The sequence below is a fragment of the Hippoglossus hippoglossus genome, chromosome 10 (genome assembly GCF_009819705.1).
Source record: "Hippoglossus hippoglossus isolate fHipHip1 chromosome 10, fHipHip1.pri, whole genome shotgun sequence".
Taxonomy (NCBI): Eukaryota; Metazoa; Chordata; class Actinopteri; order Pleuronectiformes; family Pleuronectidae; genus Hippoglossus; species Hippoglossus hippoglossus.
The window spans coordinates 21,691,074-21,979,431 of record NC_047160.1 but is presented as its reverse complement, the minus strand read 5'-3'; the positions used below and the strand labels follow the sequence as shown (position 1 = coordinate 21,979,431).

General features: G+C 40.5%; 1 protein-coding gene and 1 non-coding gene across 3 annotated transcripts; both read left to right on the top strand.

The window, feature by feature from the left end:
* Window positions 1–65,145: 65,145 nt before the first annotated feature.
* trnai-uau lies at window positions 65,146–65,238 on the top strand. Its single transcript is given in 2 exon segments — window positions 65,146–65,183; window positions 65,203–65,238. It is a non-coding gene; the product is annotated as a tRNA-Ile (tRNA).
* An 11,989-nt stretch (window positions 65,239–77,227) lies between these two features.
* Window positions 77,228–268,790, top strand: lingo2 (leucine rich repeat and Ig domain containing 2). 2 transcript variants are annotated; one of them, XM_034598526.1, is made up of 5 exons: window positions 77,228–77,805; window positions 111,516–111,588; window positions 138,501–138,608; window positions 189,620–189,706; window positions 265,853–268,790. In XM_034598526.1, exon 5 carries the CDS (start codon window positions 265,865–265,867, stop codon window positions 267,704–267,706), a length of 1,842 nt encoding a protein of 613 aa, XP_034454417.1. In that variant the 5' UTR covers window positions 77,228–77,805; window positions 111,516–111,588; window positions 138,501–138,608; window positions 189,620–189,706; window positions 265,853–265,864; the 3' UTR covers window positions 267,707–268,790. The 2 variants fall into 2 exon arrangements, with proteins under 2 accessions (XP_034454417.1, XP_034454418.1); XM_034598527.1 differs by lacking the exon at window positions 189,620–189,706.
* The last annotated feature ends 19,568 nt before the right edge of the window (window positions 268,791–288,358 follow it).

Below are 288,358 nucleotides of genomic sequence, written 5' to 3'. Positions count from 1 at the left end.
TTTAACAAGGGTCGTTTACTTTCGATCTGAGGTGAACAGAGCTCATTTCTTTAGTGACAGGAACTTAACCTGCCAACGCTGGGCCTATAATACGTATAACCAAGTTTATTATCTGCTATCTGATTACTGTGTCCAAGTGGATAAAGTGAAGCCAAATGCGTTTGAACTGCGACCACATAAAAAGCAGTTTGTTATTATCATGTAAATAAGGGATAAAGTCAGAGTGATTGGTTTGTCCCTTTGCTGCCCCCCCCCCCCCCCCAGTCTAATCCACTAGAGACATTTCTGCTCACAGTCAGTATAGTGGTGGAACTAAAAGGGTTTCCTGTTTTCCAACAAGGGACGGGATTAGACCCCAAAAATGACCACGTAACCGCAAACTTTTCTTTTCTGGCCAATGACACAATCTCATTTAATCCAAAGCTTCGCAAATTTGGAAGACTCCCTGTGGAGAATCAAAAGTTTTACATGCATCATCATTTCGGGGCAAACGTTCTTAGCCCAAATACCCAAAGCAGATGATTTGTTTTGTGCAAAAACAACAGTTTGGTGTCGTGAGGCTTTGCTGTGCTGGGACTTCTGGTGAAAGACACCAGGTAGATACTCGCCAACAGGACGTTTCAAGGTACTTTCACTACGACCTGCTTCTTCTCCTCTGATGGTTAGAGTGTTGTTTGTGAGGCTCTGAGAGGAATGACTGATGGTGTCAGTGTTTGTCCTTTGTGGCCCCCTCAGGTATTTTGAACAAAAAAATAAAACATTCTTGTTGTTGTCACGTTTAAAAAAAAAATCTCAAATCTCAAGAGACAAACATATCTTCCTCTGTCTCTCCATTAATATATTTATTTTCAATAGAAAGTATTTTCTTTTGTGACTTCCGAACAATACTGAGCTGATGTTTCAAACCTCAACGCAGTGGATGCTGGAAGTAAAAAAATACATATAACACTCAAACTGGAGTAAAGGTGCCATGCTTCAACTGGGTTTTTCTGTGGTTGCATAGCAACAGTGGGGGCTGAGACAAGCACTTTCCCCTAAGAACTCCTATTTTGAGGAGAGGTTTTTTCGTGGGAGTGTTTTTTGTAATGCACTAAAAAGACAGATGGTTTATTTTCTTTCTAAACTAAAAATGTGGGACGGTTTTAACATCACACGGTACAACTTCGGAAGAAACTAAAAGCTTTACTAGAGATGGAGTAAGAATTACTACGAAGCGATCTCCGTCACTAGTACCACTGAACTCTTTACAAGAGGGTTTCGTCTCGTGGCTGTAAAAGAGTTCGCTGGTTAGAAAACCCACATCTCTGCCAACAGCGAGACTCAGTGTGACTCCGCACTGTGTTTGTCCCCAGAATAATGCATCTGTGTGGGGCTAATGAGCAGCTTACTTCTGAAGAGCACAAGTTTAGTCTGGAAAACATTCACACGGAGTTCTAATACTAAACAGTTGTTTTTCTCTCTGTACGTGAAGATTTCTCTAAAAACATGTTTTCCAACAGTTTACACACACAAGGCCAAAGGCATTTTGGACTTGGGGCTCGTTATGGCTTCAGACAATGGCGTCATTAATGTCCAGCAGTCTTCACACCATGAAACCGACCTCCAGATGGCTCTCCAGCCTCACCTGGCTCTCCCTGTGCATCCCTCAGCCCCTCTACAGGAGGCTGGAAGCTTGCCAGAGGCTCGCATCTTTTCCAGGAAGTGAAAAAAAGATATTCAGCTCCTTAAGTCCATGACCATTCAATCCAAGAAGTACAAAGGAGGCACTTAAGGTAAACAGAGCCCTCGGGCAGAGGAGGAAAGAATAACTGAAATCACAGCTAATAAAGAGCATAGTTAATAAGGTAATGGCCCTGGTTTGGTAAACATGATCAACTTACTTCACTTTCCGTCTTAAGCTGCAAAATGTACGTGGAAAGGTTTAGCAGATCTTGGAAGAGAAAGTATAGTAGAAGCTCCCAAATGCTTTCAGAGGATCAATCGTGCAAACCTCCTAAAAGGTTTTTACAAGTGTAGATGAAGCAGGTGCATGCAGCATGTGAATCTCCTGGATTACAGTTCCTTACAGTGGCAGCCTTATCGGGTGTTAGTTGTTGGAGTTACAACAATAACATGGTTAAGCTCATGGAGCAGCCAGAGTTTGGTTCAGTAAAGGCAAACAACTACATCGTTGGGTTCTGGAAAAGATCAAGGTAGAACAATTACTTTCTTATAGGAGACATATTGTACTCGTGTTCAGGCTCATCATTTTAATTAGATTAGACATGCTCTAATGTTTAGAAAACATAACTTTCCTCTAACTGTCCACTGCCGCAGCTCCTCTTCTCAAACTCTTGGTTGTAGCTCCTGTCTCTTTAAGGCCCCGGTCTACTCTGATTGGCCAGCTGGCTTTCTCTGTTCTGATTGGTCAACCACTTCCTCCGTCTACATCACCGTTTCGAAATAGTAGTGCTCAGTGGACCCAGACCTCATAACACAGACTTCATACATCACCACCATACTTCATCTCTGTGTAAATGTGTGTTTGATACTAACTACTAATCATGAGATCACAGCCATTTAATAACATAACCAGAATTATCTTTGCATTAATTTCAAACGCACAAATGCAACACACGTTTTTCCCTTCTTGCAACAATGGTGTTCGGGGAATTGTTGAACTTGCAGTAATGTTGAGAGCAGCTGGTAGAGAATCCACTCAGACACAGTGTTGAACATTATTTGAAACCAGTGTTTCCCAGAAGAGACACAGCTACTGTCTGAGCTTCATGTTTCCTTGGAGCTAATCAATCAAACTAAAATTGGAATGCACCAAAAGACCTTGAATGATTGTGATCAGCTTCCCATTCCTTTCACCTGGATATTATTTCACACCCGTTGTTTTTTTTTAAATGGCCTCCACAGATAAATGATGCTTCCTGTTATTTTCTGCACTTGTTCGGGCTGAGTCACACCATAAGGTCGCGTAGGTAACTGATCTAAATTGCTCGGTTCACAGGCTTAATTTGTAGCTGGGCCGAATAGCTTTTGTTTTGGAGCTGCAGCTGCCCCTTAGTGCCGGCTCTCGAGCCGAGCTGGATAATCACACTCCCACACACTGTGCATTCTGGTAGGAACAACAATTATCATCTCTGCAATGAGCTGCGAGATATTGTTTTTCCTGGTGGAGATTTTCATCAACAGGGAGGCGGAGGTGCGTGTGGCATCTCGGTGACACCAGCGATGATCCCCGTGTTACGACGGTTGGCTCCGTCGAATTTGTATTCACATCCAGATTGGTTTTCTGAGCGTTCATTAACTGAATATTGGGAACCGTCACCCAAAAGTGCCGAGGTATCCTCTCGCCCTCAGAATTGACAATTACGAGACGTTTTATTTATCCATTTGGTTTTTTTTCTCATTTAAATAGATGATTATTTAGTTCATCACCTCTAAAATGATTTCAATTTATTGCACTTATATTTTAATCATATTTAATTTGCTCCTCTAACTATCCTCCCAACTTTGTTTATTTTAATGTGTACAGTAATCAAGATTATTTGTGTTTATTATGTAGAATTAAATACTTTACTACTAATCCTATAATTGAACGGTGATATACTGGCCTGGGTAATCAAAGTGGAATGTGAGCAGAGTTTAGAAACACTGTCTGCTGTGTGATTCAATCGCCTCACAAGACATCGCGCTGCATGTGTCTCACTCTGACTCATAGATCATCGCCACAATACACGCTGTATCCAATGAGATGTGAAACATGTCAGATCTCAGCAGAAGGGAGCGAATGAGGTTACCAGTCAGCCGACATCTTGTCATAAAGTCCAAGACGTGACGGTTTGTTTCCATTTCCAGCGTTTAGTTGACACTATAATTCACATTAAGTTGATCCAGTTCAGTTGAGGGTGATTAAGTTCTTCCTTGTGCATCAACACAATGCGTCTGCATTTCTGAGGTTATGCATGAGTCCACAACCCTCTCTCTGAAAAAAAAAGTACATTTCATCCCAAACATGTTTTGATAGAAATGTTATTGCTGCCTGGATTCTGTTGTGAGAAAACATTCGTTCAAGGCTGTGCAGCCATTAAAAGAAGAAATTCATGAATAATAATCATGACAGTTGTAGGCATTGTTATAGAAGTGGCCTACGTGGAAGATAATCAGCATGGGGGTTTTTGGGGCTATAATTTGGCTCAACCAAACCTAGTTGTTTTTACTGCTAAACACAATTTTGCATACGATGTGTTGTCACATTATGAAGCTGATTTATTTCCCCAGGCAAATGATTTTGTCCCAGCCCCCCCAAGCATGGAATTACATAATAAAACTGTTGTTCCAGAAGCCATGGACACATTGAAACTTTTATCATTTTGTTTGTGGGACTTGTCGGGACCTCTGTGCTGTGAGGCGTCATGTTTGATCTGATAAAACACTTGAAGTCCGAAATGTTTTGTCAAACATTGAAGTCACAGTTTCCTTTTTCCTGTTTCATATCAGCCTTGACTACAGGCTACAACTCCCTTCACAGACATATCTGTATCAATGTTAAGGTTTGCATGTGCATGGATGTGAAAACTTTTATTTTACAGAACAAACTGCAGAAAAGATGTGTTTAAATTTAAAACCCCAAAAATGTTGTTTATTTTCTTATTTCAAGTTCGATATACGTACAAATGTGGATAAATTGTTTGGTGGCCAAAAGTCCACATCGGCTGGGCTTTCATAACAACTCCAAATATTAGATTCATTTTCTCATGCATATCAGGGAGAACAACTTTTTTTGTCTTTCTTGTCGTCCTGGCAACACAAAAGCATCGAGGCACATAACAATTTTAGTGATGAGCAGAGACGCACCTTCAAGTTTCACCTCTGACCCGTTGAGTCTTCATCAGCTTTGAGAATCACTAAGCGCCCTGAACTCTCTGCTGATTCCAGCTGCTGGGAAATGTCACTGATGCTTGAATGTGCAAATTTAGACATTAGAGTAAACACCCGACACACTGAGACGCTTCAGAGTGTTTCTGTCAAAGACTTTCTGCGATGTTCATTTATGTTGTTAGGTAGGACAGTGATAAATTCAAGTCAAATTATGTTCATATGCAACTAATTAGCACCTGTTAGCACATTAGAATAAACGGGATTGCACCTAGATCCCAGTCACTGACAATGAAAAGCTGGAGAGATGTTTAATGCACAGTTGGATTCACATAGAACTGGACTAAGATCGAGCATTTTAAGATATTTAACAAAGACCATTTCCTTAACTAGAACCAAGTGCTTTCAAAAATCTCCATAAAACTCATTAATAAAATTCCTGCGGATGCATTTAATTTGTAATGTTTCTTCATTACACGCCTTCTTCTTCAAACATGTATATATGCCGTTGACAATTAGTTGTACACAGTCGGTGTCCATTCATGTTTTCGAGCTGCTGCAAGTCTCAGTGGCAACTTTCACAACCTTTGGATCAGTAATACAAACACGACATTTCTCCTTTATTCTATTTCTGAAAGAAAACAATACAGTGCCTTCTCGGGCGCCTATGACTTTCATTATTTAACACAAATCAACACAGTCATGGACTTTGTTTTCACTGCAGTAGAAAAATAGTGGTTGACACGCTGACGACTGAAGACACAGCAGCAGCTGCAGCTGTTCACCACGGCTGTTGTGTCAAACTCAGGTGAAAGTCACCTCCTCCTGTCATGACCTTTGCGAGGTGTCACTTTGATGATAATCAAACGTGGCAAAGGTTTGATGTTTGATGAAAAACAGGGACTAACACTACATTCACTAGATGTTGATGGATGTTTGTGATACACGAGATGAAAAACTACAAAAGTTTTTGTGTGTTTTCAATCCATTTGATTGTTTGTCTGTTAGAGAGTTTGCTCATTTCTTTAGTTGTCAGCAGGATTGGGCAAAGATTTGTTGAAAGATTTCCACAAAACTTGCAAGATGGGACATCTGAAGGGCCGTAGGGCTGAGGGGTGAATTAGGACAGGGCCTTATTATCATTATTATTATTTACTGCATGAGGATAATAGCGACAAACGTTCACATGTTCCAGAAATGTGTCAAGAAATCCACTCAAAGAGGTTTTAACATACACAGAAAGTCCTGATGATGTTTTCTTAGCCTCCGACATCCGAGTCAATACTTGGTTTAAAACAATCCTCCGAGTGTCAGCCAGGAATATTCCGAAGTCAAAGGAGAAGGAGAGTTTAATGGAAACAAACACCCTGTTCAGATGTGAGCCAGGGTCACACCAAGTGTTCACCCCGTGGCTCCGTATAATTGCCTTCATGCTCGTGCCTCTGCCAATGAAAATACCCAGCAGTGACTTTGGTCTGAGAGCAAACATTACTCTTCTCAGAAGCTTTTGTAGCACACGAGCCACTGCAGATTCCACCAGCATCTATTTTTGATGCTGGTGCTGAAATGGGACATCAAGGCTAATTTGAATAAGTGCCACCGTTAGTCAGACTATCAACATCAGCATGAATGCTCCATGGCTGTTAAAAATATAAATATACGCTGCTGGGGGATTAATCATTAAGATGTAAAACAGAAAATTAGCTGTCCATCACCCTGAATGATTCGGATGGTTGATTGCTCGGCCTGTCAACTCTCTGGAGGAGATCTCGCTGTCCGGGATGTCTCCCCCCCCGTTTCTCCCACGTCAAATTCTGAATTATTGTATCCGCCAAGCTCGGGAAAACATAAAACAAGCTGCTTCAGTGGAGTCGGCAAAAGATGCACTTTATGTACAAATAAAACCCGCTGTGGTTACAGAGCTGTACGTGACATACAGAACATGTTAGACAGCAACTCACTCACAAAGAAACTTACAGCTGGGGAACTGTGCATATGACTCAGTGAAGAAGCTTTATATCGTTTTAAAAAAGTGACACCTTCCTCCTCCTCCTCCTCCTCCTCCTCCTCCTCCTCCTCCTCCTCCTCCTCGACAAAATGATTAATACTCTCCTGAAGGCAAATCCAGAGCTGTGCATGCGACATGGACACACACCGAGAAACAAAATCTGTCAACAGAGAAGTTATGTGATTTTTCTTTACCCTCATGTAAAGAGAGAGCACCGCATTAAAACTACCGTGTGTGATGGTTGTGTGTCATGTTGCCAGTATTTTAACAACACGACAATCAACCGACCTTTTATCCGTCTATTTCTGTTGAATATTTTCTTTTTAAATTGATGTGCGATGAAATGAAAACAAAGATGCTCTGCACACACAATGTAGGCTGTGGGTCGTCATGGTTTCCATGGTGAATTTAAAAGATTTAACATTAATTATCTGAATTTTTAGGCCTTAAAAGTCATAAATGTGCTTAAATATTCTTCAATAAGTTTGGGTCGGTCTTAGTTATGTTAATCATTCAACACCACTTCCGTTGCATGCATAGTTTGTGATGTCCCTGTGTGTTGAAGTTCTTTCTCATCGATAAAGATAATTATTTATAAGTCTGGGACTCGGATATTCCTTCAGATTTGTCGTACTTGGCAGAGATCTTACATTTCATTCACTGTGGTCTTTAAATATCGAGAAACCTAACTTGTGGAAACCAAGTTAAACCTCAGTGCTTCTGGTCGGCTCCAATGAGTCATATCCAACAGTCAGAACCAAGGAGGATTTCCAAACTCCTGGTGAAGATTCGAGTTATGCTGCGATTTGTTTTGCATATTTCAATGCTTTATTTACTGACTTATTGCAGCAGCTCTTGGTCGTTACTGGAATTCATTATAACTTTCAGGGACGTTTGCTTTTAACTAGTTAGCCCCTTTGTTCATTTGAGCAGTGTCAACATTACTCACATTATTGACTTCATCTACTGGAAACACTACGTGCACAGACCTCAGTCATAACCATGGAATTGAATTACTTTCGCAGGCACATCCCCTAATGAGAGGTGAGAAGATGTGAGTATGTGTACGTGTGTGTGTGCACATCGATCAACCTGTAATTTATTCAAACTGTATGTGTCAGAATGATACACATATATATATTTTTTCCTGCTGCATCACTGTGTTGAATATAAAAACGTGTGCGGCTCCGCCTCCGCCTGCCTCAGTGCTCAGTCCTCAGCCTGAAGGTCACGTCCCTCTTTCAAATGAGGGCCAGGGGGCACACAGGCTTGGACAGCAGGACACATCCAAAGGGAGTTTCCACACATAATGGGCTCTAACACCCGTTGGAGAGAGAACAGGGGATGTTTACTTTGTTGACTGACCTTGCACCCCCCTCACCCCCAGCAGAATAGACATTGATTGTGTGTGATCTGTTCCAGCGCCCAGCACTGAGCCGTCTTAGGACCGGGATATAGAAATGACATATGCACTTTGACACAATATTCTTTTTGGGAAATTATGTATGAATTATGAAACACGTGTCAAGAGTGTAAAGTATTAACAACAACTATCTTTAGTGTGTTTCATTGTGAAATCGATGTCATGGTTAATTTAATACAGATTGATTTTTTTTATGTTTTCTGCAGTATTTCATTAATGCAGGTTTATTTGAAGGTAAAATTATTCATTTTATATTTTTCATGCATGAAATATGCTATATAAATGAAGTTTATTATGTGATCATTATTATTATCATCAATAAAGTGAAGGAGATGCCTGCTAATGTGATTTTGGATCTAGTTATTTAATCTTACACATTGTTGTTGCAACTTACAAAATGTGGGTTAAGACTATGTGTGACAGATCTTACTATAAACATACTGCTGTTGTGGGATTTATATAAAAATGACTATTTGTATGTCTTGATTTATGGTGAAAATCAAACACTGGATAACATTTTAATAGCTTCCCAAAGTAATGCAGTCCTCCCCAAAAAAACTTACAGATTGAATACATGCATTTGAATAAAGAATAAAAAATGTAACTGCCTCATTTATTCAGCCTGAGTCTTCGGAGTTTGTAATATGAAAAACCTTCAGCTCCGTTTGAAAAAGCTTTGAAGAGCACACGGCGAGTTCAGCAGATTTGACAAGTAGGATAAGGAGCGTGATAGATCACCTTGAGAACGCCGAGCGCTGCTCAGAAATCCATCCATTCACACGCATCAACCTTTGCGGTTATACAAGTGCATGTAAATATTTCTCCTGAGCAGTGAAACCAGGGGCAAAGAAAACATACGCACACAACCTGCGTAGACTGCCCGTGATTCATTGGTCAAACGAGCAGATGGTTGACAAGTATCTGGAGCTTTTTTGTTTCCCTCTCCTGCTGAATTACAACAAATGCATTCAGCAAAGATTAGAAGCACTTTCAGCACAATGTTTGTTCTGTCCTGCGTGGCCTCTTTTTTTCTGCACTATTGCAAAGATCTCACACAAATCTGCTGCTGGTTGATTATTCTCCACGCTGCTGACTCACTCCAGGCCGATTCAGACTGGGACAGGGGTGTTTAAGGAACAAAAAAAAAGCACGTTAGGTCTCAGACATTGACCAGTTTGTTTGTGAAGAGTTATATAATCTATGGGTGAAGAAATTTAATAAAACATATAGTGAACTTTATTACAAGTTATGGCCGTTGTAGTGTCCCAGTGACCTTTAACCTCTTACCAACATGTTACAATTAGACTCAGGAATCTCTTTAGGTTATTTTATTTTTGTTATCCTGTGTTATATCTGTTATTTATTTTGATAGTTTAGTATGATTCATTTATTTGTTATGTTTGTGGTTCTTTGTATTTCCTTTGTTGTGATGCCTTAACTTTATATTTTTTTCGTCCACGTGTTTGTAAACCATTAAAAACAAACAAAAATAAAATGTTTATTCTTGAATTTGTTCCAAATTGAATGTGTCCCTGATGAGAATTCTGCATTCACAAGAATGGGACTTTCACTGGCTGATTGGTGTGGCTACGGTTAGCCAACACTAAGCTAACTTCTCTAAATAGACGTGACAGGAAGAAAACATGTTTTACTGCTAAGTGACCTACCCAGCTCCTTAAAATTAAACTAATATTTAAACATAAGACTGAGATTTAACTAATTTCTTCTTAACTGAGATACAAACTGACGGGCCGGTCATCTGAGTAGAGTTTCTGCCTCTTAGTGGTTAAAGCTGGTACTTGAAAATACATCAAGTTACGCACTTTGATCCTTTCAGATTAAAACCTCCATAAATCCCCTGGGGTTGAATTACAGAACCAACAGTTGGCCTTAAAATTCAATATAATGTGACATGTTTACTCACAGTTTCCTAAATATCTGCACTAACAGCTTTGGTTCAGCAGAATTTGTTGTTATTATGATTAAATATTATAAAGACTAAATGTAATGGCCTGTTTTAAACTCTTATTTTCTGTCCGTTTATTTTCATTTTTACTCCTTTATTTGTTTTGGAAACTGAGTCTTTTAGAAGAAGAATAAAAGATGGCCATTATCATTATGATCTAATTAAAGGCAACACAATCCCTTATCCTTAGTCAAATGTGCTGTAACGAGGTGCTGCACATGCCCACATGCACAAATCCAGGTGCACAAACACACACACACACACACACACACACACACACACACACACACACACACACACACACACACACACACACAAAACCTCATGATGACACCTCATCAGCCAAGGGCAGACTGCCAACCTCCACACACACACTCAGCCTGTCTCAGAGAAAAGCTGTGGATTTGTGGAGGTGCACCGGGGTGGATGTCACTACCACACAGCCACCAACACACTGGATCTATTCTGACATGCTCAGTTACAACAGTCGTCTCCGTCGACTCCCGACTCAAAGACAGCCAAAGTCAAAAGTCTGTTTTTCAGCTGAATGGAGAACAAAGAAAAAAAATCTCTTAACATGGTGAGAATGAATAGATTCTAACATCCCACATGATTGTGTTCTTCCTTGGGCCGTAAGTGGTGTATTTTATTTCAAGGTACTTTATTACATTTCCTCTCTTCCATTTGGGAGGTTTAGTTACAAAAAAATAATAATCTGTAGACGCCAAAAAGAAAAGTGTTGTCTTCCTCAGGGTCACTTCAGCACCCGCAGACCTGAGCTGGGTATTTTGCAGGTTATGTGTTGTGGGTGGTTACTGTTAACTCATCTTTCTTTATAAAAACAATTATCCGACAGTCAAAGCTGCATTACTAACACAATGTTTATATGAGTGTATTATATGAGTTTCATGATGAAGTTTGCGTCTTGCACGTTGTTTTGTACAGTGCGACTGTAGTCGACACATTCACAGGGTGCGAACAGAAGAATCTTCGTCATCAGAAATGTTTGTAGTGTTGACATCTTGGCTCTGACAGCGGAGCCACACACACGCCGTCAACTGGGCAGACACACGACGACTTGATAATGACACGAGTTGTTGTGACGGCCTGGGGAGTTATAAACTAACTGCAATTTACAGAAGTGCAATGAATTTAACTTGTGTAAGGGAATAATTCAACTCAGTTTCTCTTTCAGGATCAGGTTTCCGATCAGCAAGGTCCTGAAAGGGTTGAGGTGAAAGCAAACATGTTTTCCTGCCTCGTTAAAGCTGAGATACGAACTGTGCTTCAGATGTAAACATCAATCAGCTGTTAGTTGGTCAAGTTCTGTCTTTCTAGAACACAAGACATATACTAAAAGGCAACTTGGCCAACTAGAGCATCACTGGAGGAATTGAATGTGTGCAATTATACAAACAACATATTACATTGATTGTTGTGAGCATTTGCAAATTACTATTAATTATTATAACTCAAAGGGACACATTCCTCTTCCTGTTAGTTTGTAATGCATTTCTTCTATTTTTGGAGGACATCATCAATTATCAAACACGTTGGCCTTATTCTGGTGATTCGGATGAACTCAATTCTTGGAAACTATGCCCCAAATAATTTTGCAATAAGTTTGTCTATAATTAATCCCCAACCTCACTTCCCTGCGGGGCTCGTATCAATCCTTTCACTTGCATAGAGACGGTTTTGCAGTGGCCTTGTTTCTTTGTCTTGTGTTTGTCATAATTGTAAAGAACATTATAAAATACATGTTTGTAAAAAACAAGAACCTCGACAACCTTTAACGAATTCTTGTTAACCTTCGACGATAGGGAATTTTAGCCCACTAACCTGCCTACAATGACACGGCGATGCTAAGGAGCTATGTGTTTACCATACTCACCATATGCTAGTGTGTCAACATGCTAATAGGGCTTTATTAGCACAAAGCATCATGAGGACGACTTTAGTTTTACAGGTATTTCACTGTCAATCAAAATGTCTGACAAACTGAAATGTTTCTGTCTTTATTAAGTTATTTAAATTCATCCTGAGAACTTTCATGTGTTTACAAACATGAATGTATGAATTTTAATAGTAACTGAGCGAACAGTTATTGTTATATTCAAGACTGGACAAAAAGGAATGTCACTGCCACTAACAAACTAATGTTGACACTAGGATGGTTTAAAAATGACTGGATGGCACTTTTATATTTATTTTTGCAGTAAAGTAACTGCACTTTATCATAACTCGCTGGATAATTACATAGCTAGTGCAAGTACAGAAATATCTCCTGTACATACACGTCCATTAAATAAGATGCTCTAGGGATTGACCTCCTGCAGATAACAGATTTGTAATTATGGACATACCAGAAACATCGTTAAAAACTGAAATTTGTTATACCGCAATAGGTATTTACTTGGTTTACCACCATACAATCAATACCAGTATAAAGAACATATGATTTATAAAGATTCAAGTGTTGCCACTGTGCCGAGTATGAAAATTGAAACTTGAAAAGTGAAGCGGGGTCTGTTTTTATGATTTCACACAGTTCTCAGTATGTAATTATCCGTCGAACCCTTTGAACCCCATTTCAATACATTAGCAGTCACACATATATTCATGAATAGCTTGATGTAAGGATATCGCCGACATCAACGTACGATCTGTGGGCAGAGGTACAGACTGTTCCAGAACCTGTTAATGTCTGACACAAGCATTTGAAGACTTTTGTGTGTTTTGTTGCACAGAAATGAAGCAAACTATACAAACTAAGTGCAGATAATGTCATGTAAAGATCTAATTCTATATGAGGAATGACAATCAGCCAACTTAACCTGCACCAGAGCTGCAATCCCTGTAATTACGGTTATAATAGAAACACAACTTGTTACCTACGTCAGTGCAGAGACATAATTCTATCAACCCCTCCTCCTCCTCCTCCTCCTCCTCCTCCTCCTCCTCCTCCTCCTCCAGCTCAGTTCTTTCTTCTCTTCTTGCCAGATGCTGACACAGTGGTTGCAGCCATCGGATTGCCCGTGCGTACTTTCCAGTATCACGGGCAATCCAAGGCTTTATTGAGGCCGGGACTTGAGACTTGTAGCACAGTGATTCAGCATCATCTCTCCTGCATCTAATCTCTTTGTCACCTCCGTCGCTGAAGCGGCCAGATCTCTCTGCATTCTGCATGGCTGTTAACCTACTTAATGTGTTCCCTATCAATCCAAGGGCTCCTTCTCAATGCCTCTCATCACTCAGAGGACAATAGAGGTTCAGAATTTAAAGAAAAGCGATGTAAATTTTGCTGAGTAACAGCGTTTTCGAGTGGTAAGTATTTCTCTTCTTGGATGTCAAGACCGATCATTAAAGCTTAACGGGATAGTTCACCCAGAAATGAAAGTTCACTCATCATCTACTCACCTCTATGCCGATGGAGGGGGGGGTGAAGTGTTTAAGTCCACAAAACACTTTGAGTTTCAGGGGTAAACAGCGTAGGAGTAAACTGTCCCTTTAAGCCAAAACAAAATGCCAGAGTTTGTTCACTAGTGATCGAGGCCAATAGCAAGTCATTCTCAGCTGTCAATCATGACATTTAAACCTGTTTTTATAGCTTCACCTAAGAAACAAATTGTACTTAGACATACAGTAGTCTGATGAGAACTACAGAAAATGAGAGAACCTATATTTGAAGAGAGAGCGGGTAGAGCGGATCATCCTGTTTGGTCCATTTCCCTTCCACTAACATGGAGGAGGCAGTATTCATGACCTATACAGCAGCAAGCCACCAGGGGGCAATTGAAACACTTCACTTTAAGGGAACTGTTGTGTTGCGGGTCTTTGTTTACAGTCTGTGCTAAAGAACTTTATTCACACTTAAAAGTTGGAGTTAAGTCAAAAACAGGTGTTCAGGGGAGACATGTTCATAATGATTCATAATCTTGCTTTAAGTGCACAGCATGAAGTCATCAACTTGAAAAACAACATTATATCCCTGACAAATTATTTCACACAAATAACTACATTCACTGAAAACATGGCAGTTTGATGTTTCGTGAGATTAGCGCTACAAACAACACATCTCGTAGCACGCGGGGAACGTTTGATCGAATCCTCCTGTTTTTTCCCAGCTGTAAGTGCAATGGCGCTGCATTCGTTGCCACAGCACAGAGGGTATAATTGAGACGGCCTGTCAGTTCTGATGCCAGCGCACGACTATCACACAGAACAACACCAGGCTGCAGGTTTCCGTTTGAGACACGAATGTTTAAAGTCAAAGCGTCGCACCTGAGCCTGCAGTGCAAAGGTGGATTTATACCCAACAGCCGCAGAGCATTTACTTGTCCGACTTATAACACTACCCCAGGTGTCTCTTACACTGTTAAAGTCCCTCGGCTTGAATTACTGTTGAGTTATTCAGCTATTGAAAGCTTGACATTATTTGGCACACATGGTGTGAAAAGACACACGATGCATTCACAGGATTAACGACAAACAATGTAAAAAAAAGTAATATAAAAGTATTTTAATCACTACTGCAAACGCTGCTATAGAGGTGTTGCTGGGTTGGTTTCTAGTACATAGCATTTATCAAATTTAAAAGCAATGAACAGAACTCCAAGACAACGTTCAAGAGGAACAATCTCAGAAATCCTAACGCCATGCAGTCAAACAGAATCGACATTTTCAAAGTCAGTAAAATGTACACACCCATTTTTCCAGGGTTTGTCTTTCACGTATGAAGATGTTTTAACAACAGGAACCTTCCTGAAACAGCCGGGCTACAGGGATGGTGCCTGTGTAGAGCAGCAGGAGGCAGGACACAACATATAAAGTCTGATGCAGTGTTATCGCTCTCAAATCTCATCTTCATCAGTGCCTTCCACATGTATGCCTCCTCTTCTTCATCCTGATACATTTGTATTCTTCCAGTTTTGCATCTGTCATGTGATAGAAACATTATCACTCAATGTTTCCCAAGCTTTTCCCTTCGTAATCTCACATCTAACCCAGAGGCTGGCAGGACAAGATCTGGACTTTCAGTACATGTCTGAGAGCAGATCCACACTGATAACTGCTCATTGGTTAATTGGACTGATATCAACACCGACAGCTCTGGGTTTGGTCCTTATTGTTTCTTTTTTCTACAAACAAAAAGCTTCCAGCAGAATAATTCAAGGGTTGCATTATTTTTAAACCTGCGGTAACACTGAACAGACTCAGGTCTTAAGTAGCAGATCGCTGTTCTGCATCCGCGCATCTGAGGTGCAATTAAACCTGGATTAGCATAATCAGAAAGACCCTTTAACACCAATTCTCTTATTTTGGACTCACTTCTTATTGGCTCTAGAACAAACAATATGTACTTAAAGACATGTAATCTGCATGATACTGCGGTTGTCTACAATTAACTCACTGAAACAAAAACAGAAATGTAAACCATGTCCACTATTTTTTTCTTTGTGCAAATTGCATAAAATAAAAATAAAACAACATCAATGCAATGCTTTGCCTTTTAAAGATATGGAAATTACAGTTACGCAACGCTGCATCTGTCAGTACCGATGCAAAATCATTCCTGATAGCTGCAGCCATGTTGAATGATGAATAGTGAGAAAGCGAGTGAGGTACGGCCTTGATGTCAAATCAGTATATACATTTATATTAACACGTGTAACAGCGTGTGTGGAAGATCCGGCACATTTGAAAAGTAATGTACAGTCCATCCTGCCCTTCTGCAGTAAAGCAGCAGCACAGCTCCATCATTTGATGAAACCTAATGAGTGGTCAGCCTTGGAGGTGGAAGCCATGTGTAACAGTGCTCTCCCTCTCTCCCTCCCTCCCTCCCTCCCTCCCTCCATCTCTTCCTGTTGCATATTTCATCCCCGCTCACCTTTTAGTCGTCGTGGAGACTCCAAATGTCACTGATTTCTATCATCCAAATCCCCCAGAGCCCTCGTATGGACATTACTGAAGAAAAAAAATTATCTTACACTTTAAGAGCTACAGCGCTACACAAAACACACCCGTGGGTGCACTGCACAGCATTTATGATCTATATCACAATTAGAAATCAAAGGTCTCCCTCAGTGAAAAATGTCAGGCGGGTTTGAAAGAGTTCAAGCCTCTTTTTTCTTTCCCCTCTCCCTCTGGTGTGGGAATAGATGGAGAAAGGGTAAATGATAATGATTCTTTCAAACGCTTGTGGATGTCTCTCTCGACCTCTTGACTGTTGGTGGTGGTGGGTTCGGAACGTGGACGTGCTCATTTATTGATCACTGTCACTTTAAATACAGTTTAAAACAACTCAGAAAGTTAATAAATTAATGAGAATGTTTTATAAGGGTGCGGTAACGTTAATCATTTATTTATCAGAGAAATACTGCACTACTGTGAATGTAGTAAGAAGCTTTGCAGCAGAGTGCTTTGGCAAAAATACTTCTTGAAGATAGGAAGCAACTTAATATAATGAGAGGGAGAAATGTGTATTGTTTGCTAATGATTTTACACAAACACTAAATTTTCTGCTCTTGTTTTCTGCTTAAATTTCTGTGTTTTTAGTATATTAGGAGTTCACAAACAAAATAGGACACATGTGCTATTTAATGATTACTTGAAAAATACAAATGACTACTAAATCCACACAGAATAATAAAGGTAAGACAGTGCAGACAAAAGGAAAACAATCCCATTCAATAGTATTAACACAGATTAATCACCAATCCTGTGAAACCTGCAGCTTCACAGTTTTCAAAGTGACATAAGGGAACATGTCACAACACAGCAAGAACCCCAAATCCCTTCAGGGGATTAACTTCAGGCAATTGTCCATTTTTATACCCGACCGCTGATCTATGAATCTGTCACAGCCTGCGAGATACTGGCATTATACTGGAGGATGACATTCGTCTTTGTGTGAAACACTCAGCGGAGACAATTAAAACCTCTGCATGTGCAGGCTAAATCAGGGTCTGGCTGTCAGAGCAGTCGAGTCTGTTTCCCACTGACTTCTGCCTAATGTGTAACATGAGCAGGGAAAAAAACCAACATACATCTTCTGTCAAATAAAACAGTCTGTAGTTATTAAGCAAATGAGAGAGGCCTCGGATCTGCAGCTGAATCAGCGATGTAATATCCCTCTTATTGCCCACTTTATCTCCACTCAGCACTTTACATCATCTACAATTGCATATAATCAAGTTTATTGTATCTACCGTTTGCAAAAAGTGTTGATGTTGTTCAACTATTAGCGCTGTAATGATACAGTTCCATCAAACTACATCCTAAAGGGCACCTTAAATATTATGTTGCCTTCAGAAAAACCCACCTAATGTTTGCAGGAACTCGGAAATATGATTATACACAAGATAAGGACATCTGCTGTGAGTCATCTTCTATTTTCTTTTCCGAAGGCTTTACAGTGTGAATGTATTTGGAGATGGGTAATGATAATTACCGGTGTTTAATTTTCCCCTTCGTAAGTTGCTGCTTGTTCTCAAACAAAGCTTCATCAGGTTTTGTTAATGGTCCATTTTAAACAGTTTGTTAGTTCCATCTTTTGTCTCGTTCACCGTGGCCACAAAACACAAGAATCGGGTGAATCACTGACAGCCATTAATTTGAAAACATGCATTACAAATCTCGGTGGAGCGAAGGCTGCTGCTGCTATATTGCCTGTGTTTGTAATAAAAATAACAATAATAATAATATAAGGCTATTGTGCTGCTGCAACTGGATGAAACTGAGAACAATTAGAACATGTAAATGGCTGCTGTAGCCATCAGGGTCATTTATCAACGCACATTATTTTGTGTGCAGCAGAAAACCCAAGAGTGTATGAAAACGAGCGGGGGGAACTCACTGGGGTCACCTTCATGAGCCTCTGGAGGAGTCGCAGGACATCTGGTGCGTTTGAGTCTCTTTGGAAATCCACCAGGACCTGGTGCTCACGAGGCGGATCACTCCATGCAACGCTTTCTCCACCTCGCTCCATTCGAATGTTCCGACGTCTCGTTGGTGTTACAATGGATGGATTGGTGGCAAGTCAGGTGGGGGGGGGGGGGGGGTGATGTCTTTGTGGCATCAATTGTTTGTGCAGAACTCCAGTTGTTCCAGTTCTGTCAGAGTGGGACTCCTCTTTTCTTCCTCCTCTCTCTGACAAGACGATGCATGTCCCTCTTTTCTCTACACAGTCGCTGTGTGGTCTCGACTTTATTATGTAAAGTGCCTTGAGATAATGTTTGTAAGGATTTGGCCTTATACAAATAAAATTCATGGATTTTGTCGGTGTAGTTTCCAGATGATCTGCTTCATACTACTCCAGCTTCTACAGATGTTGCAGAGGTGCTGCCCTCCTCCCACGTTTGCCGTCTACCACTTTGTCCGACTGCTTTCACCACCTGGATCGTCCTTTCAGCTCGTCCTCAACTTTGTGTATCTTTTATCATGTTGAATGTGTGCAACTCCTCAGCCCTGTGCGTCTTTGGTCTGTTTCGTGTGCGGCTGCCTCTTCTGCAGGTTCTGGAGATGAGCGTGGGTCCTCAGGTAGCTGTTAGGTTTGGAGTCAGGCATTAATGTGATTTATTCAAACACACAAAAGATAAGACAAACCACGGGAATGCTGGAACACGTCAGCAAAATAACAAACTGCTGAGGAACACAAGAGAACACTAAATACAGGAGTAACCATGACGGGTGTAGCTTACGGGCTGGAGCAGGTTCCACTCAGGTGTGACATGTTAGGCTGCAGGTCATCAACAACAAGTGAAGTGACCAAAAATGAGAAATTGGGGTGAGGTGAAGTGGAGACTTTAACTTGACCAGAGATTTGAGCATTGTTTTGTTTCTGTAACATACTGGTGACGTCACAAGGCTGAATCCTGCCTATCACCCAATGTCAGATTAATATTGTGGTTAAAAAACAATCTCTTGGAAAAAAAAATAACTTAACAAGCTGGTAAAGGAACATGACTCAAACAAAAAAATATTATATCAGAGACACAAAAGCAGAATAGTGTCTCACCAGGTGATTTGAAGGAGAACAATGTTTCAGCCGGTGAAACAAAGTCAGCATCAGTGGCGCCTCGGGGCTCTGAGGCTGAACAATGGCTCATAGATGGTTAAAAGGTCCAAAACATCGCTGGGAGCAAGGCCTCGACAAACACTCTAAGTTATCAATCAAATTTCCAAATCAATCATGAACCTGACAGGCTGCCATTGTATGGAAGCCAGAATAAGAGTAATGTGGTTCTGTCTCTTTGAGCTGATTAAAAGTCCTGCTGCAGCACTGAGCTGCTGCTTGATGGTGAATAAAGTGTCATAGTAATACCAGAAAAATATAAAAGCATCTATGAGTCTTTAATGTAGGTGACAGAAATGGCTGATTTTGCAATAATTCTGCATATTTGTCGATGTCAAGGGTTAAGGTCTGTTTGAAGATGCTGCAGTTTCTTTACATGCAGCTCTCGCCATATTTGTCGAAAAGATAAAAGAAGATTGCAGAAGTTATCATGCTTACGCTTCTTGAAAGTCCAAACATCCCGTCCTTTTTACGGCTGCCAGAAGTACAGTGTGTCCCTGGAAAGATTTGTATCGTCTCGCCGTTCCTTCATTCTTGGGTCACTGGCACAAGCTATGGAAGAAAGTTTTCGTCGACCTTAAATTCTCGGCAGCGTTTCTTTTTTTTTTTCGCGTTGAATATTGAATTGCACAAGTTTCTCTCTGAATCACCCTCCTTCGTCATAATGAAGCTTTATCAAACTGTCCAACTTGACAGACTCCCACATAATGTTAAAATAAACTCAAGTGTATATTAATCATCGCATAATTTCTCTATTTTCCTGTCAGGTCCACCAAACACTGGTTGAGCACACTTGGATTCAAAAAAGAGTTTCGCATCTCAGACACGGTACAGAGTTTAAAATGAAGCTGCAAGGCTCAGCGAGATGTTATAAAGCTCTCGTGAAGGTCTGTTAAGTGACTGGATGCACTCAGGCCACTAATAGGCCACCATGTAAACAGTGTTGTGCGTGTGTTGCAGTTGTTATCTGCTTTTACGTTTCTTTAAGGAAAAACTCTTTATCACCAGAAATTCACATCAATATTGTCGGTCAAAGCAAAAGACTGCGACGACAACGCTGAAATTCCACAAAATATAACGAGTATGAAACACACGTGAATCACGATGTAAAAGAGAATGAAACTCAGTAGTTTCTTGGAAAAATTGTGAAAATCTTGGATCCGTCCCCTGTTGCAGATCCGCAAACAAATTTACTGGTGTCTTCCCTGACCCATATCACATCCTTCCACCAAGTTGCATGGTTTATCCATTGTGTTGTTTTTGTGTGATCTTGCTTACAAACACACACACATACAAACCAAACAGACAGAGGTGAAAACGTAACCTCCTTGGCAGAGGTCATTAGTATCAGTGTACAAAGACACATTAGCAATGACCTGGTCAGTTTGCTTCAAGCATTTTTATGTGAAAATGTGAAAGGCTGGGAGGTCAGAAAATATTGAATCAAGGATAAACACATCTGGTCTTTTTTGACAATAACAAATATCTAAAATATTGGCAGCTTTAAGTTGCTATGTTCATGCCACAGAAAAGTCTTGACTCTGTGAAAACTTTATGTATTGGGGGCAGAAAATATGCCACAGTTACCAGTATTTATAATTGTAATGCACATCATGATAGCCTCATAGTTTTGTCCTGAACTTTAATGGCTTTCTAACAAGTCCAAGGCAGACGCTGTCATCTGCATCATGATAAATGCTGCAGTGGACTGAGATAACCTCTCTGCACAGGCTCACTGGAGGTTTAATGAGTGAGCAACACTGCACCAGCATTCAACAAACCTTTTTGGTCATTTTAGTTTTTGCATTGGCAAGAGGAAGTAGTGTGAACTGACTTGGCACTAAACCGACATTTGCTTAGTAATTAGCAAGTCATCAGCATGCTGGTATAAATGCAGGGTTTGGGAATTTCGCCCGTCAATACTTGGACTTGGGGAATAGAAGTCTCAAAACTGCTTGTGCAGTTCTCACTATCGCTCCAGACTCTGTTAAAGAACCGTTCCTTTAAGTTTATAGGACGACTAAGGATTTCAGGCACGACAGAACCATGGAGATAAAGCCTGTGTCCTCTCTCAGACAGTCCTATCTGTTTCACTAGGTAGCAATGAAATTACAGCTGTCAGCACAAGAGATATTAAACTGCTTCCTGGTTCCGTCTCCCTTGCCGCTCATGGTGACCTTGGTAGGGAGACGGAGGCTTGGCCGCTCGAGCCTCACGCTGGTAGAGAGGGTTCACACACTCCGTCTCATGGAGAGACAGCCATCTGGGATAGGGATATTTATCACACTGCTCACACACACACACACACACACACACACACACACACACACACACACACACACACACACACACACACACACACACACACAGCCACTGGCACAGATACTATCATTATCATCACCATCATCTTCATCAACACTCGCCAGCATCATCACATGTTCCCCGGCTCTGTGAAAAATCCCAGACCGCCAGCCCGAGTGTCTCATGAGAGATGTCACATAGTGTCATGTCATCGCCCAAGGTGATACCATTGGCTGATTTTTTCATTCAAAAATATTTGCTTGTCACTGCTCTGATTTCACCTGATCAAAGGTTTTACTATCAACTGGCGGTTATTTCAATTTTGGGCTTTTGGATGTGTTTTCATACCCATTTAGATCTAAAGGTCACACTAAGTCGATACTCACCACCTCTGTTGAAGTGATTCAAAGCCCTCAAGCTTCAAGTATTTACATGATGTTCACATGCATCATTTCAAATACTTGAAAGAAGCAGTCTGCAAAAACAATCATTTCGGAATGCATCTACATCCGGGTCAACTCACCACTTGCACCAACGACCTTGTATACTCAGCCATGCACGCTGGTGTGTGTTCATGTGCAGAAACCGAAAGGCAACAGAAAAATGCTGTAAGTTAATGTGAACTGGTGAACTGGGGAACTGGTGATCTTCCTGCGGCCACTGACCCAACAGCTACACACCAGCACCTGGTTGTACGTTTTCCTCGATGCTCTGTGATCAGACATCGAGTCATTTTGTCAATTTTCATGAATATGGTGAGGTTGTAAGGTCAAGTTGCCTGAGATGTAGACAACTGTAATGTTAGTTTACATGGCTAATCCAGGATGCTATTAATTTTTGCCAGACAAACATCCCAAAAATCCCTTTGTTTTGAAAAGCTGCGGGATGCTTATTGTTCCTTTGAGAATATTTAGATGATCTTCACTCTCAAGTCATTGATGCTTCGCCACTTCACCATCCAAGTGTATATGGATCTCGAAGAGGAAATGGAGAGGACAGCTCAAACTATTAAAAAAAAAAAACGAATGCGTATAGCTGTTATTGTGTGTCTTTAAGTGTGTGTGTGTGTGTGTGTGTGTGTGTGCGTATATTGCCTACTTTCAGTTGTCACTTAATCACTGTTACGACTTGTTGTAGATTTGTTGTGCTCCTACACCGGCTGTGTTTTCATCGCCCCCGAGTGTGTTTGTGAGACCAGTAATTATTGATTGACATTTGTCAGGTGTATGGCTCCCTGATTGACTCGGGTGACGGTTGGAAATTGGTCCATTAGCTGGAGGCCCCTTGCAGCTGATTGGTTACCCAGACAGTACACACAGAGCCGGCGGGCTGACTTGTGATGCCCGGGCCGAGCTTGTTCCCCATCACCTCCTGACCCAGCAACACTCACCTTCTTTGTATGCAGTGCGGTGATTGTTAGACGCTGTACACCTCTGTTGGAACTCTCTGTGGGGGAATAGTACAGGTGTGAGCTGCCTGTAATGTTGTTTTTGTTTTTGCGCTCTAGAATTTACTGCACCTTCTGTGCATCACGTTGACCTTTCTCACCCTGACTTTGAATTATTCTCCCTGTTAATGTGTTTAAGTGTGAATAAGAAGCAGATGATCATGTGCAGATGAAAAAAGGGTCGCCTCCTGGTGGCTGGCTGCAGTTGATCATGAACACTGCCTCCTTCATGTTAGCGGATGGGACATGGACCAAAATAACAATTAATTAATTTCAATTAATTAATCAGATAAAATGTTCTCAAAGACACTTTCTGTCATTTGATGAACTTCTTATCAAATTTCCAAGTGCTATTTTTCTGGTTAGTTTATTTTTGATTAGTTATTTAATGCTATATTGCAGAATTGACAGCTGAGTGACGTGTCTCCGCTGGATATGCTTTCTGGGATATTTTGGCTTCATTTCTTGAAAGCTAATGTATTTTTTGTGATTGGAACACACAAAAACTTATTTATTAGTTATATATCACATCATACATTACAAACAAAACAAGTTTAAGACTGGAATTGATACAATTAACCTCCAGGTCGTCAGAGAATTTGTCAAGAATTTCTCTCTATCAAGCGCCACTGGGCAAATTACAACCTTTGTTGATTTTTGAAGTGAAGAGAAGAACCCACAGATTTTCGAAGGCGTTTGAGTCAGAGGTCCGTTCCAAAAACTTTAGTTTGAGTTTCTTGTGGATTCTGATATTTACATTCGGATCATTCTCTTGTTGTAGAGGCCAGAGATGTTTTCAGTTTCGGTTCATTGACTGACTGCAGGACATTTGCATCCAGAACTTGCTGATATTTAGTGGAGTCAATCCTTCCACCCATCTGTGCAATGTTTCCCGTGGCTGCTGCAACAGCCCAGAGCGAAACAATTTCCACCCCCATGCTTACAAAAGGGTGCACAAAGTTTTTTAAATGAATATATAATAGCTTTTTAACAGTTCATGAAATAAAAAGTAGTAGTGCATAGATAATTGAGTAAAAGCTCATTTTATTAAATATCTTTTTGATTCAACCTCAAAGATTAATATCACACGTACAAAAACTACAAAATATGATAAACAATAGTACAGTCATATAAAAGTAGTTTATACACCGACAAGCTCCCGAACAATGGTGATCAGTGACAGATAAAGAAAAACATCATCATAGTTAAAACAATATCACCATCATATTTTACCTGTATCACACATATACTTGATCGACAGTAACTTATAACCATAACGTTCTTCAGGTTCTAAAGCAGAAAAAATATTCATATGCATTATAAACTGTGCCAGATAAATTCACCATATATAAAGAAAAGAAGCTGTCCAGACAGATTCCACAGTCCCTCCTCTCCTGGTGAACCCTGTGAGGGTTGTTTACTGCTGAACGACAACAGCTCCACCAGAGTGGCACACTGAATCACGTTCATTATTTAAAAAAGTGTCAGCTCTGCCTGGGTGTTTGCGTCCTGTGACAGCCTGACAGCCAAGACGCACTTGTCATGCGTGATCATGGACTCATTATGAAATGACCAGAGATGTGAAGAAAGCCAGGGAAGACAGATCTTTGAATAAAACATTGAGGGAAATGGAGGTTTGCCTTTTTAGTTGTTCACCATGTTTTCAGCCCGAGAAGAAAATATGTTTATTATAAGTGTCTGGTTTGAATCTGATGTAAATCCAGCAGAATTCATTCAGTATAGTTCAGCTCCTGCATTTACTGTTTCCGTAAAAGTGTGTTGAGAAGACACAACTCAAGCAGACCAATCATGGAACTCTTGTCATTACCTTGTTCACAGGGGGTGCAGGTTTGTTTTAATGGAGGAGGAGGTTTATGAGAATGAAGACCGACTCTGATAAACAAATTAAAAATATAACATATATAAATGAACCATATAATACATGTAAAGACCCAACCCACATAGTGAAATGGTTTAGGCCACAGTTTTAAGGAGAGGGCCAATGGGAGGTGGTGGGATCATATAGGTGTGGCCTGCTCTAGCTCGTGTTCCAGGATTACCAACCCTAGCTTTAATAAGAAATGATGGCTGAAAAAAGTTTCATGCACTCAGACCCTGTTTGATCATAGGATCATGAAGACTCCTGCCAGAATCTTCTTCTGTGCTGTGTTGTTTCTGAAAGGCTTGTTACTAGCTGGCACACAGTGATGACGAACCCATGCACTAATTTTTCTCATCAGAATTTTAAGGCATATTTGTTTCACAGACATTTTGTTGAAAAGCTCTCACTCTGCCATGATAGCTGCTGTTTGCCTGGTTCCACTCAGGCCTCACAACACTGACCAGATTTTTTCCCCGATGCCAAACATCTGCCAAAATGGCATCGAGCAGGAAAACCACACATCACAGCATCCCCTTCCAACGCTGAGGGCCACATCACAGACTTCCTTTTCATCTCTACAAGCTGAGGTTGCTCCTCATATTTTCCAGTGGCACGATGACAAAGTGCCGCTCGTACTCTCGCTATTCAATAACAAACTTGTCTCATTCTCTCGACTTTTAATTCCATGAAATTCTCTCACTGCTGCAGTAGAGTTAACATAATTCTCCATTTTGTCCACCGCACACATCCTATATGCAAAGTTGCAGCTTTAAACTCTTCAGAGGATAGTGATTTGTTGCGGGTGCACAGGGTGAGAGGTAATTTCCGAGATGCATGACTGTATTTGTTCATGCTGACGTGTAGCGTGTGCTTCATTAATAAAGGTGTCACGCCGGAGGTGCAGTGATGTCAGATGTTAACATTTATACTAAATGACTTTATTTACCATGTGGTGTTTTGCCAGGGCTGCACCTGCTGTGTTGTCTCTACACGCTCTCCTGACATATTTCAAGATATGAAATCAGTCGGAGGAAGATTCGCGGGGATGATTGCTGTTGGCTTCTTTTAATTAGGCTCTCTTGCAAGTTTGTTGCATCATTGCGACTAATCTGGATTGTTGAGAAACTCTGTAATTAGTGAAAAATGTGTGTAATATCTCATGCAGAGGGTCTGTGTGTGTGTGTGTGTGTGTGTGTGTGTGTGAGGGTCCCAGCAGCTTTGTAAAGCTTTGATACAAACAACCAAACCGAGGTTATTATTTCTTATGAACAAATCAGCATAGTCACACATTGTGAATATTTTACATTGCACTAAAACTCAATTCCATTATCTTCGTATTGCTTCATATTGCAAACAATATTTACGCCTTGACTGAATTAAAAGTTTGCACAGTTATTTGTAAATCAGTTTCGTAACCTTTTGACCCGTAACGCCCGGGACTGTGTGTATAATTTAAAACATGCAGGATAGAAGGTTTTTCACCCAGCAACCGTGCTGCATTGTGTATTCCCACCTGATTCCCATGATCAATCTGTCATGGTCAGTAATCTGAGTTGTTTCTGCAGCAGCTAACTGTCGCAGCCGGAGGATCAATAGTGTATTGTGCTCCATAAAAAGCTCGGCTGAATGGCTGATAATTAAGACGTACTGTACTGCATCAGTCAGGGACTGTGAGGCTCAGATGAGTGCTGAGGCTTTGTGTCTCTTCAGTGAACCAAAACGATATATACAACACATCGTGAGAGGGAAAAAGCTCAAAGAGAGAAATGTTTGTGTATTTTTGACGCCAGTGGGTCAGTTGTTATATTTTCTTGGCAGCGTAAATAGTTAAAGAGTAAGTTTGGTTTTCAAAGTCAGATGAACTTAGACCTCTCGTTGTTGATACTACATAAATACTTAACAGGCCGTACGCTGTGTATAAAGATAGACAACATGACAGCTCCTAAATGTGAAGCCAAATTATCTTAATTGCCCCCTGGTGGCTGGCTGCAGTATAGTATGTAGGCCTCCTCTTTGTTAGTGAATTGGACAACCACCAAACCAAAAAGTCCGTACATGGTTTCTGTCATTTTAGTTCATTCTTATCGCACTGACATTTGTTCAAGTGCTAAAGTTTCCTGTATGTTTTAAATCGTTATTTGATGCATAATTTTTTAGGCAAGTTCTTAAAAATTGTGTCTCGTATAAAGTAGTAGCAAATGAAATCAGTCACAAAAACCTTCCTTCCCAAAAACACAACTTTTCATGGTTGTTCAACTAGGACTCATCATAAATGAACATTTTGCAACCTTTTAAATTGTCTAAATAATGAATTGTTCATGTATAATTATCATGCAAATCATCTAAATCACAACAAACAATCTTCAGGGCAGCCTTTCAACCTTTTCGTCATTGCAGGTGAACATGAATGTGCACAAATACATTTTCACCTCCTCTTCACATCAGGCTGTAATTGTTTTTGAAAGGAGCCTTTTTTTGTAAATTAGATTTCTACCAAACAACAGACAATCTTTTCTTATACATAAGTGTAACCTATACTTAAAATAATGAAATGCTGGCGCTGTTTGACATTGTTTGGTTGTTGTTAGTCGGGGCACATTTATGTTTTTATATTTGACATGTCAGCCTCTGGACACATGGTTATCAGCGTTTTGTTTTCCTGACGTCTGCGGAGGTGATTGCTACGGTACCATGAGCCACTTGTTTCCTTCAGCGCAGAGGAGGCTCGACAGCACAAACACACCTAATAACAGGGGCACTCAGAGGCTCTGATGTTGGGAAAATATTCTACTTGAGTGCCCACGCCGCTGGTGCTCTCATAGCTGCCTCCGACTCTCCAAGCTACCCCCTTCTCCCCCCCCCCCCCCATCTCCATCCAGTGCACTCTCCGTGCCCCATTCTCTCATTTCCTGTGTCACTGCTTCTTTCTCCCTGACGCCCCTTCTCCAGCTCCTCTCTTTCCTACACTGTCTCACACTGTGGTCCTGCTCCCCGTCTTCCGTCCGACTTTCTGCCTCACTCTCTCAGGTGAGGACGCTTTGAATCCACATCATGTGTGGGTGAGCGACCCCTGAAAGCAAAGGGTTCTTGGCACAGGTGAATCACTTTGCTTTGCTTTTATTCGGCTGCCACAAAAGTCCAACGCTGTGCATGAGCAGGAGCGGAGGGTTTCAGATGTCCATGTTGTTCAGCCAAACAGCTATGAATAATGAAACAGAGGTGAGGAATAAGAGGTTGATGCAGAGAGGCGACATTCACCGCACACAGTCCAACGGATCCGCAACAAGGAAGAGACACGTTCGCTCATCTTTAAAAACTTCAGGATGAAATTGTTTTAAAGGCGATACGTTGCTTTTACATTGTTGCTTTCCTCTGGTCCTTTATATAGGATTTGTGTGATCATCACAATTCCGATTTGCATATGCATAATTGCATAACGAGAGCAGACGGCCGACATTTGCGACACGCGCTGGAGGCAGGTTGACCAATCACAACAGAGGGAACTAGCTGGCCAATCAGAGCAGACTCGATCTTAAAGAGACAGGAGTAATTCAGGAGTTTCAGACAGAGGCTGAAAAGAGGAGCTGCAGCAACGGACAGTTTGAGGAAAGTGATGTGCAGGAGCATGTAAACATTTTCAAGTCCTGACACAAATTAAGATTATGAACCTGAATAGGAGTGTAGATTTTCCTTGATCAGATCGTAATGCACGATTGTTACTAAAAATAAATTTGATATTAAAAAACATTGGAGTTGAGGGAAGCATAATTTCCGACACGGTAAAGAGAAGACTCTGAGACTCCCATCCAAAATTAATTCACTTCCCCAAATTCTGATTCATCCCATCAACTTGCTCTGACACTTAAGGTAAAAAAAATAAAAAATAAAAAAATAAAAAATAAAATGAGCTTCCACCGAGCTTCCAAGCAGTAATACTTGCTGCAATATTATGGGAGACATGTTAAGGTCTTCCAGAGCAGGTCTCTGGGGTTGCCTAGCTACCAGGCAACTGCATTTCTCACAGCTCCCACTCTTTTCTTCTGTCTTGTTCTACATCAACTGGATGTTTGCATCTCGACAGAGAGAGAGCGGCAAGCTGCCAAACCGTACAAAGGACGGCACATCAACCCATGCTAATCATGCTCAATAAAAAAGAAATCCCTGTTCCTTATCATACAAAAGGGGTCTTTCACTAAATAATTCAAGGCTGGCTGGAATTGTCGAAGTCACTTTACTGTCAGTGCAGCCTTTAATAAACTCTCCCTTTTCATATTATATGAGTGGCTCAGCAGCACATGTCAGGGAATAATCATTGGTATTGAATAGACACAAAGATTTTTAATATCAAGCTGTCATTGGGTGTCATATTTATACACTATCTATCTATCTATCTATCTATCTATCTATCTATCTGTCTATCTGTCTATCTGTCGTCTGTCTGTCTGTCTGTCTGTCTGTCTGTCTGTCTGTCTGTCTGTCCTGTCTATCTATCTGTCTGTCTGTCTGTCTGTCTGTCTGTCTGTCTCTCTCTCTCTCTCTCTCTCTCTCTCTCTCTCTCTCTCTCTCTGTCTGTCTGTCTGTCTGTCTGTCTGTCTGTCTCTCTCTCTCTCTCTCTCTCTCTCTCTCTCTCTCTCTCTCTCTCTCTCTCTCTCTCTCTGTCTGTCTGTCTGTCTGTCTGTCTGTCTGTCTGTCTCTCTCTCTCTCTCTCTCTCTCTCTCTCTCTCTCTCTCTCTGTCTGTCTGTCTATCTATCTATCTCTCTCTCTCTCTCCCTCTGTCTGTCTGTCTGTCTCACTGTGCGTCTATCTATCTATCTATCAATCTATCAATCTATTTATCTATCTTTCTGTCTAATCATAAATCATTTTTAATAATTCATATTAGGCCTGCATGAGTATAAACCAAAGTAAAACCATTTTGACAGATATTTGATGATGGCAGTTTAATCAGTATTATTTATTGTTATGGATCAAATGATTGATGATGTGCGATGTGAGAGGAATCACTCACAGGGACAAACTGACAGAATCATCACTTGACTCTGCAGCTCTCACCTGTCATGAATGTTTTTGTGTCTTTAAGCTGTTGTTTTCTGATTTGACGGGAATAAACTTGTTTACAGTAGTTTTTCAGCAAAAAATCCGGCTCAAACTGGAATATATACGGCTCGTGGTTGAATTTGTCCGTCAACTTGTCAAGTTGCAGGAAATATCTTCCAAATCTGTCGCTCTGCTCCCGAGTTATGGTGATGAATTATGGCCAGAAAAGTTTTTGTGCAGAACTAAAAGATGTCACAATAAATCTGACCATTGACCTTTTGGATATAAAACGTGATTGCTTCATCAATTATCAATTTATTAGACATGTGTCTCAGAGTTTATGATAAACTCATTAATACTTGAATGATGGACAAACACATGCCTTTAGAGTGACTTTGACCTTTGACCTGCACAGACAAACCAAATATAATCAGTTCATCTGTAAATTGGAGTAAAGGTTTTTACCTTTCCTGAGATTTGGCTTTGATAAAACCAAAATACTTAATAATCTTTGACCTTTGTCCACTAAATTCAAATTGGGGTTATCCTTGAACCCAAGTGGATGTTTATTCCAGATGTAAATAAAATTCTATAATCTCAGTAAATAATAAATCTAGACATGATGGAGATGCCTCGTCCTAAACTCAAATGTTTGGTGGGAAATCAGACCAATCGAAATGTGTGACGCAGACTGACAGAAGAACGTAAACCAATCACTGCATTTAATTAAGTCCCGTTCATTTCCATAGTGGATTTACCAGAACTCTCCATCTGTGGCAGCCATCGTCTGTGTTGATGAAAATATGTCAGTGATGCTCCCAGTGGATCAAATTCACCTTTTTTTAGATGAACTGCTGTGATTGGCTCAACCAGTTACAGTGTGGATGGAAACCAGTCCAAATGGGGGGAGGGATGTGGGGCCCGTATGTATTTGCTCTCACAGATGGCCGGCAAATAAATACAAGCTCTCCGATTGGTCCGGTCTCCAGACTGTGGTCGCAGTGCTTCAGGGACATCATCATACTTGACTGTGCTGTTAGTGGGGAAAATAGTGACAGATTGAGGAAACACCCTGAGGACGAGAAAAACATCCGATGCAACTTCTTAACAGCATGAGTGAGTTATTTTAAAATGACACATGTTACCCACACTGATTTAGAGTAGACTACGAAATAACCTTTTTAAAGTAAGAGGCACAAAGAGAAAAAGTCAAGCTGGGTTTGAATATTGAGCTATTACTCGTACCTCTTTCAAAACAGCCAAATAAATAAATAAAACACATTTTGAGTGCATCCCAGTCAACACACCATCACACTGGAAAAGCTTCTAACAGGCTTGAAAAACCACATCCGTCACAAATTATAACCTTCTGTGAGGCCTGTGGATCTCTGCTTCCTGCTGTGCTGTTTATTCTGTATTCACCCAATAATCAAAGAAATGAGATAGAACTGCTTGAGATCACATGTACTCTATTTCCATTGACTTGAAGTAACCCAGTGTGATAATCATTTCTGCTAAACACAGCCATTGTGCCGTCAGCCCTGGAGAAGTCCGGGCTGCAAAGTGTTCAATGCCTTGTTCTCATTGGTCATTTTGACATGTTTTTGAGTCAAAGCCATTTAAAGTGAAGTTCGGTTTGTGCTCCTTCTCCACGGGGGATTTAATTCTGATTTTTAGGAGGATGTACTGAAAACCAAAGATTGATTTGTAACAAATAAAACTAAAAGTAAAAGATCCGGGCATAAACTGCAGTGTATGTTGTCAATGCTGCAAATAATGCACAAACCAAGCAAGACAGCAGTCCACCTACATCTAAGGACACAGATATACATGTGCACGCATCATGGCTGCCTCGTGCATTTTGCATCCATTCTGTGCATTGGTTGTGCACGTCCTCAGAAATGAACGCGACGCAATTCCCACATGAACAGTAGGGGCAGCATAGGGGCGGAATGTGACATCCAGTATCGTCATGTTATTTATTTACAGAATGCAAATCCATAAGCTCTTTACAGTCTGAATGCTGAGGTTTGCCCTCTAATGGAATACCCTGGTTACATGCTTAGTGTAGTGTAGTGTATGTGTAGTGCACAGCAAGTACGTGAGAAACTGCTCATAGGACATCTGATCGTGGACATAAGGACAAAAGATCCAGACTTTAGCAGAGCATTGTAGTGTACGTTTTTCAAAATGATGCAAGAACCTGTATATTGGAGAAAATAACAACAACAGACAATAAAGCAGTCCAGCTACTTCTAAGGCCAGAGATATTCTTGCTTTTAACTATGTACAGGCAGATGCATCATGGCTGCCTTGTTTATCCAGCACATCGTTGTGTATCGGTTGTGCACATCCTCTGAAATGAATGTACTAACTGCTAGAAGCAAATCGCACAGGAATAGAAGCGGCACTGTAGAGGCAGTATGTTGCCTCCAGGGTCGTTCTCAACGGAATACAAATCCAGAAGTTCTATGCAGTCTGATATCCGTGGTGTGCCCTCTAGTGGAATGTTCCTGCAACATGCGTAGTGCACACATACTGTTCAACAGAAAGTTTATCTCCCGTCAACATAATTAAAGACATTCGGCAAAGAAGACAAATGATTTGAAAGAGGACTGAAAGAAAGTATCTACTGTACATCCACTTGGAACAACCATCACTAAAAAGATGAGTCTACCACCTACAATGACCTCTCTCCGCAGACAGCTTGATCCTTGACGACTCACATGATGGACAGACGGGTCAACAACTCACATGTGACCCCAACGTGGCAAACGATCCCACAAGAGGTTAAAAGCCTCAGACCCCCGGCGTGTCGGTTACAACTCTCTCAGGTGAGACGTCTTCAGGAACCTCAAGCCGGCTCAGTTGCTTCTGTGAAGCATTTTTGACTACAACTGTTTTTACGAGTAAAGAGCACTGAATGAGTTTGTATGTTGGTGTGCATGTTCATTTGCTCCCGTCCGTGAGTGTGCTGCCAACGTGATAAACGACCACTATTCTCAGCACAATCGACTTCAGAACCTCCCCCTTTAAAAAAGCACAGCGCATCAAATACATCAAATACGCTTTTATTTGTAGACTGTAGAACTATGTGTAGATCATGTGACACAAATAGCAGAGTACTGCCATCACTGTGATGGGCAGTGTCAAATTGCAGGCTGGCAGTCACTCCTAACCTGTATTCAGTGATAGGACAAGTGGCCTTTTCAGTCAGAGTGAACATTTCCAAAGGGACCTTGAATTATCTGAATGAACATTCCAGTGCTGCAAAGGCCAATCAAAAGCCCAGGACACCCTCCATTGATAACATGCCTTTCAGCCGACTGTCACTTCCTGTGTATACACACAAACATGAAAGACTGAAGCATCAGGATGAATTGAGGTGATAAATAATGTGTTTTTTCCTGCCCTGCAGACCAAAATAATCACAGTGTATCGTGTGTTCATAGAATTATTGATCGATACCAGTGACTTGACAAATTGACCAGCACCTGAAAAAATATTGGCTTTCAATACACCGCTGGAATTTCAAGGTACCAATCTGCAACTAGTGAACTTTGGAGGACAGAAGCTGAAGAGGCCATTTTTTGATTGTTCGCTCTACTTTACATTCGCTGACAGCCCTTCAATAACACTTGGATCCCGGGCTCGTCATGGCCAGGAGACTTGATGGATGCTTTCTTCACACTTGACAAAAATTCACATGATATATTTTTAGGGTCACAGGTCCCCTTTTCGATTGGTTGTCAGTTTGAAAGAGGGCTGGTCCTACCTCATCTGATCCGACCTGAGGGCACATCAGGAGAAAGAAGTGAGGGAGCAAAGTAAGAGTGGAGGAATGCGAGAGGAATGCATCTCGTTTTGAAAAAAGGCCGCATTGGATAATGAATGATAACCTGGTACGAGAAAAGGACAGTGAGGGACAAGTGAAGCGATGGTACAAAGTTATTCAAGGTCACTGCATTTGTTGTGAGGCTCACATCTTCTCTTGTGTTGGCATGCGAGGCGGTTCTTATGTATTTGTTTGGTATTACACATGTGACAGGTATGGCTGTACTTTACTTACACTGCAACGGGTTGCACGTGAGTCGTTTTAGTGCACATAGGGCTACAAAGAGATGGCCGAGGGAGTTTTGGGCATTAAAAACACAGGAGTTTAACATTGTGTAGGATTCACATCTTGATTCCTGTGAATGGTGAATGAACATCAAGTCACTGATGTTTAGTCCATGATCACGTTGATATTATTGGAAAACAAATCATTTTAATGATGCTTGTGAGTTGCCAGTACCATTAGCAACATTCCTCATTATGTTGATTAAAAAAAACAACGTAATCTTCTAAAAGTATTTGCTGTTGCAAAATGATAAACATAATTTCCAGGAGACAGGGTTGTTGTGTGTTAATTACAGAAAACTCAACGCAGACCGAGGAATGTGAAAAGCTGTACAAGATGTTTCAGCGACATTCGGAAGCTAAATAACAAAGCAGCCATCACGTAACATCTGTTGTAATTAACAGGCCTCCCCAGTCTTCTGAAGGTGGGACAGGATTTATGGCAGAGCAGCATCAAAACAATATTTCACATTATGACGCATCTTTACATGACATTTGTCAACTCTGACGTTGATCTTCTTATCGACTGCACCAGGTGATGAGATCTGCAGGATCCGTTAATGCTCTACTGTTACGGTTCATTGATAATAATCAATAATTAATCTACTGACTTATGCTCATACTCAGGTTTATAATACAAATTTGGGTTATTACTTGATGGAGGTTTACATCACTTTCCTCCTGCTGTCCATTGCTGCAGCTCTTTTTCAGCCTCTGCCTGAGAAGCTTGTTTTTAGCTCCTGTCTCTTTCAAATGGAAAGAAAAGCTGAAAGAGCATCACATGCCCCCTTTAAAGAAATCATCTGTAATGTATAGAGCTAATGCTAAGACACTGAAAACCCATGGAATTTGCAGCTCATCCTGCCACGACTAATGCTCCTCATACTGTATATGACCCAAAGGCAGCTTCTATCAATGCCGCTGAAATTTCTATCTGCTGCCGAAGTGATTTAGTGGGACAGACTGTTTGCTCTGACATTAAATTAGATCTATTTTCCACCTTTTGTAATCCTGTCAGGAACACACACAGAAGGCAGACATCGTGGCTGTGAGTGGCTTTGAAAGGTACATCAAAAGAGTGTATCCAAATCCCGTTAACAACGAGATGCCTGATTTTCAGGTGGCTTTGATGTGAAATTTCTTGATGTTCCCTCATATTTTTCCTCTTGTAGTACAAAATATCAGCACACAGTGAGGGACTTGGTAATGATGAGATGTGACATCACTTTTGTAATACTCCTAAACCTCTTTGCTCGCAGGTAATTTTCTTTTTTTGAAAAATGTGTCACCTGCACGTCAGTCAAATTAACTCCTACCTGCTTAAGGTAATGATCAAGTGCACGACATGTGTGAATACACATTACAAAACAGATTACTTTCCTTTTACTGCTTAAAAAGATCTAAGATAGTGACTGGATTCAACAAACCCCTCAAATGATATTTTAGAATATTTAATTGGGCACTTAATACAAAATCACGAAATAAAGATATAAATATTTATTAACTACTCAGCGGCCGTCTGTAAAAAGTACACAATGGAAATGAAATTGGAATGATTAATCAATCAAACAGATCTTGATGAAAAATGGTTTGTGGGTGAAGATAATATCATTCAGTCATTATAAGCTCATGAATTGTAAATGGAGCACGCTAGTTTTCAGCTGGAGATTTTCTCACTTCCAATAAACCCATGGAATGACCTTGGTCTCATACTCGAGATAATTATCTCCCAAAATCAATGGTGGGGGCCTTTGACAAATGTGATCATCAAGACAACTCGGCACGCTTGAGTACCACTTCCTATTTCAATCTCTCAACGGTCTATGATCTCAACACATGACCGGGATATTCAGTGTTTTGTACTTTGCTGCTACTGAAATGTCAACAAGACAAAAAATACAAATATGGAAGCTGCATCAGACAAATTTCAGAAAATGACAACAATAAAAAAATGTGGTCCTTTAACCTGCAGTTTAAATCAAATCCAAAAAGCATCCATGAACTTGATTTCTGCAAAAAACAACTTAACGAGTTTGTTTGATTCCCATGCAGCCTCCTATAAGCTCACCTATGCCGAATTTCCATATGAGCTGCTGTACCATGAGCATCCATGATCAGAGCCGCTGCTGCAGGCGGAGCACCCATAAGGCTGAGTACATGTTAAAATGTGTGTCTTACTTTGATGAAATGTTGGAGGTTTGAGGAACACCCACGCTCATGTGCACATCTCTCCGACAGCTCCGCTCCTAATGAGTTCACTTTTGGCTGGATCTTCTCATCACTCGTCTCTAACAGGGTTCAAAACTACTCAGTCAACAGAAAAAAAAATCATATAAATGTCCAAATCTAGAGAGATTCCTGCCACACAGAAGAATATTTGACCAAACCTTGATCAGGAAAGAAACAAGTTTGTTTTTCTTCAGGCTACAGTTACATGAAAGCAACAGAGAAGGTGGTGTTACGGCCGAGGTTGTTGCACATGTTGCAGAATCAAAGACGTCTCTCCACCCATCACTTGACCACTTGACTGTGATATCGGTTGGAGGTGGAGACTTTACAATTTATCTCCTGACACGCTGGGTCAAAGAGTTCAGCCAGAAATAACAAGAAACAACTAGATAAAGCTGTGATGCTCTTCTAACTCACAAAATAACAGGAGAAACCATGAAGTGTGTAGTTGTGTAATATAGCAAACCCGAAAAAATGTGTGACCATTTGAACTCTGCAATGCAAAAGGTTCTGAAATTGTGTTTTGAATAAAAAACAAAAAAAACAATGGACATGTTTTTTTGTAAAAGTTTCGTCTGGAGGTTCTTTTTCAAAGTCTTGTTATTAACTAGCTGAAACCTACAACCCTGCTGTAGAATGTCTTATTTTTCATGCTGTTATATTTGTACATCCATGCACTTCAATCTGTGAATAAGAATTTATAACCAACAGAATCAAAGCCATTCTATTTCAGAGAAAATCTACGATGCCTTTTACGCAGCTGCATCACCATCAAAGTATGAAAGGCAGTAAAAACTTCCCTGGAAGATACAGTATTGTTGTAACTGCACTGGATCAACTCTAGATTGTCGACAGTTCTCTGTAATCATCTGGATTCTGTGTTTAAAGAAAACATGGGTGGTTTACCTGCAGAAACCGACCTGCAGCTTCCTCCAGCAGGTTTCTCTGCACGTCCCCCTGAACCGCTTCACTCAAAATACATTTTATAACTTCTTTTAATCGGCGGCTCTTTCATTTTTATTGTGTTGTTACTGAAGTATCTTTACAGCTCGAGAAAACGCAATCAGCCGTCCGATCCAGTCGCTGTCATCATTATGATATATTAAAGCCAATTCTGCAGTGCTTGGCTTATTACAGTGGATTACAGGGGTCATTTGCTGCTTAATTGACTCGGCAGAGAACAGGAAACCACACAGCTGAAAGGGTTTTCTCCTTGTTTACGCTTCCCCTGTGGCGGACCTACCGTTGATCACGGCAGCAGGTGCATATCGCTGGATTACTTCGAGGTGATGTGGGAAGCCCTGGGAAAGAGGGGGAAGAAACGGGGCTTTGGGAGAACAAGGAGTAACCGAGCAGTTTAACACGGGAGCGAGAGAGCACCGAGGATTGCTGCGCTGTGCTCAGCGGGGTCAAGTAGAAAACGCTGAAAGAGCTCAGTGACAGTCGGAAATAATTTACTGTGAGAGGCAAAGTTGTTGTAGTATGTGATAGGATTCTGAGAGAACGCAATTGGTCTGCAGGAAATTACAAAGGCTGGTTCAGCTAGCCTTGCAAAAATTTAGGGACATTTTAATTTAGACACGATTCTACCTCAGAGTAATGACTTCTGGCCGGTAATAGTGTTCGGAGCATTAAAGAGATTCTAAAGTTGACACGACTGCATTTTGAAAACTATTTAAAAGTCAGCTTCATTTAAAATACAGATTTTTATAGGATCTGCATTTCTGAGAAATATTTGACGAGAAAGCAAATTTAACTGATTAAGACATTGCAATTTAAATACTAGTGAAATATGTGTAACAGAGTCCAAAACACATTTGGAGTATTTAATGTCATAACAACACAAAATCTGTCTAAATAGTTATAACCTGACATGTTGAGGCATCTGGTGTCGATATGTGGAGCTTTTGAGAAAGTTTCTGTTCTACTTCATAAACGTCACCTGTGTCCTTTAGCTGTCGTACTCAAAAGGGGAAGTACGCAACATCTTTGTCGTAAAAATATCCATATTTTATTACATTTGTATGTTTTCTCACTAGTTTAAGTTGTAAGCTGCTTTCAGACGTGCACTAATCTCCTGAAATTATCCGGAGGGGTTGTATGTGAGAACCAGTGAGAACGCAAATGTCCAAGTCATGTGAGATGATACGGAGGAGTCACGGAGATCGACAAACAAAATTTATGTTAAAAATTATTATTAATGTCTGAAAATGGCTATTGTGTAGTATACTAACATATGTCTGTTGTTGAATTTGTGAAGGGGCTCCACTTTATGTGTATAGGATATTTAGTTTTTTGTCTCTTTCTGTTGAAATAAAGATATAAATATTATGAAAATATTCCTTGTCCGGCCCCTTTTCATCAAATCACAACGCACACAAGGCTCGACGCCACCGGCTACACAAGGACTGGCTCTCTCTCACCAAGTCTGGAAATATTGAGTATTTATCAGTTTGAAAATTCCTCTCGGTGTAGTGCAATTGTTGCGTAAGGCCTCTCAGGATATCTGAACAGTGTGTGATGCTGTGTTTTTTTCGTGGGAGAGAAATTAGTCCTTGAGAGGATGAGAAATCAACCAGTGGGACGCTCTGCACAAACGTCAGGGTCCTCTTTGAGCCTAATCGCATCATTTAAAACATCTTCAGATAAGATTGGTAATAAACTTCCCCGACTCACTTCAGAAAGCCCTGTTGGCCTCGTGTTGTGCTGGGTCTAGTGTCTCTGAAGCTCCACAAGGTGAACAGACAAGAACACTGTCAAGGGCACACAAGTAAATACTTTGTTGTCCGGGGCTTGTCATCAGACAAGAAAACAGGGAACATAGACAACAGTGTACAACCTTTTTCAATTAGCGTCTGACCATATCGCTTCCACTCAGGCACTGTGATGGGCATTTTCTGACGGACTGAGCGAAGTATGCAGGTATCTCTGACTCCAGGGCTGCAGGATACAGATCTGACACCACTCAACTATAATGTATTATAGGGTTAGGGCGACAATCAACTGGTGCTGCTGGTGCAACCAGTTAAATATAACATTTACACAACTGTTCCCGGTCTCTCTCTTCTCTCCCTCCTTTCCACTTTTCCCCCATTTCTTCCCTCTCACCCTAACAGGTCAAGTTAGATGGGAGCTCACACTGCGTCCAGCTCTGCTCGAGGTTTCTCCCGAAAGAAAAAGCGAGTTTTATTTTCTCCAGTCGTTGGTTTGCTCGTTGTGGGATCTGTTCTGTTTCTCTATGGGTCTCGACCTTACTATATATATAGTGCTTTGAAGTAATGCATGTTGTGATTTGCCAGTATACACATGAAACTGATTTGGATGTGGACAGCAGTGATCTTAAATTGCCGAGAGTGCCCCGGGTCACGGAGCAGCTTTAAGAAAGAAGTGATTCAGCTTTAAGAAAAAACACTTTGGTGCAAAAGTACTGAATCGTTGATGGGGAAACGGCCCCATGTGATGCAGCATGGATGCAGCTGGCTTTGCATTTGTTTTCCCTTTGGGAGAAGCTCTCACATCCTCAGACGGGATAAGATCCACTCAGCAGTGAACAGACTGAGCCGAGTGTTGAGTGATCTTATCCAAACCCCGTAAGAAGGAGTGAACTGGGAAGCCGTCCAGCCAAATGGAAAGAGAGAGAGAGAGAAACTAATTCCACCTTGGATCCTACTTGATGTTTCTCAAATATTTGGATATCTCGCTTTTGAAAAAACAAAAAAACAAGTGCTGCATTACTAATCCTTATGCAAAACACGGAAGAGGGTGAATTCAAAATGAATGGTTTGAATAATAAATGCCCACAGCTGGAGAATGAAAAAAAAAAAAAATGAGGGAGAGGACTGCATCAGCAGATCTGGGACAAACAAGTAGGACAGGGGGGGGGGGGGGAGGTTGGCACAGGCTGCAAATTTTGACTAGTCACCCTGTTTCCCTACAGGCTATATGAGCAACTGGAAAACAAAGAACTCAGCACTTGACTTGTACCGCTTAAGCCCACCCCGACCCCCCCCCCCCCCCCCCCCCCCCCCCCCCCCCCCCCCCCCCCCCCCCCCCCCCCCCCCCCCCCCCCCACCCAAAACTCATTTGCACACACTGCTTACTGCATCATATTAATGTGCCCCCCCCCCCCACCCCACCCCTCTCTCATATCACTTCCCGTGTCTTTACATCCGGCTCTCCGGCTCTCAGTCCCTCAGAGGCAGCTCCGAGTCTGCTTACACTAGCCCTGTCCCAGTTGTCGCAGATAAATGTGATTGCGTCTCATAAATCTCTGCCTGCTTGTCGCCTTTTGCTCACAAGCAGAGGAGCAGATGAGTCGTTGTTTGCCGTTGCCTCCCCCCCCCCGCACAATGCAAGGGGATGTGCGAAACATCTGCAAATCCAAAAAGCTTCACTCTGCTTAGATCAGCTTTGGATTTTTGGGGATTTATCGTTAAACAAGAGGAATGAGGAGAGAAAGAAAAAGATCATCACGTCGAGCAGAACCGCCACGATCAGTGACTAATGTTTGTTATTTTAGAAACACTGTGTGACGACAGCAAAGTGAGGTATCAGTGGGGTCTCATGGTGTTCAATGTGTGAATGTTAATAGGCTGGAAGGTGTAACTGTTTCTTGTTTGTTTTTGAGGAGGTTTATTGGTCCGTCCAAAGCATATCACTCCTGTTTCCTGTTACTTCCCACAAGTAACAATAAACCAGTGTATTGGATGAAATAACATCTGAACAGAAAGATGGCGCCTAATGAAAGATTCACCAAAATTAATACAACTGATCCTTGGAGGGAATCATCAGGGGGGACATGTTCCTACCAATATCAAGCTCCAAATGGTCCACTCCAAAAGGTTTAATCAAAAGACGTTACCATCTTGAATCTACGTCACCGAAGAGACTTACGCAACGTAGCTAGGACTGTGCTTCTTTGGCAAATTTTTTGATATAATTACGAAGAGTAAAAAACACTGGGATAAGAGGGGGATTTGTAATCTGGCAACCTGCTAATTTAAACTTTCATAAAACTCTTGAAATGTGTTTCCTCAATAAACTAACCGGAGGGAAAGAGCAGAGCAGCAAAATGTGAGGCTGGATTTGAAAATAGTTGGTCCCAAAAGAGCAGCTTTCTATGTTTTATTGAAATTCTTGAAAGCAGCTAATGTTTTAAATGCTTACATTTTGTCTCAGATTTATATCATTCAGAATTTTTTTTTAAATGTCTGTTTAAAATCTGCAAATAGCTGAAAAAACTGATTTGAAATGTGTGGAAGTGCAATTAGCTACAACTTGTGTTCAAACCAAAACCAAACATACTCCCTTGTGAGAACCACATGGTCCTGTGTAAGATAAGATTAAATAAGATAAGATAAGACGTACCGATACTGATCCTCCGTAGAGGAAATAAAAATATGTGAACTACATCTCTTGTCAATCCATCTGATTTTAAAAAGATATTTAAAAAAAAATCACAAAAGTCAGAGAATCATCATAATCTGTACCTTTATTCCTTGGTGGATCATAAATGACTGAATAAGTTGTTTAGATACTTCAGTGTAGGACAGACAGACAGACACACACACACACACTGTCACCCTCGAAGCCACATCACTTAAAAACAAACCAGATAAAGTTTTCTGAGAACAGTTATGCAGAACAGTGTGTGTGTGTGTGTAACATGTGAAGTGACAGCTTCAACAATAAGTGAGTGACAGAGTGCAACTTTCCCTCAAATACTCCAAAACCCCATGCAGCCTGAATTGTCAGTGTTTAGAATCAGTGCAGAGTTTGAGACAAGTCTGCACTTTTCTACCAAATGACGCCAATCAGACGTTGAGAGTGACAGGCCACTTGCATTTAGTGCTAACACTCAGCCGACACTTATGTCATACATAAAAGCCTCTTTGACTCTGCGGAAAAGCTAAGTGCTTATCATGCTGACCATTGTTTTCAAAGTGGATTCGTCCCTTTAAAGTTCTTCAAAAGTCCTTAGTTCCCCGGCTCTCTATTGAGTCCTAAGCTAACCAATATCTGGCTGCACCAGCACTCAATCATATGCTTTAAACAAATGTGCAGATAATTGTCTCATGAATGGTTCAATTTGATGATTTTCATTAAAATCATCATTTTGTCCCTCTTCTCTGGGCCACACTTAGCTAATAGTCATTAGATGGGCGTCATTAATTATGTCTTTCCTGCCAGACTGAAAACCATTTGCAGCTGCTGGGTTTCATGCCAGTGTTTCACAGAGCTTCCTCCGGTCGGAATAAAACTGTTAGAATAATGGAAACGTCCGTGATAGTCCAAAGTCCAATTCTTGTCGAAGGCAATCCCTTCTTTATCTTCTAATCACTTTGGTACTTCCCGTTCTCCATCTGCAAAGGCCAGAGGATTTTTGCGGATTAAATACAAGGCCACCGAGCCACCGGATGAGTATAATAAAAAATCATAACCACTGTCCTTATGGGATTGTGAAAACCTTACACCACTCGTTTGAATCAGTCTCGAGTTCCTTCTCCGGCGATTTTCATAATGACGGCAAGTGGCCCGAGTGTACGTCTTGAGTCACGATCAGCCTGGCGATGCAGTAAATGTTGGTGAGTTACTGTAATTTAATTGTGTGTACATAACATCGTCTTGAGCGAGCAGCTGTTAAGCAAAGCAACCTCTCCTCTTATGAAATATATAAAATGAATGCTCCAGCGACGGCCAGCTACTGATCCCAGGCCGTGTGAGGACTCCTCTCTGTCCTGGCAGGGAAATTAAAGACACAGTGGAGATGTCTCTGTGATGGATGAGTACAAGGCTTCCATCATCAATGCGTTGACCTCGGTGGATGTAGGTTACAGGAAATATTCACCGGTGAAATTAAAAGTGAATGTTAAAACAAGACGATCAGTGATTGGCTGCCTCGCCAGCTGCCACCTGTGTGTCTGCAACACCTTTACACTGAACTGTCTCTGCGGGGTTTTCTCATCATTCACAACGAGAAATCGAAAAATGTCTGGTGGGATACTGAGCAAGGGCATGAGAGAGAGAGAGAGAGAGAGAGAGAGAGAGAGAGAGAGAGAGAGAGAGAGAGAGAGAGAGAGGGCGTTGTTTGTTTTGTTTTTACAGTGTACTGTCTTCTTTGATTTATTTTTGGAATTCCAAGTCATAATGGGCTCACTGCTGTCCCCAGTGGCTTGGCTGCAGAACGAATTGTAATTTGTGTTGTTTGTTTGTCTGTGTGTTTCACGAGCCACCAGGAGCAGCAATGGACCCGTTACACAGTCAAAACACAAACTTAGACATTGTCCCCGTTTGAAATGTTCAAGTTTCTTTTAGTTGAGTCTAATAAAAACAGAACTATTTTTGATACATGGTGACATTCTCCTCCTTTTCATCATTTTGTTTTTGTTACTTATTTGCTGATTTTCACATTTCTCAAAAAGGGCTGTGGACAGGATGTATTTACTGTTTTATGACAGATCTTCCCATTTGAATTTTCCTCAAACTGTTTTATGGTTCTTCCTAAAGTGTGTGTTTGTCTTCATTAATACCAAAGTGCCTTTGTTCATCTTCACTGACAGGCTGCGGACGAGAAGGAGTTGATTCGGAGGATCTTTTTCACAGCAGTTGTTGATCTTGCTCCGCAACATCTGTGTTTTATTCAGATCTAATACATTTTAAATGGCAACTCACCACTTAACTTTGAAAACCGAGCATGTTTCTGTCCACGAGCTGATTAGTAGTGAGAGAAGACTCTCAGCTCCACAGAATAATGGATGAAATGTTTTTTTTAGCTGACTTTACAGTGACTCTTTACCCAGTGGCCTCGTGATGTTTGATCCTTCACTCTCTCATGAGAAAGTGATGAGAACACAAATAGAAAAGGGAAAAGATCGAGACTGAACTTGTAGAGCAGCAGACTCAAATACTAGTTTTTGATTTTAAGGTCACCGGTTCAAATCCCAAGACTTGATATTAAAACCTGGCAGTGTAACAGTATATTGTTCTGTGTTAATCAGGTGCCACTGAGGGTTCCCTGAACATGGCAGTGAAATCAAAGCTGCTGGGTTGTTCAACACCACAGTGGATGACAGCAGTTCCCCCTGCTGTCATGGAGACCTGCACTCACGTAAAGTAGAAGTAAAATATTTAAAAAATGACTAATATACTAATATTAAAATACAAAGCTAAAAGGTGCATTATATGTTATATGTTGATAGTAATGGTAATATGATAGATAACAAGGTGGGACATCCTCTGCTCATAACCCACAGCAAGAGTGATGACACACTACCAAAGCAAACAGAATACTGGACAGAGGTGCAGTAGATGTCGCGTGAAGCAGAGCACATCAACAAAATAACAATATTTATAACATTGATGAGAAACGACAGCGTCTAACATGGAGAGGTGTATCAATGTTTAAAGTATTTACTGGCTGTGTGTGGGAGAGCCCCGTGGCAAGGTCGATTGCCACACTGACACTTCTTATAGAATTAACAGCGGAATAAAGCAGCAGAAAATTCTCATATGTATGAACGACATAAACCTCACAGCGGCTGCAGAGGACAAATGACAACAAAGTGCTATTACTGAGGAACGCAGAGATGGTCGATACGCTCCTCTTTACACTAACTTACTACAATCAGTCATTTGTTGCACACACATGTCTGAACGCACAACAGAGTCCTCCACAATCTGCTCTGGATCCATCAGAAGGATTCACGATCAATATTTTAGCATTTAGCGTTTGGCCAGACCCAGTAATAACCCTGGTTGCGTAACATGGCAGGTGTGTTTGATTTGGGAAGTGGTCACCGGGGCGGGCGGTGCATTAAATCAGCTGCCTCTTCCCTCCTGCAGCTGCTGATTTGGCTCTTTGCATCTATAGCTCGAGAGGTTATTGAAGACGTCATCTTTGTTTTCACTCTATAACAATTTGGACTTTAAATGGAACATGCTCAAATGCTTGGGTTGAAGAATATTTAAATAAGAGTAAAATGTGCGGTTTTCTAAAACACCTTTATTCTGCTTGTTTGAAGTCGTGTGATTCCCCTTTTGAAACTTTTGAAACTTAGACTGAACTTCGACAGCGGTGCGTGTTTTTTAAAATGTATTACTGTCATTACACGACCAGCAGCGCGCTACGATAAGGCTTGATTGAGTGACCGAGAAATGCTGATAAAGGGAGAATTAGGTGGTTTCATTCTCTATCTCTCACCATGCAAATCAATGATACCCAGCTGCGAGACGCAGGAACCCCATAACAAAGAGAAGCTGCTAAATAAAAGACGTTCCCTGTGTAATATTTCACCAGGAACACAGCACAACAACACTGCACTCGATGTCGCTTTGCATTGCAGATGAAATTGAATCTTTAAAATTAAAAGGTAATGATTCAATCAGAAAGAATACCGCTGTGCATATTGTTGGGGTATTGAGGATAAGTGGAATAAAATTAGGAAGACATTTGAGAAGAGAGGCACAATGAAAAACACCGGGTGTGTAATAACAAGCAGAAATGTCTCGATAAATATTAATCATATGAAAACAGGCTGACCTCACGTTATAAAGCTGATGCGAGCAGGGAAAACGTGACATCTTTTAATTTTATCTAAAAGGGTACAGACGATTTGAAAGTAACTGCAGCTCAGCACAGGAGATTAATCTGACAACGTTATATTTGGTCGCTCTGATGTGTCAGCTGCAATTTATGAAAGTGTTTCCAAGCCAATTGCTGAAAGGTGTGAAATTTGAGAAGTGAGGAAGATTTTATTTTTAACTTTGTTTTCCATCAGCTTGTATCCAACTCTGATGTTTTATTTATTTCATTGACCGAATCTCCCGAGTTGTTGTCACTTTATTACATTGTCATGAAGTGATGACTCTTCATGTGATGACATTTTAATATTTAACCAAACCAATAATGCTTCTCTTTGTTAAAATTAAACCTTTAATAACCTGAATGCAGCAACAAGTGGGATGCACGATACAAACTCTGATCCCTGTTAACTGAGCCTGACCGAGCCTGATATGAACCAGACTTCAGCCCAATGACTTCTCTGAATACAGCATGCACACTGGGGACTTTTAAAAAGCCCACCAACCATTTTGTGAGAGAACATATTTGCTTTTCTGTTGGATGTTGACGCTGCTGACAAACTACAACGCTAATCATCAATCGTAGCCCAGCCAATGTGACCGTACCCGACCACAACCCACATATCATTTCAAGATTTTCAACAATCCAACCTGATCTTCAACTTTTGTGTGTTGGTTGGGTAGCAAATAATATTCTATGCTTTTACTTTCTCACATTTTGCAAAGTTTATTAGTAGTCAAGTCAAGTCATATTTATTTAAAAAGCACATAAAAAGAACTGTAATTGAGCCAAAGCGCTTTACGATGACTGCAAGGGAAAAGCAACACAAGTATGAAAATAAAGATAAACACAATGATAGAAACTAAATGTGAAGAAAAATACAGCAGTAAAGTAGTATATCAAGATAAATGTAGGATATTTAATAGTGACAAACCTATTTGACAAACCATCATGTGGAATATAGACAAAACGTTTAAAAAAGTTGAAAAAAACTAACACATAGAACCTAATAGACCTTAAAATCTAACAGGAAACAGGAAACCCCGACTGTGAAACCGTTCAGAAGCACAGACACTGTAGTTTTTGTTTTTCTTCTCCCTTCACAGGTACATGTCACTTCCTGGATCTTGCTTGTCTTCACCGTCTCTCTCCCACACATAATTGACTGTCAATTCACAGCTTGCCCAGTACGACTGGAAGTCTCCTCCTGTAGCTCGACCTGTTCAGAGCCTCCTGTGCCAGATCGAGCAGGGTTGGTTGCGTGTTAGTCGGGGTCTCCGCTGCAGAGATTGTCCAGCGATGTGTGGAAACTGACATTTTGCAAAGACCCATTTAAATCCTATCCGTTCTCACTTGTTGGGGCGGTCACCTGCTGGTTGCGGTGATTTGATGACTTGTCAGCGGTGGCTCCGTTCATAATGGCAGAGTGATTTACTGCAGAGGAGGTGATGCATGGGAATCCAGCTGTTGTTGGACCAGAGCATTAATGAAAATGCTAAACTGAGGTAACAGGTCTCCTAAATCTGGTCGAGTTTAAAATATACAGTGTGTGAGATGTTGACCGAGCCACAACTCCGAGGCTTCTGAGCCAAGACAATAAACACCAATCAGCCCTGAATAAGAAGAATATTTTTCATAGCATCTCTGTTCTATATAAATTACGCTTTGATTTGTATTTTTTCACTATACTTGTTCCTTTAATGTGGTTTACAAAGCTTATTATAGTGCTGACAAAATGCCTAATTTTCCTCCTCAGTGATTAATGATGTTTGCATCTAATGGATATAATGAATCTCTATAACAAATTGGCCTTTTTTCTCCCTTTCTTCTTCACACAAGAATTATTCGGGGAGAAAGAAATAGAAGGTAATTCAAGTTAAAGTTAAATCAATCAGAGGATGAGCCCTCACAGAATTGGTGTTATAGCATATTTAAAAATAGCAAACGCCCTTGGAGACACAGCGGTAAGCGCTGAGGGAACTCAGACTACATCCAGTGTTAAGGTCTGCCTACTGTTTGTGCAAGTTTCAGGTGCACGCTCACAACACCAGTCAAGTGGAAATAGGGAAAGTAAGAAAACAAAACGTAGGTAAGTAGGCAGACAGAACTGTGTGTCACACATTTTTCTTTTAGAGTTTAAAGTACTTGGCAGAGCACCCAGTCAGGTACAGTACAATGAGCCAAACCTGCTTTAGCCCTCAGTCTTCACAACGCTTACTGCTCAGTTAGCTCTTTGTGTGTGTGTGTGTGTGTGTGGTGTGGTGTGTGTGTTGTGTGGTGTGTTGTGTGTATGTGTGTGTGTCTGTGTGTGTGTGTGTATGGGGGGGGGGGGGGGTGGCACACTCTGGAATGGGCAACTGGCAAGAGGTAACATTGTGCATTTTCCCATTCCGCACGAACAAAAGCCTGCTACGACAACTGGTGAGTTTTAAAAACTCCACCAGGCATTTGGTGAGACACACAAAAAGTAAACAACAGGAGCTGAACAGATTTGCGATTCTATTGGTGTTGACGTGGCTGACGACCTACAACGCAAAATCATTGAGCTGCGAAGTAACAACTAGCTCAAAGCTGTGTAGGTACAACAACCTCCCTGTACTCGGTCTCCACAATATGTACTACAGCTTGAGGATTTTTCCCATTCTGAGGAGACATGGACTGAAGTTTGCATCTGAGTTTGGCAAAAAGTACTTAAACCAGCTTGGCATCAGCATCACTACTATCTGACTTCAGATGCTTTCACCAAAGGATCCACTTCAAGCCATCACACAAGAGGGGTCAGAGTTACATGAAGCCAAGCAGGAGTTGAGTCAGGAAGTCTTGCACAAGTCACATGCAAAGTTCCCCCTATCTCCGCTTCACCAGCTCCTTCTCTCTTTTCATCCAATCACAACCCGTCACCTTGAGCCAATCACCTGTAAAATGTCAAAGTTTGAAATGTTCTCTCTCCCTTCTGTCACTCAGCTGTCAGTTCAGTACATCACTGAGTGACCCACCTGCACCCCTGCACCACCTTAACCCCAGACACCCGGTCATTTCCCTTCAAACCGTCCAACCAGAGGCCTTCGTTCTTCGTTGTATCCGAAGCACCTGATTCATACGACTGTTTCCATGGAGTTTTACTTCCAGCGGGGGTCCAATCACCAGTCTATCACTATTCTTCATTTAATGTCATTCTAATCTACTTATGCTCATTCACTTCTCTCATGATTGAAATATGACTTCAGTAATTGACGGACCTTGAAGGATGTGATAAAGACGGGAACGGCCCTTCACAGGGAAATGGGTTCAGCTCCACTCGTCTACAGGCTCGGAGCTGAAAGCAAGTTTGCCCACATAAAAATTTTCACAATGGAAAAACATGCTGATAATTCCAATAGTCGTGGAGAGATTTCACTTAAACCACTTTAAAGTCATTAGCCTTCATCAGCTTGCAACCATGAATATCAAATCATGTGCCAGAAATAAAACTGAAAGAAGTTTGAAATGTCAATCCTTGAAAAACAGGTGCGGGTGGGATTGATCTGCTGGAAGGTAAGCCGGTCGGTAGATATTAGTTACTCTATGTATCAGGAGTCATATTTCATCTCATCGCTTGCTGAAAGAAACTATTACATGCACAACTCCGAAATGATCTGTTCTGTCAGCTCTTAATGTGTCATTACAAAAACCTCCATTGGCAGACAGCCTCGGCTGCAGGGCATGTGGAGTATGGGTTTTCGTGAAGACTGGTTATTTAAAGGACTTTTAAAAACACATAGACTGTAGTAGCGCTCCCAGGGGACTATGCAAATGAGATTACAAGAGTTTCAACTAAATCAACTCAATATTTACTGGCTTTCCCTGAAGGTGGTTGCATGTGTTGGAGCTAATATGTGCAATTAGGCCTGATTACTGGATCGCTAAATGTGCATCTTATAAACTGTTGGATGCGCTTTCTCCGTCTGAGATGGACGGTATTTTAAACCCAAAAGTATAATCACAGATACAGTTAACGTCATTGAACCACAATGAAAATGGCCTTTAAGATATATGTGGTGTTCCTTTTCACAATGTCCATTTCTTACCGGGCTTTTAAATGAGTCAGATTCCCAGGTAACCCATGTATGGATCTGAAATTGGAAACACAATATCTTATGAGGTTAGAGACGTTGTTGCTGGAGCCAAACAGGGGCCGAACTAATCCAATGACTTAGCTTGGAGGACAACTGTGACTTTCTGTTTCAGACATCTTGGTGCCACAAAACTCCCTAATTTAAATGTCAGTGTTCTGCTTGTCAAATCCCTCTATGGTTTGAATATGCAGCTCCAAACATGCTGGATATTTGTCTGCACTTTTCAAATCCGAATAGCATGCCTGGTTCTGGGAAATGCATCGACTCATTTCAAAAGCTTCTGTAATTCACGCTCAGAGACGTTCTTCAGGTTGCTTTCAAAACAAAACAAAGCAACAGCCACTGAAGTACAACAAAGAGAAGCAGCAGTTTCTTATTAAATAAAATGTCACATTCTACAAACGATACAAGCTCCTATTTATCTAGCCAAGAAATCGGTGAATACCACAAACTCACATTCATCCACTCAAAAACACAAAATGGGCTTGAATACTAAATTGTATTAAGTCTTCCTGCTCATGAACATCAGAATTGAGTTCTGCTAACCCTCCATGGAGAGATGTTTTGGTCACTTGCAGATGAAACAACAAGCAATAAACTCAACAATGGCACATGATCACCTTGTAGCATTGATGTGGCAACACAGTGGGCGAGCAGTCAGAGTAAATACCACCTCCCCTGTGTTGGTGGATGGAACATGGGTCAAAGTGCACGTTAAATATTTTCAGTTTCTTTCATTTTACGTAGTTCTTATCAGACTCATGTTAGTTCAAGTGTTCATTTTCCTGGTAAGCTTGGTTCTAATTAGTTATTTTATGCTATAAAGATGGGATGAAAGGTCATGATTGAAAAGCATGACTGCACAGACTCAGGCTCCTAATGTGCAAGATGTCCACTTTCGTGTCCAGGATATTTTAGCTTCCTTTATGATTAGCGAGAGGAAGTCGAGGCGCGTCATCCAACTTTATTGTCTCTGGTTTACAAACACAAAGTAACATTGCCTGGTTCCACTCTCTTCCTCAGCTAACTGCTAATGTTATCTATCTGCTGAGTGGGTTTGTCAGTGTGTTTTAATTGAAAATAGCTACAGAAGCAAAACAATTATACTGAAAGATGCTGAGGAGGTCTGCACAGTTGAGTCTCCTTCGATGGTTCGTCACTATAAGTGAGAAGTGACCCCTTTTATAATGTATTTGCTCAATTGGTAAGATGAAAATATTAATTAAAGCAGCTTAAATATAAGCTGCTTAAATATATATATATATATATATATGTATTTTTTCATTGTAATTCTTGTTTTTTTTACTTAGTCTGTTTTATATCCTTTAACCTTTCAGCAGTGAACCTCAGTGTCACTTGAGTTTCAGACTGACAGCTCACTGAAGCTTCCTTTTTTTTTCTCATTTTCATTAAGATGGCAGGAAGCTTCAGAGAGCTCAATAGAGTAAACAAGGCCCAGGACATTGTGAGGTGAAAAAGTAAATACAAAGCCAGCGCCGTACCGGCAGAATGATAATTTGGAGCTGGCTTGATAAAGCTGACGTTTATTTGCCCTCTCACAATTACCTCAGCTGTGTACCCGGTTTCTGCCTGTCAGTAATTTAAAAAGCACTAATCAACTAAATACACAAACACACCTAGGAAGAAAAGCTCTAAAGTTCATCTGCCAGTGGGACTCTAAGGCTTTTAATTAAGTCCGTGTGTTTCAGACGACTAAAAGATATTTTACATGTAAAAATTAGCTGAGTATTTTTATTATACCACACAAATACTTGATGATGGTTTTGACTTTGAAGAATGAAGACATGCCTCGCTCATGAATGCGTTGGGAACATCTATTTATCCAATAATAACAGGCTTTCAATGAACCTTTATATCAAAGCCAGTCAAGGAACATGTACAGAATTATATCTTGACACAATGTTAAGCCAAAAAATGCAACCAATAATTTGGGAAGAAGAGGAAAAGGCGAACGGAAAAGGCATTTTTTGTGTACTTCTTATAATTCACGATTTCTGGTACTCGAGGAACATCCAATTCGAAACCCCCACTGAGTATTTCATCCATTGTGCACAGCAGCAAATCTCTGCCCCACTTGTCTGGAAGTGATCTCAGCTTACAAAGATTTTTCAGAGCGGTAGGTTTTTCCTGTGGGTAGTGCTCCTTACATGTGGATAGAGCTGAATAGGAGACTCGGAACATAGCCAAAGATTCTTACAGTTTTTTGTCTGTGAGCGCATTTACAGTGTCTGTGTGGTGGCCCAGAACACATTGCAAATATATATCAATTTTGAAAAAGATTTTTGGAGACATTTAAGCCAACGATTATTGTGGATTATTCCTGGAGGAAGCACTTTTTCAGTACCTACCAACACGGTGCTCAGAGGGATATATAATGGCAATGAAAGCAGGATTTTCACTCCAAGGAAAAGACATTGTGTGTTTTTCAAAAGGAGCAATTATATTTCCATCAGTTCGAGACATGGAAACGAAATACTCACATGTAACAGCTTACTCATCGTGTAACCGTCGTGCAAAACGGCAAACGCAAGAACAAGAATCTCTGAGACATATGCATAGACTCAAATGCAGTCTTGTCGATGTCCTTGATCCACATCACCTCTTTCCAAAACCGTGGGGGAGAATATTTTCTCCCAGCATGAAGCGCTGATGGCAGACAGACTCAGTGATCAGCCACAGCCACATTCTTTAGTGTATTATGATCAGACAATAGTTTGAGAAAAGCTATTTTATGTGGGGAGGCTTCAGCCTTGGATCAAAGCTGCAAAAGAAAATTATTTTATTATTTTATATTATGTCATGAGCAAAATAAGAGAATTCAGATGTCTTTTACTTTCTTGGATGTGCACATAAGAAGCTTAGATCTTTTGCTTTTCTATCTGTTTATCCATCTTTATATCTATCTATCTATATATCTATCATCCATCCATCCATCTTTCTATTCATCTATATACCTCCTACCTCCTACCTATCCAAAAATCCATCCATCTCTATGCTTCCTATTTCCACCACCATATAACAAATGGTTGCATGTTCCCCTTTGCATCAAGGTTTAACCTTCAGGTGCAGTCCTATGGATATAAACATGAAATGTGCATTTGTTTGTTGCCGTTCTTTACAACATCTTCTTACTGGCTCTTTGTGTAGAGAGGGTGTTTCGACTGCCAGGTGATAAAATGACGAAATTGAAAAAAGGTTCTATATTTTGACGAGTACAATGAAACCCACGTCAGTAGGAGGTTTGTATCTCTAAGTAATTGACCACCCACTTGTTTCCCCCATATCTAACGTCAGTTTTAAAACACAAGTATTAGATTAATCATCATTTTAAATGATAACGTAACTGGCAAAATACGCTGCAGGGGAGTGTTTTTTTTTCTGAGATGACCATCACCGGAGCTGAATTATGAGGAGAGGTTGCAGGAGAACTTGGCCCAGCAGCTGTCCACAGCAGCGTTGCAGCACCGCTACGTTTATCCCTGTCAGAACAGGTCACGGTTTTCAGACATGCATGGTGAAGAAAATTGTCAAAATATCTGCAGCAGGATTGTTTAGGGCCTTATTTGCAGTCGTGAAATCTTTGGGTGGTGCTGCCTTCAAACACAGAGAGCAGAATATACAGTACTATAGGTTTCATTGGCAGGTTCATTAGATGATTTCAAAAGAAGAATTAGGGAATCATTTTACAGTTAAAATCAGAACTATGGACAAGAATATAGTGTTGTATAGGTGCAATGGGTGAGACTTTTATATCCATCAGTCTTGGCTCATCCTCATTCCCAGCACACGTTGCTTGTGTGAGGAGTGGCTGTTTCCTCATGGATACGACATAATCTGAGGCTTATAGGACAAATCTCTGCCATACGAGTAGTTTAACCTCCTCGTCTGGTAGCCTGGTGAGTTACTGTTTGGTGAAAGGCAAAGAAATTAGAAACAGCATAAAAACACTGGTGCACAAATCCAATATCTGATCTGATTAATAAATAATGACTTCAGTAAATTAAATGGTGCCATGTGATCAATTGTTCATTATTTTAAGTGCTAACAGAAAAAGAAAAGAAATACAAAACTGATTGATGGAAGATATAAAATAATTGCCTCTGTTGTGACTGATTATATAGTTAAAGTGACACACTGATTTGGATTCGGGTCACTTTGACTGGGCAGATTTTTCTACACTGCAAGAAAAAGTAAGTGAGCCCTTTTGTAATTATAATCCATCAGTATAAACATGTTGTTAACTGTTAAAATAAAGATCTGAACTAACGAAGCTGAAGTTTATCCCTCAAGACGAACACTAACCGATATACATGGCAACATTGAAACATCATCAGGTAACGCAGGTTGGATTGGAGCTGCAGGATGTGGAGTTTTTCTGCCTCTGGGTCTGAACAGCTTGTATCATCGTGAGGAAAATAATTCCCAACTTCATCAAGGCTTATAATGCCAAAGGTGGCGGTCCGCCAGTGATGCAGCAGGGCAGTGACCCAAAAAGTCAGAGTAAATGTATTGAGTATAAAACGGAGTAAGAATGGGCCAAACGTCCCCCTCAACGTTGTCTGACTCACAGCCACAGGTTTAAGGTTATTAAATCATACAGAGGAGAGTTTGTGTTTTTATTTATTTATTAGTGGTTTGCAAGACTAAAATCTAGTCTTGAATAAATGTAATCTTCATTCTTTGGTTTGGTACCTGACCATCTATTCAATATTCCAATGCAAAATGACAGCGTCAGTTCTCTGCTCAGTAGAGCTCACTGAGTAGCGTGATGTCATTATGTTTTATCTGTAGATCCGACCTTGTTAGGCTGCAGAAATAGAAAAACATGACGAGAATATTCTGCAGCGTAAATGTCAAGTTCGTGAATTTTTCAAGAACATCTCGCTTTAAATATCTGCTTAAATAAATATTGACTTCCTCTCGACTGCAACGGATTGAAAAGCCACGGCAGAGACACCTCCAAACTTAAAAGTCGCTCACCATTAGTCAACTATACGTGTGATGCCCTTTTTCCATTCTGTTCAAGGATGCGGCGTGACCTTCTTCATGCGGGCAGACACTGAAAGACAGCTACAAATGAAGATGCCCCGCACAAGGTCATGTGCTTCTTTAAAAAGGACATCAGAGAAAAAAACATTGAGTGCAGTCAGGACAAAGTGGTCGGGGAGACTGAGTTGTGAAGAAACGGGTCTTCTTTGGCGAACCACTTGCACGAGCACGATAAATATGATTTAGAGATGAATTGCCCACAAAATACTGATGAAAGAAATTGTGCAGCCTGCGTCTGTTTTTATTTTTTGTTTGTTTCTTGTCATAGGGGCGACTCAGCATGGTGTCTTGCGTGTGCAATCCTGATGTTATTACTCTGACAAGTGACAGTGATGCTTTACTACTCCGAGAACCTACGGACAGTGCTGAATACTCAAAACTCCAAGTGGTTTTATGGGAATTTGCCAAAGACAAACATGTTTAGCACCAGTTTGTCGATCATGTGATTGTGCCATCTGGCTGCTGAAATCACTACATACAGTAGTTTGGGAAGCAGCCGACTGTCTTTAAGTCAAAAGCTGCTGTTATCTAAAGTGATGAGAGTGCATCCAGCCTGGAGGGACGGCCGGGGGGGCTCTCATGAGGAGCCATCATGTTGATCTGTTGAATTGGAGCGACGCTGAGTGACAGGGGTGTGCCTTCTTAGCATAGGCAGAACGCGAAGGTCTTCACACCAAACTTAGCTGGAGACCAAAGGGGCCACGGAGAGCAGGGACATGTCATGTTTGATTTAGATTCGCTCGGCGCAGGTACTGTTTGTTTTTGACGCACTGCACATAGAGAGAGAGAGAGGAAGCCTTCATACAGCGATGTAAAGCAATCCCTCTGCAACCACAAATCCTGATTTAAGACAAATCTAATTACTGAGAAGCTTGTGATCTATAAGAATAGAGGGCAAGAAAATTCAAGTGAAGAAGGGGAAATATTTTTCTGTCTTTGCATTTAGCTCGTCTTGTACTCTACACAACTCAATCAAAACACAATCACTGTTTGTTCTCCCACCATTGACGTGAACTCTGCGTAAACCTGCCTCGTCATTAGGGAAGATTTTCATGCACAGAGATTGACAAGCACGGTTAAGACTGCACCATTAAATTAGTCTTCTACAAATACTGTATAAGAGCTGCTATGTCCAATTTAATCAGTAAGTGTGGGAATATGGCCAATTCAAATTTACAACAAGCTGCTAAGTGATTATGTAAATGCAATTTCAGAATGTCGGACAAAATGCTATACTATTGCTAATTAGAGTTTATGTCGTGTGTATTGTGGATATTTGGGGCATTTTTGTGTGTGTGCACGATGAGCAACAAGAGTTTTTCTGCTAATATATCATAGAAAATAAATGGGTTATTTAATCAAGGCTTTAGTTTGATATTTAAAATAAAATACTGGTTGGGAAACATATTACCCACAAATTCTAAAAACAAATAATGTTTTCAGGAAAGCTTCCACGTTGGCTCCATTTCAGCTGAGAGAGCGCCCAATCTCATCGTGAGCTCTTGCCAAGATTCCTCCTGTACAGGTCTGCCTTTCACCACATTTCACACAAGTGCTGCACTCAGCAGCCACACTCGGCTCTGAAGCTCCGCTAACCTTGGCCTAGTTTCGTATGAAATCTGTGATCCCTATTTGCACCTCGCACAACATCAGACTGACCTCTTCCAGACTGTCAGTCCAACGGGGCCTCATTAAAATAGGCCGAGCACAGAGATGAGATGTAAAGCCCCCACCTCTCCTCCGTGTTATCCGAACATCAAATCACTTCATCACATGCACATTGTGCACGAGACAGTTCATGGATGTGATGTGATGCATGTGATTTTATCCACGATCTTCTGTAAACACATGAGATTTAACGTCTGGAAGCATCATGCTCTGTTGTGCTTCTAAGTTTGATGTGTATGGCTCTCTGGATGAAAACGCCTAAAGCAATTACATGATAGCTATAGTGGAACCGTATGTGTTTGTATAATTCATTACTTATTCATCCAGACAGAAACACTATATTTGTACGAGCACCTAAACTTGACCTTAGTGTTTATTGTACAAAGTGAACAATAACTAACTTTGGCAGCTTGGGATCAAGGGAGTTGTTGTCCACCACAGTTGCAAATTGAAATCTAACTGTTTGATTCACGTTAAGCAGCAAACAGCAATGAAAAATCATGATGCATTTCGAGTGACTGATACAAACTGAAAATTACAAAATTGCATTAACATTAGTTTTCACAACAAACACAACCAGGCTACATAGGCCACGTATGTTTATGAAACAACCAATCCATTAATTCTAATGTAGCTCTAATTATACAACAATGATGATATTTAATTTGAACCCTATAATCTACTCATATTACTGAGCATCAAGGCAAATTAAGTTATTTCACACCACGTTTCACCGTTCATCACTAAGCCTGTTATCAGAGGAACGAGCTCGGCCAGTAAATAATCAGCAGCCACAAAACAAAACAATGATGCAACACAGAATGAGCGAGCAAAGCAGCGACAACTGAACCGATGAGGGCGATTACATGAAGTTCAAACCAGGCTTTTTTGTAATAAGTTAAAAATGTTTTGTTCTTTTCAGCCGTTGAGTTTTAAAGTTTTGTTGTATGAGCCCGATACCTCAGACACCAGGAAAGAAGTTATTCTATAAGAACACATTTTACTCTTAACTAAATTATATTTTAAGCCTTAGAACAAGTTTAAATGTCCCAAATCACTATAGGCACAATATACAGTATCTGCAGGGATTTGATCAAGTTGTCAAAATATCAGTTCTCAACTTCTTCTGCTCCATGTCTGGGATTTCTGACTTTCAAAGGGCTCGTTTTTTAAGTGCATGGGATTAGAGTCAGTGTTCCTACACACACTGTCGGGAGAGCACCATCTGAGCACGGCTTCTGAATGCCACGTCTTTAAGGTTTCTATCGTGAACGCAGAGATGTGTTTGGATTTTATATACGTAGCAGCACTTACCCAAACTTGGTATCAGTATCAAAACTTTTTGCGATATCAAAGGTGTGCGGTGTAATCCGTGCTATTATGTCCCACTCTGCAAGCCTGTTCCAATCCATTTCCCCAACTTTTATAAATAAGCCCCTCTCATTGGAGTATGAGCGCCAGTGATTGGCTGCGTGCTGTGTTTGTTTGTTGTTTGCTTTGACCGGAGAGACACTCTTTGAGTACCTTTGATGTGAGGCCTGTCTATGATTTGAAATGGGAGCATAAGCACTGGTGAATGTCCCAGCAGACTTATGCCTGCTACAGTGTTATTGGAGGCTCATCCTATCAAACAGTAGGAAACAAAATCATAATTAAGGACATTTGTAGTGGGGATTCAACTTTCATTATAGCAGAAGCCAGCATAAAGCCCCCAAGCCTTGTACATGCCTGGCCAACAATGTCATAAAGGACAATATGGCCGCTGTAAGGTCCGCAGTGACAGGACCAAATGACTCTCCAGCCAGAGATAATCAGCTTTGTATGTCATGTTGACATGAACGGAGCGTTAAGGCATATTCCACTTTGATGCTAGCAACACTGGCACAAAGCTGATTTCGAAAAATGCAATTGGAGAACACAAAAGGGGACATTCCCGCAGTGACTAACTGGCATCTGCATTAAACAACAATCAGGGAGCATAAACTGGTTAGCAACGGCTCGGTGCATTAGGACTTAAGTGAGTGAGGGCACTTTATGTCCGTCCTGCAAAGCTCCGGGCTAATGCCGAATCAATTGGAGGAGTTCTGCCTTCTGGCTCGTCTCCCTCCAGAAAGGTAGACAGTTGGGCTGGCACGATAACCAAGAAACGAGCGGCACTGATGTACTCCTCCACAACAGTCACCAAATGAACTGCAGCCAATGCTGAGAACAGCCAGTGCTCAGGCACAAGTTGTTCAATATTAGAAGTGTTTAACAGGCATTTCTGCTTCATGACGAGTGAGTGGAAATACTCAGGTGATGGCTTACAGCAAGGAATGGAAATCCACATGCAGTAAAGGTTTTTATCCACCTCGTCGTGAGCACATCATGTCGTGTGCACACAGGTCTGATGAGCAGCAGGAACCCCAGCAGCCTCTGAGAAATGGTTTGGTGGCAATGATAATGAGACAGAAACCTGAACACCTTCAGCAGTTTTTTATGTTTTGAGGAAAAATGACAAAGCCACCTCACATAGCACTGGTGGCTAATCTATTCCACCCACAGACTGGTGAGGAATGTATTATACAACCTCTACTTGATGCTCTGGGTTCAAAGCAGTGTTTCAAAAAATTGCCTGAACCCCCCTGAACTGTCTTCTTTACTCTAGGGCTGCATGGGAAACCAAGACAACACATGTGTTTTTATATATCACATTTATATATATATATATATATATATATCATGAATGTTATCTCCAAAGACCTGAATGGGTCAATTGGTCATTAAATAACAAAATGGGATTTCCTGTGGGAGGACTTGGAAATTCTGATAACCATCTTTTGTTTGTCTCGTACATAAATTTCCCTCCGCAGAAGATGAATCAACTTCACAGCGTGGGACAGTGAAATGACAAATATCTAATCATTTATTCAACATGTGGTGTAAGTATTTTCTTTACAGGCAAGAAAGTCCCACCATCCAAATGTAACCAAACCTGGGCATCGTTTTAAAATCTAGCATAAGTCTCTCTTTGCATAATAATGAGCTTATACCCTTTATGAAATCCATAATTTAAAACAAACTCTTAATAAAAGTTCCACCTCCACTCCCCCACCTCAGGAGGCACAGACCAAAGGGCGCAGTAATTCCTGATAGGCGGCGTTTAATCCCAATACATTATTAACAGTCGGTATGTATATGATCCTGCAGCACAGCAGCCCACACTTTGTATTCAAAAGTGTTTTCTGGTCCCATGCAGTTGTATTACTTGCAGTTACAGCTCATGAATAACATCAAACAGACCATGAAGTGCATAGAAATAGAAAATGTGATAACTACGAGGGTGTATCCAGCCTCTGTTTGAAGTACCTTTGAGCCTCCAGGATCTCGAAAATGTGGGTACAAGGAAATGCACATTGCTGTAGTCCCGTGTAATAAAAATCACTGGGTAAATTGGTTGATTAGGAGATTATGGACGTAGTATGAGATGAGAAATAGCCGAAGGCGTCATAATAATAAAATCAGAGGCTGCAGCTTTCTAATGTTGGCTTTAAACCAATATTTATTGAATCAGCTTTCCTTCCTCCTCTTCGAGGATGTTGGGAAAGAATATTTAACATTCAATATATTTCATTATCTATTCGACACTTACGCGGGGCGCACATGCTTAAAAGTGTGATTTGGATTTTGTTTATTTGTTGCAGATTATCTCTTGTGCACTCACCACTGAAGCGTGCCAAACAGTTGTTGAAATGCAAACGGGTGTTTCCTAAAGACCATATTCTGCGTTTGCACCAAAGAAGCCATCGAGCTCGTCCCTGCACACGGAGCAGTGGGCTTGCTCATCAATTTCTTTGAGCTCCGTGAGGTTAAATTCATTACATATTCAAGGATAACAAGACACTTAGCAATATGGGCTTTACTAACTATTCCCTGTCAAACATGGATTGGGAAGGCTTAATGGAAGGAGGGAAACAGGACGGCTGCATTCGACTCCAAGTTCACAGTGATAGTTGTAATTCTATTATGTAAAACATTATTTTGACCCCCTGAGTGACAGCACATGGGGGTAGACGTGCACTCAGAGGGGACACACTTCATTTACAAATCAACCCCTTGGTATTTGAAACAGTGCACATGCTTATTACAGCACCACTTGTGGCAATTCAGTAGTTAATCCACCCACTTTAGCCCTCGGGGGCGACCTCCACTACCTACACATGAGCCAATTAGGAAGCTTCGGCAGATTACGGGAAGGCAGAAGAAAACAGATGTGGGCACGTCCTGCTGTTTCCTGTATTTCATATCTTTTGGGTTTTTTGTGATGTAGTTTCAGTTTCAGATTGCAGCAGCAACATAATTTCATAATTATTTATGGTTTAAAAAAAAGTTTTTAATCCTTTGAAATTAGTTTTAACAGGATTACAGGGAGAAGCCGTGCATTTAACCTAATGTTTTCGGTGCTGCTCAAATTAACATTTTTGCATGAGCAATGAATCATCGTGCTTGTGTGTGAAAAACACTCAGGTAATTAGCGCCTGACAGTTCAGGTCCCCACAGACTGGCTCTTTCAGCTCATTGTCTCAGTGGTTTACCGTGCACAGAGCCCTCCTGAAATTATCTGGAGGGACTGTATGTGACAACGCAAATGTCCACATCAGCTGCTCCAGGTTTTTAGCCAGAGTATTTCCTGCCAGCCCCCTCCAGACACAAAACTAAAGTCATGCAAATATCCCAGAATGAAATAGAGGCGCAACACAAGAAGAAGATGCAGGCGAAGATGTCGAGAGCTTTGGGTGATAAGGGCCGAAGTGGGTGCTGTAAAAAACACATCATTTCCACAGCAGGATTTATACGTTATGTCCTGCTTCCTGCACGTCTGACTTGGACAAGTTCATGTCTGAAAACGGATGATGTTACAGCCCAAGCTTTTTCTTTGGCATTGTTGTTTGCAGTAGTTAAAAACTGGACCCTACTTTTCCAGCATCACATGACACAGACACAGAATTAACAGCTATGGTGAACATGGTGGTGCATTAGATCCAGACCCAGAATTTCTTCCAGGTTGTTGAAGCATGAGACCAAGTTAACAGTAAAGTAAATAGAGGGCTTTGCATTCATCAGGTGCGATGATCCACGACGTGATTCAGTCGATACCTGATCATGCAAACTTAAGGTGGTCACTGGTCACGTCATACTGGTCACATGAGGGGAAAGTCCATAAAGCCTGTTTTGGTTCAAGAGTTGTCTTCGGTGTCTGAAATGAATCAACAGCAGTAGAAAGATCCCAGAGGCCGTTCACATCCTTGAACCAAGACACGGGATATATGAGCCGGTTCCATCTGCTGCAATAGACTGAGCAGCTAATGGCCAAAGCACAGGGATGTGCTGTATTTATACTTAAACTGTTATTGATCATATTAACATTACTGCACTGTATCCAGTACAAAATAATTCAGTTTGTTTGTCTGTATATTGTTTTGTGCCAGTTTCTAAGTGTGTATGACAAGCAAAGTTAAAGTCCGTGTCCAGTTTGTGTTTGAATCCTCGATACTGCAGATCAGCTAGTCAGGTCCCATCATTCATCCCTACAGGTTTGTAAAGGAATACATTTTTTTCTCTAATATAGAAGTTTGATATTATATTTTTCTTCCCTTTCCATGTTTAAGACCCACTATCCGAAAGCAGTTGAAGAGTACACACTGTGAGGGGCGTGAAAATGTTATTCCACCACTTCAGCAAATATTTAAGCTATTAAAAACAAGAGCAGAGCAGAACTTGCAGGCTATACTCCTTACTTCTTCAAATGTATTATTTATTAAAATGCAGCTTTTATGTTTATCTCTCCTGAGCGAAGACTGAACTCCTATCAGCCTTGCAGGTCTTCACTCTGTCAGCTCCGATCCAAACAAAAGCATTCTTTGACTAATCACTACATTCCAGCGCTAGTACAGATCAAATAAGGGCTGAAGGTGAACCTGATTCAGATGCATTTTTTTCTCTCTCTCTCTCTCTCTCTCTCTCCGCTTCACAGAGTGGCGACGCACACGCTCTGTATTCAACAAACACTGACACATTTAATATGAAACGCTTTCGCTGCCACTTTTTCTTATCGACCACTTTCCGACTTGGCAGGTTGGCAGTTATTAAGCCATAATAAATAATGGCAGGGGTCTCCTGTAGGCTGTCCTGAGTGCCACCGGTGATGAGAATGCAGTGCAAAGAGAGAGCGTGTGGGAAATAATTCAGCATTACACGCAAAGAACCACATCATATTGTCTTTTTTCTTTTTTGTCCCTGGCACATACTGTATGATTATGCTCCTGGGGTGGACAAAGCCAAACACAAAGGTAAAGGCCGGACTACACGGCCTCAGATCTGCAGATACATCTAATTTTTCACTGTATAAGCTCACTTTGACAAATGAGCCTGGATGATGGCTGGGACTTTGTGTGCGGCAATTGATCATCCCACCGCGCCGTGCTGAACCTGCATGAAAACCTGGATCTATTAGCTCAAGTGGTGTGAGGAGAGCGGTTAATGTTTGAGGCCCTAATTGATGATCTAAATCTTCATTATTCACTTGTTTAGCAGACAACGGTGCATGGCGCCATTTGATCTTGTTTGGCACCAACGCCAAAAGCAAGATGGCTGCTAATTCATTTAGCTGCTCAGACTAAATAAAAAGAAATGAGCAGCGGCTGCACCTTTGCAGCCCAGACCACTTTACCTTCCGTAATTGTGGTTATGACTTGTTTCAGGTGTTTCAGGAACCTATACCACAGTTGTACGACATGTTTACTCTTGTATTCACATGCACATGCTACCTGAGTTCCCAGGTGCTTCATGTATAATATATGTTGTGTTTATATGCATAGTTGCCAGCGCCGTGTACCTTGCTCTGTCATCTCGTGCTGTACATAATGTTCGGCCGTAATGTCCCTGCTCGATATGTGAGTTCTGTGTTGCAGAGTAATATGTTGACCTGTCTCCTCGTATACTGTAAATATCAAATGACATTTTCCTGCAGCCGTGGCTCTTATTCAGATTACATTCTCTAATGGAATGAACACCAGGATATATACAGCACCTAAAAGTAGCATTTTACCACTGTACTGCTCCACAGTTTGAGTAATTTAATACACTGTTTCCTTTCTGTGTGGCTTAGTTTCATTACATGATTTGGGGGGGTGACACATTTTGACCTTATAAATCTCTCTGTCACGAGGAGATGTTCTGCATTAACAGCTTCTTTGATTATTCTGTTTGCTTGTGCAGATTCAAATGAGCTACGTGCCAAATCTGCAGCAACACCCATGTGAGCGACATAAAGATTCCTCTCACAGTGTTTTTGTTGTGCAACCCTGTTGCAGTTTGGGTTATCACAGTGAGCCGTGGATTACTGTTGTTATTCCGGTTGATGTTGTTGATTTCATCATGATCCAGGGATGATTAATATCTGTGTCAGCTCCAGCAGCAAGTGACGAACAAAACAACAACAGGTAAGCAGAGGGAGGTGTGAACTCCTGGAAAACAGACTCTCGCCTTTTCTTCTCTCTCGTGATCACGTGGTATCCGTGTAGCTGTTGGGCATCTCTCTGTCACCGTGGAGACCCGGAGCTACTGTGAAAGCTTCATGTTTCCATTGAGATTCTTTATGAGCAAATTAGACTAGTACAAGGGGTCCAACCTGATACTTCACTATCACCTGGACAATGTTATATCTCATAAACTTAGCCGGTTGCCAACAACCAATGTATTGTTTTTCAGGGACAGTTACACAGTTATACCTCCAACATTGACCTTTTGTCGAGTCACACAGACACGCAGACAACAATAACACTTTATGATAAGGTCACAAATTACTGTGGAATTATAAATCTAATTAAAACTGTCTGGATGTGATAACAGTGAGTTCTTGCCAAGATCAACCATCTTTATCATAAAGTTTCAACTGCCTATTTAAAAGGAGCAGAATGAAATTTAATCTGGATATTTTATAACCCCCATGCTTTTTTCTGCTGCAGGAATATGCTGATCACCAGAATTTATAGTGAACGAGATACTTCTGCTGTGTTGACAGCTCAGGAAATGCATCTGGTAATAGAAAGTGAGGAGGAAAAATGAGGACTAAGAGCAAATGAGCCCAACACTGTCGAAAGAAAAAGGTTCTCATTAAAGGAGTGAAGAAAGTAAAATGGGTTATGATCGAATGGTACAACTGAGGTTAAACCCAGACGAGGTTGACCAGGGTAGTTAACAGTGATTCCTTATTACAGCTCAGAGACTGTATATAAACATGGAGGAGGCTTCTCCACTGCCTCCCACTGTCTAGAAATGAAGGCAGAATATCTCGGATACGCACAGGTTAGCGTGCTCCAGTGGCGCAATCGGTTAGCGCGCGGTACTTATAGACAGTGATCTGCGCAGTAATGCCGAGGTTGTGAGTTCGATCCTCACCTGGAGCATAAAGTTTAGTTTACGCTGCTAACAAATTAGATAGAAAAGTGTCATGACTCTCCACTGTGGTTTGATTCCCTTCATCCCCCCATTCAGTGTACTGAGATATTGGCATATATGTGTCATAGAGAATACTGCAACCAGCCACCAGGGGGCAATCAAGAAAGTCAATTGAGCAAGGTGTAATAACAATACACATCACATTCAATGAAACAAGCGACAGATGAATAGAAATGCATCGATAGCGAGACATATGTTAAACCTGTGAAGTGTGACACAACAATGATATTCATTTACATACAAAATTGGACTGAGATGATTTCACTCCTCTCAAAGGCACATTAACAATTATAATTATAATGTTGTATTTTCCACTACTCACTCATTACGATAACAATAATGCATCTGTGTAATATATTTAATCTTCCATGAAGAAAATCTAAGGGAGTGACAGAATAAGAGTCTTAAGCTGCTTTCAGAAAAGCACTGAACTACCAAGATCCTCCAGACATTCTTCGGAGGGGCTGAGTGTGTGAATGCAAATGTCCGAGTGAGACCATCCGGACTTTCTCTGGATTCTCTCCATAGAAAAAAGTCTGCAAAAAGTCTGGAGCAGCTGATGTGAGCAGGAGATCCTCTGCAGGTTTCACTGCGAGTGAGTGGGCACGGTGATGATGTTTCTAACACGAGACGGACGGAAAAATGAAAAACAAATCAAAAAGAAAGAAAATATAGGATGAAAAAGTGGAGCCACACACATACAAGACACTGACGAAGATGTCAAGAGAGCTTTTGGTGATAAGAGCCGACGGTGGCGTCAATGTGCGGAAAACAAAAACATGTTTTTACGTTACGTCCTGCCCCCGCCTGCTGCAGCACCTCTCACCTGAACTGTGTTTCTGGGTTGTTATGAACGCGTCTGAGCGGAGAATCTCCTCTTGGGTTGTGCAGAAAGTCTGGACCTAATTGTGAACTGAAATCGGCTTTAGTCTTTCCTCCCACTAGCAACTGACGTCTGGTTGGTGCATCGCGTGCCTTAAAGAAAAAATCACCTTCCTACCATTTGATAATAAGCGTTTGTAAATGAAGATTCTATCTGCACAAAGACAGGCTATACAGTCAGCAGAGGGTGAATGTATTAGATGGATTGAAAAGTTGAGATGACCTCGTTCCCATTTACAACTAAAGGTCGTGTTTTATTGATTCTGGACTTAGAATCTCATTCATACACGACTATTTAGCTGTGATGTTCAATGGCAGAGCTCAGTGTCAGTGTATGCAGTGTACGAAGGTTTTCTTTCAAACAGTGCTTTGAAAAGAAAGTAGTCAAGTCTAAGCAATGAATAGTTGTATACTTCTTTACCTTCAACATTTGTCCTCACGTCTGTATTGAATGTTGATGTTTGATATTTTTCTTGCTCGAACATGAGTTTGTCTATCCAAAACCATTTCGTTAGAGTCCTCTATAACTTCCACACCTGCATATTAAATGATATCCAGATGCATAATTTTAGCAGATATGTTTAAGATAAACATTTTGCAGCTAGAATGGCAAACCTGTGGGAAGGCCAAACCACATCTAAATTCAGTAGATTCAGTTTTTCATGTGGATATGCTCGTAATTGCACACTCATGAATATAAATCCTCTAAATATGCTGGATTTTTTTCATGAAAATCTATGAATTATTCTCTGAGAAATCAACGATTGGATCAACCCCCTTATCCAGATTCACACCAAAATTATACGTGTTGGTCCCTTAACCAGACCTCATCATTAAACCAAGTTCCATGGTAATCTGTCCAGAAGTTTTTGCATAATCCTGTTTACGAATAAAACAAGCAACAAACAAATAGACAGGGTTGAAAACGTAATCTCCTGTGGAGGTAATGAAGAAAATGGATAAAATGTAGTTATTATGATTAATTAAATTATTATAATGAATCCAGTTTCCGCTCAGCAAGCGTTTAGTATCTATGGGTAGAATTAACCCTGCATTCAATTTTATCTTGTGCCTCTGTATATAAATCGGCACAACATCCACTGAATTGGTGATATTCACTTTAAACAATCACCCTAATTGCTCCTGTATGACCACAAGTAACTGCCCACTAAGATACACTAAAAGTAGGTGAAGGATGGATTAGCACAACGTTTTCTCTCAGTACCAATTTTCTTTAAAAACTCTGCAATATCACTGAGTCATGCAATCACTAATAAACCCAATCCAGAATTGAAAGAAGGTGATAGTCCTAATTCTATCCGTAAAGGGACTTTGCTATCACAATTTTGAGGTGAATTTATGCATACTGCTAATACACTATACGTATTAAATGGCAAAAAGTCAAAGAGGATTATTGCAGTATTAATGTGTGCCTGAGAGCAGACAGCAGGGAGTTATGAAGGACAGGACAGTCTTCAGGGCTTACTTGTCCATTCACTTGTAATTTTAAATGTTTAATCCTTAATGACCACCACAGTATTTTCATTTTATTATCTATGAAGCTATTATCTCCTCGGATAAGTCTTGATTAAAGAAACATACTTACGACATCAAAGCACCCAGAGCCTCAGCACACACTTATTCAGCGATTGTTGACAGCCTACCACAGCACTTCAGGCAGAATCTCACACACAGGAGAGTTGGACAACCTCTTTCAAGGTTCGAGAGATAATTATACATTATTATACAGTAAGTCAGGGAGCTGGGTGGGATCCAGCCAGTGCCAGGTGGTTAATACGAGGGTCACAGGGGGGTCGTGTTGACTGAGGGCCAAGGCAATGCAAGCAGGATGACTTTTAAATACTACACTCTTTGAATATTCATTACACGGTGCAACTGATGGCTAAGGGCTTCGAATGCACTTTAGCCATAGTGCATGGGAACAAGTGATGTCTTGAAACGGTTGTTCTACAGTGTTGGAATGCTAATTTGGTTAAGTACAGTAACACACATCATGGACAGGTCGCGTAAGGAGACAGCTTAATAAAAAAAACAAAAAACATTTGCTACTGCAGTGTGTTTTTGCTATTTATGGAAAATAGTTCAGTTCCCTAGAGAGTATACAGCACCAGCTTCTCCAGAAATTAAGGTATCACGTATCTGCAGAAAAGATTATTTATAGCGTGCATGTTTTGTTTAAGTTTGATCATATATAGAGGCATTGATATTAAATGTTACGTTTTGAAAAAGATAAGTTGACTATATGTTTCTTATCCCAGCTTTTGTGTAATAAGCACATTATCTCTCATAACCCTGTGTAACTGAGCTTTACCTGAAAAAAACACTTCCTCAAATTGAATGTGAAATCCCATTGTGAGTGGCTTGGCTATTTTTAAAAATGCTCTTGTTGACTCGTAATCCCAGACGACATTCTTGTGTGAGGACAGAGCCTCGTCTGACTCACTGCTGCACACCTTGAAGTCCTATTTTGCTGCCTACGCACTTCCCTCTCTGACCTTTGCCTAGAGGATGGTAAAGATATGACAAGGAATGGAAATCTTGTTTTTGAGGGGCCAATGTAATGTGCTGTCATCTGGGCAGCACACACACAAACGTGCACGTGCGCACACACAAATATTTATACCTTGCCAACGGTGAAGTGTCTTAACTGTGGACCACAATTTCCATATGTATTGAAAAAACAAATAATAAAGAAACACTGATTTTATTTTGATACTAGGTACCAAAATATGGCGGAGTTCGAACCAGACTCTGCACCACAGGCCACTCACAGTTTCCAGATCCACAAAAGCTCCAAGTATTTCCCTTGACACACTACACCACTTCATACTAACTACAACCCTCAGAATTCAGAGAGGATTGAACCCTCATCCTCCAAACTTCAAAGCTGCCTCCAACACATTTGACCCGACACTTCAATGTTGTATGTCTGAGAGCATCCGAGTCTGACTGAGTTGAACCCAAACCTTAACAACACTCCTCTAACACACAGAGCCAGACATATAAAAAGACACTTGACTGATATTTGTTTGCACCTTTGAGTATTTACTTCAGGTGTTTGCTCTTCAAAAATCCAGTACAGTGCCTGGAAATTGAACCTAAGACATAAAAAAACGTGAGTGAGTCTCTTCAACCCTGAGCTTTGGAAGCTGGACTTCAAATTCACCTGAAGAAGTTGCCTGAAGATTGGTCTCAAAATTTCAACATTCGACTGTTTCTTCCTTTTTTTTGTGCCTTTTCTGGCTCTTTCTTTTGGGTTCTGTCCAAAGGAAAAGTTGCTGCCATCGGCAGGTTATGGTGAGCAAGTCAATAGACCTTGGAGTAACCAGGCCCCGCAGAAAGCTTTGAGGCTGTAGGTTTGATCCTCTGGCAAGCCCGATGAGGCGGCACAGGGGATTTAGGGGACGGCTCAGGTTTGGGATTCTGGGTTTGATCCGTAGGAGCTGCATTAAGTTCAAAGGAGGTTTTGGGTTCGAGCCTCATCAACTCCAGTGAATTCTGAGGTTTCACCCTAAGTAAACATTCAGATGCTCATTTCTGGCCTAATAGCTCATGGTGTAAGAGTGTGATTCATGAACATCTGTACATTTGGAGCTTAAACGCCCAAAATAAACTCTTACAGAATAAGACTGTCCCTCCAAATCGCTCATGGTGTGACGACAGGTTGGATCCCTCAGGAATAATCAAATGTAATAATTATTATCCAAATTCTCTGTGCAGCAGAGTGTTTCACAGATGTGCAGAAAGGTTGTTGTTATTAACGCTCAGACACTGCAGGCGGAAAACTCCACTCGAGAGCTAAAGTTACAATCCACATGATTGCATAACCTAAGGTCAGAGCTTATGCTCACTCTGATTGAGATGATACTTGAATTACATCAGAGTCCAAATCTGTTGAGGACTGGACACTTGACAGCACAGTCCCTCTTATCTAATCTCACATTATTATAGATACAGAGGAGTAATATTCAGCTTCATTTAATATCTTCCAGTGCAACCCGGACGTCACATATATTACATGCCTGGACTATTGAGGCTCTTCACATCAGCTTAACCAATTATGATTTATGACATCTACTATTATATTATAGCCTGTCAGCTGAGCCAAACACACACCACTGCATGTTGTCAGGTACATTACAGAACATGTATGTGTTCCTGAAAATAGACAAATAACTAGGATATGGATCCTTTCTCTTTTTTGATCACACGCATACATCTTTCTAGTATACAGAGGAAGTGCTTCTCCTGCAATTGACTCGTTAATCATTCTGAGCAAGAAAGGTGTTAAAATCTCATGAAACGCTTGGTAGAACTCAGCTCCAAACCGGGGCATTTAATTGTGGGGAATGCCTTAATTGCCTCTGCAGCCCTGATTTCACTCATTTAACTGCGGCAGTGTTGAGGAACTAGAGAACTCTGAACCACCTCTTCTGATGTGGAAGTGGAGGTTAAGAGATCAGAGTTAAATTCTTTAAAATGATTGTTGATATCTTGATCTCTTAAGATCTTGCTGATCCGTAAGGATTTGTCTGGGTTTGAACTGTATTGAAGAGCAGTGTTTGCCCGCTCTCACTTAAGTTGTCGTATTTAGTCAAAAGCTACTAATTCTCCTTTGTATCTTTTAACTATATAAAGAAGGCTTGTGAAAGGGAAATCAAAGCTGTGCTACCTGATACAACATGGGGGATTGTACTTCCCCATATACATAGTACACATGGGTTAATCCAGTTTAAAGAGATGCACTGTTTTTATAATTCTTTGGGCTTTGGGTTCTTCTGGGAGTCATTTATACATTACAACAGTTCTATTGATGATATGGGACGGTATCCTTATGGATTGGAAGACACTAACTTCACCGTTCTTCAGAAGCCACTTGCATGAACTTGATTTGATTATGCATATGGAGAAACATTTGCCTAATATTTTAAGATGACAACATAAAAGGGAAGAATCTTTTGGTCAGCATTTGAGTGCTTTTGTTTTTATACACTGATTAGGTCCAAGTTTGGTGCAACCCCGCCCCCTTACAAGAGGGTAGGGAGGATTCCCCCCTGGAGGCAGGGTAAGGTTAAGTAATATTATCTACCTCAGAATCTATTAGACTGGGGATTTATTATCATATTATGGGGCAGATAAAACGTCTGCATCACAGAAATGTGCTTGGTGTCTTTCCGATCTTTATTCTAATGAGGCTTAATGAGAACCGCCCTACACACCACACACACACACAAATACACACACACACACACTCTCCTCCAATCCCACACCCAATTAGTTCTCCCTTAACATGTCAGAGTTTCAATTCCACTGTTGATCAATGGGGTGGAGACCAGCCATTTAATTTACCTCAAGGCTAAAAGTGTCAGGCAACATTTTTTTGGAATCCCAACATTTAATGATTCCAAATGCCAGGGCTGGCTCTGCAGCAGGAGCCTCTAGAGCCATACGCTAAATGGTTAACAAAGAGCTGGAAAAGTAAGAACAGACAAACCAGGAAGGATGAATAGTGCCACTGACACATGAATGTGAGGAACCAGTCAGTGTCATGGTCAACCACATACAAGCCTTTTTACAAATAGAGATGTGTGGCTAAGGGTATGAGTGAGAGCAGATGAGAGGAAATGTCATCTGCACCAAGATCACCTGATCACAGCGTGAGAGCTGGACAGGCCTCTTTCATCTGACATGTTATACTGCAACAGATGAAGCAGTCATGGACCAGCACGTTGACATCGGAGGGGCTCCCAGGATCAGAATGGGAGAGGCTGGATCATCTCTGGACTGCAAACACAGCTGATGATGACAAGATATTTTCAGACCCTACTTCAGCACTATTTTGAAAACAACCTCTATCTATCTATCTATCTATCTATATATCTATCTATCTATCTATCTATCTGTCTATCTGTCTGTCTGTCTGTCTGTCTGTCTGTCTGTCTGTCTGTCTGTCTGTCTATCTATCTGTCTATCTATCTATCTATCTATCCATCCATCCATCCATCCATCCATCCATCCATCCATCCATCCATCCATCCATCCATCTATAAGTGGAGACAAAATAAGAGTACTTCATGAACTGTGATAGAATTCTGTCAGGTTCTCGGACAGGGACTCCCGGTACCAACTGTAGCCTTCTCTAATGAGTAAAATTATCATCATCAAAACAACATTTATTTGAATTATTACAATAATAATAAACTGTATTTGTAAAGCACCTTTCATACAAGAAATGCAGCTCAAAATGTTTTACATACAATATGGATCAAAATAATAATAAAAAAATGTGTTAAAATGTCATATATATATATGACATTTTAACACATTTTTTATATAAATATATATATATATACATATTCAAAACAATGGAAACTTCAAAAAAGCATTTTAAAGTTAAAAAATATATTGATTTTTGTGTAAAATCCACATGAGTTTAAAAAAGCAATGGATTCAGTGCTCAGGTCCATTTTAGACCTTGGTTTAAAACATTTCTCTGGCTCTGGATGAGCTCACGTAGCTTTTATGTGAATTTAAACAGCAGAAGTAGAAACAGCATAAATATTATTCCTTTAACTTATAGAGGTATAAAGCTATAAATATTTAAATGTGTTTTTACCTGTTTCTCCTGAAGGGGTCTTGGCTGCTGTGTGGGCGTGTCCTCTGGTCCCCGCTCCTTCCGCCATTTTCTCCACGCACCTGTTCTCTGTTCAGTAATCAGAGGTCTGGACCAATCAGCTGATCACCTGATGCTCAGGACCAATCAGCGCCTCCCTGCCAGAACGTTCTGTTTCTATGTGGACTCCTTCCCCACAGCAACATGTCTCCCTGTCTCCTGGACACACAGACACTGGACCGTCTTACCCAGACTCTGGACCATCTTACCCAGACTCTGGACCATCTTAACCAGAGTCTGGACCGTCTTAACCAGTCTCTGGACCATCTTACCCAGACTCTGGACCATCTTACCCAGACTCTGGACCATCTTACCCAGACTCTGGACCATCTTACCTGGACATTGGACCCCTGCTCCTCCTGGTTTGCTTCTGTTTTATTGTTCAGTTAGCATGCATGCTAATCTATGTTTTAATAAGTGAATTTACCACCATGTACACAAATCTTTCTGTTTGGCTCATTCATCTTCCAAACTGCCTTCAGTTTGAATCCCAAACATGATTACTTATAGTTTTTTTCTTTTTGTCTTGTGTTGAAAAACAACAGACGGGATGACGTGGTGAGAAATGAAGATGAACTTTGACAAAAGCTGTTGAGGCAAAACCTGAACTCTTGAGGATTGTGGCTGTCACACCAGGAAGTCCGAGATGTTTTCTGTCTCTACTGTCCGGTGAGTTAATTAATGAATTTATTTTGTCATCAAGGTAAAGTCTATGAAATGTTGACTCGTGGCACATTTAGCAAAAATTGATTAATGCGGTTGATTATTGTAGAGAATTATCCTTAAGTAACCCATTATTGAGATTTTTCTGCATGTTTACACAATAACATGCTAATGCATGAAGACAAGCTGTATATGGCCTGAAGACACTTACTTAATGGGCATACACAATTTGGATCTGTATTTAGAGTGGCTACACAGGATGTGTTTCATCTGCATTTTTCAGTCGTCCATCTCATGCGTGCTTGTCGGAACAAATACACTTCTACCTTAGTCACTCTTACTGTGCACACGCAGGCTGCATACTGGGTTGTTTGTCACTTGTGCTATAAATGCATAAATGCAACCTGACGTGTAATTATTATTTTATTCCTTTTGTGTCTCACTTTACGCAAACAAAGGTGGTGATTGCGTGCTGGACTCTTGTGTGCTGCCAAAGTGCAGGTGATCTATAATCAATAGTTTGCCTGAACGCATCCTGGACAGAGAATTCACGTTATGGTTAAAGCCTTAATGTCATGTGCAGGAAGTATTTTTAGTTATTTAGCAAATCATCATCCACTATTCTTCCCAACCACATCTATATAACATTAAGAATAGATGGTCCCAGATGGCTTTTCTAAACCTATTGTAAGTCGCTTTGGATAAAAGTGTCAGCTAAATTATATATAATGTAATATCAGTTATTCCAATAACTTCAGTGACACTGAAACAAGCAAAGTATTTCACATATTCGTGGCGGGGGGGCGGCTGCACATCTCTAATTTTAAATTAGAGTAATATGAAGGCTGTTACCAGAGTAAGTGATTCTGCAAAATCCCCGGATTTCATTCACTGATGGTGATTTGAATTGAATTGAAAAATGTTTTATTGAATATTTTTGGCAGCTAGTCTAAGACACACTAAGGGGAAACTGATGGTCACGTTAGTCAGATACGTTTAGCAGCCTGTTAAAGAAGTTGCAGTGACAATGGGACACAATGTGTTGTAGTTGCTGGCTGTTTAGAGCGTGGGCCCATGAACTGTGGACAGTTGGTAGTTGGTTGGAAACTGTGATACCTCGATAATGGGATTCAGGAATGGCTGTGCTGGTGCCTCAGCCAGAGGGCTTACCCGGGCTTATCTGCAAGCTGTACCATAGAGAGAGAGATCTTAGTAAAGACACTTATCTTATACAGTAAACACATACTGAAAGGGGCTTGACAGTTATACAACATTCATGACATTTTTAGGTTGAGCATTTTTTTGGCAAATTCAGCCACACATTGCACGACCTGTCAGCGGTAAAGCATCGCCAAGTACACCGTTTAAATAAAAAGCAGCGAGGAGATGACATGAAGTTGATATTTAAGCATGAAACTCCGACCATTAATCTTTAAACCTCTAATGTTCATGTTCCTCTTTGTTCATCATGCCATCATGCAGTAGTGATGTGCATCCATTTTCCTCTGTGTTTCAATGTCAACCATTTCCTGTTCTACCGACTTTACTTGGCAGATCTCTTTACGTCAGGTGTGGGTGGAGTATTGCTTCTGAACGTGGAGCTGTTCCCTGGCTTTGTTGACTTTACATGGGGACAGTAGTCAATAGTCTTTAACATAGGCACAATAGATGTATTATTATTATTATTATTATTATTATTAGTTATTGAGTGACAGGATAGCTGTGCTTTAAGTCCCGCCATCAGCATTCAAATCACTTGTTAGTTCATTCGAGACTCAATAGAAATATTTATACTTTGAATGAAAATTAGCTATGAAGTAAAAATCTTCTGTGGTTGGAACATGAACAACTTAACAACACATACTTTAAATACATGTCAACTTTAAAAATCACCTTTAAACTAACTTAAATTTTAACATGTATTAGTTTGATTTGTGTCTGATAAGATGCAGAGTAAATTGTGGCACAACAAAATTGTCCTGGCGAAGATTGGCAGAGATTCAAACACAAAAAATAAAAAACTGTCAACATTTTCAAAGTTTGAACTAATGCCAGACCACAAAGAGATGATGCAAGATCTCATAATTAAATGATAATGCTTATTAATGTCAATCTAGCCTTGCTGAAACATACAGCATGTGCACATTTTAAGGATAGGTAAAGCTTAGTGCAGCTACCATCTTGTAACGTAAGCGGCTCGTTACCTCGGGAACAGCCATGCGCTGCCTAAGTCACAAAGTGTTACATCAATATCAATCGCTGCCTGTTCAGGAGAAGTATTTATGATAACGTAGCTGAGATGTGTCATTTTAGCTGTGAAAGTGATACAAATGCTGCTTTCCTGGAGAGCTGACATGTTGATGTTGGGACAATGGCTTCATCTGACTTGGTGACAACTGAGGATGATGATGCAGATCTTGTGCTGTTGGTGTGAACTGAGTTTTGTTTAGGCAGCGGTTTTGGAGAAGAGGGTGTGAGATGGTTTCAAAACTCTCCATTTGTCTGGTGAAAAGTAGGATGACGTGGTGGACATGACTCCCCAGGGTAGATGTGCATGATGGATGGATTACAGTAGGCAAGTGACCCTGCCAAAGACACTTTAACATTTGCCCCAGAGTTTCGGTGACAAGGTGCTGATGAGATGTGACCTTGCCCTGATAATATCAAGGTCAGAATCTGCTCATCGAGGCCAAGTGATAAGAGAACCAATGTTTTTTTTTCATTCTACATACTGTGTGTGCATTGCTCGTTATGCATGACTGGCAGGTTTAATTCTCATGCTAACTGTGAGAGGTTTCACATACGAGGGGGGGGGAAAGCAACCTTACTTGGACCATGAAGCCCAGGCTTAGCAATATAATTGCCCGGCTTTAGTTATGTTATTTATTCAAAGTCGGTGTGTGAAAACAACATGTATTATTGTCATGCAGCTCTTACATGACAAACTGAATATCCCATGAATGGTCTCTCAGCAAATGTATGTGGGGAGGTGAGATCCTGTGTGTGTGGGAGGCTTGAACCAGAAACGTTTCAGAATCATTTTTTTGGTTTCTAATTGTTCTTCTCATTGTTTGTTATTGTGCGTTACCTCTGGGCAAGTAATCACCCGGTATGTACACACAATGATAAAAGAGTTTTTGGCAATTTGTTGATGTGGCTAATGATGTTATTATACGACTGCTACTGCACATGTTTTTGTCCTTGTTTCTATGCAGTGTGCTGCTCTCTTGCTTGCTATTTTCGTCTTCCTCTTCAGTCACACTTGACAGCTGGTCAGCATAAACTACTGAATCGACTCCCCTGAACGCAAAAATATGACACAGGAGCGATGCAACACAATGTTAAATCTAGACATATTAAGTAATCATGTACCGAGCATGCAGGAAGGGAGATTAGATTGCCCCTTGGCTCTGTGCTTGTTGACATGCTGCTGCTCCTTCTATTCATATCTATTTAATGTTACATATTTATCAAGCATTATTTGTTTCGCTGAGGAATATGGGCGGTGAACCTTTCTGTCTGACATGGCTGGAAATGGCACAGCAGTAATTGTCAAAAGCCAGAGCTACAGAAGTGCATATCTGTGTGTGTGTGTATGAGAGGGAAGGACAGGAGGAGAGCGAAAACGAAAGGGTGGGGAGGTGCAGTGAGAAGCAGGGGAGGGAGCATGTACGAGCGAGGGTGAGCGGGAGAGGGGGAGAGAGAGAGAGAGAGAGAGACGCAGACGCGGAGTGGGAGAACAAGCGGTTCGCCTCATTCCGCTGCTTTCTCAGCATCCATTCTGTGAGTCCCTGTTTTGGAGAGGCAAGAGCGACATAACGGGCAAATTGGAGACGGAAAAGGGGGAAAATCCATTGAGGAGGAAGGATATCGAGGAAAATAACACATCATCAGGGCTTACTGGCATCCATCATCACCCAATATAGCTTTCGCAGAGGTGCCTGAAAGTTTCCACCTGGGGGGGACACCCTCCCCTTGTTGTGGGGGATGAACAGCGGATGCTGAATTTCATTCCTGAAGGCAGGAGGAGAGCTGTGAAGACCGGCTGGATTCACTTGCAGTGGAGCTGGTAGTGCGCACCAGAAGAGATCCTACAGTGCCTATTGCTCTCTCTTGCTCAGCCTCTCTCACACGCATTTTCCAGTAGAACGCACATTAGTTCACTGTGCCAAGGTGGAATATCTGGGGAAACGACCCAAAACTATTTCTCCTGAAGCAGGGAAGTAAAGGGGGACCTGATTATGCACAGAATCAATGGACATCCTCATCATATAAAGTAAGTTCCTACAAGAAAAGGCTTTGAATTGAGTTCTGATTCTGTGAGATTTGGAGGATCCCCCCCACCCCCCCCCCTTTTTTTTTCTTTCGTTGGGGAGCAGCACTGAGCTTCAGACGGCTTATCTTGTTGACTATAGGGTTCTGGATGGTATTTTAAGGTAAGGACACATCCATGGGTTCTTGTACATTAATAGGACGCTCCAGGTTTTGGAGAAAATGGCAGATTCGGGAGCCAAAAAGCTCTGCATGAAAGATGCGGTGAAGGGGAAGGGAAATGGATTGTGTAAGTCCCTTAGACTGCATTTATCCATTTTTACAGGGAGTGCAAAGTTGTGATTAATGTCTGAAAAATACAATAACACATCCTACGTCCTGCAGGGAACATGCTTTTGAATGTATCAAGGTCTATCTGCATACTTGTGCATGTGTGTTTGCTGAGAGGGGAGATGCCCGTCTGCAAAGCAATTCATCTCTTTGCATCCTTGCTATATGACGGTTATCACCAGGGGAGGCTGCTAGTGGAAGGAGCATAATTGCAGCGGCTGTTTGTCCTCGTCTTTTGCAAGACCTTGTATCTGTGAATTACTTTTGTACAGTATCCACATTGTGTTCCTAATGGTGAGCGGCTCTGTGCATTAAAAAGGCTGCACTTTCCCTTTTTATCTCTGCTCACAGGGAACTGATGGTGTCCACTATTGCACTATCCCAGATTCCCTATATTATACCTTCACCCCATGTATATGTAAGTTTGTCAGTACGATTCTGGTCGAGCAATGCATCTGTTTCCATGTCTCCTTTATCCCTGTTTTTTTCCTAGTGATGAATTCCTGTTTGTCTCTCGCTGGTTCCTTTTCAGATGGAAATTGTTTAAGGATTCTGACTAATAGACAGAAAGATTGTTCCCTTTTCGGGAGGAGTGAGTCTGCTGCCCTCTTGATCGATACCAGTGCAAGTCTCCCTCCTTTTGTAAGGCGATGGTTGAAATATTCATGATTGCATGAGCATCCTGTCGGTCCCCTGAAATATTTACAATAATTGAATAATAAACATCCTGTCTGAGCTGTCCGAACCCACCTTGTGCCTGCGCAAATGAGGAGAATACCACCTCCTCATTTAACACGCAGAACAGTGACCATTAAATGTCTTTGCCTCTGGATATAAAAATTTCAAACAAAGTGTCTCCTCTTGCAGAACATCCACTGGGGGGAAGTGGAGCCTGATGGGAAGTTGATGACAGCTCCTGTGTGTCTGCTGTGTGGCTATAGGTGGCTCAAATTGCCAATTGTTCCACTGCATATATATAGCTTGATTGCAAGACGATGCCGAGCACAAATGTGCTATTGAAATCATGTTTAGCATTCGGGGGACGTAGTGTGTGGGTTTGCTTCCTCTGAGATGCAAACCTCTCATCTGCTCTACCTGCTCCATTCATTTAATCTAATGAGCTGCATCCACAGTATGTGGGTGCATAAACGTGTTTTTTTATTTTTTTTGCACAAACATACATGTGCTAAGCGAGCGTATGAGAGTGAAAGGGAGTTTGTATCTGGTGTCTGCGTGGGTGTGTATTTGTCCAGAGCTCTGAGCTTCATCCCTTTTGATGTTTTATTGAGTGTTAACCATGGTAGGACTGACGCATTGCCTCTGATATGGGGTAGCATGGTTAAAGGAAAGCACTAAGACTGACTTTGCTCTTCCTTGTATTTCTTTCAACTCTGAATTAGCAATGCTGTGTCGGCCTCTTTCAGCCCTTTGGATTTGGTTAATGATTCGGTTCAGGCGCTGTTCGTATGTTCGCTGCTACGAGGCTGTGTCTGTGTGTTTGTGTGTGTGCTTATATAGGTGAGAGTGCCTGTCTCTGTGTATCATCCCATTCTCGCTGTATAAAGGATTTTACAATATGTAGTCAGGTTTTGTCCAATTTTCCTATGTTTGCAAAGAAGTCAAAGACAAGGCCCTTCATTTTCAGACATATTATGCATCCACTGAGTCACAGTATGGACGGAACAGAGGGAAGGAGCCCTCTGCCTCATGATTATTCAGTGCTGTTGACAGCATGTTCACATGGGGCAGAAATCAGAGGGAACGACTCTAATGGCAAAAATGCTGCTTTTGATTTATTACTCACAGAAACCGTTGGAATCCGTATGCACACACGCCAGTAGGCAGCTGAAATCTGACACACCTGCTTCAGGTATCATAAATCATTTGCAATCATGTGTGTCGTTTGGGTTTGGTATCAGCAAAATATCAGTCAATTATAGAAGTTTCAAATCAGACCTGCCATTTTAATTTCCGGTTTATGTATTGCCAGTTGTCCAATGAGACTTCATCGTCGAAGTATCTCATTGTGTGGTCAGCTTTAAGGAAGTGGCTGTTACAAAATGGAGAGCATACCCATGATGTCTGTTGAGTGATATCCAGTGCAATCTTTGGTGTAAAGCTGAATGTAAACTTAAAGAAAATATCTCTTAGATGTGTCTGGGAGAGATATTGAATTGTTACTGAAACAAATATGATAGACCAGATCATTTAATTCAAATTTTTAAGAAAAACAAAATGTTTGTGGGAGCTTCCCTCTCGTTGAAGTCAAGGTTTATCTAGATTACATATCACCTTTGCTTTTTATTAAACAAAAAATATGCAACATATCTGCTCACAAAATGGCAGAAATCAAACATTCTATACCTTTTTTAATAAGCATTTAAAACTGTGAAAAATGAAGCTGAGATTGAAAATAAATTGAATTTGTTCCAGTGTTTCAACGATCAGTTACAGCAGAGTGGCATCATTGCATCTTTCAGGTTCAGTTTATAAAACGCTTTGTAATATATAGTACACTATTTCACTTAAATATTTTTACAACATTCGCAAACCATAAAAATACTTTTAATTCAATATTGCAGTCCTTTTTAAAATACATGCATATGTTCAATGTCTAATGTGTTGTTAGGAGATAGATGTAAAATGAGCTCCGTCAAAAACAAGACCCGTACCCAGAAGCAGAACAGTATATTTTTAGCCTTTAGTCCATTAAGGACATGGAAGAAAAATCAATGATCACAGACTGAAACACTGGGTTTCAAATTTAAGTTTTTTTCCGTCTATGACCTTTGGATGCTGTTGGGAATATGTACTTTGTAAATATCAGATTCAAACTTGGTCAATAAAAGAGGCTCGCAGATATAAATGTAACAACGCTTTTGCGTTGTGTGTTAATGTAATGTATGTACTTAATTTATTAGGTTATGTGTACATTGATGGGTTTCTATTCTGTCTCTGGGTAATATCAATAGTGGGAGTACTTTCTTCACATTTACATCATACAGTAATGTGTACATTGCTTCAACAAATGCTTTCAGATAATTTTTTGCTTCCACTAAACACAGGTAGCTATGATGAGCCACACATCTGTAGCGTGTGTACACCACCAGCTGGCCGAGACACAAAAGACCCATTTTAAATGGAGGTCTGGTCAGCTGGAGACCAACGGATGTGACTGATCTGTTGTCAGGCCCTTTGAATTCCTGATGAGGCGAAACACAATATGCCCAAACAGCTGGGTCATTTATGGAATATGCTTACTCATCATGGCCGAATGCTGCTAAAAGGAAACAGAAATGATTCTGTTTTAATAATGTTATGCTTCATCTACTTAAAATGTTATTGAATTAATCTCACTAATTAGTTTACAGACAATGGCAGGGATGTGGGGAAGAAATGCAGGACAACTACTGCAATTATCAAAATCTTATAAAACTGAAGTGAATTGAATAATTGACAATAACAGGATGTGGTTTCTCTGTAACCTTTTGCCTTTTTTTTCCATATTAGAAGAAGTTGATTAACAGTTTCCCTAAAAGGCTGCAATAAACCCAAAGAACAGTTACAGTTTATTTCCTTCACAAAAGACAGATGCTTAGTTAAAGAGATAAGGAACAAGAACACAAAGGATTTCTGTCTGGCGACTGTTGGAGATGTGTTGTGCTAAGTGGCTGCTGGTGGCAGTGTAAGCCCTTTGGGATACAGTAATCAGGAAGAGGCTGTCTGGGGCATGGGGACCGATCCACGCACAGCCTCCGTTGACAGTGACCTTGCTGTCAGTGTCACTTTGAAGTGTGACCTTCTTGAGCGAGCTGCCGGGGGCAATGAGTGTTGTATCACCTTTGGAAAAGTCAGTTTCCATGTGTGTCGACAAGTGGCATTAGTGAGGGTCAGGGGTGACGTAGCCGGGTAAGAATAACCGGCAGAGGATGTCGCACCTAGTGGCAGCTGAGGCCTGGAAAAAAACGTCCTTGGGCAGTGCCCCCAGTGTAAATGAAGAGACCTTGTACTGTAACTTTGATCTGACCCATGTTAACCCTTCATACAGTGTAAGTGTAAAATTTCCTTAATTTCTTGGAGACAGAACGTGTTTTATTCTGTTTAATCAGAATAAAACCACATGTTAGATCTGGAACTTGTTGGCTTACCCATTAAAAGTATTCTTTAGATGGGCAACCTGACAGCTGAATGGTTCAGGCACGTACCACATAGACATACTTGCCCTTAAGCAGTAAGTTGACTAGGTCGGACTATTTACTACATACTACCCCCCCCTCTCCCTTACATTTCTGTCTCTGCACTGGCCAATAAACCATTAAAAAAAAACATGACCGAGGGCAAAAGGACATATAAAGTATGAATGAATTATTTATTTCGAACTTCTTAAATCCTGTATCGAGCAAGAATAAGTTAACAGTCACCAAGTGCTACATTCAAAGTCATTTGAATGCACATGATTTGCAAAGTTTTGTATTCCAACATCACACATGAGAAGTTTAACTAGAACATTTTGTAAATGTTTACAAACACACAATATACCATAAACATGTCCTTGTGCTGTGGATGTTTTCATACTGCGTAATTCGGCCATTGTTTACTACCCAGTATTTGAGCCCTGAACTTGCAAACACAGCAGCCAAACCACTTACGTGCCATTACTGACCAGTTCTGTTTTTTTTTAAAGTTAATTAGGTCTCATTAAATATTCAGTCAGTAGAATAACCTGCCTATATCCTAACGACAAGAAAAGATTGATAATTGTTCCTTTTTTAACGAGGCCAATGTTGGAACCATCCATTTTGTGTTTTGCCTCCACCAGCCACTGTAGGATGTCCTTACATCATCCTTTCCCCCTGCACCCTTAGTTTTCTGCTGTGAAGCGGGGTATTTAGAGTATTGAGCGCTTTGCCATTTAGATGGTAACAGAAACGCTGTGTCTCTCGTATCAAGGTGAGGAGCTACTTACATATTCATCTCTTTGTCCCGTGCATTGTTTTGCTAAGCTTGATCTATAGTCTCATTAAATGATGGGTATTAGCAGAGCAGATCAAGGGCTGAATATCAAGGTAAGTGCAAGACAACAAACGAAAGTCTGGTTTAGTGGCTATTTTCTCTTATTTATGGCTGTATCACGCAAACCTTCAGGAGTAAAGTGCTCCAGCTATTTCAATACTGATCACCAGTTGAGTTATGAACAATCACATGTCCCACATCTATCAATCAATAAACTGTCTAGGTGTCGAGGTTAGGCTGCACTACACTATAAAAACTTGCAGAGTTTAAAAAAGACTTGTTTTTAATATAGTACGAGTCTGGTTGTGCTAGTGCTGCGATCTCCACCCTCCCTTAGAGCCCGCCAGTACTTGTTGGGCCTGTAGTCCCCCTGGCTGGGTCACTCCACCGTCTCCCACCTTGAAAGATATCAAACTTGTTTTCTTCAGGCCTTTGAGGATTTGCAAAGCAGGATGCCCTTTCCTCTTCACCACTCTGTGCTCACCTATGACTAAATGTACTATTCACTCGTTTCTCGCCTTAAAGCAAAAAAGATCTTTTAAAATATCATTAGACGGTAGTTTAAAAAGTATCCTTCAACTGTGAGCCGCCAGAGAGGTTAGGTCATTACAAGAATTCTATAGAATTCTCACTAATGCTTCACAGGTAGATATGGAGTCTTTTCAATGCAACAATAGCTGAAATGTCAGTACATGGATACTTCTTTTACCTCTTAGGGGACTTTAGGCTCTCCAACAGCACTTGTGTTTCTTACACTGGACAAGCTCCCATAACTCAGCTTCTGCCAGAATATGAAAGGCTCCCAGCAGGACACTGGGACTGCACTTGTTAGTGCAGGTCACTGATCCTCGCCTCCTTTGGGCTTACAGCTGATCTAGACCAAAGTGCAGCTCTGGTGTTTGTTAGTTGCTTATGCTTTAAGGAATCTGTGGGGAGGAGTGCAACGCCTACACACCTTCAAATCCCCCAAAGACTAGAAGACCTGTTTTAGGGAGAATGGAGTGGCTAGTCTCCCCGGATGTTCAGCCTGATGTACAGGGACTTCTCCGGTCGGATCATAGATCAATTGTCCACTTTCTAAATATTAGAGGTTCAAAGAAATGTTGGGAGTACTTTAATATATAGAAATAAGTGCATAAAGTTGCTGTTTTTAACGTGAACTGAGCCCACATTAAAATGCATAGAATAATCACCACCTTGTGCCAACGAGCAAAGAAGAAGCTTACTGTTGCTGTTCCGAAGAAGTGAACAATTATCTGCTTGTGTAAGAAACAGCAGGAGACATTTCAAACTATTTGGGCTTTTATTTAGTGCTTAATACTGTTTTAATGTTTAATGCATTAGTTTAGATAAATTGAAAAGAAAAACTCTTCAGCATGAACCATTAGACGGCAGTGTAAGGTAATGATCAGGCAAATGGACTTGATCAAATTAGATTAACAAGAAGTTTTGATTGGGGGCATTAATGTCAATCATATCTTCTGCCTGTCTTAATGTGGAGATTTCATTATAGTTGGACTAACACATGTCACAGCCTCAGTTCTTTCACAACATTACTGTAGTAGCAACTAAAAGAGACAAAGATAAAGCATTATGTCCTATTTTCTTTAGTGTGGTTCTGGAAATGGTTCTGGAAATTTTGGAATGCTTTATATCATCCTCAGAAATAGCCCTGTTCACATTGACGAGCACAGTTGATATAGAGGGCTATTGGCTGAGATGCCAGACTTTAACAAATTTTATCTTTTATTTGTCCAAGGTTGCTTTTCCATCTTATTCCCCTCTTCAGCATCATGCCAGTCTATTTGCCACTTTTCAATTGAATAAGCAAAAACTTTATTCACCATCTTGTTTGCTGGGGGTGGCGTTGGTTAAAGTAAAAGTTTGAGCTTTTTCACTAAGGTACTGATCCATCGCTGCAGGTGTAGGATTGCCCGGGCTTGTCAAGGTATTGTAACAGCATTGTGCAGTAGCACATAATTACATTTGCAGTTATGTATATGCAGCGTGAATCCCAACGCTATTTGAATGTTTGGGAAGCTGGGACTGCAAACGTGGAATATGGTTTAAAGATTACCATGGGAAGAAGCACCTTCTTGTTGCTGTCAAACCGTCAGTAGTTTTGAGTGGAATTGATGAGGACTGCAGACGAGAGACCATTGGTGACATTAAAGCAAGCATATGGAAGGAATGGAGGTTTTTATGGGGAAATTATGGCCATAGCACAATATAAAAATACGGGGTTCTTCTTCTTCTCGGTTGGATGGTGGGTCCTGATGGGCTGTTGTGGGGGTCAGAGTTATTCCTATTTAAGTCACATTCTCTGACTTTGGGCTGTGTCTATGCTCTGTGGATCGAGTGTTTTTTATTATTGTTTTTTACAGTATTTATATAGCACCGAGACCTGATTTATAATTGAATAAGACTTCTGCTTTCAACAATATGGGACCTTTTTAATATAGTAACGGTTGGCTACTATCCAGTAAGCACAACTCACCGAATTTCATAACAGCCTTGTTGTCCTGAACGCCCATATACTGCAGTCACCCTCTGCTCTATTTCAGGCTGCTGCATAAAATGCCAATAAATTTAGACGAAGGGCGATGATTCACTGTTGCCCTTTTAATTTATTGCGTGCCACTTGCTTTTTTTGCTATAATCTCGGATAGTTGTCAGTTTGGCGAGAGACTCATTAGAACCTTTGTCATGCCTTTGCTTCTGGGCTCTGGGAACATAGTGAATAGATAAGAGCTCCTTCTCTTACTCTCTCGTTATCGCTCCAGCGCTCTCTTCTCCTCTTACCAACCTGCTCAGTGCGTCAGCAGAGGTTTGACCGTCAAGTGGAGGCTCTAGATATTTTTTTTTTCCGGGAAGCGATGGAGGTTCTGAAGGCAGCACATAATCATCTGCCTGCTGCGGTCTCGCTCTTTTTTGGTTACAAAGGGATGTTGTTTGATGATTCAACTGCTTGTCTGGAGTGAATGTGGGCTGTTGTGTATGCGTATGAGACCATGTGTTCGGCTGGTTTATGCAGAACTACTGGGGGAAGTGAGAGAACAAAAGGTTTGTGCCTATTGGCAGTGTAAAACTCATTAATTGCAGGTATTGTAGGGATGTTATGTTTTCTTAAATCAGTTGTGAAAAATTAATTCCCAGAAATTCATCATTACATTATTTATTGTAATTGTGTGGCTTGTGTCAAGGTGATACAGACTGATTGTGAATATTTTTACAGCTGCATTACTGAATGTATCTGCAAAGTTTAAGTACTTTATGACATTATCAAGGTGTTTTACTTTAATTTTCCCCATTAACATTTGCAGTTTATCATCTTATTACAAGGATTTCAATATAGTCTTAGTTGCTACAAGATTTGCTATATGAATTTTTCTTTCGAAAGAATTGGGTTTCAACAAGCACCAATGGGTTAAAGACAAAGAGTGTTTATATGAGTGTTTATTCTCACTTTCATTTTGTCACTACTTCGGTCACTACATGACAATCTTTGTGAAAGGTAACTGACTATTATTGACTTTATTTAGATTGACCCCATGTGTATATATAATCTCATTTAATGTACAAGGGAAATATGGGAAATGACATCACGTGCCTTATAGAATAAAATTGGGGGTGACTGCATGGCAACAACTAGCTACTACTACCCTCTAACATGTGCGACACATGACGGATTGAATGGATGTCCTCAGAAATATTTAACACAGGTAGCGTGAATTCATCTCGCCTGCCACCTTAGACATCTCAGCGACTGTGTGGTCAGGTCTTTTTTAGATGAGTTGGCTACTAAACTTCTAAATTTAAACACTGAAATTAACTTCCCTGTGTATACAGGAGACACTGCTATTGTCAACATGCGTAAAGCGCTCGATGCCGTCATGCTCTGAGTGAATTATAAATCAACGAGTATGTATTAGTGTTAAATCCTCTAGCACTTGGGGCTTGTAATGTATGAATGAATAGGGAGGGAAACAGGGGCACCTCAGGGGATGTCAGGCTGTCCAACTCTGGCTCTGCTGGTCACAGCCCGGAGCTCATCAGATACAGAGACGGAGGGCTTCTATTGCAGTGATTCTGAAAAAGTGCAGTTCTTTGAGTCTGTCTGTGTGAGTGTGCTTTGATTAGCTTCAGGGAGTTTCAGAAATGGTTGCAGCCTACATATTACACAAACTGAAAGGTATTGCTCCATGATACATACTGTTGAACTGAAAATCCACACAGATTAATATATGTTTATGTAACATTCACTTTCTCTGCTGAAAACTATTAAACCACGTGTTTGTTTGGCAGCAGCTACTATGGTTTGGAGTCAATTAGTGAGAGGGAAAGGCAGTGTTGTACTGAACCATAGGCCTACTACTTGATCAAAGAATGGATTTATGTGATGTGCATTGCAAACACAATGCAGAAATGGGTGCTTAGCAACAAAGATGCTGCCCCTGCCAAGAAAATGGAACAAGTTCTGGCTCTGATAGACTAGTTAATCAGAGAGCATGAGGAATGTTTGTAGAAAAGCTCTTTGGTGTATAAATGACCCTCACATTTTGTATCTTCACAGTTCATGGTCCTCAACAGTTCATGGTCCTTGAGCTGCCTTTTATGTTTGAAACTGTCTGTCTTCAGTACAACAGAGAGGAGGATGTAGGATTTTCAGTAAGTAAGAGGCGATGAATGACAACTTAATGTTCACCTGTGACGTATGAAGAGGAAAACAAGCAGCCTTTTTTTTTTAGTTTGCAGAGGAAGCGATGGCGTCTGCTGCAAACCTTTGGAAGCAGAGAACATGTACAATCTGTTCACAGTAGCATTGTTTCAAGTTCAATGTAAACATTTGGAAAGGAAAGTAATTTAAGCCCATATTGTATAATACTCTATTGGTATGTAGCACACTGTATCATGGTAGATGATGTTTTCATCTTATTTAAGGCATATGTGGACCCTAAAGGCATCCCACAACACACACACACACGTATGCACACGCGTATGAATAATTTGAATAATTTAGATTCTCTGAACATGTTAAGATGCATTATGCTTTTAGAAATAATGTATCTTAAGATGCATTATATCTTAAAGCACTCAACAGAAAATAATGGGATTATTGTACATGGCTGCATCAGGAAGCCTGCTTGTATTACTTAAGAGAGGGATAATGTTTAGCTTATTTCAGCTAATTGGCAACTTAATGACCTGCAACACTGAAAACGCTCACACAAGATCACCACATTTAGTGTTTTATCAGTTTAGATGGATGCACGGTAAAAACACGACCACATAAATGTTCATGAGGTGAAATCGGAGGCAGACTGAACAGTTGATCAGCTATTTGCCCTGCAGGAAGAAAAATAAATGACTTTAATAGGAAGGGGTTTACTGTATGATCTACTCATGGAGGTTTGTGAGGTTGCTAAAAGAACTTTCTGTGCCCATACCGATAGGAATGACTGGGCATCTTGTGTACAGTCAGATTGAGGAGTGCATTATCTTGACAATTACTGTTCTATTAAGAGATAAAAGCCTTCTACTCCAATGCTTTGCGGCCACTGTCTTAGGTCCTTAGGGTTGCCCATCTACTCCGTGGCACTGGTTTCCTCTCTTCCGGTGCGACAGCCATCTAATCCCATTACTGTTTGTGAGTCACTACTTTCAACTGTGGGGTGAGGAGAAAAAAAAAAAAAGCATAAATAATGTATTCCTCGGGTGTATCCACCCCCGGATCAATGGAGATACAAAGACCATCTACAAAGACGGTTGGCTCAAGGCCATATTTGATCACTTCCACTGCGCACGATCACTGCTCCTTCTTTTTGTCAGCCCGCTGAGACTCAATTATTTCCAAGTGTTTGTAAGGTACTGCTGAAAGAACTCGAAGTGAATATTTAAATTTGGTGAGGGGAAGAAAATCTTTGATGAGACATGAAAACGGCAGACGGATGGTAATGCTGAACTGTTAAAGAGAGAGGATGACAATGAGCGACGATAAAGTAAAACAATGTGATGCAGCATCAATTCCTCAATCGGGATCCTGGGAAAATAGCTGTATGCCAGACAGCGGACAGGGAAAAGACAGATTACGGAGCACCTGATCATTTGAAAGGAGCTGATAAAGCAGGTCATGGCATCTAATGGATCAGTAGAAACTAGAATGAAACCAGACTTTCCTGCCTAGCCAGGTCAAATACAGTTTTACTTGAGCTAATCTACTGGAGGATTTGTTGTATTTTGTCCCTATGGGGAAAGATGAGCTAAAACTTTGCCAAAGTTTTTAGGAATGAAGTCATACACATCTAAACAATCTCTGAGGTGTCCAGGCTCCGTAATGAATACACTGCAGACGTTGATGTGTAGCTTTATGTTCCAACAAATGACAGCAAACTTTTTTTTTACCACAGAAGTGCAGATTTATTTTTCCTGTCATACCCCTCGCTGGGCTTGTTCCTCCCTTACCCAGATGGCTGGGCTCTTAGCCCAAGAGTTTCTCTGTGGAAAAAAAAATCTATTTTTCAGAATTTCTTTTTTCTTTCAATTCCGACGGTGCAAAGTCACTCCTTCAGCTAGAATTGATGGTACATCCGATTGGCACCGTACCACCTCTCTCACTGCGCCACAGATAATGAGTATTTGTGTGAAGGGCAAAGCACAAACTAAAATAAGATCAAAAGGTCTGTTCGCTATAGGCATCAAACGGTTAGCAAAAGTCATGCTCCAGTATGGGTAGTGCCATGCCTATTCAGTAACTAAGGAAACATCTTTGATGTGCTGTTCCCGAGCGAGCGTATCTCGGTTTCATCAGCCTGATTTACATTCCAGATTATATTTGAGAGATTAAAATTGTAGCTAATCAGCAAACTGTTGCAGTGTGACTCTGCAATCATTGATCAGTGTTCTTTTGTGCAGTGGCACAGAACAACAACTCCACCTGCTACACAACCCGTTTTCACGCTCAGGTTTTTTTAAGTTTACAGGATCTCCACCTGCTACATGCTGACTGGGCTGTATCTGTTTATATCTCACAAGGTTTCATTTGAAAATTATCCACAGGAAGATATAATTGTGGCTTTAAATTATGGTTTCATATTTTCCCTCATACTTTTGTCTGGTCCTCTAGTGAGAACTGGGCTCTCTCTGACAACTTAGCCTGTGTGATAATTGGCCGTTTGCATTAACTGGTGAGTTTTACCAAGCTACGGCTTACCTGTGGTTGGCCTGGCTTTTTGTCACTCAGAAAACAGTCAGCCAACCAGAAGAGAGGCTCCGAGCCTGTCTGAGCCGAACAGACAGTCCAATTTCAACTAAATTAATCTGTTTCCTGTTCAAACCCTTGGATTATCTCACGGCTTTGGGGTGGTCGCCCGTGGTGTCGCTATGTTCAGGTACAACACATGAGTGGTGGAGCCTGCTGCACCTGCCTCCAGCTCACTTTCGAAGGACGACGAGGAGGACCACTCTCCTCAGTTGCTAGACACCTCCAGGCGGAGAGTTACAGTGCCAATTTGTGTTGAGGCCAGCCAGGAGAGTGTGTGTGGCCACAAAATCCGCAACCATCTGGGACATCCTGGAGGTGGGTGATCAGGCAGCAGGGACAGCAAGAGTGGAAGACTGCATAAACGAAATATGCTCTTCCTGGGCAGCAGCCACAGAGACGAAGCCGTGAAGCAGCTTATCCTTTTTTTTGGAGCTCTGACTCCAGGCTGTGGATTTCATCCCTCAACTGTGAGTAAGCAAGTTTCCAGTCCACACACACACACACACACACACATACAACCGTAATAATAGCTGGTGGAACTCATAAAACAGCATGATTGATAATACAGGAAACTCAAACAAGCAAGAAACGTAATTTCAACAATTTTAAAAAGACAGAACAGAACCATACAGATGAAAAAGCTAAATAACTTACAAATACATTTTCAAGTGGTGGTTCATGGGGGGGAGGGGACTGAGGGCAGTTACTGTAAAGGTTTGAAAGTCCTGTCTGCTCATTTTAAGGCACAGCTTCTAAATATGTATTGGTTTGGTCCACGGTTTGGGATTTTGAGGCTATCAAAATATTTTATAGATCTGATTTATAATCTAGAAATACTTAAACTCTCTATTTTTACAATATTGTACATTTAATGTTGAGCAGTTAAGAGTTTTATAGCAATATGTCTTTCATTTATGTCGGTCCTTCTTTTCTCAAGCAACATGGCCTTTAGCTATATTCATCTTGCAAAAGTATAACAATAACACAACAGTTGACTAATTGAAATTGTATATAAATACATGTTCTCAAAGGGATTTGTGAATAATTAATATAGTTTGGTTTATCGCTTCATTCACACTTTAAGGTTTAGGAAATATCAGATTTCAGCTTTGGTTTAAAGCTTAATCGAAGCACCTGTCATCTTACTGTGATGTATGACAAAGTTAGTGAGGAAAAATGCTTTTTCTTTTCTGAAGTTGGACAAGGGACTACTTTATGGTATATATTAATTCATTTTTCCCATCCTCTCAACTTACACCTCGCTGTCACCCACTGACAAAACAATCTGTACAATCATTGACAATGTGGCAGACATCGTCAGATGATAAGCAGCAGTTTGGCTTCTATCATTGGGGATTTAATTAGAAAAGTTTGATGTTGACAGGAGCATCTCCTCTTGTCACTGCTGCCTGATTAAGTTGAGTAAACACCTGAGCAATGGATTTAACCTTTCATTTTGTTGAATAGGCCGTTTGTCAAGTGATACACCCCCCCCCCCCCCCACCTACTGTATACCAGTGGGTCATTGTCTGTTAAGCCCTCTAGAATGGAAAACGAGCATTGAGTGTTATTAAGAGGTGATGAATTGATTTGCCATCTGCTCAGACTAGTCAAATAAAGTACAATTTCCCGTCTACGTCGTGCGTGGGGAAAACTGATAAGTGCACAAAATGGTTCACTTTGTTTTCATCTTGTTTTCCTTGACGAGCCTCGATGGAAAGCCACTAATCTGATTGTTCCAGTAAACGTCGCTGCAAATCCAGTGTGTCACAAGTTAACTTATCTGTTTTGGAGGAAGTTCAAAATAACTTCTGTTTTCACTGAACTCAGGTAACCTTGTGATGGGGGGGGTACTTTCATTAGATTTTAAGTAGGTCACTGCACAGGGACAAGATACAGTACATTATATGGAGGAAGTGCACCTGAGAGACAGCGCTTGTTCTTGGATGTGGAACACGAGCTTAATGTTCTGTCACATCAGTCTTAGGTCAGTGTTATTATCTTAACTTGATTAAGTAGAAACATTATATTGGCTGTTATGGGACTTTGCTATTCGATGCCATATGAGTAAGATACAATCTTGAGAAACGCTTACAATTTGCTTATATGGCCTAACTATTTCAATTTCAATGCGCAGCCCAGACAGTTTTGGTTTTAAAAATTCAGGCAGAATATTTTCTCTGAAGGAATTTTATTGTTCAGTACTCGTTCTTAAGCTGCCTGTTTGGAATGGGCAGTTTGCTTAGTCTGTGGTGGAGCTGGCTGCAGCTCTCCTTATGAAACTGTAAAGTGACCTGCAGTAATTAAGGAACGGCTGCTGGACTAAGTCCGCAGAACCCTGAGGCCGCCCCACTGCTGCTGCTGCACAAAGAGCTGTTCACCTCTTTATTCCCAAGTTCAGTGAAGATCGACTCAGTACGCAGAACCAGTTGTCAGCTCTGTGAACGCACTGATGTTGTGATCGACAATGTCACTTGTGTTGATGAGTCCCAGCTGCCACTGCTACAGATTCCTCGTTGCCTGTATATTCTAATTTTACTACGATTGAACGAAGTGTTGCACCAAATAAGACTTGAACAGTACACATATCAAGTGTGAAGCTGATGAGATGCTCAGTTTCTTGACATACAGACGAGAGATTTCTGGAATAATTAGATTAATGGGAGCCGTTGATGTATGTTTTGAAACTGAGTAAATACTTTATTTTTATCGTTGAGATTTTTATGGCACTGTTTGTGTGTGTGTGTATGGTTCATAAAACATTTCAGTGCCGACACTGTCTGCAATATGCACATTTAGTTTTGAGTGCTCATGTTTCATCTTCTGTTCTGCTGTCATCTGCAATATACTGCATCTTATTCCACTCAACTTCATGACTTAGTCTTATCTTTTCTCTCTGCAATAAGACATTGACTATAAGATTTTGCATTTACTGCATTATTTAAGCAAAACAAACCCTTCCCAAATATCATTCTCCGTATGGATCTGATCCTATAAACCCTCTGACTTCTGCATTTAGTTTGACTTTATCACTGAGGTTTACTTTATGATGCAGTTCTGAGTTTTGAAGTCAGATTTGAATTGTTTAAGAATGGTAGCTAGAGCATTTGAAAATCGTGTCTACCCTCTGTTATTTATTTAGAAAATAAAAAATATATAAACAATGTGGAAGAGCACATACTATTTTCACTGCAATCATATTTTAATAACATGATTTGTAGATTCTAGCAACATTAAATTTACTCGACAATGTCTCCCTGAAAAGAAGTTTGAAATGTCAGTAAAATAAACAATATACCTGAGTTAAGTTTTGAGAGACTAAAAAAACAGACATGAGTCAGTAGCAGTCCTTTGTCCTACTCCCTCTGCTGCCGGTGTGATTCACTGCCTGCAGGTAGTGCCGGTGGAGAAAAGAAGGGTTTGTTACCGACAGAGGCCAGTTTGCAAATTTTTGTGATTCCTGGCAAAGCTAATCAGTGAGACTGCAGACAGACAGCTTTTGTTTTAGCTCCTTTTACTTTTTTTTCACTTTTTATTGCACTGACAGTAACGAGGGTAGTTGTCACCTCGAGTTATCTTCACTTCACCTGGTTCCCTGTGTCTACCACAGACTCAGCGCTCTGCTCGCGCCGTGTGTGTGTGTGTGTGTGTGTGTGTGTGTGTGTGTGTGTGTGTGTGTGTGTGTGTGTGTGTGTGTGTGTGTGTGTGTGTGTGTGTGTGTGTGTGTGTGTGTGTGTGTGTGTGTGTGTGTGTGTGTGTGTGTGTGTGTGTGTGTGTGTGTGCGCAGGCGCGTGCGCAGGCGCGTGGGTGGAGTATGCAACGCAGCCCCGCCTCAGGCAAAGGGCAAACGAGGCTGCGTACTTAAAACATGACCAATTATACTTAACAAACTAAGAGAATTACAAATAAAGGCATTTTTCTCCGTGAACTTCTGCAGCTGAGGTAAATAAAGGCCTTGGTCACTATTTGAGATTATAAATTAATAAAGAAGTTGGAGCAGTCGGTCATTTGGCCCACAGCTTGCACTTAGGGACAGCTCTGCATTAGACTGTGGGAGGATCAAGGTACCAAACTACAGATGTCGAGAATTTCCCCTTATGTACTGATCTTGCGATACCGATGACACTGGACATTTAAAAGAAAGGCGTAGACCCAATATCTTTCTCTTGCTTTGAACGTTGGGTTTCACTGTGGACAGCCTCACTCTCGTGGTGCCGTTGAAGGTTTGTGTGTATTAGAACTGTTACCGCCACCTTCTTCACGCAACGATTGCAGATTGCCTCATTAAGATTTTCAGGTTCCCTCTCAGCATCGCTTTGAATCCAAATGTTGTCAATTAGGTTCATTTGCATTGACACCAAATCCTCTGTCTTCTCACTCTTTTCTTGTGTGACACAGGCAGCCAAGGCAAACCCACTCCAGCATGGGGAGAGAACATGACAACGGAAAGAACCAAAATGGAGCACAGGGCGTTCTTGCTGTCAGTTCTAGTACGTGGGCTCCGAAGCAGAGGCACTGATTGGATACCCTTGGGTTTCAGGGGCTCACTCCAAAAGATCCTTTGTGGGTTGTATCGGTCTGTCTGTCTGACCCTTTAAAGCTGGAACTTTGATCTCTGGGTCGCTCTGGGAGCTGGTGACATTAAGCGAGCTTTGACCTTTTCATTTCGGGGATATGGTGTGCGTTATCTTCAAATAGATTCCACTGTAATTTTAACGAAGTATTAACTGCATAAAATGTGAATAATCCTTTAAAATACGTATAGAGGAATATGAAAGTTGCTTTTATTTATTTGTTGGCAAGGAATTTATAAAGTGAGTAATGTAGACGGCTGTCTTACAGGAAATTAATGATTTTTTTTAACTTTTGGAATGAGCAGTTCAACAACAATAATGTAATAAAGCATCACATTTACTAAACATACACATTTATGGCTGAAATAATAGATATTGCTTATTACGATCAGAGTTAATTATCTAGACTGTGGCGGCCGGCCGTATTCTAATTTGTCCCGCCACGGTTTCATTATCAACCAATCCATTTTCACACTTCTCATGATTGCACAAGTGATCTCTAACTCGATGTGTGTGGCGGTATTTGCTGCATGTTCGCTCATGCTGTGGCCCTACCGCCTGCCACCATATGCTCAGGCTATGGTCCATAATGTTTTTACTGTCCACGTCAGACCTCATAGATCCAGCTGCAGCTGTGACATACGGTGCAGTTCTCTCTCTCTCATGCGAAAAGTTATTTTTCACTCTTAAGTCTGCGAATCTGTTGAGTTTCCTTTGTGCACGTGGATCCCATCACCGCCATACATCAAATTTATCCTCTGGGGAACATGGACAACAATGATGTTAAGTGTTGTCACTCATCTTTGACTCAGCTCAGTCATTGCATATTGTTTCCTCTACCATTGTGCATTATAGACTTAATGCAATTGGCTAAGGAGGATTTTAATCTTTTTTAATAAGCATAGTAGAGGTAGGCAAACATCAGTTCAGCTGCTAATTTCCTTTCATATAGTCAAAGAAAGTCTTTGTACTGTTCCTCACATCCAATTAGCCAAACTATTTCCTCCATTGTTTACAGAAATGAGCAGGAAGTAGATAATTAGATTTTTTTTTATTAAAGGGCAGTATGTAAAATGGAGTTGGTCGAGAGTGCCCGTCTTGGCTTCCTGTGACTGGTCATCTGATCCGAGTTCTTGCGGAGAAATGAATTAGCTAATGTAACCATTTCCTTTTCCTGTACAAATGACTTGACATTAAGGAACTGCTGAGTGCCTGTGGAGTCTATCATGATTGGAGAGATATCATAAATAATACACATTTTATAGGAAAGTATCCGAGGCAGTGTATGTGTCACTAGTAGAAACATTTCAACAATACAATTCAAGTAAAATCTTCTCCCAACATTTGGAAACAGAAGTAAATAAGGCTCCTTTCACCACCTCTGCACATAAATAAATCTGTATTGCATCAGGAAACATGCAAAAGAACACAGTGTTTCCAGGCAAACTGAACAGCATGCAAATAGGCTACTGTCTAAATAATAGCCAGCAGTTTTAATGAAGATGTTCACGGTGCGGTTGAGCTCTAATGAGCGAGGTGAACCGAGGAACGTTCTGTGAAAACCCGTCCTGATTGGGCTGGTGTGCTGTTCTGCTGAGGTGCTGCTGCTGTTGTTTTTTAAAATGCAGCATATAACTTCAGTATTTGGTTCATGGCGGGAATGAAAAATAGGCTGTCCAAATTTTGTGCAAACCTCGGTCCCTCACTGACACTTGAGTTGTATACAAAGCACAAAACACTACACTACACCAAAAAAGGTGCTGTGGGGAATGACTATGCTTAACAAGAAAATACTCCAACTAAGTATTATCTGTAAAATTAAAAAGGACGGCGAGAGTAAAACTTTTATAATGTTATCTGCAATGTTTTTCAGGACCAAAGAGAAACACTTTTGAATCACTTTTCTTTGTTGAGTCACTTCTTTGGCTTGAGCAACCGCAGCAGTTAGAGACGCACAAGTGAGAGCTTCCTTCTGCAGCGGGTGCTGTGGTCTAAATACCTTCTAAGAAGTAGGAATGATAACAGGGAATTACCGCTCACTCCAGGTGAAAGTAGTTTAGCCAGCACACAGGCAGCGATGGAGAGCAGGACTGTTCGTTGACTTATGGATTTTGGACATTTGCCCTTGCTATGTCTTGTTTTTTTTTTTTCTTCTTCCTAGAATTTCAGCTTCAGATCCTTATTCCCAGACTACAATCCTAACCTGTTTGTTCTCTCTGTGGTGAGTGAGCTGGCCTTAAGAACTTCAAATAGTGTTTAATCACTTTCTCTGGTGATTGGATTTCCAAATACTCCCACTCCTTGCCCACTTCCTGGAGGCGCAATTCCATCTGAGCCGTATCTGAAGCTCGCTAATTTTATGAGACTTTTTAAAGAAACACACAGGAACATTTAAAAAGAGACACTCAGTGGAAATAACATTTACATTTCCTTCACTCAGTGAATGCAGCTCAACAATTCAGGCTAATTCCCTAGCACTCTTATGGCTGTTTCTAATCACTTACTTGAAGGTGAAAAAATAATGTACCTGCATTCGTTCACAGCTCAGAGACTCGGGTTTAAAAATCCCTGCCTTTCAGGTTCCAATTACCTTGAAATGCTATTCAAAGGGTTCATGTGAAGCAAATGTCTTTGTTTAAGCAATGATGCAGCAGTAACATACATATTACAGTGTTTCCCTTCGCATTTATTTCCGAAACTGCAGTGTTGTGCGTGTCCACAATCGTTACAGCTCTGGACTTTTGCCGTAGAGAAGATCGCTATAGATGAGACTTTTCATTCGTGTTTATTTACCAGGAAGTCTTAACATTTGGAGAACTAATGAAACGCTTCAACAACCAAAATGACTTCCACAATTTTCATTTAACATAAAGAAGAAATAGATATGTAGAAGTAATGAGTCTCTCAGACTGTGATTAGTTTCAGCCAGCAAAATAAGAATTTGTTCCCACATTGTTTTTGTAAAAAATGAATGGAGTAGCCTGCACAGTGCCATTGGTGTGTGAGTGAATAAATATTATAAATATAAGATTACTGTATAGATGTGTGAATGTGACTGTGATGGGTTGTTGAGGCTAAAGAACCACTGTAAAAATGCAGCCACTTTACAATTTAGTGTTGGCATTTAGAAAAAGTCCCTGTTTGATTTGATTCTGGAGCTTATATATGTTTTTTCTATTACCTTGTGATTCGGCTGCGGCTGCACACCATGGTGACATCTCTGTGCAGGCTTGTATATGTTTGTGGGTCTATGATAGGGTCCTCGTCATTTCATACTCTTCATACTAGCCGCAGCCAGCTGCAGGCAGTGTAGTACGTGGTTGGAGTGGTTACAGTCTGCCTTAAATAACCATGACACTATGTGAAAATTCTGCAGCAGCACGATGCAGTAAGGGGAAACACTGCATTTTTGGATTTTCAAATGTTGACACAAAAAAGGATTTCATCATGAAACTACATGGGTCAGTTAAGCTCAGTGTAATTGTGGGTTTTGGCTTCCTTCTACTGTGGATCACACAGTATTCTAATGGTATATTTTGAACAAATCCTTTATATATGCTTTGGGACTGAAAATTAAAATTAACTGTGGAATAGTTTCAGCCAAGTACAATATGTGGAAGGAACATAATTCACTACAACACCAGATTTAACAAGATATAAGATGATATACAGGTATGGCTGTATTCTACTTTTTTAATGTAGTCATGCATCATATCTTGACTTGTATAATTAGCCACATATACAATGTCTTCATCAGAGAAGCAGGGAGAAGACAGTAATGTGTCACCAGGTAAATGCTGCCCCACACATGCCCACTTGGACACACTGGCCTGTTCTGAGGTAACTAATTAAAGATCTGTGCGTAGGCGCTAGTTTGCCAGCAGAGCCACATTGACTGAGTCAAATTATAATTACATGCAGAGCATTTTTTGTCTGGCTCTCCTCATTCCATGATTTATTGCTGTACCACAGCTGTCAGAACTCAGGCTTCACTGATTGGGTCATGAATGGGAATATTATTGAAATGCAAGTGGAACGGCACTGAGCATCCTGAATGGTTGAACCAAGGCTCCCAGTGGTAAGCTGTAACCAGTGTTGAGACGGGCAGCTGTTTCTCATGGAAAACATGGTGTTAATGAGCGGGATAGATTGCAGATGAGAATCACTGCACTGTGACACGCTATCTCTTCACCTGAGACTGCCGTGCATCATCTCCAGATTTGATTGCTCAATTTAAATCCGTTCTCATAGAGTAAGCCAGGAATGCATTGTAATGCAATGCTTAAAGGGACTTGTCCTCTTGGATCAACATACGATCATTGATGGATATTGCTCACAGCTGCACAGTCGCAGTGTAACGCACAGGGGTGCCTCTTGTTTTACTTGGGTAAATCAGGAGGCTTCTCTAAAGCTGAGTACAAATTCAGGTTGCACACGGCCGTGCATACAAAGAGTATACATCCCAGTAGCCTGCTATTCTCCTCAGAGCAAACCAGCTTGTTCCTTTTTTGTGTTGTACAAAGACAATTGCTCGCTGGTCAAATGCAAACAGTATGTTATACTCCTCATTGTATACACAATATTTAATCAACCCATTCAAAGTTACTAAACAAAAGCAGGAGGTTTATGCCAAGTCAGATTCCCATGTGTTTAAATGCTTTGTTTTCTAGTTTGATGGCAGAAAAACAAGTTGCAGCTCCAGACGCATGGTTCAAATGTTTTTTTGTTGTTTTTGGCCTGAACATTCTATAAAGAAATCAGTTTGCCATTTTCAAAGCCTGATGAACTTGTACATTGGTAGTATAATCTTTACATCAATTATTATTATGAACTATATTGGCTAGGCAGCGTTCTTCAAATGATTCCTCATTATCCTTTTTTCTAGAATTTTCCTATCCAGATATATGCAGCCTGTATGTCTCTGTGAGGGAGACGGTGAGTTGTCTTTGAGACTGACAGCTTTTGCAGGTCACAGTGGCCCTTGAGCACAGAAAGGCCTGTTTCCAGGAGGAAGAAAACAACTGATGCATGTGGAATACCTAATATCTTTGTGTCAAGATGGATCTTTCAAATGTTGTTTATTTCACAAATACTCATAACTGTGATTCCTTGTGTCTTCCTGTCGAATGAAATATTTTTGCTGTAATGTTAATGTGCATTACTCATTTGAAGTTGGACTGTTTTCCCTATGGCGAGTGATAGTCTCGAATCTGCGACCAGCATTTGCATGTTTAATTGCCAAATAATGTTAAAAAAAGAGCAGCTCTCTCTTTTCCTCTTGTTGAAAAAAAATATATATATTCAGCAGCAGAGTAACACCGCTGTTGGGTGCATGTAGAGGTAACACTGCACAGAATAAGGATGATTAAGCAGTGAGCAACTGCATAACACATCAAAGGTGACTCACAATTTCACATTGATCTAAAAAGAACTCGGTGACACACTGCAAGTTCAAAAAGCACCAAATCTCTGGCTAATGGCTGAATCCTGCTGGAGATCGTTAAAAGCTCTTGCACATTTTTACCGTATATACTCTTCAATCACAAAGCACAACACTGTCGACGGGGTGCGATAACAAACATGGCATAACGAAACCTCATCAACCACACTGCTCTTGCATGTGTGTGTGCATACAAGAGGGCGAGAATAAGACAGCAATCTGCATCTTAAGTGTATTGTTGTGATTCAGACATTGAAAATAGCCTTTACTAGTTGCATTTAATGGTTTATAACATTTCAAATCTAACCTTATAATATATATACTCTAAAATGACCTTAATATGTCTTTGTAGCAGTTCTGCCATCATCTTGCTTCTGCTGTAGTGCTAAGGCTCATTTATGCTCGGCATTAAAAATGCCTACGGACACAGACAGAGCTGTCTGTCTGATCTTTTAATCTGTATTTGCGCATGTCTTATAAAAGCTCACGGATACGGACGAAACCAACAAAACGGAGCAATACCCTCGGATATCGCTGGGTGGGGTCAGTGTAACCAACAGTTCATTAGTATTATGAAGTGACGGTTATGTGGTTTGAAACTTGTATATGTTATTTATTTCATAAAGGCAGCATAAATGAGCCTTAAGCAACACTAACTTAAATTGTCAGGGCTGCAGTATTGCAAGCAGGTTCTGTTTTCCATATTCAGCCTGCGTATTAACATCTTAGGAATCGTTTCTCTGTTCCTGGGTTTTACACTAATGCCTGAATGTAGCGACCATTTAAAAAAGGTGCCTGGCATCCATTCAGTCATACAAACAAGCTAATACATGTCAAGAGTACAGAAAACACAGAGCTTGTCTAATTAGCTGTGCAACAGAGCAGCAGCTCAATAAATGCCTTCTGTTAAACTGGACAGCAGTTACAGCCAGAAACCTAATGGTTCGCTGAGAATAAGCGATTATTGGACCTTGAGTCTTTTGCTGTTGGGACTCGTTGAGTCTCTATTGCAGAGGCTTCTTAGAAACAAACAGCAAATGGCAAAGCATGTGAGTTACGATTAGTGACCACATTGAAGATCCACTCCAGCCTCCAAAGGTTTAATTTTGCAAGATAACTGTACCTGGATTTCTGTATGGAATGAGTTAAAAAAATAATTATAGTCTAACACAATCTCTTAATTCACTCGTAACTATCTGGGCATTTTAAAAAGCTTTGGAAAGTAAAAGGGAATTTGCATGTTGGATAAAATCTCATCTTTTCCCTTATTTTCTTAATGGTGGCTCTTGAGATGTTCCTGAAAGCTCCCACTCTCCCCCTCATCCAGTCTGATGTCTTCATCTCTTGCTTAATCTTAATAAGACTAAAAGACACTGAAAACATATTAGGGAGATTCAGTGGTTTTCAAATGGCTCTTTAGTCATCAGGCTCCAGCGGCCTCTGCTTTGTATGCAGCATGTGTTTCCATCCTGTATGTGGAACCCATGAGATTTCTATGGTAATTGGTTTTATGGTTAACCAAGCCTTGCAGTAGAGTTGGAAGGGGTTTTCTGGTTCCTCGGGTTTACACCAGGCATGGGGAGTGTGACATCCTGGTTTTTATCTCTGCTCCTAACCTTGGTGGAAGGGCTACTCTCTCCTTAAATTTTACAACAAAGTCATACAGCACCTGGAGTATAACAATAGTGGGGAGTGAGGTGGGGTGTCATTGTACCCTTGTTGCAATAGATTGGGACTGGGCTTGGTTGACAGCTTGACAGCTACTTGGGCACTGGAGAAAATAGAGTCAACTTTGGATTTGTTTTTCAAACCACTCCTTGAAATTATGTAATTTAATGTAAAATGTAATTTAATAACATAAGTGTCAATGGAACTCTAATAAATGTCAGCATTTCAATTAGTGATTCTATAAATACAGACGTTCACATAGATTCAAATGTTTCTTACAAACTAATGTGCATCAGACTGCTTGTGCATGACGGAACTTCTAACTTTCTCCAGGATGAGATGCACATGTTAGTGTATGAGCCAAAGTCTTTCATAGCACGAAAAAGTGTTAATTATCCTGGGTGAGTGGGCCGGATGTTGTTCAGTACTGTAGGTGGCGTGGCAGAGGTGACAGAAGGCTTCCTGTTTCTGACAAGGTCTTTCCATAATCTCTTGGCAGTTATCGGGTTGCTTGGCTGTTGGTATAGAACAGCTCCAGGCTACTTCTCTGTACCCCTGCAGTTTTGCGTTCCATAAATAACAAGGGGCAGACGGAGCCACAGACAATGAGCATGCGAGGACAATGTGGCAAGGAGGCTGAGAGCCTGAAGAAGAAACAGACAGTAGGTTGTCCCGAAGACAAAAAAGAGCCAAACGGTGATTTGTTGTTCAAAACAGAGGCAGATTGGGGATGAATAGTAGCATGACAATGGGAGAACAAAAAGGGAAAACACTGCAGTTGAGAGATAAGACTCACTGTGTGAAGGTATGGGGAAAAAATGACAAGATGCTCTTTTTCACTCTGAAAAAGGGTTTAAGCAAATGTACTTGCATCATTCTTGCCTATGTATGTGGCAACTGTGCAGGGAAAGGTAGCAACATCTTGAAGCAGTAAACAGTACACCTTTTTAAATTATATAAAACACCCGTGAGCAAATCCAAGAATGAAAACATGGTCCAGAATAGTCGAATAAATGTATAAATCTATACTATCTCCCATTTTTTGTTTTTAATTTCTCAATTAACCACTTTAGTGTGGGCTCCTCAGTTAGAATGATCACATGTAAATGGAGCAATGTCCCACCAGGGTAGAGTATCTTTAACGAGGTTGCACTCAGTGCTGTAGAGAGTTGACGTGTGCTAATGTTTAGCATCTTATGTATTCTCTTCACATTTAAATTATACATGACTATGTAGTTAAATAAAACCAAAAACAAACTTGAATGTAGCAGCCGGGTAAAAGGAAAATAGATTTGTATAAATGAGCAATAAGAGAACTAACTATAGTTCATACTATATATGTGTGCCTTATAAGTGACTTCGGTCCCTGCGACAATTTTTCTGCGTTTAGTGTTTTAGCTTTAATTTTTTATTATAATTTAATTTGTTTACATTGTTCATGTCCATGGAGCTTTCATCAGCTTCTTTACATACTAGTTTCTTCACATCTACTTCTTCTTCTTTATATCAAGCAGTAATACTACAGTATTTTCATTACCGAGAGAGTGGTCACTCTGAGCTATAAGAGGAAATGGCACCATAGGGATTTAATGGGGGGGAAAGGGAAGTTGCAGAGTTTGCATGGTGGAATGGGCCCTTTTGGCTGACATGTTTTATTCATTCAAATATGTACATGGGGAGCATTAAGAGCATGCATGCGTGCATAGCACTGTTACCTCTGCACAGCACCACAAGGACATTGCTAGTTTTCTTTGGGTCAGTGAGCAAACTTGGGTTGGGCATGATAGCTACAGCAGGTACATTGTGCACACATAGCTGTGCTTGTAAAATGACATTCAACCATGGTACAAGACCAATAAAGCACAGAACAAGAATCCATTATTTCTATTTTGGGAAACCCAACTTCTCCTTCATAATATAGAGTTGTGTAGTTGGCACTTCTCCTTAATAGATATGGTTTTATAGCAAATTGTAAACACTGGATTATGTTGTACAAATGTTGATGTCAAACCAGATCTCCTTCCCTGTATTCTATGTTTCAGCAGTTTGGTTTTAGATCGATTCTTGGACGAAGTGACATTTAAAAAGTCTTCTGTAATGTTGGGAAGGAATGTCACTGCAGACAAGGTACAGAATGATAATGTTTTTGTATAACCCTTCAGATTCAGTTCCAGTGCTTCAGAGAAGAAAAATATAAAAGAACACTAACAAAAATAAAGACATGGAACAAGGTAGAAACAACAAAGACATAATACAAAGGATCAGATTAAAATATATAAAAAAACAAGTAAAATAGATAAGATTGATAAGATAAAGCAACTGTAGAAATGCATTTCTGCAGAATTAACCATTGAAGTGATTTTAAAAGATGGATTTTTCAGGATAACTGGTTAGGTACAATATTCATGTTAAATTAACTGTAACCTAAGATACATCAATTATAATGTTTGATGCTAAAAGAAAGATTAAAAAGGTGTGGTCTTTCATTCTTAAATTAAATTAAGCATTACAGACTCAAAGAAATGAATAAAAAAAAAACACAAGATTTATTTCCTTATTAAGACATTGAGGAGCATCCATTCAGGCAGCAGCAGCCCAGTTATATAAAAAGACCCAAAACATTGTTACTTGCATCAAATTAAATAAACAAAATGCTGTGATTTTGTCCAACTTATCCAAATACATGTAATAAGAAGGTTCTGGCCAAATCATGGAGGGGTTTATTATTCATGTCTGCCCTCATGTCCCCTCCTTTGTTTCTACAATGATCCGACACAAAGGTGTAATTTTATCCTGAAACGTGTTGATCATTATTTATTTTTAGATAAATACAGAGCAATTTTCCTGACAGATCTAGTAGCCATCTCACACAGAACAAGGCAGAGTCAGAAACCTCCATGATAAATGGAGTGAACAGAGCCAGGGCTTGTCACCGCTGTTCACTGGGGATGTAAGACACCTTCTCAAACAAGAGGAAAGTATTAGTTTATATTTGGGGCAAATATGAAATCCTTCCTCTCCAAAGTGGTGCACAATTATCAGCATAGATTTTCTATTTATTTGGCTTTGGTGCTGCACGGAAAATGGTTTGGCTCCGCACTTAATGGAGGGGGAAACAGCTTGCATGGTATGAAAAGTGATTTTTGTAAGAGTATAAAACATATGTAATGGTGGTTAATGACCAGAATCTACCATGTTTACTTCTCTCATTTAGCTTCATTCTCTTCCCTAGTTAGTATGGACCGTCTCGCTCAGTAGGCCTCTCTTGTTCGGTAAGAGTCTGCACAAAAGGCAAGGTCACAATGAGGTTAGCAAAGTCCACTACTTATCTGCAGTGAGGGATAGGGTCTCGTTATCATCAGCAGTAGCCATAGCAACCAAGGTTGGCCTAGGGATCTGTTTAGATAACAACTGAAGGAACTTCCAAACATGCTTAGAAATATGCACGGTGACGCTGTGGGAGACAAAGAGAGAGCGAGGACTCAAGGGAAGTCGTAGCGAGCATTAGGTAAGACAGGAGACAGGATAACTCTCCTATAGAACAGTTTCACATACTATTAAAAAGTATAGAACCACCTTATGTAAGTTAGTCACGTATGACTTTATGGGTATATAAACTGCGTTCTTTCAAGGACTTTCTCCGGGGTTTTTTTTCCTCTGTATTACGTCTGTTAACGTGTGAATTACTCATCACCTTTCTCCTTGATGCATCAAGCAATAAATGATTATTTCAGGGCATCATTCATCCCCTGAACACCTCGTTCTTCCTGCTCACAAAATGTACACCAGAGTGGAAATAGTATTTGGTACAGGACAGAATAGTTATATAAGGTAATCCCTACATTTCCTGTGCTGCATTACTTTATTCTGCATTAGATGACAGACATTACTTTTTGGATATTTGAGTAAATTTCAGTCAGGTTAGTATTCTAGAAGACAGTATTGGGGTAAGAAATGTATAAATTGATGGACAAGGTAATCTCATTACTCCTGGTCTTTCTCAGAGTGAACAAGATATAGAGAAACGGACTCTACACTGATAACAGACTTTTAAAAATGTTTTTAATGTGACAATCTCTTTCCCCATTAGTGTAAAAGTTAGGTGTCAATTATACGTTTGATACATAACTGTCTGAATCAATTAAAACTCAAGTGCTGTTTATGGCTGTCTTAGATTTCCACTATATTTGATGGGTTGACACTTTCCCATTGTTATTTCCATAAGGGACAGATGTGGTTGATGCATCCAATGCACATCTGGGACTTTGCAGTTTTCATTTGAGATACAGTCTGACAAATCTCATTACAATTAATTGATGTTCACTAAAGAAAATGGGAAATCTATGTGGTGCTTTTTGTCACAGCGCGTGATGATTCCGATGAGACTTTATGCTCTGATAGTTATGCAGATTTGTGTTAATGCAATGATGGTATTTGCCATTTCAATACAGCCCCTTCGCAGACATTAACTTGGCTAATGTGTTGGCTGAATGATCATCCTCCGCAATACATCCGATTCATGGACTATAGGAAGTACATTTCAAATGCAAACATTACAGTATTCCCCAGTTCTCGTCTTAGTTGGTAGCGCATCAGAGTGTTAAAACAAATCATGTATATAACCACTGAAGTAGAAGCCAAACACCCATTCTACGGCCGATGGTTGTAAATCGTGGCAGCACTATTTCTCCCATATTTCCTTGTGATAAAGGGAAACAGAATTAACCCTTTTAACATTTTAAATTTGTTCTTCTTCCATTACTGCCAAAATAATTCACTGGGAGACATTATTGGTCCATATTTTACCCACCAACCCATTTCCTCTCCTTAGCCTTAAATTTTATACAAGCTTTTTTTTATTATGACACCTTACTGTTGTACCATTTAAGGTGATTCACTGGAGAATTGGGGTGGTCTAAAACTTTTGACCGACAGTGTGCTTTACTAGATACAACAATGTTCCATCCACTGTGTGAAAATCTCTCCCGCACTGTCTCTGATGTGGCATTTAAAAAGCTTCACTGTGTTTTAAAGCTGCTGTACTGTGGCCTACATTCTGATTCTTGAGATTTAAAGCCTCCCAAATTAAAGCTGCCGAGGTCCCACTGGGAAATGTGACACTGTTTACAAGGCTGCTCCAGATATTTTATTGTCAGTCAACTATTGCCTCAATCAGGGTTGTCTTCCCATTCACATAAAGGGAATATATATTTTTTTTATCAGTGTAAGATCCTTTGGAAATGATGTGGTCAACTGCAATTTGTATGATTTGGGGCAGTTGAGTACAATATTCTGAACATGAACATTTTAAATCTCTTATAATGCAGCTGTTTTTAAGGTATTTTAGCATGTTGCATTTAAAGAGATCTGGAAATACCTAAATCTTAATGTAAAATATGAATGGTTTCACAAATCCGACATGTTTTGCAGTGCATGGCCTTAAATCACATTGTAGTTCTCCTGTTTCTTTTTAAAAAGAGTTGTTCCTTTTTGCAAGTAATTCAATTATTTAGGAAGAATAATACAAAACATGGCTTCCATTTAGGAGAGTTTTGTGACTTGAGGTGAAAACTTTAATGTTCTATTTTCACATTTTCATAATTGAAGTCTCAGTAGTTCTCTTTGAAATTAGTCTTAACTTTACATCCATTTCTTCATTGTCTCAGTAAAGTGAGGCAGAGAGAAAAAACCGGACCTTTGATGTCTCTGCCCGCGAGGCTCCGGCGATGTAATGAAACTGCATTGCATTGTCTCAGCGCCGAATGTTTGGCATGACGGAAAACAATACTAATTCTAACCGAGGCCCGCCTGCTTCCGCCGGTTTCAAAGCTGCCGGTGCTTTCTGCGTCCCGAGAGAGTTGCAGGCACTCCCTAACAGAGCCAAACTGCATTCATGCCCATCAATTATTTAGCGCCTGTTGCCTTCAGGGAACTTAGAGAAATTATGATGATGAATGCAAGCGAGAGACAAGAAATAAGTATTTATAAATCTTTATTTTTCATACTAGTTTTGGTATTTTCTCGATCAGGAGTTGAAGGCAAAGGTTGATTGAAATGAGGTGATGAAATATGAATGTTTTGCAGAACTCCCTATCCATATCCACACCCCCCCCCCCCCAAAAAAAATGAATGCACTATCACAAAAAGCACTTTGGTAGTTAGGGGAAGCCTTTGAAGGGATTACAAAAGGCACTCTGTTTATCGTGGGTAAATACCCATGTGGTGTTGAAATGTTTCCCCTATTCTCCCCTGTCTGCTCTCTGTCCTCTGATGATGAATAAACATGAATGTTTTAAGACTGATAACTAGTTCAACATACAGCCAAACAAGAACATTGTTTTTGTCTCGTTTAAAAGTTTACAAGGGGACTAAAGGATGTGTATTCAATAGACTTAAAGGTTATTTAGTGTTTTGAACATAATCCATATAGAGTACTGTTAAGTGTCCTCCTTGTGGGTTATGACGGCAACGTGCATTATGTGAATCTAGCGACGGTTTACGACATAATAAAGTAGACTATCTGAAACGGCATCTCTGAATAGAAACGTGAGGGTTGTGAGTGTGCATCATATCGCACACCACTTGTTTTCCTGCTGAAGGGTGTGATGTGTAAGCTTCAGACTTCAGAGCCGTCCTTCTTAACACGTCGTTTTACTGCTGTCAAAATCTTTGTCATGGAGTGAGAATTAATGTAATTGTGTGATTGAGCAAGATGCACAGTTTTGTTGAACATATACTAAACAATACGTTAGGGCAATACATGTTTAATATTGTGTGTGTTTTCCCCTGGATGCATTGGATCCTAACTACTCAGTTTAGTCCTTGAGGTGTGCAATAATCTACAATATACAACAAACATGGATGCATTTATGTATTTATGCATTTAGTGATATGCCTCAGTTGACACAAGCCTAGATTCTTTTTTAAAACTCACTTGATCACATGGCTCAGTACAAAAACAGTGCAACACCCAAAGAGGTATTTTGGGACTGAACTGTTCATTGCTATGTTGCAATACATTGTAAAATACAGCTACTATTTTTTTTGTGCGTGGCATTTGAACCGAATGATGGCTAGAAATTGTTGTTGCACCGTTCCCACTGTCATTTAACTATTATCCAAAATAGTACAACAAACATAAGCTGCCAGTTGCAAGTGGGAGGGATAGAAAGAAATTTCCTCTGACATACAGTAGACAGTTTGATTTTAGCTAAATGATGCCAGCATATTCGGTTGGCAAAAGAAATGGGAAGATGTCAGTGTGGTGAAACGTTGAGTTGAGCATTAATAGCCGCATATTAACACATTAAGTCAAGAATATTTGAGATCAAATGAGTGAACAGATCCAAGTCTGCATCATAGCAGCATTCATATGAATATCCTGGTACTCGCAGAGAGGACAGACAGAAAAAAAACGGTGAAGATCTCGAAATGACTAGAGACCAAAGTAATGACACAAACGAGAAAACGTGTTTGTGTGCGTAGGCGTACAGGCAGATAGTAGCGTGTGAGCCCAGTGGTTATTTAGCAGTTCTCAGCAGGTTGTCGTCAGGGAAGAGCTAATATAGGCTGTGTGTGTGTGTGTGTGTGTGTGTGTGTGTGTGTGTGTGTGTGTGTGTGTGTGTGTGTGTGTGTGTGTGTGTGTGTGTGTGTGTGTGTGTGTGTGTGTGTGTGTGTGTGTGTGTGTGTGTGTGTGTGTGTGTGTACCTGTTTGTGTTTCAGTGTGTAGGTGTTTGGCAGCGTTTCATTTCATAGAGTTCTTCTGACCTTGGCATACTCAAGATTTGATCCCAGTGGTGTCTTGTCCCTCTCTTCTCCTCTTTCTCCTCATCCTGTCACCCCACTCCTCCCAGGACAGTGCTATTCTTCTCCCTTTGTGAGAACCCCCCCCCCAGAATGATCCCGTAGATCCAGAAAAAGCTGCAGACATCTGTATCCTTCACCTGACTAATTCAACACAAGGCTGTGATTAAAACAGACAGAATAGCAGTTAGCCTTGTAGAGTGTGAAGACTACAGCCTAGATTCAATCATTAGGACGGCTCCATGTTAAAATGTAATCAGAATGGAGGCGAAGTGGTGACTGGCAGGAAGAGGGGTTTTTTCGGCATTTTTCCCTTCACTTCAAACTGAATCTAGTCAAATACAAAATGCACGTTAAAGTGAAAAATATAATTTGAATGTAAAGTGTTGAGCAACGAGCACACAAACCAGGAGCTGCATCGTTGTTAGATTTACAAAACAGTTCTTCCCTAACAACACTTTTATTCATTCCGCCGTGAACACGAATTGTTTTGTCATGGAAAATGACAGAGGGAGGTTTTGAATGCTGCTATACGGAGGCATGTTTCCTGTGTATGAAGTGCTTCAGGTTGACAGCTGCAGAAGCCACCCAGTGCGGCTGCAAGTCTACCCAGTGGGAACAACTGGCAAAGCAATTCAACTTAAATGACAACAAGTGTTTTGTGTTGTTTGTGGAACGCCCGGCAGTCTATGGACACGTGTAGACGCAACGTGTACAAAATATGAATTAGACTCGCTTCTTTCATGGAGGGGATTGATGATGTAATTCATGTCAGAAGTGGGACGTATGGATTTTGCATTTTAATCGAGGTATATGTATTTTTATGATAATTTCTCTCCAGTGAATAGAGTGAATTAAAATGCTTGACAAATCAAGATATTTTATCACGTTGATGTCAAAAAATAATTTGCATGGAATAGCAGACCTCCTCATTAATTTCCCACATTGTCTCCAGTGTTCTAATTCAACCAGAGATATCAAAATTATTACAACTTTTTAATAACGTGAGCCTAAGGCTGAAATCATGGCCAACTCTTTATTGTCTCGTGGAATGAATCATCATATCACCGCACCCTGGCTTCAGTGGAAGGCCATTATCATTTAATAATATCATGTATAAAAGCTGCACCAATCACAAATCATGTGGGTGATCAGGCTGATGGGTTCACAAATGATTTTCAAAGCCGGGGGGTGTGTATTGTGCTACTCGGTATTAACAGTAGATCTACAGTGTCTCTGAAATCTTTAACCCAGCATGTATTGAATGATATGTTAATGTTTTTTTATAGCTCTTTACTGAACCTTGAGGGATAATTTAGCACTTGAAAAGAAATTGAGGAGTAATGAAATCAAATTTAAAAAATTGTTATACAGTCATACTGTTTTCTACTTCTTAATATACAAGGAGGAATGGATGGAAGCCATTTAAAAGGTCCAGGATTTACATTTATGTTTTAGGCATCCAGCTGATGATCCTATTCAATGTGACACAGAGTAGATGAGTGGATGATGCAAGCGTCCTGCATGCTGACATCCCAAATGTTTCTGATGCGTCTGTCTTGTGGAATAACACAAGTCATGCCTATTGTGTGTCCTTACCGGAGTCTTTTTATTTCATGTTCCAGGCTGAATCTGTGTAGGCACCTATCCGCTATTCTGGCAGAAAGCAGACATGCTCTTCGCCTCTGTTCCAGTATGGTAAGTTAATCTTTTGTGTCTCTATTAGCATGAATAAATGTGTTCCTCAGGGAACAAACAGCCGGCCTTCATGCATGACTTGTTATAGATTTTGTTTACCACGTGTTAGCTTTGAATATTCTTAGAGCTATGAATAGACATGGGTCAAGGAGTACCAAACACAACCTGCGTGAAAGAGAGGCTATTCTGAAAGTAAGAATTTCATTCATTTAGAGGACTTGATATGGAAACTAAGCCGATAACAGGACTCCTTCCTTGTTGGCTTCATCTAGTTATATTTTGACAGGAATAAAGCAAACGTGGACACAGCTCAAACTGTGGCATGAATTGAACAAGCCCCCCGGAATCCATGCGCTGTGTGAGATTCCCTCTCAGAGATGGTAGTTTATATACAAAGGCACCCGCAGGTACATTAAAAGCGGGCGAATCCGTGGGGGGGCTCTTCTAAATAGGCCAGCAGAACACACTGTTCTTTTCACATACAGCTTTTGGGGATCCGCTGACAGTCGGAACAGATTGCTTTTGACATCGCTTTGTCAACTCAGCATTATAGGGAGATGTGATAAAGAATTAATGAATGTAAGAATTAAGTCTCTGATGTGCGACTGTACAACCCCTTCTGAAGGTTTTGAATCTGTAGTATTTAGGGCAGACCTGCGTGATGTATTCATTCTGTAGCAGTGGAAATATGGTGGTAGCAGTAATTCTGTACTTTCCTAACATTGTAGGATTGTAATTGCATAATTAAACATGTAAGTATCCTTGCCAGATAGAGGTGTTTCTCCGTCTCATTTTGCTGACACATTTCTGTAGCTTTGGACATGTCAGTGATGCAAACCCTGATGAAAGAACTCTGTATTTGTTGTTGAAAAGCAGCCTCAAAATGGAGGCACCAACACTTCCCTTAGGGCTAAACATGGCTACACGAGGGTTGGTTGGTCAGGATGATTGCAGCCCAGGGGCAAAACTACAGAATCATTAAAGCATCTCTCTTGCAGCAGTTCCTGACATTGTGGTTTACATGATAAGAGCAGGTCTCAGTTCCATGCCAACAACTGTGGCCATTCAGCGGTCCCCAATTGTACTGGCAGGTTAGAGAAGAGGACACGGCACAGTGGAACGGGAGGCAATGAAGCATGATGTAGCCAATTATTGCAGAATCCTTTGTTAATTATATATTTTCCCCCCGCTTTTTATTTTAAACTGTATAAGTGGTAACTGCATTGATACAGTTTTTAGTAACATCATGAGCAGGTTGTTTTATTTTAATTGGCAATACAACTAATCAAAGACGGGGGCAGAAATGTTGCTCTGGGTTTATGGGGATCCAGTAAAAGCCTGATAGCTCTGGGGAGAGTGACGAAATGGAAGCAGACGTTGCTGTTACTAGCCTGCAGTTACTGGTATTGTGGTGACAGTAAAAATGATCTATACCAACTGTAGCTTTTCAGACAGCTTGTGAGTCTTCAAAGACATGAAATGCTGAGTGTAGAACACTGAGCGGAGGTGCAGACTGTAATTTATCTTCCCCTTTTTCAAAGGAAATGACATATGAAATCCCATCTGTGCTGTTGCCACTATGTTGGGTGTGGCCAGGTCAGAATAGTTAACCACTAAAAGAAGGAGAGATCTTTCACTCTAAAATGTTTTTGACGTATTGCAGGGTGCATGGTGAACAATGTGTCTCCAAAGCTTGATGAGAGGGATTCTCATACATATTGATACAAAAAGACCAGTTCAAGTCACTTTGCATCATGAGGGATTTTCTGGGAATGAGAGGTCATATGTATTAAATTAGAGATCTAATCAAGGTAAGTTTGCTGAAAAAGATAAAACCATTCTTCTCACTGAAGCTCAATTAAGTGTTACCTGATAATATAACAAGAATGAAGCGTAGTTACTGTGTAGAAGACTATCAAATTTGCTTGGTTTCCAATATTTTGATGCAAAAGTGGCTGTGAATACAGATTAATTATATTTTTTGCATAAACACATTATGCAAAAAACTGTTTTATTTGATAAGCAAACATTCAGTATTTGAGGATTTCTTAAAGCCAAGACGACTTCTCTGGTGCCAAGATGCCAATACTGAGTGCTGAGTATATATGAGAAAAGTCAAGTAAACGTTTTACCCCCTTAAATAACCCCTATTCCACCATTGAAGAGGCAAAACATGAGATTCTCAACATGCTTTGTTTACTTCGATTGTGCAGTGGGTACCAGACATTTAATCCTTGAATTGTATCTGTTTATAGAAAATGTAATGAGTCATATTCAAGATGGCTTGTCACAGCTTAGCAACTGGAACACGACTCATCAAATTGGTGCATCGATAGATCAAACTGTGCAGATCCTAGACTGGATTCACCAACCCCCAAAAGTCCCTTTATGTGCAGCACGCTGAATGAGATCTAATTTCTAAGCAGCCATTGCGGTTTTGTTAGCTTGGTTCCAGACCTTTTGGATCACAGCCCACATCATCATTCTATTTGTTCAGTGCTTTTAAAAAGGAGCTTTGTAGGTGGGAATGCGAATGGAGATGTCATCTACCTACATTGCTTGGTATCTACATCCATTACAAAAATAACTACTGAAAGGGCAACCATGGATGAGATCAGCAAAGGCTGATGTTCATCGCTCCATCCTGTGATGAGTGATGAGACGGTTGGAAAAATGTAATTGTCTTGTGCTTTTACTGAAAATATGAACTGTTCTATTTTGCTGCTGTTGAATTAGTTATTTGAATAAGATGATTTGCATCAAATTAATCTCTTTACTGTAAAATGGCCTCTTGTAGTTACAGTGCGAATGTAAAGCAACCGTCTACTCTGCTGCTCATCATTTAGATGAATTAAACTTACTGCTTTGGCCCATGGGTCAACTTAACAAATATTTGGTTGAATATCCCCTCTCCCACTTCATTTATCATGGCAGCTTGTTTTCAGGAGCTAAATCACAAGATCCCGTTGGACTTCATGTTTATCAGCTCACCATAAATAGCCATGTATACCAACTTCTCTGCTCCATGACCAAATCATACAAAAACCTTCTGATACTAATTGACGACAGTCTCATGAGACGTTCATGCTCTCACAGGCCATTAAACTAATTCTCTTCCACCTGCTATCAACCATCAGTCACCCATCTGCTTTCATCCATATGTACACACCTCATCTCTACTCACCTTTGCTTCTTGCTCAGAATAGACACCACCACCCAGCGACACCTCACTCCCAGTTCCCCCAGTCAAACTTTAACATCGTCAGACAGTAGTTATCATCAATTCATTTCATGGTTCATTTGTTTCATTCAAAGGAGGAATCGTATCACTCTCTGTAATAGAACAGTTTGTGCCGTCATTTAACTTTGAAGGGGATTGCTGTGCTGCACATCCACAACTGAGGCCCTTTATTAATGGTGTAGACAAGATAACAGATGCCTATAACCCCTTTGATGCTGTCATTAAAATGCAGATTCCTTACAACTGAGGTGAGATTGAGCAAAAAAGTATCTAATGTGAAAGTAAAGAGAAGAAATTAATATACCTGTATCCTCTCAAAGTAAATTATGGCTGACAGACAGTGTTGTGTTTGAATGCACTATATAAGTTGTTGTTTTTTCTCATTGAGATTAGGTAACAAAATTCAGGTTGGCTTATTCGGTTCGAGTACCGTTTTCAAGAGGAGGTGAGGTAATCAATAGTGACGGGTTCTTAATGGTGTTTGATTCACATTGCAAAATGATCAAAGACCTCACACGGTGCTTGGCCTGTCCCTGTCTGAGAAGCACTTGTTTTACATTTCCCACAGCTTTTCACTTAAGTGTCCCCGTTGTTCTGTGATGCATGATGCAATTTGTTTTTCTCTCTCTGGATTGGCACACACGGCTTTGCGTGCTCAATGAAGATCTTACATTTTCCTTTGAGGTAGGTTTAATGATGCCCTGGGCACAAGCAAAAAAAGGCAGCAGTGAGATACAGACAGGCCTGGCTGGTGTTATAATCCTGTATCGAAGTGAATTTACCATAACTGCACTGCGGTGAAGACAAAACAAGAAGAGACTTCATGGCAACTTTCATAGTTCAGTTTTTGTCAAAAGATCAAAGTAAGCAAAAGGTAATACTAAGTTTTGCAATATGCACATTCCCACAGGCACAACTAGGAATAAAAAAATATAATCATTTGATGTTACCTTTTAACATGTTTGAATACATGTTAATCCTGGAGCCCACCTGGAACCCAGCAGTGACATTAAATCTGTTTGAAGCCACCTCCTGCATATACCTGCTCATGCAAAACTGTGTGTTGCATTAGTCTCTCCCCCTCTCTCTCTCTCGCAACACATCATCATCACTTTCCAACCTCGGTCCCACCAGGGGCCCAGCAGCAGCTGCAGAGAATAAGTTGCCACATCAGAGGCTCTTCCCATGAACTGACAGTCGGCACCATCATGCCATGGGGTGAGGAGGTGGCAGCGCATAAAGAGGATGCATCAGATGTGGGGATGAAAATTTATAAGACTTTATTGATTCTAGGGCTGTGAAACGTGTTGAAAATGAATTTGCCTAAATTTATTGCACATACCAACATTTTAGCTGTGACAAGCAAGTTAAATTGTGGAACACACAATGTATGAAATGTAAAGTTATGTGGTGCTGCAATTCCATTAGTCTGTATCTGACCCTGTGTAGTTTATTGCTTCATGCTGCTCTGGGCCTTACAACTATTTCATGTTTAATGTTTTCAGTCAAGTCAGCAATCTTCGCTGCAAATGTCGTGCCGGCCACACGGAGATAAGTACATAGGCTAAAACACAAGGTGTTATTTTCTCTGCAACATCTCCACATATAGCCACATTAACTGCTCGCACCATTCCTGCCACAAACTTTAGGTCTTTGCCTTTTTTTTGTCATTTTACCTTCCTTCTCCAAGTCACTGTTTATTTTTGATTATCTATATATACTCAATAGTTTATAATCTATATATAATATTTCTATAATAGGCTATAGATGGCAATATCCAGAACGAATTGCAAAGCATATAACTAGAAATACAAAATTTGTAGCTGCACGGTGACACTCCTTCACTCTTTTCTCTCTCTCATTATTTTCCGTCCCTGTGTAACAAGCGTGTCAGGGTGAGCCAAAGTCTGTCTGTTATCGTACCTAAAATGGATGTAATGAGGTAATATTTTCTTTTTATTTTCATTTAGTCAAAGGGGAAAATCTGCTAAGCTTGTCTAATGCTATTATAACATTGGGTTTTTACCCTTGGTTTCAGACGTGCTGCTCGGTTGGGAAGCAGCGTTACTCCAGCATAGTGTCAGGTAAAAGGCATTCTTGGAATTTAAGTTCATGTTGGGTAGAAAGATGGTTCAGCATATTGCTTGTGTTTCCAGCCTCACTTGAAATTACAATTTTACAGAGATTGGAACTGGCACATTTAAAGAAATCTAGCAGGTTTAATCTGCTTGGCTGCCTGAATCATTCTAAGCAGGGGGGGGATATGGTTCAGATGGCCCAGACAATGTGGAACTGTTTCTCACCTGTAACTGCTTATCAATTCCCATCCCTAATTAGAGGGTACGCAGACCAAAAGGAAAGCTGGATATGGTTAAACTATTCATCGCCACCTGGCCGTAAGTAGCACATCAGACCATTTTGGCACGAGAGACGGAGAACAGCGGGTGTGAGAAATAAAGAGAGGGAGAGGAGCCACAGGGCCAGAAAATGAAGATGTCAAAATAGCTTAAACTCAGGAATATCCTTGTTAATGTCCTCACCTTTAGAAAGTGGTTTACTTGTAGTGGTGAAAGTGAGTATTTGCCTACTTAATTCTATTTTGGGATATCTGATTATCAGTTTGGTGCCATGTGTAACAGTGTTTGCTAGAATGTATTTTACACATGAAAGTGTAAAATGATTGTTCAGAGCAAGGAGGAGCCATTGACAGGCGTGATCAGCTCTAACTTAAGAGTGAATATGCAAAGGGTAGTGATAATCGACTTCATCGATGTGACGCAGAACGGAAAATTGTATCGCTGATACTTTTTTCCTCAGATGTTAGAGCCCTGCATACCTGCTGCTTCAGCAGGGATTAGCTTTGCCAATGACAGAGTGTGGCAGTTGGGTTGGAAGTGAGTTTGTAGATAACAAATAACGCATAAATTTGAGCTCAAGTGATAACGGAGCGGAACCACAACAATCAACACAACCAATCGTGGCGAACCGGTACAGCGGAGACAGATGATGCTTTTTTTTTGTTGGAACTTTTTAAATCACATTTCAGCTTTATGTCTGTTAACACTATCACTTATCAGCGGAAATATAACATCTACTCATCAGATTGAGGCAGATTGTCTTAACCTTTAAATCCTGGCTATTTCATGCTGCATCAATTTGTGTCAGGGTTGGAAATGTATATCTTGTTGTCTATTTGTCTGCAGTAATCTGTGATACTTTTACCGCTGACTCGTTCAGTTGTCTTCAAGCCCCTTCTTTGTGGTTCTAATGCCAGTTTTGTCATTTAAGTTTCCACCTCAATAAAGTGGAGTTTGACAGCAAAGACTCAATGGCTGGCATTTGATTGACAGCAACAATATTCCAGAAGAGAGGTAGGGAAACGATGTGAATATTCAAGAGGAGGATTAATCCTTTTCCTTGTGCGCTCTTGAAGTCCTTCATGCTGTGGGTGAGGGAGGGAAAGGATTATGTTGGAGGTTTTAGTGAATTGAAACACATTGTACATTAACAATGTTGACAGACTGTTTGATTTTTGTATGAATATTTTCATTTTGAATACAGCTATTCTCACAATTGTCTGAACCAGAAGCGACCTGAGGTTTTTTTTTTTAGACACAGATGTTAATGTGAAACACTCAAATGTCTGTAAAGTTCCAGTTACTTTTCACATAGTTGTTGACTGTAATCTCAAATGAAACGTTCACTTCATTATGCCAGAGCAGCTCACCTGCCTGCCTTATGCCCAGTTGCTGCCTTTTGGCTGTACGTCTTGTGCAGTTTGATGTTTTAACAAGAAAGAAGGCAGTTCACTCAATGAACACTATTGCGTTGAACTGCAACATCTTAAATAAGATGTAAGGGCACCTCAATCAGCCGTCTACCTTCTCAGCCTGTGAAGCCATTGCTCTGTGTCTCATTTCCAGAGTATTGATGTCTTTAAGTGAGCTTCCCAAGTGCTTGAAGGGAGTGGATGCTTTATAGATTGCTTTCAGGGTGTTGAGACACAGCCGACTGGCGTAGCTCAAAGGTGAACGCTTGGTCGTTCTTTCAAAGTGAACGTAAAACTTTCGGAGGACATGATATTGATATTTTTGTCAGAATTGTGTTCTTCATCAAATTCCACTTAAATTACAGATTGTTTATAATTTACTCTCACTGAAATCTTTGTGAGAAACACCTGTACTCCTGCGTCTGTGGCAGATTGTATAATTGCATAATCAGGTGGCAGCAATGCATAAAATCAGAAAGATGCAGGCCATGAGCTTCAGTTGATGTTAGAATCAAACACATCAGATTGGGGAATAAAAATGTAATCTCAGTGAGTTTCACTGTGGCATGATTGTTGCTGCCAGGCTGGTTTGAGTATTTCTGAAACTCCAGATCTTCTGGGATTTTCATGCTCAACAGTCTCTAGAGTTTACTCAGAATGCAATAAGAAAAAAACCTTCATTGAACAGCAGTTTAGTGGATAGAAAAATGTCTTATAGACGAGAGAGTTCAGAGGAGAATGACCATACTGGACAGTTGAAGACTGGAAAATGTGGCTTTATCTGATGATTCTCCATTTGTGCGGCGTCGCCCAGATGGTCGGGTCAGAATTTGGCATCATGAGTATGAATCCATGGACCCAGTCCGCCTTGTGTCAACAATCCCTGCTGGTGGTGGTGGTGGTGTAATGGTGTGAGGAATGTTTGCTTTGCAGACCTTGGTCCCCTCCATACCAACTGCTGCTGTTTATATGCTGCAGCCTATTTGAGTATTGTTGCTGACCATATGCATCCCTTTATGATCATAATTTAGCCATCTGCTAATGGATACATCCAGCTTGATGGTGCAGTGATACAAAGAAACAGTCGTCTTAGACTGGTTTCATGAACACATCAATGCATTCACTGTATTTCAAGGGCCTTCCCAGCCACTGGATCTATAGATATCTACAGGTAATTATATAGAACATCTAGTGGGATGTGTTAGAAAAAGAGATTTGCGGCATCAATGCCCCGCTGGGAAATCTGCGGAGATGATGTGATGCAGTCATGTCAACACGGAGCAGAATCTCAAAGGAATGTGTCCAACATCTGAACTGAGTCTCAACAGTTGTAGCAAAGCGTTAAGTAGATGTGGAGAAGATTAATTCTGCACTTTCAACAGTTGATCTTTTTTATTCTCTGTAAACATTTTTCTATATTCTGTTAAATGTATTGGATTTTCGTTGGGTCATTAATTATTTTGTTGTGGTAATTTAAAAGAAGCACAGATGTTAGGTTAACTCGAACAAGGATGGAGCAAATAAGCTGCCACCTGGTCAGTTACTCCAACTGGACTGAATTCAACATGGCTAATCTCTTGAGCATACATACACATACAATCTGGCAGAAGTGTGATCTAGAGGAAGAATTATGGTCTTATTCCAACTGGATAAAGACTGACAGTGATTAGAGAAGAGAGTAGAAAAGAACTGCTCGGATAGAGAAGCAGGGAGAGTGCTCTGAAGAGTGTAGGCAGCTGGACTGCAGTAATTAGTCAGAGACGCCATTCGTGGTTAAGGGGCAGCTGACCCCTGGCCTTGCTTGCTTAGAAGAATGGCAGAGGTTCTTCCCTCTCTCAAATATGACTGTGATTAACATCAGCAATTACCTGCAGAAATTGCATCCCCCTTTTTACTGTTAGACAAAGAGAATCGAATGGCCTGTGAGGTCTGGAGCCTCAACCACAATCGTCTTTCTTTGATTTACAGTTCACTCTGGCCAACATCCAAACAATCATTATGGACACTCATTACTAACTCCTGGATAACAAATTTAAAATATATGCATAAGTGTGTTAGCAAGAGATGGGATTTACAATAAATCCTGCGGTTATTTCGATTTGTTAAACCCATAACAGTGACACGACTGTTGCTTATTTCTCCTAAGCTTTTGTAAAACTATATTGAACAGAGGGAAACCCATTAAGGTATTACAATACAATGCAGTTTTAAGTAGGGCAGAAAGCCCTTGTTTTCCACTAATCCAATTTAAGGAGAACAGGCAAAAAGTAGAAAATATCATTAAGAACTTTTAATGTCTAAAAAGAAGAACCATGCATGAAGCAATACATCATTACTTAAAGAAATATTCTCTGCAGAAAACATTGCATCTATATTCAACCCTAAGAATTGTGAAGCTTCAAAAATGAGCTCTCTGATCTTAGTATCTATGTCTTCTGTCCTTTATGGTTGAGCTAATGAGCTAACCCCTTGACACCCTGTGAATTTGTTGATGTTTACCTCCTCAGAAGTTGTAAAGGTGAGCGAGCCGGGTGAACTATGCACATTAATGATGTTACTTGGACAGCAACTACTTACACTGACGCATTTGGCTCCTCATTTGGTGACGGTGTCAGCAGCCTCCCAGCCATTTGAGTGCCCATGCTAGACTGAACTACCATAGAGGTCCCCCTGAAAGTCCCTCTTGTCTGGCAGTGTACGCGTCGGTGTCAGTGAACAGAGGCAGGAAAGCTTTACATTTGTTTTTCCTTTCACTTTATACCGGGGAGATTTACACGAGTATCTTCGTTTTGAGGTGAGATAGAAATGCTTTTATCAGCCCCTGTGTGGGCTAACCCGAGATTCTTAAGATCAAGCTGGTGTGCTGGGAGAGCTGGTAGAAATGTCATCGTTACCCAGGGTTTTGTTGTTCCGTCAGTGGTCTACCGGGGAATATACTTGCTGATTACAAGGACCCCTGTGGCTTCATTCAGAGCAGAAAGTATAAAACTGGAATGAAGCAGCCATATCGCAACAGCTCATATTCAAGAGCACAGCAGTGCTTTTTTTTTTTTTAAGGTGAACAAGAAATCCTCTTCTCACCTCCACTGTGTTCAGATTTCTCGCCATCGTGTGGAAATTCATCAGTAAACAAAGTCTGATTCAAAATGTAATATTCAAATGTAAGTGATGGGTAAAAGTTGTAATTCCTTTAACATTTATGCGGCATAAAAACAGTATTTATTTTATCATTGTCAATTTTCTACATCTTGACTGTATAGGGATTTTATTATCGTCTTGAGGATTATAAATAACCTTACCAACGGGTTTAAGGTAGAATATACCTTGCTATTCTCAAAAATGTACTGAAACCTTCGTGACTAACTTTGAGCAGGTGGTGGAGACATGATTTGTATTTGCACCTTTGGGAACAAGGGGCTGGCAGAGATTGAGAGACAAGTGTCGTCTACTGAGGGCAATAAATCTGAAAAAAGAGAGACAGAATGTGAGAGGAGCTGCAGTGGCAATTATTAGGTGTAAAAAAAAAAGGAAAGATATATATCATAAATGTATCAGGGGGGGGCACAGAGACGCCTGCAGCTATTCGTCTATGATTCACACCCCACGTTCTCTGAATCAATTCAACTACGCCATGAACATCAGGGTTGGTTTGGAAAACTGGAAACGGGCCAATCAGACCATTTATCTAAAATGAGGCGAGTTTGATGTGAGGACAGACAGTGTTGCTGAATCATTTTGATTAACCACCAAAATAGCTGCCACTGATGTGAAGCGTTCTGATGCATCCTCTATTGATGCTATAATAGATGGTATATTTTCTGGATGTTTATTTTTCTCTATATATCACACATTGCTGTGATTGGTTGTCAGGGTTTTTCCTGTCTAAAATTAGGCGGGGTTGGTACTGGGCTACCATCAGTACTGGGGGACTGTAGTAGTTTGTTAAATATACAAACTACTACATTCATGGTGTATTCATTAAAACACAACGGACTAAATTATGAACATATTACAGTTTTTCTTATACAAGGACAACTGCTCACAGTGGTCATGGCCAAATTAATCACTATAAGCAAATGATTACTATACCTGAATTACGTAGCTTCTGCATGATAGTCCCCTTAAGGGAAAGGTAATGGTAGTTTTAAGATAAGACACTCTCTGGATCAACACACTGCTTTACCAGGATGCCTAAGATATTTTTTTACAGGTCATCCAAACTCTTACAAGTTAATTATTAAAATGAGGAAAGTTCAGTTAGTTTTTTAGAGCACCATTCCCTCAATGCAGCTGTAATATTAGTCATGTTCTCCGACCGAGCAGGGTCAGAAATGATTATACTTTGTGGCTGGATAATGAGTTGAAAGGAATGAATGGCAGAGCCAGCTAGCATGCTGAGCTAGCATGCTGAGATGCAACGTAAATAAGTAGATACATGGTGCAAAGTGCTGGATCCCTTCCAAAATGTACATGTAGAAATGAAAAGCAAACATTGGGAATAAGCTCATTTAGTGTGTGTTGGAGGTTTTAGTCTTTGTCATTAATTGCCTAACATTTTCAACAGTTTCTATATGTAATTTGTTGGTTTTGGTCCATTCATAAGATTTCTTGAAACTAAGATATAGAAGATCAGCGTACTTACAAATGCATATGATGCATCGTCTTATAGAAAAAAACATAATATCTTTAAAAGCAGTTGGCAGATCAAAAGTAATTAGCTTTGATTTACAGTAAAACTACACTGAGCTATTGCAAATGAATTACACAGAAATACATTTAGTAATTTACACTTAATATTTCTCGTACTTGTTTTAGTTAGTTCAACATTTATTTGGTTACATTTTATGAATTTTGATTAAAGAGAAATAATTAACAGTGTTGTAAGCCCCTCCATACTTAACCATCAAGGTAACTCTGGGCCGTTATGTTGTTGCTTACAATCACATTATTTTGGTAAAATCCATGTTCGATTAAGTCAATATGCGAAACCAAACATTGTGTAAAGAGGGAGAATCAATGGTTTCCTCCCTATTATGACGAGAACTGGAGCAGAGCCCCATTGGCTTTCAGTCATGCTTACTATTGATTGTTAGGACCATAATTTACTTTTGTCCCAAAGCTAGCTTTTCACCCCATTACACTCAGCTCATGGCTCTTTGGCCAGAGTCGTTCTTGGTCTCCATCATCATTAACACCTGTCTGGTCATTAAAGCGAGCAGCCAGATAAAAGGGGCAGAGATTATAGATTCCATCGTTGCTCTTCTCATGGACTTGGCTAATGATTTGTGTAAAGGTCTAATGCCTCACATGGCAAAAGGCCAATCGGTACCAAAAAAGTCACAAGCTAGGACACTGGAACAAGTGTCAATGTGTCTGATTGTTTTCTACTTTCACCTCTGGCATTAATTACAAAGCAGGGTCCTTACTGGGCAGTGAGGCCTGACGTTGAGTAGGCAGTTAATTCTTAAAATGATGTTGCTGTGATGCAGGATGTGTTTACTCACCCGAAGCACATCAGGATTTCCTAAATGACACGACACATTTGATGGCACTTGATTGTACCCCTGGGCCTTCAGCCACCATCTCTGCCTTTGCTGAGTTCCACTGGAAAAAATCTTTTAGATGCTAATCTTTTGTAACTTCCCTTCCTGCATTCAATTCGTTTAACTACAAAGAATGCATTAAACTTAATATAATGTCCAAGCGATCTGGAATAATGTAATCTAATTGTAATACAATGCCCTACAATCATTGCTTTCTTTCTCTAGGAAGGGACTCATGGATTGAAAGGTAGTTAACGCTTAAAGTTATCCATGGTCTCAATCAATACCTTCCACTTTGCAAAGCAGGTCGGCCAAAATGGTAACCGATAGCCTTAAGAGTAGAGCACTGACACATCAGAAAATAAATTAGCGTCCTCATCCAGACGGATTTAGCCCCATGTATCATTCAGCAGTTGGATTGCACACGTAGTAGCTTGAGAATACCGGGAAGAAAAGGTCAAGTTTAAGGGATTACCATTTCTCTCAGCCAAATCCCCTGCTAAACAAATGGAACCCTGTGTCAGCATAAATCAAGTAGAGAGAAAATATTTGTGTTTTCAAGAAGACTAAGGAAGAGATGCAACATGATTCCAACAAAGAAAATAATAGAAAAACAGAAAAGGGGCTCGAGAACATGGGACTTATTTATGGTAGTAGTGTTGTTAAACTGCATAGATTCAGTAAAATCCCTTGTCCATACTAACACTTGAAAACGCACATTACATGAACATTCATGTAGACTCGGCATGTGCGTGCTGGTGTAAACAAGAATATTGTCGACTAGTTACATTTGCTGAGTTACAGAAAATACTCTGAACAGGAAACTACAATTGGGAACAGTAAGATTTCATCTTGCACCAACGATGAGGTGGAAGTATTTCTGACCCTAAGTGTCAGCAACATTTTGCCTTTACCGCTTGTAGTTGAGTCGGGGCTGAAACAATTGGGAAGCAAATGTGGGTTAAGCGGAGCCCAGCAGCGTTTCCAAACCACTCGGTCATAGGCGTTGGACGGCAGGTGTAAATAACTGTGTGTCATTTTAAAACCATTGCATAGTAGTGTGGATGTAGCCTTAGGTAAGGCCAGGTTTTAAACTTTACAAACAAAAACCACCATATGAATACAAGAGTTTGTAGATTAAGTGAAGAATGTTCACTTAATGCACCTTCTTATCATTGAAGAAAAAAGGTTGAGAGAAAAACTAAAAGTTAAATGAAAGGATCTGTTTTCAGTTAGCAGTTGCCAGTCATTGATTTAAAAGGTACCTTGACTTTTGGTGCAGTGAAGATTCAATCCCCTATTGATCCTGAAAGTGTCGGGTTCTTGTTAAGGAGGCCTACACCACTTCCTGCTGCAGTGTCTTAGCAGAGCCTCAGCAAAACGCAGAGAGAGAAGAGGGAGGAAGTGAGAGGAAGAGTGAAGTTACTGTATGAACATGTGTGGGTGTGAGTAAAGCAAGAGGGAAGTAATGGCACTAATACACCAGAAAAGAAGAGCATTGATTGTGAGAAAATCTTAGAGGCCATTCATGCATATGGACACAAAAGCAGGGGCAGCAATTGGCTGCTATTTACTATGAATGGGGCCTTGTTTTATATCCCCAGCACCGTCCACTGGTCTGCAGAGATTAAACAGATGCCCAGTGGTGATTCAGCTGAAACCTGAGAAAAGGCTCGACTTTATGTAAATGTCCTATCGAAGCAGTGTGATCGACAACCATGGGGTCAATAATTTATAACAATTTTCAGCTTGTAAAGTGATGCCCAAATAATTCCAGTGTTTGTTCTTGTAAATCAACCTTTGGAAGCCTGCAAAATCAATCGGTATTAGATATTCAAGTTTGAGCATATTTAGAAAGGATTTGTGTTTGTAGACAAAATGAGACTGTGAATAAAATCTGTAAACAAGTTATATCAGTGCGTTTCACAAAGATGGTTAAAAAAAAAAAGTGTTTCAGTGAACGTCTGTGTACAAAAAACAAAGCAGAGAAAGTTCCCACACTGTGTTACAATGAAGTACAAATGTTGAACTTGTTTTTAATACCTGAATCTGATGGGGCATTCACACCTAGAGTTTCCAAAGATTACCTACTGCTTTGTATTTACATGTGTGAAGAAAACATAGAGTATATTGGAGAAGATTCTGGGGATATTTGGGGTTAAGTCCTTAATCTTAGGTAAGTAGTTTTAGTTTTTTTACCCTATGTTTATAATGGATGTGAGGGATCAGGTTTTGCTCCTGTGTTGTCTTTGGTACATGTTGCTTTGAAAAGCACAGGGACTATTCTCTCCATCAAGAAAACAACTTTAAGAGAGGTTAAAAAAAAAAAACAGTAAAAAAAACCAGTAAAAAAACTAAAAATGTTTTTCCTTGAAAGAAGTGAGAATAGACAGAGTATACTTATCCCTGGCTGCTGATGTTTTTTTCCATATCAAAACCCATCATCTAAATAAAATCAATGCTTTAAAGTCCTTCATCCTTCCTGATGCACCCAGTCACCGCCACGATATTTAGACCCACACTGAAAATACTGTCTCCTTTTTCACTTTCTTCTCCGACGCCGTTGAGTTTTATGCCACTTCAGCTGTTTATCCTGGGAGCTGTGCTCTTCCTCCTTCAGGCTCGTGCTCAGACCCTTTTTTCTTTTTTTTTTTGCATCAGCACAAAATACTTTCCAACCAAGGTCTCCAGCATTTGATCTTTCCATCCGTTACACAATATGGGGAATGTTCACACATGTGGAGTATTTTCTTTCTCTTTCACCTCAAGAATTTACAATAAATTGTCTGTATACTCTATTTTTGCCATTTTGCTGCCAGTACCCATTATAAAACTTCATATACACCAGCAAGTGTTATTGGCAAGTGGCCTGTTGATGCTGCGTTATCTGATGTTCTGTAAATGTGAACTGCCAGCTGCAATATCCACCGGTGTCAACTTACCAGTGCTAACTGCAAGTAACATATGTTGGGGTTGTTGATGTCCTCCCAACTGGCATCACAAATTACTGAGGTGTGTTCACAAAAGCGGTAAACACGACCAGTGAAACGTTTCCATAGCTTTTTGGATTCACTGGCTGGGAGGCACCATTGAATTTTTGCGTGTCAATACAACAGCAGCACTTTCTATGATGAGGTTATAAAATGATCTCAGTTGATTTTTAAAACATGGAAATCAATCGTTTAGGTGTAGGTTCCTGTAACCCCTGTGGTGTATTTAGTTAACATGGATCATTTTGACACGTGTGTAAAACATAATGACATGTTTACAGCTAGCGGCGCCTGGTTTCTGGACTCTCAGACTCCCTAAGTGCTATTACAATATGTTACTTGTTAGTTATCTCTTCCTGAGAATGCTCTTTGACCTGTTAGATGGAGAGGTTCCCATCTTCAAGTAGGAAGCATGTTTCAAATTAGATGCCCCTATGTATGATGTCATTTTATCTCTAGTTTTGGGTGTAAACAAGTTCCCTATATGAATGCTTGTCCGACACCGGCGACTCAGACTTCTGCATTGGCCGAGAACGTCTCCGGGTATACCTAGGTACCCGTCCTGACCTGTAACTTCTGTGTAATAAACCTTATTATACAAGCAAGAACGGTGTCCGCGGAGATTCCTTCATCATCATCTTCAACATCACTGCTGCTTAAAATATACGACACCCCCAAAAAGAAACACTTTTTAAAACTTTATACCCTCAACCACACTTCCTGTCTCAGCATTTCTCTGCTGCATAATAATTCTGTGGAGTACGTTTTTGTTTTATAAAATAGGTGGAGGAACCAGACTGAATTAATGTTCTGATAAGTCATGTATATGTATGGTTTTAATTATTAATAACTATGTACATACTTTACACTAATTAACTAAAGGTTTTACAATCAGCACACTCATTAAAATATGCAATAATTAAGATCAGATTGATTAGTGACGTCAGAGGCCATTAAATATGGTTCTTTGCCACCAATATGTTTCTCCTGGAGCCCGAGGCTGGCCACTCTTTCCTTCACGTCCATATGAAAAGCTCTGTGAGACATAGTTTTCTTTTCGTGCTGCGCTGTCTGATTGAATACTTGGTGTTATTTTGTTTATTTCGCCCCAGTTTCCTTTGGCACAGAAGCTTTTCAAATTGTGTTCACTGGCAACTTTTTTGTAAAATGGCAATGTGCACACAAAAAAAGAACAGACAAGCAGAATAAATATAATAATCTACCACATATCAACAGGGCAATTTATAGGCTCAGTCAGCCATCTAACCAACAAATTACAAAATAAGCAACAGAAAGAAATGTCCACCCACAAAGCATATTAGCAGCTAAATTAATCAAATTGGCAGGTGAATCCCTTTGGCTCTGTGGCTCGTTTCACAAATTGCAGTGGAACAGTGGAGAGTGTGCACTATAAATACAGTAACAGTCACAGTAAACCAAACCACTTATTCACAGCTTCCCTTTTATTTCAGCTCAGTTGTTACACGTCTCCAAAAGAACACCATCAATATCTGTAAATCCTTTTAATGTCACTTATACAGTCAGAAACAAGACCAGTTGACACAAATGGTCCATGGCATGCTACGTAATACAAAATCATATGGTTCTGATGAGACTGGCACAGAGAGGACATAGTTACCTGCTGATGAATACGCAGTTGTCAAATTGTAATGTATACTATTTAATTATAGGTGAACGGTATTTAACAGTAATGCTCCTGTATAACAACTGTATAATATCCAGGAATTAATACCACAATGTTAATTGTGAAAGTGGGAATTTGATGATGTTTTGGCAGAAAAAAATAATGTTACACAACCAACTTCCACCACATCCTTTTTCTATCATTAGGAAAAACTAAAACATACATTATCAATAGAGTGGAATATAAATTTAATTTCACTAATGTATCCAACACAAAATTCACTTGTGATTCTACTAATTTCTAATAAAGAAATGCAGTTAAATATTAGTTTATTGATTATGTTAATTTCACTTTCTTAATCTAATCAAAAATAAACAGTTGTAAATCATTCTTTTGTAAAAATGCCACTTTAAATGTTTTACTGATAAAACCACTGTCTATATGTAATGTTTGTTTCCGTCTACACAGTTCAAGAACTTTCCTTAATGTGTTTTAAGTTGCAAGTTATGAAATCTAGCATCGTTATTCCTCTACGTTGTTTAGCTCCATTAAACACATCAGGTCTGTTTTTCTCCATTATTCGACGATATGAACAGAGAGCGCTCCCTTGTTCGATATGAAAGGAATAACAGAAGGCAAAAAAAGCTGCGAGTCACAATTCCACAGTCAAGCATTTCTCTTATCACATCAGCCGACAGCAATCCATATTGCTCTTGGAGATAAACCAATTGATTTCCACCCAGGACGGGGAAAATTGAATAGCTCCAAACTTGTCTGTGTAACAACAATAATGCCCCAGTTTATAAGTGACATTACTGTAAGTGTATTTACCACACATGAACCAATGGACTGTATCCTGTTGACAAATGCACAACCTTGAGTCCCACAGGCAGCAGGACGGGGATGGCACCAAGCAGAGGGGACTGGGAGTGCAGCAGAGAAATACCTGCGTGAGGGGGACTGAGAGAAATCAATTTTAAAAAAAAAGGATGCAGATAATGTCTGAAATTTCTGCTGAAGCTAAAGTGATTTTTATCTACGAGATGAGTGCTTCAGCTGCAGAGGTTTAATTGGGCTGTCGTCTTTGACAGCTGCGGCTGCTGAGACCAGGTTATACTGAATTGTTAGAAAAACCCTACATGTCCCCCTTATTATTCCAGATTTAGATTCTACTCATGTTTATTTCGTTAGACTATCAAATTGAGTCCCACATTCATACAATCTTTTGTTTTGTCATATAGTTACACAACATATCTGGTAATAACCATTAACACACATTGATGCAATCAGCTAACTGGCAACCCTCCGTGACTTCACCCATTGGTTTTGTAAAGTGCCATTTTGAAGCCTCGAGCTGGGATTCTTGTCCAGCACCATTTTGGTTTGGCATTCCCACCTACACCTGCGATCTGAGCATTTAAGTTTATATTGGACCATAATTTACGAAAGTGAATATCATGCTGCATTGAAGACTAGAGATATTGAGACCATAAACTCTTAAGAACATGTGAAATGATGTTATTAATCAAGTAAAAGGTTCAGGCACTTCTGCAATGGCTTTACTTTTCAGACCCAGAGTCCACACATATATATCTATATAGTCTATGGTTTTAACAAATAGGCAAAGTAATTTAAGATAAAATATATCTTTTTTTTATATATACAACACATGTTTTTTGTAGCTTTGACATTTAAATATATGTTTTGTATGGATTTTTAACAGTAAATGTCTATATTCATTAATATAAACAAATCAATTAATTTAATTTCCATATTGTGTAGCTGGATTTCTTTTGCATGAGTCAAGCTGTTCCACTCAATTTCTGTGGAGGTAAAAGTACAAATAGTTAAATCACAGACTTGAGTCATTTTGTCAAATGAAAGAAACATTCACCAGCTTGAATATAATAAAATAACTGTGTAGTCCTGAGGGTGCCGTGCTGCACAAATGGTCGGGATTTGCATGAATGTGATGAAATATGATAATGGTAGATATGTATAATTGTTCATGGGTCACGCAGATGGGCATACGCAAAGCAGACACTCAGATCAAGAATAACTCTCTGCAGTTCCGTGCTCATGCTGAAAAGAGGCTGTTATTTGGACAAACCCAACTTTAAGTCATAAAGAAGCATTTGCTCGTAGTGAAACACTATTATAAAGTGCTCGCGGACAAATTGGGGTGTCACTTAGAGACAAATTTATTTGAGAAATAATCTAATCCTAATTGTCCGGAAACCAGTATCCCATCTGCATCATTGTCAGCCATGAAATTAAATTTTCACAAGACTAGTTCTGAGTTGATAGAAAATGCTCCAGGTACAAAAGAAAAGGGGAAAAAGAAAATCTTTTCACAATGGTCAGCCATAACGTTTTGGGACATTGCAATGCTCAAGTGATATTATACTTTTAATGTGTATTTAAGTGCCGTGTTTATCAATTTGAACCTGCGTTGTCTGCAAAGGTAGTTGTCTCGGTGTGGATCACATTGCCTTTCTAACCTCAGCCTCAATGTGAATATAGGGGCAGTGGAGCGCTGGATGAAGCTAATGTACTGTGTGTGTTGTGCTATGCAAATTTAGAGATAGCAAGAATTGAGCCGTTTAGATGCAGACTGTGTAGTAAACATGCTTTCTCCCTTTTTATTTCCAGCACAAACCCAATAGTGATTGCATTGCATCAGCTGCCTGGAAGCAGTCCAATGTTGTGCCCTCACTTTTTGAAATGCTGATATTACATTGACTGTCAGTTCTATACATGTAATTGACATTCAGTTGATCAATGCCAAAATCACTGTGTGATTCAATCCATACTTAATGACAAGGTTTTGAACCGTGGATCGAAGCTCATCATGCAACAGACTGGGTTGTGTGTTTCTCTTTATACTGGAGAGGACAGTCAGTGCTACTGTGCATTTGACGAACTCAGTCCAGCTCGAAACCCTTTTGTGCTGTATTTTCTTTACAATAAATGTTTTATAACGATTAATCTGCAGAATATTTGATATTCTCACACACAATAACCACAATTCCTACATACTAGCCAGCCTGACTTTCTAAGAAGTTGGCCTCCTGATTAACATTTCATCTCTTGTTAACTTTTCTTTGTCCTTACACAACTGTTTTCAGTCATGACACTTTTTTCCCAGTGAATCTGTTTGTGTTGTTTTTGCAGTTTGCAGATGTGAGAACTCGAGCGAGTGGTACAACTGAAACTGACAAGCAGCAGGTTCGCTGCCTTGCATCTCTTGCACTGCGAGGCAGGTGGTGGGAAAAAAAATCCAAGGCTCCTACGGGGCTTTCCACAAACGTATGGAGCTGCAGCCAGTGGGAAAAAGAAACCAGGCTAGTTCACTGGTTTTGGGTCATGGCCGATGGAGAGAATATGTGGTCCTGAAAGTCCAAATTTGGAACCTCTGGCAAATTCTAATGCTACTACTCCATCATATACACTTATCCCAATTCTTACATATTTCAGTGAGTTTAAACCTGGTTTTAAATTGTGTTGTATAATCTGCCCTCTTCCAAAATGTACATGCATGACAAATCACTATCAATATAATTATATTAGAATAAATAATAAAATGGTAAATGTTGGACTTTATTTTCACCTTGGGGAACTTTATATTCACAGCCAGTTCAGTACATATCAAAACAAATAGACACATATCAACACAGGCAACCCACGGAGGACGGTACAAAACTAAACATAAACCCTAAACCCTTCTGTACATACATGTCTCGATCACTGTTGCAGTTTATTTAGTGCTGCATTGGCAGAGGGAACAAAGCTTTGTAGTCATATGTATTTGGGTAGTCGGCTGTTTAGCCAGTGGCCAGCACTCATGGAACAGTGTGTCTAGCCAAGAAATCAAATTCGAGTCTTTTTCTTTGTGAACAAAAACAATATCCCAGTATGTCGCTTTCTGCTTTGAGCTTTTTAATACATTATTTAACCTTAGTGGTCCAAATATTAGAGCAGTTATTCAAGTGTAACACAAAAGAAATGTGATTGCACTAGAACAACATAGTCAAATATTATTGGACTTGTAGAAAGAACAAAAAGCTGATGGCAAAATATGGAGGAAAAGCGGAGGAGCAAAATTTGTGTATTAAAATAAAAAACGTAGCCAGGTCGACTTTTATGAGAGGACAGCTGTTTTAAAATAATGTTCATCCTCGTGTTTGAGGAGTAGCACTGAATTCAAGTAAACAAAATCATACACAACAATAGAGACACTATATAAAATGTGTCAGCAAAACAATTACACACACCCAGCGGAGTTCAGCCGTACCGTCAGTCAACAGTTCACGTGTTCACATTGTTTACTTCAGCAGGACTGAAGTGGTTCTGGTAAGCTGGATAGCTTTGTAAACCCTCTCATCTTCCTGCAGTTAAACAACGTCGTGTGGACGGGGCTCACGGAAATTGAGACACCCAGCACAATGCCGCGCTATATTTCCATAAGTCTTTCTTTCTTTCAATCTGCTTCCATGAAATCCTTTCTGATCGTGTGCAATCCCTCCTCAGTACCTGGCTGCTGACCATGTTCTACTCACAAATGTCCATTTGGCACGAAGAATGCAGCAGACATGATTCTGCTTAACAATTCCAAGCTGGACAAATTGGGCTAAGATACCAGCTGTTAAGCATGGGAAGGCTAATCAGTTTAGTAGAATGCTGAGGATTATGCAGTCAAAGAAGAGTTGTTGCTCCAAACACAATATACTGCAGAGGACAGCACATCTGCTGTTGGTTTTTTTTATCTGGGCTATTTCCTCTTGTTCATTCCGGGAGCTCGTCTTAGCCTTGTTATTCGCCTGCTGCTGTTTACCACAGGCCTGTTGTGAAGTAGGTGTCCAATTAACTGTGGATTTGGTGGCATGTGCTATCACATCAGGTTTCCAAGAGACTCACGTCATCTGTGAGCTTGTTTGGCAGGGTGTGAGGGCTTTAGGTCAGCAGTTTTAAATCACTGCGCTGAACGTACTGCATAAAACATTGCATGTCTGCATTTGATAAATGGAGGGAGACAGAGTTTTTTGAGGAAGGGTTTCCATGACTTTTTAGATAGTGGAAACACTACCGCTTTTGTCCACAGAGGTACCAACAATCAACGAAGATGAAAAGTCTAGCAGATTCTTTCTAAAATGGCTGTATCATCGGTTAAAAGAATAATTCAGCTTTTTATCTAGTTCTAATTCATGATGTCAACATCTGAAGTTCAGCTTTTGACGCTGTACTCCGACCTTGTGGTGAGATGATGATGAGGGGCTGCTTTGGTCTTCTTTCTGCAAGTGGTTCAAGGGTGGTGTCATAAAACGAGCTCCCAAGGTTGAGACGCTGTTGGAGTGGGACTCGGGCTCCGTGTGCTAAAAGCAACGATGCAATAAACCATTGTTTAGGACAGTACTCTAGCAGCATTACATTGTGGTAGTCACTGAGCTCTCAGCAGGGGGCCGAAGGCACAAGTATTTACCTGTCCCCGTCCCTTTTATTCTTTTCCAAAGGATATTTTTCCTTTTTGTAAACTGTCCTTGTCTCTATGTATTGACCCTGTTCCTTTTATCTCTAAATGTTTATTTACTTGTTTGGGTCCCTGCTGTTAATGCAGTCTGGCAGGTGGATTTACCTTCATCTCTTCATCGCCGTCGCTTTACGTTTTAGGCACTGACACCTTCCTGATGCCGTTTCCTTTTATGTTTCATGAGAGTCGAGTGCGTGCATCTGCCTGCACTAACTCTAACCCAAAAGCTGCTGCAATGTCTTATGACATTTTATTGACCTTTTGAACCAATAATCTCCATGTTTCTGTGCTCGTTTTTTTTATTCACTTTTCCTTTTGTGTGTAAAAAAGAAAAAAAAGAATAGAAAAGAAAAAGGATGTAGGACGGCTTAATTTGCTTTTTGTCTATTCTGTTTTATTCTCTTTGAAGAGAGATGTTTGAAAAGGAGAAAATTAAGGGAGGGGGGGGGTGTAGCTTTCATAAAGCGACTCCAGGCAATATGGATTGGAGGCTGGCAGCATCTCTATATACACCTGAGCTACTCTGTTGAATCCAACTCCAGAATTTGTATTATTTCCCATAACCCCTCTAACAGTCATTTGAGAATAGCATCTTCTTCCATTTGTTATTTGTTTCATAATGATCATACTCTAAAGTAATTTACCATAAAATGATCTGCAACACTGAGATTGAATGGAAGAATACTGAATATTAAAGGCCTTAAATTTACAGATGATGCCTTCTCCATCCAGACACACAGAAAAACATAAAAAAAACTGAACTGAAGCTCTTAGTTCTGACCATAATAGTCAGGTTATGGCTCCACAGTTCAGACACTGCGGAGAACAACACATTATGTCCAACAAATCAATATCCCACTCTGTAATTTTCAATTGATCACTATGTGGCTCACTAATGCAGTCCAACAGTTGACATTTTGAGGGGGAGCTGCATATATTTGACAATAAATCATTGGCACAGTTGTGAGTGAGCAGAATTACCTTGAAATCTGATATAATTGTAGTAAATCTAAAAGTAAATTTATAGTTAAAACAGCAGGATTAAGTTTTACGACTACTAAAAATGCATCGCAAAAAGGACAATATGACCAAAGCTAATGTGAGACTTGAAATCTTCCATTCAGTCGGGCGCCAGAACATAATTGGAGGCGAGAAATTATTGTAACTTGTGCTCATTATCGTGCATGTAATTTAATTGAGCTTTGGATCAATGCAGCCGGGCCCTAAAAGCTTCCTTTGGCATGTTTGTGTCATCAGTTGAATCAAATGCTGCAACTTCAACTTTCCCTTTGTGTCGTTCTACATAATAAAAGCGCTGCCTCGGGTGTGGGCTGACTAACGCTGTTGTAGGTGACTCCAGCCGTGTCTTCAGTCTGGCTTGGAGATCAGACCACAAAACCCAGCGAATTGAAATGGGAAATAATTCATGATAGAGGATGTAAAGTCGGGTCATAAATACAACGGGGGTTGTGGTGGATGCATTACGCAGCCTGGAGGAAAGTTGGAAATTGAAAGGGTTTCACTGCATATGAAAAACTGTGAAACTACTAACGAGACATACATGCAAAACAGGAAAAAAAATGAACTACTTTAAAGTTTGGCAATGCCATCTTTTCAACCTAATTCAAAAGTAGGATATTTGCGCTTTCTGTCATTTACGTAACAAGGACAAAAAGACAGTGAATAAGCAGTAAAGTGAGTTGAGCCTTGTTGACAGAGTGGCCTTTTGTTCCTGCCGAGGACAGTTCCTAGATTGAATTGATCTGACTTTAGAGCCTAACCATTTATCTTGGTCAGTCATATCTGATCTGTGGCTGTCAAGTGAAGACAAAGGTAGAAGGTCCCTCGGAGAAATAAACTGCTCGGAGACCCAGTGAAGGGTCCACTTTACCCCACTCTGCCATGACAGCAGTGCTTCAATTACTGTGTATGTTTCTCCACAGGATCTGTGGTGTGTTGGTTAATTCATTATTGAATTGACAGAAAAAATAATCAGCAACTATTCTAATAAACAGTCTTTTGTCATTTCCCCCCCAAAATGCTAAACAATCCCAGTTTTCATGTCATATTTGATTATACATTTAATATTATAAGGTGTTTTATGATTGGTCAAACAATCCAAGTAATTTGGTGAAATGACTTTACACTTTTTACCATTTTCTGACGCACAAGAGACCAAACAATACATTTTTTTTAAAGAAAATAATTGGCTGTTTTACTGCTAATTAATATATTGAAAAGTAGCCCTGAATTGTCACTATATCTCAATGTAATATGATAATGAAGAAAACTTATTACCTGAAATAATATTTAATTTTTTTTTATTATAACATATTTAATTGAAAATGTGGTAATAAAGTTTAAGTTAAACCAGGTTAAATGCAGCAGTACTGAAGTCTACAAGATAAAATGGCAGGAGAAAACTGCTTCATCACTTTCCTGCGGCTGCCACAGACTGCGGTTGGTCCTGCAGTCGTATTTTCCACGGAGATTTACACTTTAGTTCACCTCTCTCCAAGGACCCCCTCAAAACAGAAATAAATAATCTAAAGAAAAATGTAAAGGTTTTATTGGCAGTCGCGGCTCAGCACTGTCAGTCCAATTTAGGAGGCTGTGAACTGATCCTTTTGACCGCGTCTCCCGTTACCTGGGCCATTTCTAAGCCACAGATGATAATCCTCAAGGGGTCCTCATTAAGTCTTTGCTCCAATTAAGCCACGCTCATTTTGCTGCAGCACAATTGCTCTGCACCGCAGTGCACAAATCCTCCAACAGTGGATTAGGCTGATCAGTGGGTGGGATGGAAATAGCAGTAAGAGGTGAGCATTTCTTAGGTGTCAGCAGCCACCACTCGCACGTCTTAGTGGTGTGCATCAAACAGTATGAGTTCAAGGAAAAATGTATCAGATGTGAAATTATATAAATTCCGTTGCTGCAGTAGATATGGCCTATTTAAATGAGTCAAATGTGGCTTAGCAAGTGGAATCAGTGAGCAAGTTGATACCACTGAACTTTAGTGAATAACTTCCATCTGGTATTAAGACTTTCATAACTTTAAGAATCCTGTTACTTTACCTTTACCACATTTATTTATTTGAGATAGAAACACACAGATGAGGGAAAATCCAGCTGCAACACACATACATAAAAAAACATTTCCAGGATTTACTTGTGTAATTTCAACCCAGAGCTACAGCATCTCTCTCCATTGTGCCTTTTGAAATACTCTAGTCCAGATCCCTACCAGTCAAAGGGATTGTTTATATTGGTAATCTTTGAAAATCCAGTGAACACATGAGCAATTCCAGCTCCCTGATGAGGTGATGACCAGTGGGTCTGACGCCAAACGCTTCTGCTGACAGCTGAGTGCACGCTCATTGAAACCTTACTGATTAAGATGAGTTGAAAGAATTCTCGACCCACCCACTATCCTGCAACTTGTAATTTGGCACAATCACTGCCTCCAATAGATTATTTTACTCTAAGGGGGCGGCTGTGGATCTTCCTCTTACCAAAAGGTCAGTGGTTCGATCCCAGTCTACATCATTCCGCATGCCGACGTGTCCTTGGGCAAGATACTGAACCCCAAAATTGCCTCTTCTCATACAAAATATAAATAGACATTTTCCATTTAAGTATTCACATCTATGCTTTTGCTATAAGATGCAATGGATTTGGTTGATCACTAAATGTCAGCCTTCTTTTAATGAGCAGAAAATGGTCTTGCATACAGAAATAGCCCGTCACTTTAAGGTCTTGCATTGACTTGGTAAGACTCACACTGGGTTAACGCAGAGAACCACAGCCACAGTTGGCACGAGCTGCCCATGTGCATTTTAACAATGTGTCAGTCAGTCGGGCGGACACCAAGCTGCATTCATTGCCCGTCTGCAAATGCTGCTCACCTGTCTCCCCCACCGGAGATGGGGGGTGTAATGAGCCGTGCTCTGGCAGCTGTTTAAGCAGAAAACTGATCAGGTTGACCAGGCGGGGAGGAAGAGACTGTGCATATGTCATGTGCATCTTCTCTTGGCTACTGCCCTGGTGTGGTTTACCTAATGTTCCTTCCTGGACTGACATTTCTTCAAGGATGTTTATCCTGGATCGCTGGGCATTTGTGGTGGCTGAGTCGGTTAAAGTTGTGAGCTCACTCTCCGTGTCGGTTCTTATTTGTGTTTCTTTTTGTTTTTCTCTCAGACCCTGGAGTAAGTGACCTGTGAAGGGAGTCACACGGGGATTTTTCAAAAGGACTTCTCTGCTTCTGTACGAGTGTGTGTGGCCGTCTGACATCGGGAAGCCCAGCAGGTATGTCAACATAAATGCATTTCTTCCTGTAATTGTGGGGGGTGTTGTATTTTTATTTCAGTTCTTGGGTCTGGTTTGGAAGTAAGATTTGGATTAAAAGGTCAGTTTTGAATATAAAAAAGACTAAACTAAATACATTTGTCCAATTGTATTTAGGTTTTAATCCAAAACACCCACATACACACTGATCCGAGCACCAACACACACACACACACACCAACTGTAGAGAATTTGTCAAAACAGGACTCATCACACATTATTTAAAAGCTCAAACAAACAAAGAACATATTTTAAATTATATTTATTTATGTTTAAATGGCAGAAAAACAAAACAAACAGTGGATGAGTCATGTAAAAATTTGTTTTTAGCAAGTAAACCCGGATTTCACTGCCAACTGCTCCTGACAGCGACAGCCCAATTACCCCGGGTTTATAACTAATAACAGATCCAGCATTGCTCTGCCTGGAATTGATCACATGAGCACATTTATGGTAAATAGTTAAATTGAGATATGAGACGCCACGAGCACTGTGGACGAATGGATGTTACATGTCAAGTTTCTCTTTAACGATCGAACACTGCACCAACATGTTCCCTGTTTCTGGAAAAATCACTGCAGCAAGTGGGAAGAAAGACATTTCTTTTGGTGGTGCTGCTTTCAGAAATTATATATAAGAGTCAAAGGGGGATGGTGTCATAATGACAATTGATTGTTTTAATATTAAGCAATTATAAGTGGAATCAAATCAATTATTGTGACTCGCATTAATTAATGTTCTTTTGGTGATTCAACCTTTTATTAAACATTTTCTTTTAATAGATTTTGTGTCAAGCTTTTAGCAAGTGGCCACAATTCGGAAGACAAGTTTGTGGCTGCGATCAAATCATGACATTAGAAGCACTGCCTTTTTAGACAGGTTTGTTTTATTTGAATCTGACATCAGTAACAATAATTTGTCAAGGAAAAAGGGGACAGAAAGAGAAGAACATTGTTTATTTCTTCGTGGCTCACCGATGCTTACGGGCGTCAAAGTGACATTTTCTCCCCAAAGGGCAGCGATGACACAGGATGACTTGGAGGATGTCACACACATCCAGACAACATGCTCAAATGCCTGCACTCAAATGCCAATGCTGCATGTTTCTGGTCATATTTAATGGGTCTGGTCAAGTTTTCCCGCATTAGCCCTTCATGTCACTTTTTATGCCTCCGTGCCAGCGACAGTCGTGTTGTGAGGTTGTCTGTCCTTCCTCATGTGCTCAGGAGCACCTAATGGTATTTCTTCAGATTGAGAACGTTTACTTGGACACAAAGATGGACTGATTCGATTTTTGGAACAAGGTCAGAGTCGCAGTGACCTCACAGAACGCCCCCTCAGGTAATGTCATTATATTTGGCACAAACATTCCCTTGGACTCGAGGATGAATTCATTCGATGTGGAGGTTAAAGGTCAAAAGTCACAGGTCGGGATTCTCAAAAAAACAGTTTGTGACCTTGTGAACACAATATATCCTGTAGTGCTTGGACTCGATGATTAACTGATTTAAATGTTGTGTTTAAAGGTTCAAAATCAAAGGTCTAGATCCTCAAAAACTTGTTTCTGACCTTGACAACACGATATCTCAGTAGTTCCTTGTGGGAATTTCTCCACATTTCGCAAAAACATTCATTAGGACCTATAAATGAACTGAACAGAAGTTGATGGTGATACATGTCAATGTAATGATTAGTTTCCATTCCATCAAAAAAGACAGTTGATGCCTTATACGCACAACGTATATTAAAGTCTGTACGAACATGGATTGCAATTGAAGCAGGTGGGGGGGGGGGGGGGCGTATGCCTGCGAGGCAGTTATTCTTGTTCAATAAATGCACCGAGGGAGTATGTGGTAAGGAAGACTGGGACCGGTTGGAAATTAATGTGATCACGTCGAGGAAGGGACTGTGCTGAACGACGTGTGGAAAGAAAATGTGTCTCCCTGAACCCCCTTGCTGCCGTGAGGCATAACACAATTAGACTTTAGATTGTTTTTTCCTCTCCCTCTGCCCATCTGATTTCTGCTCTTGCCAGGCTATTCTCTTTCATCTGCTTTATTCCTCTGTATTGTCATAATGTAGCAGACCCTGAGTGCTCTCACAGATCACTGGTACAGCTTATCAGTGAAGTGGTGCCGCTGCAAATTGGGTCCCTTAATTTAGTCTCTCTACATTCATTCTCAGGATTACACTTTCAGGGGAAAAGGGTGTAGTGGCAGAGAGGCAAGATAAACATACTCTAGGTAGGACAATCTAGAGCAGCACATGGAAATCTCATGCAGAGTTTAGGAAGTGTGAAATGTGTGCTTCTCCATTAAGGTTCATTTTACACACTATCTGCTCTTAACACAACCATAAAGATCATTTACAAATATAGTAGAACTTTCAATAACTTCCCTTCGTTATATATATATTTAGGTTATGTGATTGACATGGAACAAATGGTAATCACACATTTATCGATATCAAAGAGCTTGTCTTAACTTAAATAATTTATATAATCACAGATCCTATGTTTACATATATGATGCAAGTTTAACGCCTCGTCAACCTCCAAATTTGTTCCAAAGGCTCCAAATGAATCGACATGTGCACCGGAGCGATGGTGATAAAACACGAGAATATTCATGAGACTGATAGTAATATTGGTGAGTTATTATCTGTAGTCATTAAAAAGTAGTTCATTATACCGTCCTTGAAAGAGAAATGGCTACACATTGTGCATTCTCATTAAAATGCCTCCTATCCAATATGATAAACAGATTGTTAGATGATACAGTCAATTAAATACCCACTTGCAGGTTTTTGTACAACAACAAGGAATGAGTGACAGTAAAATCTATCGGAGAATGGCTCTGCAACCTTGGTGATGCTGCTGTATAATAGACTGTTACAGTATGTGGGCAATGAGGATTTGAAGGACAAGTTAGGTCAGTGTGAGGTCTTAAGAAAAGAAAGATGATCAGAATATGATTAATCAGACATAAATATCTGCTGTAAATGTTTCTGTTGCTTAAACATTGTGAGTTTCAAAAAATCTGAAAATGCTCTGTAGACGTCTATAGAGGACTGCCAGTCTGTAAGCTGCTTTACGCAGTCTACGCTAATTTCAGTCAATATATTGAAAATGCTCTTCTCTGTTACAAATTATACTCAGTCGGATTTAGGAGTATTGCATTTTCTACATTGCATTACAATACAAGACAATTACTTGTGGTACCTCCCATATGCAAGGTGCAGTTTACGACAGACATGTTTCATCGAAGTAGAATGACCCACAGTGGTTGCAGCTGTGAAGTGACTCCAGCAGAGTGATGAACCAGTGTGTCTGGTCGTTTTGCAGGATTTAATGAGTGTTTACCTACCGACTGGCTGCTACATCATAGGATACGCTCCATTGTCTGACTTGTCAGCATCTGACGTTTCATGTGCCGGTTAAAACTTTAAACTCAAAGCAGCGGCCTTCGAATATACATTTCTAAAAATATTTTCAGGCATTACTCATGGATGTGAGAGTTGAAACAATATCCATCTGTGGCCACACTTTAAAGGAACAAACGGGATCATGATTAAGTCATTAAGGCCACATCTGCCAGCCTAATTCCTTTTTAATTTGCAGAGAACTCTGCTGTATATTGGCTGCAGTGGATGTGACATTTTAATTAAGCAAGGGCTGTAAAAAATGATTACCACGAGGTTGCAGAGGGCTACCCCTCATATCACTGTGGAGAATAGCAACCACTGGTTACTGCTGCCGAACCAGCACATCCCAGCAATCACACCGACCCTCCCTGCTATCATCAGCGATCTGCGTCGCGCATTAGACACGGAGAAAGATGGAGCCAAGTGAAATCCGTTTGCCTCTGAAGACAAATGTACAGTGGTGCTTTCCTATCAGAAACTAGTATTATTTTATTTACTACTTTTCAGCTGAGCTTATTACATCAGTATATTTTAATCTATTTAAAGACTTTTTTCCACGGTAAATCCCTCTTGATATTTTCTTTTTTGTAATTCTGCCTTTGGCATAAACACTGGGAGTGGAAATAGAACTCTCAGATTAATTTGACACAGAGGATGCCAACTTGAAATGCTAAAGCAAAGACAGAAGCCATGAATGCTGATGGTAAATACAGTATATATATATATATGTTTAGCTAAATGATGTCTGCTTTGCATGGATAATACCTTATTTATTGCATGAGCCAAGCGTATCTTCTCATGGAGGCATGACAGACGTGGAATTACCAGAGATGTTATAAGACGTGGACAAACCACTGAAAGCCGGGCAACGTGTAACTTGCATGTGTGTAGGAGAAGAATAACATGTAGAAAAAAAAATATTTAAACCTCATTTTTGGGCAAAGTCGCCCCAACATTTTAAGGCTTTTAAAAAAAAATCAGATTTGACTGGTGATTCTGTACATGCAATTTTCATTTCCTGGTGAATATTGAACATGCAGCTTTGGCCCGCTCCCTATTTATTAATTTGGAATCACTCAATATTGAATAAAATTGACTTAAAGCAACTCTATGCATTTTTTACAGCAGCTTAAAAATGGGCTTGATGGTGCCCTGACTTGGAATAGGGAGAACTGTGCTGCTTTCATTCCAGCCCCTCACCCAAAATGCCTGTCCTTGCTCTATGTAACTCTGGTGAGTGGGTATGATTTCCTGTGAGAAGTGTGGAAGTGACTGAAAGTTGTACCTTAAATTGTCAGATAAAATAAAGATTGGTGTATTTGTCACATCGGCCGCTCTTCTGCTTCAGGAAGCCGGGGATCATGGGTAATATCCACCTTTCAGTTGTGTTTCAGTTCAGAGATTTAAAGGCTTTGTGTTATATGAAAACCACTGGATCTTGGTTAAAGTGTCATTGTGTCACTTTAACATCTCCAAGGTTTAAATCCCAAAGACAGATCATGTTGAATTTGAATACTTTTGTGTTTTATGACTTATAGCATGATAGACACAGGCATATCTTGACCATATCATATCATATCATACATCATAGACAATGTCTTTTAAAAATCAAATGATTGTCAAAACTCATCTAATATGGACAGAAAATAGGGCCCTCATCAGAGAGTTGCGAGTTTGAATTTCCAGGTTCGCTGGTAAGCAATGAACAAGCTGCTAAGGTGAATGATTTCCACTCTCCCCTCTGCATCTTGTGTCTGCAGTGAGGCTGTTGAATAATACAGGGAGGAAGAGTGGGACTGTGCCGAGCTGCTCACCACCACGTCGACTACTGTACTGTAATTGTGTGACAGAAGTACTTTGAATCATTGCAACACATTTTAATAAATAAATCCTTGTCCTGATGTAATGTTTACAGTCAGCGTTTGTAATCTACAGAAAACCCTGAAGCCTCAGAACTTTTAAGATCTTAAAGAATACGAAGAAATTTGTAATTTACTCGCTGAAGTTAAGTGAACGCGATTGTTCATGACAGCAGGGTTCATGAATATGTATGTGCAGCTGAGGAACTGCTGCGTTTATCCGTGTACTCCACAGCTTTCCACGCACACCACCATCTTAAGCACATGACTTGACATCATAATGACACATTATTATAATGTCATTGTAATGATACAAATTTTCTCCTGACATTAAACAAAAACTCCCGATTGCATGCAATTATAGTTGACTGGGGGATTTTGGGATTTTTCAAAACATGCCGCGCACATCCCTGTCAAAGCAGAGTTTGACTGCTAAAGTGAGTGGGATGTGGCAGACAAACAAAAGGGGGTGAGGACTGTCTGAAAGCGGCGATGTGTTAGCAGGGGTTGTCTGTTCTGACTAATGTTGCGGAGCCGAAGCGGAGAGGAGCAGTCAGCGCCGTGGACAGCTCCGCTCCACGTTACGTTCTCCTCAGGACTTTGGGCAGCTCCCCGAGGATCTGTCCACAGCCGCAGACAGTTCATCTGCAGTGTGTCTGTGTGTTTCCCCTCCTCTTTGTTTATTTCCTTCACTTCACACATTTTCACCGTGCATCAGCATTTGCAGCTGGACCAGAAATCGGAGTAATCCGCAGGCCCGGCTTACGAACCCAGATTAATGGGTCAGTGAGCTAACTTTGTGCTTAACTGGTTTAGCTGGCTTTTTGGACTAGTGAGCTCCCTTTCATGTGTGGTAACCATGGTAACCTATTACTGGACTGTTCCAGAGCCTAAAGTCCTGGCTGCTGGCCAATCGCTTGTCTGTCCAGTTCCCCTCTGGAACATATGTTCTGAGTTTAAAATGGCTGCCCCCAGGCTACACTGAACAAATAATATTGGACAGAAGCTTTTTTTCCTTTTCATTCACACAAACACACAATTGCAGATATTACTGAATTAAGAAATGCATATAAAGATACCCCAGTCACATTTAACACCTGTCAAAACATATTAGGCTATTATTATCGTGATTTTGAGTAAAATGTAAGTGGTGCTCAAAGAAAGACGTCGCTCCCCATGTCAGACCTGACACGACTGCAATAAAATGACACTTTATTATTATTATTATGGATTTTTCAAGCCGCTGCTATAGACAGGGTCTCTAACAAAAGGAGACCAGTTGATGGATGTAATTTACCGCCACAGTTTAACTGCACCCAGGAAAATAGAAATCAGGTATGCCAACAGTGACTGGTTCAATGTAAACCAATGCTTTCATATTTCATTACTGCAGCCCTGATGAGCATTGGGTCGACATCATGAATAGAAAATCTTTTTATAGCCTCTTTGTGACAGCACAATATTTCATCCTATGCTGAAGTGCCTCAGCTGGAGCTGTCCATGTCGCATGTGACTGCCTATTTATTACAAATTACATCCCTGCATTGTGAACGCAATCACAGCTTTATTGGAACATTCATGGAGTTGAAGGAGCACATGAAAGACAGCGTGAGACTGGTGATCCGGGATAACCTGCGCTCGGTTTAATGAAGCTTTGTGTGACAGTTTCCTGCATTAATTCAGATTCTTGTTGCATTTCCTTTTCAAACTTAATACACACAATGAAACAAAATGTCACCTTTCTTATTTCAGCATGTAGCTAATGTGGAATCGTATAATTTAAGTAATGGCATAAGTACTCAGGTGCACTGTAATTTTAGTTTCACAAAAGGTTGTGCATGTTTTTCTTCCAGTCTGCACGTCAACTTGATTTACTTATTCTCACACAGTTAGAACCCGACCACAGAGCACAGCTGAGTCATGCTGTGTCCAGTGTAGAAGGATTTAGTGGAATCTCCTTGCATTACATGGACATTTTCTCACCACAGTGCTATGGGACAAAAGTTAAAAAAGGAAGATATGTATTTCCTGGTTTTTCAAAGCTTGAAAATACACACCCCGGGGGAAGAAGTTATGAGGTTTGAAAAGTAAATGCATTTCAGATTCTCTCCAGTAGTTGCAAAGACTTTTAAAGGGAATGTAGCTTGAATGTTCTGCTTCTATTTGAGAGTAAAAATAGAATTCGCTATCTTAATGCAATGCAGTAGTATTTCTCTGCCCCTGCGCTGCAGACAGCCGTGACCGGAGGCATTATGTTTTTGGGTTGTCTGTCCCCTCGTCCCGTTCTCGTGAACTCAATATCTCCGAAACCCCTTCAGGGAATTTCTCCAAATTTGGAACAAACGTTCACTCGGACTAAAGGATGACATTATTAGATTTGAGCGGTCAAAGGTCAAGTTCACTGTGATACCTTCAAAACATGTTTTGGCCATATCTCAAGAATTCATACTGGTTGATTTCAAACTTGCCCCCTATTGTCATCTGCAATGTTTTTTCATTTGCCTGTGAAACAATAGAGAATCTCAAGAATGGAACTTATTCTGTTACAATCAATATAAATACAAAATTATCATAATTATCATTTATAAAATATTCTGTCCATTCATTTGTCCATTCTGTAATATGAATGTATCTGCCAGCTGTTGTGAAAAAATACATTTTCAGGTTTATTTTAGGATTAAATATGAACTTATATCAGTTGAATCCTAAAACCTAAAGAAATGCTAAATTATATTCCCTCTGGTAGTTTACATACTTATAGAGATTTTCTAACTTTTCCAGGATTGTAGATATCCTTGTCTGACACGTTGGTTTTTGTTGTATCCTCACCTCGATGACAAAGTGACACTAATGTATTTTGCTAAAACATCCCACGACAACCTGTTTACAAAAACAATATTCCTGTTCTGACATAGACGCCACACTAAACTACGACAAGTTTGCTAATGCGTTTGCAGGTGTGGTTGACAGTCAAGGTTTTTCCTGCGAACTTGACTTTTTCACCTGCATGACTCATCCCTTTCAGAAAGGCTCAGCTTTACCAAGTGAGTCCAGCTGTTTTACTTTTTATTCAAGGTATATTTAAGTACACATAGTGTATGGGGCTTAAGAAATACATTCATTATGAGTAAACTTAATCAAACATTCAGATTACGGAAACCTCCAAAGCACTGAGCGAGTGCCTTCTCGCCTTTCTGCTTTAGGCACGTCTAATGATGTTAAAGCAAACTGTGGATGTGGGAGTGAAGAGTCATGTCAAGCTGAGATATGCGCGGGTCTGATATCCTCTCTTCACATTCATGTTTATGGATGCTGAAGATGGTGGATGTGCGTCTCCATCACGCTTTGACTGCAACACTCGAAGGCATAAAGCAACTACGGGAGCCAGCATCACCCTGTGCTCTTCATCTTCACTGCAGAAGGACATTTTCACACCTGCCAGGCTTTTTTTTCTTTCTTGGCTAAATGTGATGCCGCACACATTTTTGCCTTCGCTCTCCATTGTTGGTTCGCTCTGTGAATTTCAGATGATGCTCTCAACCTGCCTTTCTACTGGGAAGTAAGTGCATTCAGGCCTCTATTACTTTGTGCCGGTGTGTGACTGGAGTACCTCGGAGACCTTTGGTAGCCTGGCTCTTGATTATAAGTATGTTTTTAAATCTCCTGTAATTGTTATGTCAGTTGATAACTCCACATGGTCTACAATGGTTTCCTAATTGAAGATGACATTTCCACTGGAGATTGATCTCAAAAGCAATGATTACAGCTTCCTGGCACATTTTTATTCAGAGAATATAGTACACTGGTAAAGTGAGGTTGTATTCTTTGCGGTGCTGGTGTTCGTCAGTACTCATTGCTGCTGCACTAATAAATTCGGTCTTCTCATTTTTACAGTTAACAGGACATTCAGTACAAAAAGTCAGTGCATACTGTGGATACATTAAATAAACAGTAATGCTAAGGATGAAATAATCATTAGCGTTGTGCATGAGTAGTGATTGACACTTGGTCATAGACACTCCTCCTTGCTCTGATTGGTAGTTAAAAAATTAAAGCGTTGGATTATTCCAAATTGCATCATGTGCTGAAGGTGTATTAGAGGAACCAGAAAGTTTATCTGCCTCATGTGCTACTGTCAGAGCAAAGTGACACTTTTAGCAAGTTATTTTTATTATTATTTTCAAATTGTTCCTGACTGAACCTTCAACCGGCCTTTTGTGTGCCTGTCATTGTGTGCATGTTCTGGGAGTGAGCTCACTGTAGTTTCTTGCCTCACCAACCCACTCTAATTTGACGAAGAAGTTCCTTGATGGAATATAAAACACTTTCCTAAATACGTTTTTTCGTAGATTTCTGACTTGAACCCATTTCAACAGTGTCATGATTCTTTAGATTGCCCCTTGGACTTGTTACATATCTCCTCTTTGAAATTGCTTCGGCTGAAACACCTGCAGCATGTGTGTGTTTCTGATGTTGCTTAGAAATCGCACATGCGTTAATACTGATTATCTGACAAGCTCTGCTAATTAGCATGCAGCCAAACATGACCTACCTTTGGAGCAGTGTTTGTAATTGTGATTAAGGTCATTAAATGCCCTATAGAGGTGTTTACATCATCTACTGGGCCTCCTGCGTATATGCATTAGTTCACTGTAGCTTTACTTAAGTGGGATTTAGCTCGCAAAGTACAGGCAGCAGGCCTCTATCCTCTGCTGTGGCCTTTTCACCGCGGGGTTAATCAGGGCATTGCCGTAGACAAATGGTGAAGATGAGACGGCCTCCTTTGTTAGGAAAAAACATTCAATCTCTTCTTATGGTGACTCTTTTGAGTGCCGCTTTAGCGAGAGCTTATATCTTAAACTGTCTGCTCGATAACTCAATTCTGCTCTTATCTCGGGCACAAGGAAGAGATTTAGAGTGAGGTGGGAGAGAGCTGTCGCTAATTTGCTGTAGGAAGTATCCCACAGGCCAGACTGTAAAGAAATACAGCGGACCCCCCATCAGTGATGTCTTTGAGAGATTACCATGTAGATGGGCATTAATAACGTGGCGCTGCATGTGACAATGGGTGGTTTATTGATAGGTGCTGCAGCGGCATTCACAGCACAAGGTGGGGGTGACAAATTGTCCACAGACGACATGGTGAGCTTTTTAAATGGAAGAGATGAGTCTGTTTGTTACAATTGATTTTCTTTATACTTTTGCTATAAATACAAGCTTGCTCTGGTTTCAACAATTACTGGAATAGAGAAAAGCAGGGACATGAGTATACATTACCGCTATGACCGTACTATTTTTTTTAATTATTACATCTTGTGGACATGTTAGTAATATGTATGGATTGCAAATAATTTAGAAATAACTGGAGGTATTTTCGGGGGCCAAAGTCATGTAGGATAATTTGTCAGGATCTCAGTGGCAGCCTGACTCCCCTGGTACTTGTTTTGAATTGAAATGTGTTGAAAGCCATCTGTGCAATGACTGTGGTGAGGTAGATGGTGTGAATTTACACCAACCACAGCTCCTGGCTCCAGGGGGGGAGGAGTGGGAAATGTCCTATAGGTGCTTAATGGAAAAAATGTCCAGGCATCGTTGACGTCTACGGGGGTTGATGGTTAAATTTATGCAATGCTGCGAGATGTTCATCGCGTCTTTGCTTTTTTGCCTTGTGCACAAGCATGTAGTCTCTGCAGAATTTAATACTATACATTCCCCAAGCAGTGACTTTTACAAGCGTAGTGAATCTCGTGAGACAGTGTGGATGTTTGGTCTCTATTAACTATGCCAGTGCAACCTTTTTATCTTGTGACACCTTAAAAATTAGGAAATGTGTATTCATCACTTATTGCTGACGGCAGTGAGCAGTTCCCCCCCCCCCCCCCCCCACAGTTTCAGATTTGTTGAATTAGACAAACCTGATGAGACCAGAGGAAGTAAAACTATCTAAACAATACTCGAGAAAATGCTGCAGTATTTTTTAAAGCAAACTGCTTTGTTGTGTTTCCTAATCCTCTGAACTAATATTCTCTTCACCCCTTCACTTCCTGTGTTCCCACGGAGCCAAAGGTTTAAGGCTGTCACAATGTCTTCCCTCTACGTCTATTGTTGTAAGATTTTGTTATGTTATGTGATATAAAACAGTTAAACAACAATTCTGCAATAAGCTAACATTCACTTGTCATACTGACATCATTAAAGAGGGAGCATTTGCATATCGATCCATCCTCTTTGCAGAATTTCAAGATTGTATTTCAGGATTGTATTTCAAATCATTTCAGCTCAATAGACGTTTATTTTCCTTGTGAAAGAAACAAAGCATCACTTCAGCTACAGAACACGTAGATGTGATTTGTCATTCTTGGATAAAAAAAAAACGACATGTTTACACTTATCCGTCCCGTCACCAGAAATTTGTGCTCCGATTTTCCTCAGTTCATCCTTTATTTGAAGTTTTTCCCTGCCTCTCGCTCTTCTCGATTTATTTCCCTATTTATTTATCTACCTCCTCGGTTTTCCTGTATTTATATGCCTGGAATTTATATGAGACACATTATTTGCATTAGGGGGCTGTGCATAATAAAAACTGAATTCCATTTCCTGGCTGGTCTGGGTCACCCTTGTTTGTTCCCTGCCCTTTATTTCTTTGGCTCCCTATTTGACATTATTTGGCCAACTTGTTTGTTGTCATACCCAGTTTGTTCAACTCTGTGTTTGTCTTAATGTTTACTCTGAGTAAAGATGTATTTGTGCTCTGCTCTTTGCTTCTGCTGTTGCAGTGAGGAGGTTTTTTGCTGCTGCAGTTGTCAAGACTAAACCAGAGTGAGGGGCTGAGCAACATGTCCTCCTTCTTATTTCATCTTACTCCTTGTGTTTTTCTAACCCATGTCTGTTTGTGGGTTTGTTTGCTTACTTGTCGGCAGGATTACATAAAAACAACTGAACCGATTTGCACGAAACTTCGTGAGGGGATGGGACGCGGGCCAGGGAAGAGCCTATTAAATATTTGTTTGGATCTGGTTAAAGGAGCAGATCCAGGATATTCTTTTCTTTTCTTAACAATAAGAGATGGACATTGCTCTGCAGTTTCTCAGGAAATCATGCATTTTGATATTTAAGTTGACAAACATCAGATATACATGTATATTTATATATATGGTGATGACATGCATGAGTTTGTACAATTTGGTGAACATTAATTTCCTGTCATTCTTCTATTATAACAGCTAGACAGTCATGGGTTGTTTGCCCTTGTTGGAAGTTTGTGCTCTGGTGCTTTTGGAACTCTGTATAACAGCAATAAGCGTAATTATGTTGTTTTTTAGTAGATGCTCGTAGCTGCCGCACATATTTAGTCCAACTCAACCCAATAGTTCTGTATTATTACTGTTGAGATTTTTCTGTAGGTGTTGAATTGCAGTATACAGACGTAGCCCTGTAGGAAACGTTAAACTTTTAGTAATGTCTCATTAATTTATTGCACGGCAGTGCTTGTTGTTATTTTCTTTCTATGTATATCGTCCATTAAAACCTGTTTACTTTTTAACCTTTCAACATTTCAGAATACTGTGAATAAATATCCATCACAATTTCTCTGAACCAAAAGGTGACATTTTCATATTGTTTTTCTTAATTCAACAAACAGCCAAAAACCCCAAACACTTGTTATTCAGTTTGCAGTGATACAAAACACAGGAAGCAGACAATCTAATCTTTACTTTACTCTAAGTAAAGAGAATTGTTTTATCAGTAGCTGTCTTTTTAGGCGTCTTTATTTTTATTAAAACTGTCTTGAAAAACAGTAAAAAGGGGATTTCATATAAAAAATAGGATACTTTTGTTTACTTTTATAATATTGCAACTCTTAAGTGATGTATTCTGTATTTATAGATATATCAAATTAACATGTCAGCACTGTCCAAAAATATATGTTTATATCTCAAACTTGAATAACTGAATGCAGTTATCCAATCTCAAACTGTATTAAAGACGTGTGCGTGCTCAGTGACTCATTCTCGATGTCCCAGCCCCCTGTGGAGCCACAAAGGTTGAATGCATACTAAGCAAAATGTTGGTGTGCAAGCAATAAAACCAGCGAGGGCTTATCCTCTGCTGAACCAACGGAGAGGTCATGTTTGTATGGCGGCGGTGGGGGTGGGGGCGTCTCATCGCCACCACATAGAGACAGAAATGCCAGGCCTCTATGGTAATAAGAGAGAGCTCTGAGGTGGCAATGACCAGTCTGACATCCAGCCCGCTTCCTCAACCTTTGACTTTATGCAGACTTTCTATCGCGGAAATACAAATCGTGGAAATACAAATGTCAAGTGTTTCCGCATGACAATAGTTGTGATTTGGACCCTGGGGACAAACATTGCAGCTTTGTCTCTCCCGCAGCATTCCCTCCCTTTCACTTTCTGATCTCTCGTTCTCTTGTTCCCTCCTTCGTCTTTCTCGTGACATTCTCTTCCCCTCCGTCTCTCTCTCTCTCTCTCCCCCTCCCGCCCATGTGTCTGCGCCGTGGCACACACGACCTGTCCACTTGTTTGCAGAGAGTGTTGTGGTAATGTTGTGTGGCAGTTGCTGAGGACAATGGCCGCTGGGTGTTTTGTGATGTAATGATCCCTGCCATCGCCTCCCAGCCCCCCCTCCATTCACTTAAGGGGAGAAAGGGATGCAAGGTAACAGCCCGAGTGGAAACACGCACGAGGAGCGGTGCTGGGGAGCAGTATGCTATCGGAGCCAAGTTCGTGACTGGACAGACTCAGACGTTTATTGTAAAGGAGAATTAGCTGGTCAAGTACACCGGCTCTCTCCCTCTCCGAACTGCTGCCGCTAAGGTGCACTTGTGCAAAGAGCTCAGCCCCCAGATGCTCCAGTGAAGCTGCTCAGTGTTGAGCTGTAAAAGATGGAGGCTGCCGCGTGAAGCTCTCATGTGTGAATGTGTTTAACCACAAGACTGTGAAGCAAGGCTGTACTGGAAAAGGGCACCCACACTCCCCAAACGTTTTTTTGTTAATTAAATGTCACATTGGCTTTTAAATGTTAAGCAGCGTGTCAGAAAAAATGAAGTTAATAGAACAACATTTTTTGCATTGCTTTTGCCTGTAGAGTCTTTTAAAGTTTCCCCAAAGCAAACTGGCAAAACATTGTCCGACTAATTGAGATTCCAACAGTCTGATAGCATGCATGGATGCTCACTCTTGATCTTTGAAACAGTACAACTTCTGTAAACAAATGAATTTTAACTCTGGTGGTATCAGACTTTAAACTAAATATTTTGTGCCTGCTTTGCCAGTTCTGTCCGAATCTATTTATCTATTTTTTTTAACCTGGGAGTGAAGCAAGAAACTTGATCCATGTGAATCCCAGATTGCAGAGAAACAATTAGTTGATTATTTGAGAAGAAAAACAACTTTGTTAATTGACACTCGTTCTTAATCAAAAAAACTTAAATTTTATTGTTTTCCTTGATTTTGATACTTTAAAGACAAAATGTTTTGTATTTGATAGAATTTGATGATTAGATAATAGTGAAAATAATAATGTATTGTGAAATGTAGACCCCAGTTGTAATGCAAGCCCAACTTCATTCCAAACTTCAGGTGTGTACAACAACTTGCTCTCCCCTCAGTCCTGCTCATCTACACATGCCTGTTAATTGGAATTCATGCATAAGACATTGTGGTGAACACACTCATTTTGAAGAGAAAAACACTCCACTAACATACCATGACCTGGCACAGCAGTGAACAGCGTGAGAGCAGACCAGTGGGGTTAGAGGGTTGCAGTTGACCTCAGGATCAGACACAAACAAACAAACCCAGTGTGAAATCAGTCTAAGAAGCTGTGGCTGAGTTGTTTTTTGCGGTCAAGGATTCTGCTGAGTCTCACTAACCTGACGTTGCCTGGTAGCCTAATGCTGTCGATTCAAGTAGCATTTGGCTTTATTGTGTCTGTAATGCAACATGTCTGCCATCATCTGCTGCACATTTAGCAGATGGTAAAGGTGGAGGAGTGCTGTGGTTTCTGACTGGCTGTTCGAAGCACAGCCACAGGTTCTTTTCAAGTGGCAACTCAACAAAACCTTTGCAAATACACAACTGGAATAACAAAAGCCAAACAAGGAAATATTTAAAACTGATATTTGAAAGCTATTAGTGCATACCAATGCAGAGATTGTCATTCATATCTAACATTTTCTACTAACTCCTGACTTTAATGTCACTCCAATAACTATTTATATAATAGATGGTATAAAGAACAGAGCATAATTATGCTGCATGCGGTGACTGTCAATCAGGTTCCTATGTTCAAATGTGTTTTCTGAACATTAGAGCATGTAAACACTTTTAAATTGTAAACCAGATTAGAACTAGGAAGCTGCATATGAGCATATATGTCTCCTTTAAAGTGTTATTATGTATGTAGGTTTTCTATGGGTTCTGAGCTGATTGCTGCTGTGTTTACAAGACGAGAGGTTTTGATTCTCCTTATGATCAACACTACTTCTTCAGGACAGTCTGGATGCTACAATTACTCGCTATCAATGATGAGACCGGCAAGAACTAACTGGTTAGCATGCTAACTTTAATAGAAGCAACAGTTTATAGAAAGAGCTAACATTGGCGTCGCTCTCCACTACTTTTGGCAAGTAAAGGATATATTGAGGCTGAACTCACCACGTTTGTAAGTAAACAGCTATTCAACCTAATTTCAGCTATGAAGGAAAAGCAAACATTTACATATTGGCCATTTCAAGGCAGTTGAAAGTGGTAATAACTCAAATGCAGGATCAAATTTCCCCTTGGTATAAAGGTTCCTATGTTTTTAAACCAGCATTTTATATAGAAATATGATTTTAGCTTTTTGTAAGAAAGACACAGTTAAAACCCCCCAAAACACAGACTTGACCTATATTTACAGTTTAGTGTATTTGAGCTGCAGAGCACAAAGTCATTGTACGGTTAAATGACTGAGAACAGAGCTTTGTAAAGTGAGCTGAAATCTCCGGAGGACGCCTCAGACCTACATATTCCAGTCAAATTCTGTTCAAACCCAAACACCACTAATAGGGGGCGAAATCGTCAGTAATTAAAATGTACATCAGAACTTCTTGACGAAAATACACCACAGGCTGCTTTTCCATCTGTTAATTACTCTGAGTGGCTTGTTAAGTGAGTGCCTTGGTGTAATATGCTCATTTCAAATGCATTCGTCTGATGAACATGACTGCAATGGCGGGGGTTTATATTCATATTCATATTTGTTAGAGCCAAATTTCATACATCTCAATGGTTAATACAATAGAACAATTTATGGTAGAACTGCTGTTTTGTGTTCTTTGTTCTGTAGGTGATGTTATTTCCTTTTTTTATACATAAATTACAAAGAATTTTTAATTTATTTCGTTACATTTTCAGATATTTAAAAGAAAATGCACTATTAAAAATAATCTTCAGTCTACTTTGATTAATAAGGGGTTAGAAGATTCCTCACATCACTACTAAATGTGTCCTCAGCACAAATATAATTCCTTCTTTCTCGTAATTGAATGTGTCAGGATAAAATAATATTGTTTTCAATACAAACATCATCCTGAGTTTGGATTGAAGATTCAGTGTTTTCTATAATAATTATCTGATCTTGACAACCATTATCTTCATGCTCTGTCTTCACGTTCACTAAGGCAGATTTCTTCATCCATCATACTGTCAGCATCTTGCTGAGTCACAGCTTCCAGTACAACCTGTCACTGTTGTGTTCACAGTCCCGTGTCGGGAAAATATAACTATCAAAATCCCTCAGGACACTTTTTAATTCAAAGCCTTCTGCAAATGCCCTCAAAAGCTGGTTCTTAATTTACATAGTTTAAAATCGGTGGAATAAAATGTTAGAACAAAATATTTTTTAACTGTAGAAATAGTAACTTTCATCTTTCAATGTCTGGATCTTATTTTTTTCTATTGTTGCAAGATAACGCTAACAAATATAAAGCTTTTTATAACTGGAAGTATATTGCTTTTACATTACAATAAAAGGCATGGGATTCACATAATAAGCAAAATTTTAAATGTTATCGCAAGATATTTTCCACCTATATTTAATAATTTAATTTTACAAAAATATACAGATTTTTCTTCAATGCTGAGTCAATTACTCATTAAAGAACCTAATCTATGTCAACACTTAACAACTTCTTGAGGTATTTTTGGTTTGATCAGCAAAGTTTGTGATGAGAAAAATCTCCAAAAGAGTAGAAGACGACAACGTGTTTTGAGAAGCTCACAAAAACTTACACTAACTGCATTACTACATTCAGCCTTATTCATACAGTACATGATTCATTCACTTTAAATAGTAAATGTTGGAGGAATTATTTTGAAATGGTTGGTATTAGAGTCAGAACACAGCAGAGAGCGTTATTCTTTAAGCCCACATCTGCAAATCAGTTCAAATGAAAATGCTCAGGTTACACAACTGTTCGTTATAATGTTGATTCACGCCATCACAGTGAATTCTAATAGCAGTGATTCACACTCAAAATTAAATGTTTTAGTAATCGCTCCTTTTGCAAGGGACATGCTTCCAGCTACACAAGCATGTTTGCACACTTTCATGTGGCCGTCCCTCGCTAAAGTGGGATCGCCCACACATTCCCCTCATCGCTGAAAAAATGATTTGATCGCTGCAGCCGAGCGGAGTCAACACACTAGTGTGGAAGTGTAATGCAAGGAGTGGGAGAGATCTGTGCGCGAGCTGAGTTTTGCTTGTGATGTCTTTATCAGGCTTATACAAATAGAGGATTTCTAAATTCCAGCAATGAGTAAAATACATTGTGGTAGCGTTACGATGCAATACAAGGAACCTGAATTAAAATGTTTTGTTCCTCTAGCTTCCGAGCATTAGTCCCCACTGTTTTAATGTAGTTCGCCATCAGAAGACAAGGATGTCCGGACACCAGTTAATGCTCCCATACACCTATTTATTCAGCCCACCAGGTAGTTTTGGGACCTTTCTTCAGACAGGTTAGGGTTTTCTGAATAAGAGCCTGTGCATGAAATGTTACCAGGGAGGGTAAACAAACGTGTACATCCTCTTCTGCTGATTTCCGTCACGCAGGTGTTTATCTACTTTGGATGGGCGTTAGGGATGTGCAGATTGTAACTCACGGTTCATCTGCAGGTCGGATGGGTATTGGTCGTAAAAATTGGATTGTTTGGGGGGGTGAACTGAGCCAATTTGAGACGTCAGAGTACAATTTGTTTTCTTTTTGGGAGAAACAAGGCCGCTCATCCCCACGGCTGCAGCACCTTGCATAGAGGATCTTGTGCTTTCCTGCAACGAGTGCTGCGAGGAAGCGCTCATTCAGCGCAGCTATCGTTGAGGTTGAGGCGGAGTCGCCCAAATCCTGGCACAGTGGATGCTATTTTGTTTCTTTTACTGTTCATGCTGGTCTCTAGATTAAAGAAAATAATTCCTTCGGTGGGTGATGTGTGGATGAATCAAGTATACGCGTGGATTAGGATGAAATCAGAGCTGCTGCGCTCATATTTAATGTGCATCCTTTTGTGTACTCTCTGAATGTAGTAGATTATAGCTACTGAATATTATGTACTGTACTACATCTGACTGAATGTTAAAAAACACGATTTCTTTACTCTGCGGTTCTCACCATACAACATTTACTGTACATTGCTCCTGAAAGTTGGCTTGATGATGTTTTTTCGGGTTTTAGGCCATCACATTAATGTTACTGTGATAATTGGGATTCTAATGATTAAAGGTCTTGAAAGAATAGAAGAGGTAAAAGCACTGAAGGGCTCTGGCAGCATGAGAGAGGGGAAACATAAATATTATTTCTTTCCTTTTCAGTCCAGAGTCAAGTTGAGGTCAGTCGACTTCACTCCCCCTCTCCTGTACCTTCCTCAAGACTCAGAGCTGTTGAGAATAGCACCTTTCTGTGAAAGGTTTCGTGTGGTGTATTTAAATAATTAAAGGAGGTATGACACAGGAAAGAAAAATGCATTGTGAAAATCTAACTTTCTTAACACCTTAGCTCTAGCTTTTCACACAACTCCCACAATCCTTTTCACATAGGCAGGGATACCGATTGTGTACGATATCTTGAAAAAAGCACTGTGGCATCTATACTTTCATTTTGTTCTTTTTTTGACTCTTCCTATCTTACAGTCTAGTGTCTGTTCCACTGTCGGAGACCCCATGAGGCACTGAGTCATATACCACACAGACCTCACCTTCCCAGGAACCTGCTTCATTAATTTTTGCATGACTTCCCCCCCCGGGAGGCACATTATAAAGTGGACTCTAGTAGAGAGACCCCCAAACACTATTACACACTTACACTTACACACTTACGCCATCCACCACTTGCAGGGAAGAGGTGCTTGGTATGCCAGTAGAAATCATTACTGGACGACAGTTTTACATCAATTCCTGCAGAATCAACATGCAGAACACTAAACCTGGTCTGTCTGTGTAATTTGAGCTCCGTCATTTGTGTGTAGTACAAAAGAAAAAAGACAAATAATTCTCATAGGCCTCATGTCTGAGCTCTCAGTAACTCACCATGCTGCATTTCCATTGAGGGTGTTACAATTACATCAAATCAATGTTTGTTTATAAAGTGACATCTCCTCCCCCGTGTTGACTCTTTAAATTGTATCCTATATTCATCCTGTTTGATTTGGACACTGGCCAAAACTTTGTATTTCTGCAGAAAATTGCAAATAAAAAAATGCAGCTATAAAGAAATGAGTGGATTGTTGAAGTATGCTGTTCAGTAATTATTGACACGAACCACATAGTTTCTGAGGTTGCTTGGTTCAAACTTCCCCAAGCTGTTGCTCTTTAAACCAAAGTCAGCACTACTTGACTCTGCCGAAGCTACTACTGAAGGACACCATTGACATGTACCATAAAACACATAAGCATTGCAGAGACCCGTGGGGTTGCTGTCATGAGTTATAGGTCTGAGAGACATGAAATATCTCCTCCGTCATGCGCAGAGGTCCCTGAGGGGAACCAGTGAAATCAACCCACATGCTAATCTGCTATGAACCGACCTATCAATGCCTATTTATTTGATCTATATATTGTATCTACTACATCTATCATGACTGTAGGATCATTGATAACATCAATTTGACTTTTCTGAGGCAGTGATGTACTCAAGTTCATAATTTCATTGTGTTCCATCTCCTTATCTCCTTTCTTTCTCTCTCTTCCTCGTACTTATCTCCCACATACACACATGTGCATGTAACATGAAACATGCAGTACGATGATAATGAGCCGGAGCTTCTTGGTGCATTTGGGGCACCAAACGTGCGCAGCACTTGTTAACAGACAGATTTAATCTGTTGCCTTCTGGAGATTAATGGGATCCAGTGCAGTTAACCAGATGTAATTGTCATTTAGTTGATTACTGCTGGAGTCAGCAACAAAGGGTGTGAACACGGCCGACGCCACCCTTCAAATGTACGAGTCTGCGGCCTTGTAATGTACGACACCGTGCATTGGCAGTGTAGTGACCTAAAGCTCTGCAGCATAGTGGGATGTAAAGCCACATCAAGGTTGCTAATGTACTATTAGTACTATAAAATGTAATCCATTCTGCTGCTGTAAGGGAAAAGTTAGTAATTTGAGCCTGGAAACTTTCACTGTATCGTGTTTAAACCTATAATAGAGCATTCCCTCTCTTTTCAGTATAAAGCCAAGGCGTCTGTCCTCTACCTCATCACATTGTACGTTCATGATGTCATTATGTTTCATAACATGTGGTGAAAAACGTTTTGGTAACTCACAGTGACACGAGAGGGGAGCTGAGACAAATCTCTATAAGAAATTGCAGAGTTTAAAGTGTTAAAACAGTGGGACGGCTTTGCAATATTCAATTTTTGACTGTTTGCTTATACCAGACAGTAACTGTAACCCCATCATATAACCATTTATTTAATTATTATTTTAAAGGGTATTGATTCCCAAAAATAATTTGTGAATTATGATTAAGCAGCTTTGTGACTAATGCAAGTTGTTTACAGTATAGTGTATTACTTCATGTAAGAGATAATACGCATAAAGCTTTATAGATGTTTAGGGATCAAAAGCTGCCGCAGCTTTGATAAAATGTATTTAGTCATTTACCTTAGTCATTATGCTATTCTAATTGTTATTTGGGGATTTTCTTAAATTTTTCTGTATTTTAGTCTGTTGCTTTTAGCATCACTGCACAAAGAGACCGAGGGAATGACTCTGACGACATTCACTGACATGACATTGTTGGACAACAGAGACCTGTTCCCCTCCAGTGTCAAAGTCAACAACCTACATTCCCCCTTTGACAAGAATGACTAATAGTCGTACATAACTGCAGCTTGTCTGCCCAAGATGTTAAATAACTGCGATAATTAGGGATTTAAGATTTGATAACCTTCGTGTAGGAGCTACAATTAGAGTTGTAAAAGGAAACATGGTTGTTTTTAATAGGGTTTTAAGTTTGGGGCTTCTGGTGGGGCCATGAGGTTGCATGCTGTTCGTCTGATGTGATTTCTTAATTACCCTCATTGAATTCATTATTTATTTGCTCTGCTGAACCTGCTTAACCTTGCTGCCCTTCAGCAAAAAAATGATTCAGGAGGCAGTGGGGAGTCCGTCAGCAGAGACCTGCACCTGTGGGAGGACGTCCAAGTTCACTTCACCTCTCTGGAAAGTCATCCAGTTGAATTAATCACATTTCTGAGATATGAACCAAGATATAAATTATATTGTCAACGTGATTTAAAAGCTTTAACATTTGCAGGTGGCTCATCAGACAGATTAATCATTAATATATTTGCTGGAGGTAATATTTATTTAATTAGATGTTTAAATTTAATTTTACTGGTTTAAATATTCAATATTCTCCGGTCTGATATGCAACATAACAAATCAGCGTTCCCTGACAGGCGTGTTATCGTGTCCTCGTGGAGATCCTGTCTTGACATTGCTGTCACACACTATGCAGGTGCATGTCAAAACAACTTATCACATAATTCCTACATGGAAGACGAGTCACATGGTTTCAGCAAAATCCCATTACAATTTGATGGATCTTTCAAAAGTGATGAAATATGTGATGAAATATATTATGTAGTCATCAGTTCAAGTTCTGTAATAACTCAGTATGGTAAAGACTATATTGTGTTTGACTTCACCTGTAATAATAATCTTTATTTAGATTATGATTCATCCATTTTGCTGTGAGGTGAACACATGATCCTTTACGAAGGCTGTAAATAACAAGAGGTGTGAAAAACATGCAAATAAATAACATGCTAAAGTCAATTTATGTTCAATTTGGAGCATGTTCCAATATTGACTATAAACGTATTAACCAGATTATTAAAGGTGTCATAAAATTACAATTACAAACATGTATTTCATCAAAGTATTTTTTTTCTGTAACAATGCTTTCATACAAGTTTCATAATCACCTTCAGGTGTTTTGTTTTCCGTCATTTTTTCTGTGTTGGGTTCTCTGTTGGATTCAACACAACTGCTATTGTTTCGTTTCCACACGCCGCAGGACATCTGTATAAAGTAACTTTTCTTTGCCAGTTTGCGCAGCTTGTTGCCACTTTGCATCTTTCTGCCTCTGATGCCACTTTCTCCTGGTGAAACAGGTTTTCATCACAAATAACTGATACCCCACTGCTTCTTGTCTCTGGATGCATCTCTGTACGCACCCTAATGTCTGCCAGAAAATTGCTAGTCTCATTTGCAAGGGGCTTTTTAAAAGATAGAACTACTTAACGACAAAGTCAGCGGGTTCATTTCAACGAGGCTCTCGGGTTGAATTGAATGCAAATCTGTGTCAGTCAGTGGGTATACGAGACATTCACTAATTGTATGCAGTCTTGACTCGGTAAAAATCTCCTCCATCAGTCTTGCAGGCTCCTAATATCAAAGAAAGTTCTTCCTTAATTATGTCTGATGGGAGTTTTCGCTCAGATAACTCTCCAGAATCATTTTACCCAAAGTGGGGACTGACAGCGAATCGCCAAAAAAAAGGGGTAAAAATGTGGAAGTGCATTGAACATGGAACACCTATCAGCTCCACTCCATCGGCCAAATGTGTCTGTTTACTCCAAGTCCTTGAAGGGCTGCGTCTCCATGTTTGCCAGCTACTGGAACACATCTCATGGTCACATTTGCTTTCCGTTGCCATGGCACTGCAGGCAGAGAACTTGCTCGATAAGTGCTGATCACTTCTGCACACCTTTTGCATCCAACTCACTCTCGGCGAAATGCATTGAGACAGAGCGAGAGAACCAGCATGCACCAATTTGTGTGTCTGTCTGTCTGTCTCAAGGAGTGGAGGAGGCAAAGCCCTGCAGTTTCATGATTCTGTAGAAAAACAAGAAGAAGAAAAAAAAAACACAATTTGATCCCCATATACCCGAAGGCCTGGCATAGTGATATTATTTATTTATTGTTTTGATTCTGCTTCTTCATAGATACTTTGTGAATGATTCATGAGTTAATTCATACAGTAAATAACTAAAGGTGAAACAGTTGGTGCATACGTCAGGAGCTTACCCAAATATTGCTCGGCCACTGTTGCTAACCTCTGCTTCGTATATTGCTCATCAATTTTCATGAAGCCTTTGAAAATACCTTCATCACGCTTCAAATGCTGAAATGTTTTTTTTAGAAGTCGTCATCTAATTTGAAGGAACATCCGAGGAAACGACCTGCAGAAAAATATCCCACTAAAACCAGGCTTAATGTTTTGTAGTTTGTTCAGTCTACCACTTCTCATAAGTCCTGATTAATTCTGTGGCAAAACAATCTGAAAAGTCTTCAGATCAAACTGAAATAGAGCTGTGATGAATCCTTTTGGGGTTTTTTGTTTTAGCAGCTGTGTCTATATAACTATGGTCTGATTTGAAATCCAAATTCAGCGAAAGCAGTGTAGCACAAAACATCAGGGTCATTTGTGGAAAAGAAACCCAACACACTTTTTCTAATGAATGGGGCTATTGTCTAAATAAAGATAAAGATAAAGTCTTTTCACGTTTACTGGAAGGAGAAGTTTTGCAGGTGTTTTGCTCGTCAGATGAGTGTCCTTGTTTTTTTCAGTGTCCTAAAACAAATCTGCTGCAGAATCTTAAAATCTGGAATTTAAACCACAAAATGTTCTCCTCTCTGTATTTGACAGTGTTGGGAGGTGACAGGTGGTATTACAATGGGTTCTGTATACACAGACTGTATTTAGGTGCGCATCTGCATATTTAAATTGCAAAATAATTTGCCACAAATTAATAACTACAAAACTTGAAGGTTAGCATTGGAGTTAAAGAATTAGCATTAATGTGATCCACATCCATGAGCGGGCAATATTGACAGTTATGCCAGCTGTCTTCTCTGTGAGGAAAAGCTAACAGTGATCAGAGCGTGCACAGTGAGGAGAGGCAATTCAGTCTGTTGTCAATGTGTCTGTATGAGAGAGAGAGAGAGAGAGAGCGAGAGAGACAGAGAGAGAGAGACACGATGTCATTAGATTTGACCCATTTCAAATCGTAAGGAAAGAAGATAGAAAATCAACATGGTGGTCACCGTTGATGTAGTGACAGGCCGCCACAGATAAATCAATGAATGGGAAGCACTGCTAAGTCAATTATCTACTGACAATAAACACATTACTATTATAAAATAGTATTTAGAAAAGGTCACAGGTCAAATGTGCCATTCTGCATGAGTGTGTGTTCTTCCTCATATATTCCCTGTGGCAAAATGATTCAGTGTCTGATATGTCAGATTGCGCGTATTATATATATATTTTTTTCAAAAATCCATTTCTTTTAACCAGATATTAAATAAGAAATTGCATTAAATTGCCCATTAAATACATCACATTTATTGAAAACGCACAGCCACATTGAAAACACTGTTATTACACAGCACGAGGTGGGAGGGGGGGTGTATATTTTGCACTAATGTAGCATCACACTGTTGTTTGTTGAAAAGAAAAAAAATAGTGAATTGTTTGTCCGTCAGTGGCAAAGACACTGAGATAATTGTAGATGTGGACGACTGTAATTGAGCTAAAACCCTTAGTGGCTCAGTATATAGTTAGAGGATGGGCAGTTCCATCACCGGGTATTTTTTCCTCCGAGCACTCTGTGCGAGGGACGTCATGCGGTGCCACGCAGGAGGTCTGGAACAATCAGGGCCTTGTGACCTCACCTCAAAGAAAAACAAGCAGCACATCCATAACAACTCGTTCAGCATCCTAGTGTGTGAAACGACAACATTACCCAACCTCCAGTCATCTGCCTCCCGAGTGCCCGTACCTCAATGTAAATCCCTTTTCAAAAAGAAAAAAGAAGAGGTTATAATGGCTCCCACTTATAGATCCAATTACCTGGGAGGCGATGTGTCACTATTCATTTGCAATCATTATGTGTATTTGCATGAGTAATGAGAGGAAGATACAACAGGTGAGACACTCCCTCACTGTTGCGGATGATAAAGTTGCAGCTCGACATCTTTGATTACAAACCATTAGATGGCAATGGAGGCAGTTCGCAGTCTGTTGCATCCATCATTACAAAGGAGCACGCTGAAGGCGAGAGCGGGATATACCCGGGCTCTTCAATCAAGATTATAACACATTACATGAAACAAGCGTTATTAAACACTCGTCACCATATTATCTTATATTTGTTTTAATTAAAATATAAACAGGCAGTGGTTGAACAGCTGATTATATCCAGATCTTTATTTTCCCTGTTGATGCTGCCTGAAGATTTATTCTACTGTTATTCTGGACTTTCCATGAAGCAGTGGTAGAGAAATTTAACAAGCAGAAGCCAATTTGAAATCAGGACAAAGCCTCAAGACATAAAGACGAGGCCAGAACCGGGAAGAGGAGATGAAATCAGCTGCAGTTTTCTTCTTCTGTAAAAATGCTTATGGATTTTGAATCTTGCACGACAATGGACCGATAATGAGATGTAGGGGTCCATCTGAACCATTATGAGTTCACAGCAAACACTTTGATGTGATTGGATCATTTATCACATCAACATATTACTTGTATATTCGTAATAGTCAAGAATCTGATCAAAATGAATAAAATCCTAATAATGGTTGGGACACAATCAGCCGGTTGACAGATTAGTCTTTGTAATATATTTGGTTCTTAGCCTTTTTAAATGAACAAGTTTTATCCCCCAAAAAATATTTTAAATTTCTTAGTGCCATCATAATTGATGGCACTTGTAGAACAGTGTTACAAAATTACCCTTATAATTATATATTTGATCACATTATGCTATAATCGTAATTAACATGATTTGACTGGCTGTTTTACCTTGAATACAAAATTCCTTTGAGGACATTAGCCGCATCAGAATCCATTCTTAAAGTGTTGGATTTAAAAAGTGTTCATGTTTTTGCAAAGTGCTTAAACAGACTTCCTAAAAGTCTTCACTGAAAGAAATGGAGAGGTTCTGCTACCCAGTGATGCCATAAATTGGGAAACAAATTGTAACTCAATAGGTGTGAATTAGGGGCTGTCGTACTGCAGAGGTCAACCATGTAACAAAGATTTGCACTTGAGGGGCTGTAAGGTTCTTTAAACGGAAGCATCCATCAAACACCATATGCTGCTTTTTTTGTGTTTTGTGCCGGTCCACGAGCGCAGGAGCCGTTTTCTCATCCGACGTGCAGAACGCAGTTGCCACCTCACGCTTTTACGACCACTAAACGGATCACTTTATGTTAATTCACGTGAAAACATTTAACGTTTGCTGCCCAATTTCAACAGAATCGTGTCCAGATGTTGGAGCCCAGATGCACTGGTGTATGCTTTAGCAGCAGACGTCCCATTTAAAGGCATTTCCAAGCATTTCTACTAAGAGAGGGTATGTTCTGAACAGTACAATGGCAAACGTAATGGCAAAACCATGCAGTGCTTCCTTAGTATGTGTTACGTTATCCCAGTTACTATGCAGCCATTAAATATTCATTCAAATCTCTGCTTAGAAGAGCCAGCTGCTGTGCTGCCCTATTTAGCTGCACTTCTGGCTGCGTCTGAATCCTTGAAGCAAGAACTTCTCTGCCCTCAGGGTCTTACAAAAATGTCCTTCTGCCCACTGGCATAAGGGATAATTGAATAACCTGTATGTGTCAAATAGTTTTTGATTAATCACACGGGGGCAGCAGGTATGTATAGCGGGATGCTTAGCAGAACCGTCTCCTGATTGGACTGTCACTGATTTGATCCAAAATATAGCCGCCTTGTGTGAAACGCCCTTGAGCAAAAAAAACGAATGATGACCGACACCAGGTTTTCAGCTTCAGAGCGATCGCGCACTCTAACTCGTACTGAAAAAAATGCATGGATTCATGTCTTGAAAGGAAAAATATACATTTTAATTACACTGTTTTGCTGTGTGATTGAAGTGTGCTATTATACTTTGAAAAAAAACAATCATAGCTTTTTCTATTCATGAAATGTTTGGGCTATACACGTCAACATAGCAGGAAAAAAATAATTGATTTATTCCTTTAGGGCCTTCTGTGAATATGCTTTGGGCTAACGGCACAAAGTGTAACTCCTATAAAATCATGGCCACTGACAAAAAAAATTATATTCGCATTCAACCGTTTATGTGAAATGTCAATTTCAAGTGACAGCTGAAAGGGAGAATAGTTTTTGAAATGGGCAACCGGAGCGGGGATTAATTCAAGGTCGAATGCTGTTGTCATGGTATGAATAGTCAATGTGTCGTATCCATTCAAAGCAGTATGTATGGATGTGTCATGAATGTGAAAATTACATTACACATGTATCTGTCCCAATCTCCTTTTCATGCTCCTCTTGTTGAGGTCAGAGGTCCAACAAAGGCGTCTCCTGCTCGACGCATGAAAGAGGACATTTGACAACACTGTGTTCCAGCTCATGTGTTCGCTGATTGCTTTCTCTGTGTGCTCACATTTAAATACCATCAGGTTCTTTAAGGTCACAATAGCATACCTGTAGTTTGCTGTGAACCTCAAACACCATACGTGTGTGTTTTTAATAGATACATATCATATATCTGCCTTGCACATATGAAGCTATGGTAAAATTAGTTATGTATTCTATTTTTTATTGAATTTTTTTTAGAAATAGACTCTTCACTTACACATCAGAGTCGGCGTGTTCTTAATCCGCGTTCACACATCCACTGCAACCTTGAACTTTTCTCGAGTGATGACGTCTCTGTTCTGCCTCCTGCGGGCTCTACCCTCGCCTACACACCAAATGAACTATTTCCGGTTGGTGAGAATTCATCTTTCACAGAATCTCCAGGTGTGTGCTGCATGGGTGAGAGGGCAATTTCCTGAGTTAGTACGTGCACAAAGCCTGAGCTGCTGTCTCACTTCCTTTGACATCACCAAGGACTGGAAATCAACAGTTTGATCAGAATATAAAAGGGAAACTTGGATTTTCAAAATAATATGACACCATCTCTCCTGTAACATTAAGTTTGAATAAGGGCAAACTCTTAAATGTGGAATGAAGTGAAGGAAGAGCGACACAGCGGCGTCCAAAACCTCAGTCTCTTTGCTTTTTTGATTGATTGCCAAAAGAGGAGCTGGCATCATTTTCAAGGTGCATCATTCTGTGACCTGAGCTTGTGGCTCTTTAATGAAATAACGACAACGCTTTCACAACATCAGCATTTTAAATACCTCCCCATCAGAGACAAATTAAGTGATGCTTTGACAATTAACACTGAGATGAGCCTGATGGATTGATGAGCATGTCGCCAGCCCCCCCCCCGTGAAGTGTAAAGCCTCCAACCTGCCATCTGGTGGGAAAATGAAATGAGAGCTTAAAGGCGTGTGACCATTTATTTGTGGGAAGATGGAATAAGAGGAGAGACGGCTTCACAAATGAGTCCTGTGAGAGGAGGAGGCCAGATAGAAAGATGGAGAAAACCAGGGGAGCTGTGGGGATATTTTAATTCAGTCAAAGAAGAAGTTACCTGTGAACAAGATGGAAATCACACATTTAAAACATAAATGGGCATGAGGATTTATATCTGGGGAACAAAATATATTTTTTTTATTCTCAGGATTTTATGAAAGAAGTTGAAAGATAAAGCCGTTTTCAGACATGACCTCTGGAGGAGCTTCGGAGAATCGGGTCTGGACTTTCTCTCGAGGTTTCCTTCTCACACAGGAACAACGCAGCCTCTGGAGGATTCAGCTGAGAGGTGGAGCAAAGGCAGAGGCAGGATGTAGCGTAACAATCCTGCGGCGGAGATCACATGTTTTTGTTTACAGCACAATGACACCGACGGTGGCTCTTATTTACAAAAGCCCTCTTGACATCTGTGTCGTCGTGTCTCCTATGTATGGCACCGCTCTTTCATCTGGAGATATATGTTTTCCTTCTTTTTTGCTCGTGGTGAATCCGAGGATCCCCTGCTGTGTAGTCACATCAGCTCCTCTGGACTTTATACCAAGGGGCCAGGCACAGGGAAAGTCAGCAGTTACTCCGGAGGCTCTCACTCAGACATATGTGCTCACACATACAGCCCCTGAAGAGAAAGTCTGGAGGATCTCCAGAGTTCAGTGCATGTCTGAAAGCAGCTTCAGTTCACATGTTTGACTTGTTTCAAATCCGCATTGTTTTTCCGGTGAGGAGTGGCAAGGGAATCTCTTCTCATCTACCCTCGGCTCTGTTAGTGTTCTTCTTCCCCACATTGTCAGAGGCTACACTAGCTATGACCCCCTGGAGCTACATCCGGGGGGTCAGACACAAGGAGCTGGGAGGGAGGAGGGGGGGGTGGCTGCTAATCTTAGCCATGCAGGCTTCGATTACACAGAGAGAGAAGAGGGTTTATTTTCAAACCGGTAAAGAGACAAAGAAGGCTTGAGATAAAGAACATCAGCTGCCAGATTCTGTTCTGTTTATTCCATCTCAGGTTGTGAAGCAGAAATGACAAATCACTAAGGCCTGCAAGAGGATGAGATTGAGAAAGTTACAAGTAGAAGTAAATTCGCTCCTGTGTTTCTGAAAGTCTCACGGTGGAGTCGTGATTTCTGATACCGCTGCCAGCACATACAGGAAAAGAGTGCCACAGTCAAAATGAAGCTGATTGATGTTTTATATTACACTTCTTACTATGCCATTGTAAGTAACTTGTAGAAGTTTCAGGTTTTTTACACTGACACAGGAACATATATCACATTTCTGATTTACTGTGCATTCAAAATCTAGAGTCTGTGATTCAACCTTCTATAATAAATATGTATCAGGCAATCGTACATATTCTGCAAATTACGGATAATGCGGTGCTTCTGTGCTCAAGGCAGCGAGTACACAAATGTAAACAGTTTAAATAAGATATTTTAGAAACATAACCAAATAGAAATGTAAAGGAAACTTGACTAGATGCTGTGATTATGGCTTCATTTTTTTAAATAAGAAATATAATTTGAATTAAATGACTATTTATTCGTTGCCTGGAGTCATAACCACTTCAGGAAAATCGTAAAAGGACACAAAACAGTGCACATTTCAAAATGTAACATCAGTTGATGTACAATAACCTGAGATGTCTTAATCATTAGTATCACAAACAAGTTAAAATGATGACACATTTTCTGTCAATATGTGTAAAGAAGCACTCATGCTCTAGAAGAATAATGATCTAGTGCAGCTTACAAATGTGATAAGGAAAAGAGGAAAGAAGATTTTCGGAGTGATCAGTAGCAGAAGTGGAAATCAGGGGTGACGGTGCGAATCAGGAGCAAATAGGAGGCCGAGAACATCAAGTGTCCCTTTCTCTCGAAAAAGGAGAGATGAGTTTCAGACGAGACGTTTTCTATTCATGTGTATCTGCCGATTTGGGCGAAGCTGAGTGAGCTGAAACCGATCTGACATTATCTCCCTGCCAAATTATTGGCAATTTGATGTTCTCTAATATTTTCCTCACCCATTAACTTTTAGTCCCTCTCATTAAGTTATGGTGAAAGCCCTCTGAAGAACGTTTTATTTATTTGAAGACTTTCAAGGCTCCTATTCTCTTGCGGGTTGGAAATCAGAATTTTACATGTCAAATTTTTTAGGCTCACTTTATATTGTGTTGATTTCAAATTCAGGAAATAGCCTAACTGACAAACAAAATCACAGTCATTGCTTTTTTCCCCAAAAAATGTACAGAATCTTAAATTATCTGCGTTGACTCTGTTGCGCTTGTTGCAAAATATGAGACCTAAATTCTTTATAACGTACAATGGCCATAACAACAATGAATTTTTCCCAGAATCGACAGGTTCACGGTTGCCTTCTCATACTCTTGCTTTTCTTCTCCCAGGGTCAAGTACGGGCTTTTATGCTCTTGAACCCACACCATTTAATTTTATCTGCCGCTCACCGATTTTACAGAGGGACTGTATCTGCCGAGAGCAGCGGATGGTTTCCTGTTGCGCTCCAGTCACTCGAGTGTTTGTGCATTATGATTCACCAAAGCACATGGATGAAAGCCTGTTTGCTGGGTGTGAGTGCATGTGAGCCTCAGTAGATGTGAGTGATGGCTAATAGCTGCATGATAATGAGGTGGAGAGGCGATATGGACATGGCATTCCTGTGAGTGAATCTCAGCCATTAGGAGATGCATCTCTCCCTGAGCACTAGTCCACTGCTTAATTGGTTCATTTCATCAAACAGCTATAATTGGGGGATGCACTGACAAAAGGAGGCATCAGTTGATCTGAAAAAAAATAAAGGTGCTATCGGAGGAGTCAAAAGTGAAGTCAAATAATCTTGATCGCCCTCTTGTGGCTGGTTGTAATATAGGTCATAAACCCTGCCTCCTCCATGTTAGCAGTTGGGACATGGACCAAACTAAAAAGTGAAATTACAAGTCATTTATTTTTTTACCATCTACAAGGAGGTTTCGATTTCACCCCTATCCATTTGGTTATTGTTTAGTTTGTGTAGATGCAAGATTACGCAAAGAAATACTAGATGGATTACCTGGAAAACTCCAGATAAGGATGAGTGTTCTATGAGTGTGTGCAATGTGTTGCAGCTCTATTGAGTTTAAGGGGACTAATGGGCCTTTGAGAGTTATGCACTCTAAATACATACATACGTCAGTATTTCCATGACGTTTATTTTAGTTAGTTATTCGATGTTATAAAACAGGGTGAAACATCATGATTGACAGCTGACACTGACTCTCAATTGGTCGAGCTTCTGTCGTCGGCTCCACACTGCGCCGATCACCACTGCACAGGTTCCGGCTCCAGACGATGTGAAGAGCACAAGATGGAGACACTTGTATCCAGGATAATTTAGCTGAAGTGGAGACTCATCTCCCATCTTTTTGTGCAGTCTTTGCTTTTAATACTTCAGAAAGTGTCTGTCTTTGTAAAACTACTAGAGACATAGAATACAAACCCCTTTTTGGCAGAAATGCATGATGTGGGTTCTGAGCGTTCAGTGAGACAGATGCAGAGCAGGAGCCCACACACATTGTAGTGATGGGTGGATGTGGTGCAAACCAGCTAATGGAAATTCTCATGTGCATATTATAACCTCTTAGTGTATCAAGATGACCATCTGCCACGTAGTTGTCTTTATCAGCATCTACAAGGAAAGTAATGAGTTGCAAATGTATTCTCGGCATCAAAGTATCACCTTTGTTCAATTGTGAAGCCTCGTTGCTTTTAGAAAACCTATAAGCAGAATGAATGTTCCAGTTGCTACTACTGGGAATCTCACACGATAGACCTAACTCTGTGTTGTCATTTCAGGTCGGTAGAAATACAGGCACGTCTATCTGACAGGACATTCAGACAATGGAGCTTTTGTTTTACAGTAGTTTGTTCTGTTTATTTGTTGAAGCTCATTTTGATTTGACGATGAATATTCAGAACCTATTCTCTAGTCAGTTGATGTGGTGATAAACCGTATATTGTTTATTCATTGATTTCTATTTACTGTCAATAAGTGAGGCCATTATCAGGGGGAAGGGTTGAGAATAAGTGTTAAACCTTATTCACACGTCACCTGTGTCTTCCTCAGTGACACTGGCGGATCTATTTTTATGTTCACACTTAAGCCTGCAGCCAGATGCTAAATTTAAATGACCAACTTCATAAATCAAATTTCATGAATGACAGAAAAAAGTTGGAACAAGATTTTTGTGAATAACCATTACAATTATCTTTCTTTTACATTTTCTTTTACAAGGGTTCAGCAGGACAACAGGTCCCTAATACAGCGTGGTTTAAAATTTGTATTAAATATGTATTGTGTACACAGTTCTGTGGAGTCATTGTGAACAAATAAATATATGATGAGTATCACAATCTGACCCTAATCATGAGTTAATTCCATTAAATTACAATTATTTGTATTCAAAGGAAGATAAACTGAAAAAGTATTGAGAGTACTGTGCATCCTGCAGTGAGTTCCTTGTTATTCTCTGCTTGCTAATGTTGTTCCTTGGGGCTTGTTATACTTTGTTGTTGACAAAAGTATGCAACACAGAACAAGAGGGACCTTGTAACCTTGCACACAACTCAGAAGTGTATTACGTTGGGTCTGTAGGTATCTCAGCCCATCTGTTTATTGTATTGATGTAGAATATGACTTGCCTGAGGCTCCTGTTACATCAAATCCTCCTTTTCTTTGAATATGACGACAAGCTGCGTTTTGTGAGACTATACCCAGTGCAGGAATTTAGAGGTACTGTCATACAGCCTGTGAGGTACTGAAATGAGTGGCCACAAGAATAACCATATCTATGAAAAACTAAAATACCCTTTATAAAAAGGATTTCTCATATTAGAAAAAGTAATATTTCCATTTCTTACTTCACATGAATAGTGAAGCCACAAGGAGAAATGCAGCCACAGCCTGTATTTAAAAACTGTACCTTCAGGACGTCTGTAACTATGTGATGTCACAACTTTACAACATTGAAGTTGTGTAAAACCAAAATCTAAAAGCTACTAAAACCCAACATTGAGCTAAAGGAGCTCCAGAGTCGGGAGATAATTATTTGTGGTTTGTTTTTACGAGTGACAGCTTTCACATTTCTCTAAATGGACTGTGTATATATAGAGCTTTTCCATTATTACAAACCACTCAAAGCTCTTTACAAGACAAGTCACATTCACCCATTCACACACAGCACTTCAATACGCAGCATATTACACACCATTCATACAGCGTCTGCACAGCTGACAGGGGTTCAGTGTTTTTTCCCCCCAAGGACACTTCAGATTGCAGGCGGAAGAAGCTGGGGATCGAGCCGCCGACCTTCTGGTTAGTGGACAACCCTCCCTACTGAAATATTACAATTATTGAACTACATACTAAAGTAAACTCTGAAAACAATTGCAATGAAAAACACAATTTCTATCTCAAACCATGTTGGTTGTGTAAAACGTTCGCGTATAAAATGTCTTTGAAGATGGCGTTAAGACTTTGCAGTGTGAGATTACAGTTCACGATACAGAGAGAATCACACAGACACCTGCTCTGCTCGGTTTGGCAGAATAGAAAAGAAACGCCCAGGTGCTCCGAGTCTCTCTTCCTCTGTCTCTTCCTTCCGTTTCTGCTTCTCTCCGTGTGTTTGCACGTGTGTCTGTCTGTGAGTAAGTGTACATGCGTAGGCAACAGCATGAGTGCGTGTCTCTGTGTGTGTGTGCATTTCTTTGTGCTCTCGCTATCCCAGTGGCGCCTTGCACCGGTTTTTGCCTACGAGCAAGCGACCTATTTTTCTCTTCGCTGAATGAAGCAGACATTTGAACAAAGAGAGAGGCAGAGGCAGACGAGGAAGGCGGGGGTACAGATCAGTTCCTCTGCTTTTATTCAGGCCTATGGATTAATTACCCTGTACCCAAACCTGATCCTGTGCTGTGAGCGAGACACTTTGGCAGTACCCTGATCAATAATGCATTTTTCTGTCTCTCCATTTAATTTGCACGCAGGCCCCACACACTGGCATCACTATCTGCCCAGAAAAGTGCAGGAGACACCTGACACCCAAAGTGCAACACTCCACCCTCATTCCATGCTCCGTGACACCCCCTCCCCTCTCTGCTGCTCACCGACAAATCGATTCTCTCTAAATGTCCTGTATGGAAAAATATATATAAATATCTCCTATGTACTCGGGAGCAGCGTTTTAAGATATATGGCATGTTGGATTACCTCATGGGTTTGTATAAATTTGTTCCTGTTTCAATTGTGATGCTCTCCAATTCTAGGGACGTTTATTAAGCCATTTAGAGCAAGACGGTGTAAAGTGGTGGCTTCAACTCCCGAGTGGGAGCATTTAGTTAGCGCCGTGCCACTTTGAAGACGTCAAACAAAAGTAGCCGAGGTCGATCTAACGGGGGAGACAGGTAGGTCATCTGATCTTGTGTGATTCATCTGCTGTGTGCTTGGACCTGCATTGAAAGGAGAGCCGCATGTCGAGACCTTAGACTCCTGCTTAGTAAAGCTTGTGGTTTTTCCGGGCACCTAATTGAGGCGCCACTCTCTAATGCTGACCAGTCGTCTCCAGATGTCGTGACCTGGATGACCAGATCTGCCCTTTCATTGTGTGTCTGGGGTTTTACCTACAACAGCCTGAGGGCGCATTAGTTGTTATAAAGTAAATTGATGCTTGGCAGAATGTAGCATATATACAGGTGGATTAAAACAGGTAGTTACCATGGGATATGTGGCACTGTTTCATTTGTTTATTTCATACTTGGTGACCCAGTATATGTTGATAAAGTGTAATCTTAGATTGGTGTCTCTAAAACATGCTCCGCTATGTTTTCTTCTAAACAAAGTAAGTTACCTTCAGCGTTGTTGTCTTGTTTGTAACCTTGAAGTCTGTGAGTATCCACTGATTCGAAATCATAAACTTATTAAATATTATTCTTCACAAGAAGGCAAGATTCAGTCCAGAGGAGATAATAATACAAGCTGTCATTTTTAACAACCCTCATCAGACACAATGAGGATGAACAATGAAGTAAATACACTGATAAAATAAAAGAAGAAATGAATTCAATAATTAAATTACATTTTTAGCATGTAGGCATCACAATTTGATATCATTTCCAAGGCATTTTAAGCTATCATATTTTTCCTGGTCAAAAAATGGTCTGGTACTTTATGTCAAAGAGTCAGACTGGAATAAATCTCACTGAATGCAGTGCTCTAATGGATTCGGTGTTCGTCCCTCTCTGTATTGACAGGTATCTGAATAGTGATGTTGTGGGTCAAGTGCAGGACTTGCCTGAAATGTAGAATCTCTTGACTAAGTGGTGCCGGGTGGGAGATCTGTCTCCGACGGCCGATATTAGAACGATTCTGTCCATTATAGATGAGACTTTTCTGCTGCCACTGCACCGTCCTGTGAAAAGTGTAAACAGCAAAACAATGGATTTCCAACGGCAGAACCACAAACATGTTTCTACAGTTTCACTAGACAAGAGTGTGCTGTGCTATGTTGTTTTACATAGCATGTGGTCCGTCCATGTTGGTTCAGTGCGTGTTGTGTAAGTTGTAACATGGCTGCCCTGCTACCGCACAGACAAACTGCTGAGCGGCACAATTATTACACCTGTTAAGTGATTCCTATTTGTCAGTGAACCCATGTACCTTTGGAGAGATCCAGACTGACATCATTACTGCTCTTAGTACTTTGGAGAACGCTGAGCCAATTAACCAGCTGCCTGACTCCTGGCAACGCGGTGAACAAATGGACTCGTCTCGCCACTACCTTGCCTCCGCGCACTTCGGCATCTCATCTCCGTTAAGTGCGACGGAATTATGATTTTAACAGTTTATGTATCGCTCTTGAATTGCAGACAGAAGGTTACAATTAATAGCAAATTAAATCAACATTAACCTCACGACACAGTTTGATGCCAAATAATACCTCTGTGGCAGAAGTGGGAAATTACAAAGGAGGATTTTCATTTCCCGCTGACTTCCACCTCCATGTTGTCTTTATCGCAGAGAGGAGGTGGGTGTAAAGACAACATTAGAGGCATATCCGTGTATTTAGCCTTTGTGTAATTGTACAACACAGTGACTGCGTTCAATGAAAAAAACATTAGTCCCACACTGTGATGTCTGTTTATCAGTAAAATATTTAGATTTCCACTTGACAGACATGTATTTATCTAACATGTATGTGTCCTGAGGTGGTAACAATAATCTCTTATGGCTCCTTTTGTTGTGTTGTGGGCTCGTTATATGTTTCATAGTGTTCTCATCATTACTGGGACTTCTTGCTGTCACGTCTGATAAACATTATACTGAACTTTTTCACATACTTTCTGCATTTAGTGAGATTCTTGTCGGCGATTCCAGGACATCTGTGTTACATACATGCTGCAATACTCTGCAGTAGGTTGTAAGAATGATATAAAAGATGGAATACACTGTGCCATACATTTGAAATTAACGCAGTGTGATATATATATATATTTCACACTAATGAGCTGATCAGCTGTGTTTCACCTCTTGTACCTTCGTCTCTCTGCTGTTTGCTATGAACTAATCCCCATAATGGTGAATACAGCAGATGGTGACAGGATGATTCAGTGTATTGCAGCAAACCAGGAAAAGGTAATGAAGGTAATGCCATTCAGGTCATAGGCCAGAAAAATAAAAAATACAATAATACAAAAAGTTCAGAGAGAAATTTAACATCCTGTTCATAAAAATTAATGTAGCATTTTTAATAAGCATTTCCACACACCAGTGTTTTCATAGTCACACGAGTCTCGTAAGTATCTGTTAGCTTGCAAAATAATAAGAGGTAATGGCGGATAGATGCGGGAACTGAGGTGTTTAAATAGACCCTTCAGTCATGTGAACGGGTGTTAGAGAGCACTGGGGAAAATCGGCTGATCACCAGTTGATGTCTGCAGCCAAATGACTTTCTTTTAACTTGAAAATCCTGAGCTGTGTAGTTCTATTAAAACACATTTCTCAGAGGTTTCAGGACATGGGGGGGTGCACACGTGGGCTCTGTAGCTTTTTGGGAAGACAGAAGCTTGTTCTTTCCAATTGTTGTTTTGATGAGGAGCTAGTAACTTTAACTTGTAACCTGCACACATTCGGACCAAACATTTCTCTAGATAAAAGCCATCAAGTACTTAAAGTTCCCAGCTAACCAGTGCTGCTACTGAGTCTCCATTAGTGTGTTGACAGCAGAGAAAGCACTTTAAGTGTCTTATTTAATGCAGGCTAATAAAAACACAGAGGTTTAATCTACAGCCGTGAGATGGCTGTGTACCGCGGACATGAATGTTTCCGGTTCACACCTGCCTCTTTGTACTCCGTTACAGAACTATAGCCATGAAATCCAGATTTAGTTAATAAATCATATTTATGTGTGCGACTGAGTGAAGTGTTCTTACAGACAAATCCGGAATGTCCTTGCTGCTTGGTTTGAAAATAACAGAAGAAGCCATTTTCAGCCAGATGTGCGACCAGGGTAGCTCTGGGACACAGTAATGTACCCGTGTAACTCAATCTCTAAGCAGAGCGCCGAATGGAGAAATGTAGCTTCTTTGACTCACACTGTTCTCTCATCCCCCCGTTGTGACCTTTTTCAGTTCTCTCCTGCTTAGGGACTGCACTGATCCCGCTGCAGTCATTTAAGCATGAGGAGAACAGTAAAGAGATAGCGGCAAAATGTTTTGCTTTCATTTACGGTCATAGCATAGCGGCAGAAGAACTCGTAGACACATGATACTACACCAAAGTAAGCAAACTGATACAGTAGAGCGGTTGAAACATGAGTTGAATGACGGTTTATGACTTTTTTTCCTCTCCAAGCAAGATAATTGCCTTTAAACGACTTAAAGTGGAAGCCGACCAATCGGCTTTCTTAAAGGTCACTCCTCGTCACCAAGTGGTTAGTCTTGCCAAAGCATTTTATCTTGTTGTGTTATAGCCGCTTCTCTGAACAAGAGCCAACTCAATCCTCTGGCCTTGATTACGGGGCCTGGTTATGCAGATTTGGACAAAACTGAGCAATGTGAACCTTTGGAGACAGAGCCTTCTGTGTCGCAGCCCCCACCCTCTGGAACTCTCTCCCCGCTGAAATCCACAATGCTGCATCTCTGGACATCTTCAAAAAAAAACTCCTCAGACACCACCTGTTCACCAAGGACTTTGGCCTCAGTTAACGTTCCACTCTGCCATTTAGTGCTGTTTATTTCTGTCCGGTTTTGTGTGGATTTTATTTTTTCTCTTGGTCCCTAGTGAAACGTGTAAAGCACCGTTGGGTCTCTTGAAAGGTGATATATAAATTCAAGTTATTATTATTATTTTGCCTCAAATGCTGGAACAAATAATATGAAAGATCAACACACGATGTAACGTGGAGGCTCGTAAATACTGTAGCCCCACTAAAATCACTTAGGGGCCCAGAACAAAAATACCTCCAGCTTTGATGCATTGCGCATAGGACTTCTGTTTCCAGTCGTCTGAGCTGCAATGGCACCACTCAAAAAGCGGCAAGTGCTACAATAGCTTCCATTCCCTGAGGGATAATTGTTCCAGACGTATTCTTTGAGCTACCCCATTTCTTAACAAGCATAACAGTGGAGAGGGATCTCTTCAGAGATCATAAGTGGATGGTTTGGTTATCTTTCACACACTGATGCTGGACTAATCTCCATATAAACACATGCTGTATGCACACCGCACAGAGATTTCTAAAATTACCATGGAGCTTCTTTTTTTTCTTTTTTTTTTTAAAAGCAGCCATTTTGAGATGAAATAGTAGGTGTTGACATAATGGAAGGTTCTGTTCTAGGTGCAGAGCCTCGATGATGTAGTCTCTCTAACAAGGGTTATTTACGCTGCTGGACTAATGCAAGATAGAAATCCCAGATAGGTTTACTGGGAAATGTGGATGCACATCTTTCAGTAGATAGAAAACCATCAAATATTCAGGCAAGCCAAAGTATAAATAGTTTGTATTTGAAAATGTTGCCTGATGCAGCTGATGGAATATATGATAGTGTTGCTATCTGCCATCTCCAGGTGCCATGCTTGAATATGTCAGTAGAGAAGATGTGTGATATTCAGCCAATATATTATTATTCTCTCCATTTTGTGTTTTCAACCATTTCTTGTTAATGTTCAAATTTACTTATCTTAAAAGTCTCGTTGTTTAGACCTCATTATGTTGTGTTAAGTTTCTTCCACCAACAGATGAAGCAAACTGTTTTTAACAAGGGAGGATTGTGGTGGGAGAACTGAGGTGTGACTGTGGCAATGGAACATGGTTAACATGGCTCTGGGGTCGGGTAGGAGGGCTCCTCCGTTGAGTTTTGTCTTGTCCCCCAGAGACATCAGGCCCAGGGACAATCTCCCCTAAGGGCTAGTGTTTTCAGTTGAACACTACCAGCCCATTCACTTAAAGATAACAAGCAATATTTGGCATTTTTCTGTATCTTTTTATTATACATCTGTCTATAGAATCACGTCCTTCCTATATTTTCACCCTTTCTGTCATCAGACATTTCAGCCATGCCTGGTCGATGCTTTGATGGAGTGATGAGTGACAGAGCGCCAGGTGTTTTTTGAGATTGGATGTGGCACAACTTTCTCTGACACTGATAAGAACCTTTGTAAAAAACAGTCATGTAATTTGTTCAAATGAGCAAATGGTGGAAAAATCAATGTAACGTTCGTCGTTTGACTATCGCACCGCAATTAAACTTTAACCTGCGAGTTTGTGTATTTGAAACACGACATCCATACACGTTTATTGTTTATTTGTTCTCTGTATAAATTGTTGAAATATGCAAATCAATACGCGTTTCATACTTTTTGTTAATCGTTTGGAACCAGCCTGTAGAGACGATAAGTGTCTCTGGAGGGAAAATGTGCTAAAACAATAGGTAGGGAGAAAAAACAATTTCTTTCTGCTGTGGTGTCTTCATTGGTACACATAAACCAAATGAAGCATTCATATTGATTGTCACTTCCCTGGGTTCCACAGTTTGGGAATGAGGAGGGGAGGGGGGAGGGGGGGGTCTCCCTCTATCAGCTGACACGGCTCATTGTTCACCATGGAATAATAAAGAGCTTTACTGGTGCCATTATGCATCCTGTGTTTCTACTGACAGAGTGATGACAAGCCTTAAAGATGGAAGCCATTTTACATTTAAACAATAACAGATGGGAGGCCGCAGCCACTGAATTGCCTCAGCAGACATAAACCTGCATGTAATATCATTCCTAATAGCGTGGATGCCATTATGTATGTTTTGGCTCATTTATATTTCTAACAGGCTTGACATAAGTATATTTCTTTCTTGGTTCAGTGCATGCACATTAAGAAAGGAGAATATTGTTTTAGTTTCAGTCCTATGTTTGCTCGTAGAATTGATTTTATCCTAATATTTGCACATCTGAGGTTAAACTGGTATTTCGGATGATGCATCTTTATCGGATGTATTTGACATTCACACTCCTTATCCTCTGTCTCTGGTATATAGAGGTAAGAGGTTGTGGGTATATACAGGCAACCCTTTGAACCTGACTTCTTCCTCCTGAAGTGTTTTCTCTGTTGCCCCCTTTCGAATCTATAACCAACATTAAGGCCATACCATAGAAAATAGCTGTCTGATGAGGGGGAAGTCAGTTGCCGTTTTGATTTGTCGAGTCGAGCACATAAGGTCAACGGATGAGCACAACAGCTTCCACCACCCTTCCAGTGAATCATCCTAGCGCGGCGTTTGTGGATTTAAGGGAGCCCTGGTGGTCCTCAGCCGAAAAGCCGCAGGTGTAATCTCATGTCGGCGTCCTTGTGGGAGACGGAGCTCCACTTGCCCGGCTGCTGACAGATCCATCTGTAATGAGAATTCTTAGCTTCCTTTGACCCACTTCACAGAGAGCAGACACCAACTCTGCAGATCAAACCTTGACCTTTTCTGTTTCTTCCCACTGTAGATAATTAGCCAATTGCTGCCTCTTAATCATAAACTCTTGCGAGCATGAAGAAAAGGAAAATTGAGTGCGGCAGTCGCCATAGGACCGAGGATTTCATGCTCCCGTCTACTCTGTCGCACCATCCACGTGCTCTCATTGTCGCATGTGATGGAAAATAATTGGTTTGAATTGTCCAATATTTGTGTGACAGAATGAAGAACGTGTTAATTGATGTTATTCCGGTGAGTAAAAAATGGAGAAATGTGACTAAACCTTAAGCAACATAGTGTATAACTTAAACACTTAAAACCATTCAGTATCTCTTGCCCAGCAACACTATGGCCACTTCAACTGAGCTTGTATTCACAGATTTCACTTCATATGAAATAGGCTGCCAATGGTAACAAAGCCTCTTTAAACTAATGATCACAGAAGGATGCTCTGATTATTTCACTAAATAATGAAGGGTTTCTTTGGTGTTGGCTGAGAAATTGCTGTTTGAACTGTGTTTGTGAATAGAAACGTTTATTCGATTTGTAATAAACAAATACCGACGTGCAGTAAAATATATTTTTTTCTGTGAAGTTACTCGCAGAAGGAAAAGAGACAGAGTGGCAGGCCGATTCACAGAAAGAGCCTTTTGCCACTATGTACAATTTCTGAACACTTAAGTGATTCTCAATCCCAGCATGCCTTAGCCTGCCACTGCCATGACAGATGCTCCAAAATTGAATATAGATTTCAGTGAGCAAGGCAGGCGTGCCTGATGAATCTCAATTTGCTGCTGTCCATATTTCATAGTCACCACTATGGATAGCTCTAGGGGAGGCAGTGAGAGCATTATGGCTGCACCTGCCAAACTGTCAGTTGGCTAGTGTGGAATGATGATGTGTACTTCATATAAGCCCATATTTATCCCACACTAATTCATATCCCACATCCTTTTATCACTGGAATGTGCATCTCTGAGAAAAGTAGAGGGAGAGACATTAGAATTACATGTTTCAATTTTACAACTGCGGGGATCTAAACATTAAGAAGAAGCTCTCACGATGACTGCTCAGTGGTGGAAGACTGAAGACTCCAGGGGGGGAACAAATGTATAGACTTTCCCCAAGGGGGGGTGGAAGTACCTTGGCTGCTGTGTACCTGCTACTCTATTTATAGCTTATAGATGTACTTATACAAAGACACTGGATGCTGTTGTTTTGTAACCCAGTGCTCTTGTGGAGAATTTTCTGCATTTGACAATGATGATGTTTGAGTCGTCATTGCTCTGATGCAAATTCAAACAAACATAGCTGATCCAGTTTGTAACAAGTTGTGCTTATTTACTGAAGTTGACAAGTGCAATGTATCTACAGCTTCTTGTCGACACTAGAATGTATTTTCATACCTCGATTCAATTCAGAACAATGTGAAAATCCTATAAGCTCTTCTATGGCAGCTTAATTATCGTAACATTTTTGTGTTTTTCCATTCATTCACCTTTTTTCAACTCAGCTTTGAAAGCCACACTTAACTTCTGTTCTGCTCTGCTTGTATTTTACATTTATAAGACTAGTCGGACCTTTCCTGCCGCCCTCTCTCCTCTCGTCTATCTGTTGCGAACGCAATGCATTATGGTAGGTATTGCTCGGTTAGTACACTATTTTCCATAATGCAGTATGGGAAACAATGAGTGCACTAAATAGGTTATGAAAAACTTCACTTAACATTCAGACACCACAACAAAATGGTGAAATTACTATATAGTGATTAGTGAGTGATTACGGACACAGCCCAAGACACACACAAGATTAATCAAGAGACCAGGTTGAAACTTACACAGCAACATTTTTGTGTCCTTTAAACAAGCAAAAGTGGATTTGTACATGTCCTGAATGCACTTACATCATGAACTTCAGACCAAGCACTTAAATTGTTGACATAGAGTATGTATTTATGTTTGCAATTTGAAGAGCTGGTGAACTAGACAGTTGTCTAGCCACAGGAAAACAACCACCTCACTTGTCACCAAGTTGAAGCAACAAAGGCAGCACTGTGATGAAAATTCATAAAAGCAAGTCAAGTGTTAAACTCTGTTTAGTAGTTAACCCGTGTTTTGTGAAATACATAAATAAATAATAATAACTTAAAATATTTATTAAACACAATTTATTTGAAAATAATATATATTGTGTAATTTATTCACAACACACACCAAATAATGAAATAAAACATTTAATTACTGATCTAATTACATACCAATAATTGTTTTATTAACAATTTAATTGTGTCATTACATGTAAATGTGTTAAATTACCGTACTAATTATTTTTATGCACCTATAATTAAATCAACAAGAATTAAACCCTGAATCAATCTGTAACGATTACACTGGCTTTATGGAAGCTCCATGCAGCAAAAGCTTACCTATCTCAGCAGCTGTATCTGGCATATTTATACATTCATGAAGTAAAGTGAAGGCAAAGGTAAAAATCCCCTATTGCATTTGCAGAGTTTTTTTTATAGATTAGAGGTGACAACAGGTAACAAAACAATAAACTACCGTTCAAGAAGATAATTGAATTATGCCACATGTAAAATACTAAATAGCTACATAAGGCAAACACAGAGATATTTGTTCCATTTAATGTCTGAGCTATATACTGTAGATTTAATACATTACCCCTTATGACTCCTCGCCTACTTGTAAAATCGAATGATGCAAAGTGTCGCACAAGGTTTGTTAATTTAAATATACAGATAGAACCACAATCTATACAAAACATTAATACCTAAGCAGTATTTCTGTAGTGGTGTTAGCTTATTTTCTGCTATGACTGCCATCGCTGGTGCCAGACTCCAAACAACATTTCGGAGTCAATTGCATGATGCCACCAGGGGGTGCAGGAGATGGCTGAGCCTTCTTGTTTAATTAGAGTAGACGTGCTACATGTGTCTGTGTGTGTTGCCACATTTCATTAAGGCGAGGTACGGGCCACTGAGTCGGCTAAGAGGAACGGATAGGCAGCATGCGGTGGTGCAGTTCCCTTTTTCCACGAACCCAGCCACTCGGCTCGCTCTCTTCCTCTCCGGAGTCGTGCTGAGGCCCCTGGAGCCGAGGCCAGTCAAAATGGTTCCACTTGATGCGAAGACCCTCAAGGAGCTGCCTGTCAAATTTAAGTTACACTGGAAACAAGATACAGTCTGTGTGTAAATGTACATAGTGTATCACATCGGACCAATACACACATGTGGACTATGGACAAATACACAAGCAGCATTGTATAACAATAAACTGTGGAAAAATATGAAACAGGCATATTTGTCCGATGAAAAATGAGAATGTACATGAACACACATAAATGTACGCATACAGATAGTTCAGTGATGGGCTGATGACAAATATCTAAACAACTGTAGCTGGGAGTTTTTCTTTATTTTTGCTATTATAACGATTGTGTTTCATACCTTTAAAACTTCACTGCCTTTTGTTACTTTACTTCACTGATGCTACTCTCTGGGATCCCTGCATGGTGATGAAAACAGTACTTAGATGAGACAGATTTGGTTGCTTCAGCCTTGAGGTGTCTCCACTTTATATTTTATGATTTTGAAAGCTTCAAAGTCAAAATTGTTTCTGAAAGAGCCACAGCAGCTCTTCCTTGCTCCTGAAGAAGAGCCGGTTGTGTTAGTGCTAAGGCTACTTTAGGTTCGGTTCACCTGGAGTCGCTGCTCCTGTTGACACATCGCTGCAATTTCTGATGCCAGGTGGATAACTGACCTGTGAAAATCCCAAATCCTTTAAACTACCCATCAAAGATTGATGTGAAGAGGGGTTTTTTTTATCTCCATCCCGAACAACTGTAAAGAATATTTCTTCTCAGCCTCTGACATGACCCATAGGCGCAGCTCCTGAAATAGGGCCATGACGGCCTCAGGGGTTTCAGACCTGCGTCATCATGCTAACAACAAGTTGTAAGGTTTAGTCACAAGAACTACTTAAGATTAAGGTCAAGACTGGTTCAAATCTGTACTTCTTCAAGGTTTATTATTGTCATGGTTACAGTGGTACATATATGGTTAAGGACAACCAATTAATGACAATGGGATTTTAAAAAAAATGTAGATATATAAGTAAATACACGATACTATCCATCGCCAACATAAAGATTAAAATGATTCCATATGAAAGAAAGGTGGGAAACTGTGAGAAGTTGTGGTATTGCCAACCTTTGCTCAATCCTCTCGTCAATTGCACTTTTGTTCTTTAAATTAACTAGTTTATTCATAATCATCTACATTCCAGCTACTCTCAGCGACGGTAACCTATGTCAACGCTTTAAGAGGAAACAGTAATGCCAGTCCACCTTCCATCACTGGGACATGACTCGTGTTAGACATTGCTGATTGGTTATTGATTGAGCAAAACAACACTAAGGCTACCAGATCTTGTATGCAAAGATCCCCACAGTGCATTGACTGTGTTGACGCTCCATTGATTTTATGTTCGGTGAGATACTTAGCACCTTGTTAGCTTACGGCAAGACTCAAAAGTCCTTCTTTCGTCTTACGCCCTTAAGGCTCAGAGGGTGGATGCAGAAAGTTGGCAGTTTCTTAACTCTAGAGAAAAGTAGTGCTGGTTAGCTAACATCCAAATCATGGTCGGGAAAAAAAAGCCATGAACACCCTCCACTTCCACACTGCCCATGACTATACTTATTTTTGATTCCAGAATACTGTCTCAGTTTAAATCATTAGCAATTCATATTTTTCACCTTTGCGCTCGGGGAATACATCAAGTTATACCAAATTAACCTGACTGAGCTCCAAGGCAAGTCATGGGTTAGTGTTAGGGTTATGACAAGGTAACAAAGTTTTAGTCAAGGTTAATCAAATCTCAATGATTCTGTTACGATAGTGGAGACTCTATCTAGGTATCGATTCCCCGGAGTCGTCTCTATTTTCCCACTGAAGTTGTGCTATTTTAAATCATCTCATGTAATGTAGGTTGGAACACACTGTACACTTTTTTTTACCGAGCACTTATTGTTGGAGCTTTGGCAAAATAGAAGTATATCATATTAACAGCACCCACTGTTATTATTAGCACGTTTGATGGTGATAAGTGTCCAAGCTCTTACACATTAAATGCAAATCAGCCACACACACAAAAAAGAAAAAGGTTATGTAACAAGAGTCCAGTGGATTTAAATCGTCTTACTGTACAGCTCTTAAGTGCTTACATGTGAAACATTGTCTGTGTGGAGGAGTGGGAGTGATGGATGTAATTTAATGGCTCACATTAACTTCCTGGAGGGAAACTCTCTCACATCTTCAATTCCCTCGCTTTTTTTTTTTTTTTCCTACCCTCACTGGAGCAGACCAACTTCTTAATTGGCATTCTAATGTGATTAATTGCTTTCTTGTCATTGGGCCCACTGCGTTTTACACTGTAAAGAAGTATAAATCAAGCGTGTATTTACAAGCAATCAAATGCTCAAGATCGAAAGGAACATATAAAAGATGCCCAGCTGCGCAAAGTAATTGGTTCTGCTTTATTAGCTGTGTGTTTGTGACATTGAAGGGGAAGACTTTGGATCAGAGGGATGCGCTAATCTGGCATATAGTTTCAAATTTATCACTTTAGGCTCGACACTAAAATAAATCACAGTTCATTTTGTTTTTTTTGCATGGCACCAAATCTCAGCATACATCCTCGAGTACTTTACAGAGTGAGGTCGAGACATTACAACATGTAGAGTGAAACCCAACAATTCCCACAATGGACAAACAGTTGGCGACAATGGAAGATTTAACAGGAAGAAACCTCCATGCGAGCCAAACTCAAGGTGGGCGACCATCTGCCACCGCCTCAGGTTGTGAGGGAAGAGAGGAGAAAGAGGGGGAGAGAGGGAAAGAGAGAGAGCAGGAGCAGTTGTACTACTGTCAGACAGGTGGTTGTAATGACAATAATAACAGCAATACCCATAGTTGTAAAGGTGTTATCAATAATAACAGCGGCAATGTTATCAGCACCAATTAATAACAATAATAATGGTTGAGTGATATTGGCAGATCCTGACCCTGCGGCTCTGGAATAATAGATACCTGCAGGATGAGGGCAGGGAGTGGAAGCAGAGAGAGAACACGGTTATTGACTTGCAGTGCTGTAATATAAATGCACGGAGTGAGAGAGAGAAGTGCTCAATGCATCATGGGAGCTCCCCCAGCAGACGAGGCCTAAAGCAGAATAACTAAGTTCACCTAAGCAAGATCTAATCATAAGCTTTAACAAGAGGAAAGTTTTAAGCCCGACCTTAGTGAGAGAGGTTTTCTACCCCCTGAACCCAAAATTCTAATTTAAGATGAGAAACAAAAGTGGATCAAAAGTTTTAAAAAATCTCATTGAAACATTGAACTTTGGACCTTACTAAAAATGACTCATTGTAATTAAGATTTTATTCACTTTGATAATGACTTTACTTTCGATTGTTGTGATCAAGGTTCACAAACATCTAATTTTAAATATAAGGAGAAAAAACTTGATTGCATCATAATTATGAAAGTAGAACATAGTTTGTGTTTATGCAATTATCAACATTTTTACACAACGAATCCTTCTGTTCATATAAACTGTATCTTTCTCACGTTCTGCTGATCAGTGAGAGGGGGGAGAAATGCCTCCAATTTCTGTCCCTCCCTTCACACCATACCACAAAATAAAGTACCAATTATCTGGGTGCGGGCTGTGGTAGTTAAGAACAAATGCTAATGAAGCTCTGATGTCTGTAACAACATCCAGGTGCTCTTGCATATTACGACACTTAATGGTCCCATAATTAGGGAGAAACACTAAGAGAGCAGCTATTGTCTTGATTGGTGTTCATCTTGATTCCAGTTGGCAAATGCGTCCTTATGAATCAAGGCCAAGCTCCTGGCAGACGGGGGAACAGTTAGAATTTTTCAGAGACCAGCGTTTTTTGACAGATTGTCCATGAAAGATCTGAAGGTACAATCTGAATCAGGGTCACTTTATTTTTAAGGCGCTGTTAAGATACAGCCATTATTCATGTTAACTAACACACTGTTGAAACTGTACATTCTTCTTTATACACGTGTCACTAGGGACCTCACAGCGAGCACAGTGAAAGTGAATTTACACTTCAGAATATAATGTAGGAAGACTGAGAGTCTTACTAGTTTTGGGAGGCTTTATTCACAGACACCATGGTGCTTTAACCTTTAAGATTCTTGGGCTATTTTAATGCATTTGATTTTGCTTTTAGATACTACATACAAAAATGATTACCATGCCATTGTTTGGCCTTTGCCCTTTTTTGAGCGCAACATAGCCTTTAGAGTATATCTACACGATGGGCCGCAGAAAACATCAAATGTGTTTTTCTTTTGCTCTGAAAACCACAAACATGCTCAACAAAGTATTTTCAAAGTTGGAAATGTAAATGCAGGTTGCAAATGTGAGGATATAATTAGCTGTAAGGGTATAATCAAAACATCAAGCTTATTTAAATGCTAATGCTGCTAACTCTAACCAGCATTCATCAGAATGTTAACGTTGCAAATTAACTCTGATCTCAAATGTACACCTGAAGCTGTTGGAGTTTTCAAAGTTGCATTAAAAGTAAAGGACACATTTTTTCAAGAGTTCCAGATGAGCTTTTTTGCAATTTGTTTTAAGGACTCATTTATGCTGCCTTTACGTATGAAAATGGATACGTCCATTTTAAAAACTGACGCAGAGTACAAACAGAAAGCTCCATCCACAGCTAGCATGGCTAACACCCATGTCAAGATGCGTTTCCTTTTAGTATGTATCACTGGTGCCTGATATTGTCATGATAATATTACTAGGAGGCCTGCGTCAACATCAACTAATTCAATTGTCAATCTGGAAAGTCAAAGACATTTGGCTCTGTTGTAATATCAAGGACAGATAAAAATGGGGTTATTATGAATTCAGCAAAATCACCCCTTCACGGCCCATCAGTATTCTGTGGCCATTGTGAGGAACTGGGTTCGGGCTTAACGAGGGGATCCAGCGGATAAATGATCAAAAACAGGACGGCTATTGTCCTTGAACTCTTAATGGCGTACTAATAGCGCCGGGTGTCAAGAGTGATTTTAAACAAGAGTGTCCTGAGTCAAACTTTTTTTTCCTAACCTCTCTGCCTTTGGACTAGAGGAGATAACTGTCTCCTCTCTCTCTTTCTGTCTCTCTCTCATCACATTACCAACTCAGGCACGCCTTTTGCATAATCACCATCCTCTGTGTTTCCTCCTGCAGTCTGGATAAGCGCACTCATTACAGTACAGAAAGTAGCGGCGGTGGCCAGTGTGCATTGTGTAGGTCACACGTAGTGCTCGGGGAAACATCCGAAAGTTCCTGCAGAAAAATCTTTTGACTAAAAATGTAGCCATGGACTCAGTGAGGCGTGCTGGGGTTGAAATGAAGAAGAGTAAACACACTGTATACCATGGGATGCATTTAACGTGGATTGAAAGCTCAGCACACAGTGGAGCTTCAATGTGCCATCACTTCTTGTACTATTTATCTCTGCTGGGTCCAACATGTCTAATTTCTAAGCGCTGGGGTTTCAAGATGTTTGCAATTGTGATCTTTGTGTATCGATTCTCATTGTGGCTTATAAGCTTAGCTGTAATTTCTCCTTTCATTTCTGCCTCTTCCCTACTTCTAGATAAAAGACAGAAAATTGGGACGACCACATCAACAGAGGAGAGAGAAGAATAGGCCATGGCTGAGGGGATGATTACTTCTCAAAGTGGTAAGCATCAGACATTTACAGTGTCTTAGTTATTTTGTTCCAGAGACTTGTGTGTTTCATTTTGGAAGATTTCATTCTTGTGTACGTCCATCCACTGCTAAAGAGAAATGAACAAATAAGAGCCACTCTAGTCTCTGTTAGGTCAAGATGACAGGGTATGTCACTCACTACCTGTTACTATCTTTAACTTCAATGTCTTCATTTGTGGACACTGGAGAAAGTGAGAAAAGTCTTGATGTAACTTTGACCTCGACTCAAAGAATCCTTCGAGCACATAAGCGTTCCATTACCTCGTAAACCAAAGGATCTCACAGGATTGTAAAGCACCTCGTTGGATGCCAGTTTCATTCAGTTTATTCACGACTTGAACTCGACCCCTTCAAGTCTTCCAGCTTCTTCAGCTTCATGTGCTGCGTGTCACCGCGGTGCATTGTGGAGTCGATGTCGTCTGATGCGGCGTCAACACACTCATCATTCACGAATAATGTCTTGATCCCTCATGAATGCAGCCAGGACAGGCTGCGTGGCCCTTAAAGGAAAACAGTTCACACTTTGTCACCTTGGATTTTCCATTACATCGAGAGCACTCTAAGTGTGGAAGTTAAAGGTACGAGCAGATTACACCCTGGTAACAGAAGGACAAGAATGTGCAATATTCTAAAAGTGCTCATAGGAATGAATGGATGTACAATTAGTAGCTATAGTGTGAGTGTATGTGATGTGATGTTGACAGGGCTTCCTCCTTCACTCAGCACACGCTAAAGACGACACAGATGAAAGAGGTATAGTAGAATAATGTGGTGCAAGACTGTAATTCAGTTTGAAAGTATATACTGACAGAGGATATACATAGATGCTGGTAATATACGCTTGAAGGGCAGCGGTTGCCATTCTCCTGTCACATTTCATCTAATTAAAACTGTTGTGATGACATCAGCACCGTGCATTACACTCTTAAACAGTGTAGAGCAGAGCATCCCCTTCAGGCATGTTTGTTTTGCCCAGCAAGTTGAGTGCAGATCCATCTTTTCTGAAGCCAGTTCTTGTGTTCACGCAACAAAAAGATCAACTTGACAGGCGTTAATTTACAAGTCAAACTCCCGTTGCCGTCATTTGCCAGTAGCCAAAGTTTTGTCAGATTTTAGATTGCATGTGTGAGTCTCTAAATATGCAAAGCCTGTATGCATTTGCAGGCATCTGTGGGGAACATGCACATACTTGTGTGTGTGTGTGTTTGTATGTGTGCATGCTTGAGCGTATGCATGATAGAAAAGTGTGTATGCATCTGTGTTTGGGGGAAGGAAAACGACAGAAATGAAACAGAGGTGATGTTGTGTGAAGAGATGAGAGGCTGCAGACAGATAGTGTCATTCCCTCGGTATCACCATTAAATCTTAATCTCCTGGCTCCTCATGGGAGGCGCCAGCCGAGCATGGGATTGTGTTTTGCATCTAAATCAAGATGTCGTGTTTCTTCAGAGGGAGCGTTATTGAGACAAAGTTTGATGTGTCTATTCTCCTCTTCACATACATCTGGATGCACAGGCTGATCATCCAGCTGCTGTTGTTTGTACTGAAGTCGTGTTAGATGCAATTAGCTTGTGAACTGTAAAATCTCTATATAATTAAAGTAAAGGAAGATAACAAAACTCCCAGGGGAGCGTTGGGAAGTTATCAACCACTGAGCAGACGTTTCAACAGGTTGCATCATGGGGGAGTGAGTTTCCATGGCAGTCAATACTACCAAGTAAGACCAGTCTTTAAATATACATGCATATGTGTCTGTGGTTAGCAAATATAGATTATTAGACAAATATTCTCTTGTTCTCTTTGTATGATGGTTAAACTGTGTTTTATCAATTTTACATCATAGTGTCTCAGCAAAACATTTTTAAGACATGAATTAGTTTTGTTCATCAATTGATAATAGATTAAAAATAGATAATAATAGACAGGTATTAAAATAACCAAGAGGGTTTTAAGAAGATATCACCAAAAAACACACATGGAAATATAACTAATCACAGCTCATCAATTAAAACGACACATGCATGGACACACTAGAACTGCAAAGAAATGACTGTTTATTATCTCTTGTTGTATGTTACATAAGCCAAATGCTAATTACAAGCATATCATATTCTACAATTGCTCCAAAAGACAGCAGAGTAAATGAGGCCACGAGATATACAATTCAAAGAGTCTGGATCATCACATAAACTCTAAGCCTGAATATAAAGTAAGTTAGAGAGGAGGAATGACTGAGCTTCATCACAATGGGATATAGGGGTATGGGATATGGGCTGTAAATCTCATAGCTTGTTGACAGTGAATTGTTTTAATCTCACAAGATGTAAAAGAAAAACCGATTTGGAATTATAAATGCAGTTTACTGAATTTGCAAAATAGTTAAATGCCAAAGATTGAGATACCAAAGTAGGCTGGTACACACATTTATATACAAAAACACACGTACATTAAACAATTTTGATGAATCTAGAAACTATAGAATAAGTAGAGAATCCAACAAAAAGAGATGTTAAATAGGTGAAGTTAGTAACTCATTGGGGACAAGTTTGACAATATCTTGATTCTCTGAAATGCTGAACAAAGTGCACGTAATTGGACAACTGGAAAAACAAAGTCCTTGAGCAAAATTAAGTGTGATATTTAATAAGCACTTTACATCTTGAAAAAGTACTTTGTCTGAGGAGTAGTCTGCACTCGGGATCAGGAGAACCAACATCAACCTACTGTGGAGAATGCTGGTTGTTTAGTTGTTGGCAGGTTTCACGTATTCTGCACCAGTCTCGTGCTATAATGTCCGAGTGACGGTGCTTCTGGCTAAGGAGCGGCCCAGCGCCTATGTAGGATCGAATATGTTTGTGCTTTTACAATCCATTCATCCAGACTGTGAGTTATTCACTCCACATACTACAGTCCAGGCACGTTGCATCACACCAGCTTTATTTTTTCGTTTTTATCCAAACATATAGAATGTGCCACCTTTTTAATCAGTCATTTCTCTGGTGATGCTTTCTAGGAAATGGTTTATTATAAATAGCAGGGATCAGAAGTAAACACACCACCAGGCCTGTAGGTCAATGAGGTGTGTTTCTTCCACATCCTCTCCCAGCAGGAAAGGGCCTGTTTTTTCTGCACCACCTTCTCATTTTCTCAGTCGGCAGAGAGCAGTAGTCAGTGCACATTGTTTTTCAAAATGCCTCGCGGGGCTTCCCCACAAAATTCTCACCTGCCAAACTCCATTCCACGTACCAGAGTAAAAACTGTGACAGCGCTTTTAATTATGGCTCAGGCAAAAAAAAAAATATATGCGTGTTTATCCAGAGGGATTACAGATTCTGTTGCTGACATTTGCAGATGGTGGACATGAGTTGTTTTTTATTTATTTTTTCGTCGTTGTTGTTTTTTTCCTCCAATTCCCCCCCCCCCCCCCCCCCCCAACATCAATTGAATATGGTATTATTGGATCTGGCTGCACCTTTTTTTAGATATAAAAGGGAAAAATAATCTCACTGAAAGAGGTTGGCTCTGACAGCACACAGAGTTGTAATGGAAAGCCTGGTGTGCACAGCCCGACCACAGCGCCACCAAGCCCGGGGCAGACAACTAGGGAGCCATGCTCAGCTCCACCAAGGCCACTTACAGTGATCATTTTGGGTCTTTTCATACATGTTTGGACCTTAAATAAGTTATGTTTTACAGTTCTTACTGGCTCTGTCAGTAATTTACTGCTCCTCTCTGTGTCTTTATCATTCGTGATGAACACTGCGCCAACCGAATCGAGCCAAACCGAGTGCGCCACCATCTTCTACGGCTCTCTATACATTGACTTAGTTTACAAATTCATTCGTTACCTTTCCCTCAAGTTCTGGGAATATTATACACAAGTTGTGCAATTATTTTATAGTAATCAACAGCTAAGGGATGAATTTGGCCTGGGTCAAACGTGATCCCTATAAGTTCTTATCACTGTACTAGAGTTTTGTCGGGAGGGGAAGGCGGCATGAAATTTGTCGGAGGCAGCCACCTCTCAATTCTCTATGCAGGACAAAACCCTGACACAGTAAGAAGACTGGATTGAAGACTGGACTGCTCACTGCAGATAGAAAGCAGCGATAATCCAGCAAAGATAGTTTAGAAATAATTTATTATGGACTTATTTCCTTTAAATTGATTTCTTATCCTATAGCTGGAATGTTCTATAGCAGAACTGTAATTTAATACCTCTTACTGGGAAAATCACATACAGGAAATACATGTGTGCTGTGTTGGAATATGCATGTATTTTATGTCATGATGATATCTGGTCTCAAAGTGGATGTTAAATTTTGTTTCTTTATAATGAGGTGGACAGTTGGTCTACTAGATGTTTTATTTCCAGTTCCAGTAAGACACATTCACAAGAATGATATTTATCTTGTCCATTATATTTCCTGTGCAGCCCACACAAGCCATTATTCTTCATAATAGACTCACATCGCCACCAAGTATATTGGTTCATCATTATTCTCTCAAGCCTTTGGCAATGGCATTGCAAATAATGCCAAATGATGTTATTCTTTTGTTGTTGTGTGGAATTATAAGTAGTAGCACATGCGGTATGCTGTGTGCATAAATTAAACCACTATAAAGGTAGAAAACAAAGTAACTGTCTCTTGTTGAGGCTACAACTTTCTTTGAACATCATCGTCAAGCTTCCTCTTGACAATAAAGCCCACAACTTTGAAGTTACTCTTTTAGTTGGATATGACGCTGGCTCTAAAGTAATTTCTCAGTTGTCCTCAGGTAATTGCAAGCACCGCAAGTCCCCTCGAGTCAATTAATGCTGTGTCTGCAGGATTTTGAGAACACGTGTCACATCCTTCAGAGGGCTGATTTGATATCTTTGACAGAAACTCGCCTTCTCTCATTGTTTAGTATGGCTAACCCGCCATTATCTACTGACACTGTCCTCAGAACGCTATTATGGACTGATTAGGGACATGCCACCAGTGATCAGAATTTTTGGCCTTGATTAGAGAATATTCAGCCCTTTTGTTACTGTCAAGAATGATCAAGAGGAGACAAGGTCTGCTAAGTGAGCGGATGTGACTGAGAGCGCCATCATCATCGTCTCTCTAACACAGCGGCCCCCTCATCTCTGAGAGAACATATTAACATGCTGCCGCGCTGTCATCCCCAATGCCCCACTTGGACCAGATGGGCCTCATTCAGGTCTTTCACAAAAACACAGACGTGAAGAGATCTTAAATGTCAGTCTCAATATCACCAGATCCATAATTAAGAATGGGCCCGGAGAAGGACATGTGCTTTTGTGCCCTTCCTTTGAAAGATGGTATCTTATCAGACGATCGCAGATTGAATTAACAAAACCTAATGTGCCCAGCCTGAAAAAGGCGATGACGGAGATCAGATTATTTGTGGTACGAGTACTTTGATAAGTATCATACTAACAAGGAACACTTAAATAAAAGCAGCATGATGTTGGATTGCAAAGAGCATAAATAATGCACATTACTATAAGTCAAAACAATTAACTTTCCTTGTCTAGACAACCATGCTGTAACACGTATGTAAACTTTTCATATAACAAATGCAAAAAAACTGCGTGTGTCAATTATGCATATGTACACAACATGCAATCTCTACTCCGGAAAGTGTTTGTCTTGTGTTTAACAGGCTGAACTTTCATTTGACTGAGCACAGCTACACATGCACAGCTTCAATACAGCAGATCTACACAATTGACCAACGTTAAACTAGACTAGCTTCCTCACGTGGCTAAAACAGTTTGTCAAATGATTTTCAGACAGGCCTATAGATATTGTAAAAAACTAGAATGACACTGAAAACATGACCAAATCTGCACCACCAATCTGCACCATAATGTATTGGTTTCATCCTTGGGTCATGCCCCACCCTTCCACAAAATTTCAAGGAAATTGGCTTTGGAGTTTTTGTGTAATTCTGCTAAATAACAAACAAACAGATGAAAACATAACCTCCTGGTGTTAAATAAGGTTTTATATATGTCCCTGAAGATTCCTACATTTACATTACAGATAAAATGTTCATGTTTGTCTCTATTTCATTTGTGGTTTCTTGTGTGTTAGGACTCTCCACTGTCCCTCCACGTTGTCACTGCCTTCGGTTACCAGGCCAGTCGTGCTGCCTCTGCTCAGCCTCTATATAAATGCAAACCGATATGCATGAAAGAACGGCCGGCTTGTAAGGAGATGGTAGGGAGGGCTAACCTTTGAAGATAAGGCAGGTGAATAAAAGAGGGCAGGAGCTAGGTGTTGATTAGATGTTCCCATTCAAGGCTTTGTCCTCTCATACAGACCGCAATTATTGCAAACTGTAATAACAGAGTGCATTGTGGGAAATCAAAGGCTAAGCTCCCTGTGGCATTCTCTCCCCCCCCCCCCCCCCCCCTTGTGCTTGTTTGTTTTTTTTCCTATTGTTTTCCATGCAGGAAATGCAAGGCTTCTAATTAAGTCTTGGAGGGGGAGAATGCGGCGTCTTAGTCGGCCAACAGTGAGCGGCTATCGCAAACTCAACTTCAATGTTTAATTTATGTGTGCTCCATTATTTATGGATGCCGTGATCTGTGTGTGTTCAGGGCTTTATGCAACCCTTTGGGTCTGTGCAATGTTCGCGAGTTTGGGACAAAGGAAGAAAGAAGAGATATGAAATGTGAAGCAGAGTAATGAGTGAAGAGCCATCCGAGTTATTTCAGGGTCAAAGTCAATGTGTCTGTCTGACGGTTATCTGTCTCCTTTTCCATCGTCGCCCACTGAATTATACATTCACTGTACATTATGTATTCCCCTCAAATGTACATGTAGTGTGCAGTACACAAACACACGCACACACTTAACCTGCAGCATAAGGGTATTTGTTGTTGTGTGCAGTCTCAGGAGGCTTTTCCTTGATTTCAGCCTAACCTCTGTATACCTAACCCACTTTAAGACAGAAACCGTATTATGTTGTTTTGAAAGCAACTAGTGACTTCTAATCGAGGAAACCCATTTAGAAAACTCAGTGTGTGTATTCAAAAACATCTCCCTCTCTCTGGCACACATTTGCACATCCTGCACTCACTCTCTCATCAGCAGCAGCGGGTGATGATGATCAGGACGATGGGGTATTAACGCCCGTGTCTTTCTCGACCCTCCACTTCTGCCTTTAATGTGCAGTAATGCACCAGGCACAGCCGACTGAGGACTAAATCCACGGTCGGACAAAATGGCTGGGCTCAGCAGGTGTGAGTGGTGGGGATGGTTCGGATTCTAACAAGGAGGGAAATGCAAGGAAAATAAATATTTCATGAAGCATTTTCTCACAGCACAGTTAAAAAGGAGCAGGGATACAGATCAATAGTAAGAAGGGATCTGGCTATACACAGATAGTTACTGAGAGCGGGTAATGCAACCAGTAGCAATGGTGCAGGCTACATGTTCAAGGCTAGTTTAAAATTAGCATTTGAAAAACAGGCTTGTTTTGTGAGAAGAGAATCTAGAATGCAGTCCTGAAAACAAATGCTTTGGTTTGATTCACAGCAGTGCCTGGAAAAGCATTTATCTTTTATAGCGAGTCTTTAAGAAGAGACATGATGTTGCCTTAGGTTTGGTCGAGGTCCAGTGCAGGTGAATACACTATGGTTGGCAGAAAGGGCTGATGGGTAAATGGCCAGTGGAACAACTGTAATAAAACAAATAGGCCTGTGTCATGCAGGAAATTAGACTGAGAGGAGCAATGCTGCAGCTGACGAGCATACACCACTTTGAATAAGGTGATTGAGAGGGAGGCAGTTTCCTGGGCAGGAGCAGTGGACCATCATCTTTCAGTCTCACATATCCTATGGCCCGTGTCCAAGAATCTCTCAGACGCACACACACAGCTCAGTATCCAACAGGCAAAAACTGTAGTTGTATTGAAAATATTGTGTAATAAAAGGACAATGAAAGGAATGGAATGGAAGAGCAGAAAATCGTCATATTTGATAAACCTACGTCATACATTTGCATGAGTGGATGTCAAACAATTATCAACGTTTTAGCTAGGTTGACCATCGATTAATCAAGTAATCATAATCTAAACTTTAGATGTTTTCCTTTGATGAGGCCACAGATACACATTGTTTCCGTACACTCAGGAAATCAGCTTGAAGAAGACCAACATTAGAAGCTCTCCTTAAACCCGATTTCTCTTGAAGGAGACAGGTCAACCAATAATCTGAGTATTGCAGGTTCGGGCCCTGGAGCTGACAGAAAGGTGTATTTCTGAGCTTGCAACCGGAGGGTATTACATCCACCATCCACCACCGAGTGCCCTTGAGCAAGTGGCTGAATTCCTACAACTGCTCCAGGGGCGCTGCACTCTAGCTGACCCTGCACTCTAATCCCTCTGATGAAATGCATATCCATTTGTATGTATAAGCTGGGAGGGCTATGCAAAGAGATTGATCCTTGAACTATAACAAAGACAGAATTGATGAATATATTGTGGTGAAAAGAGCACACTCACTCTTCAATCTCCGCAAGGAGCGAGGTGCCCGACTGCCTACAACTTTGCATTTTTAAACAGGTGAAGGAATCACTTCCTCCGAACCTATTTCACATCATGAATCCTCTTTCTTTTAAAATAGACTTAGTCTTCAGCCATTTACAGGGAAATATATGATGCAGCCAGCTCATAACAGCGCATTTTATGTGTTCAATTGGGAGTCGGAATGGTCTCGAGTGATGGGCTCAGTGAGGGAGTGGACTTCATTTTAACGCCTGACTGAAGGTGAACCTGACCCCTCGTGCGTGCGTGAAGGACGGTAAAACTCCGGGCACTGTAGCATAAGCATACACAGCAAGTTCAGTGGCTCTGAGGGGTCATTACCCCAAGGAGATGGGCTAGGAACACTGCCAAGCAGAGGCCATTATCAGTTTGTTGGTACAGGTGATTATGGTTTACTCTACCATAAAAATCATATAGTGCACTCAGCCTAAACTATATTTAGTTCCAGAACATGGCGCCTGCCGTATATACAGATATTATGTTTATGTTTATTAGTTACTTTCCATTTATATCCATAGGGACAGTTCACACAAATGACAAAAAACATATGTCTCCTCTCACTCTGAAAGAATATTAATACACCAGACATGTTTTGTTTGTTTTTAATAGACACATTTATTTTTGAGGCAAATATTTGACTTTTAGGTCAGTAGCTTAAATGAGAAAGTCAAAAGAGAAAGAAACAAAAGAAGCCTCTTAGGGAATAAACAGGAACAAATGTGGCATTTAGAAAGTAGGCAGTAAATAAGAAAAGGCAAAGCATGCTGGGAAGCAGAGGGGTGTGAAGGAATTGGCCATTTGTCAGCTCGTATAAGGTCACTGTAACTTGCGAACGGCAAAGTAATTGACTGCAGTCGCGATGTTGAGAGTGAAACGCCGTGGAACTTATAATGATGTTACATGCTTATTATCTCATTTCCAAACAAATTAATATCAGGACCATCATCATAATTAAGACATCAGCGCCTGCGAACGGCAGAAGAGGCGTCAAAGGGCAAATAAACTCCCCCAGACGCCGCTGTGAGGAGTTCTCTGTGAACAAACGTGCCGTTCAATTTTCGGACCGGAAGGACATTAGAAGCTAATCACTGTGTCTGGACATAAAGTGAACATGAGAGGGTCGTACGATATCAGTATTTATGGAACAATAAGTGCCCAGTTTCTGGTCGAAGCCGGAGCTGAAAGGTTAAATTTGTGGCATCTGTCTTGCATGTGGCACATAGGCCCAGCTGAGGGTAGCTTTCTTAATTAAGTTTGCAGTGCTTGGATGAATGCGTTCGAGATAGACCCCTAATTGCTTTTATACAGACATTTTTCATTCTTATTGAGGGGTACATGGTGAGCGCTTGACTGCAGTAAAAACATGCATTGTAAATAAAATCCTTATGCACCTGACATTACGATTATAGGCATTTCAGAATGGGTCCGTATAGGTTATTTATATTCATCCACACTGTTTTAGGAATCCACAGTATATGAGCTCTTTTCACCGTTATTTCCACAAACATGTAGTGTTACTATAATGAAATGTGTCGGAGAGCAGGGCTTTTTGTTTTACGGGGCAGCAAATATCCATGCAGCTGCACAAGGAAGATTACTAATTATTATTACATATTGTGGAGGAATTATTACCTGCTGTGCTTTCCCCTCCTGGCGAGTAATACATGAAAGCCACATTCACAGCTTGGAACTATCTGAGAGTCTTAGGGAATAAAACGAACAAGAAGTTTTTTGTCTGTAGAATTTGTATTGCCCGCTATCGTACATTGTGAGCTCTGTCTCTGAAGCACAGTGTGTCATTCTGTAGTAAGTATCCAAATTATCTTCTTTTTGACAGCAGGCCATTTCTATATATATATATATTGAATTGTTGTGATTGGGAAAATAGACTTGTCTTGTCATGTCATCCCCAAAAAAAAGTGAAGTGAACATGAAAGTCAAAGCAGGAGATTGAAGAATTTATCAGTTTACTTTGATGTGTTACTTCAAACGTGCCTCACACCTCTTCTGATTATTAAGGTCTGTCTTTAATGCATCCTTTCAACCATTGTTAGCTTAATTAAGACAGTTACCCACAATCAGGCCTTTACGCCACATGTCTGTAAGATGCAGCCGACGCTTCCTGAAAGTCTTTATTCTGCATTACATTTCCAATTTTATTCTCTGTGGCTATGGACTGTAGCTTTAAAGATGGACGACACGTCTCCACTTCCTCCTATTGCACGAAGATTAAGCTAAAATATCCTTCTCAAATAACCAATTTTAAAAAAATTGCTGACACTTGGACAAACACTGTTATAAGAACAACCTAAAATGACGTAAATGTGTATCTTAGACTTTATAATTTTGTCCATTTCTTATTGACTAACATGAAAGAGGCAGTTTTAACGTCCTTTTTGGCGATCAAGGCTTCACTTCACTGTCACATCATCCATCTTTGTAAACTGTCTGTGATCTTCAGCAATCGAATACAACACCAAGTCAGCAGATTTGGTTAGGCACCATTAGGTTAAGAAAGAAAGGAGAATATCATATTTACACATCCATCTTCCTGTTTAAAAACCTTTTTTTATAACCAGCATAAAAAAAACATGCCATAACAAACTTAAAAGACTTGTTATGGACTCATCAGGCATAAGAAACTCAAATAAAAGGATTTCCTGAGCCGTGAAATACTGATATCAGCAGTTATTTTAAGATCATACAGTTAAAAGTTCACTCTGCTGTCCTCATCTCCCCCACTTCATTCACCGCTACTAAATATTCAAATTGATGCAGGAAAGCAGTTAATAATGCATCGCAAACAACAAACCCCAATTAGGACCATGTTACCTGTCATTGTTCTAGACTAATTTCAAGCCAGTTAAAAAAAGTCTGTTTTCACAATGAAGTTTGGTTTATAGCTGTTTCATTTCATCCAGTAGTTGTGATTTTCCACAGTTGTTATATTTCAAACTTTGTCCAGGAATTACTTAAGAAAACGGGCGCCTTCCACATTGTCTGTGCACTTTTGGTTGTTGAGTTTTTACTGACCGCTCTACTGCATCCGGACAAAAGATTAAAAAAAAATCCCCCAAATTGTCCCTTGCTTGATTTTTGTAAATGCCACGGTTTTTGATTTTGTTGCCAATCTCAACAAGACTGCAGCTGTCAAACCAAGCTGCCATTTAAAACTGTCACTTGGTGGAGCATTCCTGTGTGCACCCCCGCCCTCGTCATCCTCAAGGACTTAATAACTAGCTGTATTCGTGACGGAGAAGGATGAATTGCAGCGGTGCCAGGCAGCCGACTCTCTATGGCACCCTTATCTTTCAAGTTGTCTTTCCCAGTCTTGCTTTAATTAGATTAAAAGTTCTCTGCACCTCTGGGGAGGAGCTGCAGGCCTGGGCCGGTGCCTGAGCCATTGTGTGTAGAACTTTAATTTTTCTCTCACACTCAAATGCTGCCAAGCTTTTCCAGTTTCCCTGCTGGGGTGCTTAGGTTGCTCAAACTGCGCTCGAGTCAAATATCATGCAAACATGTTGTGATTGGCAACGTTTGTAAGGTGACTCAGTGTTTAAACTGTGTTTATGAAGCAGCTTGTTAGACTTAGCTCACAAAAAAATATTTTAAGATATATATTTTATAAGGATATATATACATTTTATTAAAACAAGCTTTGCCCTGCACCTCTCAGACTCTTAATTACTCATAATATCCCTCGTCTCGCCCACTTACTTTGATCTGTGTTGCAAGTGATAAATGTTCTGATTAACCGTGAAGATTACATGTAATGAGCAAGCATGGGTAGGTTTTAAGTCCAAGTAAACATCCATGACATGTCACCGTGGCTGTCATGAAAGATTTCTTCCAGTTCAGTTGTATATTTTTATTCAGTTCAGTATCATTTGGCCGGTCTACAATAAGCGTCAAGCTCTAACATAGTATTTGTACATATTTTGAACTCAATACCATCTCAGTCTACAAACCACAAAACCTGTGGCTTGTTTTAATATCTGTAAAGCTGCATACGGTTCCTCCCTGTTTTAATGGTTAGAGAATAAACTTCTCCAACACGGTGAAACTTCTTCTGTCCAGTCATCGGGATGATGAACTCGGTCTCTGACCTCTGTATATCCTTGGCTTTGTCTGGCACATTGTTGTCTGAGAATCGCTAACAACACCCTGCATATTTGCATATTTATACAGTCGAAAATTGTATTGTGTGGTTTGCATTGCAACCGTGCATATCTTACATTATTACACTGAAAAAATGCACAGGCCACCTGTACGAAAGGAACATATACTCAAGCATTTAAATTACTTGTATCAAATATAAAAAGTTAATTATCTTTAAATTTGTATCTTTTATTAATTCCGTTTTCTAATTATTCTGCTTATTACTCCTTATTGCACTCTGCAGATATACTTAAAGAGAACAAGGACACCCAGAGAGTGAATAACTCCACCGAGGCCAAACAGTCCCCACATGAAACCACACTTAAATTCACCACATCCAGATTTGTGTGTTATTCTGCACTAGACTGGACATACTCATCAAGACCCATGAATTATTTTGAGATAAATCAACATCTCGCAATGTTAAAGAAAGTGGGGAAAACAAAACTGGAGCTGCTTTTGGATCAGGATCCGCACCAAATTCGTATGGGTTCTTCCCGACCCAATACCACACCTTTCCACTAAGTTTCGTGGTGATACGTCCAGTAGTTTATGTGCAATCTTGCTAACTAACAAAAAGATAAACAAACAAGACATTTTAAATAAACAAAGCTCAATTAAATTAAAAGCTAAAGGAAAAATAGGATGTTGTTGCTTTACTCAGTATCACAATACGTCTAAATGTTTGGGTTTATTGTGTGGAAACATTTGCTTAGCACTGATAAATACTAACTACCACATATTTTTAAGATTTAGATCTGAGCACATTGACTTTTCGATGTGGGAGGAATCTGGAACACCTTAATAAAAATCCCCATCAACACAGGTAGAACATTCAATTTTTACAACTAATGTCATAAGACACCACTCAGGCCCCCGCTCGTGTATGACAACTGTTCTAACACAGAGAGACGATGCCACACGATGTCTTGCCACTGGGAGAAGTTGTCAGGTGTAGTGGTGGGCGGCGTACCAATTAGATGCGTGGCAGTCCAAATGACTGTTCTTTGTGTAGATTCTAAACTTACATGTTTTTTTTCATGTGAATTAATGTGACAGTGAGTCATTGTGATGCAAATCAACCCAAATCTGATTCAAAGAAACAGCAAACCCCTGAGCGGCTCTCTGGCTGCGGAGCCCCAAAGGAAATCATGCTGTGTTAGTTGGCATCAACTCAGGAGACCTCTTCTAACTTCAAACTGTATTTCACATTTACGGAGGCTTACCAAGTGTATGTTATTTAGGTTCATGAGAATTGGCCCCTGGTCGTCCTATATGGGCCACCAGGGGACATTTTGACCCCTACACGTTGGTCAAAATGTGTCAACACCAATGGCTTTCATTTCTCACCCCACTTACCAAACGTTACAAGTTTTTCGAGAATTACAATATCAACAATTGTTTTTAAATTACAACATTTATTGCAGCTTTTTTATTTCCAACAGACTGAAACCAGAAATCAGTTTTTTATGTGTGAAACTTGTTAAGAAAAGATGTGATCCAAAATGAAATCTGAGACTGTGGCCCCTTCTTTTCACATGTAAGCACTTAATGAAACGGTCTCGCTGATGAAGTGTGTTTTTATGGGACTTGGACTTAATAAAGAGGGATAATGTCGAGGATATGGAAATGTGCTTTTGCTGGGATTGCATTTAATTGAATACGGGAGGGGGTTGGAGGCAATTACACTGCAATAAGAAAACAAATAGGAGTAGGGTTTTTAAGATAAGCAGAGAGGTATCCGAGGACTTCTAACAGGCTGAATGGAGATTGAGGGGCTCCAGCGTGCTCCACTGTCCAACCCGATGATTAATAACTTGATAATGTGGCCCACCTGCTCTCCCCCGCTCAGATATTGTGCTGACAGCAGGAAGACGTGTGTGCCAGTTAAAGTAGTCTGAACGAAGCCAGTGACAAAGCAATATATTATTTTATTTATCTTACTTCTCCCGCTATTCATTGCCACTATTCATTATCCCGGTGACAGCCGGAGCCAGAGCACACACTGATATGTGGGGAAACGAGTTGTAAAGTGCAGGGGAATGTTCTGAGCCAGACATTTCCATTCATTGTGAAGAGAAATCCCATCACATTTGAAGTTGGAGAAAAGGACGGAATAAAACGAAAAACATGTTTAATGCCCTGCTGTATTGATTAGATTAGGAATATTTATTTGTTCCCCAAACGGGTTTTCATTGTCTGAGTCAGCCACCAGCCTGACACCAAACATTTCAAGTGTATTAAAGGAAAGATTCAGCAAAGTCTGCAGTGATGCACGTGAAGTGGATGAGCTGAGTGTCATCGGCAAGAAACCTTTCAAGTGAGGGAGCAGTTTCTGAGCCAAACCCGATACATAGATAAATAGATGGATAGATAAATAGATAGAAGGATAGATGGCACTGACAATAACAACTGAATTGAAATTACAACCACCAAATGAGTCTTTTTTAAGAAGCAGATTCCAATCACATTGAGATAAATTAACGTGCTCAGTTGTTTTGAAGGAAACATCAATTTACCTCGGCTGCTGTTTGTTCCTTCAGTTGATTAAAGTCTGAACCTCATCACTTTGTTATTTAACAGTGATTCATATGAAAATAATCAATGTTCACAAGTTACTCATCAACCTCTCCCTCTCAGTCGCACAGAAAAATTTACCATTTGCGTAAATGTGTTTGTTCCCCTTTGTGTGACCGACCTGGAACCTGACCTCAAGTCTCAGATTAAACAATGCTCACAAATGTGCCTTTTTTGCTCCTTGGCACAAAGAAAAAAAGATAATGAGTCCTGGGGAGAGATATCTTTATTTTCTTTTGGCACTGTCGAGTGAAATCCACGAAAACGAAGGCATTTGGCAGCACATCTCAGTGTCTCAAGCCGTATCTAAGGGAAAGGGGAAAAAATGTGAAAATGAGCAAAGCAGCGCGACTTGACCTCGCGCTGTGTCATTGTGACCGCTTGGTGTTTATCTTTGTGTATTCGACAGGATTGAGCTCATTGTTTGCAGGATTATCAGGCGTCCATGCGGACCAGCTATAAATGCAAACTGTGATCATGTTTCTGTCCAGACCAAATGAAAGTGTAAGACCCCTCACAGATTACCAGCGACTGTGGCCGAGCAGGGGTGCTGGTGATACCACAGCGAGAAGCCACGTTGTGCCAAACTCACAACAAAGCAAATAAAGCTCACTCACACTTAAAGGAGTAAATTGAAACCCCATTATTTGTATCAAAATTAAGTGTTAAGATTTTGTGACATAACATAAACTATTCAGCAAAATATGTTGCATACTGTGTATATATAAAACATATTTTTCATTCTCTTCTCTTACTTGAAAAGGTGGTGTGTTTATCTTTGTAACAGCTTTAGACAGTAGAGTTTCCGAAAGGGGAAAATGCAAAATGCAAAATGCCACATACATTAAGGAAACGGTGAAAGAGAAGCAGGAAACGAGACTTGTGTATAGCATAATGTGTATATGTGTGTTCTTTATATCATTGGTTTAATCATGTGAGTGAGCACAGATGAGGAACAACAACCAAAGAGGCGGCGATGAACACCGTGAACGCCGCTTTGCTTTGGACGAAGACGTGGCCCTTTTGCAGACGGCTTGTTAAAGCTGCAGAGGATGAGTCAGAGAGCAGTCCCCTAACATGAGCCCTTGTTGTTCGGAGTCCAGTCTGGTTTCATCTTGTCAGCCTTGCTCAGGGCAAGTAAAAAAAAAAAAAAAGTCTTGTAGTCTATGTTCTCATCTTGACATTTTCCTCCCCATTAAATCACCTTGAGGATCCACAATAATCTCCTGCACCGAGATAAAGAGAAACCATTTGTGTTACCAGAGCTTTTTATTCAGATATAGACATTTGCGATATATTTAGAGTACATACTGATACGTATGATGTACTGATATACAGTTACTCTCCAGCTGACATGGAGGATTTCTGGAAGAAAACGTCTAAAATGGCCGAATGACTAAAAAGGCCCAAACGAAAGAGAATTTTGATTTACATCCACTGTGAAAGTAGCGCGATGCTCAGATGACAACAACAACAACTTCATCATCTCTTTAGCCCAGAGCCTCGGCTGTTACTGAAGCATGAGCAGGGCGAGCGAGACGCAGAAGCACCACTTCATTATCCGAGAGTTACAACAATACGAACTGCTGTGTTGAACCGATGCAAGATGCTTTTTGTCCTTTATATTACAATTTCAATATCCTGTGGTGACATTTGTGTTCCTCTTTAAAAAGCAAAAATAGACTGGCTTTGATTATTAGTTTGTTGTTCAAGTAAGTTCAATTTGACTCATAGTGTGATAGATATATGAGTGAGTGTCCTATTTCCCACATGTTGCAAAAGTGTGATAAAGGTTCGGCTATCATTGACTTGGCTGTTGTATGTCGCCATAAAAAAAAGATGAGTGAAAAGTTGCACACAAACACAGAGCGTCATCACTCTTCGCTGTGGTTATGAAACAAAACCTCTGTTCAGCAGAAACACAGTGTTTTGGCCAAGGGGGGGAAGCTGATGTGTGACCAATCTTTATTTCTTTATTTCCGTGCAGCACACAAAGAAATTCACGGCTCGGCAAACTTCAGCATCGTGGTTTTTTTTCGTGTAGTAACGGAGACTTTTTTTTATGTAAATGTGTAGGAAAAGTGGAAAGCTTCAGTGTCCTCAGTGATAAATAATTCAATACTATTTATTGGAAAACCCTTTATATTTATTAATATATATGTATGTATATACTTGTTTAAAACCACACAATAGCAAATGTATCTATATGAATAATGTGCATTTGACTTTTGACAGTGTATGTTTTATATTTGAATCGTACCATTGTAGTTATTGAAGGAGTGGCCTCATGTTTGGATTTTCCATCACATGTGGATCAATAGTGAAGCTCCACCAAGGCCTCCCGGTTCCTGGGTGTGTCACAGATTGCAGGCAGTTAATATTTCAGTGCAGTGGAGCTGCATTTGGCGACAGCCCCGGAGTTGGGTCAGGTTAACAGGACTGTTGCGTGCCAGTGCCCAAGAGAGTCTTCAATATTTGATTGCCTTTTCTTCTTAGCCTCCTCTTCTTTTAATTCACTTTAGATTGAATCCCCATTTTTATGGTTTAAAAATAAGCCTATACAGAGACCCTGTGCTGAACTAACATGATGTTTTTCTAAGTACATATATAGTGTTTGTGTGTAAGTCTATTTATATTGTGTTATCGCAGAAGTGCAGCAGTCTCTGACGGATGTTGTAATGTTACAAAATGCAGGAGCTGGTGTATATTTTCACATTATTACTTTTATTTTTTAATTTTATTAAGCCATTGTGTGGATGTTTCAAAATTATACTCGTCAGCTTCACACATCGCCTGTTCCCATAAAGGGTATACAAAGTTCATGATTCAGCAGACAGCTAATCACAGTAAACTTAAAACAACATCCTCTTTACAGTTTGATGCTTCAAAACCAAATTATACTGAAGAGACACTCCGAAGATGTTATGGTGGTGATCTTAACCTTGTCTTGGAAGAAGTAGATAGATTGGATTATATATAAATGTTGAACGTGAATGTAGATGGGCCCAGTGGCAGATTTTGATTTTTAAGAAATGCAAACCTAAGGGGACACTGAGGTAATAAAACACCTGGATTATAGAATAAAATCTTGCTTAATATAGATTGAATTGCTACTGCAAAGCTGCACATCTTTTAAAAACCATTAAAAGAAATGTTTAACTTTTTATACTCATATTATTTCAGGAAGATTTAGGGAATCCTCAAAAAATTGAAACGAATGATTCTTACAATCACTCTTCTTTGACTTTTGCAGGAAATAATAGTCTGTTATTTTGTTTTAATCTAATCTTAAAAAAGCTAAATTTGAATCAGGGCAGTGTTTCCTCGTTGAATCTGCACACACACTCACATTAGCTGCCGATCATGTGAAGTGGTAAAAACCCAAAGTGACAGCTCGGATCATTTGGCTGACCTTTAAGGCTGTTCAGACACGGCAGCTCAGAATGTGGAGACGAGTTGTGTCCTTTTTTTCAAAGGACTAGTAGCTTTCAATTACCTCTCGATAGGAGGGCAAGACAGTGGGGCGACAATTTCATAAACTCTGCTGGCGGCAGGGTCGCTAGTTCAGAGACCGCAGAGCTGAACAAGTCTTTGCTTCCGCCGTTTGAAAACCAGAAATCCAAAAATCCCCCTTAAAGAGCAATTAACAGGATTATTTAGCCTAACAAGCATCATAAGAGCCATAAAAACTCTTTTCTTTTTGTATATACTGTTGTGAGGACGTCACACAATCATATTAAATGTCTGTTATTTAGCCTATTCTACACGCAACACAGCTTTCTGGTTCCATAATGTGCTGACACCTTATTACATATGTCAAACTTGTCAGCCTTATTCAAAACAGAGTAAGTGCTTCAATAAGTAATATTTATGATGAACCTGTAATTTGGAAAAAATCTTTTGTGATGCCACATGAAGCTGTACAGTCTCTATGATATCCAGGCCTATGATGACAGGATGGGAGTCTGTGCAAATCCTCCCTGGAGTGTAGATTGCGACGATGGAACCTCATTCTCAGTTTATTGTTGCAGGACACTCTGAGGATAATGGTGGTGATGGATTAGGAGGTGGCCTGTGCAATTTGCAATCTGTGCTCTGTAACAGAGAATGGCAGGTTCAACAGTAATATTTAAAATATCAGCATCCAGCAGCCTATACCACAGGAGGAGTGTTGGATTGGTTTGACATGGTGACATTTGAAATGTATGAATGGAACTTTTTTTAAATTTACTTCCACAAAAACCTAATAACATCCAGGAGATCCATTGTATTTCGATTCCAAAACGGACAACACTGTGTGAGCTGATGATCCACGTAAAATGTTCTTTTTGTTAGTTTTTACTGCTACTGTCATAATTGGATAACTCTGAAAAAAGCTCCCTCACTTGCTTTGTCTGTGCATGTCATACAGCTTTGGTAAAAGAGAAATGCACAGGTATGAATGTTCCCATCCATCCTTCCGAGCTCTGTGCCGCTTCTCCTTTGAGGGTCGCGGTGGAAGCTTGAGCTAATCCCAGCTGACACTGTGTGAGAGGCGGGATACATCATGGACAGCTAGCCAGCATTCTGCAGGATTTTAGAGCAGGAAGCCGGAGTACTTGGAGAAAAACACACTGACTGGGCAGAACATGCAAACCCACTGGTAGGCACCACCGTGTCTTCCCATGAATTCTCACATTAATTAATATTATCATATCTTCATTGTGCTGTTAGAAAGAAGAACACTGTCATTTTAATGGCACATTTTAAAAACAATACACAAGAAAACATGGCTTCCTTTTAGACTTAGTGGTGATTATCCGTGGCTCCGTCTGGTTAGTGCCCCATCGGTTCCCACCAAAATAGCAATTGGTGCTGGGCCTTATTTGTTATTCTTTCAAAGTAATGACGCACAGCAAATTGTGCACTAGAATGCAGTGCGGGTGAAACGAGATGATGAAGAGGAAGAAGAAGAAGGAGGAGGAGGAAGTGACAAGAGTGTTGCTTCTAAATTGCTATTGATTTAGTTGTTTTGAACCGGTTTCTTCAGGAGGTTTAGATTCAAAGAGGAGCTGAGGTTCAAATGAAGGAGCTGTCATACGGTCAAAGTGACGTGTGTCACACCCTGTCATCCCCGTCCACTCGTCCACTTAGAGACAACTGGACGAAATGTTGTGGACATTTGCTCTAAATTGTCAAGAAATTACCAACATATCAATCACTCTTTCCGGGGTGGGGAGGAAAATCCTGTTTACTGCTTTATAAAGTAGCCCTTTGTCATTGTTTTTTATATTTTCTAGAATATTATTCACTTATTAACAATAACGCAGGAGAGAATGGCCTCTGTAATTTAAGTTATCTAGCTCAGGATAAAGATTTAAAGGCATCGATTTATAAGCATCACCGTATTATCTATTTCCACAAATATTGATACGAGTACATCTCGTCGCTCACTACCTGTTATAAAAGTTATTGACTGAAGTAACAAGTGAGCCTCTGCTCTCCTTGGAGAAAGTGGACAATGGCAAATAGCCTTTGATCGATTGTGGCGTCTGATCGATAAAGATGCCTGATAGTTTCTAACAAGAAGATCACTTGAACTATGGAAGGCTGTGGTGCTTTGATTTATATTACATTGAGCACTGAGCAGCAGTGTGGATGGTTCCAGTAGTGGCCACATATCCATTTAATGCTCCAAACAAAGCGTGTAAGCTTGTTTTGATTGACCCAAATACATTTTATAACAGGGTTTCCTGCTTCCTCCTTAAAAAATATCAAAAAGACAAATTAAAATCAATGAACTTAAGGTCTTAAATTGTCTTAAATTGACCATACATTTGCTGCAAAGTATAACATTTAATAATAGTAACAATGACCGCAATGATTATTGTAATTGAACAAGCTTTTAACAACAAAAAGAACATACGTGTGGGTGTTTGTAAAATGTGTGTGTGTGTGTTAGTGTGTTAGTAAAACATTGTCCTCATATTTTGAACACTCTGTCAGGAAGTGTTTCCCTCATTCAATGTTATTATTCTGAAATTTGACTAAGCGTATTAAACGGTTTAAATAAATTCTCTTCTCTTTCAAAGAAATTGTTTTGACATTTTTAAGGTCTTAAATTACATTTATTGAAGTCTTTAAAAGTATTACATTTTACTTTAAAAAATGGTGCAAGAACCCTGTACAACAGCACATTAGTTTTTATTGTATTTAAAGAAGAAAAGGTTTAACATGTTTATTTAGTTGCCCAAAAATAAATTTAGCCTTTTGTTCAACCAAGGCATCCCGTGTTGTCTCAGTAATACTTTCATTTTCTCCCTTTTAAGGAGCTACAGTATATTTACGAGCATTCGAAGCGCCGCCCGGGCTTTAAAAGCCTGCCAGTGCACAGAGAGGGTTATTTTTTAATTTAGCTTGACTGGGCATTTTGTTTTTAAAAAAAAGAAAACAACACATGCTTCTGTAATATGTCACATTGGTGCACTGCATGAATGGGACATTTGCCTACAAAATGGCTTCTCTAAGCTCATTTAAAAGTGTACACATGGCGATACACAACATCCCTCATCCCTTGTTTAATACCAGTGGGAGAGACAGTCAGTAACAGCTGGTGTCATATTCTACAAGGCAAACTTTATACTCATTTTACTCTTTCATGAACGCTGCCTCCCTCCTTTGTGCCTCTTTCTCTCTCCCTTCCTGCATCCATCTCTCAGTCTATTACTTTCCTGTCATCAATAACGTGAAAAAACGCAAATATTTCCTAGCGACGCCTGTGGAATGATTCCATCAGCTTTGCATTTCTTAAACTAGGAAAGTGCAATGCATTATGCAACAGTGGCAAAGCATTCTGCATAAATCCAGCAGCTGAGAACATATTTGGGAATCTAACAATTTCATGGATTCCCTGTACTCGGCCTCCAAACAGAAGTAACAGGCTGTTCCTCCACTGATTTGCAATGAAATCTGCAAATACCTCCATTCAACTATTTTAATAGTAGTATATTTTTTTTAGCAGCAACTTGAAAAGGTCTGCACAGGTAAATGTAGCTGCTATGGTCTTAGTATAACCCCTGCTGTACCAGCTTTACATGATGATAAGTATCAGCATTAACTTATTGCAAGAAAATGATATTTTGCTAATTATCTGAAAAAACAACTCACTGAACTAAATGGTTTTGTCCAATTTATATTCACTGAGCTGCAATCTCACACAAGTCTCTAACAAAGTCAAAGCCCCTCAATATTTCACAGTCTGAAGAAACCACATTAATTGCCACATAATGAAAAAAATTCTTAATAACAATACAAAGTGATTAAAAGTAGGATTCAGCGGATAATTCACTTTAACTCTATTAGATCACCCATGAAACTGATTTAATGGCAAACTGTGTTAATGACAAAAAACCTGACATGGCTAAATTACATGAATCTTCATCAGTCTTCCTCACTCCTGACTCAGAGGGGCCCAGTCATTAAAGAGTATTGATGCTTGTTTTATCACCAATCCTGGAGCCAATGATGTGCCCGGAGGATGCTTCTCCGGAATCCTCTGACAGGGGAACTTTGGACCAGTTTCTACTGAGCCTCCACTCGTCCCCAACAGCACAGTCAAGTCCAAGTCAATTACTGGCATGAGCAGCTCCTCTCACAGTCATTCACTTCCTGTCCAACTCTTCCTCCTTAACTTTCTCTCATCGGGCTGCCAGCAACCTTCCAGATGCAATTCCATTCATCTGTTGTTCAGTCCAACTGTTTCTTCATTGAACATCACACGCTTTAAGTTCATTTAACTATAATAGTTTCATCTTCATAGTTTCACACTATGAAAGCCGTACAGAAACTGCTTCGAAGCATTTTCTTGTGTCCCCAGTTTGTCCCGCCATTACCGCCGCATCGTTACCTACTTCGAGCTGCAGCCTTTTCTGCAGCGCAACCGCCTGCATAGCTTTTTAGTTTCTTCACTGGTGTATGAATCCTAGAGTCTCCCGTTGGATCCTTTGTTGGCCAAGTTTGATGAAGCCTTAGAAACGGGACATTCTAGTTACGCTACTGTGACGCAACTGGTCTTCAAACGCCACCTCTGAAGGATGCAGCCCCTGAATTGGGACACAGCTTATGTGTTTGAATGCAATAAACAGAATGCTCCAAAAAAAGCATGGTAACACTGACCCAGAAGACCCTAGAAAAGTATAAAATAAAAGATCAACTCACAATGAAACAAGTGAGAACAGGGGAAACGGGTCAAATCTGGGTCAGATTGAGTTTGTTTGTGTTTTTGAACGACATATACCATATTTTTCCTGTCGTATATATGGATCCATGGTGTCAAAAGAGAAATGGCAGCAATAACTCACACAGCTTCAAGCAGCACTCTGCAACATGAGCTGCACATAGTTTAAAATAAACCTTCTATTTGTAAACGCACTGTGGTAACAACCTATAGGTGTATCAAATGTTATATTGACACCCGATAACCTGTTGTATCAAATCTTTTACTGTTAATTACTCTCACAATTAAACATGCAGTGAGCAGAAATCATGCCTGCTCTCACATACATCTTCCCTCTACATACAATTTTCACCTTAACCACCTCCCTTTCACCTTAATACTTGCTGTATCTGCTCATGAAATTCGATTATCACCTTTATTTTTAATGTCAATCTTTAATGGGGACGTACCTCTGGGTGTCAGAGGGGTTTTAATTTAAGAAAAGGGGCCATATCCCTCAAAGGTTTAATGTCAGTACTGTATACAAATAAAGATTCTAATGGAATATTCCAGCTGGATAATTAAGATAGCACAGTATGCATACGAGCAGTGCGATGCCTCTCTGATTTATTATTTATATTTTGGGAGATTAAAGACAGGAGAGGGGGAAAAAAGTTTGATAACTATTTTTAATTATTCATACTGACTGGAATTATTCCTCTCATAATGTTGTCACTCTCTGGAGAAGTGTCGCTCGGATTTAAAAGTGCTGCCAGAGATATAAGCATTTGGCTTAATTCAGGGTCCATTAAGAGGATCTGGTTCTGTTTTGTCTCTTTTTTATATTGTGTATCAATCTGTATTTGTTGTGTTTATTCTATTTTGATATATTTAATGGCATCTCACTGTCTCAACATCATGAATATTACATTATTTCACAAATAAGAATTCAGCCAATTAGAGTTTTAGAAAGTCGAGTGCTTGCTATCCCTTTGCTTCACTGACACATCTCCACAGTCCTCAATACAACCGTCAATTACCTCTGAACCTCGGTAAAATTTAAACTAGATGGATATCGCTACCTGCGAGGATTTGGTTTGCTATCATCTGATTGAGATCTGCTGCCGTTGTAAGGAAATTTGCAGCTCGACTTTCTGATCTGCCTGAAGTAAGGCTTGGTTACTTTTTTAAATTTTGAGCACATATAGTGCAGTTTTATGCAAAGTCTTTTCCATCTTTAATACTTTGGCAACTATTACCGTCTTGCTCTTCCTTGAGTCTTATCTGATCTTCTGAGCTCTTTCTCCAACAGATGGCTCGCACTGGTCTGGTTCGGTCTCAAGGCAGACAGCCTCTCTCTCCCCGTTATCTCTCTTCCTTTAAGGACAAAAGGGACTCCCCCCCCCCACCTCCCCAGGGTTACATCGTGTTCCCCTGCCAATCAAGAAACAGTGATTGAATTAGTGCCAGGTTCGCTAGTTGGTGCTTCCGCTGCACGACAGACAGATCCAGAGTAGAGATTAGGCAAGTGTGAAGTTCACCCTCCTTCAGAACTCCTCACATGCATCTCTTTCTCCCAAGCTCTCAAAGGCACCTCAGAGGAAGAGAGCTCTTGCCTGACAGGCCCTGAATAGTACGGCCTGTGCAGAATGCAAATGAGGCGGATGCCCATCTCTTCCTTCCCAACTCTCTAGGAAAGAGGGAAAAAAAACCTGCATAGATGCTGCATTTAGGATGCAGCAGCAGTTCTCCTGCAATTTCTAAAGTTGAAATGAGTTTGTAATATAAAACTGCACATAAGATGTCGCCTATAGCAGAAATATGGTGCTGAATTTCTTAGTACAATCTGACGGATAACAACGTGCACCTCTTTCTTAATTTCATCTGTGTCGCAGTAACAGAATTTGGTCTCTGATTTTCTAAATCAAAACTCTGAATAATTTTAAGCTACGTTTACACATTTCTTTATATCTGATCTCTTGTTTCGTTCAGTCAAACAGTCTTTGTGTATGTTACCTCTCTAGCTCCGCTCCAGCCTGCAAGATATTTTTTTGCCGATTTGTAAATCCTGCATGTCCAGTGTCATGCAGCCAAGTGTGGCGTAGACATCATGCTGGGAGAGCACAAGAGGAATGTTTCAGAGGAGCAAACCAACAAAACACCCTCTGGCTTGACAAACAATTTAGGCAGCATCACTTCAATACGCCACCATGCTTCCCCAGTACGTTGCCATTCCTCAAAACAAAAACAGAGGCTTGTCTTGGCTGTCCAATGGCTCAGTGATGATTTAAGAAGAGAAAACAAGCTGAATAAAGATGGCGTGTCACTGAACTAAAAAGCTCTGTGTGAGCTTTTCAGGAAAAAATAGGTTTGACTTTGTCTGGAGATGTGTACAGCTCCCGTTCTGGTCTGGGTCCTGCAATGGAAATGTGCTATATTTACGATTTATGAATCAAAATGAATGAATATAAGTGCTTTCTTAGCGTTAGCTTATTTAATAGAAACTGTAATTTAAAATAAGTTTGCAGTTTATTCCACACAAATTAACACAAAGATTTCTTGACACTTTTCAGATACAACACAGTGATTTACTGTATATATGACTATATATATATATATATATATATCTTAGCTGCTTAGATTATTGTTAATACAACCATTAGCTACAAATACAAACAAAATACAAAGGAGGAACTTAATTATCTGCCGTCATTTTCTCTCTGTTTTCATCTAATTGGTTTGTGGATGACACACAGTAAGAAAATGTGTCATTCGATAGAAATTGCCAAACAATAACATTTGTAAATATTCTTCAGGTAGGTTTTTTGTTGTTATTTATTTGGAGCATAAAATACAACCAAAGGCATCAAAACGTAAATTTTTAATTCCTAGTAATTTTCCTGTGTTCATGGTGTTTCCTGATAATTAAAAACCGTTACTGTCCATTTGTTACCAGTAAGTCAGTCTAATAAAGACCTAATTAAAGACATTGAACTACTTGTTTGCTGGATGACATTTGGATGATCCGCAGTCAAAAACACGAGTAAATACCAAACGAGCACTACTGTGTTGAGCTATTTTGTATGGGCTTCTTTTCTATCGTGCACAAATGATCCAGTATGAAATATCTTCCTCAAATACGATGATGAGTCACACAAAGCAAATGTGCCAGATTTTTTTTTGTAAGTTTCAACATTACAGAGGGATGATAACAGCATCCAAAATATGCTTAACGCTCTACTTTACTAATGATAACAGAGACAGCTGTACTGGCGCTGTTTAAATTTACCATACAAAAAAAAAAAAAAAAAGGCAAACGATAATCACATTTTATGCCATCAGCTGTGGGTAATGTGATACTGGCCAGAATCCCATTATCATCATAGTTATTATCGACCGCTGCTGTGTGAGCAGTGCAAACACAGCCTTAGTGACGGCGTAAAAGTTGTACTCTGAGTCAGATGCAGAGGAAGAAGAAGCAGATTTACTGGGCTCTTTTCAGAAATCCCCTTTCAGTCTTTTTTAAATCAGGAGATATTTACAAAAGAAAGAAAGATTTTATTTGACTTCTAAAAGTAGCATGCAGACAAAAATCGAGATACAATCACATGGAGACACTGAGCCTGACATTTCATTTGATGGGGAGAAGAAACACAAGCAAGAGCTAGCAAACAAGAAGCTGCCAAGCAGACAACAGGAAGGGAAAAGGTCTTTTACGATATGCTACAACTTACTGAAGAACATATTCCTTTCACAGCAGTTACGCAGCGTAACAAACTCTCAGGCTTTAGTTATTTTGTGTTTCTGACAGAAAACCATTAGAATATTGTGACATACTGGCATTGATGGTGTGACATTTAGCGATTGTTGGAGCTTGTACTGGTTCTGGATTTTCTGTTAGAGTCTGGATGCTAACACGCTTTCAATGTGACGCTGGAGAGGAATTAATCTGTACGGAGCCAATTTATGATCGGACGAGCAATAATTGAAACATGTTAATTAACACTAAACCTCCACCGACCTTCAATCATTTCAACCCAGTGTGATGCATTGACTGTTTTGTATGAGATCAGGGAAAATGAAACCAGCAGTGGTGCCTGCAGTGACTATAGGAGGCAAATAATGTGCTGAACTAATCCATTTCTACACCTGATGTGAGCGAGTGTTTGCAATATGAGCAGATACTGTGACAGCTGTCCACCACACTTGAGAATAAACACATATAAATCAATACCTTAATATTTGAATCTGTCGAAATAAACAAGATTTATACTTTCATTTTAACACAATTTAGATGGAAAGAAACATACAAGTGTACTCTGCAAAAAAAAATTGCAATTCAGTTGGATTCAATAATAGTTTCTTGAAATTTCGATTTTATCTAAAAAGCATTTAGTCCATACTTTGAAACCGTGTTGTTGTTCTTTTAACAACATTTTTTGTATTAAACACAACATCTAACAATCTGCTCCATCTTTATCAAGCTCATATAAACTGTATTTGTACTGTTGCTAAGACTAAAACATCTACAAGAAACACATTTTCAGACAGAGTTGCAAAGACTGCAAACTGTTTTATTCTGGGCGAGATGTGTACTTTTATTCCAGCCCTATCCTCCAACAATCAATTTCTTGGAGTGCTGGATGCACTTGAGTGATGGGAGCGCAAAAGTAGTGACACTCAGCCATCACGGAATGAGAGCATCAAATGATTGCCTCAGAGAAATTGCTGTATCTTCAAATGTCTTTGAGAATATCTCCCGTCCCTGTATGCTTTTCCACTACTTGCTGCTCGCCAACACTTGGAAGACTTTCCTTTTGACTTATGTTATCAGTTTGTGGTTCAGTGCGGTGCACAGTCTTGTGAAATGGCTGTTTCGTCCTGCAGGATGCCCAAAGTGGAAATTTCATTACCTCTCCTGAAGATCCTAACCTCAGATTTACAGTTACTAGACAGCTCTGAGGATGTAGCAACACTAACTCAACTCTAGTATTTTCTTTAGTTGTAAGGAAAATGCATGTACTGTAGTCGCTTGGTTCAACTTTTCCAACTAAACACTGCAGCTGCACAAAGTAGCTCAATTAGAAGAGGAACAATCATTTTCCTTCTTAAATGACAGAAGGGAGGAGGCAAATGTCAGACAATGAACTCATTCTCTCTTCAGGGGCTTTAGCTTTTTTCCCCCTGTCCCTCAATTCTGACATCCAATACACGGGCCTGGGTGTCCTCCATCAAAGGACAACACACAGAGGATTCATTCCCCAGAAATAATGGTTTCCAAACTGCCTTCTGTCATGTCAGCGATGGTAATTAGCAATAACAGGGATCAGCTACGGAAGGAACCGAAGACCTTGAGATCACTTTAGAGAATGACAAAGCCGAAGGACTCAAATTGGAACCTTATTAGTATTTCATTAACACGCCTTTTACCTTGTTCTCCGGTGTTGCTTGGGTAATTAAAGCTCTGTCGCGTTCGCTCTCCGACCACAGGAGGCTTTTTGTGAAAGGCGATTTCTCAGTTGCAGCTAATGCCGTACGACTGGAAATCACTTCAGCCTCCTCTTCCTCTCTGATCGAGTCGTCAGCACGAGCTAAATAATTCAACTATCAACAACTTAACATGGACTTTAGGTTTCTGTAATACAACTGGGAAAATAAAACACCTGCCATCACTTTTATAGTTATTGTTTTGCTCATAGAGGAATAATGAATTGTGTATTGCCCCTTTGAGTAGCACGCTGGGTGTTAGTGCCTTTTTCAAATGGAGAGGACCTGTAAAGGCAACCACATCAGGCGGGAATGATTTGATGTTGAAATGAAATAAGAATTTATTAATGCAGAAAGAAAATAGGGTTGTAGTAATAATTGTGGACTGAACTCTTTGAGATTTGATGTGGATTCAATAACTGCACAGCATTGTGAGGTGAATAGCATTGATAAAACCAACAGTGAGATATGGCTTCAATTGCAGTTGATTTTTCACAAAAATATTTCTATTATTTATTTGTTATGGGCGTTAATTCAATTAACACCAGCAAAATTCATCCCTATCAAAATGCTGGTTCGCAATTTATAATTGCTGCCACATTATACATATAGAAAAATAACCCCGCTGATTAATTGTTGCTTTTGTTTTTATGTTGTTATTATTGTCAGTGATTGGTTTGATTGAATTTGCTTCTCGGGTCACATGCAAGGTGTTTATCACCTATAAACCCACAAAATAATTACTCTGCTATCTTTATGACCTTTTGAAGGTAATGTTCTGTGCTGCGACGCCTGACTCAGAGTCCCAGGAAAAACTGGCCAAGAAAATTCAATACCGTCAGTGATGAATATTAATCAGGTCTCATCCTGGAAAGGGTTGAATATCAGCACAGTGGCACATCCAAGGTGGTAGTTCTTCACAGGAGGCACAGTGCAGAACCTCAGCAATCCACCAACCCACACACACACACACACACACACACACACACACACACACACACACACACACACACACACACACACACACACACACACACACACACACACACACTGCCTTCACCCAATGTCTCCATTCCCTCTTTTCACACTCCATCAAAAAACTGCCCTCTGAATGATGTATGGGTGAGAACAGGTATGCGGATGTCATTTTTCACCACATCCACTCACTTTCCACTCTCCTCGCCGGTTGCTGGATGCCTGGCTAGGCTGCCTGAGCCAGGGATCCTATCACGCTGTAAAATGTGATCCCCAGCATCTATATTTTTAATGGTTGGGAGTAAATCCACATGATGTATACACTTGTTTCTGGCCAGAGCCTTTCAGGGAAGAGCACTGTCACACTCTCTAAATCATTACATTACTTACCTGATTGCCTTGACACTGTTTGGCTGCAGTCTTTGTCTCGGAGTACACAGTTTATCCCGTAAATTATTCCTTATAGTTTCTAATGGATTGTGGTATTTCAGCTGCCCACAAGCAATTAGGAATCATCTCCCATAAGAAACAATTAATAGTTTACCAGAACTTCATCTCAGAATTTTACTGAAAGTTGCACCATTGACAAAACCGTAATGTCTGTTTTCTTTCCATTGTATTCCATGAGGTTTTAACCCACAAAGTGATAATGGAACTGTGTTCATTTAGTGAAGAAACAATGTATTTTCCCTGTGGTACATTGGCATAAATTAACAAGTAAGAATAGTGCAGAGTTTGTTGACTAAAAGGCTCAATAACACACAGTGTGTATTTTGTGTCTTTAATATTTTCCCAGAGGCCTTATCATTATTCTCTCTCTCTCCTTTTTTCTCTCTCCTCCGCTCCCCTTGATGTAGGTAAGTGTTTTGTTTACTACTACCATTGATGTTGCCGTATGTACCTGTGTGTTCATCCTCTCCATTTTACTCAATTTGCTCTCAGCACAGACCAACCGTGAATTATTATTCTTTGTGAAATCACTCCACTGAAAACTTTTTCTTGTTACTAGAGAAGTTGTCCTAGTTCAGACCAACAGCACAAAGCATATATGCTTCAAATGGCATTCATGATTTAGGACAAATTATAGAGAAATGTTGATGTATTTGAGCTATGAGAGTTTGCATATGTGTCATAGTTATTTAAAAAAGAAAATTGTATCCCAGGGTGACTGATGTCTTTGTCCAAAACCCCAAAATTACATTAACTGTCAAATATTACGTAGAAAACTATTACATTAAATAATTATAATTGTTTCATTACTTGTAATATCTTTTGATCAATTAATAGACTATTTCTTCTCCGTATTTCTTTGTATAAATAGGCGAGTGCAGCAAGTTCTACTTACTACTTCAATACAATAGCCAATGTGTGTCTATTCACAGCATAATAACGTTACTACCCGCAGTTTTTTTAATAAGGGCCTTGACTATATGTCAGATGTCAATTGCATCCAAGGTTAAACCTCAATGAAAGAACTTCATTCTTTGTGCTCCTCCTCTGCTCCGCTGCTATTCAACAGGCGTGAAACAACAACTATGGTCCTCTGTTGCCATGGAGACTTGTATTTGCTCAAAGTGCAGTCCCAGTCAGTATTTAAATCCCTAACAACTCTGATGCACTGTTACGTGGGTTAATTAATTACTAAATAAAAGACAGGACGGCCTCTGTCAGAGAAAGGTGAGATTCGCTTTTGATTGACTGTGGTTTTAATTTCTGCACTAATTAAGGATGCACCAATCCGATGGTGATATTGTGCATCAGTTAAATACTGACTCAAATAGCTGGAACGGGTATCAGTGGCAATAGAGCAGATACACATATGATTAATCCAATTATGTTGGATGTGATATGTCAAATAAGTCCTCGGCCAATTCAGAAAGACCAGGTATCAATTTCAGTACTGACAAAGTTGGTGAATTCCTAGTAATAATAGGGATTTTTTTCTATTTTGACACATTTGAACCCATAGAAGACAAATTACATATGAGGTAGAATAGCCTGCATGGAGTTTAAAATAAGACACCGTGTTCTTACGGACGAGGCCAGTGACGGGCTGACTGACTCACTTCTTACTCGTCCAGCACTGTGATGCAGTTTCAGTGGGTTTCAGACGAGTTAGCTCCGAGAGGTCATTAGGATTCCACACAGTTTTGATCTGGGAGGCTGCAGCTTGTACCAGTGTGTTCCAGAGTGAAAGGTGGATGTTGGAGTTGTTCTAATGTCGCTATGTAAGCCGGGGTTGAGACCAGGCTTTTTCATAGATAGACAATATCAATGTGCCTTTTTTTTCTCTGCCACTTCATATTTTCTTTCCAGCTGAATGTTTCCTCCCAGAGTACGATATGTTTTGATCATTCATCTCTCAACCATCCAAGGAAACACACAAGCATTTTCTACATTTATGAATCACTCATTTAATATATTATGTGGATGTTCTTTGGAAATGTACTGCACATCCTGTACTTACTCAGGTGAAGAAAAGCAGCTGAGAAATCGCCTGTGTCCGACATGCAATCAATTTATTTTCAGAATGAGGTAATAAGCTTAAGATAGAAATGAGGGAAGGAGATCAAGTTTAAAATTTCAGCATCAGTGCTTACACCCACACTGAGCGTAATACGAGCAGAAAGCATCTGTTATCCTGTAATGAATTCAGACCCTTGCCCCATCGCTGTCTATCTAGGCCAAGAAACTGTAGAAGGACTTATTTGCTATACCTGAATTTCTGTGGTTTTATCTGAAGCTATGTCTCCTAAAGCAGGCCTAATCTGGGAGGCTGACCCATTCTGCCCCAGGCTAGATCAAACTCAGGGCTGAAGCCAAGGCTCTCCCACAGTCCCAGCTATGCCACCCTTTGATAGTCGAAGGCCCAAATCCTTTAAATGTCGGGCCGACTTTGAGAGACACTACAGCTCAGGAAAAAAAGCAGGCACTTGCTGGGAGCTTAGATTCTCTGGGGAAAAGCAATGTCCCACTTTTAGAGCGGGGGGGGGGGGGGGGCGTACCTTCACATCACTTCGGGCATCACTTGGAGGCTGTGGCAGCAGGTATCAGGACATTCATAGTCCCAAATGGTTTTGTGGAAGTGGCCTCCATCTTACTTCCTCCCTTCTCTGGGATCACACCTCTGAAGTGAGGAGTAAAATCCAACGGGAGTTTCTCCCACAACGCAAAGTGTGCATTGTGTAACTGATTTAGTCGGCATGCATAAGGAGTCCACACTTATGAAGCATTTTCTGTTAATTGCAATTTGCAAACAGGGAGTTTCACATTTGACAGTAGCTCACTTGCACAAATTGTTTAAACTCCTCATTTAAAGGTCAGATTTCATGTATAGCTGATGTTTGAGAACTGCACTAGAGTTGTGTTCCTCAAATGTTTTGGATTCATATAATTCAGTATATTTAATGTTTGGATAAACTACCAAGAAAACGTTTAGGTCACCAAAAACAATCATAGATATAAGATATAAACATCACTACATTCTGTCATGGTGTATTAGGACATTACTGTATGGCAGCAAGTAGTAAACAGTTAGAAAAAGGCATATAACAAAAAAAGACAACTGGGGATTCGACCTACAGCCGGATAAGGACCCATTAGAAGAGGAAAAACAAGCTGTGGCCTCACATGATGAACGAGCAGCACGGTCTCCAGACTTAAACCCTATGGAGCTGATTTAAGATGAACTGGACAGAAGGTGAAAGCAAAGTAACCTGTAAGTGTTACTGTAAATGTGTTTAGTGGCAACTTCTGCAGCAAATAAACCAAAGTTTTGTTTTCATCGTTGAAGAAGAATGCCGCAATTGTTTTCGTCTGCTGAAGGAGTCGGAAATTTAGATACGAAAATAGTCCATCAAAAGAATTTCCTGATTCCTTGTTTTTAAAATCTCAACTGTATATGTGTTATGCTTTATTTAAAAAACACAGAGATATTGAGTTGTGTAAATTTGAATAACATCTGGAACTAGATTCACACTCAGGAGAGCACATACCTCCACAGTCCCCTTTAAATTCAATCAAGCTGCACTAAATTATACACTCATAGATATCAGTTCTCCACATATGCCTGATTTTCATGCATCATTACCTGGGAAATTGGTGAGAATTTCAATGTTCCACGTTCGGAACCCTTTGTGCCGATCCATCCAAAATTGTAATGGGTTTGTTCTTGGACCATGTCCCATTCACCCTATTTGAAATCTGATCAGTAGGTTTTGTGAAAAGGAGGCGTTCTAAAACGTTTAATCAGTCGTGTATTCTTTAACACTCTCATCTGTCTCCTGAAAGCCAAAAGACAGTGAATCCAGTGCAGCAAAAACTATTTTAACATTTTTATACAATTTAAATCTGCCGATCTTGACATGAGGGTAATAGCACAAACATCTTGGAGTTTAGTTGTCACTGGTGTTACACACTGAAATTAGCTTTAGATTCTATCTTCTTTAGCCATATTCTTATGTTACTTGTGATTTCGGAGGCACACAGCGCAGGGAGCTTGTGCAGAAGCCTTTGAAGGACAATTTCTGAGGACCTCGGGGTGGGGGGTATGTCTCAGAAGTGGATAAATGTTTCATTGCCATTGGGCAACGGGGAAAGAGATTTCTCTGGGTGTTGAATTGGAAGAGAAGGCGAGGGGCGGGGGCGAAAGAGGATATGATGCACTGCAAGCAGTCAGAGAAAAATGGATATGGATAGAGAATGATGCAAAGATAGTGTGGAGGGGCGGGGTTGGGGGGGGGGTTGCTGCAAAAGTGAGAACTGTGAAAGATGAGCCCAAAAAAGATGGGAGGGCAGGGATTATAGCGACAGTGACAAACACATTGAGGGAGGGGAGATGAATGAAAATTAAGATGATTAATGGAAACACTAACGCGTCGGGTTATAAAGACACAGAGTGGAAACGTTCCCTCATGCTCAGGCCCTTCAGGAGGCTTACTGTGTCTATGAGGGATATTTCTTCTGTGGTATTATGTGATGACACAACAAGGCAACTGCAGACGGCAGCAGAGGTAGACAGCACGTGTCAACAAGCTCAATTACACCAACAGCACGTTTGTTTTAATTGATTTGTCGATGTGCAAAGTGAGGGTGGACTTCTTAATCTCTAAGTGCATTAAGATTGACATATAGACATGCTATTAATTATTAATGGCAACACAGATCTTGCAGGTATATAAATCGGTGTGATTATGCAAGATGCTCCAGTGTCATGTGTCTGCAGGGGAAAGAGGTTATTTTTATCCTATATGATAATTGTCCAGGTACTTACCTACTCTTTTGTCTCATTTAGCTTTAGATTTAGCTGAGAGTGCCTTAAAATACGGGAGACACTGGAGAGGAAGTTGTCTCAGTAGGCAGTCGTTAGCCAACACGGGCACATGTAGTTCACGAGACAGGGATCTTAACCACGACATCATCTCTTTGAATGCATTCTCACACCTCGGGGAAACCGGAAGCAGGACTGAACTAAGAGCCCGGCAGTTCCTCATCTCTGCACTCCCCCTCTCTCATGTTCTCTCTTGTCTGAGAGAGAGTCTGAAGTAGGTTAGCACTCGGCGCTTGCACAGGGGAGGAAATTGAAATGCTGAAATAAGGAGTAGCTTGGGAGAAGATGGAAGAGCTATAGCCTGGACAAAATTGCCCCAACCATGATGAGAAGGAGAGACATATCTGCTCTGACACAGGGGGGTTCCTCCACTGGCCAATCACTGAGGTGTGTTGTCATCCTTTATTCTTTATTCCAATCTTGGTTTAGTGTCAACACCAGCCTTATGAATACTTCTTTTATTCTTCTTTTTCACTTGTATCCACTACCCCTCCAAAATTGCATTTCCACGCGGGGGCATACTGGTCTGTGAGTGCAGGGGATTTAATACACTGGAGATAAAATGGGCATCCTCCTGCCGTTCCCTGCTCTGTTCTTATGAGAGATTACTCCAGGGACTTTGATCGAGCAACAAGAATTCAAGCTGCATCTCCGTTGGCTCAGGCCCTGTAAGCAGCACACAACACGGGCAAGTGCACACACTGGGCTCACCCATGCAAGCACCTAGCACAGCCTCACATATGGCCGTCATAAGCATATTTTCTCAGGAGGGGGGTGCATGTGTGAATGTAAATGTCCACCTGGCCTCCTAGTATAATGTCCGTAGAAATCCCCTGCTGGATTCATCACGAGCGGGAACGCAAAAATGGGAAAAACTAAAATCTCCTGGTAAAAAATGGGTGACACACGTAGAAGACACCGGCAAAGATGTCAGGAGAGTTTGTGGTGATAAGAGCCGACACCTCTGTGTTGTCAAGAAAGTTGCGTGATCGATGCAGCAGAATGTATACATCACTTCCTGTCTCTACCTGCTGCTCCACCTCTCGCCTGAATAATGTGGAGGATTTGATGCTGTTGTGAACGCATCTGTGCAGAGAACCTCCCGCTGTGCTGTGCATGTGTGAAAGGCAAACTGCGGGTTAGCTCTGTAGCCTATTCTCTGGATTTTACCAGCAGGTCATGTCTGAAAACGGCTTTACTTAAGTATGCTCAAGCTAAACCATATTCTCCCCCTCTCCTCAGCAGTTGTTTTATTATAGTGCTCCCTTGTGGCACATCTTCTGCATTTGTTTTGTCACACTACATCACTTTCAGCCTACTCTCCTTCAAACACTATATAGCACAATATTAGATTCCTTTTTTTTTTCTTCTCCCGGTGACATTGAAAATTCCAATTTTATGCTGAGGTGTATTGCACCAACCGCTTGAATTGGATAACAAAAAACAATGTGCACTTCCTGGGGGGATCCACATCTCAAAGCCCATTTGATCAGTGTTTGAAAGACACATGCTGGGATCTGTTGACAATGATGTTTACACTCTGGCTGCGTAGCAAATGGCTTGCTGTTTCATGAGAAAGCGAAAGAGACGTGGGAGAGTGACACAGACAGTCCCAATTCAATAACCCGTAACGTGTGGCAGGTCTGACTCTTATCAGTTTTTAAGGGTTGTCACTGTACTGAATATTTGATGCAGATCTAGGCCCCTTTCCTGTTAAATGCTCTCTCCTGCTGTGTTGCGCACAGTGCCAGTCTCCAGTTGTCATGTCCTTCCTGCGGCAAACCGCCATATTTGTCATACTTCCTTTTCACTGTTTGGACATATGAGTATATCAAGGTTGCATCAAGTTTATTCAATGTAGTCTTATTTTTTGGGGGGGGATATTGGTCCTGGACTTTTTTTTTTTACAAAGTCATAGATCTAGATGAAAAATCTACATATTCAGGGTACTGATGTTTATGTTGATTGGCTTGATTGAAATTAAGGGAAGTGTTGGGCCTTGTTGAAGGAATGTGCTCTTCTCAGTACTATTCTACTTGCTATTTAGATCATAGTAAAACAATTTATAACATACATCACCTGATGGAACTTTACAGAGCAAGGTTGTGGCTGTTCAAAATTATAAAGGAAAAAAAATAAGCAGTTCCCACCATGAGCAAACTTTTTATTGGGAAAAAACATCCAACTAAACCAGGCTTAGGGTCGGCGGCTATCAGCCTCGACCATAGTGTTGTCTAAGGATAAACATAAACACCTCAGAGAAACTACTCAAGGACCTGAGTGATTGATCCTGTTTGGAGTTGGGCATTAAGCAGAGGAAAATCTTATTCTCAAAATCCATAATCCATAGTTTAAAAGAAAAAGCTCAATGAACCCCTCTGATAGTAGTTTGCCTACATGAAAACCACAGAACTATTCTTTTGGCTTTAAAAAAGAAAGAGTGCATCAAAATAGTATGCACCTTCAGAGCGAGGCCGATAAACCCAGACATATTTGATGTTGCGTGGCTTCATGTGCTTCCAAACACTATTACTATACATCTTGACCACTATTTGTATTCTTACCCTTCCACATTTATTGTACACACAGCTACAAGTGGCTTTGTCAGAGTCAGACCTTTGACTCTGTCGGATTTTGCCCCTTTTGCCCTGGTCCGCCCACCACTGGGTTTCAAAGCTTTTCCCCTATGGAGCCTCTTGTGGAAGAGGAGAGTGGTGGTAGCTTGTCCAAGACTTGCCCCTTTTGCCCCTATATCTCACCAACCACTGAACCCAGACTAGCTGGAGCATGGTGATGATAATTGGAGTTTGTCATCTCCTGTATCTCTGCCACAGGGTTGGCCTCTGCCTCCTCCTACCCTGGTTGTCAGTGAGATAGACTTTGCAGTGTTGGTGATCAGCGGGTCAAGTGAACTTTGCTGTGAAGTAACTGCCTTCTGACTGTAAATTACAACAAAGCTTCTGTCAACATTAGGTCTGTGAATACAGAGCTTCCTGATGCTCCACTAGTTTCTGAAGGCTTGATCAGTGTGGAATAGTATCAACATAGCCTTTGACAACCCTATTAGTTTTAATCAAGCAGTGCTACATTCCATTTTCATTGAGGTAAAGTTACAGTACAAAACCATTATAATTGTTTGAGATTACAAGTCACCTAAGACATTGGCAGTTAGAAAATGATGCACAAGACCAGGATGACCAAGTCTCTTGGCCCCCATTTTTTCTAGAACAATACATGCTCATTTTGTTATGTTTTTGGTTTTGTCTGTTTCATTGCTCTAACACACTGTTAGAACCCTGGCCTGTTAGAAAAGGGAGAAACCATTTTAATGGACTCCAGACAGTCTGTCTGTAAGAGGATTAGTTCCCTACCGACTGGAAGAAGGCTCCCTGTCCTTCCCTATAGGATCAACACATAAAAGAACTGCTCTTCCCTAGGGGCCATTTCCCTGTTGAACAACATGTATTGTAAAGGCCAGTGACCAGTCCTTACACTCTTGGACCTTCAGTAATGTTTACCACAGCAGTTCCAACATACGTGCCAGATGTTGTATACATCTGGACACTATTCAACCCTGTCTGCTGTTAAGCAATGACGTACAAAATGTGCCCACAGGGCATAGTGAGAGATTCTACTTCTGTTTGGTTGCCCACATGTAGAGATGCATGTTAACGGTTAGTCAAGCCACACAAGCAGAATCACACGCAACGACAAAACTAAAGGGCTCATATGTGGCTGTATGAGGTTTTTACCCTGTTAATAGTTTTTTTTGGGGTTGTAGTTTTTCCTTACTCTTGTTTAGGGTTAAGAACGGGTGATGTCCCACCTTGTTAAGCACTATGAGACAAATTGTGATTTGTGAATATTGGCTATACACGTAAAATTTGATTAATTGATTGGAAGAGCTGTAATATTATATATACTGTATATCGCTGTCTATACATCTATTATATTTTTGTGCAAAGAAAATATATTACATTGTCATTCAGCAACAATAATACCTAGTCTGCCCTGGAAACAGCACGTGAGCTGCATGAGAGTGTCTACACAACTAAGCATACATGAATGCTCACAGCCCCATACACAATGTTCTTTATGTATTTAAGCATGTGAGATAGAATTGTATGTACTTGAAACGTGATTTGGATTAGAGTTGCATGCATAACTTTGACTTAGTATTAGTTATGTGGCTAGAGACAGTAGGTGTGGGAATCTATAGGCACCTCACGATTCGATTCCTGTTCAGAGGGCTAGAAATTCAATTATAAAATTATTATAGATGCATCGATGTATTGAAGAATTATATTTCTATACATGATTCATTTTTTTATCACTGTGTGACTTCACTAGCCTCATGATTTGTGCTTTAAAAAAGTATTTGTAGTGTTACTGTTGTTACAAGTGTGCTGTAATTTACAAAATAAGCTTTTTGATTCCAAAAACCTGCCTCAACAGTCGATGACAGTGGTCAGTGCTCTCCACACTGACATGACATTCATTCAGTTTAGACTTGAGTGCTGCCTCTTTAACCTTTACTGTTTCAGGGTGGCCCCATCTCACCCATTACTCTGCTGATCAACAATAGATTCAGTTCCCCTGCTCTTTTCTAATCACTCACACTTAGAGCTGATCTTTATAAAAACCTGCCCGTCTCTGTCGCTCACAAAAGCTGATAACCGCATGTATTTAGTTATTAATCGATGATGTTGGATCATGAATCCAGATCGCTCCCGCCACTTTAACCCTGATGTCCTGACTGTGCGCATCTCGTGTTGCGTAGCAGATACGTGCCTCAGAAACTCTAAAGCTAATCAACAAACACAAAGTAAACTTCAGTACTGTTCAGGTCCTAATAACTTTGTGTTGGTGTAAAGTGAGCTCAGGTCATCAGGAGAGTGGAGGGAGGACACTGACATGGTAAAAGATGGCCGGTCCTTTAATGTGCATCTGTTCTGATTCTGAAGCAGCGGTGGTTATAATTAAGCAGCGGCGGGAAATTGCTAAAAAAATTAACATAGCGGAAAACATGAATCGATTATGTTCTGTCTCTGCATCGATGCAGAGTCGTACCACGTCCGCATCCAGATGCATCGGAAAAAAACGATTAATTTCCCCAGTAGACAGCAGCATTGATGATGCATTAGTTCCATCAAATGGACGGTAGACAGAGGACAGAAAAGTGTGGCAGAGAATTTCTATATGTAGACAGGGTGTTGAGGTAATGGATCATATCCTTCCAAGCTTATATGCATTAATAATTACTGTGCAACCCATTGGTGTTTCTTTCAACCTATGCTCTAAAGCATCAGTTTTTAGCAACACTGAAAAGACAGAGTATGGGTCTGAGATCAAGGCCATAGCTGGTGGGGTTGTGTCTCCACTGGGAAAATGTTGCAGAGTGTTGGGACTGACCGCAGGGAATGGCTTTGCTGATACAACAACAATAATGTTTAGATTGGGCTTAAACTGTGTTCACCTTTCCCCAGAGTCTGGCGTTAGTGGAATTCAGGATGTGGCTGAGCTCTGGATTCAAAAATCCTTTCTCGGCAGTTACCACGATCAGTAATGCATCCTGGCATGATCTGATGGTGAAACTCACATTGACAAGACAAGTGTGACCACAGCTGTAGTATTGTTGCATAAAAGCTGGTTACATCCCTGCACACGAGGCGCGGTAGGCTCCAGGGGATCATGGGAAAACTATCAACCATGATGCATTGCTGTATTTGCATTTCTATTTAAATGCATACTCTAACACGAAACATATATATATATAAACTTATAATTACATGGAATAGAGGGGGAAACAAATGAATGCACCATCATTATGTACTCAGTCTTTCACACAAGCCATGTATGTGGATAAACTTAACATATACCAATACAAACATATTTACAAATGATCTCCCTTTGGTATTTGATTAGCCAGGGTGTTTGCAGATGACTCAACTCAGTATAGTGCAGCACAAACATATCAAGAACCAACAGATACACATTGCATTGTGTTCAGAACCGTGGCGGAGAATAGTGCTGAAATATTCTATCTCTTAGAAATCTCATTTCTGTCATTATTAATAAAAATACCTGAGCTGCTTTCAAGAAAACAATTAAAAGTACTGAATGAACTGTACAGAAAAAAATATATATATACTTCTTGCAGTTCTGTTTTTTCTTAGTAATAATTGTAAGAGCAATTCCCACTGAGGAATAGATGACATCACAGCATTAGTTAACTGCTATCCTAATAAACTATTAAACACACTTATTGCCCATGATTATGCAGTGTGAGACCTTTTATAACATGTAGGACGGACTGAGTGATTCCAGGCACCAAGTATTCACCCTCCTCTCTCCGGCAATCTGTTCTTACCTAATTATTTGGTGGGGGTGGGCTCGAGACCTGCCTTAATTTGCCACTGTGCAGCGTGCAATTAATCAAGGCCCTTGCTAACTGACAGCCTTAATGGACGCACTCAGCTCCTCTGTGATTGTCTGCTGGCTGCCTGTTCCTCCAGCGCGTGGCCTCAAAGCTCAGACAAGCATATCCTTCAAGAGCGGCTACACATACGAGGACACTTCCACCGGATTGAATGGTGGGGTGGAGTGTTGAATGAGTACATTCATCTTTGCTTACCCACACCCACCTCTCAGTTGCACCATGGCTATTACTGTGTTAGAAATATCAGCCTTTGATTCTTTATGATACCGAAAGGCTAAAACTCAACTGAAGCCTTCGTGGAGGCAATTCCGGTTGAGTTAAAAAACAATTCCTGTTTTTTCCTGTTTGCTTTGTTTTTCATTTGTGTATTGGAATAGATATAAAAGGGAGAAGGCAAGTGACACGGAGACAAAGCTAAGGCGCTTTTAGGCTTTTCAAACAGTCCTGTGGCACTTAAAGTTCCTGCTGCACTCAGTCAGAGAGGGAGAGAGAGTGAGGATGCAGCCTGAAGTGTAATGCAATGACAGAGATATGGCTACATTTACACCTGGAAGAAAAAAAAAACTTTTAAGAGAGAGTCTGCATTCTCCAGAGGTCTGACCTCTATGAGGATGTGATGGAGTGTTCTATAAAGCATTAGTTCTAAACTTGAGGGCACAATTCAAGTGCATTACACTTCCAGAGAGGCAGTTTTATCTTGTATTTCAGGGTCAGGTGTTGGGAATGTAGGGCTCATCATGGCACTTAAGAATCAAAACCATTAACTGTACAGTCACTAGGAGCTGTAGATGCACTGCATGTCTTTTTTACACACAACTGGTTTGTTTCATTTTATTTTATATAACATCACACGTGGCCTTTTGAATGGAGGACCTATCATCTGCCCTGTAATTTCCTCTGCCACTCTCAGTATAGCGGTCTTGAATCGGGCAGCTAGAATACTACACGTTGCTTCAGCGCCAATGTTTGGTAAAATGATTGACTCTTAAATCACAGAGCTCTTTTTTTACCATCCAGGCTCCACATCTCCAGCTTGGTTTTGTCTGACGTCCATTCCGAACTCAGCAACATCCTTTTTCTGAGTTCATGACCCGTCTATTGCAGGAACATAAAGAGTTGAGAGTCCTGATGGTTAAGTCATTCAATCGCAGCATAAATCGACCCCAAGATGATTGTCACATCCAACTTGCTTTTCCATTTCATTTTCTTTTATCCCTTCAATAAATGCAAAATAAAAGAAACTTTCAAAAGAACGTTTTACAATAAAATAAATATTGAACACATCGCTTATGTCCACTCAATAGGAATGAAGTTAAATCTATTCCCATATGGTCCACGCACTCATTTTGAAGCACAGCTTCAGTCAGAATTGCTTTAAAGGGGACATAGCATGCCCATTTTACCACAAGTTGATATGGTTCCTTGGGGTCTTAATGAAATGTCTGTAACATACTTTGGTCAAAATACCACAAGGATCATTTAAAACAGCACCCTTTTTATCCTGTATAAAACAGCCCTCCACAGAGTGACCTGTTTTGAGTGCCTGTTCCTTTAAATGCTAATGAGCCAGCTCCCCCCTCCCCCTCCCCCCCATGATTTTAAACAATATAAATTACATATTTTATATGATATAAATTATCAAATATGCATCCCATACTTTGTATTCCCCTTCTGTTGTCCTGGAGTTTTAATTTTCCCAATCACATAATTAAATGTCCCCCTCTGCCCATCCACTACCAGCACACAAGCAGACAGACAGAGAGAGAAAGAGAGAGGGGGGGGGGGGGGGGGGCTATGAAGACCAGCGGCGCTTCCACGTCCGGTGTTAACCCGGCGTAACTACTGTAACCCGGCGTACAGTAGCGCTGAACACTGCGGAAGTCTTCCACACTGCTGGCTGTATGGCGCTGACACAAATTCCAGCTCACGCACGGGAGAGCGAGCGGTCACGCCCGAGCAACTGCTGCAGCCTCCCAGTCCCAACGATCCAGACAAATGCCACATGTGAGTGAATCGCGGGCTGACCAGCGGAGAAATGCTCGTCCCATGTGAACAGCCAGGCGGCTGCGCGCTTGGGAACGGCGCTGCGCTGCCTCGCAGCCTCGCTGCCTCCGGTGTAAACCCGGCGTAATGAGTGTGGGGGGGACGGGGGGGGGATGAGGTGGGGGGTGGGCCAAGGCCATGTAGGGAGACTTCCAGTTCCTTGTTACGACACAAAACCCAGGAAGCGCAATCGAGTCGCTCAAGCATGACGTTTCTGACTTAGAGGAACTATAACAAAACGCGCGAGTGTTTTTTTCCCAGAGTTTTTGGGTTGGTAGACATGCCAGATACCCACATTAACCTGTAGAAGCACTAACAAAGTGGAATTTGCATGCTATGTCCCCTTTAAGAGAAGAAACATAACCCTTCATGTGCCTGAATACACAAGGCTGTGAACCAAGATAGAATCCAAAACATAATTATCGTTGTCTATATCCGTCATTGCTTCTGCTTTATGGCTCCATAGGCAACAAGGAAGGCAAATTACTGAGTACATGAAGATGAGTTGCTGCAGTGAAAGTACAAACAATGCCAAGGATGGAAGATAGGTAGAGACAGAACTGCCAATGTGATGATGCACCACACAGCAAAGCAGTGTCGCTGATTTTGTTGCTTTTCACTGGAGTGCACGTCATCTCTGCTGAGAAAGTTCTTTACATGTGACAACACAGATTGGGTCCAACTCAGTCCTCTAGGCATCGAGCCAGTCTCTCGTTCTCTTTATCAACCTCTCAATCGGGCGTTTTACAGAGATACAAATCTGGACCCGTTTCCAGCGATTGGCTGAAAATAAAAGTCTGACCTACTGTCAGTTAAAATGTTGTTTTTTTTGTACTTAAAAATGATGTGAACAATGTTACACCACCAACTTTACAAACTTAACAAACAGTGGTAGAGAAAGGTGCAGTACATTTGTAGACCTGGACTATACAAAATGGATTTGTGCCACGGAAAATCCAGTCTTTATGGAAAAAAAAACTCAACATTAATTTCCCCCTTATATTCTGCCAAGAGCAATTATTTGCTCCTCTGCTGAATAGACATCCATGGATAGTAATTATGTGAAATCATGTGAATTATTCTTCAGGCTATTTAAATATCCAGCTACTGTGTCATTCTGTTATTGTTTTCCTGTTTATGAATAGGAAGTTTCCTGGCAAAGAATACCCAATGAGAGTTTAGCCTTAGAGTTATTGTGTACCACAGTGCTTGACCCATAGAAGGAATGTGATTGCATGCCCACTGCTGTTGCTGAAGGCCATTGGTGTTTACTGTAATGACTCACGCACATGCTGTCGGAGCCATTTTGTAAAACATACATACCGTTACTCTTATTTATTTCTACTTATTTATCTTAAGTGTGGTCGTGTCTTCTGCTTCTTTGTATCCAGAAATACAGTTATTGTGAGAATGTATTGACGGCTTTAAATCTGCCTTTTTCTGCAAGTGATAGTTGGAAAAGCAGAAGTGTAACTCATCACATTAATAAATGCTCCGTTCACTGACCCAGTACGACAAGGTCATGTGACAATGTGCAAGCAAAACGACCTGAAAGTCTGAAACTTGTGCATCTAAATAGGATTTAACCATTGTGCATTTTATTATGTAGAGAATATCTGCTGTGAAAAGGCCCATTGACTTTTCTTATCTTTATACTATAAGGTCCTGCCAAAACTGAATTATACTTTTACATAAAAAAAAAAACGAAAATATGTACCAGATGCCATATGCTAAACCAACTGTGACAATATTGCTTGAGATGCCAGTGACCAGAAAATTACCGAAAGCGCCACTCCCAACAATGTGTGCCTCGACCTTTGTGGTCTCTCACCCAGATGGAGCGTGTACAATGGTGGAGAAGCCCCAGGGTTATGGTGATATGAATGGTCAAGTACTGACCTTTGACTCCTCGGCGCTTTACCACCGACTGTGAATAAATGATTCTAAAGGGCCCCATCCCGGAGGATTAATGTGCTCAGCAAGGCTTCAAGCTGCTCACAGAGAGCCGGCCGAGTGAGAAATGTGCCATTGACTCTGTACAGTACCGTGATACAGTGGCAGTGAATGTTGGAACAGCTCTTTTTAGGGAATCCAGTTGCCTTGTCGTTCAGGCGTTAGCTGAGGGGAAGAGTGGTTCTACACTTGATGCCAAGGTGAGATTAAACATAATGTGCAGAACTGTGAAGTAATGACATGTATTAATCAAGCTGGATAATTGCTATCTGAACATATTACTCAAATACAGGTGAAGTTAAACGTGATCGAGTAGTAGTAGCAGGTCAGAGGAGGACACAATTATGAATTCGTGCATGTACTCAAAATCCCCATTTATCACTTTGACCTTTTTCCACACAGCATTAGCCGAAACGTTAAAAGGCAGCTATCTCAAAGCCTGGTGGAGTACTTGTCAGCGCTTAAAGGTTTGACATTTTTGCTTACTTGCTTTTTGTCGACAGTTAGGTGAGAAGATTGAGGCGAACGTGTAGTGTAGCTTAGCACTAAGGCTTAAAACGGGGGGGAACAGCTAACCTGGCTCTGTCCAAAATGTGCTTGCCAGCACCAGAAGACCTCCAAACAACCTCTGTGCGAAGCCAACAGCTGCTGGTTCCCCCCCTTTATATTTACTATACTTACAATGAGGGGAAAATCATCAATCCTCAAATCCAACTCTCAGCAACTCCATGCAATATTTCCCTAAATTTGAACTGTTCTTTGAAGGATTACTAAGTGACCTTGTTAGCACCCCGGAGACACAATACATCATAATCACTCCATGATACAAGGCAGTGCAGTACAGACTGTGGCTCAGTCGGTGGAGAGGGTCATCCACAAAGCAAAAGGTCTGTGGTTTCATCCCTGGCTTCTCCACTCCACGTGCCAAAGTGCCCTTGGGCAAAAAAGTGGTCGATAAGACAAGAAAACTGCTACATTTATATATACAGTCCATTTCCCATACATTTGTTTTTAATTTCAAACATATCACACTTTGATTTTTCAGCAACAACATTAAATGAGCACCAATATTTTATCATATTTGGATTAAAAAATCTCTATATCTCCTTTATTGTATTTTAATTATTTGTTTTAATTTCTTTTAGACTTATTTAGACCTTTTCCGAGTCATTATGATCAGGGACATTAAGGACATCTCCCACTAACCTCTGAAGTAGCAGGACAACAGGTCGGGACAAGGGAAAGTCAATCTTTGAACTGATCCACAGTTGTCCTCACATATAATGTTAGACTGTTGTCTGTATGTTTCCGTGGTGCAGTTGATAAATTTGAGGTCTAATAAAAGGTGATTCAAAGGGCTGAATATTTGATGCTGTGTCTGCGTCACTGTTATCATCTCTGACCACTGTTGTTTCAAGGCACGTCAAAATTCACAATTGCTTCTTCACAGCCGACATGCGAGTAGCTGGAAGGAAACCAACCAGATATTAAACATCAAATAATTTCAGTGTGAAATTGCCATTTTCTGTTTTCAACGGCATTTCGCCATCTATCATCTGCCCAATGCCTGCCCGTTATTGTCAGATTTGATTCCAGACAAAATGGATGCGGTTGATATGCTTTCATATTCTGATACAATTTCCAGCAGGAAGATAAATAGTCCAGATATGTTTGTGCTTGTACCAGCGTTTTGCAGGGCTCGCACATTTGTCAAGCGCTGCTGACTCTGTTGCGGAGGAGTCCTCATGGATCACTTGGTATCAAGGAAGAACACGGGCCAGAGTCGATTTAAATGGACATGCCATCCTCACATGCCTTTTTAGTAGAGCGTCTGACCACCTGCTCTGTCGAAGCACATAGAAAATATTATATGTTTTATCAACCCCTGTGTGTGTGTGTGTGTGTGTGTGTGTGTGTGTGTGTGTGTGTGTGTGTGTGTGTGTGTGTGTGTGTGTGTGTGTGTGTGTGTGTGTGTGTGTGTGTGTGAGAGAGAGAGATGGTTTCCTCCCACAAATGGAGCCACGGAGCCAGGGGTGAATTATGGCTTGTCAGCAGAGTTTGTTTTTTTCTTGCACTTTTATGTGAGTTGAATATGAATCCCCCCCCCCCCCCCCCCCCCCCCCCCCCCCCCCCCCCCCCCCCCCCCCCCCCCCCCCCACTCTCCAGCTGCTCTCTGTTAATGCTGGTAAAGTAAGACCCTTAGAAGCTGAGAGCATTGTTTAACTGTAGGGGCTAATTAAACACAGGAGTGAAAAATCAGAGAGCGAGCTGGGAGCAGGGGGGGGGGGATACCAGTGGAATAAAGGGTTGGGTGTGGAGGGGAAAGCGTTGGCCCATAGCGCAGAACATAATCCGGCTGTTGCTTTCTATGCATTTCGCAAAGTTGCAGCATCACAACCAGCAGCCAGCGATTTAGTTTTCCTTCAGCTTGAAGCCCTCGTTTGTATTCCTGTCCACTTGCTGATCAGAAACCCCCCCACGGGTGGTCCTGTGCGGCCATCGCCCGATGCAGTAGGGCCGGTTGAAGTTAATTAAATCTGAGGCAAGTGAAGCGGCAGAGTTGGGGTGGTAATGGTCACCCATCTCCAGCTAGGACTGTGCGGTGTCCTGGCCAATGAGAAAGCAGAAGTGATGCACTGCCTCAGAACAGCACAGGCAAATAGTTAAAGAGGACAGAGGCAACATGCCGTTAAATTGAATGGGAAAGATCTTTAAGGCAGGGCGCAGCGCTCAGGCAGCGGCCAGAGCTGATAATTTCAACGTCTACTAATCACATAAATGCCACTGAGTGCTAACAGCACCTGAAAATGATGTTTTCATAATATTTCCTTATCTTACTTTTGCTCTGCTTCCACAATCAATCATAAAACACTTAATCAAACAGACTTGCTGATATAATGAGAAAGCAGAGTTTTCACTAATGGGAAAAAGTGGATTAGTCTCTGATTGATCTACAGATCGTGTTTGCAGTAAACATGTTGTCATTCGCTGATTGTATGAAATATTCTGCATCAGATCCAACATTAGAATCACATCATAACGTCAACTGTGGACGTTAACTACCTATTTGGTGTCTTTCTGTTTATTAAACTGTCTTTTTTCCTCTCGGAAAACAAAACTTTCTGTTGACTCTCCAGTGTAACAGCACATCTTATGAAACTCGGCAATTACAAACATTTTTCATTTCTTTACTGCATTATGGCTACAGGGAATTAAGCAGAAAATAATGCAGCTATTTTCATCCTAGCTGCAGTGGGAGTGAATGTGCAATACAAAAAACCCCTGACAGTTGCATCTACTGCAGCTCAGCCTCAGTCTTCTTCTGTTGTCCTAATGAAAAAAAGGGAGTGTATACATCAAGCTGTTTCATGCATAGGTGAGCAAAAAACTGACGTCTCAACCAAGTGCATGTTGGGGGTGCTTTAAAGATTTGATTATGCATACTCATATAATGATACACTACCAGCCATTATCTGAAATCCAGCCCACTCGCATTATCCAGGGTGCTTTTCCACTCACTGTGATCAAGCAGTGCTGATGAGTTAACATTTCATGCAGCCTTTGGATTTATAGGATTTAGCTCATACCTTTATCTCCTTACTGTGGGTAATATCAGGGGCATTGCTACGGGGCAGGCAAAGCAGGCATTTACCTGGAGCCCCGAGAACGGCGGATTGGTCCACAGCAACAATTTAGTGAGAGGCCACTAAATTAAATTCTACGATAAGCTACATACAGGAGTCTGAAACCACCCAGAGACCCCCATGCCCCATTACTGCCAAAAGCTTTTAGAGGTTTGATTGAAGAGCAGATCATTTAAATGTATGATGTTTCTGGGATGGTGGTGGGCTTTGGCACATTAAACTTTACTATTGTACTCTTATTTAATTGAATGTTTATAATTTAGATTTTAAAAGAATTGTTTGAAGATTGGAATTATATGTGCTTTGGCATCATGTGTTTTTTTAAGTCGGGGGTGGTTTGGTTCGATGCAGGACCGTCCAGGTGACTTTGGGGCCTTTTATTCGTAATATTTATCCAACATATCGCAAACTCTGTCAGTCCATGTGAAGTTAAACACAAAAAAGAAACTGCTATTGTCAATTCATGTAGAAGCTCAAGATGTCCTGTACCACTTATCAATGGGAATCATCACGTCTGGTTTCTTCGTAACTAGAAATCAGGTCCTAACGTTGTTGACCTTAACGTGAAAAAACACCTTACTCTAGAATGTTCTTAGTACTCGACAGTAATGAGAAAGCTTTTTGGTTAACGTTTTTAAGGTTTTATGAATTTCCTCCGTGTCGCAGTGACATATTTAGGTGGGTCGAGCAAGGACGAGTACATCTCTCACTTCTGACCTGATCTCATCTCTTGGAGTGAATATGGCACAGTGTTCTCTGCCACAGCTGATGGAATCACATTCAGCAGGGCCACTAAGATGGGCAAATTGAGGCTCATTTTATATGGGTTTATATTACAATGTGTTACGATCCCAAAGCTGCCGGGCGGATAAGAGAGCTGGCATCCACGGCTCAAAGTTTAGAGGGCTGAAAGGTTTTCGGAAGCACAAGCTCAGGGTTACACCGTAAAGAAGGTGAGGAGCGTGGTTGTGTATGTGCTCGTGCAGAAATTCACTTAACGTCACAGCTTTATGTTACAAATATAGATTCATAGATTTGCTGATTTCACTCGACACATTTCTGTGTATTGTGTTAAGTTTGTGCTTCTGTACTTAAATCAAGAGAGCAGTACTTTGTGTGAAAAAAACAAATCTTGATCCAACTGCACCGACACAGACCTGATCAAGCTGAGTGGTTGAATTGTTCTTCAAATGTTACCTGAGTTTTTCTCTTTTTCCCAAACTGCATCTTGATTGTCGCTTATTCATTCCTGCCTGATTAAAGGTCAAAGACACAAGGAGAATGTAAGTTACTTTCACTTTTAGCTTGTTGAAAATATCCACCTGTAGATATTTCAGAGAGTCGTTCTTGAACCTCAGACGCCGTTAGAGATAATAACTTGTTTGGGGGGGAAAGACAAAGTTGTCAACATTCACTCATGAGACTGAATATTAACTTTCCGCAACATTATTTAAGACGTTTTGGATTCCACTGTACAAAACCTCATCTCCATTGGATATTTAGATTAATATAAAAGGACAGTTTTTCTGTATTGCGAAAGCTTTTATCGGTTTTCTCCGGGTGCAATAATTTTTTTATGACATGACTCAGACCGCTGATGGTGCTCTTGGTAATTTCTTTGTTTGGCCTTTTGCTACAATGAGCTTCTCATAAGTAAAAAATATCTTTTGGGTTTGCAAAACAGTTTTTAGATTGGGTTTGTTGTCCGAATATATTCCTGCTTCATACGTCAGTTGATTTATCAGCCACTACGGATGAAATCAGAAATGGACGGTGATGCCACACAGACGTGATTGTTATTATTTTATGAGCACAGAGTTCATATTTTGTCAGAGAGGATTTCATCATAAATACAAAACCCAGCTTATCATTGAGGCAAAAAGAAACCTGCTCCCCCAACGTCACTTTGTGGTTACATGAAATCTAGAGGGCAGATTTATCAGCTGGTGATCTCATCAGGAACCCAAACAGCAGCCTGAACTTTGGATAGTTCTGCTGTTATTATCTTTTTCAGTTTTTTTTCTAGATGTGAGGTAGGCGGGTAATTTCTGGGGCAGAGCTTGACAGATAAAAAACCAGACACAGCTGCAGTTGCCCTCAAATAAGAGATGAGTAATCTAATATCTGATATGATTCACAGTGAGAACTATTACATATAAAACATGGGATGGTCTGATAAACAGTCTGCTGAAGCTTTCAGATAACAAGTACATTTGTATTGTAGATAACATTCTCTTGGTGTATTATACCGAGTGTCACACCGCAGATACATGGGTGGTCTTCATTGTCCCATGAGGGAAGTTTCTTTCAAAGCTTAAACATGTTCAGGACTCACAAGAAATACCTAGATCAAATAAATCACAAGTGTATTTCAAATTTGTAGATCAAATACAAATACATTTAATTTCCAAAGAAATGTAAGGATTTTTGAGTGCCTGGTATTGAATGTTGCATATCTGACTTATGAATGTCGACACATTTTCTGAGACAGTTCTACAAAGAACATGACAGAACCAGTCATTTAGGCAAATGCATAAAACCTTTAGGTCTGTATGTTTATGTTCAGTTGTGATCAAAAGAACAAGATTGTTCACACAAACGGCTAAAATTAGTTTTCTCCGTCTCAGCCGTGCGGAAAGCGCCAGTGGTTCGTACATCCGAGGGGAGCTTCACTGCTCCTTCATGTCGAAAGGAGCCAGTTGAAGTGGATCGGGCATGTTATTTCAGGATGCCTCTTAGGCGCTTTACTGGGCATGCTCAACTGGGAGGAGACCCAGGGGTAGACCCACAACTTGCTGGAGGGACTACATATCCCATCTGGGAAACGCCTCAGGGGTCCGCAGGAGGAGCTGAAAAGTGTAGCCGGAAGGAGGGATGTCTGGAACATCCTGCTTAGCTTCCTCCACGACCTGATCTCATTCATGTGACGAAGCCCTCCAGCATCGGAGGGAATCAGGACTGTAGCCAAACTTACTGTAGCTTTACGTTTATGTTAACTCTCTACAGTTCAATGCAAAATGTAATGTGACCAGTGCATACTATTACATAATGTAGAACTTTCTCTACACATATTGTCTGGAGATAAAACAGTTCCACAGTTTCCTTATACAATTCTACAACCCCTGTACCCACGTCACCTCCTGAAGGACATGAAGAACTTGGCTCCTCGTGCTCAACATCCAAGCTTCATCATTCATTAATCATTCAGGATCCTCATATCAGAAAATGGGCTTTTAATTATTTATTTTCTGGCTGTGTCCTCAGTAATTTGGGTTCAAGACCTCGTGGTGATTTACAAGAAGGCCCTTGATGGAAGATAAATGTTCTTCCCTGGTGATTTGATTGGAACCTGTAGTGTCATCCTCCGTCTTCTTGTTCTTTTTTAGTTTACCACCAGTTACCACTTCTGGGGAAAAATAAGTCTCTCTGACAGTGTTTGAAATTGTGTCTACAAAGATTTCAAAGTCCTGGAAGAAAAGGGGAAGAAATGGGGTCCAATTTTATGTGTTTATTATCGATGTTAAAGACACTTAATAGATCTGTAATGTCACCCCTTAGCCAGAGGAATTTATGTTTCTATTCTGGTCATCCAACATTTGTTTTGTTCCAGCCGGAGCCACGACATCAGTGTTTTTCGTCTCTTGACATCCCAGACTCGTCATTGTCATCATCATTAGACGTCTTTGTTTTTAGAAAGTAACTTGATGTTTGTCATTTTATCAAAATTAAACAAATGTAATTCCTTTCATTTGGCCTATAGGCAGAACAAAAGACTACAGATTGATTTTAAGCAATTAAGATACATTTTCTAAATAGGACAATATGAGAAAATAAAGTTAACAATTAACCGGATAAAATTAATTTTGCCAGACATTATAACAAATGGTTTAAAATTGTCAGATTCTGTCTGATAATTACCGGATAATGGAAATTAAGCCTCTGGGTATTTTCAGTGCTGTCTTCCATATACCAGGACAGGCGGTGGATTTAAACATGGATAAAAAGCTATTGAATTAACTCCTGATATGTTACTTTCTGTCTCAGAAGCCCAGTTTGAATCAGATATCAAATCACAGGAGCACGTTGCCATTGAGTCAGCCAGTCTTTTAATCCTCACACATCATCCGGTGTTTTGTTTCAGGGGTCTGACCTCTTTCCTGCATGATCAGACTTCCTCGTAACAGGTGCGGCACAAATATGAATCTGTAGTAAATACATTTTCAGGAGTAAATGCATTTCCTGCTCATTTAGAATTTTTGAAATGCTTTTAATCAGCTTTAAATTGGCTTCTTAGTAGCAAATGAATTAAAGAGAAACAAACTGCATTTTTTTCTTTCAGCAACGACAGTGACGTCAAATCTCATCACTTGAAAAGAAAATGGCTGTTTGGAAATCACACTCAGTTCTCTAATGTTAGATTGGAATGGCAGACCAGTTGCAACAGATTGCTCATGGCCACATTCTGTGTTGAATGACAAACAATAGATCAATGAAATGGCTCCGGCTGCACTTCACTGAGAGAAACCATAGCACACAAAGTGAAGCAGATAGTTAAAGACAAAGCATAATTCATGACATTAAATTGGGATTTTCTTCCCATTACTTGGCCAAACAGTCTCCGAGGAGAGCAGCAGCAATAAAATATCCCAGGGAAGTTGAGATTAAAGGCCAAGGGCGTGAGTTCACTAAGTTTTCTGCCTTTTCTCTCCATTCCTGTCCCCGTCATTCTGTGCAGAGGCCCCATCATGTGTGCACTGCGGTTTGATTAAGAGCTCCCCAGGGTTCTGCAGAAGGAAGAGAATGTGTTTACTACAACACTTTTATGCTATATACAATGTTCAGTTTGTGGTCTTGATTGAGCCCAGTAGGCCTGTCGAGATCGCAGCCTATGCTCTCTCACAACCTCTGGGGGTTAATTAAACCGACTAGGTAACTAGCTAGCAGCCTCCTATTGCATTAGCAGACAAACAGACCCATTGAGTCTTCATTGTCTGTCCTCTGCTCCTCTTGGATAGTGTTCACGAAGTTTGCACAGACTCAGCCTTCAAGACGCGATAAAGCTAAAAACCAACAGAGTTTAATTTTCCCTCTGTGTATGGGGAATGTGCCGCAGCTCTCTGCAGCTGTGATGCCCTGGAGAGACGTTTGGTGTGAGATAGGAGCAAACACACAGGATGAAAATGAGGAGTCTGCTTTCTAACGGATTGTTCTTTGGATTGATTTGTTTTTTCGGTGCAATACCTGTATCAGTGGACAACTCTCTGACAGACTGGTAAGAGACTTTCACTTAAAATATGATTGGAAATGTTCTTATTGAATACGTGCCTCTAATCTTTCTGGATGATTGTGTTTCTGATTCTTCATTAGACACATACATATATACAAACCTGCATAGAATGGATTAAAGGGGGGAGCAGGAAGCAGAGGGCAGTCATATCTATAGTCTATTTATTTTTGTGTAATCCTATTAAATATATCAGAAATAATTAATGTGTATTGTTCACATGACGAGTGTGTACGTCTGGATTCAGTCAGGTGGAAACACCTCATTTCGGTGCTTGGAGCTATATCAATTCTGTTTGCTGACTTTTATATCATCTCTAAGTGGGGGTATTGGATTTCTCTCCCTCTTGCTGTCTGGAATCTTTCACATGTGCCACACTGAGAGCGACTGCCTTCAGACACCTCACACAGATGGGAGTAAATCCACGTCCTTAAAGTCTGTGCCAGTGGAAAACTTTGCGCCGCCATCATGATGCCAGCTGCCCTTTGTGGAAAGTCAGAACAGCTTGCATACTTCAGCGATGCCTCGATCCACCCTACAACAGAACTTTTGTGTATGCTACCCAGCCTCTCATCCTCTTACTCATCTGCTCTCCTGTGGAGCAGATGAGTAAAAGGATGCTGCAGCAGAGGAGAATTGTACACTGAGTTGTGAATGCATCATTTCTACATAAATATCCAATTATACCATGACCGTACACCGTGTAAACCTGCGCTCCTTGTGTTAGTATCATGTGTCAGATTCACACTCACCATTTTACATTCATGCACAGAAAGAGAAACATAAACGTCACATATCCGGAGACTCAGATAGGAGCTACAAGAAAAAGGAAAACCAAGACTTACGTCACAGTGAAACAAAGACCTGTGCAGGGGCATCTTACACATGCTGCCTCTGCCGCAGCCGTACTTCAGGCTTAATCTTCTTCTGCTAAAAAGCTGTGGAAATCTGAGCCATTATTGTCTTCAGCGGTGAGGTGTCGGTGTAATGAGCATACAATGCTAGTCTGAGAGGTTTCACCAAAGTGCTGAGGCTTAAGGAAAAGAGGAGCATGATTCATCTTGTTTGGAAGGCGAGCTTTTATTAGGGGCAGAGTAACAAAAGGGCCTTGACGATAGCTCTTCCACCCAGAGGCCCTGTAATTGCTTTCAGCTGCACCTTGAGAATTTGATGAGTCAAGTCAAGACTTTTGTTTGAGTGACTGAGCAAAACGAACAAACTCTCACGGTGAAACTGAATTATCAAAGCATGTGGTATCTCTGGAAATAAAAAAGTGAAGCCTTAATGCATTAGACGCCAGGACTCCTGTTTTGTTAACATAATTTCCTTCATATGTATTCATGAAAGAAAAGAACAGACCCTGCGGTTAATTTACAGCTTTTGAGTCTCTAAGAGCGATACACGCCCAGCTCACGTTTACCATCAACAGCCCTTTCAAAGTATTACATTGCATATATGTATTTTTCTCTTTTTTTCCAGCTTCATTTATTATTTATGTCGCATGCAATTTTAATGAGGATCATCTTCCCATGGAGGGGTAACCTGATATCCTCACTGCGGATATGTGTTGTCTTAGCCAAGCTCACTGATGAGGTTTTGTTTGTAGCCCTATTGACAAGGTCAGAGTAATTAAAACTCTCATATATACTTTAAATTCAAATTATTGCAGCGACTTGTTTAGTACACAATCTTGTTGACAAGACACCTGAGGCTCCAGGTGATGTCTCATTCAAGTTAAACACATTCAACTCGTCCCTCTGAAAGTAGATTTTGATGAAATGAAATTAGCTCTGTTATGAGGCAGAATGTCCAGTTTCCCCACAACAACATCACACAGTACTTAACAGTCCTCCATACCTCATTAACATAACTGGAACACGCCCCCTGCACAAAGTGGATCACATCAAAGCATGTGACGCTCATCGGCCAACTGTAAAATCCCTTTATGTTCGGCCTCGTTGCATCAACAGACGCTCGTCCTATATCTCACACTTCTGACTCTATGGTCACACGAGCTCTGTGATTGTGCCTCGTTGTGCTGTTTTGACTCAGTCCTCTTTAATTACAACTGATTTCCTTAAAGCCTCCTCTCTTCCCTCTCCTCCATTACACCTCAGACCCCTTTTAAAAAGAGTGAAAATGATTCCCCAAACTTACGGATACTACCAACTAGTAAGGAAATGGGTCTCTGTGTGGGAAGTCACATGCAGCTCTCCTCTGTTATTAAAGAGTGTACTGTATCTGTCATAAGAAGATAGGTTTGAAGTGTTTTCACAAGACCCTTTGGATATCCAGGATCCTATAATGGGCCCCATGGGCTTTGTCATACATGATATATATCAAATTAATTGTCACTTGGAAAAGATGGTGGCCGGTGGCCAAGACAACCCCACACATCATCTTCATATTGCTGGGAAAGGAGGTTGTCCAACTCTGTGAAGTGAAAGGTAAAAACTTCCTGCCATTTGACCAGTCACACATCTTTTGGGAAAAGCATAGTGCTATTTTCTGTCCTCTCTTGTTTTTGCAGGGGGCGCCAGAAATTCATGGTATAACCCTCCTTCTAAATGTTTGAAAGCAATGTAATTGTCTTGGCTGGAACACACAAATCCCCCTAAACAGTGGAGCACAATCACTTAGCCACCTTGAATCCGGTGGTGTGGTCATGATCAAGGGATGGGGTAATTCTTTTTGAGGTTCATATCATCACACAAACATCTGTGATAGTGTTGAGTTGAAAGGTTCCATGGTTGCTATAAACAAGGTAATAATATATCGGGGAATTTCCCTGGAGAGGATTTGTTCAGCAAAATCAAGAGAGGCAGCGACTGTGAAGCTGCATTTTATGATGTAAACATCAAGGCACACTTGGCTTATATAAACAATAATCTCTTTAAAATCTTCTGTCTCAATTATTCCAGGTAATAAGAAGTGAGGATATGTTTGCTTAGCCTTTGCTGTCCATGTGTAGCATCCAGTAATTAATTGTTGGAAGTCCTACCTATTCAGACCATCTGGACGATAATTAGGCCACTGTAGTTCCCTCTAGCCGAGAGCCATCATGTATCCTTTTTTCCCCCCCGCGCCAGATTGGAAGCTATAACCTTTTCGCCTGAACTTTTCTGCTGCCATGACACAGTGTCCTCTGAAGGAACCCTGAGGGGCACCTTGAAACAAGTAGAGCGTTGTAGTGCTGTTTTTGGCTGTAGTTTTTGTGGCCACTCGCACTGAGACCTTAATAATATTGGTTGGGAGGAGGCACAGTTATAACCAGCCACCATTCAGGACAATTATGTGTCACCAGAAGTTTATAGCATGGATGTGCTGTGTTAAAGAAGAGGCACAAACTGTGATGTATGTAAAGCATCAAGTCCCATTTATAATAACAATTTAAAAACATAACCAGCTTAAAATTAAACATAATTCAGGTGTTTTCCCACAGCTCCCCAACTGTGGCTGTTTTCAACAGGTGGCTTATCATTGTAGTAAAAATGATTACAATGATGTTGGATGCAGATTGTATTAATGACCTTTCACCGGCCGACTTTCTTCAGATTGAAAAATTCAAAGTAATAGCAAAGGCTATCACATGTATTATTACAGGTGTGTATAGAGCTATATTGTAGTACAAGAGGATGCAATGTTTTCAAGTTACATCCTTGACTTTATCATGATAAAATTTTTACTCAATTTCGTTTTCTACTGTTTTTATAATATGCTGTGTCAGTAGGTGTTGAATGAGATCTGGGCCATTAACAACAGTCACTCTAAGTACACTTGCATATTTTCTCCGCATATATTTCATATTTGTAAAGATAAAAAGCCTGACTAGATTTGTAAATATTTTCTGCAGTATTTTGTGAAAAAGATACTGCAGATACATGTAAGAGAAGAGAACTTGTTTCTGAAGCCTGCTAGATCTTTTCATAGGTCAGTGTTTGAAGAAGCTTGGAAAGAATATCTCGAGTGTAAATCTGTATTACTTCAGAATGTTTTTGAATCCTTTACGATTGGCAATTATCAAGTGTAAATAAATAGCTTGTCTATGGAGGACGTTGAGTTATTCAGCAGACGCTGGCAGAAGGGCTGTGAGATGCAGTAAGTGTCAGCCAGACAGAGGCGTAAAGATGTGGTTGCCTTATAAAACAGCTGCCGTGAAAGATAAGCTCACAAGTCGAGATCTATTTCCCCTTCTCAGTTTATACCTGGAACCCTGAAGCCTTTAGATTCTAACAAATTCAAGGGTTTGGGATTATTCATTTTAAAACAAGGGTGACTCTGTGGTGCAGTGGTAAACAATGTTCTTGGTTCGAATCCTAGTTCAGCGAGGGCCTTTCTTAGTTTTCTTCCAGTGTCTGTGTCCCGTGTTTTCTCTGGGTACTTCCTCCCACAGTCCAAGGACATGCAGATTGGAGTTAGATTAATATGAGACTCTAAATCGACCGTAGGTGTGAATGGTTGTTAGCTGCTTAGATGTCGACTCTGACAGAAAACGAGATTGGAAAGCTTCTCTGTGCTGATGTGCTGAAACATAAACACGTGTTCTCTGCAGCCAAATTTATATTTCACGTCCTGCCTCCAGCACACTACACCACCAGTTGCCTATACACTCCTGAACATGTCTGACTGGAGACTCTCCTGCTACGATCTTCATGTGTGAAATGCAAACTCCAGAGAACGTTCAGACCCCATTGACCGAAGATTCCCCAGAGTTCATGTCTGAAGATATCTCACCCCTACGCTGAAGACCGGTCCAGGATGTAACGTGCCTCTCACCAAATGTCAGTAGGGATTGTCTCCAGCCCCCTGTGACCTTTAAGGGATAAGCGGTAGATAAGTGATGGGTGGATGGATTTTAAAACATTTCTTTGCCTTCAACTAAATTTCAATTTTGGAAAAATATAATAAAAGGCAGTGTTTTAGAGGTAGCACTCTGTACAGCAGGTTGAGAAGGTGGCTTAGTAATATTTCAGTGTTGCGAGAGGAGTATAATAAGATAATTGAGGGTCAGTCCATAGAGCAAATAATGAATCCAAAGATTAATTTAATCTGTTTTCATAATAAAACAAAATGAGCTGTTCCCGCCTCCAAGCGTCGCCTCTCAGCCCTCTTAAACGATTATACACTTCCCAATCACTTACCTGGAAGCAGCAGTCACGAAAGTCAATAAGTAGACACTGTCAGTGTTCAGGATGCCGAGGACGATGGGAGGAATTGGTGAAGTGCCACGAGAAATGGCCATGTTAATGATTTCTCTGCGAAAAGGTGCTGTGTGCTGTGGAGTTGGTTTGGGAGCTTATCTCCGGCGAACAGGCCCTGGATGGAATCCGCCCCAGGTCTCCAGGTGGCAACAAACTTTTAATGTGGGGGAAGTGTTTTTGAGAAGCCCCCCCCCCAAAAAAAATACACAACACATCTACTGTGTGAATGCAGGATTGTTGGTGTGTGTGTGTGTCTCCAAACGTGTCACTTTTCAAATTAGCTGGCAAATTACCTCCACTCTGCGGCTCTTAGATAAAAGTAAACCGCTTCTCTCTTTTTCTGTGGATTGTCGCGGTATTTATAGAAACTGTAAAGTACAGCTGGACCGATACTGAGTTTTTGAGACTGATATAAATATTTAATTTCTGTGACCAACATGCACACAGAGCGACACATTTTATAGCTGAAAAAATATAGTTGTCATTTCTGTTTTTATTGCAAACTATCTAATAGACAGGATTGCCTCAGGATTACCTCACACTTCCTGTACAGCAATTACTATACAACAACCTATACGCAGTAAATCAGTGCATATATATCTACAATTAGCTGTTGATTTATCAGTTAATATCCGTTTCTTGGACTTGAGAAATATCTTGACACATGATGTAAATTACATTCATTCCAGTTTTACTCAGCAAGACTTTGGTGGCTCCAGGCAAAGGGAACCTAAATCGAACCACAACAAACCCCTCATTCTAGTCCCGAACCAAACCTCTAAAATCACAAAGCTTTTGGCAGAATGCTTGTGGCACGGGGCCTCGTTGGGGGGGGGGAGGTTCGACCATGGTGTCGTTGCAGTCTCCTGTATGAAGCCGATTGAATTGAATTCAAGGGGGTTCTCACAAACATGCGGGCTCGCTCTCAGCCTGGAGCTCAGTGTAACAACCTGCTTTGCCTAACACGTTACAACCTGTTAGTCTCTGATCTCTTGTATCTGGTCCATCGCGAAACAAACACGCTAAAACAAAAGGTAGAGATTTGAACTGTGCTAACCAGGCTGATCCAGACCAGTGTGTTACTGAGAGCAAAATACAAACATCTGTTTACAGTGGTGCTGAAATTTGATGCCATTTTTAGAATTGATTGTTGCAGCTCTTGTAAACTCTTCAGGTGGCATCTTCGCAGGTTCTGCTTGATTTACAAACAGTGCAGCTGCACAGGGCTAAAGAGCTGTTTTCGTATCGAGCCTCGTCAAGTACCTTCAAACTGCTCTGACGCAGTTTAACATGAATAGCTTTTATTTTTTAACAATGAAATTCATCTTTAAAAAGCCAATAACACGCACTTTCCAATTTACTTTTGCCTATACAACATACTCGCTCCATCACTAGAAGAGATGTTGCTTTATAAATCTCAACCCAAGTAGAAATGAAAAAAAAATGCATTTGTATTTTTTACTGACCAAACAAAATAAAAGTATAAAATTGTCTTTCACAGTAAAGAAGCTGTAAGTACAAACAGTTTTCTGTGCTATTGTGGCCGTTTTCTATACAGTTATACAATCTGTGTTTTGAACCGTAATATTGGTCGTGCTGACCTTGTATCAAATGACGTTAACTACTGATTCTCGCTGTGTCTTCATGTTCGAGTTATGTGCATGTCCCTGGATTTTAACCAAAGCACAAACGAACGTGTAACTCCTTAGAGAAATAGCTTGTTTGATTGATATTTCACTTACTGTATGTCTGTGGGAGGCTGATTTGATCTGCGCTGATTCACATTTTGACGATTGGAGATAGGAGAACACATCAAATTCTCCATTCACGGTTGCCACCGAGACACGTTGCCTTGGCAGACCCACTATTAAAATATTAGCTTCCCACACCACCACGTTCCTCATGTTTAAACTAATTACCCAGGGCTATTGTTCACTAAACTGCTGCTGTAGCGAGTCCCTAGGTGGATCCAAAAGCTTTTCTCACCGCTCCTCCTTTACGAAGCGAGCGTCTTCAAGGAGACATGAAACAGAATAAAGTGAAAGTAGAGAGTGCGAGTAAGTGGAAGCCATTTTGGACTGGTTGATATACTTTACATATAAATGCAAACGTGGTTCTCGCTGTAGCATTAACTCTGAGTGTTTTCAGCTTCTGAAGGGAAATGACACAACACATTGTTGTTATCCAGCACCAGCTGAAAACTAAATATCTATTACATTGTGATAATCTAAAACTTTTTTTTTTCACAGCTGATTTGATATTATTAAACAGATTTCTTTTTGCACCTGAACCAAAAAACATCACAGATTTCATCTTTTATTCTAGGAAAAGTGCTTAAAAATGTATTTTTCCTGCTATAATCACAAAAACCCTCATGTGCGATCCTACAGGGATGAGTGCAGCTCAGTGATAAGTTCTGAGGTTGTTCCCCTGCCTCAGTCACCTAACACCCAAGGGAACCAACGGAGCAGGAAATGTGTTTCACTTTGCCATAACAGTAACATCCACCTGAGGAAGAACATGTGCATCAAGCTTGAGTTTAGATATTTTGAAACAGAAGTGACTTAATACATCTGAGTTGTTTTTTTTTCTGTACAGTACTGCACTTTTACAAACTTCTCCACTTTTGAATATTAACAGAGTTTGCTAGAGTTTGCACTGGAGGCAATCTGTAACAGAGAATGCAATTTAATGAAACTTGAACATGTTTATTTTTGATTGGATTCGAGCTACATTGTTGTGTGCTGTTGTTGCACGTCAACACTGTTTAAGCGGTGATATTACCTGAGCGCCCAGCGGCAATGCAAATACTATCCCGCTCACGCACATTTGACTGAACGCTGCCTGTGGCTATTGCCTTTGACAAGTACTTCTGACAGATCAGTATTCAAATTCAAAGAATCCTTTTTCCCACCGCTCACCTTCCTTTATAGATGCATGGAAGCTGCATAGGAAACCACCTAGGACTGTGCTAATGAAATATTTAAATGTATGAAACGAGAGTGCATCATGGTGACGTTAATCACACAACTAAATATAGATGAAGTGTGTTTTGTTGCTCAGGTTTTGACTTGACGGCAAAACAGGAAACTTACATCCCAGCTGCGGGGAAATAAACCGTGTCGCTCATGACTGTACTGTAGAGAGCCGCGTTATGTGACATAGATACGACAGACGTTGTGTCACAGCTTGAGGAGACGGATTAACATAAGAATCAAGAGGAAATCAGGTCATGGAAGCTTCTCATGAATAATAATAATAGAGATATAGCTTTGTCTGTCATTCAAGTTGTTTTGGGGTCATGTTGAAGTAGGATTTCTTTAGTTGCATGTTGTGTCAATGATCCACGGAGGTACCAGTTTGGCATCTAGTGGAGGGTCGAAAACCAGTCACACAGATAGACCAGCAAGGAAGATGGTTAGTTTCAATGAAATGATAAATCAAAAAGAATTGGATCTTCACATTCAGAAGAGATCATTAAATTATAGTTAATTTCTTTCAATGTAGAGATCTATTATTATTGTTATGATATAAGGAAAAATAATTGCATTTATAAGGAATATAAAGAAACTATTTATTTGTTTGCGTGTATTATGACATGTATATATTTTATTTATCTTTTGTATTTTTTACAGAATTTTACTTGTGTCAGATTAAGTCATATATATATATATATATATATAGAGCCTAATCAGATTGTTTTAGACTGGTACAAATAAGAAGTGTTTTATTTTAATCAATAACACTGTTATATATTGTTCAATATACATTTTTTTCTATATATACAGTCTATCCCTTAATCCCCCTTATTTTAATTATTGCCAAGATGTACACTGAAGGGATTTTTGAATTGAAAATAATTTCCTGGTAGATAAACTGTGAGATTACAATATCGACCTGGCAGATTTATTGGTCAGTTCTCATCACACCGTGTCAGTGGAAGTGACATTTATTTATCATTTCTGTTCTATCCTCTAATCTACACTGAGGAGATATGATAAATGTCAGCTGCATCCTTACAAAAGTGGTTAAAGGCTGGTAAAAAAAATGGAAATACAACACTGTACCTATGTCTGATCCTCATACCTGCTCTGAATCACTATAAAGTTAAATATGCTAATATATATAAGCTACTACATTGTGAATCCTGTGATTATTTCTGAAAGGGAACAGCCAATTGTCTTCTCCGGCTGCTGAGGAGCGGTTGCAGGAAATGATGTGTCTGCGGGGGGGTGTTATGACCAAGACATTATTATTGACCAAGACATTAAACACAAGAATTGTCAGAGCGGTCATTTTGAACATTATCTTTTGCCACCTGCTGTAGCTTTTATTTTATTTTGCTGCTGTTTCCCCCCCTCCCCCACAACAACTGAGTCATGTGACCTGATCAATATCCAATAAGGTTTTGTGATCCTTGCACGGACCATAATCCCATAGGAGGACCATATTGCATGGCTGATAACAGCAAGCTATAAAAACAGCCAAATCTCTCAAATGCCTGCTTTGATTTGTCCCCTGAGTGTTCATCAACCCTTTGAAAAGCCTCTGTCTGCAGATACAACTGCAGTAAGATTAGCCCTGTTGGATGAAGCCCCTGGGGACTGATCACACGCTCCAGGCTACGCTCTCTGTGTTTATGTGTAGGAAGTGTTTTTACTTGAATTAGCAGCGATGGGAAATGTCCATAATATTTCTTCCCTGCTGCTAAATTTGTATAGATAGCAGTGGTTGTGCAATGGAGTTGAACCTGCAGCACAGACATTAGCATTAATAACATTAACGCTGCTATAGCTCGTCCTGCACCTATCATAGCACATTTGCAACCGCCCTCGATATTTCACCTGAGGCGAAGCTACGCACTGAACTAATATCATCAGCTCAGCTTCAGGGCAGTCGAGTGGAATCATCTTCGTGACCGTTTGTGTTCGGGCTGCGAATAATTATTTTCATTATCAGTTCATCTACTTAACATTTTGTCAATGATTCATTCAACTGATTCACTTAATAAATCTTAGAAAATAGTACAAATAAGAAACCCCCCCCCAAAAAAGAAATCATCAGAAACCATTTTCTACCATTTATTTTTTAACAATTAATGTCTTATCTAAATGTAGTAAATGAAAGTGGAAGATTAACACAAATATATCGTACCGCAGTTGTTAAAATAATCCTTTAAATTAAAATGAAATTAGTTTCTATTTCATTAAAGATTATGATTTTTGTTGTAATTTTTAGCAAATGGCTGTGTTGTACTAGTTTGAATATAAAACTGTTTTAAAGAATTGAATCCAGAGGTCAATTCATTTCTTTAGCCCATATTTGCTTCACCAGACAATCTGTAAAACCTTTAGTGGCACATTCCTCTTATCCTTGTATCCTTAGTTTGGTCAGGGAGAGAAACATTGCTTTTCAAGGACGGACACAATAATAAATGTATATACACACGACAGACAGAAATAACCGTTATACAATTATGGAGAAACTGAATGCCAGTAAACAAAGTGCAGTCATATAAGAATCTGTGATGAAATCCATCGATTGTTTATGAACACAGAATAATCCTCCGGACCTTTGCTGATTATGTTCTTTTGTTTGTTTAAGAATTTGATTTGGATGCGGAGGGCTGGTCACCCAACAGATCCATCGGAGTCGATCAATATGCCATTCCCTTTCCACACACAGCGTGAAATACCACCGTAAAGCACATAATCATATATGTATGCGGCAACACTCAATATGTATTTTTTCCATGTCGTCAGACACCTCACACCAGCAGATGAGTCAGACCATAGGAGAGAGAAAAGCATTCGAGCAGATATCAAGGGCTGATATTAAGGGATGCATGAGGCTACGTTGTCTTTACCGCGGCGCTACAAGCTGCACAATTGAAGGGAGTGTAATGGCATTGAGCTGCGAGGTCAGAGGCCAGATCTCTTGATTAAGTGAGGAGAGAGAAAACCAACGAGGAGGCAGAGAGGGGAAGACAAAGAGAGAGACGCGGGGGGACGACCATCATACGCACAGAAAAAACATAGCACACGAGAATGAGATTCAAAACAGGAAGTTGTTGATCCATTTTGGCTCAGAGGAAGGGATGGAGACATGTCCCGCGGATATTTGTGCAAGATTTCCTGCCAAGTACATGGGAACGCTGCTGGGGCACCACGGAGATCCATGGGTATGTCAGAGCTGCATGTGTTCCTCTTAGCGAACGTCATGAATTAAGTATATGTCCTTTACAAATACAAAGTCTCATTTGTGCGTTTGTGCGTCTGTTCTTTTGGACATAGAACACGTCCTGCCCGGTGGTCTCTCACTGCAGAGCTGGAGACAGTGTGTGCAGAATGATGCTCGATGCACAAAATGCAATGACATGAGAACAATTTCTTAAAGCTCGTGCAAAATGTCACAACATGTTTGATACGGACGTGTTGTCATATTCATTAGCATGTGCTCGCAGTGACTCATTGCTGAAAATCATCCTCTTAGCAAAGTACTTGGTCTAAGCTGATGCACTTATGGCAATGGGAAGAATGATGTTTCCATTATGCTGCCTTAATACTGTTTGTTGTTTGAAGTTTTGCTACAGGCATTTATGGAGAATAACTCTTCCCTCCTTGTTACATGTCTTCCTTTTATTATTATTATTATTATTGTTGTTGTTATTATATATTTGCGCTGCTGTCTTCTGTCGTTTAGTTTCAGGCTGTGTGGTATATTTAGTTTCATGAAAGTGTTTGGATGATAAAGGCCAGAGTGAGGTGTGTGGGTGGAGGGGTAAAGGGGTTTGCCAACCACCTTTCACAGTCTCTGTGGTTGAGTCATAGTACTGATGAAACACCCCCAGACTCAGACCTGATGTAGGCTGCCCAGACGTGGAGGGGCTGGGGGTGGGGGGGTGGGGGGGATGGGGGTGGCGAGTGCAAGGAGCGAATCCACAAGGGCTCTCACGGGCCCACACAATGTGTTAACGGCTGCTGCTGATGCATTTTAATCAGTGCGCGCAATTTATCTCGCTAAGGCTTTTTTTTGGTTCAAAGTGAAAGACGGAAGAGATTCACTTGAGGTTCTGCCTACCCTTTTAAAAATGATCTGCAGACGCGAGGATGAAAAGGTGCCCGGGCTCGGTCAGTGGAAGTATGAGAGATCGGTGACGGGAAAATTCAGCGCAGTCCTGCTGGTTATGCAAGTTTCTGATGAAGTCATTAAAGGGAAGAGAAGATTAAGGAAAGGGATTAAAGGCGCTGCCTGTCTCGACTCTTATCCTTTATATACCTGTTACTGGCAGCAGTCAGGCGTGATTGAGGGAGCAGTTCTCAAAACACCTGCTGCTCCCAGGTCCAAGGCTTTGTTGGCGAGCGTGTGCACAAGCTGCTGGCTGTGCCCACGAGCAAGAGCCTGCGTCCTTCGCAGCTTCAGGGTTGCTGTTGTGGGCTAATCTCTCTGTGGGGGCACAAGGCAGAAGAAAGAAAATCCCTGTTGGCATCACTGACAGTAGCTTTGCTTGACAGGGAAAGGAAATGTCAAACCTGGATCGTGCTTTGTGTCGTGTCGTGTGTTGTCGTCTCCAGTACCACGGGGGGGCTTGTTATTAACTAATCAATAATATACCTGCACACCTACATGCATATAAAGAACATGAATGCTCGCAGGACATTGATTGTGGTCCCTGATGCAGATATCGATGTTCAGTTTGAATGTAGCCGGTGTAGTTTGGTGAACTGCATGTTACATTTATTGTTGGTGTAGTAGAGGATGTGTGACACAGTGCATCATGCTGTGTGTGTTATACATCATCAGTCTAAGTGGTGATCAGGGTGCAGATGGTGAAAGACGTGTTTTCATTATCTAAAAATGTTGCTAGTTACCATGAGTAATGAGTGTGGGGTTGTCCTGTTCCTGCCAAAGTGGAATATTAATACGTTCTGGGTATTTAAAACAACAGTGATGTTTATCAGCTGCATGTCATGTTACAGATAATGGAGTGGAGGAATCCAAGAAGTTTGCAGGTGACAGTCGATGATTTATATCAGTTATTGTCTATTATACACTGAATATCATTGACACAAGACATTTCTAATGCTTTGTAGACTTTGTTGAGGCCGATACTTGAGAGGCGGGTGAACGAATATAATATAATATAAAATGAGGACTTTTTTGGAGATGGATTCTTTATCTTTGGTTGTTAAAGTTACAGTGAAACAGTAGTAAGAGCACTTTTATTTTCCTTTTATGTGATGTATGATGTGCCGAGTAAATTTGGATTATACAGCCTACCCCCCCCGGTGCTGTATATTGCTCTGCTAACACTGAACCTCCAGCTAATGGTCTATAGTGCAGGTTTATATGATGGACTGAGTTAACTCATCATCCCAAATGACATTTGATTGGATAAAGCGACGTCTACGGCCCGGGTTCATGAGAAGTCATTAAATATTATTCCAACATTTTCCAGGTGGATAAATAAGAAGCACTATAATATAAATAAATGAGAAATGAGTTTACAAGAGGACTAAATTATTACCAATAAGATTTGGAAAATATCTTTTTTTCGATTTCACCATTTCTATTAACACTTTACTTCACAGTTTAATGGAGATAGTGTTTCTCCTGCAACACAAAAAATATTTTTAATGCATTTTATTGTCACTCTTTGACCACAAGGCAATATTTATTATTATTATTAAAAAAAAGCAGTTCAATGTTCCACATCTTTTATAAAACACATCTGTAAAACATCCTTTGGGCAATTCGCACCTATTTCGACTATTCACCCTTGTTAATGTCCTGAATGTCGTAGACACAGTGAGAGGACACAGACTTCTCTCTGGAGATCACTCTGACCTGCTTAAGTGTGGCTATAAGCACAATAACGTCACCTCCACATCAATATAAAGGGGCATTAATGTTTATGTTGAATGAGTCTAGTGGGAGCGGAGAGTGGGTGTCATTTTAATTCAGAAAAATACGCTGCAATAAAACTGTTAACACGTAGCAGCCTGCTCTGTAATGCAGTGACAAATTGGTGGATTTTTCTTTTTCCCTTGTCACTTTGTGACGTAACTGACGACGCTCGGTTCCCCCTGTTTTAAGCCCTCGCATGTTGTTGCTATTGTGTTTTTTTATCCTTGCACATTTAATTACCAAGTTTTGTTACCTTTTCACAAGCTCCTTCCTGTCTCCAAAGTTGAGGATGTTTAATAGCTATTAAACATCGGATTAACTCTCTTCTCTGAAGAGGCTTTTCCTGCGGGATAATCACGATCCGTCTGTTTGATGCTGCCGTTTTGACTCTTTCCCAAAGCAAGGGTTATCAGACACAGTAAAAAAAAGAGCCGCTGACTCAATCTACCAAGTTTATCTCTAATTAACACGGATTAATTGAGCTTTGACTTCGCTCTGCAAGCCAAGCAGAAGGGCAATTTGTGCATGGAAGCCTATTATTGCCCCAAGGCTGATGATCCTCTCTGTTAAGTGCTCTCGGTCCCAAAACCCTTGATCATGTGGTTATGATCATGTTGCTTTTACACTGTGTGTGTTAATGAATTATGCAGTTTGCCACATTCATTCCAATTCATGAAAACTTGTGAAAATAGAAAAAATACCTACAAGGGTTTTTTAGTTGATTTTTTTTTTCTCCGTGTGTGTGTTAAAAACCATCAAGGTTACTGCTGCTGTTTTTCTTTTGTTATTCTTCCTTTGGAAATACGACTCTCGTCTCCACTTAATTATTTGCATTTGGAAAAATTGATGTGGGCTGACTTGTTTATTCGTATCCAGGTCACATCCTGAGGAAGCGTTGTGTTGCATGAGCAGTCAGATTGACAGTGGTTTATTAAAGGAGTACAGTGTCATTTTGCATGTTGGCGGGCTCACCTTAAAGCCTCGCTGCCCTTTTCAAAGATCCACTCAATAATGGATAAGGCAAAGAGCGTCGCAGTCTCTTCCCCCTCATTATGATCCCATTGGATTACACACCAAGGCTATGTTGAAAAAAAGTGGGTTAATTGCAGTCTGACTATGAACTAACCTGCAAGTTAATAACATCTTTCCTTCAGGGTAGCATCATTATAAGATATAAGCCTCATCAAAATAAAATTATGATTTAATAACTTTCCCTTACAATGACCCTTGTGAGGACGTACTATTTTTTTTTTTTAGTTAGTCAAACTCTGTGCATGTCCGCAGAAAGCAAAACTCTTTACCAAAGAAACTTTAATTACCCAGCGGCAAAAACAGTGTTCCTGTGAAGTGCATACATTAACGGTGCAGTTTACAGAAACAGCACTTTGAATATGCATATGTCAAAGTAGTGACATGGTTTTATGTCTTTCTTAAATGGATTGGAGGAATGCAGTGAGTGTGCAGGGACCCATTGACGTGAGGGCAGCCATGTCAGATGCTAATGTACAAAAGAGCTTGCTGCACCCAGTATGTAACACTTTCTCCCACTGCATGATTACACATAATGCTGCTTTTATCGTTGCTTCTTTCGCTCACACAGCTCTGCTCCTTCCGTGGCTCTGCTCCAGCTCGGAGTTAATTCTCCTCTTTCTCCCTGCCTTTCACGGTGGTTCTTCCTCCGGAGCCATCTTCCAAGTCAAAATATCACAAATTTGACGCTTCGATTATGCTTGAGGGGTGTTGATAATTGCCAAGCAAAGTAAGCAACTGTCTCCCAACCAATCCACCATAAAGGCAGCGGGGGCATTTTGTCTTTCTGTGTGAAGAGGAATCACATTATGTTCGATGATCAGTGCCTGGGGGCCACATCAAAGTCTGAAAACCTTTCCAGAGGAGATAGAGGCAGGCCAATTTCACGAGTGGATTTTTATTGGTTGATTGCACAGAGGCCAAGTTGTTATCTAAATCCTCAAACTACTTGGGCAAAATAAGAAGTGCCTTGTGAGCATTCAGGGTGCGCAAACTTCCCCCCGAGATTAAAGCCAAACCAAAATGTTTACAACCAATAGTTTGCCAGGATTATGGCTTAAGAGACGAAGTGCAAACAGGATGTGGTGGTTACATAGTCAAGCGGTGACTTTACAGTACAGCGTCACAGTTACTGCTGAAAACTCCTATCATGCCAACTTTGATTTTCATGTTCTCACTTGAACCGATGGCTCATATAATCCTCTAATGGATGAAAAGGTTTCATGCTCTTGTAGCCGGCATTCAAACACAAATTCAAAACAGGATTTTAAAAAAGTATTTGAGGAGTAGTAATACTGTATGTACAACTACACTGAGTCAGATCCAAAATCCTGCATCGCCAAGATTGTGTTGCCGTCTAACAGGCTGACCTCTATACAGGGAGGTCTCCGATTGAGTGATTTAATTAATCATTTTGCATAATTATATTCCCCTTCAAATGGGAGCTGTGGGGATAATTAGTTTGCAAATAATTTGAAATCAAACATGAGTAGTGGGTGTCCACTCTCCCCAGCAGGGGGAGAGATGCTGATGAGCAAACTGACCCATGATTGCCTGATTCAATTTGCACCAATTACAAAATAAGAGTTTCTGGCTGCTGTAAGTCAGAGGAGCTTACAGGAGAGCATATGCTCAGGGCTGTATGTGCTGCATCTTAACTCGTCATCGATTGGCCGAATTCAAAGGTATTGTTTTTATTTTGCAACTACACTTAAAATGCTGAAGAAGCATAACATAAACTAAATTTGAGATCATCGAGGTGGATTTTACCATAAAAGAGGATTAATGAATAAATTCATATGAATGTCAAGCTCATTCTAAAAATCCCCTCGTTCTCTGAATTAAACAAGTTAAATGTCCAGACGGCAGGAGCTTTCAGTTTATCATTTTTCATGGACTGCATTCATCAAAAAACTGAATCTGAAGATATTAAAGACCTTTTCAGGATGATCTTCATTAAAACAATATTCAACAATGACTAGTGCAGTGGTCGCTCTAAACCTGTCTTTTGGCTTTTGCCTGTGGTAATGTTAATTAGTCTTAGTCTCTGAAACTGTAAAAAGTGACCTGCAGTAGTTACAACACGGCGAGTGAAGACCTGCTGCAGGACTCAATCCACAGAACCCTAAAGCTGCACAAGGAGCCTGTTTATAAAAGTTTATTAATATTGTTTTACTACAAGATATGCGAGCCACAGACAGACAGAGATTTCTGGAATTATTAGCTACAGAAGGAGAGATGGTTTTTACTGCATTGTTTCCTCTCTGCCCTTCAGACCTCACTTGGTCTGTGTGGAAACTCGAAATTAATGAGCAGGAGTCTACACAACAGTGCGACACAAAAGAGTAGCACAGAACATAGTTATAAATAGGCCGGTGATAGAATACAACATATGGAAAGGGCTTGTAGGTTGAAAAAAAAAAAAAAAAGGTTTGAACCTAATGAAAGAATCAAAGTGCGAGAAAGACACAGACAGAAATTCAGCGATGACCGAGGGAAGATATCACCCGACTGCAGCCCGGGGAGTGATTGCAATCTTCCATATACAGTTCCTCCACTCTCACCTCTAGATCTGTGCCAGATAAAACCTCTTCATTCACCTGGACACGTGTGTCAAGAGCACAGCGGTCAAAGCTACATCAGTTACTTTCCATTCACACAAAAACACTGAGGAAGAGTTGAGGAAGACACGATTCATGATGAACGGCACATGCAGGATTGTGTTTGGCCAAAACTTCCCTACTCGCCCGTCTACTATTTGGCCCGAGGCTGTAAAAGAGTGGCGTCATGGGATGGAAGATCCCCATGTTTGTGATTTAAAATGAGTTTATCATGGAAATAGAGAATTGTATCCCTTTTTGAAAAATGGGGCTACGTTAAATACGTTCTCATATACTGTATGTGTCATAGAGAACATAATTTCAGGAAATGTATATCACGTAAGTCTGAGCTTCATATCGGGGGCCACTTGTGTACGGACGCTCACGGTGATGGCGTCGCGCAGGTGACCTCAGCACCCCTGCGAAATGGCTGCTCGCTGATTTATGCTGAGTCAGATGCCATTAGCTGTTATCATCCCCCTCTCAGGATCCAACCCCGCACTAATGTGGGTCAGGGGCCACATTATAGAAACACCTTCACTGTGCCGACTTATTTCACTGTGCATTGCAGGATTTCCGCCGTCACCGGACTGTTAATGAATGTCACTGCCAATGTACAGAATATTGAGATAAAATGGAAATGTTGAGGAAAAATGTGAGGGAAACAAAGTAGAGGCTATTTTTGACCCAGACATCCTAACATTTGACTGAGTAGATGATTATTCGCTGAAGTAAAAGTACCAGTACAAAAAGTCTTATAAGATCCCACTTAAGTAAAGCAGCAGAAGTATTATGTACCTGAAGTATTATCATATTTTAGATTACTGGATTGTTACTGATGCATCATTTAAGTATTCAAACAACATTTAAATAATTAATGGTGGAGAAAACTTGATAAAATATTGATCTGATATTTTAGACTTTTCGAGGCTTTTTGCTTTTAATGCGAAATATTGAACAATTCTACCTTTTTAAAAATCAATTATTTAAGCAATGCTTTGAAAAAAGTTAGAATGCAGAATCCTTTGCAGTGTAATTGTTGACCAGTGTTTGGGAACATTTGCTTTCATTTTAACAGTTTTATCTCGTTTTATAACCTGTAACAGGAAATGAAAACAGAGGCAAAACATTGTACTAGGGGAAGTACTTGAGTAAAAGTACTTAGTTGCCTTCCTATCTTGTACCAGGATGTCTTTTGGGGAAGATATTGGTTGTTTTTGCCTCAACTACGTGTTTGGTGTAATCACACTGGATAAATTGTGCGTCTCTAAAAAAAGCCAGTGCCCTTTGATGCTGAAGAACAACTGATAACAAGCCCACCACTATATCAGATTTTATCAGACAGTGCTCTTACCTTGGTGTCATTTTGTTAACATAGTACCAGTTGTCCATATTAATCACAGATGTTTTCAGAAAATGCAGGCTGCAACGCTAAAACCATTTGCTGGGGGAGAGATTTTTCTTTCAAGGCCAGAAAACCAAGGTGAAATTTCAATGTGTTTCTCTTTCCCTCTGTAACTGTTGAATAATACATTTCACAAAATTTACCATCCTGTATTTTGACTGGAAAGCAGCACACATTCAGGAGTGAGGTCCACACATACACACAGAGAAAATCCGTCTTACATGAGCAGTTCACTGGGATTTTTGTTTGTAGATGTGGCCCCAGGTCATCAGCCTAATTCTGTGCAGTGTTTGCTGCTGAACAACACACTTCAACGTCTGCTGCTGATTATGTACTTTATTATGATCCTGCCCAGGTCAGATCCCAGACTCACCCTTACTCTGATTACACAATGTTCATTATACTGATTAGACACCCCTTTGTTAACCATTGGTTCATATGCTGCTGCAATACATGTAGACAGTGTGTGCGTGTGTGTGTGTGTGTGTGTTTGTGTGTAGTTGTTATGTGTGAAGAACCTGCAGAAACACGCATAGACATAGATTTAGACGGATGTTTGTGTGCATTCTGTGGCAATCACATTAGCCACGTTTTATTTAACATTCCTATTGCATTAAAGAAAGTAATTTGTCTACTTAGTATATTGACTGTTGTACAAGTAGTGTTCGTATTTTGCCAATAAAGTTGCCAATTCACTTGTTTTTTTCTATCCACATCAGAGGCAATGTTTCTATAACCTGGTAATTCTAAATATAAACACAAAACCATGTAATAAACTACACAAATTGAACAGAAAATATCCAATTTAGGAGTAGATCAGTATCGTGATGCTGACAAAGCGTTCTGTGTCAATTGATAATATGAGAGTCAGACCCTGCAGAGTAATAAAAAGAATCATCTCAATAATTTTTCCCATAATGCTTCACAACATACTCTAATAACGAATTATTGATGGATGCAGGAGTACAGGTGTGTGCAAATGTTGAGCAGGATGGGAAAGGCTAGTGCTTTTAAAGCGGATAGTGAGGATTTAACTTTAGCTTTATTTAGAATAAAATGAATTAGAAAGCTGTTGAGCACTTAAACAAGCCTGTGGCAATGTTTTACAAGTCTGCAGCAAAGGAAATCCAACCATATGGTGCCCATTAACTGAAGCAATACAGCTTTATAGCAAACTGGTGAAAGGGGAAAGTAAAAACACAGACAGAGGGAAATAGACCTTAATCAGTAACCGGGGGATTATTACAAATATTTACATTATTTCTTTTTTAAGTCAGCGACACAAAATACTGGAGAAAATCATCTGAAATGTGGATATAAATAAATGTAAATATTCAGTGACTTGTTCGAAGCACTGCTGCTGGTTCAGATCAACATGGTGGCAGTACTAGAGCAAATTTATGCAAAACAAACGCTTTCAATATTGTGTTGTACTTTTTGAATAAAATACCTGTGATTCAATTTTATATTTCTATTCCCATTTCAATAGACTTCTCAGGGTTACATAATCTTTCTCTTTTAATGGGTCTGCTCTCAAATTATCTTTGCTCTTTGCACCATAATCTGTGAGCATATTAAGAGCCTGGAGAGAAATTTTGATTATTCCTCTTACCGTTTAAATTTAGCACAGCCCATGACACATCAAATGAGGCAAGGATGGTCTGCAATCTTTGCAACCTGTCACCCAGTCTGTTTGTGGCAAACAGTGCATTCAGTTCGTATATCTGCTCATCTCCATGTGCTTATGTGATATATATGAGTAAGCCTACGGATGAAAGACCAGCGTTCATATATAGATGTAAGACCGACCAGGTTGAAGAGGCTCCATGAAAGTATATGCATGAGTCATATGTTCAAAATGCCAGATATCTCTCTCATCTTGTTTATGCTCAAATGTTGGCTGAGAACACAAAAAGGAACTTTTCACATGTATAGTTCATTTGCTTTGCTCTGAATCAGTAAATACGTTTAGAAACATTGAGCTTTTTCTGGCTGGTAACTGAGAAAACCATTCACATTTAACTGGTGCTCGTGCAGAGAAAGGAGTTATTTAATTAAAAAACTGGGAGATGATCTTCGGGGTCCAGCAGTTCAGGTTGTTTGTACTTTAACAGGGAGCTCGATGTTTGGCAAGAATGAGACATTTGTATGGAGTGAGGTCCATCTGATCTTTTGTCGTGTATTTGTAAAGTCTCATTTTTCTCCCCAGCAGATCGAGCCCTGCTCTGTCATTCGCAATAGTAACTTATGAACACCCCCTCAAGGTCCATCCTAACTGTTTCACTTACCTCCTTCTTCTTTCTCTTTGTTCTGTCTTTCTCCTGCAGAACCGTGACAAAATGGTCGACTGTATGAGCAAAGTCATGCTGCACACGGTCGTCTCATGCTGGCAACCATTCCTGGGGCTGGCCCTTGTGGCTGTCTTTGTGGGCTCTACCCTGGGATGTCCCTCTCGCTGCGAGTGTTCTGCGCAGACCAAGGCAGTTGTCTGTCACCGCAAGCGCATGCCCACCATCCCGGACGGCGTGCCAACAGAGACCAGAATCCTGGACCTGAGCAAGAACAAGCTGACGATGATCAATCCTGATGACTTTGTGAACTTTCCTGGGCTCGAGGAACTTGATCTCAGTGGAAATATCATCAGTTATGTTGAGCCTGGAGCTTTCAACGCCCTGTTTACCATGCACTCGCTCAGTCTCAAGAGCAATCGTATCAAGCTCATTCCCCTGGGAGTCTTTTCAGGTTTATCTAATCTTACCCGGCTGGATATAAGTGACAACAAGATTGTCATCCTCCTGGATTATATGTTTCAGGACTTGCACAATTTAAGGTTTTTGGAAGTGGGCGACAACGATCTGGTTTACATTTCTCACCGTGCATTCAGTGGACTTTTGAGCCTAGAGATTCTAACCTTAGAAAGATGCAACCTCACAGTTATTCCCACTGAGGCCCTCTCCCACCTGCACAATCTTGTCGGCCTCCATCTACGTTACCTTGGCATCCACACTTTGCATCCTTACTCATTCAAAAAGCTGTTCAGGCTGCGGCATTTAGAAATTGATAATTGGCCTTCGCTAGACCATGTGCCAGCCAATACCCTGCATGGCCTCAACCTGACAAAGCTGTTTATAACCAATACCAACTTGTCCTCCTTTCCTTACCAAGCCCTGAAGCATTTGCCCTACCTGACACACCTCAACCTGTCCTACAACCGCATCAGGCACATTGAAGGAGGGATGCTCATGGAGCTTGTTCGCCTGCGAGAGCTTCACCTGGTTAGTGCTCAGTTGACCACCATCGAGCCGTATGCCTTCCAGGGTCTGCGGGGGCTAAAAGTCCTCAATGTCTCTCACAACCGACTGGATACACTGGAGAAGGGCGTTTTTCAGTCCCCTGAGGCTCTGGAGGTTCTTCTGATTGACAACAACCCATTGGTATGCGACTGTCGTCTCATGTGGATCCTACAGAAAAGGCACTCCATCTTCTTTGGGGATTCACAACCGGAGTGTAGTACACCTGAAGGTATCCGAGGAAGACCTTTTAAGGAGTTTAAGGAGACTCTTCTGTCTTATTACGTGACATGCACCAAGCCAAAAATTCGTGAGAATAAAACACAAACCATCACTGTGGATGAGGGCCAGCGGGCGATGTTACGCTGCAGTGCTGAGGGGACACCACGACCCACTGTGTCCTGGCTGTCCCCTCGGCGACGTGTCCTGACGAATAGGAGCCATGGTCGAGTGACCGTCCACAACAACGGTACACTGGAGATCAAGTCAGCAGAAGTACAAGACGGCGGAGTGTACCTTTGCCTTGCATCAAACACTGCCGGGAATGACACCCTGATGACTTCATTGGCAGTGAAAAGCCTGGGATCACTGTACGCTAACAGGACCCAGTACTACACAGATCCCAGCAACACCACTGCCAATGGGACGACCGGTGTGACCCTCGGTTTGGACCTAAAGACTATTCTAGTGTCTACAGCAATGGGTTGTTTTACGTTCCTGGGAGTGGTCTTGTTTTGTTTCCTGCTCCTTTTTGTTTGGAGCAGAGGAAAAGGAAAACATAAAAACAACATAGATGTTGAATATGTGCCTCGGTCAAAGTCTAATGGCACCAATGTTGACTCGGCAGAAGGACAAGCTGGTCCTCGTCGTTTTAATATGAAAATGATGTGACTTCTTTTGTACATTCGAGATTCTGGATTCTGGAAATGCCCAAAGTACAGTGTATTTTTTTGCGAATAGGACTACTGAACTTCCCAATACTGCAGGGAGAGTGAAAAGGTCTGGGGCTTCATCAAGAGGAGCAGTATCTTAAATCGGTGGATCTTGACAAAATGCTTGGATACTGTGTTTCATAAACTGAAATGTGTAGGTGGACTTCCTCTTAAACAACTGACAGCGGACAACCTCACACGGACGAGGAGTGAAAACTGTTGGCGCCAAGAGGACCTTAAGGTAGTAGGTGTCATTTATCAGCTTTTTGAAATTTATATACCCAAAAAGAAACCTTCTGTTTTGGGTTGGATCAACAGACTGCTGAACCATGTACAGTACAAATTTGTATCTGAGCTATTAACCTACTTTGTTTAGTCTTGCTCCATGCTTACTCACTGGACAAATCAATGAAACTGACCATTTCCTATGTTCAATACTTTGCATATGTGTACCTAATGCTTCATTTTGTACATGTATGTACAAATTCATTCAAAAGAACTATTCATAGCAATATTCATGGGCTGCATTAGCCAAAACTGATATAACCCCACGTGAACATTCTTCAGACTTTTGAAGTTTCCATGGATTCAGGAAGGGCTTTTATGGGTGAATATCTGTCCCTGCTAACCCAACCAACTCCTAGATATTAATACATATATATTATTTATCAATGACAATAGGAGAAAAAAAATATTTATGAGAAATGTTGAGTATTTTTCAAAAAATCCGTCCTCAAACACCGTCCAGGATCGAACGTAACAGCAGGATGAGCATAAAGATGACCCAGTATTGGTCAAAGTACCGACACGAACCACCTTTCGTCCTATTTTTGTCTCTTTTTATTCCTTTAACTGTACCTTTACTGGTTGGCAAACTACATGTGTCAATTTTACTACAGTGACATTTGCATCATTTTCCCCAGTAGGAAATTTGGACTTTGTTGTGGTAGTTTCTCATTTTGTTGTTGAATCATTTAGATTGTGAAAACTTCAAAAGTAAAAAGTAAAAAAATGTATGTGAAATAAATGAAGATGTATTTGTACCAATGAGTCGGGCATAAATGTTGTTACATAATGAAATCTGTTTTCCTTCGGCCTCATGGATCGCATCGTCATCGACATATTCTTAAGAGAAGGACGTCTCTGCTGTTACATTTCATTTCAGTTGCCATGAATAGATGAGGCCTAGGTGTCATAGGCCTATTCAAATGTTATCGTGATTAAATTGTTCAAATATATTGGTTATTACAGACCAATCGATATTTATTGAGTATCTATGTCTTCAGTTGACCACATTTTCCATTGTTTGACTACAGACCTAATCCTGCCTCTATTCCCTGGCTGAGTAGAAAGCTCCTGTTATCAGACTCATCACTTTGCTTCTTTCTTTCTTTCTAACCGGTGCAGGGCAGAGCTTATCAGCTGTTTACTTCACAGAGATGTATTGAATGTGTAGATTCTGTTAAGTTGCTGTTGGGCTGAGAGTCTAAATATCTGTTTTACCTTGTGCTGAAGCAGACGTACTTATAGATTGTTTGCTCTGGGCCAAGAGAAAATTATTTTTAATTGCTGTCTTTTTGACGGATACAGACTCCAGGTAAACGTCCAACAGACCACTGAACCATTATCTGTTTTACACACACACACACACACACACACACACACACACACACACAGAGACAGTCGGGTAACTCTAACCTTGCATAACCCTCACACTAACCTGAACCTAGCCTTAAGACGTGTCGTCTTCACCTTAAGATTTAATGATTTACTTTAAGGGAGCTTGCTTTTTGTCCCCAAAAGGAAGACAAGTCCCCATAATGTGACTGTGTGTAACAGATTTATGTCCCTACAACATGAAGAATATCATTCATCTTCTAAAATTGACCAGGTTCAGTGGGATCTGTAAAGATTAGATCTGGATTAAACTGTTTTGGGGGAATATATTAAGAGATTTTAATGAGGTGCAGCAACTAACATTCTGAAATGTGTTCATCAGACTAACGAGGTAGTGGTGGCAGATGTACTTTACGTTTTTTTGTAGTAACAGTTTAGTAATGATAATATAGCTACATCATTACCATGCTGTGATCCAAAGATAGTGTTATACATGAAGAAATACTTCCTAAGGGCCGGTGGTGAGACTATACTTCTGCTGACATTAACCACTGGATGTACTTGTGTGACAAATCAGAAATTATTGGTTTCTATTTTTTCCACAGCATCTTTCTCCGGTGCTGTCCCTCATTTGCTCCGTCTCATTAGCAGCCACAGTGGATGTTTGGTTTCTGAGCCTGTGCTCCCCTGGGCTGCCTCAGAAATCAGAGCACCAAGTGGTACAGCTCCTCCAAAAATACAAAAGAAACAAGGTTAACTTTGTAGGCCAGTGCTGCCCACGACCAGAGTGCTCATTTAGTCAAATCACAGGAAAGATGTAGGACCTGCGAGCAGGATTTTACATTCCTGTACAAATGAAGCCTCCAAAGTTGAAGCTCCTGTCTCTCTACTTGTTTAATGAGGTCTGCCTGTGTGTATTCATATACATGGGGTCCATATATTGTCTGTCCTAAATAACAAAGAACTGTTCTGCCCAATGTGTTCGTTTCCTTCTTAAGAGACACAGATGTCAGCCTTTCATTTTGTTTGGATAGAAAAGAATCATAAGATTGTCGTCCACCTACACGTACTCTGTTTATACGCACACTTACCTATAATTTCCAGAAATTGTTTTGTCACTAAGATGCTTCCACAGTCACCCAGATGTGTTTCATGAAACCGGACAGCTGGAGTCGACCTGGATATCAAGGTATGTGCAAAGCTGGAAATCTGATGTGCAGAATAATTATTTCATTACAATAAGATCTCTTTATACCATTTCACTGCATTTTGATTGGACCACTGCAGCTGAATTGCATCTGAAAAGCTGTTGGCTCTCTGTGGCTGTTTGTCGCCCTCAGTTATTTACTGATCTGACTACTTTTATTTTCAGGATAATTAGTGAGGATCCTTTTAAAAAGCAGATGGGAGTCGCTCTTCTCTCATCTCTTCTATTAAATCAGATGAGTTCTTGGCTCCGACTGTGACAGGAAACATTTCAAACTGACACACACACACACACACACACACACACACAACCATAACATAAAAGACAGTTACAGCATTCATTAGTGTTTTAATGTAGATCTGGAGAAGACTAAAAACAATCTGCTACACTGAAGGTTCCCAAGAGTCGAGCGGCCTCCGTAATGTAGAACAGGTGAGACTTTACAGCTGGCGGCGCATCAGTGAGCTTCACCGGTTCTGTGTGTTGATGAGAGAAACTTCACTTTGTCTTGTTCATGTGATGTCAGAATAAATATGTATAAAGATCAACAGCCATGTATTTAATGAGGTAATTACCTCAGACAAGGAGGTTCAGTTTTCACCTTTGTCTGATTGTTGGTTTTCTTTGTAAGCAGGATTCAATACAAACAAGGGAAAGGATTTTCACACAACATGGTGGAAGGGTGAGTTATGGGTCAGGGAGGAACCCATTCAATCTCTGTCTTGGTTTCTTTAACATTGACAAATTGCGTTTTTTGTCATTTTAACCGTTTTCCCAGGGAATTCATGAATATTAAGGGAGCTAATATCTATGAATGTGTAAAATTTGGTGCAGCTTGATTGAATCGAAGTCATTCCAGTTATCTCTTTCTCCATCATGGCAGCACAAATCAGGACTTTAACAGAGATTTCGGATTCATTCTCTGGAAAAGTCATGGACCTGCAATATCAGAAATTTCATGCCAATCCATCCTGTAATTGTTTGTCCAACTAACACAGTAATATACCTAGTTAGGATAAAAACATAACAACTGCAGACGCAGGACAAGTAGGAGTGTTGTGAATACTTCAGAGAAGCACCATCTACTGCAGTGCATCACGTGAACAGAGTGCACTCCTACATACTCGCGCACACACCTACACATGCACCAACTTTTCCACTACCAAGTCACATAAATATGATAGATTGGGTATAAATGAATAAATAAGCTCCCACAAAATAACCCGTCAGCAAAGGATAAGGAGACTCTATGCTTATCTCTAAATAGACGTATCTGCAAAATTACTCCCAGGAATAGGAAAAGAATCCGTATTTGTTCACAGAAATCCCTGTAGTTTTGAAATTACGCACCACGTTTTTGATAGATTTCCAAGCCCCAGAGGCCGCGGAGCCCGTGCAACACATCAAAGATCATATAGACCTGCAACTCAAGTGAGGAATAAAGAGAGGCTGGAGAACGGGAGGCTGGAGCTGGCTGGAGCTGAAGTATGGGGCAGATGTTAGCCGGCAGGTTTTGGCTGCGTGCGCTTTCATTAGGTTTAGCTTTCATACTCTCCCCGGTGACAGGCCAGGCTGCCAAATGAGCCCCCATGTGAGCCGACTCCAGTTCCAAGCCGACGTCCAAAAAGCTGTGGCTGGCTGCAGAGGAGGAAGAGACGCGCGTGTGCTGCTATGCATCTTCTACACACGTTTCGACAGTCACTTACATGAAATGACCACATGCTTCTGTGGAGAGTGGACACGCAATGCTTAGATTCTTTAGCATGTTTTAAAGTGCATGCACATACTGTAGGCTGTGTCCTCTGCTTCCCGTCATTGATCTGTGGTCACAAGACAAAGGTGGATTTATGGGACTGGAAAAAGACGCATTCCTTTCATTTGAAATATGAACCTCTCCCACGTTGCATGACGGCAGTGAAAAAAAGTCTGCAGGATAATGGAGGGGAAAACATTATGAGCAACAAAAACCCCTTCAACATTCACACTGGATGTTCGACTGTATAAGCCAACAGTCGATATTTCTTTGTTAGCGTGTTGCTGCATTCTGTAATTATGTTTTTGCCCTTTCTGGGAAGCACGCTCGTGAGGGAAGAAATGAGAGGAGGGAAATTGAATTCTTTGCCTATGTAATTGTTTAATGATGAATGGACCCATAAATGGGAGCAAAGAGGGAAAGTTTTACATTCCTCCCCTCCAGAAGTGAAAGCAATATTTCCACTCCCTGAAATAAAATAATTATTTATTCTGCTTATTCTGGTGGAGTGGCAACATTGTCCCCGAGTGTGAATTTTATATATTGCATTTTATTACCGGGAGTAAATTTTGATGATTTATTAATCACTCTGAATAATACTTTAAAAAGTCTCAGCTGAAACTTGAAGGAGAGCAGATGAGATCTTATGTGACGTGTGGGCAAATGTGGATTTGAACTGCGCCCTGAAGAAAAAGTCTCACAGATTTGTTTCATAAATGCTTAAATGTTGCATGAGCGTTTATCTATTGAGGATTTCTGAAGAAGTTAAGATATCGATAATTGGTCTGGGTTTAGTTCTCGTGGTGCAGCCGGTCCACCTGAGAGACATATCACGCTTTGAATACCTGCACTGTGATTTAATTAGAACATGGATTCTGCCAGACGCTCTCCGAGGAGCCGAGGTAATTAAAAAGTGGCCTTAAAAATTCCGTGTTCCCGTTTCATCATATCACATGAGCTGACATTCTGAAGTCTCAGTAACACCAGAGCAAGGCAACTGAAACGAGGGGAAAGATACCGAAAGAAAAACTTATATCAAGGAGATTTGTTGTTGTATAAAAACACGGAGAATGTCAATTTACAGCCGACTAACGAGCTCCTATACAGGGAATTGAAATGATTCACTGACCTCACATGTCGTATGAAGCCAATGAAAAACCCACAGACGGATATAAAACTGATCGTAGTCTCCGGGTCCGAAAAGTATAGCCAATGCGGAAGTGCCTGACACCTGTATTCTCTCCAATGACCAGCAGAGGGCGACTCCACTGGTTGTGATAAAGGATTCTACTTCTCACTTGATTAATAGCGTCAGTAAACATTTTCACAAGGAGTTTATGTTCACGCTGTGTGATTGACAGCTAGTACCGTCCAATGGGTGTAGGCTACAGGTGTAGGTGGGTGTGCAGTGTCCTCAATCTCAGTCAGGCTCCACCCCCTGCTTCTCTAAATATAGTTACTTCTAAAAAAATAAAAGTTGGAGCTGGACAAAAAAAAGCTAAACTCTCTGCGGTTCCCAAACCAACGGGTGACGTCGCGGTGGGTCGGCACCAAGCTGCTCACTGGGTGTCAGATGCTTAAAAACACTTTAACTCGGAGCTGTTGCGGGGCGCAAACTTAGCTTTGTGTTTAATTTGACACACTTCAGTCTGCGCCTCATTTCCAAGCGCGTTCAGATCCCAACACGAGCTCCATCCTCACAGTTCCCCGTTTCTTTCCCCAACCACACATCCCTCTGCCTCTGTAAACCCATTCCACTTATTCTCTGTCACAGACTGCACACTGTCGAGCTCCGACCTCCCGCTGCGCTACTTCCCTCAATGGATGTTGTCACACTGTGCGGTTGCTTTGTCCTCGCTGAGCAGATGCTAGACCATTAGCCGCCCTCCAACCTTGAAGAATCCACCAACAATCTGCAGCAAAGCAGTTAAACCAAACAGAGATTCTCCGAGACATCATCCAACACAGCGTTCTGGCGCGGTTAGAGCGACTCTGCCCACCGCATATAAGTCATCAACACCTCGTCTTTGTACTCGATCCCCTTCCCACACACGCTCTGGCCTCCATGACCCGGTGGAGTCAGTGGTTAGTCTTTTCCCTTCCACCTTTCTCATCCCTGTCTTTCAATAGATGTCATGAAATCGCTGCTTACTGCTCTGACTCGGCTGCTACAGTGGACTCTGATAATGTGATATCGTCAGTAGACCCTCATCAGTGCCCAAGCAGCTTTGCACGTCTTCCTCATTGTATCATGACCAAAAGCTCCTGGCTCTAATAGTCACTATCAAATGGAATAGTTAACTTGTGGAGAATTTAAACTTCTCGTCGTTAGGAGTCCTCATTTCACCTACAACCGCTCATCATCATAAATTAATTACGCATGTTTAGATGATCCTTTTGTCCGTACAAGGAAAGGAAGCCACATTTTGACTTAGGTTGTTTTACAGGAAATAAGATACTAGCATCGTGTGCAGGAGCAGGACAAATGGGATACAGCCTGCAGCACTGGAGGGGCAGGGACTCGGCTGCTCTGACCTCAGCTGGGAGTTCATTCAACCACCGTGGGGCCAGAAGAAGAGAAGAGCCTTGACTGAGACGAGTGACCACAGGGCCTGTGAGTGACGGGGAGGCAATCATCCAGAGGAGCAGTGGTTCGGCTGGAGAGGAGACTGAAGCTCGGAGGAGGAGGAAGCACTTCCCACCAGAGTCTCCACATGCAAACTGCAACAAAGAGCCAATTTAATGGTGTCTGGAAAATTGGGACTGCCACTAAAACTGAAATCTGCCGAGGTCTTGTGAATGTTTTGGCTTTAATAGGGAGCTGCAGCACTGTGTTCTAGGTGGGAGATGACAAGCGCCTCTTACCATGTGAGGAAGGGCCCAATTCTCCAGGGGTCATAAAAACCTATCCACCATTCCTCACACATGAACTGGTAATTGCAGAAAAATCTACAGGGGAGGACTAATGCTGCTGTGTTTAGCATCTTGTGCGAGTTCAGTGTGGACTCCCCATGTCCTGCCAACACGACAAACCTTCAATCTGTGGCCCAGCTCACTCCAGACACACACACACACACACACACACACACACAAACCTGGTACCAGCACAAACTCAGAGGGAAAATATCCCACAAACTGCAAAGGGAGAAGGTTTGAGAGGTGACAGACAGCCACTGTTTGCTCCTGGATAGTCAAGTGTTTTAATAATCACCATTATTAACCCCCAAGTCAATTTTATGCCCAAACCCAAGCAGACAACGGCAGCGGTGAATGAGAAAAAGCTTGTTTGTGACGTTCTTGCCGTTACAAACATTGTCAAATGTAATTTTAGAGAATTTGTGGGCCGTTCCCTCCTCTGCAGGCACCTTTATTAACTCTGACTCAGGCTCATGATGGTTTGTGTATACGATACAAATTCCCCGGCAGTGCTGCTGCCCACTGTCGTTTCCTTATGATCCACTGTCAGTGACTTTTAAAATCACAACCTGCACCTTCACGTGTCAGGTTCAGTTTTTTCCTCCGGTGACTTCCACCCATTTAAAGCCTCCGAGTTCTGACGTCATCTGGAGCCCGAGTCTGCAGAGTCGTGATCGTGGTCTGGAGCCGTGATCGGTCTCAGCTGTCAATCATACCAACGACCTAAAATGAGACACATTTATTTAACATGTACTTTTCCTTGTCCCATCTGCTAACATGAGGGAGGCTGGATTTTTCACCTATACCTCTGACAGCCACCAGGGGGCCATCTAAACACTTTACATGTCGTCCATCTTTACAGTTTATAGTTCAAATTATAAATTGCTGATTTTTGCAGAAGAAATTCCACCAATAACAGATTGTTTCTGTTTGTGAAAATCAGCAGCCCAACATCACAGATTGTTTGTCTCTCTCACTGAATTTTCTTCTTGATGCAACAGTGAGTCTATAGTAGCTGTGGAGCGTAGACGATAACCTGGGGCTATTAAATGTGCACAAACACACACGGCCACACAGGTAGCATCAGCTGGGGAACCAATGTTTTTCTCTCTCTGTCTCTCGTATCTGTGTTTATGTGTTATATGAGAGAGAGAGAGAGAGAGAGAGAGAGAGAGAGAGAGAGAGAGAGAGAGAGAGAGAGAGAGAGAGAGAGATTGCAGAAGGAGGAGGCTCCGAGGATTCTCAAGCAAACACCCGAATAAAACCAACAACAGGAACAAAAACAACATTTACTGTCAGGTGTGTTTGGTGAAAAAATGAGGTGTGTACACGATGTAAAATAACTGACACGAGTAAAACACATTAGTCCTGTTATTGATGAGTGATGGATTTTATATTCAATAAAGAAGGTTTATCATGGGGAAGGTGATTAGAGGGAGTTTTGACATTGAGGACAAGTGGTGCATAATGTAAAAAAGACCAAAACGTGTTGCTATACCTCCCCCAGTCCTAATCCACCCCTCAGCCCGACTACTTAATTTTGCACGTGGCCGTGAAGGGGAAGTGTTTTCTCATTTCTCTATGTGACGTAGGGGTAGTGACCATCTAGCCCTTCAAACACCCCCTCACCCGTATCAGGACCCTGCTAAAACCGAAGGGGTGGACAGGACCTGACTGACTGTGTATTCCTCAATAGATCAGTCTGTCCCGTCTGTCCTGCAGTTGTCAGATGTGTCACTATCATAAAGTTGGTTGACACTTGTTCCTAGAGGAAGGTTTTCTATCCCTCTGCCCTGTGGCTCCGTTTGGAGGAGGACACTCCCAGAGAAGGGGCCACTTCATATCTAGGGTCCAGGGGAGAGGAACTGGGACTCGGCCTAAGTGTGATTTTAGTGTGAAACCTGCAGTCATGTCGATGCAGATCAGACTCGTTGACTGAAGTGGGCTCTGCAGTGAGGAGGTGGCCGAGTGACGGGACTTACATCCGACCTGCTGACAAATAAATGAGACTGAATGTTCCAACTGTGGAACCTGAATCAGAATCTCCTCTGACATTTTGAATTGATTGTGCTGAAAAAAGGCTGACCCCACGAGTGCTGCGGAGAGATAAGAGATTAAATAAAGCGCCGAGGTCTCAGTCAGCGGCACGTGGCTCTTCTTTGTAAAATGAATTCAACATCAGGGAAGAAAAACACACTTTTATCCGGTCGTTTCATCTCCTTCCTTCTACAGATTGTGGCGGGACTTCAAGAGCTGCTTATTTAGTCGGTGAGATGAAGTTATTTTCCCGCGCCATTGTGCGAGAGGCCACCCGAGTTCGGATGTGCGGGAACGGGGAATGTCACAATCCTCAGCGAGAGGAGATCAAAGCCTCACCTCTGGGTTTTGTTACACATTGAGTTAACTTCCCACGATGCATCTCTCTCCCTCAGCTCTCAGCCCTTTTGGGGTAAGAGCGAATAAAACTCGACTTGTGTCATCAAACGCAATCCGTCTTCATTTGCCAACGCGTCAGGACCAGTTGCTGCTGCATTATGAGCTGAAACCAAGAGACGCCGCCCCGCAGCCCCCGTCGCGCCACCGAGGCCGGCGCCTGGCTTTCAAGGTCTCCGACAGCGTCACCTCTTCACAGTGAGTCGTCACGCTGGTGGAGGAGGAGGAAGCAGAAATGAAGATGTGTGCCGGTGTCGGTACGTGACGAGTGTTGAGCCCAGTTTATCACGACTCCAAGGTCAACTTGTTCCACGTTTGATTGGTTAAACATCTATATACATCACAGGATTTATACAAAGATAAATGATAATAAAACCCAAATATCATTCTTTCTGTTGTTTTAATGTCTTTAATTTCCATTTTTTACTTTCTGTTAAACACTTTGTCATGAAAAGGAGATTTAAGTATCCACCTGGTATATGATCAATATGTGTTTAATAATAACAGCTGCTGTTGAACGTCTTCATGATCTCAGAGTAACTGTGCCACATCTGTTCAACCGCTCAGCTGGGAATTCTTTACCCAGCGGGGGGGATTATGTTTTTTTTATGATTTTTAATTGTTGCTTTAAGATTGTTTACACTGTTACCAGCAGTAAACACACAATCAGTGAGCTCATGAGGACAAACTCTGCAGTATGTTGCACTTATGATACAATATTCTGTTCTACGTTGATAAAGAGGAAAAGGGAGTCGAGTAATATGTGTGTGATTAAAAGAGAAATGAGTCCAATTAATTCCTCTGTGCATTTCATTTAATATAATGAGAGAATGACATAAAGATGATTCACGATCCTGCCAGGGGGGGTGATGAAGGGGATTGAAAGGTGATATGCAGATAGATTTGACCCTTGATGCTTTTGCACATGATGAAGAGTCATTGGACTCAAACCTGAGTTTAAACCGATAAAAACAAACGAAGATCCATTTGATTTATTTTAATTCAGACACTACATTCAGATAAAATATGTCTGAACTGTGAGCATTATATATAATTAGTATGAAAGTCCTATAGTTCAGTTAGCAAGCATTGTTTTCAGTTTAACATATTCTAAAGCGTAAAAACTCTCAATTTATCTGCGCTCTGCTTGATTACGAGTGACAGACCCCAAAAAATAATAATAATACAAAAAATTATTTGTTCTTTGTTTTACATTGAGTGTCTGGGTCATAATCAGCTGCTCATTTATGATTCAGTGCTGTGATCAGTTCTTCATGCTGCTGGAAACAACAAGTAGATGGGAGATGGTGGAAAAGACAGTTACACTCCTGCCACTCAAACATACTCCTCTTGAAATTATTTTTTTTATCTTTATTTAAAAGAATTATCTATTTAACATATTAGAAAGAAACAGATACAACTTTAAAAACTATTTCCATCTTAAAGCTTGAGGGGGTGAAGGTGCCTTTTGCTGCCTTTAGTCTCTTTAAACTGTTTCTGCTTGGTCAGTGTTGCAGCTCCTGGTTTCACAGAGAAGGAAACTATAAAAAACTATAATTTGCTGCTAAGCACTTTCTCAACTTGATCCAAATGTTTGGCTTGAGCCCAAATAACTCACTTTGGAATCAAAATATTTAATTATCTCCTGTGAGGAAATGAAGGCTGATGATATCCTGAGAGATTTGGACTGAAATGACACATGGTTCATACTCTGTGTCTCTGCTGCATATAACTGCAGTTTTCTGGTCATATTTTCCAGGTAACAGTCCACAGAGTGTCGTACATGGGGTGAAGCCAGTTTAACTACTTTCTATACAGTGTGCTGGTTCTGTTAATTGCTTCTGAACCTATAGAGGAAGGCTCCCTCCACACACTGGAGGTCGTGAGATGATTAAAAACTTAATTCTCCAACACTCGTCTGTTTTCATCCGTTGAACTTTTTTCTAATCTCTGCCTTTGTTGTGAGCTTTTGCGTAATTTGACTCCGTGAGCCTCATTTATTTGATATAAAACTATCTGAGAGCTTTATACAGGAAACTTCTCCTCACTGAAACAACTTAGAAAGAGGTACCACCTTAGTACTTGAGTAAAAGTACTCAGTTACTGTCCACCTCTGAGATCCCACACTTTGACACCAGGCAGTAAGAGTTCAAATCCATCAGTCACACATAGGGTGAGAGTCCCAGTGGACCAGGGCCGATGTGTCACCGGTCTATCACCGGGGTAACGCACAGCGACAGATAAACACATTCACACCTACAGGCAATTTGTTTGTCTCCATTTCACTTAACCTGCGTGTCAATGGACTGTGGGAGGGAACCCACGCAGAGAACATGACTCGTTGTGGCGCCGAGGTGACAGAACTAACCAACGAGCGCCCGCCCGCCGCCGACATTTCACCTGATCCGCGGCGCTTAAAAAGCAAATGCATCTTTCCACCTCCCCCTTGCAGCGCCACACTCCCACTTTCCCCCTGCGTCATGTCAGTGTCAAACGGCCTCCTGTGTATAATCCTTTTTGTGGCGGAGCAACACTTTTCTCTCATTTCTCACACAAAGCGTTGATTTGCATTTTAAAACATCGAGCTCATTTCGCAAAATTGTCGGCATCCAGGCTGAAAGTATCACAAGAGTAAAGCTCGCATCGCGCCGCAATTTAGGGCCATGAGTATTTTCTTCTGAATCCAAAATAAGTGTCTCACTCATCTGAATTTCCTATTTATGTGGGCCAGCATTCAGAAATTCATGGACTTTCACCAAGTTATGAATAACATTTCTGTCAGCAGGTGATGCCAGGCTGAGACGCTCGTATGCTGAGAACTACAGACTCACACACGTGTGCTGTGGAAGCTGCTTCAGATCAATATCCCAAACAGACTAAATGAGCACATGATAACACACTGGAAATTCATTATAAGTTCAATTTAAACCAGACAATATATGAAACTGTTCACTTTGCGACAGCACTTTCCTGTGACAGTCAACTTCCGACACTTCTGTTGCTTGTTACAGTCACAGCCACTTTCTCAAGTCGTGTTGGTGCATTCACACCAGAAGTGAAGCTAATTGTTCGCATGATGAGATTATTTACAGTCAATGCAAAGTCGGCAAATTACGTGAATTGCACAAATGACAAAAGTGTGACAAAGTTTCTCCCCTTAAAAAGTTCAGCCGCTGTTAAAATGTCTTCCTCGTATCCTATAGTCATCTCACTTGGACTATTGGCCACACTGCCCCCCTTTGATCGCTGGTGGTACTGCTCCGTACTTTCAGACTCATACAGACGAAATAAACTCAGATTTCATACATATTTATACTCGTATTTAGCATGAAGGTTCATTAATGTTCAACAATGCAGTAATTAACAGTTTATAATTACATCAAGGTTAATCTTCCCATTATGTTCTGTGTTGTGTCTAAAGGGGGAAATCTTATATTTAGATTTTAAAAGTTCACAGGAATTTGTTTAAAATGTAAATGAATGTGTGAACAGCAACAGTTCCTCCTGTGCTGTTTTCTTTAAACTCGTATGAATGTCACCAAGGAGTGAACAATTTATTTTTGCACATTTAAAAAACAAACTGCGCCACAGATAATTAGTTCCCTTGAGGAAAGTAATGAACCAAACGTTCCCCTGCATCTTAAACTGCAGGATTCATTCTTGGTGATTGTTTTTAGGTCCATGTCTGAACACAGGTTTGATCTCTGAAGCACAAACAAATTCTATTATTGATCTGAATGCACAGTAATATTTATCGATAATGGAAGATAAATGACGACCTCAGCGTTAGTGGCTTGGTACTCAGGTGAGGGTCACCTGTGTTTAATGAGCTGCTGCCTGCTCACTAAATCTCTTTCTTACACACCATTGTTTCCTTCTGGAAGAAGTTTAATATTCATAAATCATTTTGTTTTCTACATGAACTTTTAGCCGGTTTATCATCTTATTTTCCATATTTACTGTAGAACATCATTTGTATTCTCTTGTCAACTCAGAGCAACAACTCTTCTCTTAAATAATTGGGGGAATTCACGAGAGACGTAAACACAGCAGCCAACCCGTTCTGTAATGAAAGCAACCAACAGCATGTTTCCATCAAATTAAATATGAAATGTCATATTCGGCCTCACAGAAAGACATTTTCTGATCCGACAGCAAACATCAGCAAGACGACGTCCTTCTTCAGTGTCGTTACACATCCACTGTTGTTTTCATTAAAGGGTTTAATGTCAAATCCACAACAGTGTTTTCAATGCAGGCGACATAAACACACGATCCTTAGTTAACTAGCTCATGTTAAGGACCGGGAGCTTTTCAATGGTCTACTACCATTATTCATATCTACACTATTTCCAGTGTATTGATTTAAATCCGTTCATATTACTTCTGGTTTGATGTTAAACTTAAAACATCTACCTGCAGCCACTAGGGGTCTCTCAATCAAAACACTAACAGAAGAACGATAGTTTGAAGACGTCATGAAGCAGCGTGGGATCATGGGAGCTGTTGTCTGCCGAAGAAAATCATGTTAACAAATGAGGTAATTTATAAAAGTTTTTACAGAGTGAACAAAACAAACAGTGGAATAAAAGAATTGGCTGAGTGGGTAGCAGTGAGTTTCATTTGTCGTACGTCTTTTTTCCCCGGAAGTTACAGCAAAGGCGACCAAAATAAATATAATATAATATAATGTTAGTACACAAGTCAACAAAATACATAACATAGCTCCAGTCGTTATAAGACATTTTAATGAATAATTGTTATATATTATATCTTTAATTAGCATTTTGTTTGCTTCTGAACTTTGTGCAGTGACAATAAAGTTGAATCTAATAAAATCTACTTGAATATTATCTGATAAAAGCTCCAGAAATGAACTGAAATTTGAAAGTCTCCTCCAGCTCAGTAATAAATATATGTACGGCAGCTTTCCACAAATCCCTGAACATTAATGCCTGCGCACGCTGAGCTTTTCCTCTTCAAATTGCCGCTGTGGTTAATTTATATCGTATGTTAAATATTTAGACGACCGTCCTCTCGACTAAATGCGGAGGCCTTGATGTTTAATAGCACAATAGTGTATGCTCACAACCTGTGAGAGCGCTCAGCATCGAGGCAGAGCACTCCATTGTAATATTCAACAACACTGGCGCACAGTGAAGTGATTCACGAGCAGCAGTTAAATTCATCCATGTCAAGTTACCCACCCTGCGCCGTAAAAACCCAGCGATGTTATCTGTGGGGTTTTTATCAGGCCAGAGCAGCTCCTTCAATAAATGGGGATAAATTATGACATCAGACACCTTTTAAAATGAGTTCCCCCCCCAACCCCCCCACCCCCCATATTTCATTGAAGTGGTTTGACCCAAGGATTTCTGGGAACATGTGCTATTTTAAGGGTGCAGCTCTGTTGAGGGAGAGCCAGGATGTTTTCAGGTTTCGACTGGATCCTATAATCTGCACCTGCATCCAGCCCAACTGAGCGTTTCCCTCCAGAAGACGTTTGTTTAACGCTGCAGATCTGTGTTTGTGTGTCTGCAGCCATGTTGGGAAAGGAATCACCGCCAAGTTAGAACAATGAAGCGACGGGAATAGAATAAACATGGTTCTCTATAAAAGTATGAACGGACTCGATATGAGGATTTTACATAAATGTTGGTTCCATCGCTAATGGAAGAAGTCATTTTCATTCTTTTTCTTTCCATTTATTTAACTTTACACAAATATCTCTCTACATGTGATAAAGTTCTCGAGGGATTCTCTGTGTTTTGAAGCCGTGACAGTCTGCTGTATTTCCTCAGGCAGGGTGTCACACAGAGTCAGTAGCTTCCTTTAAATCAAAGCTTCAAACTAACTTTTATCCTTTAGCATCCCCTGATTTGACCCAATTCTATTTGTTAGTATTATATTGGATAGTCATGCTTAACATTCAGTTGCATGTTTAGTGGGTTTATTTTTTCTATTTCTCCTTTAATGACTTTTATGTTTCTATGTATTTTTACCTCTGTGTTTATATTTGTGAAGCACTTTACCTTTCATTGAGACGTACTATGTTAATAAATGAACTGACTAACATATAATCAACAACAGGGATTAGTGGACTGTGTAAACACCACATTTACACCATTTATCATGACAACTGAAGCGTTGTTCTGTTGGTTGGTTCTTTCTCTTTCTTTACAGATATAAGTTTTAATAACTTGTATGAACAACTAACCACTACACGATGCCTCAGATTGAAGTTTCACACCCTGACAGTCACATGAAGCTGCAGGTAGTGATGGATTTTCTGTTTTTATTTTCATCAATGCCAATTTCTTTTTCCAGGAAAATCATTCTAAACTAATGTTGTGATTTAATTAATAGCTTCCAAGTTAGAAGCTGTTATTGAGCTGAATTGAATGAAGCTAAACCATTTCTATGCTTTTATTGGCTGAATCTGTGTCGTGTTGTAGGAATCCAGTGTTTTAACGACCATCCAACATTTCTTTGTGTCCTTTTGGAACGTGGTGCAACTGATGCTGGGCAGGAGTTCAGCCCCCCTGAATCGATTGGTGCAGTACTAAAGGGTCTAAACTGTGCCAGGAAAACATTTCCCACACCATTACACCACCAGCAGCCTCCACTGTTGACACCAGGCAGACTGGGGCCGTGGATTTATGCTGTCGACAACAAATTCTGACCCCCGACCATCTGCGTGCTTCAGCAGAAATCAAGATTCACAAGACCCGTTTGTTCCCCCGTTTGTTTCCCTTGCACAGCGTTGGAGAGTCTGAGTCCACCTCGGCCTCAGATTCCTGTTCCAGGAGTGAAACCCATCGTGGTCGTCTCTGATGTTGCAGCTCCTCCCCCTCGAGGTTCCACCTGCTGCGCATTCTGAGACGCTTCTGTGCTGCTCAGCAAAGAGCGCCGCTGTGTGTGAGAGTCCCAGGAGATCAGCAGGTTCAAACCAGCGTGTCTGGGTAACTGCTCTCCTGCCACGGTCACTGAGATCACCTTTTCCCCCACGTTTTAGGTTTTGTTGTGAACAGTCACTGAAGCTACGCTCAGGTGTTAGGGTTCGACCTGTCATACAAATGGGAAAATGAGCATCACAGCACAAACTGCAGCAAACTAGTTTATTTCTATATCTAAAAATTATAATTCAACATTATACTAAGTGTGAAATAAACATTTAAAATATACCGTGAGATTTTTCCACCCGGCCGACATTGTTGTTGTTGTTGTTGTTGTAGTTGTTGTTGTTGTTGTTGTGGTACTACGACATAATCCTGCCACAATGACATCATTCGAGTTTTCACTATAAGTCTTGAGAAGGCAGCTCCAATGTCTATGAAAATACTAGACATCCCTATAATTGTTTCCTGAGGCTACTTTGTTTAACGTCACTGCTAAAAAACAGAGAATATTAATCACAACAACGTAACCATCTTTATCTTATGATTCCAAAGTGTAAAAATAAGTGGGGTCCTCTTCAGCGCAGTGATGCATCTGTGCAGAGGAAATCCTGTGAAAGTGTCTGTGAGCAACAGTGTCATGTGTCATCAAGTTTATTCTTAAGTGTCACACAATAAAACCTGTTTATCATTTTTCTCTGTAACTTTGTTTATAATTGACTTAAAATGCAACACGTTCGTATGCAGAACTCATAGGGGATGATGAGCATCACCTTTTTAAGTAGGAGGGTATAGTATATGTTATCTGCTAGTAGCAGAGCTGTGGGTGATGTCATGAAAGAGTTCAGTCATTAGAGGTGTGAAGATGCAGAAGACTTGACGGGTCTGTGAGAAAAGTATTTTATTAAGAAGCTCTGTGAAAAGAAGGTTTTAATGACTTCCACCCTCCTGCTCTTGTTAGGATTAGTAATGAACCAGTTTTCTATCAAAAAGGTTTCAAAACAAATTCAATTACTGGAGACAACTCCATGATGAACAACAGACCGAGGTTCATATGTCACAGATTATAAATACTAATATAACACCTGCTTTAACGCTCATACATCCAAAACATGCAGAGAAGTTTGAATACACTTTTCACCCCCACTGTGAGGAAACTGTGACACAGTTACATCAGATCCCTGAACTCTAGTTACTCTCTTCTCTCTCTCTCTCTCTCTCTCTCTCTCTCTCTCTCTCTCTCTCTCTCTCTCTCTCTCTCTCTCTTTCTTTAAAGATCATATTGTGACAATTACCCAATCATATACCACTCTGCTGTGATCGTCCTCTAACCAGAAGGTCGGGGGGTTATATAAATACAGACCATTTTATATATCATAGTATGACAATTGCAAAATGTGTGATATTCACAGCTCCCGGGGGTTAAACTATTCAAAATAATAAATAAAATAAAAAGTAATCCCAGATCAAGAAAGAACTTTAAATGTCCGATAAGTCTAGAAAAACTCTATATAAACACAGTCCAGTTACCAGTATCTGTTCCCCCCCGTTAGGTGGCACATGCACAATTCTGTTTCTGTACCAAACAGCATCTGAACCTCCTCACAATGAGTTTCCCCTCAGACAATCAGCGGCTCTGTGTCACGTCACGTGAGCAGAGACCCGAGGACCCGGCTGCAGAGAGAAACGTCCTCCTGTGTGGCCTCATCAGAGCTCAACGCTCAGGCGTCCTGCCAGGACAGCTGCACCCGTTTGGACGACTTGCAGCCGGAGTCGTGAGGCGACTCAGAGGAGCGCTTGATGCGTGGACATCACTGGCTAACCTGAGGCATGAAGCAGGAAGAGGCACAGATGGGCGCAAAGAGAGGAGGCCGTTAGGAGACGACCACGGTCGACAAGGAGAGGGAACAAACCCTGCTCTGTCGCACATGGCTGCTGGGATTACCTTAAAGAACTCTGCATTACTTTCCTACTGCATGGTTTGAAATGTTTATCTGGATAAAACTCTGGGGCGACTTTAAGATGAGGAATCTTTAGCATTTGAGTTAATGAAAATATCCTAGCAATTCTCTGTGATCTCTGCTGCCACTAAATAATACATATATATATATTAAAAGCAAAAACATTCTTACACTTCTCCTAATTGAGAATATTATGGGTATTAAGTGAGTTATCGATGCTAACTTTGTTGAACCTGCACCATGTGGAGTTTCTGGGATGTCCCGTTGTTTTTAAACGAGCGGGCGTTTAGGGACTCGACCTGCGACAGATGTTAGAAACATATCATCATCTTGGATGTTTCCTCCTGATCCACAGCCATTTGCTTTTCTCTTTATGTTTCCTGTTTTATTTTGAAATTTCCATTCTTCCGAGTCTCTTCTGATGTTATTTCATGTCTTCATGTTTTTAATTAGCTCTCTGTGTATTTGCCTGCATGTTTTTCCCCTTTTCCCCAGTTGCCAGAACATAGTGCTGGTGCCTGTGAGCTTCTCGTCTGTGTTTGCCGTGTTTCTCCTGCTTCACCTGTGTTTGTACTTCTGGACTGTTTTTCCCTGGATTTTGGATTTCTGCTCGCTCCCCCCAGGGTTTGTTTGCGTGGTTGGACCGCTCTCCCAGGTTTTTCACTCTCGCCTGCATCAACACTCCATAAGCCCGGTCCCTCTTTGTTTTTATTAAATCACTGAACTGAATAAGCTGTGTGCCTGTGTGTCGCTCCCCTGTGTTTGTTTGCACCAGTTGTGACATGATACTGGGGCCTGCTTCCACTGTGCGGTTGAATGTGGACAACAAATGCTCTCCGGTTGAGGCCGATTGTGGTTTTAAGTATTAATCGTGGTGTTAGTTAAATAATTAAGTGAACACACAATGACTTTAGCTCCACATCTCTGTGGGCTTTTCCTGTATTTAACTAAGACCACTATCTTTACTCAGCCTGAACCAAGTGCTCTGAATAACCATTAAAATGTTTAATCATGCTGCAGTGGCAGATATTAAAAAGAGCAAATGGCTGTTATCGTAACACAAATAAGATAAAGAGCCGATAAACATTTAGCTGATTATGTAAATTGTGGACATTCTGGAAAATAGAGAACATTCTTTAACAGTATATTCTCATTACGTTGACAACAATGTGAACTGGGCAGCAGTAAGTTACTTTAAACATGTATTATACTATTGTAAATCATAAATATGTGTAATGTTAGGGGACAGGGCTGTATCTATAGCTTAATTGGGCCAAAGGACATCAAGAGTATAATGATTTCTGGGATGTACAGTAGGTGTCACAGTCCAGTTTCTTTCCCTAATTCTTTCTCCTCATTTCATATTTGAGCTCATGTCAATAAAGGCAAGAAATAAAAAAATCTAGATCCTTAAATTTCATAATAAAATGTTCAGAACATCTCTATTGTTTTTCCTGTTGAAACAAAAGCACTTTGTTTTCCATGAATAATTTTAAACAGTGCAAAGGTAAAGCAGCAAACTGCCCAAGGTGAAATAAATGAAGTTTAAATCACCAAAAGCAGAGATTAAGAAATTGGTTAAATAGAGTTTTCCTGCTGCAGTGGAAGCAAGTGAAGCCTTGAACGTCAAACAAAGTGTTGCTCCACCCTCTGATGCATCATTGGGATGAGACTGTGAGTACATCACTATCAGAATGGTGAGAAAGAGGTGAAGTATCAAAGGAGGACAGGCTGGTTTGTCAGAGGTTCATCCTATAGCAAGATAATGACCCGAAGCCTTTGGAGAGGAGCAGCAGACGGAGGCTTCACATGAAGAAACAGACTCAAA

What these genes read in the sequence shown, in the direction of transcription:
- lingo2 (XM_034598527.1), top strand. Translation starts at nt 265,865, where the DNA reads ATGGTCGACTGTATGAGCAAAGTCATGCTGCACACGGTCGTCTCATGC.